This window comes from Aotus nancymaae, unplaced genomic scaffold (genome assembly GCF_030222135.1).
Source record: "Aotus nancymaae isolate 86718 unplaced genomic scaffold, 86718_ANA_hifiasm-v0.15.2.pri h1tg000043l, whole genome shotgun sequence".
NCBI lineage: Eukaryota > Metazoa > Chordata > Mammalia > Primates > Aotidae > Aotus > Aotus nancymaae.
The window spans coordinates 10,900,636-11,188,993 of record NW_026988457.1 but is presented as its reverse complement, the minus strand read 5'-3'; the positions used below and the strand labels follow the sequence as shown (position 1 = coordinate 11,188,993).

Here is a 288,358-nt window from a genome sequence, read left to right as displayed (position 1 = left end):
TACACATGGACATAATTATGGAAACAACAGACATTGGGGCTTACTTGAGGGTGGAGATTGGGAGGAGGGTGAGTATCAAAAAACTACCTATAAGCTACTATGCTTATTATCTGAGTGTCAAAATAATCTGCACATCAAACCCCCATGACACACAACTTACATATATAACAAACCTGCACATCTATACCTGAACCTAAAATAAAAATTAAAAATTAAATAAAATGTGCACACAAAAAATAAACTGGATTTAGGCATGTCTATTTGTATATAAAAATTGAGCTACTGGCACAGTTATGAACCAACTGAATTATATCTCAGTAGATCAAAATGGCTAATATTGATGTAAAGATAATCAATAACCAGACAAAATATTTCAGGTCAGATTTAGGATTTTTTTTTTTTTTGAGATAGAGTCTTGCTCTGAAGCCCAGGTTGGAGTACAATGGCATGATCTCGGCTCACTGCAGCCTCCGCCTCCTGGGTTCAAGTGATTCTCTTGCCTCAGCCTCCTGAGTAGCTGAGATTACAGGTGCCCACTACCATGCCTGGCTAAGTTTTGTATTTTTAGTAGAGATGGAGTGGCCACGTTGGCCAGGCTAGTCACAAACTCCTGACCTCAGGTGATTCACCTACCTCAGCCTCCCAAAGGGCTGGCATTACAGGCGTGAGCCACCACACCCAGCCCAGATTTAGGATTTTACATGAAATTATCACTGCTGGAAAACCAACAGATTACCAGTCAGATGGATCCCAGGAGATGTGTGAGGACTGACACAACGTGGAATAAACGTTAAAAAAAAAAAAGCTTCAACAACAGACTGGTTCAAGCAGTATAACAAAGTTCAGAATGTGAAGACAGATCTTTTAAAATAACCCCATCAGACAAAGAAAAAAGAAAAAAGGAATGAACAGAGCCTACATGACATATGGTACACCATAAAGCAATCAAACATTTGAATTTTCAGTGTCCCAGAAGGCAAAGAACAAACCAAGGGGATAGAAAAGCTATTTAACAAACTAATAAAACTTTCCAAGTCTAGCAAGAGATTTAGACATGCAGACACAAGAAGCACAGGTATCCCCAAACAGATATAATTCAAAAAGATATTCTCCATGGCACATTATAATCAAATTTTCAAAAATCAAAGACAGAAAATTCTAAAAACAGCAAGAGAAAAGTGTCTAGTCACTTATAAGGGAAACCCTATCAGACTAACAGTTGATTTCTCAGAATAAGCCTTATAGGCCAAGAAAGAACGGGGTGATATATTTTAAGTTTAGAAAGAAAAAAACCATCAGTCAAGGATACTACATCCAGAAAAGTTATCCTTCACAAATGGAGATGAAATAATGTCTTGCCCAGACAAGCAAAATCTGAGAGAATTCATCACCACTAGACCAGCTATATAAGAAATGTGTAAGGGAATCCTATACCTGGAAGCAAAAGGATATCTATCATCATGGAAACACATGAAAGCATAAAACCCACTGGTAAAGCAAGCACACAAATAAGAAAAACAATCCAAAGGTTATCGCTAAAGAAAACCACCAATCCACAATGATAAACCATAAGAGAGAAAGGAACTAAGGATATATAAAGCAACCAGAAATCAATTAATAAAATGACAGGAGCCGGGCGCGGTGGCTTACGCCTGTAATCCCAGCACTTTGGGAGGCTGAGGCGGGCGGATCACCTGAGGTCAGGAGTTCGAGACCAGTCTGACCAATATGGCGAAACTCCATTTAAAAAAAAAATAAAAAGTTCCATTTGACCCAGCAATCCCATTACTGGGTATATATCCAAAGGATTATAAATCGTTCTACTATAAGGACACATGCACACAAATGTTCACTGCAGCACTCTTCACAATAGCAAAGACCTGGAACCAACCCAAATGCCCATCAATAATAGACTGGACAGGGAAAATGAGGAACATATACACCATGGAATATTATGCAGCCATCAAAAACAATGAGTTCGTGTCCTTTGTAGGGACATGGATGAACCTGGAAACCATCATTCTCAGCAAACTGACACAAGAACAGAAAATCAAACACCACATGTTCTCACTTATAGGTGGGTGTTGAACAATGAGAACACATGGACACAGGGAGGGAAGCACTACACATTGGGGTCTGTTGGGGGGAAATAGGGGAGGGACAGCGTGGGGTGGGGAGTTGGGGATAGATAGCATGGGGAGAAATGCCAGATAGAGGTGATGGGGAGGAAGGCAGCAAATCACACTGCCATGTGTGTACCTATGCAACAATCTTGCATGTTCTTCACATGTACCCCAAAACCTAAAATGCAAAAAAAAAAATAAAAAATAAAAAATAAAAATAAAAAAATAAAAAGTAAAATGACAGGAATAACCCTCACATATCAAATATAGTCTTCAATGTAAATGGATTAAACTTTCCATTGAAAAGATAGACTGGCTGAATGGATTTTAAAAACGAACACGACCCAAATATACGCTGCCTACAAGAAACGCACCTCACCTGTGGAGACATAAAGACCGAAAGGAAAGAAGTGGAAAAAGATATTCTGTGCAAAAGGAAACCAAAAGTGAGCAGGAGCAGCTATACTTATATCAGATAAAACAGACTTTAAGTCAAAAACAGTGAAAAGAGACAAGGATGATCATTATATAATGACATGGGGATACATTAGCAAGTGGATGTAACAGTTCTAAACATATATGCACTTGATAGGGATACCCGGATACATAAAGCAAATACCATTAGATCTAAATGGAGAGATAGACTCCAGTACAATAATAGATGAGTACTTCAACCCTCTACTCAGCATTAGACAGATAATCTAGACAGAAAATTAACAAAGAAACCCTGATTTTAAACTGTACTTTAGACCAAATAGACCTAACAGACATTTATAGAACATTTCATTCAACAGTTACAGAATACACATACTTCTTCATCAGCACATGGAACATTCTCCAAGATAGACCATATGTTAGGACATAGAATCAGTCTCAACAATTTTTTAAAAATCAAAATCATGTCAAGTATCCTCTCAGACCACAGTGAAATAGGATATGAAATCAATAACAAAGAAATTTTGGAATCTGTACAAATACATGGAAATTAAACAACATGCTCCTGAATGACCTTTAGGTCAAGGAAGAAATTAAAGAGGATATCAAAAAATGTCTTGAAACAGGCCAGATGTGGTGGCTAATGCATGTAATTCCAGCACTTTGGGAGGCCAAGGTGGGTGGCTTGCTTGAGCACAGGAGTTTGAGACTGCCCTGGGCAACATAGTGAGATTCTGTGTCTACAGAAAAATACGACAGTTAGCCAGGCATACTAGTGCATGCCTGTAATCCCAGCTACTCAGAAGCCTCAGGAAGAAGGATCACTTGAATCTAGGAAGTGAAGGTTGACTTCCTAGTGAGCCAAGACTGCGCCATTGCATTCCAGCTTGAGTAACAGAGAGAGATCTTGTCTCAAAAAATAAAATGTCTTGAAACAAATGAAAATTGAAACACAACATACCAAAACCTATGGGATACAACAAAAGCAGTGCTAGGAAGGAAGTTTATAGCAATAAACACCTATATTTTAAAAGTAGAAAGATTTCAAATAAACAAACTGATACACCCCAAAGAACTAGAAAAGCAAGAACAAAACAAACCCCAAATTAGTAGGACAGACATAATAAAGATCAGAGCAGAATTAAATGAAATAGATTTTTAAAACAATACAAAGAATCAATGAAACAAAAAATTTGTTTTTGAAAAGGTAAACAAAATTGATAAACTGTTAGCTAGACTAACCAAGGAAAAAAAAAAAAGATGGACCAAATAAACAAAATCCAAGATGAAAAAGACACTGCCAGGCACAGTGGCTCATGCCTGTAATCCCAGCATTTTGAGAGGCCGAGGCAGGTGGACTGCTTGAGCTGAGGAGTACAAGACCAGCCTGGGCAACATGGCAAAACTCCATCTCTAAAACAACACAAAAATTAGCTGGGTATGGTGGCATACGCTTGTACTCCCACTATTCACAAGTCTGAAGTGGGAAGATTGCTTTGGCCCAGGAGGTTCAGGCTGCAGTGAGTCATGATCACATCACTGCACTCCAGCCTGGGTGACAGAGCAAGACCCTATGTCAAAAAAATTAATAAATAAAAGTAGACATTACAGCTGACACCAAAGAAATACCAAAAGCCATCAGACACTATTATGAACAACTACACATTAATAAACTAGAAAACTTAGAGGAAATGCATAAATTCCTTGACACATACAAGCTACCATGATTGAATCAGGAACAAATAGAAAACCTGAACAGACAAATCATGAATAATGAAATTGAATTCATAGTAAAAAGTATCCCAATGGTGAAAAGTTCAGGACCCAACGGCTTCACTGCTAATGATTTCACTACCAAATTCTACCAAACTTACAAAGACAAACTAACACCAATTCTCCTCAAAGTATTCCAGAAAATTGAAAAGGAGGGAATTCTTCCTCATTCTACTAGGCTAGCAGTACCCTGATACCAAGACCAGATAAAGAATACAACAACAAAAAAGATAGCGACACTCTAATATCCCTGATAAACATAGATGTAAAAATCCTCAGTAAAATACTAACCAACTGAATCCAACAGTACATCAAAAAGACAACATACCAGGATCAAGTAGGATTTGTCCCAAAAATGCAAAGGTGGTTCCACATACACAGATCAACAAAGATGACATATCACATCAATAGAATAAAGGATAAAAACCATATGATCATTTCAAGAGATGCAGTTTGATAAAATTCAAAATCTCTTCATGATAAAAACTCTCAACAAACTAGGCATTGAAGGGGTATATTAATACTTTGACATAATAAAGGCTACATATGACAAACCCACAGTTAACATCATACTATCATAGCTTTCAGTTTTTCCTCTAAACACTGGAACAAAACAAGGATCTCTATTTTCACCACTCCTATTCAACACAGTACTGGAAGTCTTAAGCCAGTGCAATCAGGCAATAGAAACAAAAGGCATCCAGATTGGAAAAGAAGAAGTAAAATTGTCCCTCTTTCAAGATGACATGATCTCTTGTATCTAGAAAAACCTAGACTCCACCAAAAACTCTTAGATCGGATAAATAGGTTCAATAAAGTTGTAGGATACAGCCGGGCATGGTGCCTCATGCCCACAATCCTAGCACTTTAGGAGGCCAAGGCAGGAGGATCACTTAAGGTCAGGAGTTCAAGACCAGCCTGACCAATATGATGAAACCCTGTCTCTACTAAAAACGGAAAAATTAGCTGGGCATGGTGGCATGTGCCTGTAGCCAGAAGCTACTCGGGGGCTGAAACAGGAGAATTGCTTGAACCCAGGAGGCGGAGGTTGCAGTGAGCTGAGATTGCGCCACTGTATTCTAGCCTAGGCTACAGAATAAGACTCTATCTCAAAAAAAAAAAGTTTTAGGATACAAAATCAACATACAAAAATTATTAGCATTTCTATATGCCAATAATAAACTAAAAGAAATCAACAGGAAATCCCATTTATAATACCTACAAGAAAATAAAATACCTAGAAAAAGAATTTAACCAAGTAAGTGAAAAACCTCTACAATGAAAACTAAAGAACATTGATGAAAGAAATTGAAGAGGACATAAATGGAAAGACAATCCATGCTCATGGATCAGAAAAAATTAATATTGTTAAAATGACCATACAACCCAAAGCAATCTACAGATTCAATAAAATCCCTATCAAAATACCAATGTAATTTTTCACAAAGTAATTCTAAAATTCATATGGCACCAAAAAAGAGCTCGAATAGCCAAAGCAATCCTAAGTAAAAAGAAAGCTGGAGACATTATACTATCTTATTACAAGGCTCTAGTGACCAAAATAGCGTGGTATTGGTATCAAAACAGGTATAAAATGAAACAAAATAGAAAACACAGAAGTAGATCCAACATTTACAGCCAACTGATTTTCAACATGGTGTCAAGGACATTCAATGGGGAAGGACATTCTCTTCAATAAATGGTGCTGGGAAAATTGGATATCCATATGCAAAAGAATGCAACTAACTCCTACCTTTCACTATGTACAAAAATCAACTCAAGATGGATTAAAGGCCGGGCGCTGTGGCTCACGCCTGTAATTCCAGCACTTTGGGAGGCCGAGGCAGGTGGATCACGAGGTCAAGAGATGGAGACCATCCTGGCCAACATAGTGAAACCCCATCTCTACTAAAAATACAAAAATTAGCCGGGCGTTTGGCACGCGCCTGTAGTCCCAGCTACTTGGGAGGCTGAGGCAGAAGAATCACTTGAACCTGGGAGGCGGAGGTTGCAGTGAGCGGAGACTGTGCCACTGTGCTCCAGCCTGGCAACAGAGCAAGACTCCGTCTCAAAAAAAAAAAAAAAAAGAGAGAGAGAGAAGATGAATTAAAGACTTAAACATAAGGCCTGAAACCTTAAAACTAGTAGAAGAGGGCTGGGCGCGGTGGCTCACGCCTGTAATCCCAGAACTTTGGGAGGCTAAGGCAGGTGGATCACGAGGTCAAGAGATCGAGACCATCCTGGTCAACATGGTGAAACCCCGTCTCTACTAAAAATACCAATAAAAAAATTAGCTGGGCACGGTGGCGCGTGCCTGTAATCCCAGCTACTTGGGAGGCTGAGGCAGAAGAATCACTTGAACCCGGGAGGAGGAGGTTACGGTGAGCCGAGATCGCGCCATTGCACTCCAGCCTGGGTAACGAGAGCAAAACTCTGTCTCAAAAAAAAAAAAAAAAAAAGGCCGGGCGTGGTGGCTCACGCCTATAATCCCAGCACTTTGGGAGGCCGAGGCGGGTGGATCACGAGGTCAAGAGATCGAGACTGGCCAGAGGCTGCGTGGAGTCTCAGCGCCGGGCTGCGAGTCGCGAAGGCAAAGATCGCGAAGCTTGGCGCTCAGCGCGCTCCGGGGCCAGGTGGATTCCCCCCGGCCTGACAGTCTCCTCCCCGCCCACTGGCAGAAGCGCCCCGCCAGGCTGCACGCGCGCGCGCAGAGGGGTGGCATAAAAGCCGCGGCCGCGCGGAGACGCGGAGTTGGGCTGCACCATGCACGTGAACAACAAAGTGGCGCTGGTGACCGGCGCGGCGCAGGACATGGGCAGAGCCTTTGCAGAGGCGCTGCTGCTCAAGGGCGCCAAGGTAGCACTGGTGGATTGGAATCTCGAAGCAGGTGTAGTGTAAAGCTGCCCTGGATGAGCAGTTTAAACCTCAGAAGACTCTGTTCATCCAGTGCTATGTGGCTGACCAGCAGCAGCTGGCTGAGAGACACTTTTAGAAAAGTTGTAGACCACTTTGGAAGATTGGACATTTTGGTCAATAATGCTGGAGTGAATAATGAGAAAAACTGGGAAACAACTCTGCAAATAAATTTGGTTTCTGTTATCAGTGGAACCTATCTTGGCTTGGATTACATGAGTAAGCAAAATGGAGGTGAAGGAGGCATCATTATCAATATGTCATCTTTAGCAGGGCTCATACCTGTTGCACAGCAGCCGGTTTATTGTGCTTCAAAGCATGGCATAGTTGGATTCACACGCTCAGCCGCGCTGGCTGCTAATCTTATGTGGTGTGAGACTGAACGCCATTTGCCCAGGCTTTGTTAACACGTCCATCCTTGAATCAATTGATAAAGAAGAAAACATGGGACAATATATAGAATATAAGGATCATATCAAGGATATGATGAAATACTACGGAATTTTGGACCCCCCATTGATTGCCAGTGGATTGATAACACTCATTGAAGATGATGCTTTAAATGGTGCTATTATGAAGATCACAGCTTCTAAGGGAATTCATTTTCAGGACTATGATACAACTCCATTTCAAGCAAAAACTCAATGAGCAGCTTATATATCAGCCATAAGTGAAAATAAGCACAAATGACTTATATTCAGACCCTATCTTCATTTGAATATAGCTTTTAATGAAATATTATAGTTTGAAGTTTTCCTTCATGCATTTGATGATAAATGTTTTCTAAAATTTTAGTTAAGTATATGGATAAAAATTATGAACTATTAAAAATGTGATGTGGACCAAAGCTAGGTTGTAATCTCAATAGTCTAAAAAGTGATGAAAACAAAGGATATTCAAGGAATATTCTGCCTTTAAAAAAAAAAAGAAAGTGTATTTATATCTGTGTTTCATAAATATTAATATTTTTCAGGACATCATTTTAAAGGAGACACTTGAATTGTTATTTAAATCAAACCAGATGTAAAACACTCACATATATAAAGTTCATACTTTAAAAGAGGAAAGCTACTTAACAATGACAAATATTTCATAATAATTTCTACTTACATACCATCTTTCAGCTGAACAATTTCAGTTCTTTCAAGAGCTTCTTAAAGTAGCATACTTGGGGTCAGTAGTTAAGGAATAACCTATGGTGTAAACATATCCCAGATGAAAACTGATGTATGAAAAAAATGACAGAAAGTAACTGATTGACACTGTTGATTCATAGTTCAGCCTCCCATCTGGGAAAGACGTTTCTTTCCTCTGCTCACCTTAAGAACTTTAACTGACTCCAAAAATCTCAGGAATTAAACTTTTAACAGTTACAGCAATAAAGGATAGTAAGTACTCCAAAAACGTTATATTTAAGATATGCTCAACAAGAAAAAAATGCAAATGTAATTTTTTTTCAAATTACTTTTTTGTTGACTTGTACCAATTTCAAAAGTACCTACCCTTCAATAAAGCTTTTTTATTCTTAAAAAAAAAAAAAAGAGATCGAGACCATCCTGGTCAACATGGTGAAACCCCGTCTCTACTAAAAATACAAAAAAAATTAGCTGTGCATGGTGGTGGGCGCCTGTAGTCCCAGCTACTAGGGAGGCTGAGGCAGGAGAATTGCTTGAACCCAGGAGGTGGAGGTTGCGGTGAGCCGAGATCACGCCATTGCACTCCAGCCTGGGTAACAAGAGCGAAACTCCGACTCAAAAAAAAAAAAAAAAAGAAAAACTAGTAGAAGAAAACATAGGAGCAGCATTTCAGGAGACTGGTAAACATTTTATGGCTAAGACTTCAAAAGCACAGGCAACAAAAAAGTAGACAAACTGGACTATATTAAACTAAAAAGCTTCTGCACATCAGAGGAAACAATGGAGTGAAGAGACAACCTGTTGAATGGAAGAAAATATTTGCAAACTATTCATCCAACAAAGAATTAATATCCAGAATACACAAGGAACTCAAACACTTCAACAGTAGAAAACAGTAATAATTCCATTTAAAAGTGGCAAAGGGTCAGGCGTGATGGCTCATGCCTGTAATCCTAACACTTTGGGAGGCTTATGCAGGTGGACCACTTAAGCCCAGGAGTTTGAGATTAGCCTGGGCAACACAGCAAAACCCCATTTCTACAAAAAAATACAAAAATTAGGCTGGGTCTGGTGGCTCACGCCTGTAATCCCAGCACTTGGGGAGGCCAAGGTGGTAGGATCGCTTGAGCCCAAGAGTTCAAGACCAGCCTGGGCAACATAGTGAGACCTCATCTCTACCAAAAATTTAAAAAATGAGGTGGGATGATCACTTGAGCCCAGGAGGTTGAGGCTACAATGAGCAGTGATTGCGTCACTGCACTCCCATCTGCATCTCAGAAACACATGCGCATGCACATACACACACACACATTAGCTGGCCATAGTGGCAGGTGCCTATGATCTCAGCTACTCCAGAGGCTGAGGCAGGAGAATCATCGAGCCCAGGAAGTAGAGGCTGCAGTGACTCATAATTGCGCCACTGCACTCCAGCCTGGGCAACAGAGCAAAACCCTGACACCAATCAATCAATCAATCAGTCAAGAGTGGCCAAAGGACATAAATAGATATTTCTCCAAAGAAGAGATACAAGTATATGAAAAAAATGCTCAATGTCACTAACCATAGTGAAATGCAAATTAAAACTACAATCAGATATCATCTTCACCCAGTGAGAATGGCTACGATTAAAAAGACAAAATAGGCCGGGCATGGTGTCTCACGCCTGTAATCCCAGCACTTTGGGAGGCCAAGGCGGGCAGATCACCTGAGGTCGGGAGTTCAAGACCAGCCTGACCAACATGAAGAAACCCCGTCTCTACTAAAAATACAAAAAAATTTAGCCGGGTGTGGTGGAGCATGCCTATAATCACAGCTACTTGGGATGCTTAAGCAGGAGAATCGCTTGAACCTGGGAGGTGGAAGTATAATAGAGGAAATCTGGGCCTTAGATTCCACCCCCGCCCAAGCCCCCACAGCCAGTGCCTAGTGGAGGGTCAACAAACAGTAGTCGGTATTATTACCATTTTATTACCACTCTCTCCGTGAGTTCCAGCAAGGAGGGGTTCCACACCTTGTTGGGGACCACTTCCCGAGCAGGGCTCCGAGCACCCTCTCGAGGCGGTGGTGCAAGGGCCCACGGGGGCTCTGAGGCTCCTCCCGGGCCTTGTGGGCCTTCACAGAAGTGGCAGGGCATTGGCACAAGCTCTTGAGGCTGCGCAGGCTGAAAGGTCCCTCGGGCAACCAGGAAGCTCGCCTGACACTCATCGGTGAGGTTACACCCATGGAGGTGGAAAGCCTGAGCAGAGCTCCCATCAGGCCCTGCCCCCGGCGTGGGCCCCGCCCCTCGCGCCAGGCTCGCTGGGCAGTACCTCCTCACAGAGGTCCCTCCCGTGGTTCCTTCCTTCGGCTAAATGATTAGTGAGTCTCAAGCACACGCTGAGCTGGGGACAGACAGTGAGCAGATACATAGGGGCCCTGACCTCCAAGAGGACAGAAAGCAAGCGAAAGTCACTACCAGTGTAAAAACTGCTGGAATGAAGGAAAGAAGGGACAAGGAAAGTCTCCTAGAGGGACATCTCTTTCAAAATAAAAGGGAGGGGCCGAGCGCAGTGGCTCTCTCCTGTAATCCCAGCACTTTGGGAGGCCGAGGAGGGTGGATCACTTGAGGTCAGGAGTTCTAGGCCAGCCTGGCCAACATGGTGAAACACCCAGAAGGTTCGAAATAGTCTTGAGTAGGATTAAAGAGAAGGTTGACTAAGGAAGTCTCCACGAGGCAAGTAGCTTTCTGTGTTTTGTCTAAGTACAATGCCTAACACATGGCAGGTACTTAATACATATGGAATAAATGAAGTGAATGAATAAATAATTTCCACATGGCCATGGAGCTGACCGTTAGTGTTGACCATGAGTTTATTATGGTAGCATTAGTAACCTCTTGTGTTCTTTGACCAAAAAAGGCTGTACCATTCATTTCCTAAGGGGTAGGTCTGGAAGAGGCAGAGTTGGGATTTTGCCGGACGGGAATGATGAAAAGGGAATGGGGTGGAGATATTTAAAATGTAAGTTAGGGCCAGGCCGGTGGCTCATGCCTGTAATCCCAGCACTTTGGGAGGCCGAGGCGTGCATCACCTGAGGTCGGGAGTTCAAGACCAACCTGACCAACATGGAGAAAACCTGTCTGTCTCTACTAAAAATACAAAATTAGCCCAGCATGGTGGCGCATGCCTGTAGCCCAGCTACTCAGGAGGCTGAGGCAAGAGAATCGCTTGAACCTGGGAGACGGAGGTTGCAGTAATCTGAGATCATGCCAGTGCACTACAGCCTGGGCAACAAGAGCAAAACTCCATCTAAAAAAAAAAAAAAAAAAAAAAAAAAAAAAGATGTAAGTTAGGTGGCAGGTCATAAAATCTTCCACAGACGGGGAGAAAATGAAGACAAGTGATTGCTGGATGGGCAGAGAGTAAATGAGAAGAAGGATAGGTTGGAGATTCTGACCTTGTTTAAGAATTGGCACATTAAGAAGATAGGCTGGAAAGACTGAGGGTTGAGATTAAAGGATGAGATGTCAGACCATCATTTGGGAAGACAAAGCTGTTCCAGGTAATAAGGTCTAAGAGTATCCATAACTGAGTTGGAATGGATTTAAGTATTCTGAGATGAGAAGGTCTATTCATTGAAAGGCAAGGTGATTGGATGGTCCAATCACATGGGTGTTGGGATATCTGAGAAATTTTCATTCTCTTCAAGACCCAATCCCTGGGACATGCTGCAGCCCTATTCCCCTTACAGGACCTATACAGGATTTGCATTCACACTTCAATCTAATAGCTCCAGAGCCTGAAGGGGCAATGGCATGACTCTGGGCCAGAAGACAAGAGCAGGGCAGTGAGAGAAGGATGCAGTGGTCATCTGTTTTATTTTTATTTTGACACCCAGCATTTATTCTCCCTTCTGGAAATGGTATTTCTATTGTCCTCCAGGAATTAGTACAGTGAGAATTACTCCTCTTCTTCAGTCTCAGTCTGTGTGCAGACTTAGAAAGACTTACACTCTTTCTTATTACATTCCTGCACCATGGGTAGCTATGTGACTCAGGCCTGGCAAAAGGAACCTTCCATTTCTCTACCCCCGGTGCTTGGCTAAGAAATGGGTATGTGTTTTTTGTATTTTTAGTAGAGACGGGGTTTCACCATGTTGACCAGGATGGTCTTGATCTCTTGACTTTGTGATCCACCCGGCTCGGCCAGTCTCAAAAAAAAAAAAAAAAAAGAAAGAAAAAAGAAAAGAAATGGGTATGTGACTCAACTGGAGCTGGTGAGGCACAATAAGACTTTTGCATGGACTCTGGAGTGAGGCATCACATTTTCAGCTGCATTTGAAGCTGGGAAGATATTGCCCTGAACTTCCAAGCAGCCATCCTACCACCATATAAAACCTTAGAATGAAACCAGCACAGAAGACAGAGAGCCAAGAAATGGAGACATACTGAATCCTGATGATGTCAGTTGCACCCTGTATGTATCTTGCTGCCTAAAGCCAGTCTGTATAGAGACTTTTCAGTTACATGAGTCAATATATTCCCTTTTGTGTTTAGCTAAGTTGAATTGTATTCTACATCACTAAATCCAAATTATTCCTCACAGTACTAGGGGGGTTCTCCATTCCTGGCTCCTGCTTCTGAGCTAGCTCACTAAATGTGTGTTAATTTCTCTGTGCCTCAGTTTTTCCTTCTGTCAAAGGGGTTGAACAATATATAGAGTTGTAAGATTAACTGGTTAATAAATTTAAAAATATGAATCTTCTCTATGATATTAAGTTAAAAGAAACTTCACATTAATCTTTCTAAATCAAATCTGGCTTTTGCCCTTGGTGATGAGGGTGGGCAGACATCGTGTATCGGTCATTATTGGAGACATTTTTCCCTCTTTAGCATGGTATACCTTTTCCAAAAAGACGGAGGAAAGAGCCTCTAGTCTTCAATTCATTATGGTTGACCCCAAAGTTTCCAAATTCACAAAGTATAGTAATTTCCTTGGCCGGGCACAGTGACTCACACCTATAATCCCCTCACTATGCGAGGCCAAGGCAACTGGATTGCTTGATCCCAGCAGTTCAAAACTAGCCTAAGCAACATAGTAAGACCCTCAGCTCTACAAAAAGAAATAAATTTAAATTTAAAAAATTTTAAATATAATTTCCTGAATTCAGGAATGAGAATCTGAGTTAGGAATTCCTGAAATCACAAATTGTTCTATACTTTTATAACATTTTGTTTGCATATTTTTCATAAAATAAGAAAGGTTAAGCTTAGTAAGATTTCAAAAATAACTGTGGGCTGGATGTGGTGGCTCACGCCTCTAATCCCAGCACTTTGGGAGGCCGAGGTGGGCGGATCACCTAAGGCCAGGAGTTCAAGACCAGCCTGGCCAACATGGTGAAACCCCGTCTCTACTGAAAATACAAAAAAATTAGCCAGGTGTGGTGGTGGGCACCTTTAATCTCAGCTACTCAAAAGGCTGAAGCAAGAGAGTTGCTTGAACCTGGGAGGCAGAGGTTGCAGTGAGCCAAGGTTGTGCCACTGCACTCTAGCCTGAGCAACAGAGTGAGACTGTCTCAAAATAAAATAAAATAACTGTGGCTTATAACAAATATTTAAACAATAAATAATTGTGTGAACAGCACTCATGAAATCATCTGTCAAAATTGCCAACATAAGGCCAGGTGCGGTGGCTCACGCCTGTAATCCCAGCACTTTGGGAGGCCGAGGAAGGTGGATCACTTGAGGTCAGGAGTTCAAGACCAGCCTGGGCTACAGGGTGAAATCCTGTCTCTACTGAAAAAATATACAAAAATTTAGCTGGGTGTAGTGGCAGACACCTGTAATCCCAGCTACTCAAGAGGCTGAGGCAGGAGAATAGCTTGAACCTGGGAGGTGGAGGTTGCAGTGAGCCGAGATTGTGCCTCTGCACTGCAACCTGGGCAACAAGAGTGAAACTCTGTCTCAAAACAAACAAACAAAACACAAATTGCCAATTTAAGTACTTGTTTACTTCTAAAACTTGTGTTTTTGGCAATGTCACTCTTGGGATTTGCATAACAAATAGTGTGTGTATAAATTTACTAATTTTTATTTTATTTATAAGAACAACTCACTCTTAGCAGATAGGGGCATGAACCCTTCCTTATAACAGCTATAAACAAAGATTGTTTAAATAATGACTACTTTACTCCTATAGTAAGTAGGTAGAGCAGGAATACCTACGACAGAAATTATTCCTCCAGTTCTTGCTAGCTCAGACTTCCTCCCACGCTAAATTATTGTTATGGCTCCTTCTTAAGTTTTCATAATTGTCTGCCACTCTCAGTCCCCAGTAGAAAGAACAGACCTTGAATCTCAGAGACAGTGATCACAAGTCCCTGAACTGCTACTTGGTTTCCCCAATAAAAATTCAACCTTGGCCAGGTGCAGTGGCTCACACCTGTAATCCCAGCACTTTGGGAGGTTGAGGCAGGGGGATCACCTGAGGTCAGGAGTTTGAGACCAGCCTGGCCAACATAGTGAAACTCCATCTCTACTAAAAATACAAAAATTAGGCCGGTGCAGTGGCACATGGCTATAGTCCCAGCTACTCAGGAGGCTGAAGCAGGAGAATTGCTTGAACCTGGGAGATGGAGGTTGCAGTGAGCCGAGATCATGCCATGGTACTCCAGCCTGGGGATATTTCAAGACTCTCTCAAAAAAATTAATTGAATATAAATAAAAACTTGTTCTTGTAATCCAAGGCAACTGATAGGCTCATTTAGGCTCTGGCTTCCAGTTACAATGAGTTCTAGATGACAAGCCTGAAAGAGAAGAGCCCCTCTCATTGTCTGGGCCCCTGCCCTAAGCCTGCAGACTCAGGTTTGCTTCTCACTGATAATCATTGCCATTCACCACTGGTGATTAACTCAATCATCACTTTGGAGATTCCAAAGACTTAGGAGCTGTGTGTCAGGAATTAAGGACAAGGACCAAATATTTATTTGCTATTATATAATAATATTAATAGCCAAAAAATTTCAATGCCCTTCATTGAATACTCTCATCTTTCACCACTGAGTTCTGATGCCATGTCTGTCATTTATATTTTCATATATTATTGGGGCACTTCCTAGGCTCTCTTCCATTTCATTAGCTTTTACATCTATCTCTGCACTAATAACACATTGTTTAATTTAGCTTTTCAATAATTATTTAAATCTGGTAGAAGTTTCCCACTTTGGTGCTTTGTTTTCAAACATGTTTTTCCTCATGAATTGTAAGATTAGCTTGTTCGGTATGGTAAAAAAAAATCCTCTTGAATTTTTATTGGAATTGCATCAAGTTTATGGATTAATTTTGGGAGAATTGACATCTTTATGATTCCATAATGATTATGTTATTTTTAATAGTGTTACTTTTAAAATTATGTTATCTGATTTCTGGTATATAGGAATGCAATCTTTAAAAAAAAAGTCATTAAATTAAAAAAAAATTTAACTGAGTTTGTTAAAAAAAATTAAACAATTCTTACTATTATCACCACCAGTGTATCACAAAAGCATTTCTATGTATTAAGACAAGCAGGAGCATCACACCCAGATACCCCATTCCATTCCATTATCACCAGGATTCTTTAACATATATATATTCTTCTCTGAACATTAAGAAAAGGGATTCACGGCCAGTCATGGTGGCTCACACCTGTAATCCCAGCATTTTGGGAGGCTGAGGCGGGCAGATCACAAGGTCAGGAGTTTGAGACCAGCCTAGTCAATATGGTGAAACCCTGTCTCTACTAAAAATACAAAAATTAGCCAGGTGTGGTAGCCTGTAATCGCAGCTACTTGGGAGACTGAGGCAGGAGAATCACTTGAACCTGGTAGGCGGAGGTTGCAGTGGGCCGATATTGCACCACTGTACTCCAGCATGGGAGACAGAGGGAGATTCCATCTTAAAAAAAAAAGGGGGGGATTCACTTTAAAACTTCTCAAATTTTAGTAGGTGAAAAGGAGGCTATTTTGTTTCTAAGACATACATTTTTATTTCTCACAATTCCAGGCTTTCACATTTTATATTGTATAATATAGAAAAATTACTCTGACTAAAAATAGGAATACATTTCCACAAGGGTAAATTCACCCCAAAAGACTGAGAATTCTAATTTTTAAAGAGAATAAAAATTAATGCCAGACGTCGTGGCTCACACCTGTACTCCCAACACTTTAGGATGCCAAGGCAGGTGGATCATGAGGTCAGGAGTTCTAGACTAGCCTGGTCAGAATGGTGAAACCCCGTCTCTACTAAAAATACAAAAATTAGCCAGACATGGTGGTGTGTGCCCGTAGTCCCAGCTACTTGGGAAGGCTGAGGCAGAAGAATTGCTTGAACCCAGCAGGCAGAGTTTGCAGTGAGCCAATTTCGTGACACTGCACTCCAGCCTGGGTGACAGAACAAGACTTCGTCTCAAAAAAAAAAAAATTAATTTTTAAAATGAGTATTTCACAATACAGGTGACACTAAAGTCACAGTTCTGAGACTGTGACCAGAGAATAGTGTCATGAAATTGACAAGATGAAATTTAAAAAGTTATAGTTTCTTAATTTTTAAAAAATTAATAGGCTCACATGAAAGGTGATATTCAGTAAAAGATAGAAATAACTATCAGAGACACTGAAAATAATATGAATCCTGGCTTGGAAAAACATATTAGATATTACAATGTAGAATAGTTAAGAAATGCTATTTCATTAATTTCAGGGTTTCACCACTTTCTCTTCCTACTTTCATTGCAAATTATATATCACTCAAATTAATAACAGTTAACTACTGACTATACATGGATATGGAACATGCATTCAACCTTGAAGGTGGAAAAGAAAAGAGAATTCTCAAAAGCATAGAAATCACCTTTTTAAGCTACAAATTTTCCAGAATCTCTAATACTAAGCAGATTCTCCCCAGCAAAGTGAATCTTTTCTCAGTTACAAAGGTCCAAAATATTGGAATACATGAAAAGCAAATTATTCTAGTACTGTTCTCTGTGTCCACAAAGCCTCAGTAAACCACAGATTTTATTTTCAGTATTCTAATATTGTCTCCCTCTACTGTATAAAGAAGGAAATTGAAAGATTTTTATACTTATTTCCCTTAAGACATAATTAAGAAAACTTCTTTTAATTTGTTTTCCCCCAGATAATTTTTTTTTTTTTTTAGACGGAGTCTCACACTGTCGCCCAGGCTGGAGTGCAGTGGCGCCATCTCCGCTCACTGCAACCTCTGCCTCCCGGTTGAAGCGATTCTCCTGCCTCAGCCTCCCTAGTAGCTGGGATTACAGGCACCCACCATCACGCCCAGTTAATTTTTATATTTTTTTTAGTAGAGATGGGGTTTCACTATGTTGGCCAGGCTGGTCTACAAACTCCTGACCTCGTGATCCACCCACCTCAGCCTCCCAAAGTGCTGGGATTATAGGCATGAGCCATCTCGCCCTGCCCCAAATAGTTTTTAGAGTTAGTAATCTAATGAGATCGTGTGTATGTGTGTGTATAATATGTAAAATATGGATATTCTAGGGTAGGGACAAGAAAAATAATCATCCTTTAGAAGAAATCCTTAGAATCTAAGTTCTTCAATTCAAAACTTAGAAAAAACTAAGCAAAGACGCACTAGTTTGATTGGGAGTCAGAAGTGTATGTATGTCTCCTGGGCCAGGCTGAACAATTTAGTTAACTAGGTAAATTTAGGGAAAGATTTAGAGCCCATTAACCTCAGATTTTTTTTCCATTTGCAAAACTAAGAATAAAAATACTCTGCCAATGTCACAGGACTAAAACAGAACCCAATTTTGATGCATTCACTGAACTAAGCACCCGCTATGCAATGCACACGGCAAGGGCTGCCAAGTTTAGCAAATAAAAATACAGTACAGAATAATAAAAAATTAGGCCAGGTATGGTGGTGGCAGTCCCAGCACTTTGGGAGGCTGAGGTGGGTGGATCACTTGAGGTCAGAAATTTGAGTCCAGCCTGGCCAATGTGGTGAAACCCCGTCTCTACTAAAAATACAAAAATTAGTTCCATGTGGTGGCGCATGCCTGTAATCCCAGCTACTCAGGAGGCTGAGACAGGAGAATCGCTTGAACCAGGGTGGCAGAGGATGCAATGAGCCAAGATTGGGCCACTGCAGTCCAGCCTGGGTGACAGAGTGAGACTCTATCTCAAAAAAAAAAAAAAAAAAAATTATTCCTTGTTTATCAGAAATACAAACTTAATTGAGCATGCTGTACTTTATCTGGGAACCCTAACTGGGGCATATACAAAAATACAAATAAGACATGCTTCATATCCTCAAAGACTTATATAGGAATGAGGGATATAAAATGTATACATAAATGAACTACTATACAATGAAGAAAAGTAGTTATTTAGCATTTAAAGAGGAAAGGAGAAGAAAAGGCAAATTGAGAACATAGTAAGTAGGGTGGAAGAATGGTTAAAATCAACAAATGCAAGATTCAAAACAGAAAAAAGAATTAGAGATGAGAGTGCTTAGTTACATTCTCAACTCTAGCCACACAGATCTGTGTATTTACCACACAGGGTATTCTTCCACCAGTATATGAAATGGCTCAGTAATACAAGTTCTTAAGTTATTTATCATTCATTCACACTCAATTTAAATTACTTCAAATGGACATGCATTAGCAAGCTCTTGATAGATAAATACCAAAAAAATCAAATTCATAATTTTTGGAACTATCTCTCAAATCTACTTGGAGTTTTGTGCTTGATTACCGAAAATTATTTTATTAAACAAATTCTACGCTATGTAGATAGGACCACAGACAGACCAAAATCCTGAAAAGGGCCAGGCATGGTGGCTCATGCCTGTAATCTCAACATTTTTGGAGGCTGAGATGGGTGCTGCACTCCAGCCTGGGCAACAAGAGTGATACTCTGTCTCAAAAAAAAAAAAAAAAAAAAAAAATCCTGATAAGATTTCATCCATTTTCTCACTTTCTATTGTCCTAAGCAGCTCTTTCATAAATCTGCCTCATAATTAACCAGCTCTGTTCTTTTTTTTTTCCAGCTCTGTTCTTGACAATCTTTAAATAAATAAATCTGCAGATCCTTTTTAACTAGATGCAAAAAACAACTTCACTTTGCACTTCCTGCTCCAATCCTCTCAAGACATCTCCTTTCTGCAGGCCCAGTTACCATTCTTCATGACACAAGTCAATCCTGATCCTATTCTACAATAGGAAACTTCACATGTCCTTAGAACTTCAACTTAATAAATAGTAACACAGTATGCTGCAGGACTTTTGTATAAAAAAGTAGTAGTGTCCGGGTGCCGTGGCCCACACCTGTATTCCCAGTACTTTGGGAGGCCAAGGTGGGCAGATCACTTAAAGTCAGGAATTCGAGACCAGTCTGGCCAACAATGGTGAAATCCCATCTCTGCTAAAAATATAAAAATCAACCAGTCATGGTGGTGAGTACCTGTAGTCCCAGCTACTTGAGAAACTGAGGCAGGAGAATCACTTGAACCCAGGAGGTGGAGGTTGCAGTGAGCTGAGATTGCAGCACTGCATTCTAGCCTGGGCAACAGAGCAAGACTCTGTCTCAAAAGTAAGTAAGTAAATAAATAAAGCAGTAGTAATGGAAAAAGTCTACCTATATCATTTATTCCCCTTAGCCAATTTATCATTATACCTCATATAATTTTACAGCTAGAAGGACTCTAGAGCTCATTTGGTTCACAGCCCTCCTTTCAAAGGTACTGAAAATTGTCATAGTCATTTTGTGCCTAGACTAAATTCACAGGGCAAGCAAAGATCCAGAGTCAGATTTCTTGATTATCAGTTCAGTACTCTGCTTACTAAATTACACTATTGTCTACTTTTTTTTTTTTTAATTGAGGCAGAGTCTCTGTCACCCAGGCTGGAGTACAGTGGTGTGATCTAGCTTACAGCAGCCTCCACCTCCTGGGCTCACACTTGAGCCTCAGCCTCCCAAGTAGCTGGGATTACAGGCACACACCACCACATCCGGCTAATTTCTGTATTTTTAGTAGAGACAGGGTTTCACCATGTTGGCCAGGTTGGTCTTGAACTCCTGACCTCAGGTGATCCGCCCGCCTTGGTCTCCCAAAGTGCTGGGATTACAGGCATGAGCTACCTGTAGTTCAATCTACATATTTTGAGTGGTATAGTTAAATGTTCTCTGAATATTAATTCTATTGTATATCTTTATTTCTTTTTGAAAATATAAAGGAATCTAAACTCAGTTACTTAAACTATAATTTAAATTATTCGTTGTTCCCTCATAATAAAGTAACCTAAAATTCAGCTTAATTAAAAAACACAACAAAAAAGCAGATTCATCTTTATAGTAGTTTGTATTTTCAACTGTATGAGGTAAGATGAGAAAAGTATTTGTACATCAAAACAGACCAAACTGACAAGTTCAAGAGAAGAGACATTGTCAGTATCAACTCTTAAAGACAGTCTGATTATTATAGCTATCTTTTTTTAAAAAAAACTCTTTATGAAAAGCACTGTATCTGTATTAATAAGTGCACAAATACCACACAAGCTAAGTGGATTTTTATACTTTACTGTGCAAGAATTTGAGAGGTAAAATAACACTGATAGCAAAAAATTATCCTTCTTAATTTCTTGTCCCTTTTAATTTATAATATATGTGGCTTAAAGGATCTACAATCTTATATATGTATGGATGATTAGTTCATGAGTATTTCTATAATTCTGAAAATATTACTAGTAACAACTCTTTTCAATTGTCTTATCTTTGTTGAAAGTACTTTCAATGTGCTCTGTTCTGGTATTATAGAATGAAGGAGTTTCAGTTTCAAATTGTAATCCTCTCCAAAGGAAGTTTAACCAACACAGACAAATAATGAACACAAAATTATCATCACATTTTGTAAATTTATATAATTAAGGGTAAACAAGTTACACAAAATAATTACAGAACTTCAATAATGTTACAAATTATTTTAAACACTATTTATGAAATGTTAGATTTAAGATCCTAATAAGGTTCTCAAAGATTTAAGAACCTTTTTTTCCATCTGGTATCCTTCACATGAATTCTTATATACATCATTAAATAGCAGAAAAGAATACATTCCGTAATATTTATCCTACATTTAACCACATCTATTTAACATTTAGATCTGAAGAAAACAAAATATACAAGCAAAAATGATATAATACATAACAAAAAGCTATTCATGTGCAAAACATACGGTTCTATCACTACCTCTTTTAAATTATCTGTCGTAAGTTTCTCTACTAAACGGTAAGAAAGCAAGTTATTAAGTCATACTCATGGGGCTAGGTGCCATGGTTCACACCTGTAATCCCAGCACTTTGGGAGGCCAAGACAGGCGGATGACTTGAGCTCAGGGGTTTGAGACCCCCCTGGCCAATATGGCAAAAGCCCGTCTCCACAAAAATACAAAAATTAGCCAAGCCTGGTTGTGTGTGCCTCTAGTTCCAGTTATTCGGGAGGCTGAGGCAGGAGCACTGCATCAACCCAGGAGGTGGAGGTTGCAGTGAGCTGAGAAGGCACCACTACGCTCCAGCCTGGGCAACAGAGCAAGACTGTCTCAAAAGAAAAAAAAAAGTCATGTTAATTTAACATGGTTAGTCAATTCTAAGACATGTGTGATTGCAAAAGTAACCAGAACGTTTTCATGAAGTATATCATACAAGAATAATCAAATCACATTATCTTACTAATATAACCAAGTTCTGCTTTGAATTTCAAATCAAAAGAAAAAATGCACATCCAGCTATAACCTACAGCATACATTTTCTTATCTCAAAGCAATGGCTTCAGATTTTACTCAGCATTTCTACATCATCTCAGGAAGAAATGGCATTTACCTGATAAACTGTTATAGATTATTCTGTAATATGATTAATTTGCAAATAAGAGTAATCAACATTAAAAATGATTCAAAGACTAATGACCTCTTTTTCTGAAAATTTCATATTTATATCATTCTTCTGAAAATTCTTGATCATAAGTGTAATCAGTACTTGAGATTCTGTTTGATACCGGTCATACCTGTTTAAAAAAAAAAGTTAACACTTCTTATTTCCTTGCTTCCTTCCTTCCTGTCATATCTATTTTTTTAAAAAAAAGAAAGTTAACACTTCTAATTTCCTTCCTTTCCTTTCCCCTTTCCTTTCCTTTCCTTTTCCCCCCTGCATCCTCCATCTCCCAGGTTCAAGCAATTCTCCTGCCTCAGCCTCCCAAGTTGCTGGGGCTACAGGCTCATGCCACCACACCCGGCTAATTTCTTTTGTTTTCTTTTCATATTTTTAGTAGAGCTGGGATTCCACCATGTTAGCCAGGATGATTTCAATCTTCTGACCTTGTGATCTGCCCGCCTCAGCCTCCAAAAGTGCTGGGATGACAGGTGTAAGCCACCATGCCCGGCCCACTCCTAATTTTCCTTTTGTTTAGTTTTTTTTTTTTTTTTTTTTGAGGTGGGAGTCTCGCCCTATCGCCCAGGCTGGAGTGCAATGGTGCGATCTTGGCTCACTGCAACCTCTGCCTCCTGGGTTCAAGCGATTCTCCTGCCTCAGCCTCCCAAGTAGCTGGGATTACAGGCATGGGTCACCATGTGGGGCAGATTTTCTTAAAGCTGTTGTCAAAAAAAAACTTGTCTGATAAACAAGAGCTCCACCTTGAGAAACAAGGCTGGTCTCGAACTCCTGACTTCAACTGATCCGCCCAGCCTCAGCTTCCCAAAGTGCTGAGATTACAGGTGTGAGCCCCCGGGCCTAGCCTAAAAAGCATTTTAAAGAAATAGAATATATTAGCAGGCTTGGTGGGGTGGTATGCACCTATAGCCCCAACTACTTGGGAATTTGAGGTAGGAAGACTGCTTGAGCCCAGGAGTTTGAGGCTGCAGTAAGCTATGACGGCACTACTCCTCTCCAGCCTGTATAACAGAACAAGGCCTGTTTTTTTAAAAAAAAAATTAAAAGTTACTTCTATTCTGGGAGGCTGAGACAGGAGAATTGCTTGAACCCGGGAGGCGGAGGTTGCAGTGAGCCGAGATCGCGCCACTGCCCTCCAGCCTGGCACCTGGCGACAGAGTGAGACTGTCTCAAAAAAAAAAAAAAAAAAGTTACTTCTATTCAACTCCACCATAATTTTTAATAACTGAAAAGACTTGAAGGTCTTCATGTCCAAATAATAAACATTACATTGAATTAGGGATAAATATTTCCAAGTTTCCTTAACTTTTGTCTTAGCTTATCATAAAAAGCCCTGCAAGTGATTCAAACTGTTGGACCTAAATAAATGTGATAAGGTTTTAGTAAGGAACAGATAAATAATCATCTTGACCACCAAATCAATTTTAACCACACATTAAATTCATTGAAATAGCCTAATAATTTTCATGACTAGAAACTTCTATATGTATCAAAAAATGATTTTATTTCAGTTCCTAGAGGAACCAGCACTTAAATAGAACTGCTTAATATTTACCTGACAGCTCAATCTGAGTCCTGTCTCAAATATATTTGGTACTTGAAATTTAATATAAGTAAATAAAAACATGAAGAATGAAAACTCTGGACTTACCACCTCAGATTCTGAGCCTATTAAAACATAAAAAGAAAGTGTTTTCAGGTAACAGTACATTTATAGGCAAAGTTATTTATATGATTTCTTTTCCTTTTTTTTTTTTTTTTTTGAGACAGTCTCCCTCTGTTGCCCAGGCTGGAGTGCAGTGGCATGATCTCAGCTCACTGCAACCTCTGCCTGCTCGGTTCAAGTGATTCTCCTGCCTCAGCTTCCTGAGTAGCTGTGATTACTGGCATGTGTCACAATGCCCAGCTAACTTTGTATTTTTAGTAGTGATGGGGTTTCACCAAGTTGGCCAGGCTGGTCTCGAACTCCTGACCTCAGGTGATCCTCCTGCCTCGGCCTCCCAAAGTGCTGGGATTACAGGCATGAGCCACTGCGCCTGGCCTTATTTATATGATTTCTATTGCACAAACATACTGATTAAGCAAGCCCATTCTCCATACCTTTCAACTGAAGAAAAGTGGCTTCATTTTGCCTCCGGAATTGAATTCATTTTAGACTCCTTTGTAATTTCTTTCTTTTTTGAGACAGGGTCCTGTTCTGTGGCCAGGCTGGAGTGCAGTGGCATAATCTCAGCTCACTACAACCTCTACCTCCCAGGTTCAAGCGATTCTCCTGCCTCAGCCTCCTAAGTGGGACTACAGGCGTGTGCCACCACACCCAGCTAATTTTTGTATTTTTTTTAGTAGGTACAGGGTTTCACTATATTGTCCAGGATGTTCTTGATCACCTGACCTTGTGATCTGCCCGACTTGACCTCTCAAAGTGCTGGGATTAAAGATGGGTTTTCGTCAGTTATTTACAGATCCTAACAAATGCACACAGAATACGAACCAGTTTTAGATTTCTAAGTTTTTGAGTTGGTAGAAACACCAAATGGTTTTAAATTAGGAGAAGCTAATCCAAGACAGAATTCAAATAACTATTACTCTTGTACCTTCCTTTTGGCTTAACATTTGGCTTCCTTCTTAAAGCTCTTCAGGCAATGAATAAAGCTGTGTCACAAAATTCATCTTTTTCTCATTAGCATCATCTATGTAATTTTATTGGGTGCAGTGGCTCATGCCTATAATCCTAGTACTTTGGGAGGCTGAGGTGAGAGGATCACCTATGGTCAGGAGTTTGAGACCAGCCTGGCCAATATGGTGAATCCCCATCTCTGCTAAAAATACAAATTTAGCTGGGCATGGTGGCACGTGCCTATAGTCCCAGCTACCAGGAGGCTGAGGCAGGAGAATTGCTTGAACCTGGGAGGCAGAGGCTGCAGTGAGCTGAGATTGCACCACTGCACTCCAGCCTAGGCAACAAGAGCAAAATTCTGTCTAAAAAAAAAAAAAAAAGATATTCAGTTTTTCCTCTCCAGATTCTTTATCAGAATAATTTTTTAAAGTGATACAATACAGAAATACAGTATTTCTTAATATAGATTAATAGGCTCTTGCTATGTTGTCCAGGCTGGACTCAAACTCCTGAGCTCATGTGATCCTCTGCTTTGGCCTCCAAAAGTACTGGGATTACAGGTGTGAGCCACCATGCCTGGCCACATTCTTTTTAATAAAAAAATACAAACAAGAGCATTTCATTTTAATACTCTGTCAAATAGTAAATATGATACTATTCTTTATCATCCTACCCAATAAGTATGAATGAAATCTATATACTGAAGGAAAAAGAGACATCCATAAAATTTAAATAGGTGTTGCTCAACATGTATGTCACACTTTGAGCTACTTTACATGAAAGGTCAATTTAAAAATCCTCAAAGACAACTTTTATTTGATTAATTTATCATGAGTAAAATGTATAAGTAACTTATTAAAAAGGGACAATATACTTTGTAAGAAAAATTAGCACAGTAATTCCCAAGAAGAATGTGGCAAGCAGTAAGCTCTTTGACAATAATATTGTGCATCATCTGGTTTCTGTTCCAAAGCCTTAGTCAGCTTCTATAAAAACAAACATGTTGAGTGTCAGTAAAAGTTTTTAAAAAGCCATCAAATTCTAATTAAAACATAATTTTTAAGCAAATAACTTATTATCAGAAACTATTTGAAGGAAAGATAACAGGGATGTAATCTTGGAGTTTTTCCTAAGAGGATCTTCCCTTCTTCTGCCCCTCCTCCCAAAAGTAGAAAATCTAATGTAGTATCTCTGTACTGTAAAGCATTTAGCTCCTGGACTATAGAACTCAATAAATGGCAATTATTATCACCTCACATATTTTGAAGAGTTTAACTGATATACATTGACCATTACAGATTTTTTCCTTCTAATTTGGAGAAGATTCAAATACCATATAGATTTGAGATTCCTAGAAAATGTGAAGCTGTCCAATAAAAAAAGACTAAAAGTTAAAACTAGAGCTCAGGGAGGTTAAGACAATCAGTGCATACACCATCAAACTTCCCTGGCCCTTTCTTATCCTCTATCAATAGCACACAACGCTAATAAAATGCAATTAAACATTCTGTTCAAAGCCCAAATACAATCTAATAGATAGCTATATCAACTGATCAAGAGTTAACATTAGAGAGATTAAAACTTTTTCACATGGTACAGTCATAACCTATAGGTGTGGTAGCTGGAAAAATAATGATGTAAGAGATTACACAATTAGGGAAATCAAGGCCAAGTCCAGGAACACTTTTATTTTCTGCCAACTGCCTACAAACTCTAGGGATTTGGTAGTTTTCTTAAATGGGACAATTATTTCCATAGCCACGTGTCACTGACTTTGCTTTAACCTAGTAGCATAATTCTGACAAAGCAATGAATACAGATGCCCCCTCAACTCACATGGGGTTACTTCAATCAACAGAGAGAAAGTGTGGCTCAAACTAAGGGAGCAAAGAAGCTGTAAGATGCGACTTCAAGGGCCTCACTGTGTACCTTGCAGGCTGTTATAAGGAATTTGGACCTAAGGTGTAATGGAAAGCCATGGAAAGTTCATTGTTAGTAGGAGAGAGATATGATCCAATTTACTTTTTAAAAATGTCATTCTGGTTGCTGCATGGCGAATACATTATAACAAATCAGGACTGGAAACGGAGACTTCTTAGGAAACTACTACATTAAGTCTAGGCTAGAAAAGGATGTTAGCCACAGAGGTGATGAAGAGAAATACAATGAGCTGGAATATATTAGAACCAGCAAGACTTGCTAATGGGTTGAACATGTGGGATAAGAGAAACTGAAGATCACTCCAGGGTTTTGGGCTTACTTAGATATATACCTGGCATCTAGTAAGCACTCAATCAAAAGTATTGATTTCTCTCCTTGCAGACTTTTTTTCAGCCTTTTCCATATCTCTACTTTGACTGCATCTCCTTTGCCACAGAATATAAAAATATACACCTCTGTAGTTTTAATCTTAAAGCCACTAGTAATGCCTTATCAAATCCAACTGATCCTATCTGACTTGATCTCTCTATGGCCCCTGACAATAATAACCAGGCTTTTCAGCTTACCATTCTGTTGCCTCTTAAAAACTAATGTTTTCCTGGCCAGGTGCAGTGGCTCATGCCTGTAATCCCAGCACTTTAGGAGGCCGAGGCAGGTGGATCACCTGAGGCCAGGAGTTTGAGACTAGCCTGGCCAACATGGTGAAACTCTGTCTCTATTAAAAATACAAAAATTAGCAGGGCATGGTAGTGCATGCCTGTAATCCCGGCTACTCGGGAGGCTGAGGCAGGAGAATCGCTTGAACCTGGGAGGTGGAGGTTGCAGTGAGCCGAGATTATGCCACTGCACTCCAGCCTGGGCAACAAGAGCAAAACTCCATCTCGAAAAATAATAATAATGTTTTCCATGGGCTCAGTACTTAGACTTCCTCCCCTTTTAGAAATATTCTTTGACTCTAAGGGGTGTCAGGGGCTACACATACATCTTGTTTTTTGTTTGTTTGTTTGTTTTTAAGACAAAATTTCCCTCTTGTTGCCCAGGCTGGAGTGCAATGGCACCATCTTGGCTCACCACAACCTCCACTTCCCAGGTTGAAGCGATTCTCCTACCTCGGCCTCCCGAGTAGCTGGGATTACAGACATGCGCCACCACATCCGGCTAATTTTTTGTATTTAGTAGAGATGGAATTTCACCATGTTGGTCAGGCTGGTCTCGAACTCCTGACCTCAGATGATCCACCAGCCTCAGTCTCCCAAAGTGCTGGGATTACAGGTGTGCACCACTGTACCCGGCCCACACACATCTTGAATCATGCTGATGACTCAAGTCTATCTTGGGTGCCTAGACAGTGCTTCTGAGCAACATCAGCATAGTTTTCTCTAGACTTCACCCAAAAGGTCCCAGAGGCGATTCATGTACAAATATTCAAAATCTAACACTACTTCCTGTCTTCAAATCTATTCCCCCATGCTGAACGCAACCTGCAAAGTGCTGTCATCCTAAGTGCTATATAAGTGAATGGCACCAATTCCTACTACATTCCCTCAGCCAGAAACTCAGGAGTCATCCCTTATATTCCAATCATCACCAAGTCCAGTGCATTTTTCCCATGAAACAACTCCCCTCCATGCCCTCAATCACTGCCCTACATGAAGATATTCATCTTTGACCTGTTCTGTACCATAATCTTCCTGCTATCCACTATCTCTTGTGCCTCATCCAATTCATTATCTACTCTGCTTTTAAAGTAGGTCTTGTAATTCAGAAAATTTCATTTCCTTCCTCCAAATTCTTCACAGATCTCCATGATCACATGATAATACCGAAAACAATCTGCTTAGATTTAATGCCTTTGATGGCCTGGCCTCTCTCCACTTGTTTAGCCTTTATCTCCTAGCACTTTCCTCCTCACATTTTATGTTCTAATACTACTGAACAACTTGTATTATTCCCAGACAGAACAGTTATGTAGTCTTTACCATGTGCCCGGCACTGTACTAAGCATATAATACAGGGTACCTCACTTATCTTCATCATAACCCTTTCAAGTAGGTCCTATTTGTTCCCATTGGACAGATAAGAAATCTGCTCTGGAGTGCTAACAGGAAGCTTACTGAAGCTACACAGTTATCATGAAACCAGAATTTTGACCCAAGAGTCTCTGACTCCAGAGCCTGGGCTCTTAACCACCACACATACTGGGCCTTGAACGATTCTCAAAATTCACACATTTTCTCTCCATACTGAATTGCAACCTCCTCTGTAAAGCTTTTAACTCCCTCAGTCAGATTCTATTCTGCCACGCTCTTTTATATACAACTCCATTACAGTAATTACCTTATATTTTAACCATCTGTTGACTTGTCTTTCCAGTAGACTGAAAACTCACTCACTGCAGTTTTTTCATCTTTAGATTCCTGATTTCCAGTACAACAATCACCACTAATGTCCATTCTTTGTCGTTGAACGAAAAATGTGAAACAGCATATGTGATAAGAATACTTCCCCTTTATTCCTAAGTGGATGACTTCATATAAAATGTATACATTTTAACTCACATATTATCAAGTGACCTAAATCCCAAACGGCTGTTAAAGTAGCCCTTGGGAAAATGCAGGAGAAATACACTCACATTCACCATCAAGGTTTTAGCCTCACTTATCATTACCAATTTAAAAATTTACATTTACCTGTTCATCTTTGTGAGGTCATCTCACAGTTTAAAAAGAACATTTCTTCTTAACACAGCTGGTTGTTATCATGATCATCCTTCCCACACCCAAGGTTTCTGATTCTGGGTCTGTGGTGGGTCCTGAGAATTTTCTAGGGGCAGGTATGGTAGCTCGTGCTTGTAATCCCAGCACTTTGTGAGGCTGAGGTGAGTGGATCATTTGAGGCCAGGAGTTTGCGACCAGCCTGGCCAACATGGTGAAACCCTATCTCTACTAAAAATATAAAAATCAGCTGGGCGTAGTGGCACATGCCTGTAATCCCAGCTAATTGGGAGGATGAGGCAGGAGAATCACTTGAACCTGGGAGGCAGATATTGGAGTGAGCTGAGATTGCGCCACTGCACTCCAGCCTGGGTGACAGAGTGAGACTCAGTCTCAAATAAAGAAATAAATACATAAGTATTTGCATTTCTAACATGTTGATGCTGCAGCTCATCTGGAGACCACACCGTTGAGGACCACTGTTCTATAGCACTAGACTAAAATTTGGAAAACCTGTGTCCTGAGGCCCCGCTTCTGCCTGTAACTGGTGTGTCTCTATGACCAATCATTTGGATTTACTTGGGTCTCAGTTTTCTTTTTAAGAAACAGGGTCTCTTTTTGTTACCTAAGCTGGTCTTTAACTACTGGTCTCAAACTCTTGGTCTCAAGTGATCCTCCCACGTCAGCCTCCCAAAGTGGTAGGATTACAGGCGTGAGCCACCATGCTCCGCCAGGTCTGCTTTCTTATGTACACTGTGAAAAGGATGGGTAAGAAGTCCTGGACTACATGAGTCATAAGAACTCTTTTTTTTTGAGATGGAGTCTCGCTCTCTTACCAAGGCTGTAGTGCAATGGTGTGATCTCGGCTCACTGCAACCTCCGCCTCCTGGGTTCAAGTGATTCTCCTGCCTCAGCCTCCCAAGTAGCTGGGATTACAGGCACCTGCCTCCACACCCAGCTAATTTTGTGTATTTTTAATAGAGATGGGGTTTTACTATGTTGGCCAGGCTGGTCTCAAACTCCTGACCTCAGATGATCCACCCACCTTGGCCTCCCAAAGTGCTGGGATTATAGGCGTGAGCCACCATGCCTGGTCCATAAGGACTTTTAATAAGAATTTGCACTTCTAATGAATTGCCAGGTGATGCTGATACTGCTGGTCCAAGAGCCATACATTAAAAACCAAGGTACTAGTGTTAACCACATGTCTATTCTATGCAATTCTACTACTAGGTATATACAATCAAAAGAAAGAAATGCATGTGTTCACCAAAATACACACAACAGCACTCACAGAAGCTTTATTTATGCTAGCTAATAACTAGAAATAAGCCAGATGTCCAGTTAGAATAAATTGCACTATATTTACATTTATACAACATATATTCATACCATTATACAATGGAATACTACACAGCAATGCAAAAGAACTACTCCCTCACACAATATGGATGTATACTCATGTAATGATTAAAGCAAAAATAGACTGCCTACACTGAACAAAGCACCTACTATATGATTCTGTTTATGAGTAAACAACAAGCAAAATGAACTGATGGTGATGGAGGTCAAAACAGGAGTCAGCAGAACAGTAAGAAGAATTGTTGGCTAGAAAGGAGCATGAAGGAGTCTTATGAATGGAGATACTCTATATCTTGATCTGGATGGTGTACACATACCTAAAACTTATCAAAGTGTAGACTTAAAATTTGTGTTATTTACATATATAATATACATCTTAATAAAAAATTTAAGGCTGGGCATAGTCATGCCTGTAATCCGAGCACTTTGGGAGACTGAGGCAGCAGATCACCTGAGATTAGGAGTTTGAGACTAGCCTGGCCAACATGGCAAAACCCTGTCTCTACTAAAAAGTACAAAAACTAGCTGGGCGTGGTGGTGTGTGCCTATAATCCCAGCTACTTGGGAGGTTGAGACAGGAGAATCGCTTGAACCTGGGAGGCGGAGGTTGCTGTGAGCCAAGATCGTGCCATTGCACTCTAGCCTGGGCAACAGAGTGAGACTCTGTCTCAAAAAAAAAAAAAAAAAAAAAAATTAAGAAGTAAAATAAGATGGAAAGTGACAATGAAGTTCATTATATTAATATTCCTTAAAAGTAACTTTTTTAAGTTGCCTGGCTTTCTTTTTTTGTATTTTTAGTAGAGACAGGGTTTCACTATGTTGGCCAGGCTGGTCTCAAACTCCTAACCTCAAGGGATCCACCCTCCTTGGCCTCCCAGAGTACTGGGATTACAGACATGAGCCACCATGCCCAGCCTAAAAGCAACTTTTATATAAACCGGATTTCCAAAGGAAGCACTAGGCCTAAAATGGCACTTAAGAAAGTAAATTCAAAGTAATCGATATCTAATATAAGGAATTAAAAAGAAAAATTCTCACTGCTTCTCGTAACATTATCCCAAAACCGATCCCAAGAAATCTTATTGCTGGTATCTAAAGGTCTATATATTTCGATTCAAAAAGCATACCTGGACCCTACAAGATCTTACAGGACCTGGCTCCTAGTCTCCTGTGCAAGCTTATCTCCTAATCAAATGGGCCCTCTAATAAAAAGAGCCTGTTGCTGCTCCATATACAGGTCAGCTTCATCTCTGCACTGGTTCTCGGTCCTGCCTGGAATGGTCTTTCCCCAGAGCTTCCAAGCTAATTCTCTTGTTTCTTCAGGTCCCCGTTCAAAGATCACTTCAACGAGGGCTCTAGTACCATGTGGTACATTCCTTCTAAGAGTCATAGCTAAAAAAGATGCTGTCTTGCCTCAAATTGTTAACCTTACTTATGTCAGATTATAACAACAAAACAGAGTTTCCTTGTTTCTGTGCTTTAAATAAAGCAAACAACAACAACAAAAAACCTGGTTAAATTCTGTGACCCACAGCATCATTTATCTTTAGACTCTTCTTTAACTCTTATTACTGAACTCTTGCTTTTTTACAATCCTTTACAGCTTCACAGTTTGTCTTCACTGCACACCTACAAGAAATGATTTCTGAGTTAGCTAAGTATGTAACTAAGACTAACCCATAGCAGTCAGCGCCTTTGCACACAGCAACTCCTAAAAAATTTTTTGATGAATAAACAAATGAGTGAATAATGAACTGTGACAAGACATCCGGAAAGTTTCAGGGACCTGAGGTTTCGCTTTTTGTCCCAGTAGACTGACTTCAGGCCGACACTTTTACATAAGAATGGCAAGAATGATTGTAGCCGGGCGTGGTGGCTCACGCTTGTAATCCAAGCACTTTGGAGGCCAAGGCGGGCTGATCACCTGAGGTCGGGAGTTCAAGACCAGCCTGACCAACATGGTGAAACCCCGTCTTTAAAAAAATATAAAAAATAAAAAAAATAAAAGAATGGCAAGAATGATTGTCAAACGAAAAAATTAATTTCATAGAGCCCAGAGTCCCCTTTTCTCTGCTAGTCATAAATGCCATTAAAAAAAAAAATCCTTTCAGCCCAACTACAGATGCTAACCATGCTCCCAAGAAATAGAGAAGGTTTTTCTCAGGAGCTGTAGGAATGCAAGAGTCTGGAAGTGGAAAGGGCAAGACAGGAAGGAGTCTGGGGTAACGAGGCTACCGCGGGGCAGGGAACGGAGACCGAGAATCTCAATACTGGGGCTGAGACGCAGCATCAACAGGAGCCTGGGTCCCAATCAGGCGGTGCCGGAAGGAGGCGGCTCAGCCGGGAGTGGAGGATGCAGAAATAGGCTCTCTCGTCTCTAACGCCGCCTCGGGGGGTCCTCGTCGATTAGCGCATCCGAGAAGTTCTGGAAAAACCTGTCAGGAAAACAACGACTTCAGCAGAGTCCCCTGGCCAAGGAAAGGGAGATAAAATAAATAGCAAAGGGAAAGAAAAACACGCACCTCTGGGAGGTTGCAGGTCCTGCTGCAGCCGCCGCCATCCCTCGTAGTTACTGTTGCTGACGCCAGAGCTGCTACTATGAGGCTTATCAGCTCCGCTACCGCTCAAGGGGGAAAATCCTGCAGAAACACCAACCGAGTTTCCCTCCTAAGTAGCCAACGAGCAGCCACGCAGCGTGCCGCTAGCGGGACTGGGGGGACAGCGGGCGCGGGGCAGGCTGGGACAGTGGAGGACCGAGTCCTCCCAGCCCGCACCCCGGCCCGGGACCTGCGCTCTCAGTCCCAGCCCCTCGCAGCCATGGTTACGGAGGCCTGGGCCTACCCTTTCTCCCTCTCTTCCACCGCGCCCACGCCCGCGGGCACTCGCACAGAGCCTCCAGGAGCAGTAGCTCAGAAGCACTTTTATAACACACTGTTATCCCTCAGGAACGTGCAAGGGTTAGGGGCGTTTGCGTGTCCGTTAATAACACCAGCTACTTCGAGCTCCGTTTTCCCTGGGTTTTATCATGGCTGCCACAGGTAGCCAAACCCTTTCGCCTCCGTGATGTCACTGGCGGCTGCGTGGTCTTTTCAGGGAACAGAGGCCTGGATGGCGCCTGGATTCCCGCGACCGTTGCGCTGGGAATCAAAAAGGGCTGGCTCGCTGGAAGTGGTTCTGAGCTAATGGCGGTTAAAAGCCTTCTGGTTCCTGGGGAGACGCGCCAGCGCCCCCACACTATTCGTTCCCTTCCTCATAATTCCACAGCCCAGGCTTTCTTCTTAGTGGGCATCCCAGACCAAGAAGGAAAACCTTTTTTATCCAAAGGCACTGAGGGGAGGAAGATGGCCTGAAGTGATCTCAGTGTCGCTTTCTTTCCCACCCCAGTCGGTCAGGCCCGCCCTTTGCACCTTTGACCCAAGCAGATGGGGAAAGCTGCCAGCACCAGGGATGGGGGCAGATTGGGGAGCTGGAGGGAGTGGTCTTTATCTGACTTTATACCACTACCAAACTGTATTAATTAATGTAGCTTTATAATAAGTATTGAAGTCCTGTGGCTTTATTCCCCCAAGATTGCTTTGGCTTATTCTAAGGCCGTTGTATTTTAGGTGAATTTTGGAATTAGCTTGTCAGTTTAAAATAAAAAACAGCTGCTGGGATTTGTACTGGGCTTGCATTGGATCTATAGATCTGTTTGGGGAAAACTAGTATATTAAGACCCTTAATCCATGAATATCATTCTTTCCCACTATTTATTTAAGTGGCCTCTAATTTCTCCTGGCAATGTTTTGTAGATTGTACACATATTTATACTTTAATGCAGCTGTGATTGGATAGATTGCAGTATAGAGATCATACATATCTTTCATTAGATTTGTTCTTGAGTAGTGTTTTGAATACAATGTTGAATAGCATTTTATTTTTTTATATTCTCTGTTGTGAGGATATAGAAACGCTATTGATTTTTACATATAGATGTTATATTCAAGCATCTTGCTAAGTCCCCTTAACATTTGTAATACTCTGTGGATTCTTTTGGAATTTATGTGATCACAATCTTGCAATCTGTGAATAAAGATGGTCTAACTTCTCTGTAATCTTTATACCTTTTAGTTTTGTTGCTGGCTAGTGTGTCCACTATTGAATAAAAATAGTGATAATGGATTTCCTTATCTTGGTTTTAACATCAAGAGAAAAGCATTCAATGTCAAGTGCTTTTTTCTGCCTTTATTAAAATGTTCATTTTTTTGGAGACAGAGTTTGCTCTTGTTGCCCAGGCTGGAGTGAAATGGCACAAACTTGGCTCACCACAACCTCCGCCTCCCGGATTCAAACAATTCTGCCTCAGCCTCTGGAGTAGCTGAGATTACAGGCATGAGTCACTACGCTCAGCTAATTTTGTATTTTTAGTACAGATGGGGTTTCTCCATGTTGGTCAGGCTGGTTTCGAACTCCCAACCTCAGGTGATCTGCCCACCTCGGCCTCCCAAAGTGCTGGGATTACAGGTGTAAGCCACCTCACCCAGCCTCATATGTATTTTTTGTAATAATAATATGTTACTGTGAATTACATTGATTAATTTTCAGATGTTATCTAAAGGGCCAGTTGTCCTTCTCAATCTCCATTGATCCCAGTTGGGATGGCACTATAAGAGAGGCAGAGCCAGTGAAGGAAACATAAGGTTTATTCAGGACCTACATACGGGGTGGTCCAGTGGTGGTGGGCTGGCCTGGAGAACTGCTACCATTTGTAGAAAGTATGTAGTCTATATAGCATTTTCACTCCAAAACCCCGTATCACTTAGCACCTTCCTTCTAGCAACCTTCCTTTAATCCAAAACAAAGGGCCTTGATCCCCTGTACAGCCTGTGTTCCAAGGGATGGGGCAGGGGTGTGGATGTCCTTCATAGATAAGAAGTGAATTTCAGTGTTGGCTACTCCTGGATTCCTTAGCCTGGGACTCCAAACTCACTTAGAATAGGGTTATTCTCGGGTATGCTCCAGTGTGTCTTCACTGCACTGTATGTCAGTCATACACCAAGGTGTGTACACCAGTCTCTGCCATGCACCAATATGCATATAAATATGGATACCCTTTTGGGAGGCCGAGGCAGGCAGATCACGAGGTCAAGAGATCAAGACCATCCTGGCCAATGTGGTGAAACCCCATCTCTACTAAAAATACAAAAAAATTAGCTGGGCGTGGTGGCATACGTCTATAGTCCCAGCTACCAGGGAGGCTCAGGCAGGAGAATTGCTTGAACCCGGGAGGCAGAGATTGCAGTGAGCCGAGATCTCACCACTGTACTCCAGCCTGGCGCCTGGTGACAGAGCAAGACTCTGTCTCAAAAATAAATAAATAAATAAATAAATATGGATACCCTATGAAAGGGCGAATTTCAAGATTGACCTATATGCCCAACATGAAAAGAAGTTCTATATTAATAGCCATATCATGGCCGGGTGCAGTGGCTCAAGCCTGTAATCCCAGCACTTTGAGAGGTCGAAGTGGGCGGATCCCTTGAGGCCAGGAGTTGGAGACCAGCCTGGCCTCAAGGGATCTCCAAAACCCCGTATCTACTAAAAATACAAAAATTAACCAGGCATGGTGGTGCACACCTGTAATCCCAGCTATTAGGGAGGCTGAGGCACAAGAATCGCTAGAACCTGGGAGGCACAGGTTGCAGTGAGTGAGATGGCACCACTGCACTCCAGCCTGGGCAACAGAGGCAGACTCTGTCTCAAAAAAAAAAAAAAGCTGTGGCTAGGCGTGGTGGCTCATACCTGTAATCCCAGCACTTTGGGTGGCCGAGGTGGGTGGATCACGAGGTCAGGAGTTCGAGACCAGACTGACCAACATGGTGAAACCCTGTCTCTACTAAAAATACAAAAATTAGCTGGGTGTGATGGTGGGCGCCTGTAATCCCAGCTACTTAGGAGGCTGAGGCAGGAGAATTGCTTGAACCCAGGAGGCAGAGGTTACAGTGAGTTGAGATCATACCACTGTACTCCAGCCTGGACAACAGAGAGATACTCCATCTAAAAAAAAAAAAAAATCTGCATCATGGACATTGAAATTATAATGAGATACCAAAGCTATCACCAGAATGGCTTAAATTAAAAGGACTTCCAATACCAAGCATTGACAAGGATATGGAGCAACTATGTTTCATACACTGTTGGTGAGAGTTTAAACTGGTTAATCATTTTGGAAAACTGTGTGACACTGTATTAGTCTGTTCTTGCATTGCTATAAAGAAGTACCTGAGACTAAGTAATTTATAAAGAAAAGAAAGTTTAATTGGCTCATGGTTCTGCAGGCTGTACAAGAAGCATAGCAGCTTCTGCTTGTGGGGAGGCCTCAGGAAGCTTCCAGTCATAGTAGAAGGCAAAGGTAGAGCAGGCATCTTACATGGCAGGAGCAGGAGCAAGTGGGGTGGAGGGAGGTGTCACCAGACCTCCCAGGAACTCACTCACTCTTGAGAGGACAGTACCAACGGGTATGGTACTTAATCATTCGTGAGAAACCCACCCCTATGATCCAGTTACCTCCTATCAGGCCCAACCTCCAACATTGGGTATTACAATTTGACATGAGATTTGGGTGGGGACACATACTATATCAGACACTATCTACTAAAGCTAGTTACACATACACATACTACTCAATAATTCTACCACTGGGCATATACCCGAGTATTTATGATCATGTACAAGAATATTCATTACAGCATTATCCACAGTAGCAAAAACTAGAAATAATCTAAATGCCCTTAAATTGGAGACAAAATATTACATAGCAATGAATAAGAATGAACGATCACTACATACAACAATATGGACGAACCTTATATACATAAGTTGAAGAAGCCAGACAGAACATATCATGATTAATTCCATTTATGTGAAGATAAAAAACTATAGTGAGAGGTATCATAAGGGAATCTCCTGGTTGTCGGGGAGGGTGGGGAGCAGGGGCATGAAGAAACCTTCTTGGATGCACAAAATGTTACATATCTTGATCTGACTGGTAATTTATATTCAGACATAAATATTTTTCAACTTATATACAAGATTTGTGCAGTCTGGGTGCAGTGGCTCATGCCTGTAATCTCAGCACTTTGGGAGGCCAAGGTGGAAAAACTGCTTGAGCCCACGAGTTCAAGACCAGCCTGGGCAAGATGGAGAGACCTTGTCTCTACAATAAATATATAAATAAATGCATACATAAATAGCATTAGCCAAGCATGGTGGCGTTTGCCTCAGCTATTTGGATGGCTGAGGCAGGAGGATCACTTGAGCCCATGAAATTGAGGCTATGATGGTGCCACTGCACTCCAGCCTGGGCAACAGTGAGAGGCTCTTTCTCTTTAAAAAATAACAGCAACAACAACAACAACAACAAATTGTTCACTTTTTTGATTTTGCAGACTACATTGGGGAGAAGTGATATATTTCCCTTGTATTGCCTTTTCCTCTCCATGAACACAATTGCCTGCTTCATTCATTCAGTTTTTTATATCTGTCTTTTAGTAAACTTTTATATTTTTTTCCATAAATTATTGGCATCAGTTTATTGAAATCTTGGGAGGAAGGAGAGACAAATGCTTAAGAAGTCATTGATAAAGTACGTTTTCATATGCAAATGACACAACTAAATATGCCAATGTACTTCGCTTTGGTAATTTAAAGAAGGTGAAGAGTAACCATGCTGGATTAGCGGGTATTTCTTGAAGGATAATTGGTCTTCAACTTGAAGAGTGAAAATATTTAGTCACTTATACTGTATTACATAACATCTTCCTATGAAAGGGATCATTTTCATTCATTTGAAAGAGAAAACCTTCCCAATCTAATGTTGAGGCCATCCTTAAGTAAGTGTATTATGCTTGATAATTTCCTTTCAAACTGAACCTAACAAGAATATCTTATTTGTATCTTTATTTCACAATAATTAGGAGTTTTGAATTAGGAGTTTTTCCAGCCTGACTCTAGTGAATGGACACCCTTCCTCATATTATATGAGCACCAGGCACAGTTTCCTTTAATATTTTTAGATTTTTTTCCCTTGGTGTTGGATGGTTTCCTACTGCACACGCCGCATTCAATATTCTGCTAAACACCCAGGAGGGTATCTCTGCATCTTCAGGGTTTGTTCTCTGGACATCTGTTTTCTCTCCAGTGTTCTGTCCTGTGGTTTCTATCTGCTTTGGTGTGACCAGACTCTCAGCTTCATCACTCCAACTCAGGGAGACTCCACCTCAGTTTGTTAATTTCTGTGCCATGGCCTGGAAACACTGTTGAGGCAGAGAGCTGGAGCATTCATAAGCTTACTTTATATTTTTTCCCTGTCTTCCAGGGATTATTGTCTTCTTTGCCTGAAGTCCACTGTCTTGAAAATGATTTTAAAGTATTTTTTTGTCTGTTTTGTTTTTTGTTATTTTAGCTAAGAAGGAAAATAAGTACCTGTTGCTCCATCTTGTCTAGAAGCAAATTGTAATAGACCTTCAGCACATACCATAGACTGGCTAGAAAGTTTTTTTCCCCCTTTGTTTAACTGCTTTCATCTTATTCTTCATTTCTCAGTGTAGCCATCTCTTCCTCAAGGAAATCTTCCCTGGGCCCAGTATTGATTAAATTCTCTTATGTCATCACAGAACTCTGTTATCTTTTTCTGTCTTTGTTCTTCACTACACTATAAGCTAACCAAGAACAGAGGTTTTGTCTGTTTTATCTGCAGAGTTTAGTATGGTGTCTTTTACACTGCAGGCACTCAATTTGTTCAGTGTGTGAATGAGTGAATGTTAAAATATGCAGTTCTTCATCTTTAAAAAGCACTTATGAATTTTATTTCTACCTATTTTCTCCCTGATACAGGTTCTGCTAGCCTGGATGCAGTTCACCCATGTGAAAGATCAGTAGAACTTAAAAAATCATCACAGTGAATAACTTACAATAGAAATTGAAAAAAATGATAAATGAGTTTAGTGTACTACAAAAGGAATGATCTGAAACAAAATAAATTAAAGAGTTAGTTAGAGAGCCAACAAGGTGAATGGGAACAAAAACTCAGCAGTTTGAGGTATGACATTCTAGTTTAAAAGAAATTTTTGTACTACTTACTTACTAATAACATACATAGGGAAATTTTCATAATTACTGACTTATCTTTTCGGGTGTAATAGTGGAGAATATCTCTTGGTCTTGTGGAGTGTGAAACTCTTCAAAAAAATATAATCAGTTCTTTTAAAAATTATTATTAAGTGTTTTAATTATATATTAGATCCTGTCTTGTACCAGAAATGATTTAAAACTTGTTTGTTAAACACATAATACAAGACAAGCTGAAAGTGATAGTCAAAAAAGAAACATAAAATGTGTGGGGTAACGAGGTATTAGACTCTTTGGCCAAGTCTTTGTCTACAATAATCTACAGATATATGTTGTGTGAAAGACATCTGAAGGTGCTATTTATATGACACTGTAAATCATTTTCAAGAGTGCCTGCAATATTCCATAAAGATACAAATTTATAAAGTTGCATATAAACAGTAACTTTTTTTTTTTTTTTTTTTTTGCATCTGTGTTATTTTTATTTTCTTTGCTTTGGTCTATTCAAAAAAACCAATAACCAAAAACATAAAACAATAATAATAAAACTCTCTGCTGGGACCTCCCCCGGCCCCCTACACCATGTGCAGGAGATGGGAGGGTCTGAAACGGAGGGGAAGAGAAAGCCCCTCACCGCACACCAGAGGGGTCAGCAAAGAGCACTTCTCGGGGTCAGCTAGGGCAGCTGTGTGGGTAGGACCGAGGTGTGAGGGAGCTGTCCCCAGAGCTCCCTGGGGAGTGAGGGGTGGGCAAAGCCAACTAAGCATCCTGGAGAGAGAAGCCACGTCTCCTGGAGCGGGTGACTCACTCCGTATTTCCTCCCCATCTCCCCTGGACGGTCCCTGAACTTTTCAAGAGAACCTTTGGATTTCGGGGGTTTGGGTCTTGAATCTGGATCCTGGAGACCCTGGGGGCTTAGGGCAGTTGGTTGGCGGAGTTTGGTGAGAAAAATCAGACCCAGAAGAGGAACCAAAGCCCTTCCGGGCCCAGGCAGCAGAGACAGGAGGCTGGCGTGGGGAGTATGGCTGGGGGAAAACACAGTGGGTGCTTGAGTCTAAAGCTTTAGTGGCCAGGCCCACAGGGGCGGGGAGGGGGTGTCAGGCCCTGGACCCATACCCAAGACAGAAAAGCAGGAGCAGAACACTATCCCAAGAAAGACCCTACAGAGGACCTCTGGAGGCGCGGGGAGCAGCGAGAAGTGGCGCCCCAGCTTCCCCAGCTCAGGCACTTTTCTGTCTTGCCCCAATCGCCTGCATGGAGAGCCTCTCAGATGAGGAACTGCACTGGGGCCAAGCCGCCTAGGCCAGCATGTGGTCTGCAGGGGGGTACGGGGGCCTGAGGCCGTCGCTGTAGGTGTCGGTGGGGTAGTCTCCGTCCACGTCCAAGTGCATGTCCAGGGGGTCAAGGGGTACATCGCTGGAGTACATGGGATAGTAGGTGGCATCCATGTCATCTCCATAGGGCTTATTGATGGGGATCATGCTCTGGGCAGCCTCCCAGGCAGCTGGGTCATGCTTGAAGACGGAGTTGGTGAGCTCCACCTACACACGCTTCCGGTAGTCTGGGTTCTTGTCCTCGGAGATGCGGAACAGGACGGCAGCAGCATAGGTGGCAGTGCCCTCGTTGCGGGAGTGCAGCAATTCCATGAGTGGGGCCGAGGCCCCCTCTGCATCAATGGCGTCCGCCGCCTCCTTGTCCTGGGCCAGCTCACACAGCACCCCGGCGGCCACGCGCTGGATGTTTTCCACCTACGAGTACAGGAGATGCACAAACAGGGGGATGGTGTTGAGCCAGAAGATCTCCATGCGGTTCATGGGGTCCCGGGCGAGGATGTGCAGGGCTCCAGTGCAGCCCTCCACAATCTCCTCCATCCTCACACCGTCCATGTCGGACTGCTGTGTGCCTGCAGCCACGTGGCGCTGGGCATCCTGGTGGGCCTTGACCAGCAGTTGGACGAGGCGGGGGATGACCGCTGCCTTCTTCAGGGGGGCATGGTTGGCTGGGCACAAGGCCAGATTCCTGATCAAGCCGATGGTTGCCTTGACCAGGGGCCACTGGTTGGGCTGGTTGAGCAGCTTCACGATGGCCGGGATGCCATAGTTGAGATGCACAGAGTTCTGGGCCATCTCGGCCTCAGGGTGGCGGCTAGTGAGATGGTGCAGGGCGCAGACGGCAGGCCCCGTGATGTTATCCTTGTCACCCGCGCGCAGGATGGCGTGGATGAGAGCCTCCACTCCGCTGTTCTGTGTCACCAGCGTCTTGTTCTTGCTGTTGTTGCATGTGAGGTTGGACAGCGTGCCCGTGGCACAGGTGAGCACGTTGACGTCATCCACGCTCAGCTGATTCACCAGAATCTTCAGCACGCTCTCCAGGCCCTCCTGCTTGGTGGCCACGTCCGAGAGGTTGCGCAGGGTCCACAGGCAGTTCTGCACCAGGCGGGGGCTGTTGCTGGTCAGGTGCTTGCCCAGGGCCTGCATCCCACTGGCCTCGACAATGGCAGGCTTATTGCTGGGACACACACACAGCACCTTGAGCACGCAACTGGTGGTCCAGAGCAGCTTCTCATAACTGTAGTTATGCATGATCTGCACGAGGGCCTGGGGCCCACTATTGGCCAGGATGATCAGCTTGCTCTCCTGGTTGCTGTAGGCCAGGAGCTGCAGGCAGTTGGTGGTGATGGCCAGGAACTTGGGGTTGTTCTTGTTGAGCAGGGGCACCATCTTCTGCAGCCCATCGGCCAGGCGCACCGCCATCTTGGCACCCTCCTGGTACAGGAACAGGTTGTGCAGCGTGGTGATGGCGTAGAACAGGACCGACTCCACAGGGGAACTGAGCATATGGACTAGAGCAGGGATGCCGCCCGACTTGAAGATGGCGAGCAGCCCCTCCCGGTGGTGAGAGAGGTTGTGCAGGATGCTGATAGTGCAGCGGGCCGTGTCCAGGTCGCTGGTGTTCTGCATGGTGCGCACGACAGCTGACACCAGCTGGGGAGAGCCCATCAGGGCCCGCCGCGACGCTTCCTTCTTCGACAGCTGGTTCACAATCATGGCCGCCTTGGTCACCACTACCGGGTCCTCATCGTTGAGCAGCTTGGTGAGCTCGAGCAGGGTGCGGGTGGCCAGCTTGGCATCGTCCTGGTAGTTGATGAGATGCACAATGGCCGACTTGAGCAGCTGGGACGGTTCGGCCAGCCGCTGCAGGTTGGTGGCCTGTCCCTCCACCTGGGTGGCCAGCAGCAGCGAGCTGTCCTCGCCTGACATGCCAGGGCACATGGCCTCCCGCACCCGCTTGGCTCTGGCTGTGGTGGACATCTGGTACACCAGGTCACCTTGGCTTGGGGGCACCCCCTGGGTGTAGGTGGTGGTCTTCTTGAGAGTGTACTGGCGCCCACAGGCCTCGTCCTCCTCCATGATGCCCTTGCTGCTGACGGAGGGCACGCAGGTGTTAGCGCCTGAGCGGATGCCCGAGTCGTAGGTGTATATCTGCTGCCACTCAGTCACCTTGATAGGCTGTTCCATCAGATTCATCACCTCCATCGCGGCTACTGAGTTTGGGGCCTGGCCGGGCCGGGTAGAGGTCGGGCCGGGGTGGGAGCCGGCGCGGACAGCGAACTGAGCTCGGCGCGCTCGGGTGGCGGCTGCTCCGGACTCTGGCCAAGGCAGCAACTCCACAGTAACTTCTTTTTAATTAGTTGACTTTAAATGATCTGTACTAATCGATGAGTAATTATGAATGTGTGATAAAAAAGGAAATTTTCGTTATAAATTTACTGAATAACTTCCAGCATCCTTTTCAATAATATTTACTGAAGTTACTAGTAACAGAAACTCGCCAATGGGCAAAATATTCTTTCCTCACTCCCTTTCAGACATCCATTGGAAGAGACTGAAGTGAAAAATTAGATATCTGAGAACTAGAAAGGAAAAATATTTAAGAACATAGAGATTTTATTAGGATAATGAATTAACTTATGAAGTGGCAGATTACAAAATGAACTTTTTATTTTCGAACAAAATGAATTTTATGATAAGCATATTTAACTGCAGATTTGCTTTAAAACAAGAAGAGAAGAGAAGAAATGCTGATATGTTATATGAAAAAACTAGGGAAGATTTAGGGAGAAAAGAAGAGAAATACAGGAAAGAGGTTGAAATGAAACAACTTGAACTCAGTCTCAAAACACTAGACATGGAATTGAAGACTGCAAGAAATAATTCAAATCAGGTAAATTAATATTGGTTAAAAATTTCATATTTCTAACTTTATCAATATTACTTATAATATCTTTTTGATTTAATATATATTGTTTAGGTCTAAAACAAGCCAGAAATGTTATCTCATCTTAAAAATGAACTATGCACTTTGGGAGGCCGAGGCGGGTGGATCACGAGGTCAAGAGATCGAGACCATCCTGGTCAACATGGTGAAACCCTGTCTCTACTAAAAATACAAAAAATTAGCTGGGCACGGTGGCGCGTGCCTGTAATCCCAGCTACTCAGGAGGCTGAGGCAGGAGAATTGCCTGAACCCAGGAGGCGGAGATTGCGGTGAGCCGAGATCGCGCCATTGCACTCCAGCCTGGGTATCAAGAGCGAAACTCCGTCTCAAAAAAAAAAAAAAAAAAAAAAAAAAATGAACTATGATATTTATAGCTGTAGTTATTTGTTAAAAATGTTGGCATCCAAGTAGTGTCTTTTTGCAGTACAAAGAGCTTTTGAAAATAATGAAATGTCATAATATGTACTTAGTGATAACTTATTGATAAGTATTTGGTTCCTAGTGAAATAGTTCAGTGTATTTTCCTCTATTACTGTTTCAAACATGAAGAGGAGACAAAAGTTATTGCAATAGAAAATAATTGCATGATTTTCTAAGATGAGCCCTACAAATGTCATCTTATTTACTGCTACTGGCGCTTCGAAACAAAAGGTTACTTTCGTTATTTGTGTATTTATTCCACGGAAGTAACTGATTAGGTAGAGGAACACTGGAAGTAGAGGCAGAAGACTTGGGGGAAATCCTGTAGCTTGCTTACATTTGTAACCTTCCCTTTTCAGAACTGTGATAACTAATGTGATGTGTGTATTATAAGTACTTGGTATAATACCTAGATTCGTCATTCATTAATGAGTGTAATTCTCATAACTGACTGTAAAAACATTAGGAAAGTAGAATATCTATAGAAGCTTCTCAGGAAAAAGAAACTTAAATAACTTTGGGAAATTTGATCTCTCCAAATATATGCAGTGTGAAAGGCTCTTATTATGGGGACTTGCATAAGTTAGCTATCGGGGTGTAAACCCAATTATTTATTTATTTATTTATTTATTTATTTTTAGACAAAGTCTCACTCTGTCTCCCAGGCTGGAATGCAAGTGGTGTGATCTCGGCTCACTGCAACCTCCATGTCCCAGGTTCAAGCAATTCTCCTGCCTCAGCTTCCCTAGTAGCTGGGATTACAGGCATGTATCACTCTGCCCAGCTGATTTTTGTATTTTTAGTAGAGATGGGGTTTTTGCCATGTTGGCCAAGCTGGTCCTGAACTCCTAACCTCAGATGATCCTCCCACCTCAGCCTCCGATTAGCAAGATAAAGTGCTGGGATTACAGGCGTGAGCCACTGCGCCCTGCCAGTGTAAACCCAATTGTTTAACATAGCCAAAGTTTTTAGTTTTTTATTTTATGATTTGGGGTTGGTCGTAATTCAGGGAGGGGGTTAGCCAATTTCGAGATTCCTAAAACTTCTCTGTTGGTTTCTTTTTTACTTTTTTTGATTCTTTGTCTTCAAATACGTTTTTGAACTTTTGGTAGTTGATGGTCTATAAGGTTTGATGTTTTGACCCAATTTTTTCTCCAGTTGGATATCCAATTATGGAAACCCTTACATTGTATAAATGTACAGGTTTTTATTTTATTTTATTTTAGAGGAAATTGTGATATGCTATTTCATTGAGTGCAAGCTAAGTTTCCTTTGCTTTACTTAGATTTCTCGTAAGCATGAAGGTATGTTGCATGAAAATTGTGTGTTGAAGACAGAAATTACTTCTCTAAGAGTGGAAACAGACACAATAAAAAACCAGGAAATATTAACAAAAACAGTATCTGAGTATAATGGAGAGCTGAATGTTTTGACAGGTGAGAGTATATTGCCCAGTTCTGAACTGGAGAAAGGAAAAGAAAACAAGGAAAGACTGGAAACAGGTTGAATCCTATCATTCTACACTGGCTGCTGCCATACGTGATCTTGATCAAGGCAAGAGATGAAGAAAAGACCTAGAATTTGCTCTCCAGGGCGCAAGAGATGCTTGTTTACAAGAAAAAATAACTTTTGACTTGTCTAACCTAAAAAGTAACAATGAAATTCTTTCTCAACAACTTTCTGAAGCTCAAAGTAAATTCAAAAACCTAACAATTGAGTTCCATAACACAAGAGATGCTCTCAGAGAAATGACTTTGGTTTCCAAATATCTACAAAGAGATCTACGCCAAACACAGTGTCAGATGAGGGACATTAAACAAATGTATGAAAATTCGCAAGATAAAGTGAGTAAATACACTGTAAAGCAGGAAGCCATGGAGGGGAGATTATCCCAGGTACAAAATGAAAATATGTTGCTTTGACAGCAGCTTCATGAGACTCACAAGGATGCAGATGAGAAAGAAACGTTAATTCATACTCAATAACAATTTCTTGAGAGTGAAAAGCAAGGTTGTTTGTTAGAAGATTAATATAAAGAGTTATTAAGTGAATGTGATCATTTAAAAGAAAGACTATATCAATATGAAGAAGAGAAAGCAGAAAGAGAAGTAAGTATTAAGAAAGATAAATATTTCTCAAACTTTCTGAAGGAAAATTTAAGGTCATATTTGCTGGTGGCTAAATGTTTAATCTAGTTGAATGTAAAAATAGATGATTAATTTATTTGCTGTATTAGCTTAGAAATGCCTTATTTTCAGCAAATAGTTAAAGCTGAGAGATTCTTTACTTTGAGTAATGATATTATGTCACATATAAATTTTAAGAGTTTGTAACAAATTATTAATACATATATTATTAATAATGTAGTCTTATGCTGCTGAAATAATTTTAATGCCTTTATGTTGCCACATTTTAAGACTATAATGTAGCAGATAAATGGAAATGCTCGTAGCTGAAATGAGTATTTTGAAATTATGATTTGATTAAGTGAGTTACTTTGACAGTTAATTCTAGATTTCCCAGATGAACTGAAGTGTATTGCTGTATCTTGTAATACTTTTTCTTCAGTAGCTGTTCATACATTTTAGTTGCTATAATTTTATTTTTATTCATGTCAATTTGACTTAAATCTGAAAATATTTCAATATCAAATTACATGTTGTTATGACCACTCAACTTTTAAAAGACATCTACTTTTTATTAAACAGCAATTTGTGACTAATATGGTGAATTTTAGCAAAACTGTATTTGATTTATTTTCCCCACTGGTATATATAATTTAATAATGTTACAAATAATTTGATTATAATTTTTTTTCAAGGCTCAATGATCATCATTTGAATACAATTTTGTCCAGCAATGATAAGTGTAGTTATCTGTGATCTTTTATTTTGGCAGTGGACCCCCATTTTCAGACTAATGAGGGGTGGTGGGATTCACATGTAGCAGAAATGCTGTAAGCAGGAGAGAGAGTCATGGCAGCTGAGGTCAGGGAGGTTATCTAAAGGGCCTCAAAGGCCATTAGGATTTTTCCTTCATTCTGGAGACAGGAATTCATTGGAAAGATTTGGGCAGGCAATGGAATAAGTGAAGACCCCTGAGGTTGATTTGAGCTTCTAATAAAAAAAAAGAGGAAAACGTTCCACAGTATGGAAGTCACCATCGCCAGTCTTACCCACATACCCATTTCTTATTTTGAGACTTCAGTAGGTTGTTAAGCATTGCAGAATTATCAGGGGATGAATGGATGGTGGGCCAACGCTGTTGTCTAGTAACGGAATATCTATTTGGCAGGAAGATAACACCTGTATCCTTAACTGGATTCAGTAATAAATAGGTATGTGTGCACACAAGGAAAAAAAAAGGTGAATTGTGTAGGTGGTGCTATTTTTATTTCTTTTTTTTTGAGATGGAGTTTTGCTCTCGTACATTTAAAATGGGCATTGTGTTTCTACCAACCGAGTAGAAAATGGAATGCTTCCCAGTACCTTTGAAGACCCCAGCTAGCATGGCCTTTTTTTTTTTATGCTAATTGTAATCAGGCAAACTGTGTGATTTCAGTTAGTAAACCTAACATTTCTAGTTGTTTTCCAGTGATTACACTTCCAATAATGTTTCCTCGCTTCTAAGTCTTTCTTATTCTCAAACTTGTGGGAAAATTCTAAAGAGGCACATTTGCCTAGTTATAAGAATTTGTACATGCACACGTATGTTTATTGTGGCACTACTCACAAGAGCAAAGACTTGGAACCAACCCAAATGCCCATCAGTGATAGCTGGATAAAGAAAATGTGGCACATATACACCATGGAATACTATGTAGCCATAAAAAAGGATAAGTTCAGGTCCTTTTCAGGGGTATGGATAAAGCTGGAAACCATCATTCTCAGCAAACGGACACAAGAACAGAAAACCAAACACCGAATGTTCTCACTCATAAGTGGGTGTTGAATAATGAGAACACATGGACACAGGGAGGGAAACATCACACACGGGGGCCTGTCAGAGGGGTGGGGGGCTAGGGGAGGGATAGCATTAGGAGAAATACCTAATGTAGATGATGGGGTGATGGATGCAGCAAACCACCATGGCATGTGTATACCTATGTAACAAACTGGCACTTTCTGCACGTGTACTCCAGAACTTAAAGTATAATAATAATAACAACAAAACCTGTGAGTGAGTTACTTAAACTCTCTGTGCCTTAGTTTCCTCATCTGTAAAATAAAGATAACAATAGAACCTGTTTCAGAGGACTTTTACAATAATTAAGTGAAAAAAAAAGAGAGTTTATAAATGAAGGGAACTTTAGAAAAACTTCCTCCTCAATAGCTCTTATGTCTTTCTTCTAGTTACCTACTGCTTCTTGTTAGCATTGTTTGTCATTAATAAATTGATCCCAATATTGATTAGGTCCTACTTTAAATGAGACTAATACCTGCTGTGGAATTTGTTTCCTATTGTCTCTTTTTAAAATCAACTTTTTTGTTTATTGTATCTTAACAATTACACAGAGTGTAATGGCTGAAAACAACATTTATTTTGTTCAGGAATCTGTGGTTTGGGAAAAGCTTGGCCAAGACAGCTTGTCTCTGTTCCTTTCAGTTTCCTTGGGGACAGCTCAAAGGCAGGGGGACGGGAATCATCTGAAGCTTTGCTCACCTACTTGTCTGGTTGTTGATGCTGACTACTGCCTGGAACTTTATTTGGGGCCGGCAGCCTGAACACCTACACTGGAACTCCTGGGCTCTCTTAGCAATTTACTTCTAACGAATAGAATGTGGTAAAAGTTATATTAATACTATGTAACTTTTAACATTAGGTTAGAAAATACTCTCCATCCTAAATTGCTTGCCCTTGGAACCCAAAACTCCTGTTGTGTGGAAGCTCAGGCCACATCGTATTCACTAGAAGTAAGTCATTCAGGTTGGCCCATATTCTATTTTTTTATGGGATGAGTATTTTTTTCTTTTGCTTTTAGTTGATACATATATACATATTTATGGAATACAGAGTGAGTGATATCTTGATACACGTATACAATGCGTAATGATCAAATCAGGCTAATTAGCTTATTTACCACCTGAAATACTTAACATTTCTTTGTGTTGTGAATGTTCAAAATCCTCTCTCCTAGCTTTTTGAAAATATGCAATAAATCATAGTTAACCATATTTACCCTGCAATGCCACAGAACACCAAAACTCATTTCTCCTACCTCAGTTATAATTTGGTATCCACTAACCAGCCTCTCCTCTCCACCCCACTACTTTTCCCAGCCTCTAATACCCACAATTCAACTCTCTACTTTCATGAGCTAATTTGTTTTTCAGCTCCCAGATATGAGTGAGAACACACAGTATTTACCTTTCTGTGCCTGCGCTTAACATAATGTCCCCCAGACTTGTCCACGTTGCTGCAAATGACAGGATTTTATTTCCTTTTATGGCTGAATAGTGTTTCATTTTGTATATACAACAATTTCTTGATCCATTTGTCTTCTGATGAACATTTAGGTTGATTCCATCTCTTAGCCGTTGTAAATAGTGCTACAACACACATGGGGATTCAGGTATCCCTTTGATGTATTGATTTCTTTTGTATCGGTTAAATGTCTAATAGTGGGATTGCTGGGTCATATGGCAGCTCATTTGAAGTTTGTTGTTGTTGTTGCTGTTTTGGTTTTTGAGAAAACTCTACATCGTTTTTTATAACGATGTATAAATTTATACACCCACCAGCAACGTATGAGTTTCCTGTTCTCTGCGTTTCCACAGCATTTGCTGCTGTTCGTCTTTTTGATAGTAGTCATTTGAACTGAAGTGAGCTATCGTATTGTGGTTTTTATTTGCATTTCCCTGATGATTAGTGATGTGGAGCATTTTTAATATTTTTGGCCATTAAATGTCTTCTTTTGAGAAATGCCTATTCAGATTTTTTTGCCCACATTTGAATCGGATTATTCAAGTTTTTGCTGTCAAGTTGTTTGAGCTCCTTGTATGTTCTGGATATCAGTCCTTGTCAGATGAATAGTTTGCAAATACTTTCTCCTATTCTGTAGGTTGTCTCTTCACTGTTGATTGTTTCCTTTGCTGTGCAGAAGCTTTTAGTTTAATATAGTCCCTCTGTCTATTTTTTGTTTTTACCTGTGCTTTTGAAGTCTTTCTCAGAAAATATTTGCCTAGACCAATGTTCTGAAGAATTTCTATGTTTTCTTCTGGTAGTTTGATAGCTTGGGGTTCTTACATTTAAATCTTTATTTAATTTTGAGTTGAGTTTTGCATATGGTATTAGATAGGGGTCTAGTTTCATTCTTCTTCCTATGAATATCCAGTTTTCTCAGCACCGTTTATTGAAAAGAGTATCGTTTCCCCTGTGTACATCCTTGGCATCTTTGTTGAAAATCAGTTGGCTGTAAATACGTGGATTCATTTCTGTGTCCCGTTTTCTGTGTCCTTAACTCCAAGAGTCATTCTCCTTGGAGTGCAGTTCATTAGCATACAACATTTGCAGTTTAGAAAAAGGCTCATGGCACTGAATCCATAATTATAGGATCATTAATTAGAATCTTAATTTCAAATTTTTATTCTCAGAGCCATTTATTAAGGCCTAAATAACTCAACATAAAGTCCCTAAAACTTCTTTAGAAATTATGGTGAGTGGTGATGGGGGAAATGAATAAGAGGCCTTCTCAAGAGGTGACTTAGAGTCATTTTAAAGGGGAAAGACAAAGAAATAATTATAGAAAAATACATGTCTAAGATCAAGTGCAAATAGTGTGTGGCAGAGTTGATGAGGGTAAAAAATATGCTTACGTGACTTCTGATGGCTTTAACTTTGTTCTTGATTTTCGGAGTAATTTAAGGGTCCACATTTGAAGAATCTACTACAGAATAGATAACATTTTTAGTGGCTAAATTTATTTCAGAATTTATTATTCATTTTGTGTTAGAATTATTCTAAGCCTATTTCCTTTGTTACCACTATATTTTACTTTATTCATGAAGATTGATGATTTTACAGCCGTGAAAGCTATGTCTTCAATGTGTCTAAATCTGGATATAAAGTTTTTCAATAGGAGTTACTATCTATGAAAATAATACCAAAAAAAAAAATGTGAAAAACTACAGAAGAAAAAAAAAACGTGTTGGAACAAGAAGTAATAGACCTAAAAAGTCATATGGACCAAGTATGGTAGAATGTGATCAAGTCAAACAACATAAACAAAAGATTGGAGAAAAGGCAAGACAGCATATAGGACAGTTACAAAAAGTCAATCTATAAGTTAGTTTTTATAATAAGGTTAGTTATTCATCTGTGATGTATTCATTTCACTCTAAATTATATTTTCAACATGTATGTTGTGTTTCCTCTACTAATCTTATATATTTTATACATTTCTAGAAGGAAGGTGGCATCTATTTATACTTTTAAATACTTCCATTTTCATCACTGCTATAACTAAATCAATCTTTCAGAATAATAATTTCCCCTATAGAAATATTTTATTATTAAGACAAGCAGGCATAAAATGTGACTATCAGGAAAAGAAATAATTGTGATTTAGAAATTACGCCAGACTCCTGAATTGTTATGGAACTACATTACTCAATTTTTAAAAATTTAAATGGATTTCATTATCTTTGGATTATTAGATTACATGAGTACTAACATAAGAATGATTTACTTTTTAAAATTCAGATTCAATTCTAAATTAAAAATTCAATTTAGTTGATATTGCTGATAAATATTTTAAATTTTAGCTTCTTTTTTACATATTTGAAACTGCTCTGTATAATTGACTCAAAACAAGATAAAGCAAATATACAATAGTTATTTAGGTCATTATTTTTAAAATGTAGCTGTTTAATTTGCTTTAGACACAAGCAGCACCTAAGGAACATTTAGAGCAGTTAAGACAGCGTGATATTGCTTCAATAAATAAGATGGAACTCAAAATTAAAGCTCTGGAAGCTGAGCTGTCCAAAATGAAAACTGCTCAAGAAGACTTTAGTGATAGCGAATTAGAAAAATAGAAGCAACTACATCTAGAAGAATTAAAAGAGAATCCTCATCAAATGAACTCAACAAGTAAGTCAAAACATAGAATCATATAAATTAAGTTCATTAATTTGCCTCAAAAGCATAACTTTTAGTGAGATAGGGTTAAGATATTAGTAAGAAGTGAAAAGTAACTAGATAATATAATTTTGGAAAATGATGTTAGTAAATGAACTTACCTTTAAAATGTTAGTCCAGGACACTTTATATCTCTCTCCCATGTTTTCTTTTTTGTTGTTGTTACTTTGTAAGGCTTTTTTTTCCCCTTAATATTCTCATGTAGTTAACCTATTTTTCAGTTTTTAAGCTAAGTAATTTTGAAGTTTTATAATTTAGACAGTGATGTTGTTATAAAATTGCTTGTCGGTGTTTCTCTAAATAGTGATACTGAGTTTAGCTATTATTTGGAAGATATAACTGAAACCAAAAGAATCAAGTTTTTTTTTTTTTTTTTCTTTTTTTTCCCCAAGATGGCAGATTAGAAATTTTTAGCTTGTCTCAGTTACCTGGAAATAGCAAAATGGTGCATGGAGATCAACTCCATGAGCTTTAATTCACTTAAGAAAAGGGGAATCCACTGGAATTGTGAAGGACACCCCAGATCTCAGGGAGAAGAATGCAGGCAAACAGCACCCATGATGGTATCCAGCTGATAAAAGTGAGTGAAGTGCCAGTATCTGAGAGAGGCAAAGAGCCTCCCTCTGTGACTCATCTTTCCACTGGGGATCTGAGCAACCCAGGCCAAGGGAGAGCATTTTGTTTCTCCCAAACCCTGCAGCTGACTTGGAGAGAGCCTTGGAGATGCTGGGAGGGAAGCACAAGGAAAACTGCAGACATTTTTCCAGACCCAGGACAAAGAGCAGGACACCATTTTTAATCCGGGCGTGTACAATGTCAGACATTCTTTGGGGGCTGTTCAGGCATTTTATTCTTGGGCCAGAGATTGACATGCTTGTTCTGGAGCAGGGTAGGGGTTTCCACACCGGGGCAATTGTGGAAAGCACCTCAATAGTAGGCACTGGAATTGTGCTCTCCTCCATCACAGATCTCAGATAGGAAGAGAACTGTTTGGTGATATTGCCTGGGTTTGGGATGAAGAGAACTCTGCAGTTTTTCCTGTTCAATGAGACTTGCAGCCAGGGCCAGCTTCGTGACCTGGAATTGGTCTGCATGTGTCATTGCTGGGTGCCCCAACCTGCTTCCCTGAGATGTGGTAAAGTGGGGCCCTCTTTGCTCTACCCCCAGGCTGAACTCTAGGCATTTGGAGCACCCACTTTCCTGGAGCAAAAGCATAAGTCACCCCATCCTTTCTGTGCAGAGATCCTGGTGCTGGGTGAGTCCTCTCTGCTTCAAGCCCAGGCATATCTCCAGGCACTCAGAGGACCCATTCACCTGTATCAGCAGCCTGAATTGTCACACCCGTCCTGTACAGAGACTGTGGTGGAGCATGTGTTTTGTGTGCTACCACAAAAACACACGTTACATAGCTCACAGACCATATAAAGTAACCATGCAATAGAAACTATAAAGCAACCAGCTATCAACTTCATCATAAGATCAAAACCTCGGAAATCAGTGTCAACCTTTAATATCAACAGTCTTAATGCCCCCACTTAAAAGGTATAGAGTAGCAAATTGGATTAAAAAATCAAGACCCATCTGTTTGTTGTCTGCAAGAGACCCATCTCACACATAATGACACCCATAGGCTTGAAGTAAAGTGTTGGTGACAGAGCTATTATACAAACAGAGCACCAAAAAGAGCAGGGGTTGTGATTCTCAGACGAAACAGACTTTAAACCAACAACAGTAGGAAAAGACAAAGAAGGACACTACATAATGATAAAGGGTTTAATTCAACAAGAAGACTTAACTATTCTGAATATATGTGCACCCAACACTGGAGCACCCACATTCATCAAATGAGAGAACTTCTAGACCTACAAAAAGACTTGTACAGCTACACAATAAATAGTGAAGGACTTCAACACCCCACTGAAAGACAGCGTTGGATCATCAAGGCAGGAAACTAACAAAGAAATTCTGGACCAAAATTGGATACCTGATCAACTGAACTTAATAGACAGCTACAGAATACTCAATTCATCGACCCCAGAATATATATGTTTTTGTTTCTGCACATAGAACATTCTCTAAGATCAACCAGATGTTTAGCCATAATGCAAGTCTCAAGAAAGTAGAAAAAACCCCTATCAAACCAACCATACTCTCATATCACAATGGAATAAAAATAGAAATTAGTTCCAAGATGATCTCTCAAAACTACACAATTATATGAAAATGAAAAAACTTGCTCCTGAATGGCTTTTGGGCAAACAATAAAATTAAGCACAAATAAAAAATTCTGTGAAATAAATTATAACAAAGACACAACATACCAACATCACTGGGATGCAGCAAAAGCAGTATTAAGAGGAAAGTTTGTAGCACTAAATATCTACATCAAAAAGTTGGAAGATCTCAAATTGACAATATAACATCATGCCTAGAGGAACTAGGAAATATGAACAAACTAACCCCAAAACTAACAGAAGAAAAGAAATAAAATTAGAGCAGAACTGAATGCAAATGGAGACCCAAAAATCTACACAAATAATTAATGAAAGTAAAAGCCGGGTCTTTGAAAGGATACAAAATCAACAGACAACCGGCTCGACGAACAAAGATAAAAGATCCAAATCTGCACAATCAGAAATGAAAAAGATGACATTACAACCAGTCCCACAGAAATACAAAAGATCCTCAGAAACTATTAGGAACACCTCTACGCACACAAACGAAAATATCTAGAGGAAATGGGTAAATTCCTGGGAATCTACAACCTCCCAAGATTGAATCAGGAAGAAACTGAAACCCTGAACAGACCGATATTGAGTTCCAAAATTGAATAATAAAAAAAAGCTTTAAAAGCCCCAACCAAAAAAGCCTCACACCTGATGAATTCACAGCTGAATTCTACCAGATGTGTAAAGAAGAGCTGGTGCCAATTCTGCTGAACCTAATCCAAAAAAGTCAAGTAGGTGGGACTCCTCCCTAACTCATTCTGCAATGACAGTATCATCATGATACCAAAACCTTGCAAAGATATAATGATAAAAGGAAACTACGGGTCAATATCCCTGATGGACATAGATGCAAACATCCTCAACCAAATACTACTGAATCCAGCAGCACATCAAAAAGTTAATTCACCATGATTAAGTAGGCTTTATTCCTGAGATACAAGGTTGATTCAACAAATGCAAATCAATAAATGTGATTCACCATATAAACAGAATTAAAACCATAAACCATATGATTATCTCCATAGATATGGACAAAGCTTTTGATAAAATCCAGCGTCCCTTCTTGATAAAAACCTTCAACAATCTATACATCAAAGGAGCAAACCTCAAATTAATAAGAGCAATCTATGACAAATTTGTAGCCAACATCATGCTGAATAGGAAAAAGCTGGAAGCATTCCCCCTGAGAGTAATACAAGGATGCCCTCTCTCACCACTCCTATTCGACATAGTACTGTAAGTCCTAGTTGAAGCAGTCAGGCAAGAGAAAGAAATAAAAAGCATCCAAATAGGAAGAGGAAGTCAAACTCTCTCTCTTCACTGATGATAATGATTCTGTACCTAAAGAACCCTAAAGACTCTGCCAAAAGGCTGTCAGAACTAATAAATAATTTCAATTTCAGCAGAGTTTCAGGATACAAAATCAAAGAACAAAAATCAGAAACATTTATATATACCCAGTAACATTCAAGCTCAGACTCAAATCAAGAATGCAATCTCATTTACAATAGCCATAAAAAATACTTAGGAATATATCTAAGGAAGTGAATAATCTCTATGAAGAGAACTACAAAGAACTACATCTCTGCTAAAAAGAAATCAGAAATGACACAAATAAATGAAAAAACATTCCATACTCATGAATTGGAAGAAATACTATTGTTAAAATGGCCGCACTGCCAAAGCAATTTGCAGATTCAATGCTATTGCTATCAAACTACCAATGCCATTTTTTTACAGAATTAGAAAAAACTATTCGAATTCTCATATGGAACCAAGAAACAGCCCAAATAGCAAAAGAAGTTCTAAGCAAGAAGAACAATGCTTAAGGCATCACTGACCTGGCTTTATACTAAACTTTATATGATCAGGCGACAGTCACCAAAACAATATGGAACCGGCACAAGAATAGATACTCGGACCAACGGAACAGAATAGCGACCGCAGAAATACATCTGCACACCTATACCCATCTGATCTACGACAAATTAGACAAAATAAATAATGGAGAAAGGACTTGCTATTCAGTAAATGGTGCTGGGATAACTGGATAGCCATATGCAGAAGATTGAAAGTGGACCCCTTCTATTTTTTATAATATACAAAAATTAACTCGATGGATTAATGATTTAAATGCAAGACCTCAAACTATTAAGAGTCTTAGAAGAAAACCTAGGAAATACCATTCTATATGTTGGCCTTGGGAAACAATTTGAAGTTCTCAAAAGCGCTTGCAACAGAAACAAAAATTGACAAGTGGAACCTAATTGACACATTCTGTCACTGGGTAAATTAACTTTCTTTGATTGTGATCTTTGGTATTATCACTAGAGGGCGCCATGAGATAAACTATACTGTATAGTTTTTTCATTACAGAAGGGCAACCACGTGAAATAGGGAATGATTAACATAGGGATGAGGGAATTATAATTCACAAACTAGTTAAAAATAACACCTTGCTCAGCCTGAAGGGGATGTATGCAAGACAGAGGGCAGACCCCGCCTCTGGTGCTGTGGTTACGATGCCAGGAGCAAATTGCCTTTGAAGTCGGCTTGAGCTCTTTTTGATCAACTCAGCACTTTCATTCGTCCCTAGAATTGTTGCTCTGAATGCTCTGAATTATTCCTCAATGGCAAATACTTGCTTTTCGCAGGTAATGAGTGAATTGTACAAGGGTGGTGAAAGAAAATACTTGGAAATGTCTTTGAGGGCTAGTTTTTAAAATCTCTAAATTGGTTTCCTAAACACAATTATTTTTGGCCTTTTAAAATAGTTTGTTTATTAATTATATAGATTTAAGGAGTACAACATGACATATTGACATATTTATACATGGTTATTATAGTTAAGCAAATTCATCACCTCACATACTCTTTAAATACAAGTTTGTTTTTTTGTTTTTTTTTTGAGACGGAGTTTTCCTCTTATTACCCAGGCTGGAGTGCAATGGCGCGATCTCGGCTCACCTCAACCTCCGCCTCCTGGGTTCAGGCCATTCTCCTGCCTCAGCCTCCTGTGTAGCTGGGGTTACAGGCACGCGCCACCGTGCCCAGCTAATTTTTTGTATTTTTAGTAGAGACGAGGTTTCACCATGTTGACCAGGATGGTCTCGATCTCTTGACCTCGTGATCCACCCGCCTCGGCCTCCCAAAGCTCTGGGATTACAGGCGTGAGCCACCGCTCCCGGCAAATAACAAGTATTTCTAAATGGCATCCTCAAGAATCTTATAAGCAGAGCCATTCCCGAAGGCAAAGTGTTACCGGTTAAGACTCAGGCAAGAGAAAAATGTAGGCAAGGTGACGGGGCGGGGAGAAAAGACTGAGGGACTTAATTCAGTGAAGACCTGCTCTGTGTCAGTCACTTTTCAGAGTGTTGAAATGCATCTACAAGAGTGCCTGTGAAACCGTCTTAAAATAGGCAATCAAATTCAAGATGGTGTTGCATTGAATAGAGATGTACGAGATGCATGGAGTAAGGGGGATCTGGGAGTAATCCGCACGGCTTCTGGAGGAGCCGCTGTCATGGCCGTGGAAGTGTTAGAGGTGGGGCCTGAGAGTATGTGGGCATGCGCCTTGGAAGGTGCCCAGCCCCCCATGACTGACTGGAGAAAGCATGGCTCAAGTACCCGGGCAAAGAAGGAAGCATTCGGAGCACTGAAAGCCATTGGTATGGCTAGAATTTAGGGCAATAAAACTGAGAGAGAAAACGGCCAAAATCCCAGTCAAGGTGGCATGTCCGTGACTCTTCTGGGGAAACCCAAATAAGGGAGAAAGGGGGCATTAAGCAGAGGTCCCTGAAATCCCCTCCGTTCTCAGAATACCTAATGATGATTCAACCCTTTAATTGAACACCCATAAAATTAGAAACCCCAAATTCTGTTGTGTGTGATTCATTCTCACGGTCACACCTGTTCTTTTCTCCTGTGTCTACTTTCACGTTGCAATAAAAGCTGCTTGAGCCTTTCACTTCCTTCTGATTCATCCCTGAATTCTTTCTAGTAACGGTGTCCAGCATCTGGACACCAGCTGGGGCTGGGGTCTCACAGGTATCTGGAGACCTCCTAAGCCCTCTGGCAACATAATTCCCTGGCTTTGTTATATTTAATTTTTTCGCTTTTTTTTTTTTAAATGGAGTTTTTATTGTTCTTGTTGCCCTGGATGGAGTGAAATGGAGCAATCTTGGCTCACGGCAACCTCTGCCTCCCGGGTTCAAGTGATTATCCTGCCTCAGTCTCCTGATCACCATGCCTGGCTAATTTTGTATTTTTAGTAGAGATGGGGTTTCTCCATGTTGGTCATGCTGGTCTTGAACTCCCAACCTCAGGTGATCCGTCCACCTCGTCCTCCCAAAGTTCTGGGATTGCAGGCATGAGCTTCCGCGGCCTATTTAAATTTTTTAAAACGAAAAAGTATAAACTAAGTTGCGGATATGCTTTCTTTATCAGTGTTGGACTTCAAGCTACCTCCACCATCTGAAACATAATCTCAGGCTGGAAATAAACAGGCCATAGAGAAAGCAGGAGCATTTTTATTTAAAATGTTTAAGTATTTTACTCCATACAGAGCTGACAGAACTTTTTTTTTTTTTTTTTTTTTTTTTTTTGAGCTAGAGTTTCGCTCTTGTTACCCAGGCTGGAGTGCAATGGCGCGATCTCGGCTCACCTCAACCTCCGCCTCCTGGGTTCAGGCAATTCTCCTGCCTCAGCCTCCTGAGTAGCTGGGATTACAGGCATGCACCACCGTGCCCAGCTAATTTTTTGTATTTTTAGTAGAGACGACGTTTCACCATGTTGACCAGGATGGTCTCGATCTCTTGACCTCGTGATCCACCTGCCTTGGCCTCCCAAAGTGCTGGGATTTCAGGCGTGAGCCACTGCGCCCGGCCCTAGAAATTTTGATTTAGTACAGTGCATAAAATAAAAATTAGCAGTTTATTAAGCTTTTCTATTTCCTCTGGCAGTATTCAATTTCTGCTAGGCTATTATTCTACACACTTCAAAAGCCATTAATGGCACCCTTTTCTAACCAAACAGGACAATGATTAATGTCACCAAGACATTTTTCTCTCCTTTTCCTTTCCATAATGTGTGCCAGGTACTGTGTTAAGTCACTCAATAAAAATTCTGGGGATAAACGTTCTGAATTTCTATTAAGAGAAATGTGAGGAAAATGTGTGATTTAATGAGAAAGTAAGAATAAAATAAAAGGGAATTTTTTAAAGTCGTTTAATATTTTTCATTTCCCCCTTGTGAATAAGGGTAAAACCACCCCAGTCAACCAACAGCCAGGACATAACTGGAGTCATCAGCACTCAAGACCCTTTTCCAGAGTTTTCAGATGCCCCTCTCAGAGCACCTCCCATGTTCTGAGTCTGTTTCTTTACCCTCTGTGTTTTTCTATCTGAACTGGTGTCTCTTATCCAAAGGCAGTTGCCCCCAGCAACTGGCAAAGTGTTCAAGGGTCAGTGAAAGGCTAAAAGAAAATGTGTGTAGGAGGAGGCCACCCCGGGGGCAACTACATCCACCAAAATAGAGAAAAAAAGTTCTTACTTAAATTTGTTACACAAAAAATATTCTTTATCTAGAGAGTTAAGATTTCTTTAGTATAAAAACAAGCAATCTGATGAGAAAGGTGTTTCATTTTTATCTAGTAAAATGTCTATACTATGAAAGTATTTGTGAATGGGGTGTAAAGAAGTTAATACAATCTATTACAGATAGGAAGTGAGTATAAGAAGAGCTTTTGGGGAAAAGATAACAACATTACATTAATAGTTTTTAAATTCAAGTCATGTAAAAATGTACATTTTACATAGTGTTCATTAATAGTAATGTAAAATTCTTTCAATAAAGCCTTCTCCCTTTATCTGGTCTTCAGTTATTACTTTTATCGTAATGCTGTTGTCATGGCACTAATTTTATAAGGCCTGTCTATAATGTTATGATCACAGAAAGATTATAGAAAACTGTCTCTCAAAATATTGGGAAAGCTATTAGTCAAAAAATTTGTAAAGGCATTGTATATCATATTGTCATTATCACCAAAATGTATTATCTTTAGTAAAAAATTTCAGAACCTTTTCTGGGCATTTAATGAGAGAATACCTTTTGCGCAAAAGATTTAAATAAGAACACTCTAGATGGGAACATTTGCAACATAGTTTGAAATATCCCCACACAATTTCATAATTAGATAATGATAGTTACGTTTCAAAAATTGGTACTACTTTCTGAAAAGCATAAAAGTTACAATTCAAGAGCTATGTATTGTTTTCCTTGTTTCTAATTCTAGAAGGTCATGAAACAAAGAAACCAGGTTTCTAAGCTGGTTCTAATCTATATTCCTTTTTTCAAGTAAATTTTCTGAAATCGTTCATGGAAACAAACATTTTTTATTCCTATGTAAAAAATTGGTTGTAATGCAGATAGAATAATATTTTTACTTAATATTTTGCCAGTAGAATTTTCACATATTATGTGACAGTACCACTTTCTTCAGGTATATATTTAAGATTCCATCCTGAAAAGTTAATAACATGGAATTACTTAAAATTTTAATTTTCTAAAAGAGGAAAATGAAAAGCTTATTTTAAGGAGAAATCTACTAAAGTGAAAAAACTGAACTCTTCTAAAGGGTAGAGTTTTGCTAAGGATTAGAAAATAATGTATTTGTTGCAAAATATGACTTGAATTGTGTAACGTTTGTAACTAGTAAAAGAAAACATTACCCTTCTGAAAGATGTATATTCCATAGCCCAATATTAATTTTACTTTTTATCCGACTAATGTCAAGAGCATTATACATATATATTCTCTTTTATCTAAACTTAAAGTAAGTAGGAATTTTATTTTATTTATGGAGTTAATTTTTCTATTTAGGCAATCCTCAAGTTAGGCTTTGTCTCTAGAAGTATGAAATATCACATTTTATGAGTGATATATCATTTCCACGATAATTTCTCTTGTTTAAACATTATGAATATTTGGCTTAATTCAGATGCAGCAAGAGTTGATAGAAAATATAACTAGAGAAGTAGAAGGTATATTGCCAAAATTTATTAATTAAATTTAGATTAATTAGTTGATTCCTGAAATAAACTATAAATAGCAAGTCGCTTTCTTCTCCATTGTTTGGTTTATAGATACTACAGTAAGTATTTTTTCTTATACACATTTAATGTAAGATAGGAACACATAAATACTCATAATGAAGAGTATACTCATGCTTCATTAATTCATGTTCCATAGCTTTAAATAAATCTCACGAAGGTTAAGTATCTCTTTTGTTCTGACGCTACACTGTCTTCATCTCTGCCCTCCCTATGGAACTGTCAGCTAGCACACTGAAAGTGCACTCAAGAAATGAAGTCGTCATGAACTTCTCAAAGTCCTGGTAGTAATTTAAGGTCAAATGACCGGGGTCATCTAGTAATACTTAGCCAAGCAATTAGAGTTTAAAAACAGTTACTTGGCAGGTGATGTTTTAGATCTCCAATTATTTACTTTGTCATTGATTTACTTTTGAACTTAGGAAAGGTTCTAAGTTGCTTGGCGTGCAATGAAAACACGTACATCAATTTGGTTCTTGTCAAGTTATTTAGCCTTGTCTCTTGCTGTATACCCTACCCTACCCCTTTGCTCTAGTATCCAGCCAAACTAGACTACATAGAATTCCACAGTGCTCTTTCTCATCTCTTTGCACTTTGTTCTTCCCTCTATGTGCCATACCTTTTCCTTGTCCTTTAGGTATCAACCTACATATTGCCTCCATCGAAAAGCCTGCAATATTGACACAAAACTGGGTTTCCCTTCTGTGTGTTCCAGCAGTGTCCAGTTATGTGCTTGTCATGGTGAAATTGCCCATTTGTTTTTTCAGGTTGCAGCATATGAGTTTTGAGGAGTGAACTGATCATCTTTGTCTTGTAATTCTAGTGCTTATTGCCACATGGTTGCTGAATGCAGGAATGAAGAGGGAGAAAACCGGAAGCTCTGATACTTAACCACAATTAGTTAATTGATTAATTCAATGCTCAACTATGGGCAGATTATATTTAATAATTTAATAATAGTAATTTTGTACTGTGGTCATACTTACATATTTTTCCTTCTTATTAACATAAAGTTCTCTACTCATTTTTACTGAGTTACACTTAGTTAACTATGAAATATTTTAGGTAAAGAGCATCATTCTTCCATTTTCTTTCCTGGTGCTGCTGAATTTGATCTGAGTCCTCTATATGGAATCTGTCCTCTTCTGTGGGATCTACTGATGAGTTACGTCTAAATAAAGATCTAGTTTGAAAATCATCATAAGAATATGTGCTGATTTTAAGAAAAATTCTATAATCCATTCAGATCCATGGATTGCATTTAGTTCTTGTGTCTCTTAGACTTTATCTGGAGAAGTTCCTCAGGTTTCCCTTGACCTCATGACCTTGAATCTTTCAAAGAGCAAAGTCCAGTAATGTAGAATGTTTGTCAACTGGGTTTTTTCTGATGTTTCATTGTGATTAGATTTAGATCATAGTTTTTTAAAAATTCAACTTTTACTTCCAGGGAGTACATGTGCAGCTTTGTTACATGGGTGTATTGTGTCATGCTGAGGTCTGGGGTACAAAGAGATTTTCCATTTTTGGCCAGGTGTGTTCTGTACTGAAGTGACCCTGTAATTGTCTCACTGCATTGTTATCATGTGACCTACAATGTGAACGTACCTAATGCCACTGAATTGTACATCTATCACCAAAATAAAAGTCTGTACTAAAATATACACTCTACCGCATTATAAATAAATCACAAGATAATTTAAAAATACCTTAAAGTCACACACAGATGGTAATATAAATGAAACAGAAGGAAAAATACCGGAAAGGACAAACCGGAAACAAAATGGACAAAAATAACAGACTTAAGTCCTAACATCAAGACAATGATTTGCAAGTGAGTTTTAAAACAATCTAATGATATGAAACTCAATGAATGGAAAATTGCTTCCAAAATAATGATTCAGGCAGCTTAAAAGTTAAAGAATGGAAAAAAGATATATCATAGAAACATTAATAAATAGAAACCAGGAGTAACTATATTAATGTCAGATCAGATAAAGACATCTGAACAATGAAAGTTGTAGATAGAGAAGAACAATATGTAGTGATGAAAAGATTATTTCACTAAAATGTATAGTTATCACAATTCTGTATGCGCTAAACAGCAGAGCTACCATAAATGTAAAGGAAAAAATAATAAAATTGAGAAAAAAATAGTCAAAGCCACAAACTGGAGACTTCAACACTCCCTCTCAACAACTGAAAGAATGAAGAGACAGAAAATCAGCAGGGACATAAAGAACTCAACAACCCCATCAACCAACGGTATTTAATCAATATATATAGAACATTCCAACTTATAACAGCTGAATACACAAAAATAGAATAAGATAGACAACATCTGGGGCCATACAGAAAACCTCCCAAAGATTTAAAAAAATAAAATCATACAGAGTATATTCTCTACCACTATCAAACTAGAAAATAATAGAAAAATGAGATAAGAATTTTTAAACACATAGTGTGAATATTACCTTCTATTGCAAGAGGGAACTTTTGGATGTGATTAGTTTAATGATCTTCAGATGAAGGCGTTTTTTTCTGGATTATACAGTTGGACCGTAAGTGTGACCATAGATGTCCTTATAAAAGGAGAGAGAGGTAGAGCTAACCACGGAAAAGAAAATAGCAATATGAGGACAGGAGCAGAATTTGAAGTTACGTGGCCACAATCAAAATAATAATAATAATGCCACCAATAACACCAGAAATTATAAGAGGAAAAAACCAAAATCTCCCCTGTAGCCTCCAGAGATACCCAGGTTTACTAACAGTTTAACTTTAGCCCCAAAACTCAGTTTGGATTTTTGACCCTACAACAAATTTCTGTTGTAAGCCACTAAGTTTTTGGTAATTCTTTTTTACAGCAACACAAGGAAACTAATACACTAGAAAATTTCAGTAAAACACTCTAAGTAATCCATAGTGAAAAGGAAAGTCACAAGAAAAATTTTAATAATTCATTAAATTGAATGGAAATGGAAATCTGACATATCAAAATTTGTGGAATGTAACTAAAGCAGTGCTGAGATGGAAATTTATAACACTAAATGTATACGTAAGAAAGGAAGAACACTCTCAAATGAATAATCCAAGCTTTCACCCCAAGAACCTAGGAAAAAAAGAGCAAAATAAATCCAATGCAAGCAGATGAAAGGAAATAATAAATATAAGGGCAGAAATCAGGGAAACTGAAAACAGAAAAACAAACAATAAAAATCAATAAAACAAAGAGCTGGTTGTTTGAAAAGATCAACAAAATTATCAAACCTGTAGCAGAACTGACAAAGAAAAAAAAGGAAAGATACAAATTACCAATACCAAAAACAAAATGGGAAATCACTACAGACTGTGGAGACATGCATATTATAATAATGAGATACTACAATAAACTTTATACGCACAAATTTGATAACTTAGATAAAATGGACCAATTCCCTGACAAACATCAACAACCACAGCTCATTCAATTGAAATAGATATTTTGAACATTCCTACAACTATTAAAAAAAATTGAATTTGAAAAGGAAAAAGAAACTCTTAAAAAAGAACTCTCTAGGCCCATATTGTTTTTCTGAAGAATTGTATGAAATGTTTAAAAAATAATCAACACCACTTCACACAACCTCTTCCATGAAATGGAAGAGTATGAGGTACATCTCAATTCATTTTATGAAGCTAGTATTACCCTGATTCAAAACCAGAGAAAAAAAGCACAAAAAAAGGAGAAGAAAAAAAGAAAGTTACAGACCAATACCTCTTATGACTATAGACTCAACTGTGGTTGATTAAATATTAATAAATAAAATTTAACAATATATGGAAAAGAATAATGCACCATGGCAAAGTGTGGTTTATTCCAGGGATGTGTGGCTGATTCTGACTTTGAAAGTCAATCAATGTCATCCAATTTATTAACAGGCTAAAGAAGAAAATTAAAACAATGATATCAATCAATGTAGAAAAAGCATTTGAAAAAATTCAACAGCCATTTATGATAAAAATTCTTGGCAAACTATAGAGGAGGTCTTCCTCAACTTAATAAGGAGTGCTATAAACTAAATTACGCCTTCCCACAACTCATATTGAATCCTTTATCCCCAGTAAGATTCTATTTGAAGGTTCGCCTTTTAGGTGGTAGTTAAGGTTAGAGGAGATCATAAAGGTGGCGTCCTAATCCAACAGGAATAGTTGCCTTACAAGAAGACACACCAGAGCACTTACTTTCTCTCTCTCTTCACGCAAATGAACAATGGAAAGGCCTTATGAGGAGGCAGAGAGAAGGTGGCTGTCAGCAAATTGGGAAGAGAGCCCTCACCAGAACTCAACCATGCTGGCATGTTGATCTTAGACTTCCAGACATCAGATAGTAAAGAAAAGAAATTTATATTGTTAAAGTCGCTGAGCTTATGGTATTTTGTTATGACTGCAGTAAATTTATAAAAAAATGCTTAAAATTGTTAAGTGACTTTAGCAAGGTTGCGATATACAAAATAAATACTTGGAAATCAATTTTATTTCTATAAATTAGTAATGAACACATGGACATCAAAATTAAATATGTAACACCTTTTATAATTGCTCCAAAAAGAGATAACTACTTAGGTATAAATCTGACAAAAGATTCACAAGACTTATGCATAAAAATCACAAAATGCTGGTGAAAACAATCAGGGAAAATTTAAATAAATGAACAGACACACCATGTTCATGGTTTGGAAGAGTAAACATAAAAAAGGTGACAAGTCTCCTAAAACTGATATGTGTATAGATTTAATGCAATTCCTATAAAATTTCAGCAAGATGGTTAATAGACATGACAAGATGATTTTAAAATTTACATGCAAACACAGAAGAACTAAGAGAGTTAAAACCTTTCAAAAAAGAAGAAGAAAGTAGAAAGAATCATTCTCCAATTTCAGAACTTATATGACTATAATATTAACACTGGTACTGGTGGTGAAATAGACACACAGGTTAATGGAATAGAATGTAAACCTAGAAATAGACTCACAAAAGCATGCTTGACAAAATTTTGACAACTGAGCAAAAGTAATTCTACAAAGAAACAATAACCAAAATTTAAATAGTGGTGTTGAAACATTTAGACATCCATAGGGGGAAAAATTTCAACTGAAGTCTCACTTTTATATAAAAGTTTACTCAAAATATATCATTGACTTACATTTAAAACATAATATTATAAAACTTTAGACAAAAACATAAAAGAAAATCTTTAGATCTAATAAAAGGGTTCTTAGACTTAACACCATATCATGATACATAAAAAAGAAAGGTTAATAAATTGAACTTCATCAAAGCTACCTACTTTTGCTTTGTAAAAGATCCCATTCAACAATGAAAAGACAATCTAGACTCGTCTTTACATTTTCTATAAACTAAGAATGTATTTGCACACCATATATTTGATCCAGAACTAGTATACGTATATAAAGATATACATATGACTCAAAATACATAATCCAACTGGATAAAATATAGTCCAATTATAAAATGGGCAAAAGGCTAGAAAAGACATTTGACTGAAGAGGATATATATATGGTGAATGTGCATATGAAAAAGATACCCAAGTCATTATCCACCAACAAAATTAAGATCACATGCTATCACCATTTTATCACTATCACTAAGAATAGCTAAATTTTAAAAAATGACATCTAATGCTTGTGAGAAATCAAAGTGTGTCATTCTTACATTGCTGGTGGATATGTAAATGGTACAGCCACTCTAGAAAACCAGCACTTTCTAAAACAAACAATCTAAACGTGTAAGTATTATATGACCCAACCAATGCATTTCTGGGTACTTGAATATTTATGTTCATTCTGAAACCTGTATAAAAATGTATACAGCAGCTTTGTTTGTAATGGTCAAAATTATAAACAGCTCAGATGTTCCTCAATTAAGGAATAAGTAAATTAATTGTTGTATATTCAATGAAATCCTAATTTAACAATAAAAATGAATGAAATACTGTTACATGAAAAATCATGAATGTTCTCTAGAAAATTATATGGAGGAAAAAAACCAAACAACCTCATCCTCCCAAAAAAACTCCAATTCCAAAACATCACGTGCTGCATGATTCTGTTCCGAAAAGGTTAAAGCTCTCAGTGTAGCTCATCCATATTTCAGGTGTTGTCAATGTGATAGAATTAAGAGGTAGGGTCTTTAATAGATGATTAGGCCAGGAGAAGGCCTCCCTGGTGAATGGAATCAGGTGTGCTTATATATTAGGCTTGAGGGAGGAAGGTCATTCCTTTTTATCCTGTGTCTCCCTCCGAAGGAACCATCTTGGAAGCAGAGAACGGCCCTCACCAGAAAACTGGATCTGTGAGCACTTGGATCTCAGGACTTCCCAGCCTCCAACACTGTGAGAAAATAAATTTCTGTTCCTTGTAAATTATTTAGTGTCAGGTAGTTTTGTTATAGCAGCACAAAACAGACAAAGATATGTTTCTATAACATTCTTGAAATGATACTGTTAGAGAAATGAAGAACAGATGAATAGTTTTGAGGGGCTGAGTATGGGCAATGGGAGCATGAAGGCAGTAGATGTGCCTACAGAAAGGCAAAATGAAGGATCTTTGCAATAACGAAGATGCTTAGTTTTGTTCCTATGTCACTATGCCTTTGGAGACGACCCTTCCCAGCCACATGTCAGCAAGCACATGTGGACACAGAACTCAGGATGCCTCAGAGACAAAGGAATGCCACAGAAGGACACTGTCAGAGGGCAAGTGTTCATCCATGCCTTTGAGTCATTGCAGTTATGTCCTTAGAGATTTGTTTTGCTCAGGGATTTTCAAGGGGTGTTTTGTTTTTATCTGAGTTACAAACACATTCAGAAAGATACATGCATTGCCAGCCGGTGAGGTTTTTGACCAAAAAAAAGACCTTTTAAAAAATATTCTTTTACCTATTCCAATTCCTTGGGCCAAGAAAAGAGACACAGAACTATGCACAAGTTAGGGGTGACAGGGCAGGAGGAACATTTCAGAGGAAGCTTAAGGCTGTCTTCTCACTTTCTTCTGGGCCATTTTCTGAATGGGCTGGAGCAGCTGACGGTGCTTGGACACGATTTTGGGAGACAGCAGGGATCCCTGCTTAAAAGGTCAGAAATGGGATCTGGCCACTCTCAGCCTGGGTTTGGCTAAATTGGCCTCTGGAGCATATGGTGACTCTCTGACAGCCTGGCTCCTACTTGCTCCTTCAGAGAGACTATTTTCTTTATGAGAGTAGAGAATGAGGAGAAGAGATCCATTAGTCTCAGCTGTGAATGAACGTTTCCAGGCTAGTGTTTGCTGCTGTATCTGAGCAGGACACTCCCAGGCTGCTTGGGTTGCCTCCATAGTCTTTACTTTTTTAAAATTTTTATTTTAAAAGGGGGGACCAAATTATTATTATTTTAAAATTTGATTACAACCAATTTTGTTGGCATTAAAATTAGAGGCATTAAGCTGGAATGGATATATACCAAAAACCAGAAAATGAGTTTGGCAAAAATGGGAATAGGAGTTTTCCAGTAATTTCAGATTAGAAATCAATTTAGAGCAACAAACCCCATGCTTACATTGATTGTGCCACAGATTTAAACTTCAGTAGTGCATTAGTAAACTGTTTACATTTAGGTCTTCACCTTGAGATTTGACAGCTGTTTCTTAAAAAAAGTCTCAGTACCCGGTGCAAATAAATCAGTCTTCTCAGTGCCTTAGCACACACTTAAAATTTCTCCATTGTATATGTACAAAACGCCTGCAATGTGGGCATGGCAAAATACATACTTTCATAACAAAACTATAATATACCTCTCAAATATGAACAATATACACATAATACATGGTATACAGTATTTACAAAATATAAAATATAATACAAGCTGTTTGTGATTTTTCAAACTCATCTTTTGCACTTGTATGCTGCAACAAGGCAAACTTCCATTTCTGTACCAATTTTCTCAAGAGTCCAGGGATAGGGGAAAACTTATGTTTTACACACATATTGAAATCTGAAACCTAAGATTGAACTTTCAGGAGCGTTTTTAAGTGTACCGCCATCATCTCCCTGTTTTGGTTGGAATTTTCAACAGTGCTTCCCATCCAGTGAGTAGGAGGCTTTGGAAGAACACTAGGAGAAGGTGGATCACTAAACTTTGCCCCAGCATGATTTTCCTTTTGGCTAACTTCAGTTAGAAATGCTGATTTCTTCAAATGCGTATTTTTAATGTTCTCGGTATTTTTAAAAGGCTTTTTTTCCTGCTTCTGAATTCTGTCAGATGAAACAGAATCCTGCCAAAAGCTGTTTTCATTTCTTTTTGCAGAGGTGATCTTGGTTAGTGGCAAATTATATTTGTTTTTCTGTCTATCTTTGGTTGTTCATACAAGTGTATACCATGAACAAGCTGGCCGTGAGGAAGGGCAATTTTCTCCGATTTTCCCATCTTTGATTTTAAAACCTCTTTCCTGAGCGGGGTTCGGTCGGGCGCCGCGGGCCGCAGCGGGGCAAGGTCGGGGCTGGCTCCTTCCGTGCGGGTTGCGGCTGCAGGACTCGGGGCCAAGACGGCGGCCGGGCCCGGGACCTCCTGCGCTCTGCTGGGGCCCGTCGCCGGGCTCCGGCCGCCCTCCAGACTCGGCCGGTGCTGCTGGTACTGGTGGAAGCAGATGGGCAGCTGCCCTGCAGGGCTGGCCCGCACCTTCTTCTTTCGCCGCTTCTTCGGCGCTGCCCTAGGGTTGCCTCCAGCGCGGCGAGGCTGCGGTTGGGCAGAGCTGCTGGAGCGCGAGGCTGGGGTGTCAGACACGGGCCATCTCCCCCCTAGAAAGTGAGGGAGGAAAAGGGTCGGGGGCAGTGCCCGGGGATCCGGGGTAAAGGCTGCGGAGCCGTGGTCACCATGGGGAGGGCCCCGAAGTAACCGCGGGAGGAAAAGCCAAGCGGCGCAAGGCGGCCACCCAGGACGAGCGGCTCCCGCTGCGGGACGGAGACGACGGTCATCGCGCTAGGAAGCTTATCGCTCAGCAACGAGGAGAAGAGGAGAAGGTGAAGCCTGTGAAGAAGGGGTAGCGGCGACAGATGCCGCTAGGAGAGCCAGAGAAGATCGCGAAACATGACTCGGGCGGTGGCGGCGCAGCAACCAGTCTTTACTTTTTAGGCGGCTCCCTACCTTGACAGAAGAAAATCATCTCTCCCTTCAATTTCAGGGAAAGCAGCATGTGTCTTTTCACGGGGAAGATATTCTTCTGCAAGTAAAGTGTGATCGGGTTGAGAAAACTGGGAAGATCATGATTTCACACCATTGAAATGCCTCTGCTGAAGGAGGAGGCCAGAAAGTCAAGGTGGAGTTGAGCAGGGGCCACTGGCACCTGTGAACTGTCTTCAGGTCCTCAGGCAAGGGGGTGAGCGATAGTGCCATAGCCTCATGCACCACATTTTTTTGATGCTGTTGTGGTCATGAGATGGGAGAGTTCCCATGACCTCTTCATGAGACTTGTGACAGGGGTGTGGCTCATTTACTTCTCCACTGTGTGCTCAAACCCCTTGTGGGAGGGGGAGCATGCAGGTGAGTGGGTGCAGGAGCCAGGGCGAGGGCTTTTGGGTTTTGGCCCAAGGGCAGCATCTGGGGGTGTGTTACAATTAAGCCCTTTTAGCTTTGCCATCTGTGGACAGCTTAAGTATTAAGCAGCTCAGTCAAGAGTCAATGTGACGGCCGTTTTGGGTTCCTGCACCCAGTGTATCCTGAATTTTTGTCTGGTATCCAGGGAGAACCAGGTCACATGACAAGTTTGAAAGATGATGAATACGGAGGATTTTATTAAGTGGTGGAAGTGGCTCTCAGCAGATGGAGAGCTGGAACGGGGATGGTGTGAAAAGAAGGTGCTCTTTCCCTGAAGCCTGGCCATCTCAGGCTGGCTCCTCTCTGAAGTCATGCCATGTGAAGTTAAGCTGAGTCTATCCATAGTCTCAGATGCTCAGTTACTTCTTCCTTTCTTGACATTCAGCTGCTTGTCTCTCTGCCAGCTGACGTCTGAGGTTTATGTGGGCACAGGATGGGGGGCCGGGTGGGCCAAAAACATAACATTTGGGTGGGAAAACAGAGATAACTGTCCTCATTTAGGGCTTCGGTTTCTAGGCTTGAGGGTGTAGCACTTGCTGGGGAATCGCCCTCTTCTACCCGGTATTTTCCTGTCTCTTGTCTGTATCACTGGCAGGCTTAGGAGAACCAGGAGTTATTGCCAGAGCCCTTCACAATTTAAACAATGTCAGAATGTTCAGGCTGGACAAATGCAGAGGTTGGCATCTGAAAATGAGACTAGGTGAGAAAGGAAAATAAAATCTTGGCACCCCAATTCACCATGACAAAGGAAAATACTTGGACGCTGAGTTATGCAAGAAACTGCCTTTCCTCTTGTTCCTGAGCAGATAGCTACAGATGAAAGGCCAGATCACTCCACAGGTTGCTACTCTATGTTCATTTTATCTTACATAGTGTCAGTGTGGTTAAGTGTAAGACAAATACATAATTGACTATCCCACCACCTACTTCTTTTCTCCTACAACATGTGCATTCAGTAATGTGACCATATCCTCCCTCTTTTCCCTCAAGCTTGCTCCCCCTTTTAAATACTGAAGCCCTCAAAATCATCTTTGGAAAAAAATGCACAGATCACACATTGTTCCTGTGGCTTTGTGTCTCTTTTTTCCAGGAGTGTTCTTAACCCTGGCTAAATAAACCTTTAAATTGATTGAGACTTGTCTCAGATACTTTTTGGTTGGGGAAGGTAGGAGACAGATGTGGACAGCGCAACGTCTCAGCTCTGCAACCACTTCATGATGGGGAGGACAAGCCACGTGACTCATCTCAGTTCAACTGGCATCTGGAGACTGGTGCTTTGTAAAATCTTTTTATTCAGAAAGTGACTATAATACCATCTATTATGATGCTCTTCTCCCCACTTCCTCCAGCCAGGTCGGCTCTTTTCCCTTCTCCAGCAGCACTCATGGCATATCCATACATGTGGCTATACTGTGGTTAAGGGATTTCAAGCTTGGATTGGCAACCATGAGACTGTGGGCCTACTGAGGACAGAGGCTACCGTGTCCCAGCTCTTATCCTGTTACCTAACACATAAGAAGTCCTCTATAGATGTTGGCCAACTTGAATTACACCAAATGGAACCAGTTGCAGAAAGGGGCCAGTAGAATTCAGTGGGGGTGTCAGTAGCTTCTCCTGGCCCAGGGATAGACACTGAGCTCCCACTCTGGCTCCAAGGAGCTGTGAACCTATGGTCTGGGATTGTGCAAGTGGCAGGTGTCATCTTGGAGGCCCTGACCTTCTGTTATGGCAGATGCTCAAGGACTTTTTGCATGTAATTTTGGTCCTGTTTTGGGGTCCTCTTTCATCTCTTCCCCAGGCAGCTAAAAGACAGCCTTCTAGCACATGTTCTTGTCAGATTTCTCACCTCTCCTAATAACGTTTCTTCCCACCTTGTCACCATAGAATTTCTCACTTAGCCATTGACGGAGATACAAAGAACCAGATAGGAAGCACTTTGGGTATTCGTCGGGTGGGCAACATAATCTCACTGCTGCTGAGCAGGCTAAGAAATTGCTCAGGTTGTGTACTGATTGCCAGCTATAAACAGAAGGTTTTGGGCTCCCATATTTGGTTCTCTGATAACCTCACCTTTTCTGATTTCAGCTCCAGAAATATGCTTTCAGCTTGCAATGAGAAATGGACAAACAAAATACACCAATTATTGGTCTGTTTCCTCATATAGTTGTAGCTGAGAACACAGAATGTCTTCAGTAAAGATGGTCCATGGATGAATCTCTCTGATCAGCATCCTGGGCATTGCTGCTTGTTGTAATTGTTGTTTGTTTAGCGACTTTTCTGAACTAATTCTGTACAGTCTTTGTTCAGCCACTGTAGTCTTTACTCAGTTTGATTGTTAGCTAGCGATTGTACAGATTGTTCTTTAAAATTGAGACCAATTAATATTTCAGTCTTTGCTGAAAGATTATGCATGTGTTGGAGCATGCCTTCAACACTCAACCAAGCAATTTAAAACTCTATCTTCGTCTTCACTTTCCCTCCATAGAGCTTCAAACTCAACCAGAAGTAAGAGATTAAGGCCTTCTCATGTATTTTCCTGTGTATGTGCCTAGTGCTACACATATGTATGAACTTCTATACTCCTATGAATATATCTGATTTTAAAAGTCTCTATAAACATCTTACTTTTCAGCATTTTCTTTAAAGCTTTCTGGTTAATGTGTTGTTTGATCCAACTGTTATTCATCAGATCTAGCAGATACAACATTTTAAACACTTGCTTATACATGTTTTTGTTTGTTTACAATTTCCTCCCCATCATCCCTCTCTATATAGGTTTTTGGTACTGCGTGAGCTTTAGGTAAAGTTACTTAAAGAGAAGTATTTCCAGTCTAGTCGTAGGATAGCATCAGACAGGTCAAATTAATGCCAATTCTTTGGGAATTAGTCTTTAAAAGCACTCAAGCTCTACTCTAGTCTGCTGTTTTTTTTTTTTTTTTTTTTGTAACAGGAATGCTGTATTCTTCAAGACCACCACTGAGCTAAGGGAAAGGGGAATGCAGATTAAAACACAATAACATGTGCTATTCTCGTGGAGAGCGAGCCTTTTATTTATTTTTTGAATACATGCTTCCAGCTTTCTATAAGCCTTTGGTTAATTTCCAAAGTTCTGAAAAAGCTGATTCTATCATATTATTTGTCAGATTTTTGTTGCTTTTATGGAGAGGTGAATTTTCAAAGTTTCTTACTCCACTATTTTTACTAATGTCACTCCACTCTGGTTGGTTTAATAGAAATAACATAACTTCATAAATCAATATGCCATATATAATGGATCCTTAAAAGTAATTCTGTGATGTATAGAGTCATTCAACATGGGAAGATACTGAGACCAAGACGTGAGAAAAACATTAGAATTAAAATATTGTTATATTAAAATTGTTTCAAATGTTAAAAGATAATTGTTAAGAGGAAAAATTATTTGTTTGTGGCTAAGATTACTAGATTCTAATATGTTTAATGATGGTGGCTAGAGATAGACTAAAATTTATCATGGCCCCATTTACTAAAGGATTTGACATTTATCCAAACTGAGAAGTGGCTAACACAGAAAAAACAGAGATGATCTTGGAAAAGAGAAACCATGGGGACCAGCTTTATTCCCTTACAGGTGGCCAATGTTCTCTCCTTCTTAGTCATGAATCAATATTCCAGTGACACCTCGAATGAGTTCCTCATCATTTCAGTACCTTCACTCCTTGGGACCCAGACACATGTCACTTTCTCTCCCACTGCCTACAATGCTGTGCCAGCTTTGTTTCAGTTTTCAGATCATGCTTACTTCAGGGGATGACAATGAATGAAGTCTGTACATCTATGGTGATCAATAAATAAAGAATGGTATCAGTTCAGAGACAGAACAATTAAAGTGATTGGGAAGATGGAGTCAGTCCTAAATTTAATACATAGAATTTGTTTAACAGGTATTGAAGGACTGTCAAGAGGAAAATAAAACACCGAAATAGCAAAAAATAATCTCAAGTTTCTTCTCTCTATTAGAAACAGGGCTACTGTAAGAGGTAAAGAAAGTGGAAAGAAACATTAAAAGTGGCTCAATAGTCAAAGATAGGTTTCTTTGGAGAATAAACCTGAGAGGGGCTTCTGGCTTTTGGTCAGGAGCACTCTCTCTTACAGGCTAAGAGTATTTATTGGTTTTAGGGTGAGACCGTGAAGGCTTATCACAGGCTTGGAATGTTTCTGTGTGGGAGAAAAGCTTATGGCGGGGTTGGAATGTCTCTGGCCAGAGGGGAAGTTATCTCAGGGCTGGCATGTCTCTGGTAGAAGAGAGGTTTATCTTAGGGTTGGAATGTTTCTGGTCGGTGATGTCATTTGTTGTTAATGGTCATGCAGACCTTAGCTATTAGGCTGATGCCTTTCGATTTAGGCAGTTTTTGATCAAGAGGAAATTAAAAATGGCAGTGCTTGTCCAAGATGGTGACGCTCCTGCTCTGTCAGCTACTTCTTAGGATCATCATAAAGATTCAATAAGATAACATGTAAAGCAACTAGCAATGAGATATCACAGAAACATTTACCAATAAAGGACCATTTTCTCTCTTCCCAGAATGACTAGATTCTTATAAATGTATTACTAATTGTTTCTAAATATAGAATATAGTGTCTCACCTAGTCTCCCTGAGGGACTATGTTAACTTCTCTTCCTGGGTCCCCAAAGGCAAAGAACTTCCCAGTTCAAAGGCAAGAACTTCCCAGCGCCATGCCTCCATCCACCCCCGCCCCCGTCCTGGAACCTAGAGTTCTTTGTCTAACTTTCCAGGCAGGAGCTAGGTAAAATTCCAGGTGAGCTTCCTTTGTTCAGAAAGCCTGCCAACAGCCCTGGAGGGAGGGGCTCTGTTGTGGGCCCAAGCAACCATCTGGGATCAGAGTCAAAGATCAATCACTCCAAAGAAAGTTTAAAAGAACTACTCTCATTGGACAAGAACATGAATGGGGCGGGAGTAACTTCAAAGTTAAAACTCCACTGCCCCTTACCTGTGCCGAGGACTCCTTCTCCGGATACCCTCCCACTGTAACATGGGAACTGTCTTTCACTCTCTACCTATGTGGATTTCCCGGTCTGGGATCCCCTCCCACAACAGCGTGGGAGCTCTCTCTACTTCTCTCTCTCTCTCTCTGCCTAATAAATCGCTCTCTGCAAAATTCTTTGGGTCAGTGATATTTATACAAATGGTAAGCCCGCCACACCTCCAGGGCCTCTTCCCCCATTCCTGGGGCAGGGGAGGCCAAGAACCCAGAACACCTGGTTACATCCCTAACCTGGGCTGCTCCAGCCAAAAGCCATTCTTCTGATATGATAAATGCTGCCTTTGTTTACCACTGTGCTCACTAAGCCGTGGTATTCTGTAGACTTCCACTTCCACTGCTATTACATTGTGGTGACAGTACCAAGTCTTCAGAGATGCAGGAGAGTATTCCGTGAGGTAGGTGCTGAGATCTCTTACTTAGAAGGCTGGTTGATGTCACTAGATCTCAATTTGCTCCTTAATTTTCTCCCCGCTCTGTTGTGTATGCTTTTATTGGAGAAAGAATTGTAGAGCCAGTAGACATGAGTACATGGTGAGTCTGAAATCAGTTAGGTTCATATGTAGGTTTTTGTTCATATTTTAATTATTTTCACAACAAAATCATCTCTAGGACCACACATCTCCTAAGTCTAATGAGGTTTTATTCAGTTCTGTCTAAAAAGGAACTTTGCCTCAGTGATGTTAATTTGCTGCCTATACTTATAACATATAATCTTTCAATAATTCTAGGAAAGTATTAATAGTTGAATAATATCCATTACTATTTTAAAGCCTCAGCTCAGGTTAATCAATTCTCATTTCAGCTTTCTTTCTCTTTCCTTCTTTCTCTCTCTTTCTTTTTCTTTCCTTCCTTTCTCTCTCTTTCTTTCCTCTTTTCTTTTTCTCAGTCTGTCACCAGGCTGGAGTGCAGTGGCACAATCTAGACTCACTGCAGGCTCCTGCCTCAGCCTCCCAAGTAGCCGGGACTACAGGCATATGCCACCCCACCCAGCTAATTTTTGTAGTTTTAGTAGAGATGGGGTTTTACCATGTTGGCCAGGATGATTTCAATCTCTTGAAACAATAGATGCTGCCACTAATTTTGGCCAAAATTTTTCTTTCTTAGTGATAGAAAGACTTCCTTTCTTAGTGATAGAAAGAGCCCTCACCCAAAACATGGGACTCACCTAAGAAACCTGATTTGAGACATTGGACTAAACTTTTAAAGATTACTCTTTCATAGACATCAATTCTTTGGTCTTTAGAGATGGCTGTTGTAATCATATTTTGTACACTAATTACTTTGGGTTTATAAACCCTTGCTTCACAAAAAATTTGTGTCTTCTGCCTGAGATTTTGTAGTTTGTGTAGTGCACAAAGATTTAAGACAGAGGATGCACATAAGGACTGACCTAAAAACTTTGAGGCATGTGCTGAATTGTACATGTTTTGGCTCTAAGAGTCAATTGTTAAATTTTCAGGATTTTTTCCAACTAGCTGATGTCACATTGATAACTTGGAATTGATGACGATGGCAGCATTTTCACTAGGAAGTCAGCAAAAGCTGATTTGGGACTCTGCTTTCTTCAAAGAGCTGATTGTTAAAATATCCCAGCACAACACTGGCTTGACTTACCACACCATGCATTCCCTGTGAAGAGTCTTCTTCCACTTTCTAAATGTATTAACTGTGTTTCTGACTCTCTGACATCCAGGGCCTTTCTGACCCAGGAGATACTGCCTCTCCCAGGGGTAGCCAATTCCTAGAGACAGTAAATGACTAGTCTGTGGGTATGGCTTTCACATGCAAATCAACCCATCCACAGCTCACACTCTAGGCCATTATTACACATCCTAATCACCGGAGAACTAGGTACCAAACAACTAGAGACAGTCTCTATGCTCTAGAGACTGCTGAAATTATTCAAACTAGCCAGTCCTAAATCTGTTTATCTTGCCTCATGACTCCTGCCTCAGATACAGCAATGAAAGGGTTACCCATGTTTTCCCCTAGCTCCCTCTGCCTCCTGACCAGCCCTGGTGCTTCTCCATGCGGCCCTCCATGGTGTGGTGTGCCTCTTCCTCTTGTGATCTGTGAGTATAACATGCTGTGTGTGTGTGTTTTTTTTTTTTGTTAGTTTGTTCGTTTTGAGATGGAGTCTTGCTCTGTAGCCCAGGCTGGAGTGCAGTGGCATGATCTTGGCTCACTGCAACCTCTGCCTCCCGGGTTCCAGTTCAAGCAATTCTCCTACCTCAACCTCCCAAGTAGCTGAGACTACAGGCACAAGCCATCATGCCCAGCTAATTTTTGTACTTCTTAGTAGGGACAGGGTTTCACCATGTTGGCCAGCCTGGTCTTGAACTTGTGACCTGGTAGATCCACCCACCTCGGCCTCCCAAAGTGCTGGGATTACAGGCATGAGCCACCATGCCTGGCCACATGCTGTGTTTTTAATGGCAATGTTCTCCTCATCTGTTGGCATTGTCATACCCATATAATAATACAATCTACATTTAAAAACACCAAATTATGAGCCTGGGGTCTTCATCTCTATGGAGGGGCTACTTTTTCCCAATTATCCACACAGACTAGGTACCTCTTTTAATGTACACACAAGTGTCTGTAAAAATAACACAGTATATGGACTATACCAACAGAAAATCGTAATGTTATAAAGAAAGCTTCATTGATTCTGGTCACTGCCTTTGGGGTCTTCTTTTACAACACTAGGAAATTACCAGTACTTCCCAATTTAGTGGTCTCTCTTTAATTGGAGCCAAGTGGTGGTAGTTGTGGTGTGGAGGGACACGGGAGTCCTGTCCTCATCAAACACGTTTGAATCACATCAGGCCGTAGTTATGGTATGTTCTCATGCAGTCTAGATGTTTCTAACTCACTGTCTTCTGAATGGTATCAACTCTATGAAATGCTTGGGGAAATACATTCACCTCTTTTCTCCATACAGCCCTTTCAAACGTTCTTCCCTGATAGCTACCATGAATGCTTCTGACCTGCCCCAATTTCCTTTAGATTTAATCATGCGCTATCCAATAACCTTCTCCACCACGCTTTGCCGCTTTGCAGTTAGTCACATTTAAATTGCTCGGATGCCATCTTAACATCCTGGAATGCTCTTTGGGCTGTTGGGAATAAGACTTTCAAAGATTACTGTCAAAGGGGGAAGTTTTAGGGGGAAGTTACTGGCTTGGTTGAAAGGCAGGGAGGAATCAACAGAGTTTACTCCCACATCACCCTGCCTCTGTTCCTGATGAGTCTGTTTTCCCAGTCAGGTCTACCTTGACCAACTCTGGTTTGTGAGTTTTCCCTTACATTGGGTGCCTCTGAGTGTGGCTTTTTCTCTCGCTGTCAATATCCTTGAGGGACTGAGTCATGAATCTTTCCTTCTTTGGTTCCCTTCCTCAGACTTCCTGAAGGCCAGGTCCTGTCCCTAGCAGTTTGGACATTTCTTCACAGGCTAATCAGCCCAGAACTAGGTATCAGACAACTAGAGACTGTCCCTATGCCCTAGGGACTGCTGAAGTATTCAAAGTAGCCAATCCTAAACCACTTTACCCTGCCTCATGACTCCTGCCTCAGACACCACGATGAAAGCTTTACCCATGTTTTTTCTTCCACGGTCAAGATTGATTGAGCTGCACTTTTCTGTTACCGGTCACAAGCTTTCTCTTACAACATAGCCGTTTTCTCTCTCCAGTCTTGGAAGTGCTGGAAGATCTTTGACACAGCAGTTATTTTTCTTCCACGTCACCTTCTTTTTTGTAGTTTGTCTTTTTCTTGGGGTATCCTTCAAAGTCTTAAACAAGCTGTCTTTGCATTTCTTTTTGGTATTAAATAGTGGTGGCCCCATGTTAACAATCTGACCTTATAACAAATCAATTGATCATTAACTTAGGTGACCAGACCACGTTGGCAGTAAAGACCAGATTAGTTAATTCATCCTCATCACTGCACTAGGCAGGATTTCCTAACCATAGCAGGGTCTAGTCACACTGCTTCCTGGGACAAAGAATTAGTTAGTCCAAATATGTTGTTTCCCTCAAATATACATTGTCCCTGTACATACAATCTTTATAACTAGTGGGCAGGTGCCAGGACCCTGCAGGTGGATTCTACTGAGGAGAGACAAAGTTTTATTATCAGTCTGAGTGGCAGTGGGAGCACAGGTCCCAGTCTGGATAACTGCATAAATTCAAGCCTCCAGATCGAGAATGAAAATAACTGATATAAAAATAAGTTATAGAACACACCAGAATAACTTGGTAATTTGAACACATTTATATTCATATGGGCTTTATTTATATTAAACACAATATATTTTGAAGGCAAGCAAGCATATAGTTATGAAACACAAGTGACAGCAAGGCTTATTCTAGACATGAATTTATGACTGAATGGCTCCAAATTGTTTGCAAAAGTAGATTCCCAGGAATAAATGTCAATATCCACCAGTATGTAGTAACTTAGTAAATATATGATAACACTAGATCCTGTTAGGTTTTGAAAAATTCTCATGGGAAAATAAGAATGCTATGAAGTTCTGCAAATAATTCCATTACACACAGATATGTCACTCAGAGGCTAGAGAAATATAAATTTACTTAGTGTTAGGGAGGGCACTTGGGAAGGAAGCAGGCACATAATACAATTATAAAATGTATCTTGCCAGGCCAAGTGCAGTGGCTCATGCCTGTAATCTCAGCACTTTGGGAGGCCGAGGCAGGCAGATCACCTACAGTCGGGAGTTCGAGACCAGCCTGACTAACATGGAGAAACCCCGTGTCTACTAAAAATACAAAAATTAGCCAGGCATGGTGGCAGATGCCTGTAATCCCAGCTACTCAAGAAGCTGAGGCAGGAAAATTGCTTGAACCTGGGAGGCAGAGGTTGCGGCGAGCCGAGATCACTCCACTGCATTCCAGCCTGGGCAACAAGAGTAAAACGCTGTCTCCAAAAAAAAAAAAAAAAAAAATCTGGCCAACAATTCGAATTCCTGAAGTCACAATGAAAGAATAACTTGTACTACTTTTTGTAACGTGTATAAATTGAACTTTTATAGAAATTATTTTTTCTTCTTCCTCAGTATTGCCTTTCTCTATTTGAAGTGATTTTTATTGTAATGCTCTTTATTTTTAAGGCTAGTTTTTAAAAATTTACATTCTTACTTTTTTTCTTTCTTGAGGTGCAATGCTGACAATTCTTATCTAAGAGGATGATCCAAACATTGGGAAAAATAAATATAGTAGAAATTCACTTAAATTCTGACAATCATGTAATCAGCGTAGGCAACATTTGGCATAGTAAAAGAACAGTGGACATCTAATAATTATAGTTTTAAAAACTTCAATGCTGTTAACATTTTAACAATTTATTTCAGTTATTTAGTTCATTTTAAGGTATTCAGTCATCCAAAAAACTACATATATGTGATCTCTGACTTTTTATTCTTAAATCATGAAAGGAAATTTTTTTTGCATCTTAAATGTCAATGTTGAACCTCCACTGAGAGAAAAATCAAGGCACAGATTGTCATCATTTTATTCAGTATGATGCTTTTGATCTTTTGCAGGAAGTTCTTTTTTCTTTCATCTGAAAGTCTTAAAATTTTACACGTAAGGGATACTGCATAAATGCTGTGTGGACTTACCAGCTTTCTGATGAATGAGGATATTAATTACATATGGAAAATGGTCATGGTTTTGAAATGAAAGGGGGTGCATTATTGGAAGAATGAAAAATACATCTCAGAGAAAGAAGCCTAGTTCAACAATTGAAAAAAAAGAAAGAAAAAAGCAAAAGTAGGTGTCATGGTTGAGCATCTTTGTTCTTGTTACTGTTCTTTAACTAAACAAAACATTGAAATAATACAAAGCAAACAAATAATCAGGGAAAGAAATTAAATGCGCTTGAAAGATAGGGAAGAAAGATATTGAGTGTCTAAGGAGCTATGATTGTTGTTTAAAAGTTTGCAAATTTAGTATTCTGATTTTTCTCCTAATAAAATACATTTAAGAGAAACATTAGTTTATTTTATCAACTTTAATTCATGAGTCAGTTTTCTTTCCTTACTGAGAAGTTTTTGATATACGCTTCCTGGTGGAAACTATAGAAAAATATCATGTCCTTCTATTTTAAAATGTCTTATAAAAATCAAAATAGTTACCAAAATCTCAAGGCATTTTGTTTCTTAGTATCAAAATCTATGGAAAAGGGGAGAAATAGACATTAAGGGATAATTTGAAACTACATATAATGTTTCCTTAAACATTGTATGTTATGACTGTGCAATACTGCAGTGAATTCTAGGAAAATACCTCCAGGAAATATATTAACCTCTGAGCTATGTTAAGGATGCTCCCACAATAGTGTTTTCACAAATAAGCTTTCTGTTGACCTTTTTGTAAAACTTCAAACGAACTATTTCAGTTAAAACTATGCCTTTAGTGTTTTCTCTTTCCTAGAAATTAGATGTTTGGTTATTTTATATCTATGTGTGTATATGTGTTGCTGTGATAGCAATAGTATTTATAGTTTCCTCCTATATTATGTATTTCTGAACCTTGGCAGAATGAACTGGTTGAACATTTGGGTCCCATTTATTTGCCATACACTTAGTGAAGACACTTGTTTTCATCCGTTTCTTACTGCTGTAATGTCTAGAAACACAAGTTTCAAAGAATGGCAATGTGCTTGTTTTCTGATTAATACAATTATAAAAATTTCAAATTTGTAAGACATTTACATTTTTAAACGTTTTTTTCTTTACTTATTAAAGGACTCAATTGGCTTCCAAGTAAATACTAAATAAGTGTTTTCAAAAAGCAGATATAAAATTTGTGACTTTTAAAATCTAAATGTCATTATATTTAGCTCTATTATTGGTATTTTAATAATTTTCAACCCGGGAATATTTTAATTCTCAGCATTGAGATGAATAAGGAAAATCTCTCTGTGATATTTACACAGGTCCATTTACATTTTTAATATTGACTTTGGAGTTGGCACACTGAAAAAGAGTTAGAGGTAAAATGACTTGATGGAGAAGCTCTTTTGGGCTGGATGTGGTGGGTCACGCTTGTAATCCCAGAACTTTGGGAGGCCGAGGTGGGCGGATCACGAGGTCAAGAGATTGGGACCAACCTGGCCAACAGGTGAAACCCCATCTCTACTAAAAAGACAAAAAAAAAAAAATTAGCCGGGTGTGGTGGCACGCACCTGTGGTCCCAGCTACTTGGGAGGCTGAGGTGGAAGAATCACTTGAACCTAGGAGGCGGAGGTTGCAGTGAGCCAAGATTGTGCCACTGCACTCCGGCCTGGTGACAGAGCAAGACTCTGTCTCGAAAAACAAAAAAAGAAAGAAGCTCTTTTGCTGTTTACAGAACTAAATCTCTTCATACTGAGCCTAGAGTCGGTCCTTCTCATCACAGATGCTATGCAGTGGCTTGGCAGCAGGATGCTAGCTGACCTTTACGCATATTGTTAAAACATTGTGGATTCTTCTGAGAGGGTGGACTTCAGAAGGTGCTAATGCTGCTAACGAACTGTAAGAAGAGTTTATGTGCTACATGCTATTCTTGGAATAAAGTGGGCCTATCTTTCACAAGAGTAAAAGAATATGCAGTGCCACCCACAGCTCTACAAGGCACTCCTCGTGTGGGTTTGCAAAGGTCAATTTTATAAAGTTACTGGTTTGAATCATTTTGTATAAATCTGTCATCAAGATGATCCATAACATGTAGGGCTCTTTTAGATAAACAAGAGCGGACTCTACTGTTGTTATTCTAGAAAGATTTTTAAATTGTGGTTCACAGAGAGGACTGTTGTGTTTTTGGTTCAGGAGAGAATCTAATGCAAATCCTGACATGTTAGTCCAAATAAAGAGCTGCATTCAGTTATAACCTGCCCAAGGACAAGAAGTGGAGCTTGGTTTCTATGCAGTCTCTCAGAATAGCCGATCCTAGATGAGCATCAGTAAATGTTAACTAAGGACAAAAACGGGAACAGATAAAATCATCATTAAAATACACATGTCAATGCCTTATGATTTATATGCTTAGGAGAGCTACTAGTATAGTATTTATTTTTGATTTTATTTTTACTATATAATATCAACAAGACCTTGATTAGAGTCAGAAGCCACTGAGTATTAAGGAGCTATTATTGCTATATCCTCTTGGGAAGTTATTTTATGTGTTTGTTCTGATAGTACCAGAATAGTTCTCTAAAAACAAAATGCTAAAAATAAGGGTCAATATTATTTAACAAAAAAATGATCTTATTCTTCCCACTAAAAAGTTTCAAAAAATAATTAATGTATATTAAATTACATATTTAGTAAATAGATAATAAGAAAATGATGCAAAATTTCAAGCACTTTATACGTTAAAAAGCTGTATCTGCCTATTTCACACAGACTTTCTTTTTTCAAGGAAATAAAGGGAAGGAAAAAAAGGGAGGAGAGTGTAAGAGAACAGATGGACAGAGAAGGATACATTTTTATTTGGTAGGATAGGATAGAAATGTTCTGCATTTTATAAGTTCTCCAATTTATATACAGTAGCCTGATATGCATTGAGGAGTGAAATTTGATATAAAACCAGCCTGCCCCAAAGACTCAAAACAGACTTCTATAGTAATGCTTCACTGATCACTATATTCATTGACACATACTCCAAAACTGCATGATAGGCTCAGAAGCTCTTAACTACTGAAATATCAGCGAGTTGATTGAGTATACTTGATCTAACAGTCTACATCAACTGAACCCAATGGTAAGTAGTGAAAAGTCCATACACTATTTGACGCTCCCTAATTCATGTTCATTCCCATACAAATTATGAGGTAGCCAAAATAGTAGTTAAGCATCTGCCAGAAGGTAAAGCAAAGGAAAGGGGGATGATTAAGACATTACCACTATTTATCTTGCTAAATAAACTCCTGGGCTACACAGTACTTTTGTTTGTATAAGCTGTTATTGGGACTTTTGAAATGTAGGTGACATTTGTAAATTCTCCAATGAAAGGATACTACAGTCTATTTTTTAAAAGACTGAATATGAAGTTCAGAGCGGCCTAAAAGAAGAAAGGCAACTGTCAGACATGTTTCCTCTCTCTCAGTAAGAGTGTCACCTCCTTATCTTGACCAAGAAATGGTTGATACTTACAGGCACCAAATTAAGATGTGCACATCTGATCTGAGAAGTTTGCCTTTTAAAAATCTGCAGTGACAAAACTGTCCAAAGTAGTCAGTTTATAGCTAGAAGTGAAAGGGGATTCTAGCCAGCATTTGAAGGATAATCTTTAGGCATTATTCTTTTTCTCCTGACCTTATTTTTCTTTGAAACATGTCTATTAGCTTTTGGAAAACAGCTCATTAAGATACTGAAGTTTTCCCTTTCTGAGAAAAATTTCTGCTAGTTGGTAAAAAACACATTGATGCAGAAAGGCAATGGGAGGCTTGCCAAGCAAGCTCACTTAAGTTCCCTGGCTTTGTGAGGTGAATGGTAAGCACTGTTACAAGTTACACTTTTAAATACAGAGAGGGATTACATTGCACCAGTTCACTGAACTGGGGATGCCAGAGTGACATCTTCTTGAATCAAAGAAGCATATGATCAATGATTCTGGCCACCTCCAATACGATTTCTGGAATGATAGTTGCAGAGATTCCCATTGTTTGGACCAGATGCTGTATAGAAAGCTAATAAAATGTCCTGTGGCCAATTTAAGTTCTAAATGTTATTGTGTGATTATGCTACTCTGAGGGATAACCTCATCTGTCATCTGTCAAAATGTTCTTTTATTCTATTAAGTATGTATAAGAGGCACTCTGATTATACACATTATATTAATAAATACCACTTTCTCCCTTCACCATCTGTAATAATGTTTCTCATTATCCTTTATGGGTTCAATACTGCAAACATCTGGGCTCAGTTCTTAGAGAACATTGTCTTGTAGTGACTCTTAACTCTGTGGCATTTCTTCATCACCAAAATGTCACCAACCCTCTAATTTCTCACAAATGTTGAGCACCAATAAGGTATATTACCACACAAGAGCTCTGCTGTTACTCACTACACGCCAAAACAGAGCCATCTCTCTTAAAAATCTCTTCCAGAATTAACATATTCTTTGGTTTAATTTAAAATTAAATAGGCAAATAAAACAAGGACAGTCTGAGGAGAATGAGAAGCAATTCAAATTCAAGTGAGTGAACTTCCTTCCCTCTGTCTTTCCTTCCACTGTGTCCTAAGTAGATCAGTTGATTTGTGGGTTGAGACACCCCTGGTCATAATTCTATGCTGTCTTCACCTATTTGAAAATTTGTCATAATAAACACTGTGTTCACCATTTTTCCAGACTAGCAATGAAAACCTTTCTAGTAATAATCTGTTATACAATGAATAAACAATGTGATAATTGCACCTTCAACGTTCACACTAACAGCGACAATAGACTCTTCTTACACGTGTAAGAGAGTCTGTTAGCACCTTTTAATAGGTTTATCTCCACTGCATAGAGAATATGTCTAAAATGAGGAGTACATTCCTCACCATCTATCCATGGCTCTGTGTACATGTGAGTACATCGTTGCTGCCTTCTGGGCAAGAGGAAAGATGTCTTAATTTGTCCTTTGATGCATAAAAGAGTATGGAGAATTCAAATCAAAGTACATTAGTACAATCATGTTCTCTGAGCAGCTTTGTCACAGACGTCCTCCATTCTCTATGGTTTACCAGAAGTATTTAGGGTTCCATTGTGGTCTTTTCTTAGGCACCTAAGGAAAAGGTTGCATTCTACCTGTGTGATGTCATCAAACTTCTGAGCTGTCATTGTGATGGCCCTGTGGGGGCACCATGGGCTCGCTGCTGCTGGAGCCCTTCGGGGCATCCTTCCCCCTGAAACTTTCCTTGCCCCTGCACATCAGTACTGCAATGACAGTGAGGCAGATAGTGAGTAACCCTACCGCGATGCCTCCCACCACAGTGACCAGGCTGACTGCAGAGCTGGGGCTGTTGAGCTCCCGGGGAAGGATGCCATCCAGAGGTACTTTCCCATGGGGGATCTGCCTCTTGGTGCGGTCCAGGGCAATGTGCTGGATGTTTGTTCCCAGATTGTTTTCAGCACCAATCTCCCATGTCAGCGAGGGTGTGCTCCTGATCTCTCTCTTCTTCCGGCTGTTGGTGGTGGCTTGGGGCTTTCCTTGACTCACCAGAGAATGATACTCCACGCTTCTCTTGCCAATACCTCGATTGGCATTGTCTTTTGATCTCACTGTATAGATCGTATGTATGTACCATTCTCGGCCCAGAGCGACCTAGAAAGCACAGCTCTATTTGTTAGGAGATACTAGATATCATGTCAACCTAATTCATGACTCTTTGCAAGAGAAATTCGAGGCAGAGATATTAATAAATGATGATCTATTTTAGTCTGCAGAATTAACTTACGTAATATTTTTGAATAAGTGCTATGTGTAAGTTGCTGTGCAAAGTATTCTATGATATATTCCATGCAACTCTTAAGGGAGTGAATATTTGGTACTTGTTGTCATAGAATGGGAGAGTTCTAAAGAACTGTCAATAGATTTTACAGTCTAGCTTATTCATTTAAAAAACGAGTAAATAAAAGTATGCAGCAGTTAAGTGAGCTGCCCAATGTTACTCAACCAGTTAGTGGCAGAGGCGGGACTATAGCTCAAACCTTCTGAACCTCAGGACTCTTTTCGCCATGTCTTGCAGCTTATTGCATGTAAGACCATAGGTAAAAAAATCAATTCTCAAGCTTTTCTTGGACTTTGGAAAAGGATGGATTTTCTGATAAGTCTTTGAAGCATGCAGGATTTAGAGAGGTCAGATGCTTTGAGATTGAATGGCAAGAATAAAAATAAAAAATATCATACTTCAAATTATTGTTTGAAAAGATTCAGAATAACAAACATGCTTTCTTAAGATTCCTTCCTTAAGCTGAATGAAAATAATACATTTCTCCAGGATATCCTGTCGGGATAATTTTCAGTCAATATCTAAAGGGTGCACTTGTTCCCACAGAGATTTACAGTGTAAGCACATCTTGAAATTTGTGACATTTGTCTGCTCAGTGTTGTGGTGGCTGCCTGTGTATCCCTCCACCTTTGATCCCTGAGCCAGGAATTTGTATCTTGGTTTCCGAAATCTTTGAGAGAGGAGCGGTGCACAATTGCTTTTCTGAGTTTAGCTGTTCACACAAGATCACCCTAATTAAGATGTTCATGAAAAGTCAGCAGGAAGGAAGTTTTGAATAAGAAAAGCAGATTACTCAACTATCAGACACAGATATATATTCTGGGTGAAATAAGACTCTTCATTACCTATAGTCTTAAAATAATATGAATACATTAATAAAAGTGATAAAAGCTATGAAAACCACATGTATTGCTAACAAAAATAATAAAAGCTGGGTTGATGGCATACTCACCATGCCCAGTATGGGGCTATGTGGTTTATATGCCATATCTTGTTCAATGTTCCCATTAACTATGTGCAGTATTACTATTACTGCTATTTACATTTGAGACATCTGAGGCATATCAATGTTTGGTAGCTTGCATGTGGGTACATAGCTATTACAAATGAGCTCATTTCTGGCCTACCTGAAAGAGGGGTGTTGAGTCGACTTTAAATCCATCAGATCCAGGCTGATTCACTAAGAGAATAGCTTCAGGGTCGTCCACTGCTAGTTTGGCATTAAATAGGACGTTTCCAAAACTGGTAGCTTGTGTCTCTGGCTGAGCTTTGTCCTTTAGGCAGTAAGGAAAGTGGTGATTGCTGTAGATAATGCCAGCTTTTGCAAGGACAGAATGCTTCCCTATTTTTATTGTGCAAGTACAAATTAATATAAAATGTCACCATTTGGTTTAATAAAAATGATAATTAAATTTTTTTCTTTTCTTTTTCTTTTTTCTTTTCTATCTTTCTTTCTTTTTTTTTTTTTTTGAGACAGAGTCTTGCTTTGTTGCCAGGCACCAGGCTGGAGTGCAGTGGCGCAATCTTGGCTCACTGCAGCCTCCGCCTCCGGGGTTCAAGCAATTCTCCTGCCTCAGCCTCCCAAGTAGCTGGGACTACAGGCGCGCACCACCACGCCCAGCTAATTTTTGTATTTTTTTTGTAGAGACGGGGTTTCACCATGTTGACCAGGATGGTCTCAATCTCTTGACCTCGTGCCCGCCCACCTCAGACTTCCAAAGTGCTGGAATTACAGACGTGAGCCACTGCGCCCGGCCTATTTTTTTATTTTCTTAAGGGACAAGGACCTTCTTTGTCACCCAGGCTAGAGTGCAGTAGCATGATCACAGATGGAACTTCCTGACTTAAGGAATCTTCCCACCTCAGCCTCCCAAGTAGCTGGGACTCCAGGCATGTGCCACGAGACCTGGCTAAGTTTTTAAATTTTTTGTGGCGATGAGGTCTCATTATGTTGCCTAGGCTGGTCTTGAAATGCTGGCTACAAGTGATCCTTCCACCTTGACCTCCCAAAGTACTGGGACTACAGTGTGGCCATTTTGCCCAGTCTTGTTTTTAAATATAAGACAAGCAGGTTGAACTTGGAAAAATCGATCTAGCTCATTGGGTCAAAGCACTTACCACAATTTTAAATCTATATAAGAGTGAAGGAGAGTCAGCTAAGCAGCCATATTCTGCATTCGTTGGACTATACTTGGGAACATAGCCATCGGCTCCAGTGCATAGAAACACCTTCTCAATGCTGCAGAAAAAGGAGTTACCCAGGTTCTGGACCGGATCCACCATGACACGACCATAAATTATATCACCTGAAATAGAGATGTGGAAATGTTATTTCTGTGATGTGATAAGGTATATCAACGTGACACTGTGAACAGGTAATGACAGTGAGGACACAGAGATTATTTCCTTCCCACCCGCATCTACTACCAAATATTGAAGGCCTATTCGTATAAGTTTCAAGATCTGGTGCATTCCCAGGCCTCAGGTAAGACCACTTTGCAGACTGACCACAGGTGACCGAAGATTTACTGACAGATGCTCAGCCACTAGTGGGAATAATTTCAAAGGTCTGGCCTATAATTTGACATTAATAATATCCCACTGTGGTTCAAGTCCAGTTTACATAAATAAGTTGGTAAGATGAATACTGATACAATATAGAATAACACTAAGAAAGAATCAATAAAAAACCTAATTAACTTTATTTGCTTTTGAAAGAGGGCTTAATGAAACCCCCTGGTGTTCAATTATTTATTTCATAACTATTATTGAACCCCTACCATGTGTGCCAGGTATTTTTCTAGGTGCCGAATATACACCATGGAACGAGGCAGGCAGTCTTTGCCTGAGAAGCATTTACAGTCTCATGTAGCTGCAGCATTTAAATTTATGCAAGTTGAAAAAAAAATTCAAGAAAATCATCTAGACTTGTTCCAAAAGTCATTTAGGCAAGACACCTAGAGATTAGCTTCCTCAGAATAAAAAGATACCCAGTAACATATACACAATTGCAATGACTTCCCACACCAGCCAGAGTGGGTAAAGACTCAGTTACATTCTCAAAACCATAAAAGAAGCTATAATTTCCCCAAACACAATCCCCAAAAAGTAAAGCACAAAACACATACATGCTAAACAGTATCCCTCTCATTTGTGAAGTGATACCTTCTGCAAAAGCAACATCACTCTCTTGCCCGAATCCCATGGAGCCATCAGACAACCAGAGACTCTTCTTAGAGAGCAGGTACATTTGGGTGTTCAAGCTAAACTCAGCGGCCACTGGATCACTGACCTAAAACCAAATGTAAAAGTCCTTTTATGCATTGGTGGTTCTGATGGTGCACAGACATACTGCTCACAGATATGTACATTCACCATACGCTGACTATAGAACAGTAAACACTGCACTGCAGTTTTCATGCCCTACCAAGCCAACTTAGAGAGTTGTAACATTGTTTTTGTCCTTGAAAAGGAAAAGCTGGTGGGGTTAAGTTATTTTTTGAATGGGACTAAATAGAATTGCTTGAGCTCATTTCCACTGCTTTATTGGGGTATATGAAGGACTTGTAAATATCATTTTTTCAGTAGAAGGCCAATAGTATAAGTTCTTGAAAAAAAGATGCCATCACATTTCTTACTATGCATAATGGCAATTAGGTGCTTTGAGGTGGTTTGGGCTACAGGATTTCATTCTCTTTAGAGAAGAACAAGAAAAGAAATGCAAAAATTCCCAAATCTCCAAGACAGAAAACTTCAGAAGGAGACAAGATAAAATCATAAAAAAAAACCATTGCATACATTAAACTCTGAATTTTACATTCTGTACTAACAACAGATAAAGGGCAAATCTTTCCTCCTTCTTTTCTCCCTTGCTTCCTTAACTGATTTCTTTTCTTTCCACCATGCAAGAACTAAAGTCATTCATGTGTGGATACTTTTTTTTAAATTAATAAATGTAAAACAAAGTGGGATTCTGCAAGTCATGAGATAATAATTCTATAAGCTGCACCTGTTGGAATCGGATGTCAAGGTCAAAGGTGACAGGCTCTCTGGGGTTGCAGGTGACTGGCAGGCGGTATTCCTGATGCGATGGGGCGGTGCATGGCAGCAGCTTCACAGTATAGGTCCCAGAGTAGTCACGTACCTTTGAGTAGAAGACATTGACATATTACATTTAAAAATCCGAGGTGTAATCGGACTGCAGCAGAAAAAGAAAATTAATAGGATTCTTAGTCACTTACAGCAAAGTCAGAGACAAAGCTCCACTGCTGTACTGGCTGGTTATAGGTTGGTTCACTCCTTATGAGGCGGAGGGAAAATGTCAGGCCTGGATGATCAGCTGACATGATCATTGAGCTTGTAAAGGATGCTAGGAAACGTTAATAATGATAAAGTGGTTCAATTAAAAGAGTGCATAAGAGTTTAGCATTTTCAAAATACCCTATCATACATTATTTACTTTTATTTTTATGAGATGGCTGCAAAGCAGTCATGGTTGGTATAATTATCCTCCTTTGGCTGATGAAGAAACTGGGCTGTGAGTGACTATGTGACTTTCCAAAGATCACACAGCTAGGACATGACTGTCTGATTCCTACTTCAGTGCTGTTTCTGCTCTATAGTTCTGTCAAAAGATAATTGTACAGAAATGCTCAAATTGTGCAGAGCTACTTTCTGGGGAGTCAGAGCAGCACAATAAAGGTGATGTAATGCATTTATTGCACTGAAGCTATGAGCTGAACTTAAAATAGTTCTATTAGTATTCACACAGCTGGGCAAACCCAGTTTATGAACGGAGTCTAATTTTACTTCGATTGCCTGCAATCATGGTTAAACAAGGATTCAGTTTATTAGGAAAGTAGACATGTAGTGAGAACTGTATAGACCAGAAAATCCTCATTTTCCAGAACTGTCAATAACAATAAAGCAAAATGATTTTTTTGAATTCTTTCTTGTAGCTCAGTTTCATAAAAGTACAATGAAGCTTCTTTCTCTTCCTAATTATTCAGCCCTATTCTCTCTTTTATTAGGGTTCAAGCCTAGGAAAAGAAAGGATATAAAGATGTTCAGTGAACTATTTTCCCTTTCCCATTCTAACATAAGTTGGCAGAAAAATAGCTTATTTTTTATTTGACTCTCCATGTTACTAGTTTAGTAACTGTTACCAGTTTAGTAACATGGAAAGTCAAAAAATAAGCTCTTTCTAATGAAATGTCCTTTATTAAAAAAAATGAAGTTAGATGTGGGATTTTATTGACTGCTGACTTATTGATATTCAAAGCACAGTGCATCACAGTTAGCTAAATTGCATAGCCAATACTTATTAAACATAATTAACATGTCCAAAACCTAAATACGAAAGTGAAGTACCTCTTCTGACCCTATTAAAAGGGTTTTTCATAGTACCTAGGAAAAAGCTGTGGACAGAGAAGTGCCTGCTGAATGAATATCTGCAATTCAATTTGTACAATGGAAGCAAAGCAGAGAAAGAAATCATTATTCCTATGCTCTTTATCTAAGGAAAACTTTGCTTAATATGAACTCAATAGGGTGTCCTTTTAATTTTACTCTAATTATTTTGCATTTTCTTTGAAAGTCTGCATAATGATAATTTTGTGGATTCTGAGACGAAGCTGAAGAATTATCAAGCCCTCATGGAGATAATCGCACATGTACAATTCATTTGAATTAAGGGCTTCAAAGGTAACAGGGAAGCATGCTGAAATGTCTGAAGAAGGAGAATCTATCTCCTTGTTGTGTGGGGAGTGGTTGTTAAAAGATAACAGGGCTTACCGGGATGTGACAACACGAATAAGCCATGGAACTGAGCCTGTGTTTTGAAGTGCACGGCCAAGCGCCCCTCGTCACCGATGCGCATGCTGGTTGGATAGAGGGAACCTACAATGGGGAGAGTACCCAGAATGAAAATAAATGCAGCCAGAGACCCCTATGTACATCATCCTTCCATAAATTAACCTGCTCAGGTTTGTCTTGTCTTTAAGCAAACAGCGTTATCAGGAGAATTCTGAATAACGGAGGCGGAAATATCTTCATTTTCTTTTCTAAGCAGAAAAGGAAGCCAAAATGAATTATTAAGTAACATGAGTCACTATAAAATACACAGACCAATTACAGTAGACAAGTTTTTTAAAAAAGTCTTAGTTTACACAAATGAAGCTGCAAATTGAGAGACATAACAAAATTGTCAAAATGATGGAGATTTGGACATGTAAACAGAAATAGGTTTGAGTTATTCAGAATTATTCCTAATTTTCTAGACTTAAAGAAAGCTCTGAAGCTTTCCCAAGAAACTTAGCAGTTTGATAAAATTTGGCTCCAGAAAAATCAAAAGGAAATAAGAGATCCTATGTGGAAGTTGGGAACCACAGAAAAATCCTCATTTACTTAAATATATATCTTCTAAAACAAGATATGGACTTAAAGCATTTGAAATAATTTAAAATTATAATTCAGGGTGATCATATTACCTGTCACATAGCTCTAAAATAATTTTAATCCACTTAAGAGAGTAGATTAACATATAAGATGCACGATCAACTCTATTTTCCTGCTGGTTAGTAAAATGTAGTACTGGCATGACACTATGAATGTACGAATGTTTGTGGAATCAGAACAGTAATATATGTCTGAAAAGGAAAAGGCACTCATCCCACTAATGGATTTATTATATTGATGCTTGCGGACTTTGAACTATGATTCTAACATGGAGGTTGAAATCAAGTTTTGCAAATGCTTGTGAACCTGAGCTAGTGGCATTCACAATCAGAGTTCAAAGACATTCAGTGGAAGTGTCTCAGAGTAACAGAATTTTAAATCAGAAAGAGATATTAGAAGTTTTGTCTATCATTCAAAGGAAATTAGGTCTCAGAAAAGTTAAGCAATACGCTTGAGATCTCACAGCTAGTTAGTTGTAGAGTCACAACTAGAATTCAGACAATTTGTATTAGAGTTTAAAAGGCACCTCTTATTTTCAGAAATAAAAATGTGTAACTTTTTCTTTTGTTCATTTCTTGTTTTCACTGGACCTTCCTCTATCCATTTTCTAAAACCCAGAAAAATACATACGTTGTGTTATGTAACATATAATCACCTAAAATAGATCACAAGAGTAAAATATCCATGAAATATATAAAGTTATATTTAATAATCACGTTATGCAAAATTTGAAGCACTAATATGATTTAAAGAGTTTTTTGATGAAAAGGGTGAAATTATTACAGAATAGAAAAAGAAAATATATTGAAAGTTGCTTGTACTACTTTTAGCAAAAGCAAAAAAATCCTCTTAAATAATTTAAATAGGTTACAAAACTAGAGTGTTCCAAGTCTTATTAACTCACCTTGAAGTTCAGCCTCTGGGGGGCTGCCAATCCCATCATTCCACAAGATGGCAGTGTCATACACAAAAGTCAGACGAAGCTCTGACTTCAAGTCAAAATGCTGCCAGCCTCCTATCCCCACGGGGGAATGGAACACGTAGGAAACATACAGGGGAACTCGAAGGGTCACATAGGACTGCACTAGGTTTAGGACCTGAAACAATAAAATTACATCTCTCAATGCGATTCAGTGTTAACTAAATGAGCCTAATTTTCTACAAGCCATCTTCTCCTTTCACTTAACTGAAGATTTTGAGTAATCATTGAGAAAAGGAAATGACAGCATTTTATAACACTATTTCCCCTCACTTAATTTTGGATCAATTAAATAGTTGACACTAACTACCTTCATTGGCAACAAAGTATATGTACCAGAAATCCTTACGACCATGCATTATTTTGAGCATACTCTACTTACAAAATCCTTTTTACTTTAGAGTAGTTTTATGAAGATATAGTTTACATACCATATAATTCACCTATTTAAAGTAAACAGTTCAATGATTTTTAGTACAATCAAGAAGTTGTGCAACCAACACAATCAATTTTAGAACATTTGTATCACCTCCAAAAGGAAGCCTGTACTTATTAGCAGTCACCTCCTAATCCCTCCTCTCTGCCAGCCCCTGGAAACCACTAGGTCTCTATGGATTTGTCTATCCTGGACATTTCATATAAATGGAATCATACAAGATGTGGTCTTTGGTGATGGATTTCTTTCACTTAGCATAATGTTTTCAAGGTGCATACGTGTTACAGCATGTTTCGATACTCCATTCCCCTGTTACTGAATGGCAGACCATTGTATGCACATTTTATGTATCTATTTACCACTTCATGCCATTTGGGTTGTTTCCAGTGTTTAGCTATCATGAAAAATGCTGCTATGAGCTACGTGTTTTCTATTAGCGGAATATGAAACATAGATTTGGAAGCAAATATATTTACTAATGACATATAACATTTATAATATCTCAAGAATAATTAGTTGAAATGACGTGTTTTGCCTTGAATTTTATACTTTTCTCCTTCTGGTATTTAGCAGATAGGTTGAAAATAATGGAGAATAAACTAATATTTATTCGTTGAGTAGTTACCATATTTCAGATACTGTACTAGTTTCTCAATAAACACTACTTAATATTTTCACTCTCGACCATAATTATATGTATGTATGGAGAGCTGGATGGATCAATGGATGATGGATAGAAAGAGAAGAAGATAAAATTAAGATGCAAAGGAAGAAAGGAAATGTCCCATAGTATTTTCTAAGCTTCCTGAATGGTTCGGCCAAGATCAGAACTCAGCTTTTGGCCCATGCTTTTTTCTACTCTGTCATACTTCATTGTATTCCAAACAAAGAAGAAGACGGTCTTAAGGTCATCTAACAAAGGTTATCATATTTAATTCTCAAAACAGCTCTGCACAATAGGAGGACAAATACAACTAGCCTCTTCTACATAAGAGGAGAGGACTTAGGTCAGATCACACTCCATGGAAGTTTGAATCAGGCTGTCTGCTAATGGTCTAGTTCTCCTTCCACACTGAGCTGACAACAAGAATCATAGGCATGAGTTAGCAAATAATTTAAATCATGAGAACTATGATTTATAACATTATTATGAAGTCAAAAGTAAACTGCTCATGTCACAAAAATGATGACCTGAATCCTTAATAAAAATATATAGAAGAGAACCATCAACCAAACAAGTTATTTCATTCTCAGCTGTATAGTAGCTAGCATGTTCTCTAACCTGCTAGCCTGGCCAGCAGGAGAGGTGCTTTGCATTAAAAGTCCTTTGAGACAGTAGTTTCTAAGGGCGGCTATTATTGCTTCATTGAGCAATTGATTTTGAAGTGCAGTGGAATGGACAGTGATTAAGTCAATTCATATGCCACTGGTCCTTAAGATTAATATTTTACCTTACGATTTTAATAAACCATGATTTAAAAAAATAATTAGGCTTTAGGCATAGATTCCAATTAAACTTTATAGGTGCTAAGAATAATTTTTTTCCAATATTATATTCTGTCCATCAAATATTACTGAGTATGCTATTTTGGAGGGAATTACTAATATTCACTTCCTATGAATAAGTCACTTAGAGTACAGCTCCTCGACTAATTCTTATTTGATTTTATTTGACGTGGTAAACTAGAGTTTGATCATTTTTGGACACAGAGTCAGCATTCCATTGCATTTTCTTAGTACCCATAACAAGGTCTTCTTTCTGTGTACTAAGAATCTCTACCTAGAGGAACTGGAGCAGAAATGAAGCTACCTTGACCATCTAGATCACCTACCCATTTCTTTCTTCAAAAGTGCAGAGTGCAATGCAATCAATTTAACTTTTAGATGCCATCTTAAAAAGTGCTTAATTTTCTTTCAGCCTATATCACAGGACTTTTCAAGGTATTTGTTTATACTGAAAGAAACATCTGTCAAATCTTAAAGAAACCGAGATACGAGTGATTTCATGTCCTCATTGATGTTTCAAGTTTCTTCATCAAAGGCAAGCAATACTTAAAATTCCATATTTAAAAGGAAAGTGTAAAATGCAAATACTATGGAAAAAGTACCACACTGTCAAGTTTATTCTACTATACATTGGGGTAAGTATATATCTTGCAAAGAAATTTAGAGTGGCTTACATATAAAAGAGAATCAGTGTTCAATGTATAAAATGATGGGATGGAAAAATGACCTCTCAAGTATATTCCAGCCTCAAAATTTCATATTTCTAAATCAAATACACAGTAAAAAAAGAGGCATAATTCTTCCTCAAAGCAACTAAGAAAAAATTTGTTTACTTTTCTAAAATTATGCTATGTCTTCTCACAAGTACATTATAATTTCATGTTTTAAGTGAAAACTATGATTGGGGTTGCATTTCTGTAGCTTATTCATGCAAATTGAACAACTTTATCAGTTGCTGTTTACCTAACACATGGGAGAGTTAAAAGTAAGGAAAAAATTTAAAAAGTAGAGAGGATACCAAGAAGATTAAACTGGACTAGCCTTATTTGCAAGTGAATGATCTGGTGCTGCTTTCAGATGTTTATCCTTTATTTTTTTTTCCCATAAGCTTTAATCTTCGTCATTGTCTTAAAGTCAACTGGTGTTTCTTGTTCATCAACTTTGGTACGATGGTGCTTTGCAAGAATGTATTTATATTATCATGGCCAACATTTGATCAGCCCTTGTCCAATTATTCACTTCTCTCCTTTTGTAAAATAAGTGCTTTAATTATAAACTGTATAAAAATACCTTGTATAAAACCCCTTTTTTGATTATTACAATAAGTTGAATTGTAACAAATGAAATGTTGATTTTTATAATAAAACAGTGGGAAAAAAAAGATGCTACGTTGCAAAGCAGCTAGCCAGGACAATAAAAGGTCAAATGATCTGCAGTCTTTAATTATTCTTTAAAACTATTTTCAAGAGAAAAACTACCAAACTATCGAATAGTTCTAAGAACTTAATTTAACTTTAATAACCATTTTGCATTTAAAAGGTCAAATGATCCGCAGTCTAATTATTTTAAAAAATTGTTTTCAAGAGAAAAACTACCAAACTATCCAATAGTTCTAAGACCTTAATTTAGCTTTAATAACCATTGTGCATCTAAAGTGTTTTTTATTGTGTACCCAAACAACTTAAATTTTATTTACAAAATATGTGTCATGTATAAGGGTGGAGTGGAATCATTTATTTAATATATCTCTATTTTGTTTTTCCTGTTATTTATCTGTGTTTATATTTTAGAAACTATTAAAAATGATTTTAGAGTCAAACATTGTTAGTGAAATTCCAAATTTGTTTTTCATGGCAAGTAAAATTCTTAACTTTTATGAGTGATGATCTGACTCTCGTAACTACTTTGTTGCTCTGTAAGCTTCATGTCTGGTGTCCTCATCAGTACTTGGTATGTTCCTGGGCACAGAGTAGGTGTTCATTGAATATTTCTTTAATGAATAAATGTACAAGTAAATGAAATGGCAAAATCAGATATGGTTTTAATAACAGCTGAAGCTAGATGTGGTCTAGCTGCATAAAAGTTAATCACACTTCATTGCTGTTAACAGATAACTATCCTGTTAACTAATAAGGTAAATAATCTGAATTGGGAGGTTGGAGAAGGCAGAAAACCCTTTCAGTGCGGTGTTAGATTTTCATTTGCAAAGAAAAATGCAGGGACTTGGCAATATTTTATGGTGGTAGCTTTAGCTACTAAGAACACTTTTAAAAAATCAATTCTCTAACAAGTTGTTCCTGACAAAAGCAACTACCAGTTGATAAAATGTGTTTGCACAGTGATTACCTTGAGTTAAGTTGCCAACTTTGGGAAAGGACTAGAGGAGGGCAAATAATGTCTGCTAGGTGCTTGGCCTGGGCTCTGTGGGACTGTTGAGAACAAACAGACCAGGGTCAGCGCTGGCTTGCTGCAGGGGTTGTTTACTGGGGTAGTCAATAAAACCATGAAGCCTTTCTGAAGCATATGGAGTCTGTGTTGATGGTTTGCTTTTTATTTTTGTCCATTTTCCCATTCTTAATGCTGAAATGCAAAAGTCTGGAAGGCCTTCACGACAGTCTAAAAGAGAGTCTAAAGTAGAATTTACCAAGCATTTAGTTTGCTTTTTCTCAGGTGCCATCTCATGAAATATGCTTGTGTTCAACACTGATCTGCCTGTATTCAAATAAAGCTGTAGACTAGTGTTTCTAGGACATGGATTTGCATTGTTTTACCAACAGTGGGTGTGGATGTAATCTGGCATGTATTTTCACGACTGTCAGGCAGCATACTTGTACCAAGAACAAAGGAAAAAGTTCATCTGGCTTTCTTGCAATTGTACGTGTGACCATATCCATTCCTCGCATTCACTCACATTCAATTTAATGCCCAGATAAGCATTATGATGTGTTTAACAGCATAGGCTTACAAGCTACATGAGCCTGGGCTAGTTATTTGAATTGTCTTTGCTTCAGCTTCCTAATCTGTTAAAAAGATGCAAAAATAGTACTTATCTTAAAGGGCTGTTGTGAGGCTAGACTGAGTGGAAATATACAGAGTATTTAGAAGATGGCAGGCACGAAGTAAACAATAAATAAATATAAGCTATTACAATTATCATTGTCGTTACTGTTATTCTTAGTACGATTATTAGATATTTTGTTCTCTTCACTGTAAGCCAGATCTAATGAAGGAAAGTTAGGGCAATATCTCAGAGGGTTGAATATTTTATACTCTAATTTTTATTTTCTTCCCTCTCACCTATGTGTAAATAACATGTGTGTGTATGTTGAGGTGAGGGTGTAGGAGAATATCAACAGCAAGGGGAGAGGTAGAAGCTTAACCTCAACGAAGAAGGTAGAAGAAAATGGGATGGCCATCTGTGATGGTTAATTTCAGGTGTCAGCTTCACTAGATTAAGGGATACCCAGATTGCGGGCAAAGTATTATTTCTGGGTGTGTCCATGAGAGTGTTTCCAGAAAAGACTGGCATTTGATTCTGTGGACTGAGTAAGTAAGACTCATCCTCATTCAATGTGGGTAGGCTCCACCAAATTGGCTGAGACTTAGATAGACAAAAAAAAGGCAAAGAAAAGGGCAAAAATAGTACTTATCTCAAAGAGTTGTTGTGAATTCTCTCTCTCTCTTTCCTGGAGCTGGGACACCCTTCTTTTCCTGCCCCTGGATAGCAGAACTCCAAGTTCTCTGGCTTTTAGACTGGGGAACTTAACCTGGGTTCTTAGGCCTTTGGCATCAACTGAGAGCAATACCCTCAACTTTGCTGGTTTTCAGGTTTTTGAACATGGACTGGGCCACATCACTGTTTTCCCTGGTTCTCCAGCTTGCAGATGGTCTGCCATGGAACTGTTCAGTCTCTGCAATCTCATGAGCCAATTCTTATACAGAATCCCTTATCATCTATCTGTCTATCCATCCATCCTGTTCTGTCTCTGAGGAGAACCTTGCCTAAAACAACATCTCTAAGCTTCACTCCAAGTGAGTAAGCAATATGTTTTATTAAATTGTATTATCATTTACAATAAAGATTTTATAATTTTATAACAAGATCCTAAAATCTCAATGATTTACTCTTAGTAATCATGACTCTTGTCATCGCTATGGTATTGATCATCATAGTTATGCTATTAAATTTATTTTTAACAATGCAAAAGCGGAAGAATTCTTTCAGAAGGAACTCATACAAGTTAGCCATCTTCCTTAAGAAGGTAACACAAGCTATTAAGAACTGAATTATGTTGCAATTCTTACATTGCACTCTCTCCTAATATTATGGAACATAAGCTTTTCTAGCAGGCAAAACTTAACTGACAACCTGCAATTGCTGATTTTCACCTAATAGAATTGAACCGTTGTCAGTTTCAATAGAGAAGCAGAGTAATGACTTTTCTAGCTAGCAGAAGTCATAGGAAGAAAAAAAAATACTGAACACAAATAATTCAATACAGGCACTGGAATTTTAAAAATCTAGCAAAAATACTGAACACAAATAATTCAATACAGGCACTGGAATTTTAAAAATCTAGCAAAAATACTGAACACAAATAATTTGATACAGGAACTGGAATTTTAAAAATCTAGCAAAGTATAGTCACTTTAGCTGAGCTAAATTTTACAGTAAGACGATTTGAAGAATGAACACAGTAGAGGGCAGGCTTTGCATTCAAAATAAAATGGCCTTGCTACATTAAAAAAGTGGACAGATATAATAGGATAAAGCTTAAGCAGGCAAGTGCAGGGTTTTTATTATTGATAGAAAAGGCTACCTGGGTAACATGTATAAAAGATGGAGAAGTGCTGCCACTTTGTGGAGATGATAGAAAGCATTCTTAAGGGTAAAAACAGACTATAGACTACATGAGATCCACAGAGAAGCTCAATAATGCAAAGTGATTTTAACAAGGAATGAGAACTACAGTGTAACTCTGTCTCTAGATCCAATTTTGTTTATGGCAATAGATCCTGTTTTGTGAGCAAGATTCTGAGAGAAAAGTAACCAGAAAGGACATAGAAATAATTTAGTAATGGACTGAAAACAGCTTTGTAAGGAAGACACGAAGGAACTAGAGATACTTGATCTATAAAGGAAAAGGGTGAGGTAGACTTGTTAATATGAGCCTTTATTTCTCTTCTGGGGATTGAATCCTTATTTTTTCCATGTTTCTTTCAGGTGGCAAAACCAGGTGAGGAAAGAGGGATCTGCAGGACAAACACTTGTAAATGTTACTTATAAGTTACTTGGTCAAAGACATATAGCTAGAAAATACCAGAGCCCAATTTTGGTCAGCATTTCCTTGATTCCAATATCCAGATTCTTTCCACCATCTTATACTGCCTCTCTGTTGGTATTTCTGTTGGCATTTTTAGCAATCCCTGCAAGTTACTAAACATTGTTTCTTTTTGACAAGGTGGCTATGGTCACGTCTCACTACCTCTGAGTCCAATTCAATATCAACACCAGCTGAGCTTGTCAAAGTCCACAGCTTTACTGTGGGCTTAGCTCATGCTAGTTATCTAGCTTTTTCTTGCTACCGGTTGTTACATATGTCAACACCTCAGGAATATAGCACAAAAAATACAGCCTCACTTTAGCTCAATCTGGAGGGACATGATATCGTCTGTATACCATTCAACACTTCAGTGCATAAACCTACTTATATAACTCCTTGTTTAGTCCAGGTAAGACAGAGCACTGCTCTTAGTTCAAATACTCATAACAATTTTAAATTATGCCCTACATATTTTAGGTTCTCTATTGTAACCCCGATGAAGATCTTGCTTCCTTATCATTTAACAACTTTGTTGCTGTTGATGAGGTGGGGGTGAGAATTGTTTGTGTGTATGTGTATTTTATGTATGAATGTCTGTGTAGTATGAAGAAGAATCAGTAATTGTAGAGTGAAAATAACAATAAGCGTTTAATAAAGACACTTTTGACTGTGTTAATAAATGATAAATGAATCGAAAAGAGAGGAAGGAGAAAAACAGAAAGAAAAAAAGAAAGTAAAACAGGAGGCTAGAAGAAGGGGAAGCTTTGTAAAAGGTAAGGGGAAGGGAAAGTTAGAAAAGAGGGAGAAAAATTAAAGTGACTCCCAGGACTGTAAAAACTCACTTTAGGTGGCTCATGATACAACATCACAGGCATCTACACATGAACACAAAAACGATAATTTATACTTTGAAGGGAAGTCAGTGTTTGGATTTTTATAATATCAGAGTAGATTTGGAGCTTAAGGCATTAATTATACAGCATCCTTTTGACATAGATTTAATGTTTCTAGCCCATTGTCAGAAACTACATATATTCTGGCCCACTGTTCAGAAACAGACATGGATTTTCACATCATCCGTGGCAGTTGTTTGTTCTGTTGTCACTAATGACCTACACCACCAAGATGGAAAACTCGAGTTGGGACTTAGTACAAATCTATGTGTCAAAACAAACCAACTGGTTTATCCAGTGACCAAACTCAGATGTTAAAAATCTGTACCTGTCCATCTGTTCCAATGGTGCCACCACAGTCAGCAAGGAGTTCTGACATGTCATAGTAGCTAACGAACTCCCATAAACAGGCCTCTAGGTTCAGGTTTCGGTAGAAGCGTAAGGTACTGGAACCTCTGATAGACAAGCTGTACTGGTAAGGATATGTCTCGCCAATTATTTCCGGATTTTTGGTAGCATCAGTCAAGAAACCATAATGAGTCTTCACTTCAGTATAATCCAGGAGGTTGGAGCATTTGTGGTTTCCAACTCTTGTGCCATCAGGGCTGAGGGTGAGCTCAAAGTTGGAAAGCTCTCTAGTGGAGATCACAGGAAGCATGCCTAGCATAAATTGAAATCATTGTTAATATTCTTTCAGGTAGCCAAGAATTTTGAACACATTAAAATTTCTTTATCTCTTGAGAAAACAAGTGTCATAAAATATTGCACAGCAGTGATGATCCAGGCCAGGCACTGTGGCTCATGCTTGTAATCCCAGCACTTTGGGAGGCCAAAGCGGGTGGATCATTTGAGGTCAGGAGTTCGAGACCAGCCTGGCCAACATGATGAAACCCCATCTCTACCAAAATTACAATAGCCAGGCATGGTGGCAGGCACTTGTAATACCATCTACTTGGGTGGCTGAGGCAGGAGAATTGCTTGAACCCGGGAGGCAGAGGTTGAAGTGAGCTGAGATCACACCCCATTGCACTCCAGCCTGGGCAACAAGAGTGAAACCCCATCTCACAAAACAAAAATAAAAAAGTGGTAGCATAAGAACCTTTGGGTTCCGCAGGAAAATTTCAAGATATCCATGACTTAAAAGCTGTTTTCATAATGATACTAAGTTAATATTTGACTTTGCCACTCATATTCTCTCACAAGTGCTTCTTTTCAGAGGCTACAAGATATGATAAATTGCAACAGATTGAATACAGAAGCAGAGAATCCTGTGATTTTCTATTAAGTCAGACATTAACGATACCTTAAAATATAAAAGTGCCACTCGTTATTTTTTATTTTATAACATACTTTCTTAAAAGGATGTATTTTGTGTTAATATGTAATCTATTTATTTTTATTTTTAAGTAAGTGAATAAATATTTAACAATTCCTCAATTTTAATTTAAAATCCAGTAAACATTTATAGCTATCACCCACATAAACACAATGTCTTTGAGAGCTTCAGTAATTTCTAGGATGTCCTAGATCATAAAAGTTGAAAACTGGCCATGCCCAGAGTGGCTCACGTATGTAATCCTAGCACTTTGTGAGGCCGAGGCAGGCAGATTACTTGAGGTTAGAAGTTTGAGACCAGCCTGGCCAATGTGGTGAAACCCCATCGCTACTAAAAATACAAAAATTAGCCAGGTGTGGTGGTACGCGCCTGTAATCCCAGCTACTCAGGAGGCTGAGGCACGAGAATCACTTGAACTCAGGATGTGGAAGTTGCAGTGAGCTGAGATCGCGCCACTGCACTCTAGCCTGGGTAACACAGTAAGACTCTGTCTCAAAAATATGTATATAAATAAAATAAAGGTTGAAAACTACTACCGCTACATAGTACAGGCTAAGGATTGAAAATTTGTTCTGTAAAGGGTCAAATAGTAAATATTTTAGGATTGTGGACCCTGAGGTCTCTGCTGACTGTTCAATGCTCCCATCAGAATGAAGGCCACTACTATGTGTAGGAATAAACGTAACTGTGTGCAATAAAACTTTATTATCGATGGTGGATTAGAATTTCATACTACCTTCATGCTTCAAAAATAGTCTTCTTTTTTTTCCCCCAAACATTTAAAAATATAAAACCCATTCCTAGCTTGCAGACCGTATGAAAACAGGCAGCAGACTGTATCTGGCCACAGGCCATAGTGTGCTAACCCCTGGCAAAAGCAATACAGCAGAAGACTGAACCAGGTCTTCTCTTTGAGCCTTCCCCATCTCTTCCTCTCAGATTCACTCAGAGCAAAACCCTGGACCCACAAAAGAAGCAGTCAGCCTCAACTACACTTCTGGCAGAGCTGTGGCTTTTGAACATTGAACGTTGCATTCAGAAAATGCAAAGCCAAGCCTTAGGAGTGGCATAAGAGACACTCTTTCTTTTAGGAAAGATCTGTTTTAGGTCTATGTTTCCTTGATGGGTCCCTTCTCAGCCCTTTGCACCTCCAGTTACACTTCCACGGGGACCTAGAGATTGGGTGGTTCAGGGACCAACATTATGCCACAAAGGAAGGAGATACAGATTCCTGACCACCTGCCTTTCCAATCCCCAGAAAAATCTGAGGTTGTAATAGACAGACAGAGCAGATGTTCCTGTTCTGGGGAGGTATATTCTACCTTGCCGCTCCTAATGACGTTTCCTCTCTCTTAGTTACATAACATATCAAGTAATAAAATTAATATTAACCATTTGCTACAAGTATAAGGTGAATTGAGTGGAAAAAACTTGAAAATGCCTTCTGCATATAGTAAAATATTCATAAAGTATGATAAAGTTATTGACGCACATGTTCTGGTCACAGCTCCCTAGCCAGAGAAAATAAATACAATACATAATACCTGTTAGTTTCATTTTTTTGTTTTATTTAAATATCTGGGAAATGTCTTAGTGACATGACAAATACTGAGAGAGACATAAAACCCCAGCTATAAAATTGCCAGCATATGTTGCGGGTAGACACTAAGACAGCAAATACTTTACTGTAAATTCAAGTTTACGATTGAAGATATATTCATGTTCTTTCATAAAATCTAGCATTACATCTATCTAATTTTAAAGAATGTTTCAATTGCCATAGGTATAAAAACTGGGTAGAACAAAGCTAAAACAGTTGAAGGAAGCAGAAAGACTTGAAGCTCAAGTTGCAAGGTGAACATCTGTTGAAGCTTGGTTGTTCAGAAGATTAAGGAAAATACACCAGGTAACGAGGAGTCCAGAACAATTCCATGGACTTGCTTACCCAAGTCACCTACCGTCTATGTGTGGCATCGTGACAGTGAGCTTGATAAGGTTTGTGTAGTCTGGGTCCTCAGGGCCTGTGTAGCGCAATTTAGCTGAGAACGGCTCTGCCCCAACAACCCCAGGTACACGCGGCTGACAAAGACCTTCAAAAAAAATGAGCACATTTATGCTAAAAGAAGGTAATTGATAACCTCTAAAGAATGTTTTTAAAAGTAGAAGCTATTATTTTTCTATGTGGTTTAAAATTCTCTGTGGAGTAAGACATGGCTGACAGTGTACATCATGTCATAAAAAAGCAGAAGGCCACAGGGTGAGAGGTAATCACAGCAGACAGTTTAGTGGCCACTTGACAATTTAGGGATTGTTTAAACTTTGAGTAAAAAGTTACTATTCAGTGTAACTTAATGTGTGCTGATTATTCTAGATTATGCTCATATTCACAAAACCATTTAAAGTATGAACAGATACAGTAAAAATGATTGAAAGTCAGTAGGATAAAAGTAAGTATAGTTAAACCAAGTAAATTTACTTTTTACTCTAGAATAATATACTTATCATTAGTTATGTTTACATTACTTTTAAGTGAATAAAATGAAAAATATGCTCATTTTAGGAATTAAAACTAACGTCTCCTTAAAAATCAGAGGGCAAAATATGCACAGTAGAGTTTTCCCTATATATGTAATTTTTTTACAGTATGTGTATTATATATTATAAACCATTTTATATTCATTGCTCTCTCTTTCTTTCTCATATCTCTCAGTGATCTTCAAGAATTTGGACATGAAACTCTTTCTCCAGTATTTCCTTTAAGAAAATAGTGGTTTTTATTTGAACATCATGAAAGAGACCAAGATGCTGGATTATAATTTTAAAAGAACTTGGAAAAATACAATTTATTTTCTATTTGTATAAGACAGAGAACGTACATAGGTATTTACTAGAATAGCAATCAGAAGGAGGCCCCAGCATACAGGCTGTCTGATTTATTAAAAGAGAATCATTTTAAGGCATTATTTAAATATTTGATCCTGAATATATCATAGTGGCAGGTAGGACATATGACCTCTCTTTATGCAACAAATTTACTTTTGAATGCAGTATGCAAATGGATGATTTAGAAATAGAATCAGATATATACACAATCTTTTAAAAAAAAAAAAAAAAACTCATTAAAAATTATTCTGCAGAGTGAAGGATTTATTTATACAGTGGATTTCCTGTCTTTCCCCCAGCCACATCCTATTCTCCTCACCAATATGTTTTTGCTCCAACCTCAGATACAGTCTCTCTTGTAATACCAAGGTGTGAATTTGCACATACCCTTCTACCTGGACTGCCTTTCTCCTCCTGTCCCCAGCAAAATACTACTCACCCAATGACCAGTTGAGCTTCTTGCACAGCATGAGCTCTGTTCAGAGCTGACCCTTGCATATCATTCTGCCTTGTTTCCTGGTTTTTCCTCCTCTCCCTCTCAGAAGCTTCCCCATTTCTCTGCTTGCTGTTCCCCAAATATCCCACACTCTTTCTTGCTTTTATGAGTTGTTGCTTATGCTTGTTTTTCCTGTACTGTTTTCAGATTCAGCTTGAGCCTCCCTTCTTTGATGAGCCTTTCCTGACCCACTCAGGGTAGAACGAATCACTTCTACCTTTGCATTCCTGTGCCCTGTCTAGACTAAAATGTGTTTGCATCTTCAACCGGACTAAGAATCCCTCAAAGCAGGGATCCTGTCTTCTTTATTTTATAGCCAGCACAAAGCATTGCATCTGGCATATAATAGGTACTCAAAGGTAGAATGAATAAATATTTTGTTTTTCTAATAAATAGGTGAAGTTGCAGTGAGCTGAGATCACGCTACTGCACTCCAGCCTGGCGCCTGGCGACAGAGCAAGACTGTCTCAAAAAAAACACTTTTTTTTCTTTTTTAACCACTTACAAAATATATGGAATATGTGGTACATTTGGAAGTATTAAACACCAGAAAATAGACATTTGTAATATTCCACAGTATTCCAGTGATCTACCCGGGAAAGTGGAAATGACTGACCTTCTTCTCTGCTTATGGTTACGATAGTGCTCATGAGCTCCAGGCCTTCATCCCCGTTGGTGTTTACAGCACGAGCTGCACACTGCACCCGGGAGCCAGGCTGAAAGTATATGGAGTCCAGCGTGACCATCTTGGATGATGTAAAAAAGGTGTCGAAGTCCACTTCTCTCATAGGGCTGGTCACACCATCAGGGCCCGCGGGTGCACTAATCAGCCACCGGTACCGGGTCAAAGTGTCATTGATGTTCTCACTTGCACAGATAGAACCTGTTTTATCATAATCTGAATATTTGGGGTTGCAAGCCTGTGGAAAACAAATGACTGTGTTAGGAACAGAGTCTAGAGCAGTGTGGAACCCATTCCTCTCCAGTTCTGCCATTGAGTTTTCACTGCTGCTTTCCCTGATTTCTACATGCTGTTCATGCAGCTTCCAAATTTTGATTCCCAGCTATGATAGCATTTATAAACTCTCATCTTGCATTTCAAACAGCGTATTGGATGTTTCTATTTCTAAGTTAATATGTGTAAATTTGCTATTTACATCATAATCTCCCAAATCATCAGGTTTGCCAATTATCTTTATTCTCTCTCTTTTCCTCCCTCCTTCCCTCTCTTCCTTCCTGTTCTCATCTTAACCCCCTTATCCAGTGAGCCATGAACTTGACTGATTCTTTTGTGATATTGCTTAAGTTGATGCCTCCTTTCCATTCCCAGCAGCACCTCTCTGTCTAATTCAGTGTCTTTTCTTCCAGTCCATTGACACACAACTGCCCTGTTAACCTGCCAACTTAACCCCTCTGATCATTCTTCTGTGTAAGAACTCCTTGCTACACAACAAATGCAGTCCAAATTTCTAAATATGACATTTAAAAGTCCCTATAATTTGACACCAAATTATTATCTCTGTCTTGTTGACTCAATAAACATTTATTGTATACCTTTTATATATAATTGATTATAGAAGTGCTGTTGTGATATAAAAATAAGTCATAATTTTAGCTAACAAGGTGCTTGCAATTTAGAGGCAAGAGAAGGCAAATTTTAAAAGTAGTGATAATCTGCTATTTCTTATGCTATTTTTTCTAGCTGTAGCTCATATTATAATCCCTTCTTCCTAGAATGACCTTCCCTTATCAGACTTGCATTCTAAACTGTCAAAATTCCACCTGACCATCCCAAACCTCCCCTCATACATGGAGCTTCAGCTCTAACTTGTAATTTGTATCATTCTATGACAGTGGTCCATCTTGCCTTATATTAGAGTTACCAATTTCTATAGTCTTTTCTTCATTTCTAAATATCTTGAATGCACACTTCAAATCTTATTTATTTTTCTATTGGTGACAGACTGAGATAACACGCTATGTACACATTAGTTAAGGAACCTTTGTTGGGTGAAGAAAGAAAAACAGGACCTTTACTTGATTCATGTTATATTTGTAAAGTTCAATGGTTAAACCATGTAGTATTTTTCTACTTTCATTTCTTTATAACAAAGCCGATGCTATATTGATTACAGCTTGTAATTCTTTAAAATAATTATCTTACAATTTTCCTCAATTTTGTGAATCTCCTACTCACTGTAATACAGATGACAGGATAACCAGACACAGGTCCAGTACTCTCCTTAGCTTTGGAAGTGTCATCATACATCAACAGGGACACAATTTGAGGGACAGAAGGAAAAGTGACATCTGCCATGCTGCTCATTTCTTCTATATACACAATGGCTTTAGTCACCTAGAAAAAAAAGATAATTACCACTGATTAGTGAAATATTAAACTTTTTATGCTTCTATGATACAGGACAATACTCACGATGCCTGGCAAACCCATGGCCTCATTATGATGCAAATTGTCATACTCAGAGCCGCTGGAGAGCAACGGGCCCTAAATGGCCTGCTGCACGTGACCTTGGCACCTTGTTCACATCTTTTGGTTCCAGGGGAGGGCAGCTGACCCGGAGCAGTCAGTCCAAAGGTTGGCCAGCAGCCCACGAGGTGTTCAGGCTCTACTTTTTTTTTCTTCGTTGTGATGACTGTAGCTAAATCTGTTTTGGGGTTGTGAAGGGAAGTTTTATGAAGAAGTCAATTCATTGACAGTGGGAGGAAAGCTGGAGGACATTCTGAGGGAAGGAAGATCACAGAGGTCATGGGATAGTGTGAGCCTGGATGAAGCAGATGCCAGTAATAAGAAACTCTTTAAAGCAGCTGAGGGCAAAAGGCACCGCCTTAAACACAGGCAGGGAGAATTTGAGTTCCAGACAGAAGAGGAATTTATGAACATCTGCTTCTGGGCAGGGTGACAAGAGCACGTTGGCATGAACTTGCCCTGGCTCCCAATAACCTTCCAATATCTGACTACACATCGTAGTTTCCCGAACTATCTTTACATGTATATTCTTAAAAGAAGCTTTCATCACTGGAAGTAATTTGAGTGAATCTTTATTCTTTTCACCCAAAAGAATTTCATATGCTACTCCATAAAAATAATAAAAGATTCATCTTACGTGATGAAGACATAAAACTATATTTGATAAAGATTGCCCATACTTGAATTTTAAATGACTTGCTAAAAAGCAAGGCACTGTAGTAGAAAAGCCATCAAGCAGTAAAGATTACAAAATGGTAACATTGTGTAAGGAAAAAAATTTCCCAGCTGTAACTCATACTAAAGTGAAACAAATTAAAAAAGGTAATACAGTACATTTAAGCAAAGATATAAAAAATTAATATATTCCAAAAACAGATGTAGTTTTCAAAATTATTTCCAGTGTAAAGGTCAACATTCTGTGGAATTATGTTCATTTTGAGGAAAATCTGGTTAATGAGACAATATAAATTAAATAAGTCTGGACAATAAGATTTAGGACTGCAACATTTTGATCATGAGGCTGTGGACATCAAATTCCGATAAAGCCAGGAGAAACAGATCTTGATCTGGAGGGTTAGCAAACTGCTTTGTGGGTTCAAATATATGTTTCACGAGTTGTGGCACTGAATTAATAGTTCCCTCTTTACTCTGAGATGCTGTTTTCTCTCCGATGGTTAATCCCAAGGTCAATTAATCATACTGACTGACATAGGAAAGGGTGGTGCACTGGTTTCGGGCTCAGTGACTTCAGTCCTTGAGTTTCCAAAAACATGATTTTTCAAAGAAAAAGACAGGAATTTCTTAACTATGATCTAATCAGAACAAAATATATTAGGTGGTAAAAAGAGATTATGCATATCTCTTTCATGTAAGGCTTGTACAAGTCTCCTCATTTTATGGTACACTATGTGATTGCTTTTATGCATTTTCTCTGATGAAGTGCTGGCCATGAATTTATGTACACATTACACTACTCACCTGTGTCTCTGCTATCATATTTTCATCAGGCTTTAGGTGAACAGTGAAGGCTTCTCTCATCTCTCTCACCTCATCAAAGATAACTTCGATTTCAACCACGTGCTGGGTTTCGCCTTCCTTAAACTCAATTTCTACAAATGCAAAAATCACAGATTTAAATTGTTTGCATATGAATATGAGAAGTTTTCTATCAAGCTTTTTTAAACTGTGACCTACAATGAGAAATACGTTTTACGCTGTGGTCCAGTATATTTGGGTGTGTGTGTAAAATGAAATCAAATGTTTAACCAACATCACCTATTTTTACTCATTTTACTCTAATATTTTCTTTTTTTCCCAAGACTTTAATTTTATTTTTATTTTTTATTTCCATAGTGTTTTGGGGAAACAGGTGGTGTTTGGTTGCATGAATACGTTCTTCGGTGGTGATTTTTGAGATTTTGTTTCACCCATCACCTGAGCAGCACACACTGTGCTGGATTTGTAGTCTCGTATCCCTCACCTCCCTCCCACCCTTTTCCCAGAGTCCCCAAAGTCCACTGTATCATTGTTATGCCTTTGTATCCTCATAGTTTAGCTCTCACTTATGGGTGAGAATATACAATGTTTGGTTTTCCATTCCTGAGTTACTTCACTTAGAATAATGGTCTCCAGTTCCATTTAGGTGGCTACGAATGCCGATTTTATCTGAAGGAAAATTTTAATAACAAGACATTGGTTTGTTGGCCCATAGTTTGAAAAGATGCTGAATTACAGGAGGCACAATCAGTAGGTCTAATATTGGAACATAATCTGAAAAATTAACCTCTTATTCTCCAGAATTTCTAAACCAATAGGACTCAAGACAAATGAATGTAATCATAGGTATAATAGAGTGTGAGTGGGATTTATATTATGTATATATGGATATATAATTGTTGAGTTCTTTATATAATATCACATTATATTTAAAAAGACTTCTTTTTGGGCTAATATCCAGAATCTGCAAAGAATTAAAACAGATCTACAAGAATAAAACAAAAAGGGCTTCTGTCGTGAGTGGCACACACAGAGCAACTCGATTGCTCTTCGTGCGGAATTGACATCAAGAGATTTCAGAAGCATAATTTTTTGGTATTTGGGCAGCTGGTGATCATTGTTTCCAGCACCCTTTAAAAGAAAAAAAAAAGAAAAAAACAAACCCATTCAAAAGTGGGCAAAGGACATGAACAGACATTTTTTAAAAGAAGACATTTATGAGACCAACAAACATGAAAAAATGCTCATCATCACTGGTCATTAGAGAAATGCAAATCAAAACAAGTCAAATACTGCTTGTTCTCACTTATAAGTGATAGTCAAATAATGTGTACACGTGGACATCAGGTGTGGAATGATTAACACTGAAGCCTTCGGAGGCTGGGAGATTGACAGGGACTAGGTATTGAGAAATTACTTAATGAGTACAATGTACATTATTCAGGTGATGGATATACTAAAAGACTAGACTTCACCACTACACAATGTAACAATGTAGCAAAATTGCACTTGTACCCCTTAAACTTATACCCTCCCAAAAGAGTGTTCTATTTTTATTTCAATTGGATGTTCCCCTTCTTTTCTTTAAGGGCACTGGCACTAGCACACAGAGTTGGCATGACCCATCAGGAGACAGGTGCTGGAAGCCCTGTACCTTCTGACACAGGGTGGTAGTCTTCTCCAGAGGTGGCGGAACCATCCTTGGTGTGGACTCTCACGATGGAAACCTTTGAAGTGTCTCCTTGGCGAATCACTGGAATTCTTATAACCACTGACTCTCCAGGTTCTTTGGGTTCAGTGACACTAAATTTGGTTTCTCCAAATTTAATAACAGTCTCTAAAATTGTGGGAAACACAGACAAATGAAACGTTAGTAAGGGGAATGCTTTCCCCTCATTTCTAATGTTTATTTCTGTGTGGGAAGGGCTTAGTGACTATTCCATTCCTGGCTTCTCTCTGTCCTCTCACTCAAAATTAGTGGTGTGTGTGGAAGGAAAAGCAGGTATGTGCTGTCCAGCTCCTTCCCAGGATTTAACCAGCCCCCAGTGAGCATGTGCTCCCAGCTGTCTATATGTGCCATAAACTACACGTGAGCAAGTCACTGAAGGTGGGTGGGGAGGGAGGAAACGGTTACTACTCCTGTACTCAAGGGTGTGTACAGAGTAGAGGGCAGGTATGGATGTTTGGGATTCAGTGTTTGGATATAAGTCATATTCTCCAAGGCCAACTTTATCAGTTTTAATGGTTTATTTTGTTCCCCATTTGTTTGTCTTTTTTTCTATTTCTCAATTGCTTAAGAACCCTAGTCAGAAAGTGGGGGAGGCGGGGCGATTTTTCTGAGCCACTTAAAACCTTGACTTGGATGGATTTTAGTTCCCAATTTACAGTTGAACACACACAAAAAGTGACTTCTTACTATCAGCATCATCTCGGATCCTTATAAGAGTTTCATTTTGTTCACCAACTGCAGCCCCAAAGGGAGAGTTGCTTTGTGGAGTGCCGAGTACCAGGCGGAGTTCCTCGACCTCCTCATAGAGCACATCATCCATCAGCTCAAGGATGCAAGGCTTTTCCGTCTCACCTGGAACAATAATGTTAGCAAGTTAATCACATCCCATAGGAATATATCTACAACTAGGAATGTGAGCACCATAAGGGCAAGAATGTTGATTTTGAACTGCTGTATCAGTTCAATACATAGTGTTTTGTCATGTAATAAGCCTTCAATAGATATATGTTGAATAAGTGAATAAATATTTAAGTACATGCAATGTTCAGTTCTTATTTGTATGGGGAATTTCTTTAATTTCTGTCTTTAAGCTCTGCCACACATCTTAGAAAACAAGGGGAAAAGTGCAAATGCCAATTTTGTTTATGAATTTCTAGCATTACATTAAAAAAGCAAGATTAGCAGCCTTGCACTTGTTGGTCATTGTTAATTTGACCTCAACACTAATGTCTAGTATTAGCAACTTTTGACTTACTAAACAAATCATTGAGCCAAGTTTAATTCCCAGCATTGTAAAATCTGTACATTTGATATGCTCTTGTCCGCTGAATAAGTTTTAAATAAACCATATATCACATCACTGGAAATCAATAAGTTAATGCAGATACCATAAAGGGCATTCATTCAACTTGTTAAAATCGATCTCACTTTCCTCATTTAGTGCACATAAAACCATGCCATAAGCCTGTTCATATCAAGGAAGTTGTATTTCCCTGATATATATTTTTGAGTAAAAATTTGGCTTCTTCAAATTTCTCAAAAAAATTTCAAGTGAAGCTTACCAGGGAGGAATGTAATGATGGAGATATCAGTGTTTGGGCGTTCTTCAAAGTCCATCATCACCTGTGCAGACCCCTGCCGGGTGTAGCATCTTACTGAAGATCTGTACTGGACATCCCCACTCCTATGGATCATTGTAACTATCTGCCTATCACTTTCACTGCCAGTATATATTCGTTCTTTGAATTGCATCTTAGGTACTGCAAAAACAAAAGATCAAAGTGAACAGAATTTCCTTGTGGAAAATGGCATTTCAGAAGATGCGGTTTAGTGGAAAGAATAATGAAAAATAAGTGAGAAGAACTGGATTCTGTCTCCATTCAGTCACTTGCCAATGTTTTGCCTTGAGCCAATCACTTAAGAGTTACCTTTGACATTTCGCTCTGCCTGTTTGGTAAAGTAAGGCTATATAATGAAATGCTAACAAGTGGATAAAACCACAAACCTTAAGATATTTGAATCTATATGTTTCCTAGTCATGAGCCTTTCAGAATTTCTTGACATGAAGAACAGTAAATATTGTGCACATAATTATAAGCATAGTTTACTCACATCATGTTGGGAAAGTTGATTGTGTATGTGTGTTTGTGTGTGTATGTGTGTGACAGAGAGAGAGAGAGATTTTTTAGATGACACCTATGCTAGGTCAATGATGTATAGGGATCATTGACAATAGGTGAGACTCCCCCAAGCACTGTTGGAATCATCATGATTGAAGAGTGTTCAGAATTCCCTTGTAATGACGTGTCAGAGAGCTCTGCCATGTGTCCAGCAAAGGGTTGTCCTAGAACAGCATTTTTGGCACATTATTAGAGAAATATTACGAGTGTCAGGGGGAAGGAGATGAAAGAAAGTGTCTTGTGCTGGGAAGTGGAGAAAGATCTTGACACTCAAGGGTCTGTGCAGTTCCACATGGTTCCACTCATCTGTGGTGGGGAGAATTCTTGAGGTACAATCAAGATACTGATGACAACATCACTTTTTCTTTCTTAAAAGTTTGAGAGGAAGAATAAAACTTTTATTCTGAGACTGTCTAATTCTGTCAAAATAATCAGGAAGAGAAAGGTGTGGTCAGCTAGGGTATTTGAATGAGTTGGACTGTGTCCCCCTAAAATTCGTATGGTGAAATCCCAACCCCCAATACCTGAGGAGGTGATATTATTGGTAGGTTGGGTCTTGGCAGAAGTAATTAAGTTAAAATGAGGTCATTAGGGTGGGCTCTAATCCATTATGACTGATGTCCTCATAAAAAGGGGAAAAATTAGACACAGACACATATAGGGCACATGATGTGAAGAGACATAGGGACAAGATGGCCGTCTTCAAGCAAAGAAGAGAGGCCTGGAACATCCGTCCCTGAGTGCCTTCAGAAGGAAGCCTGCCAACACCTTAATTTTGGACTTCTAGCCAATAACTATGAGATAATAAATTTCTGTTTTTTAAGCCACCCAACAGTAGACTTTGTTATGGAAGCCCTAGCAAACAAATATATATATATATATAGTTTATCATCTTGCTTATCATATATACATAAACCTTAGCTTATCATTTCACTTATCATTGTAAAATTAATAAACACTCACAATCGGAGACAGAGTCATTTATGGACACTGTGGCTTTGCTGGGCTCCCCGAGGGCTGCATTCATAGGCATACGCAGCACCAGTTCAAATTTCTCAATTCCCTCCAGCACTGGTTGTCCTAGATCATCCAGAATGACAACACGAACAGGCTGCATGTTGACTCCAGGTGCAAAATCTAAATTACGGCTGATGCCCACATAGTCTGTTCCAGCTATGACAGTAACAAAAAAATACTCAGTTGGGGACTAATTAAATTGCAAAAAATTATAAGGCATACATTGTGTAATTATATTTATAATTTTTTTAAAAATAGAGGTCAGCATAACCCTACAGAAAAATACATTTAATAAAATGCAAAAGATTAGTATCTACATAGCTACGTTGGTGGTAGAGCAAAGATCAGCTGCTGAACTTTATGTTTCATGGTTAGACTTTGGATTAGTTATAGTTCCTCTGTGTTATAGTTCTAACTTTAGTTTGAAAATTCTCTAATAAGGGTAATAAAAATCAGGCTTAGAAAAATCAGCATTATCAATCAAATTTATGATCCTCATAAATTACATATGAAATATAGACATTTAAAATTTTGTTAACGTTAATTAAGTATTTATATATCTTTGCTGGAGCTACCATAGAACATCCTACTTAGGTATATGGTTGCCTGTTAGTTAAAGCAACACATTTACAGTACCAGCTCTGCCCACACTCCACCCACCCTTGTCCCAGGCAGAGAGAGGCTTCTACTCTCAGCGGCATATTTGATCTTTAATTTAATATTTTTCAGATAAAGGGAGCTATATCTAGTGTTGATACCTCCATTTATATCTAAAGTAGTTAAAAACAAAAGTGTCTTTTAATCTGTAGCTACCACATCCACAAAGACTGACAGTGGTGGGCAATAGCGGAATAATGCTGCTGCTTTGTTTTTATAGCTTCTGCTCTTCTGACTCTCGTTCTGTATCCACTTTGCCTCTGAATGTGCAAGTTTGCTTGAGTATGTCTGTCTTTAACTCATTCTGTAGAATGTCCGTGTCTCCTTGTGGTCCTTTTTACACATTTTCTTTTCCTCTGCTTCTTCCCCTTTGCTCTTATTTCTCTCTCTCCCTCCCCTCATCTCTGATTTGAATATTTCTCTTAAAAATGACTAATTTAGTTAAACAAATGTTTACTGGGCACCTGCTACATGCAAAGCACTATACTGCTTTCACTACATTAAAAAAGTTAAAACCTAAGGGTGACTTTTAAAATGGTATAACCTGTGCTTGCTTTGTGTGATGAATATGTGATGTGTGTATGACATGCCTGTGTGTTCTCATGTGTGTGTACTTGAGAAAGTTTGTGTTGTTGGTCATTTAGAAAAAAAAAAAAGGAAATTTTGAATTCTATCCTTGCTGTAAACTTTATAATCAACTTTTTAGAGATGTAGATCCTGGAATAAAAGATGTGCTAGTTAGTACATTTTTTATAATGAAGTATGGAAAAAACCTTTTGGATCTGAAGTATTTATAGGGACACATGGTTAAAATAAGGAGACAGCCAACTGAAGACACATGCCTGCATAATACTTAAATGTCATAGGTTTCTGTGGGGATAGATTATGTGCAGCAAGATGATTTTCCTGCATATAATGCCACAACATTCAACAATATTAGATTTTCTGAGAGTAGAAAACCACTTCATGGAAACATAGGCCTTAGTATATAGATCCTTTGAGTCTTGTGTTTGTAACCTAGCTTCAGATTCATGGCGCTTAAATGTACTTTCCCAAAGTAGTAAATAAAGCCCAGATTTACCTCCTAGAGTAATAACTTCAGCAAAAACAATACACTCAGCCAAACTGCTTTAATAGAAGTGAAGTATTTCAGCTTATTATAAGTTCGTGCCGTGGTCATTGAAAATTGCAGAACAACTGAAAGAACCGAGGGGGAAACCGCTCACCCTCTGCAGAGGGAGGATCTGTTTTCCGAGATCTCACTGTGACACTAGAAGACTTGGACAGGTCCGTGCCCATTCTCCACACCCGCACTTCCACGGAACCGGCATTCTCATCCACAGAGTATTCCACATCACTGAAGTAGAAGATGGGTTCTGTTAAGAATGGAACACAAATCATTTCTGTTATTTTCAATGTTTTGCATCCAACTCTATTGGCATGATTCCAAAGAAGAGTGTGCTTCCTGTTAGGGACTCATATCATCACCCTTTTTCCTTTTAGCAAGATAATGTCTCTTCCATCTGTACTTTTCAGGTCAAAATATTACTGCTTAACAATCAAACATATGCACAGTAAAGTGCCTAATAAAATATGTTTGTCTTGAGGCATGAGTTAGTTTGTCCTTCATATGTAGGATGATAAGTGGCTTCTAAAAGTGCCTCTGGAAACTTAGTTGGAAAAATAGAACTAAATGAAACAAAACACATACCTGATTATTATTATTTTTTTGTTTGATCTAGTCACTTCCTTAATTATCTCCTACCAAGTTTCTACTCTGGAACAGAGATATAACTTTTTGCATTATGCCATTTTCTGGTCCATTAGATTTGAACTTAATTCAGTGTATATGGGCCTGTTATAATCACAATGGTTAGAACCTATTGTCTGTAACTAGAATGAAGATTGCTAGCCCTGAAGACTGCAGGGCCTGACTACCAGTTAACCTGTAGAGTATTGGAGATGCTCTTTAAATCAAGTGAGATTTAACTAAATAAATAATCTCATACTAAGAGGTTAATATTAATTCTAAACACACATGAAAATGAGGCAAATTCGATCACTATACTAGGGCACATGCTTTGGGGACTTTGTATTTTTTTCCAATACTGGTGATAAATTTGAATTGATCTAATCATTGTTTCTGCCTCACTCAACCTGTGACCAATGGTTTACCTTGTGATAGAGCTGCTAGAAGTCTGAGGTTTAACAGTCAGCTGACCAATGAAAAAACAGAGATTTAATTTGTGAGCTTACTGTAAAAAACATAATTCATTTTGAGATATACAGAGGCTCACAGGAAGTTGCAAAAGTAGTATATACGTCACTCATTGTGAGCTGATTTTTATAAGCAAGTATTAAGAAAGATAAATTATATCAATCAGAATGAAGATTAATGATGATAGTTACCATGTATGAACAGACACAGGTGAGTGTACACACTTAAGGTGAACAACCCTTTGACTTGACACATTCTAGTCATCTGTCTCCAGTTTTACAAGATTCAAAAGGGCTGAATCTAAAAGAACGTGCAACTCACATTACTGTTCCTTAAGAAGGAAGGTCACTAAAAAGATGATATCATGTTTCAGAGCAACTAACTGAATTCCCACATATACCAAATCAAGCAAAAGTCTACAACACTGGCTCACAAAGCCACTTGGAAAGCCAAAGAAAATTCATTTTGTGCATTGTTCAAGTTGAGTATGATTTCTTTATTTTCCAATAAATTACCTTTATTTAAACTAGAAAAGTTTGTTTTTGTTGCTTCTTCACATGGTGGGCACAATAAAAATCATACAGCTCCCTCAAATTCTTCAACAGTACAAAACCAACCTTACAAATTCTGTTCACAATTTTTGGTTCGGGTGTGATAAATGTCCCTACAGCATAGTTTCCCTCCTTCTTATCCTTTTAACTTGGACGGTGCTAGGGCACATGAGTGTACGTGTACAGATGAAAGTGTTATCTGTTAACCTCAGTCAAAGCAGACCTCAACTGCAAGCCAATACATTCCTGACATTTCTCACACTGAGGTAGGGGGCAAAGGTGAAGACAGAGAAGCTCTGAAAATGCATCTTCTGACCAGATGGCCAAACCAGGCACATCTGTAAGTCTTTTAAAAGGCTTCCATAATTATCATGAGGGCTTGATCACCTGCATCCAACAAGTGATCTCTGTAAGTCTCTTCACATTCCTGGCAAACTACATCACCCAAATTAGGTTTCTGAGTCATGGGAGAGAGCTGTGAAATGCAGTTAAGGGAGGACCTCTTATTTAACAATGATACCTCCCCATCTTCCCATCTCCCAACTCCTCACAAACACGTAACAAAAAAGGAACACAATAAAATCATGTGAGTGAACAGACAACTGTGAAACACCAAATAAGCTACACATTGGGGACCAAATGGTATGTTGCATGTTTCAGACTCATTCTATCAACTCTAACACAGGTGTTTTTACTTTACAGCTTAATGTGTAGTTTTTATTAAAAAAAAAAATGGAAGTCTTATATATGTAGTACTCTGAAAACTAAGTTGTCATTCAAAATGAAGATGAATGAGTTACCATATATGTACAGACACATGTGTTTTATATGCATGTGTGTGTATTTGTGCGAGTATGTATGTCAGCAAGATAGAGAGAGAGAAAGAGGTTGGGGTGGCATGGCACGTGACAATGTTAGAAAAATAAAAATGATATGAATGATGCAAACAACATTATTATGTTGCCTATTGCATAATACAGTGTTATCTCCTATAGGAAGAAGGAGGGGTAATGGAAATGGGATTTTAACCCTAAATCCTTCAACTTTAATACAGTGCTAATAAAAGGAGAAAAGTTAATTAACTACTTCCTTAAAGCTTTTGATTATGAGATTTATTTATATGATTTTTCTCCCTCTTTGTGCTCCATTCATGATGACTGATAAACTGGTCAAACAATCAATTGCAATTACTGAAGTTAAAGTTTGAAGTGATTATTATGAGATTAAAACACATTCAATAGTTTTTATACATATATAAAAGAAACTCTGCTAACTACCTATTTTCTTGTGCCTGAATAAAAAATGGTTATACATCAGCATATTTTTTTGGGGGTTAGATGAGTGAGAACTAAAAATAAGTAACAATTATGTTTATTTCAATTTCTCATATCTTTTCAAGATATCTAAAATTTCAATGTTGTTTATAATCATTACCACTGGGACAAAACCTCATGTAATATGAATGAGCTAAGACACATCAAGGAATGAGTTGAGTTATAGATGTGACTTAAGAAAAATATGTTCCTGGGACATTTTAATGAGTAGTAAGCTAGAAGAAGGAATAAAATAATAAATGGATGAGACTGTCATGCCTTTGAAAGTTATCTACTCAAAAATCCAGAATAACTGCTTGTCCCAAAAAATTATTATTTATGAGTAAGACTTTTAACTCACCTGTTTCTTTGATAAACTTTTTTTTTTTTTGGCCTAGAAACTTGGTTTCTTTTAAGAAAATAAGTAAACTGAAGATATTTATAGATCAGTTATGGAACTACCCCTACCCCTATTGCAACTTAAAGTAAATTAGAAGTCCATTCAATTATTTAATTCAGTTCTTAAATACACACTGTGCCTTGTACCATGTTTAAATTCACAGACTTAACGCATAAAACAGTCAGTGGAGGGTATTATTACCTGGAATGAGAGGATGATCAAATAAAGCCATACATCTCACAGCCTACACCCACCTAAGGCCATAAAACAGTCTTTGCTCATCACTCCACCACCCTCAGATGACACTCCAGAATGCAGAGGAAAGATAAGTTTATCCAAATTGTCTGTGAGCAGTGCAAGGGAGGTTTTGAATTGGCCTTGTGAGTGTGAAATTCATAAGGGAAGCCAAACTCCACACTCTATCCCTTGAAGTCTTTATACTTTTAAATGAAGAACATAGATCAAGGCATTGACTACAGAAAAGTCTATTTTAGCTCATTAAACATAAATGCACTTCTCAAAGTTGGGGATAATTTCACTACCCACAGCACAGAAAGGATCACATTTATATCCTACAAATGTAGAAAAGGTGGCCAGGTGGTGAGCAATATAGCACACATACCTGCAACAAAGAAGAAGAGAAAGCAATTTAAGTTTCTTTCCCAGAGGGAAAAAGTGAACTTTTTTTTTTCAGTGTCTAGATGGATGTTTACAATTACAGTGTGTCTCATGAGATGAAAGGAAGAGGTGCCAGTAGTAATTGCTATCTGGGGCCAAATCTTATTTACTCACGTGCATACAGACCATCATTCAAGTAAGCTTTGTAGATCTAACCAATGTGTTTGCTTAGAACTGAATGAAGTAAAAGCTTTAATGCTGCTTTTTTGTCCAGTGCTGAAAATACTACAAAGGAATTGTTTCCAAATGAAATCTTTCTTCTGAGATTTGGACCCTGAAAACTTACTGCCTAATCAAGCCACATCCCATGGGCACCTCAAGGTGAACTTCTCCATAATGGAGTCCACAGGGTCACCTCCACGCCCCTTCCCCTGGTTTCTCTCTGCCTCATTGCCACTAATCTAGCAACACCTTCCATTTGAATTTTCCCAGCAACCACTCAACTAGGCTCTTAAGGAAAGTGATCATCCCTCAAAGCAAATCTCATCATGGTACTCCCTTTGCTGAAGCCCCTCAACTTTCCTTACTGCTCTTGGGATTATTCACAAGCTACTTAACATGGTTTACAAGACACTGAAACATCTGGGCTTGGTTTGCCTTTTCAACCTCATATTTCAACCCTTTTCTACTAAACAATCCAGTGTCTCGAATGTCTTAAATGTGCCCCTCCCAACCTTTAGTCTATGGCTGCTGCTGCTTTGAATACTCCTCCCACCTCCTCATCCAGATACTCCCTGCTCTGCTCATCTTCCAAGCTTCTGCAGAAAAGTCATTTCTGTGGCAAGCACCCTGCTTTCCCCTATCAAAGCCTTTGCTCATCTTCTACTCTCACTGTGAGTATGTCCCCTACTGTCTCTGAACTCTGTAAAGGGAGGAATCAAGCCTCCTCTATTCACTGGTACTTCCCTAACATTAGTTTAATCAATGCAATAGGTGAGCAATCAGTATTTGTAGAATGAATTAACATCAAAGTGGAATTATTTGCTACAGCAAATGAATAAATATGTCTGTCTTTGTGGTGGGTGAGTTAAAAGAGGACACTCTTAGCATCAGGCAGTGGCAGTTAAGAAGCCTCAGAAAGAAGAGTCAGTGATTTTCTCTGCAGTAAAGTGACTTTGTAAGGCTGCCCTTTGAATCTGCAAGAAATCCACAGGGAAGGAAAAGTGAATCAAAATGAACTCAAAGAGAAGAGGCTTTTTTTCTTTTCTTTTGAAATACTTTGTTTTCACTGGTTCCCAGATAGAAAGTATACTAGAATTATCCAAAAGGATTTAAAAATACAGATGCTAGGACCTCCTCTCCAACTTAACAAATCAGAATCTCCAACAGGTGCTTCTAGGTACCAGTGTTTGTTTATTAATAAGTTTTAGGGTTTTTTTTTTTTTTTTTGAGATGGAGTTTTGTTCTTGTTGCCCAGGCTGGATTGCAATGGTGCGATCTCAGCTCACTGCAACCTCTACCTCCCAGCTTCAAGTGATTCTCCTACCTCAGCCTCCCAAGTAGCTGGGATTACAGGCATGGACCACCACGCCCAGCTAGTTTTTTGTATTTTTAGTAGAGATGGGGTTTCACCATGCTGGTCAACTAGTCACGAACTCCAGACCTCAGCTGATGCACCCCCTTCAGCCTCCCAAAGTGCTGGGATTACAAGTGTGAGCCACCACGCCTGGCCTAGGTTTTAGCTTTTAAAGCAGTTTTAGGTTCATGGCAAAACTGAGCAGAAGATACACAGATCCGCATGTGCCCCTGGCCTCCACACAGGCACAGCACTAGTGTTTTTAAAAACCTTGACAGGCAACCAGTCTTGGAGTCAGCAATCTGCGTATAGTTTTAGTTCATTTCAGTGTCTTTAACACTGGTAACTTAATTGCTAGATACCACACTAGCTGTTTTAAATTCAGTGCCCTATTTCATCCTCACAACCACCCACTGAGGTGTGTACTATATTAATCCTGTTTTCACAGATAAGTAAATCAAGGATTAGGGAGATTAACAGATTTGCCCAAAGTTGTGCTGTACATCAGGGAAATAGTGGAAGTAGGATGCATATCTAGATAAAGCATGTGCCCTTGACTACTATTAAGGGAGGAAAGGAGTCATAAAAGATTTTTATAAGATTTTTATGGACAAAATTTTTACCTAGCAATTCAATATATGGGGATGTGTCATAAAGAAATGCTAACCTCAATGTTCAAAGATATATACAAAGGATTGTTTATTGTATTTCATTCATTTATATTAGGGTGCAATTGGAAACAAGTCCCAAATCCATCAGAAAGGGATTAAATTCAGTTCTCTCACAAAATGGACTACCAGACTATAAATCATATATATATATATTTAATTCATCCCAGGTTAAAAAATATTTGAGATATTGATGCTCTGTGAGTTTATATCTTACACTCTCTACTTGGCTTCATCAGCAGCAGTGATAGATAAAATATTAAAGGTAATTTGAGTTGCAGTGAACCAATACTGTATCCAGCCTGGGTGACAAAGCCTGACTCTTAAAAAAAAAAAAAAAAAAAGAAGAAGAAGAGATCCAGGCAAGATGGATGGCCGAATAGAACAGCTCTGGTCTACAGCACCCAGTGAGAACAAAAGAATTTGGGTGATTTCTGCATTTCCAACTGTGGTACCTGGTTCATCTTATTGGGACTGGTTAGACAATGGGTGCAGTGCATGGAGGGAGAGCAGAAGCAGGGTGGGGCATCGTGTTACCCAGGAAGTGCAAGGGCTCAGGGAACTACCTCCCTTAGCCAAGGGAAGCTGTGAGGGACTGTGCTATGAGGGACAGAGCACTCCAGCCCAGACATTATGCTTTTCCCAAGATCTTCGCAACTCACAGACCAGGAGATTCCCTCAGTTGCCTACACCACCAGGGCTCTCGGTTTCAAGCACAAAACTGGGCAGCCATTCGGGCAGACACCAAGCTAGCTCCAGGAGTTTTTTTTCATACCCCAGTGGCACCTGGAATGCCAGTGAGACAGAACCATTCACTCCCCTGAAAAGGGGCCTGAAGCCAAGGAGCGAAGTGGTCTAGCTGAGCGATCCCACCCCCACAGAGCCCAGCAAGCTAAGATCCACTGGCTTTAAATTCTCACTGCCAACACAGCAGTCTGAAGTCCACCTGGGATGCTCGAGCTTGGTGGGGCAAGGTGCATCTGCCATTACTGAGGTTGAGTAGGCAGTTTTCCCCTCACAGTGTAAACAAAGCTGTAGGGAAGTTCGAACTGGGCAGAGCCCACTGTAGCTCTGCAAAACCACTGTAGTTAGACTGCCTCTCTATATTCCTCCTCTCTGAGAAGGGCATCTCTGGAAGAAAGGCAGAAGCCCCAGTCAAGGGCTTATAGAACAAACTCCCATCTCCCTGGTAAAGAGCACCTGGGGGAAGGCACAGCTGTGGGTGCAGCTTCAGCAGACTTAAATATTCCTGCCTGCCAGCTCTGAAGACAGCAGCAGATCTCCCAGCACAGTGCTCCAGCTCTGCTAAGAGACAGACTGCTTCCTCAAATGGGTCCCTGACCCCTGTGCCTCCTAACGGGGAGACACCTCTCAGCAGGGTTTGACAGATACCTCATACAGGACAGCTCTGGCTGGCATCTGGTGGGTGCCCCTCTTGGACAAAACTTCCAGAGGAAGGAGCAGGCAGCAATCTTTGCTGTTCTGCAGCCTCCTGCTGCAGCAGCCCCCCTGCTGCTGATACCCAAGCAAACAGGGCCTGGAGTAGACTCACAACAAATTCCAGCAGAACTGCAGAAGAGGGGCCTGACTATTAGAAGGAAAACTAACAAACAGAAAGCAATAGCATCAACATCAACAAAAAGGATACCCACACAAAAACTCCATCCAAAGATCATCAACAGCAAAGACCAAAGGTAGATAAATCCAAAAAGATGGGGAAAAACAAGTGCAAAAAGGCTGAAAATTCCAAAAACCAGAATGCCTCTTCTCCTCCAAAGGATCACCACTCCTTGCCAGCAAGGGAACAAAAGTGGACAAAGAATGAGTTTGACGAATTGACAGAAGTAGGCTTCAGAAAGTGGGTAATAACAAACTCCCCTGAGCTAAAGGAGCATGTTCTAACCCAATGCAAGGAAGCTAAGAACGCTGAAAAAAGGTAGAGGAATTTTTCTAACTAAAAAGACCAGTTTAGAGGAAAACATAAATGACCTGATGGAGCTGAAAAACACAGTACAATAACTTCTTGAAGCATACACAAGTGTCAATAGCTGAATCAATCAAGTGGAAGAAAGGGTATCAGAGACTGAAGATCAACTTAATGAAATAAAGTGTGAAGACAAGATTAGAGAAAAAAGAATGAAAAGGAGTGAATAAAGCCTCCAAGAAATATGGGACTATGTGAAAAGACCAAACCTACATTTGATTGGTGTACCTGAAATTGATGGGGAGAATGGAATCAAGTTGGAAAACACACTTCAGAATATTATCAGTGAGAACTTCCCCAATCTAGCAAGACAGGCAAACATTCAAATTCAGAAAATACAGAGAACACCACAGAGATACTCCTCAAGAAGAGCAACCCCAAGACATAATTGTCAGATTGACCAAGGTTGAATGAAAAGAAGGAAAAAATGGCAAAGGCAGCCAGAGACAAAGGTCGGGTTACCCAAACAGGGAAGCCCATCAGACTAACAGTGGATCTCTGCAGAAACCCTATAAACCAGAAGAGAGTGTGGGCCAATATTGAACATTTCTAAAGAAAATAATTTTCAACCCAGAATTTCATATCCAGCCTAACTAAGCTTCATAAGTGAAGGAGAAATAAAATCCTTTACAGACAAGCAAATGCTGAGGGATTTTGTCACCATCAGGCCTGGCTTACAAGAGCTCCTGAAGGAAGCACTAAATATGGAAAGGAAAAACTGGTACCGACCACTGCAAAAATAAACCAAAATGTAAAGACCATCAGTGCTATAAAGAAACTGCATCAACTAATGGGCAAAATAACTAGCTAGCATCATTATGACAGGATCAAATTCATACATAACAATATTAACCTTAAATGTAAATGGGCTAAATGCCCCAATTAAAAGACATAGGCTGGCAAATTGGATAAAGAGTCAAGACCTATCAGTATGCTGTATTGAGGAGACCCATCTCATGTGCAAAGATACACCTAGGCTCAAAATAAAGGGATGAAGGAAGATTTACCACGCAAATGGAAAGAAGAAGAAGAAGAAAAAAAGGAAGTAGGGGTTGCAATCGTAGTATCTGATAAAACAGACTTTAAGCCAATAAAGATAAAAAAAGACAAAGAAAAGCATTACATCATGGTAAACAGATCAGTACAACAAGAAGAGCTAACTATCCCAAATACAGATGCACCCAATACAGGAGCACCCAGATTCATAAAGCAAATTCTCAGAGACCTACAAAGAGACTTAGACTCCCACACAATAATAGTAGGAGACTTAAACACTCCACTGTCAATATTCAGTGAGACAGAAAATTCAGGATATTCAGGACTTGTATTCAGCTATGGACCAAGAGGACCTAATAGACATCAACAGAACTCTCTACCCCAAATCAACAGAATATACATTATTTTCAGTACCACATAGCACATATTCTAACATCGACCACAAAATTAGAAGTAAAACATTACTCAGTAAATGCAAAAGAATAGAAATCATTAGAAACATTCTCTAAGACCACAGTGCAGTCAAATTAGAACTCAGGATTAAGAAAGTCACTCAAGACTACATAACTACATGGAAACTGAACAACCTGCTCATGAATTACTACTGGTTAAATAACAAAATTAAGGTAGAAATAAATAAGTTCTTTGAAACCAGTGAGAACAAAGACACAACATACCAGAATCTCTGAAACCCAGCTAAAGTAGTGTTTAGAGGGAAATTTTAGCATTAAATACCCACAGGAGAAAGTGGGAAAGATCTAAAATTGACACTCTAACATCACAAAAGAACTAGAGAGGCAAGAGCAAATTCAAAAGATAGCAGAAGACAAGACATAAATACGATCAGGGCAGAACTGAAGGAGATAGAGACACAAAAACCTTTCAAAAAAATCAATGAATCCAGGAGCTGTTTTTTTTTTTTTTTTTTTTTAAAGATTAACAAAATACACTGCTAGCGAGACTAATGAAGAAAGGAGAGAAGAATCAAATAGACACAATAAAAAATGATAAAGGGGAGATCACCACTGATCCCACAGAAATACAAACTACCATCAGAGAATATTATAAACACCTCTACACAAATAAACTAGAAAATCTAGAAGAAATGGATGAATTCCTGGACACATACACCCTTCCAAGACTAAACCAGGAAGAAGTTGAATCCCTCAATAGACCAATAACAGTTCTAAAATTGAGGAAGCAATTAATAGCCTACCAACCAAAAAAAAAGCCCATGACCAGACGGATTCACAGCTGAATTCTACCAGAGGTACAAAGAGGAGCTAGTACCATTCCTTCTGAAACTATTGCAAACAATAGAAAAAGAGTGATTCTTCCCTAACTCATTTTATGAGGCCAACATCATCCTGATACCAAAACCTGGCAGAGACACAACATAAAAAGAAAATTTCAGGCCAATATCCCTGATGAACATAGATGTGAAAATCCTCAATAAAATACTGGCAAACCAAACCCAGCAGGACATTAAAAAGCTTATTCACCACCATCAAGTCAGCTTCATCCCTGGGATGCAAAGCTGGTTCAACATACACAAATCAATAAATGTAATCCATCACATAAACAGAACCAATGATGAAAAACACATTATTATCTCAATAGATGCAGAAAAGGCCTTTGATAAAATTCAACACCTCTTCATGCTAAAAACACTGAATAAACTAGGTATCGATGGAACATACCTCAAAATAATAAGAGCTATTTATGACAAACCCACAGCCAATATCATACTGAATGGGTAAAAGCTGGACATATTCCCTTTGAAAACCAGCACAAGACAAGAATGCCCTCTCTCACCACACCTATTCAACATAGTATTGAAAGTTCTGGCCAGGGCAATCAGGCAAAGGAAAGAAATAAAGTGTATTGAGATAGAAGACAAGAAGTCAAATTATCTCTGTTTGCAGATTACATGATTGCATAGTTAGAAAACCTCATCATCTCAGGCTGAAAACTCCTTAAGCTGATAAGCAACTTTAGCAAAGTCTCAGGATACAAAATCAATGTGCAAAAATCACAAGCATTCCTATACACTAATAATAGACAGAGAGCCAAATCATGAGCAAATCCCCATTCACAATTGCTATAAAGAGAACAAAATACCCAGGAATACAACTTACAAGGGATGTGAAGGACCTCTTCAAGGAGAATCACAAACCACTGCTCAAGGAAATAAGAGAGGACACAAAGGGAAAAACATTCCATGCTCATGGATAGGAAGAATCAATATCATAAAAATGGCCAATACTGCCCAAAGTAATTTATAGGTTCAATGGTATCCCTATCAAGCTACCATTGACTTTCTTCATAGAATTAGAAAAAACCACTTTAAATCTCATATAGAACCAAAAAAGAGCCCACATGTCCAAGACAATCCTAAGCAAAAAGAACAAAGCTGGAGGCATCACACTACCTAACTCAAACTATATTACAAGGCTACAGTAACTAAAACAGCATGGTACTGGTACAAAAACAGAGATATAGACCAATGGAACAGAACAAGGACCTCAGAAATAATGCCACACATCTACAACCATCTGATCTTTGACCAACCTGACAGAAACAAGCAATGGGGAAAGGATTCCCTATTTAAAAGATGGTATTGGGGACTGTCTAGCCATTTGCAGAAAGCTGAAACTGGACCCCTTCCTTACATCTTATACAAAAATTGACTCAAGATGAATTAAAGATTTTAACGTGTGACCTAAAACCATAAAAACCCTAGAAGAAAACCTAGACAATAACATTCAGAACATAGGCATGGGCAAAGACTTCATGACTAAAACAGAAAAAGCAATAGCAACAATAGCCAAAATTGGCAAATGGGATCTAATTAAACTAAAGAGCTTCTGCACAGAAAAGAAACTATCATCAGAGTGAACAGGCAACCTACAGAATGGGAGAAAAGTTTTGCACTCTATCCATCTGACAAAGGCCTAACATCCAGAATCTACAAGGAACTTAAACAAATTTACAAGAAAAAAAGCAAACAACCTTATCAGAAAGTGAGTGAAGGGTATGAACAGACACTTCTCAAAAGAAGACATTTATGCAGCCAACAAATATGTGAAAAAAAGGTAATCATCACTGGTCATTAGAGACATGCAAATCAAAACCACAATGAGATAACATCTCATGCCAGTTAGAATGGTGATCACTAAAAAGTCAAAAAACAACAGATGCTGGAGAGGATGTGGAGATATAGGAATGCCTTTACACTGTTGGTGGAAGTGTAAATTAGTTCAACCATTGTGGAAGACAGTGTGGTGATTCCTCAAGGATCTAGAACCGGAAATACCATTTGACCCAGTAATCCCATTATTGGGTATATACCCAAAGGATTATAAATCATTCTGATATAAAGACACATGCACACATATGTTTATTGCAGCACTATTCACAACAGCAAAGACTTGAAACCAACCAAAATGCCCATCAATGTTAGACTGGATAAAAAAAATGTGGCACATATACATCATGGAATATTATGCAGCCACAAAAAAGAATGAGTTTATGTTCTTTGCAGGGACATGGATAAAGCTGGAAACCATCATTCTCAGCAAACTAACATAGGAACAGAAAACCAAACACCACATATTCTCACTTATAAGTGGGAGTTGAACAATGAGAAGACATGGACAAGTGGGGGGAACATCACACACTGGGACCTGTCAGGTGGTGGGGGGAAAGGGGAGGGATAGCATTAGGAGAAATACCTGATGTAGGTGATGGGTTAATGGGTATAGCAAACCACTATGTCATATGTATACCTATTAACAAACCTGCACGTTCTGCACATGTATTCCAGAACTCAAAGTATAATTTTAAAAAAGGGTAATTCTTCATTTCTTTTTGGTAGCTTTGAAGTTTTTTCCCTTTCTTGTTAATAAACTCCATAAGCAAGAAGGGAACTATGCTCAAAACCAGATAAACATCTCTATGGACTAAAAATGAAACAGAACATCATAGTGGTAAGTGGAGCCAAAGGACTGTGGTTCTTCTGGTCTCTAAGTCTGGAGGCAGGCAGTGAATCAGCTCTTGAGGGGGATCATAAGAAACCCAATGAAAGCATAATTCAAGAGTGAGAGAGAAATATCGATTTTTCAGGCTTTGAAGATGAAAAAGTTTCATCCACTATGTTAAAAAATGTCATTGCAGAAAAGCACACAAATGATATAACGTAATATGTGTTCTATGTAAAACTAAACAATATTGCCATTTTTCATAGTTGCTCTGTCGCCCAGTCTGGAGTACAGTGATGAGTGCATTGCAACCTCCACCTCCTGGATTCAAGCAATTTCCCGCTAATGTTTGTATTTTTAGTGGAGACGGGGTTTCACCATATTGTCCAGGCTGGTCTTGAACTCCTAACCTCAAGTGATCCACCTGTCTTGGCCTCCCAAAGAGCTAGGATTATAGGTGTGAGCCACTGTGCCTGGCCTACTCACTTTTCTTTCAATAAATACTTTACATAAACATACATTCTGAGAAATGAGCTCATATGTAGTCTTTAAAAAGCATTTTCAAAATTATTGTTGAAAAATTAAAGTTCAAGACCAGGTGTGGTAGCTCACGCCTGTAGTCCCAGCACTCTGGGAGGCCAAGGCAGGCAGATCATCTGAGTTCAGAAGTTCGAGACCAGCCTGGCCAATATGGCAAAACCCCATCTCTACTAAAAATACCAAAAAAAAATTAGCCTGCCATGGTAGTGCACACCTGTAGTGCTAACTACTTGGGAGGCAGAGGCAGAAGGATTGCTTGAAACCGGGAGGCGGAGGTTGCAGTGAGCCAAAATTGTGCCACTGCAGCTTGAGAGACAGAGCAAGACTCCATCTCAAAAAAAAAAGTTGAAATGTATATAAAAAGGGAAAGTTTAAAAATATATATCATTTTAAAGACATGTTTTAACATTTCTCTTTCTTGTCAACTATAATTTTCTCAGGGAGAATAAAGAAAAGTCAATACATGTCAGAATGATGACAATTTAAATACTGAACTCTCCCAAGATCTCAGTTGAGAATATAGTGAGCCTTTCTTCAAAAAGATAATGATATCAGAGATCCTACTGTCAATCTAGTTTCATTCTGGAATCTTCTCTTGCCTTTTTGAGAGTCATCACAAGTTTAAAATAAAATTTTAACATCATAGTCATCAAAATTTTCTAACACCCAGTAGCATGTGAAGAGGCTTCATGAGTATTCTTTATTCCACAAATGTTATTGAGCTCCTGCCTTCTAGAAGAGTGTTTCAAAACTTAAACACGTTTTTTTATTCCATATGATACCACACCCCATATACGAGGAAGAAGAAGGAAAAACTGGTCATGACCTACTAATTGATTTCACAACTCAATGGGGCGCAATTTACAATTTCCTATTCTACATGAAACTGTTTCCCAAAGGTGGTCACAGATGTGTACTGCAAGTTCCTCAGGGGTTTTAAAACACACATTCCTGGGGCCCCATCTTAAATCCACAAAACTAAAATTTCTCAGACTTGGGGATTTTAAACTGTCTCAGGTGGAATGTACCCATATTAGAGTCTGAGAATTAGTTGTCACCCTTCATCTGCTAGTTAGTCTGGGAGGCCAGAGGGCACAGTGATTTAACAGGTGACAGCTGCTGTAGTGCAGATGTTCCCGAAATGGAGAGCTGGCACAGGACAGCAACCCAGAGAAGAAAAATAAATGTGAGCTGGGCCTTGTAGACTGAACAGGGCTTGGCAGCGTTGAAGGAGAAGAGCATCTCAGGTGAAGGAAAGGTTGGGAAGTTGTGTGGCTGGAGTACAGAGAACATAGGAAAGGGCAAAATCCCAGGGAGGAAGTCAAGGTTAGAGCCGGGCTTTGCAAGTTTTTGCAATACATGCTAAGAACTACAGAAAAAACGGAGTCAATGCTGATTTTTAAGCTGGAAGTGAAATCATCAGGACTTGGTTTGCAAAAAAAGCAAACCAATTATGGTGGACGGACTGAAGCCGAGTTAGACTAGAAGCTGGGACCCTTGAGGGGAAAGCGTAATTCAGAGAAACAGTGAGTGAGGTCTGCAGCTAGGGCAGTGGAGGTGGGAAAATTGAGAAGTCAGATTCTAGAAGAGCTTCAGAAACACGGTGACAACGCTTTGTGATCAATCACATGTGAAGGACAGTATCAAAGTAGACGATTGAGTGACATCCAGCTTGAACAACTGGCCAGCTTTTTAATTTTGAAGGATATTTGTGTTGTCATTCATTGTGCCATTGCCAACTGATTTCTCTGGAACACAGTAGTTTTCCTCACTTTCATTCATTATCTTTTCCATTACTTTTGCATGATATATTTCTTTAAAATTATCTGGCTAAAAAAAACCTATATATCAACATGCTTTATTCACACCTATGTGTCTTCTTTTAGAGCAGATTAAAATTCCCAACTACACTTTGTGACTAAGAATACAGATGAAGTCATCCCCTAGATTTGTGCAGAGATAATAAATGTAATTAAATGTAAGGTTATAAGTACAATTGTTTGAGAAAACTGGTAAAAATAATGTGTTTAGTCAACATGATGTCTGTTTTTAAAGACAAAAGCAAAGAGAAAAGTTGCAGAGAAACAACTTTTGAGAGCAAATCACCGATGGAAAGTAGGCAAATTGTTTGATGTGGGTAAAATAAATTTCACTCCAAACCTGTGTGTTCCATTTGTGTCTTTCAGTTTCCAGACACCATCCAAATAATTTGTTTATTCAAATCCAAAACACATTATTCACAGAGGAATGTACTCTATACTCACTAGGTAAAATCAAGATACTGAATGTGAAATCTAAAAAAAAAAGGAAATAATAAATACCTTCCACTGGGGCCTCCATTTCTATACTGTACTGCATGGTGTACTAAACCACGAATGGCATAGTATAGGTCACCAAATGCTATTGTACATACCACAGTGTTTGTATTTTTTCCTATTAATGTTTGTCTTTTTGTATAAGACCAAAAAATGAGAAATAATGATAAATAGTTGAGTTGTCCATAGTTAATGAAAAAGTTTGATGTATTTTCTTTCAAAGTCATGTTAAAATGAATCTTGGAAAGGGTTATTCTGCCATCACAGACTGAAGAAGCCTCATTTCAGGAGAAGGCCCATATCATTAGATGCTGTCTACCAAGGGATATGATACAGACCTGTTAGAACCTCTTACCATTGACAGCCAACTATCATAGGCTATATGATTTCCAATATGGATACCTTTTCTCAATTAAATAACTTAGTTTTTTAAAGACTTCCTATGTTCTACCCCTTACTGATCACTTTCTAGCAGTATGGCCTTGGGCATGGTACCTAATATGTCTGTGTCTCAGTTCTTCATTTGTAAAATTAGGGATTATGACAGACCTGTATCATGGATTTGTTGTAAGGACTGAATGAGAGAATACATATAACATGCTTACAGCAGTCCTTGGCATGTCATAGTCTTCCAAAAAATGTTAATCATGTATTGTCATTACATAATACAGATAATTTCTAGTCATATTATACATTTTGTTACATCTAAAACTGAACGTAGTGATAGAGACTAGGCAAATAAATGACACCTTCACGTGTGAAAAAGGATATATACTATAGCATGTATGTGATTAGGGAAAATATCTGAAAGCAATCTAAATATCCATAAATAGGGGATTGTTAAATATGTTATAACCAGATTGTGGAATACTATATAGCCATTAAAAATGAGCTGGGTTTATGTGCATTAACATGAAAAGCTTTTCATAATATATTCTCTTAAAATTTTATTTTTAAAATTAATTTATTATTATTATTATTTAGAGACAAGGTTTCTCTCTGTTGCCCAGTCTGCAGTGTAGTGGCATGATCAGAGCTCACTGTAAACTGGAACTTTTGGGCTCAAGTGATCCTCCTATCTTAGCCTCCTGAGGAGGTAGGATTTTAGGCACACAACACTATGCTAGGCTAATTTTCCTTGTTATTTTTGTAGAGATGGGGTCTTTCTATATTGCCCAGGCTGGTCTTACAAACTCCTGACCTCAAGTGATTTTCCTACCTCGGCTTCATGAAGAAATGGGATTACAGGGCAAGACCCTGTGCCTGGCCATTATGTATTCTTATGTGAAATAAGTACATCATAAGATAATATGTATATCATCATGTAATAATAATAACCCATATTTATTGAGTACTTTCAGTGTACCTGTTCTAAGCACTTTATATATATTTCTATCTCTATCTATCTACTAACTCAATCTTCTTAACAACTCTTTGAAGTGAAAACTATTATCATCCTAATTATACAGATGAAAAAACTGAGATCCAGAAGTTCAAGATCAATAACCAATAAGTGAAAAAGAAGTCAGACAGTTTGCCTTTGGAATATGCTGCCACCTTACCAATAATTTCCTCTAATTAAAATGAAATGAAAATGTGTGCATGTTACTGAATGTATGGAAAGATGTATCAAAGTAAACAACCTCAAGGGAGAGGTGTGGCTTCCATGAGGAAGATTACAAGACTATTGCCATTTAGTTGATGTCCTTTTTAGTACTCACGTAATAAGTTTGTGATAAAAGATATTATTACTAAAACAAAGATTAATATGTATAACCTGTCTCCTTTAAACATAATCTCAGAATATTAGGTAAAAATATTAGAGTAGAAAATCTCTCCTTTTTGTTAAGATCTCTACTCTTTAACAGGTTCAGCTCTACCAACTGGCTATACCATTTCACGGCGTTGTGGATGATTATGCTGTCTAGGGAACTGAGCAGTTATTGCACTTACAAAAACAACATTATCTCACAGTCACGAGGCCCTGCAGTTTATCTTTCCATTCTTACATGTAACTTGCCTCAGAGGCAACGCCACACATCTACAACCATCCGATCTTTGACAAACCTCACAAAAACAAGCAATGGGGAAAGGATTCTCTGTTTAATAAATGGTATTGGGAAAACTGGCTAGCCATGTGCAGAAAGCAGAAACTGGACCCCTTCCTGACACCTTACACTAAAATTAACTCCAGATGGATTAAAGACTTAAACATAAGACCTAACACCATAAAAACCCTAGAAGAAAACCTAGGCAAAACCATTCAGGACATAGGCATAGGCAAGAACTTCATGACTGAAACACCAAAAGCATTGGCAACAAAAACCAAAACAGACAAATGGGACCTAATTAAACTCCACAGCTTCTGCATGGCAAAAGAAACAGTCATTAGAGTGAATCAGCAACCAACAGAATGGGAAAAAATTTTTGCAATCTACCTATCTGACAAAGGGCTAATATCCAGAATCTACAAAGAACTAAAAAAGATTTACAAGGAAAAAACAAACAAGCCCATTCAAAAGTGGATGAAGGATACGAACAGACACTTTACAAAAGAAGACATATATGAGGCCAACAAACATATGAACAAATGCTCATCATCACTGGTCATTAGAGAAATGCAAATCAAAACTACATGTAGATACCACCTCACACCGGTTAGAATGGCGATCATTAAAAAATCTGGAGACAACAGATGCTAGAGAGGATGTGGAGAAATAGGAACACGTTTACACTGCTGGTGGGAGTGTAAATTAGTTCAATCATTGTGGAAGACAGTGTGGCGATTCCTCAAGGACCTAGAAATAGAAATTCCGTTTGACCCAGCAATCCTGTTACTGAGTATATATCCAAAGGATTATAAATTGTTCTATTATAAGGACAAATGCACACAAATGTTCATTGCGGCACTGGTTATAATAGCAAAGACCTGGAACCAACCCAAATGCCCATCGATGATAGACTGGACAGGGAAAATGTGGCACATATACACCATGGAATACTATGCAGTCATAAAAAACGATGAGTTCGTGTCCTTTGTAGGGACATGGATGAACCTGGAAACCATCATTCTCAGCAAACTGACACAAGAACAGAAAATCAAACACCACATGTTCTCACTCATAGGTGGGTGTTGAACAATGAGAACACATGTACACAAGGAGGGGAACATCACACACTGGGGTCTGTTGCGGGGAATTAGGGGAGGGACAGTGGGGGGTGGGGAGTTGGGGAGGGATAACATGGGGAAAAATGTCAGATATAGGTGATGGGGAGGAAGGCGGCAAACCACATTGCCATGTATATACCTATGCAACAATCTTGCATGTTCTTCACATGTCACCCAAAACCTAAAACACAATTTTATATATATATATATATATAAACAGTTGACTACCGTCAAGAAACTCCTGCCTTCTCACACTTCTCCCATTACTCTTATGCTATATTCCAATGACCTATTCACACATTCATCTTCAAGATTCTCAAAGGCAGGAATCACCTATTATTCATTTGTAAACTCCAATGAAAAACACAGAGTCTGGTGTTTGGGAGGTCATCAAAATGTGTGGAGGCATAAGCAAAGACTGACAACTGCCTCCCGAGTTTCTAAAGAAAAGTAATCATTTTGGAGGTAAATCTCATCAGGTATGTGAGAACATACCACTTAACATCAAGTTAATGTAATATTAATATTATAATAGCTACATTTACTGACTGCCTCTGCCCAAGTCACACCAGGATCTCTAGAAACTTTGTTAGATTGTCTTCAGTGCTCACAACAGCTTTACAAGGTGATTATTTTTATTTGCTGTTTATAAACATAATTAAGTCAAGACTCAGAGAGGTTAAATAACTTGCTCAAGGCCACACAGCTAGCATGTGGTATAAGCAGGATTCAAACATAAGATACTCATACTACAAAATCTGTACTGTAAAAAAGTTAAATAGTACTTTGTCTGAAAATGGTTGTCTGGATATATGAACATTTTAGATGTTTAGATTTTTAGAATATTCTCTTTAAAGATGTGCAACGAGAATCTGATTAAAGAAAAAAGGAGGAACATGATATTCTATGCAAGAGAAAATTAGGATATGTTATATAGATCAGTATTCCTGAGTTGTGAGCATAAACTTCTTAATTAAAAAATAAAGTAACAGCATTATAGGAAGAGGGAAAGAAAATGAGATGTCACTTTATGCTTAAACTCTCCATACCTTTAAAATTGTCACTGCTTCAAAAAATCACCAATCAGAAGTTACATATGTACATTTTTATTCCTGCTAACTAAAGTAAATTTTATAAGTAAGATTTTGAAATCAACAGAGACTGTGACAGGAGGGTGATTTATTTGGGAATCCCAACAGCTGAACGAAGAAAGATGACGACTAACATGGTGTTAAATAAAATCTGTGTGAGATCTCAGGAATAAAAGCATGTGGTTGACACTCAAAAAATAAATAATCTTGACCACAGGCTGCTTGACAACTGACACCTGAACACGCCTGCAGGCAGCACAGGAAGGGACTCTGGAGCAAATAGCAAAAGCGACTCCATTTCAAGTTGGAAGGAATGTGCTTCTTTATCCTCAGATCCTTCTTCTTCAGTTATCCTTGTACTATTCTATATTAGCAGTCAATGCTGTTGCCTTTCTTCCTCATGTTGTACATGAAAAAAAAATAAACTCACTGTTCTACAAGCTAGGATGCCACTCCCCTCTCAGTCACTTATGAAATGTCTGACACTGGGGAAGTCATCTTGTTTGGTTCTTGGATTTTTGCTCTGCAATATCCAATTTGATCTATGCGAAGTCAGATCTCTAAGCTTTCAGGTCCAAGCTATTCTTCTTGCCCTTCTGAGACATTTGTTTTTCTTGTTGATATAATACTAGTTGACAGCTATTTCTCTCATTCAACATTTATCCAATTGATTCATGCTTACTTCCTGCAGTCTTTATTGGAAGGATAATAGGTGTTTCCTCTCAAGGAAAAATAGGAGTTAGAAAACCATTCTTGTCTTTAAAATGGTTTGTGTTTAAGGAGTAACCAAGAAGATGAAAACATAAGCATTATGATTTTTATATGACTTCTTACATCAGATAACATTTACTCAGTAACACACTTGGCTTTAAAGAGAACAACTTGTTTAGTCATTTAAACGTGTATTTTCATTTATAGAGAATATAAACCTGTCTAATATATTTTTAAAATATAATTTAAAAAGAAACGCATGCCACTTTCTAGAGTAAAAGGAGCTCAGCCCTAGTCAGGGCGATATGTGTGATGGTCACAGCAGAGCCTGCGAGTGACGGGGGTAAAAGGTAGCTCAGAGAGGAGCCTGGGTAATAGAAATGGACAGCTAAATAAATGGCTGATGCAAGGAAATGCCAATTGAAGGCTACTGGTGTTTGGATAAATGTAATGTCTCTAAGGAGCTGTTCAGCATTTTCAGTTTAACAGCTGAATATAAACTGCAGCAGCCAGAGCTTTCTAGGGCAATAACAATGCCTCACTGCAGCCTTTAGATGGAAGACTAACCACTGCTTTTCAGAGAAGGACCTAGGAAAATTCAAGTAAGTTACAAAGCACATGTTTTGTTCTTAGATATTTGACATTTTGTGAATATACTGTATGTGTATTTTTTTTTTAAATTAGGCTTTATTCTTTGTTGTTAATTTTGTATATTATAAAAACAATAAATAATAGCAAGAATATCAAGAAAGGTAGCCCTGGCCAACTCTCCTGCCTGCATACATGTAACCATCAATTTATTATCTATTTTTTGAACAACTATTATGGATCAGGCACTGTGCTCCATACTGGGGATATGATAAAGACACAGCCCTTGTTTTCAAAGAGTTCCTGTTCTAGTAGTCAAAACAGAAAACAAAGTGACCATTGCACAGTTGTCTTGGCAGTAATAATATTGACAGGTAAACATATTGGTATTCTAAGTGTTTTACACATATTACCTTATTTATTCTTTATAACAACCCTCTGAGGTAGATATTATTATTGAAACCATCTTTAAAAAAATATCAGTGAGAAAATTATGGCAGTGAGGGAGATCTGATCTAGCCCACCCTTACCCCTCCTCTTTTCTTTAGCTTTCAAGAAAGTTTAGTCTGGGCTTAGCCTGGCTAACTTGGGAAGATATTTAGTTTATAGTTTCAATGAAAATACCCCTTCCCCAAAACTCAACTGCCTTTATGAAGCTAATGAAAGACCACCAGCCTACAGGAGGAGAGGAGCCTGAATTCTGCTAAGGTGCAACTTCTTCAATTACTCCTGCAAATAACATCACTCTTCTATTGTAGTTAGGCATTTTGAAATATCCTTTCAGTTTTTGTGCATATCTAACACCATGGCTCCATCTGGACCCACTAATTGATGGCCCCACCCAGGACCAACTCAGCTCAACAGGACAGATTCAATTCCCTATGATTTCATCTCTGACCCAACCAACCAGCAGCAAGCACACATTGCATAGCCACTCCCACCCTTTCCCTCAAAATATCTTTGGAAAACCCCTAACCGATGAGCCTTTGATGAGATTGATTTGAGTACTAACTTTGTCTTCCACATGGCCGACCTCATGTCAATTAAACTCTTTCTTTACTAAAATGCCATGGTTTTTATTTGTGCACCGAGCAGAAATAACCCATCAGGCTGTTACATTATGAGGAAACTGGGGCAGAGAAGGGTTAGATAATTACCCCAACAACATATATCTTATAAGACAGCCAGGATTAGACACTGGGTGATATGGCTTCATAAGTATATCATGCCTCTCCATGTATGATGTAATTCTAATTGCTTAGATTGTGCCACCCAATTTTACCACTTTATGCGACAAATCTGTCTCTCCTCACTCTTTCTTTACATAAAATCATCATTTCCTATAATACAATCACTCCATCCACTGCCACAAGCACCGTATTTGATCTTAAAGTTTCTTTCTTCCTTTCGCTTGAATAATAACTTGAAATACTCTGTTATTTTCATATTCTCAGCTCTCATTAATTTTAAACTATTGAAACAAGGCCTCATTCTCCAAAACACTCAAGAAATACTCTGTCCATGTTGGCCAGTGCCCTTCTCTTTGCAAAATCCAACTGCATATTGTAAATCTTTGTCTTTATCTTTGCAGAATTTAATACTGTGGGCCATGCCTTTTTTTCTTGCATCTTCATCCTTTCCTTTCCATATTACCACTGTCCCCCTGGTTCTTCTCTCATCTCTTATCGGTTGCTTAATTGTGAATGTTTTCTTTTCTTTTTTTTTTTTTTTTTTTTTTTTTTAATGAAGAAAAACTTAACTTTATTGAGCATAGGAATAGATGGGCTTTCAAATTATTTTTTGCTTTACGGTTATTACTTTTATAAACCATCTGATCCATGGCAAAACTAACTGGTACCATACAAAGATGTTTGTCTATTGTCATGTTTAGGTTTGGTTTCTATTCTACATTTGTTAACAAATACATTTAAATCTAGATAGATAGAAACATTTGTGATTGAATTATTAGTGCACGGTAATACATGGCATATACATTGCTTAAGCTGGTAATAAGGGGTCAGATGTTCTACTACGACCTTCAAGCACAGGTACAGATTTGCATTTTATGCAAAAATTCAGGTTTTACTCAGTTTTTACATTGGTGGAAGCTGATGTCATTAACTTATAGGCAAGCAAATACTTTTGGTTTCCAATTCTTAGCTGAACAAAAATACACACAATGTAGCCTTTTCATTGGGCAAGACTTGCTTTTTATATTTCACAAGAGAATGCAATATAACCCTTCCTTGAACAAGATGACCAGGATACTAATAAAACCATCTTTGCAGTTGTGTTTAATAAGCATATTTTATTTAAATAAATCCTCCAGTTGGAAATGGAGAATTAACTGCCTTTACTTAGAAGGCTATGTAAATAGCTATCTATCTGTCAAATTTATATATGCAGCTTACCAATATTTCCTTATTGGAAACATCAGTATTTCCACATCACATCACAGTTCCGAAAAAGGACTTTAAAGTCTCAAAATTCTGTATCTCCTTTGGCTTGCTTCTCTCTCGATTCCACCCAGGCTTTATTAATGGTTCGCTTCATATCATCATCTCCATCCTCATAAATTTTCTTTAGAACATTCATCAATCCCTCACTAGGATCTGTTTCAGTGTCATAGGAGGGCTTCTCTTTTTCTTTGCACTCTTTTTCAACCTGAGTCAGGTAATCCCACCTTGTGTTTTCCACTTTCTTTCTACATAAGATCAGAACTGTATCAGTCTTGACTTTTTTGGAACTGCCTTCCACAGAAATGGGTTTCAAGAGATTGTTCACAATCATGGAGTAACTCTTCCCATTTAGATTCTTTACCAAAAGATCAAATGACCTCTCTGTGAAATGCACCTGCACATTCTCAGTGGGAACCTGATGAACTCCAGTTAAGGTAATGTAGATTTTCACAAACTTATCTGATTGATCCCATCCATAATTACTGATTTTCACTGTATAGCCTGTTGTAATGGGAGCAACCACAGCAGCTGGCTTTTCATTGTCAAGAAGCTCTGCTTTCTTCTGTGATTTCTGTTGCATCTTGTTCTTGATTTCTGTCTCAATCTTGGATTTTTCAGCTGTAAGGGCATCTCGTATTCTTTTCCTAGTAGCCTTTTCCAGCAACACCTTTACCTCTTCTAGATCTTTCTGTAGCTCTTCTGAAGCCATGGAGGCTGGGTCAGGCCCAAGGCCCGAGCTGCAGCCGCGCAGAGGAGGGAACGGGAAACGCCGCGCGGAGCCCTCAAACCGAGCGCAGACGCCCACCAGCAGGAGTCGCAACGCCGCAGCCTGCGCGCACACAGACCCTGCGCGAGATCACAGCCCCGAATGTTTTCTTTTAAAGGAAGAAAAAGATGACCATAAAGTTATCACATTACCTGCACATAGAAAGTGCTCAGTTGCCATAAGTTATTATTTTTCACAGCTGAGTTTTAAGGCATTAATATGAGTTAGCCAGCAAATGCATGAGGAGGTAGAGAGGGAGAATTTTTCAAGTAGAAGCAGAGGTAGAAATCGAAGATAAGCAGATAGCCTCGTGTGTTTGGGGGCTGCAGAGTTTGGTGTGGTATTGTATGCTTTTTGGAATGAGGAGATTGGGTGAACAAGAAAATCAGGAAGCCATGGCCAGGCCATGCAGGACCTCGTGGTGGGAACTTTGTCCTAGAAGTTAGCAGTGAGAGGTGTGCTCAGTGTTAAAAAAGTGAGGAGGGCCGGGCGCGGTGGCTCAAGCCCGTAATCCCAGCACTTTGGGAGGCCGAGGCGGGTGGATCACGAGGTCGAGAGATCGAGACCATCCTGGTCAACATGGTGAAACCCCGTCTCTACTAATACAAAAAATTAGCTGGGCACGGTGGCGTGTGCCTGTAATCCCAGCTACTCAGGAGACTGAGGCAGGAGAATTGCCTGAACCCAGGAGGCGGAGGTTGCCGTGAGCCGAGATCGCGCCATTGCACTCCAGCCTGAGTAACAAGAGCAAAACTCCGTCTCCAAAAAAAAAAAAAAAAAAAAAAAAAAAAAAAAAAAAAAAGTGGGGAGTATGATGAAATACGCATTTAGGGGTCTGAAGGATGAATGGACTGGTGGAAAGAGGTAGGATTTGGGCAAACTGGAAGCAGGCAGGCTGGGTAGTCAGCAAATGAAAGAATCTAGGCGAGAGAGGAAGTTCGTTTGGATCAGGTGGTGGCAGTTGAGATGGGGAAAAATAACAAGGATATAATATTTAGAGTGAAGCTGGTAGAATCAAGGAGTTAGGGTGAGGAGTGAGAGGAAGGAATCCAGTACTGATAGAAACAGTCACCAAGATTAGGGCTACGGGAAAAAACAGGGTAGGGCAAGGACTAACTGCTCTAATCTATTGAGTTTTTCTACTAATTTGTTTGATGCTTTTCAGAATCAAAGGCATTAGCTCTGTTAAGATGTGTGCCTATATCACTTTTCTTGCACTGTTTAAAAAGAAGAAGAAAGAAAGAGTTTTCATGCATGACAAAAATCACTACATCTTCCATAATTATAGCACAAGGGTTTGATGGAGGTACCTTCTTCATAGAGCTGTCAAGGGAGGTAATGTGTTGAAGAGAGTAATAAAATTTTCCTCAGAGAGCTAAACTAACATCTTCTACTGCGAAGAGTTGATTTGTCCTCTCAGTATATTAAACTAGATCGAATACATCTTACCATTTAGATGTACTGTCATTTAAAAAACTTCAAAATATATGTTGAGGACCAATATCAGTGAAAACATGCATGCTAGGTTTGTTGGGAGGATGGCGATCCACTGGAAAGAGTTAAGAACTGCACTGCTTTCAACCTGCTATATAGTGCAAAGAGCATTCCACCAGTTTATGAGATGCACACTAGATCTGCAGGTATAAAGCAACACCTAGACCACTTCTAATTTTATCTTGTATTTATAGGATCATCTTGCAGCACTGAGACTGTGAAAGACTGTGGCTCTGGCTTTTTAAAGCCTTCTCTGGCAGGGAGTGTGCACTCAAAAATTACCCTTCTGAATAAGAGTGATTCTTAAAAACAAAGGAAAGAAACAGAAAGAAAGAATGGGCTCCTTGTTGGCATTTTGACCACAGAGCTTCAGCTCTGTAGTATACTTCCTGGGCCTGTGAAACCCATTGTTTGTGAAACACCCTCAGGGAAATTGAAGCTGAGATATATTTCAGCTCTATAAGGTGTAAAAAGAAAGCTATTTTTTTCCTCTCACAATGCCTATATTCTTGCTTTTTAAAAAAGTACTCACAAGTAAAGATCTATCAGCTGTTTTATTTCTTTTCACAGGAATGTGTTTAAACTCAGGGATTGCTGAATTGCACTGTGACTTGGCTCATCCCAAATAGTGCAGTTGTCTTCACAATGGAGAGACTGTCACAGCCTAAAAAGACACGTGACTCTGAGCATCAGTTTACTGGCTGCCCACTAAATGATTCAGGCTCCTCAGTTCTTTGTGTGGAGGAGAACTGGCCTTCCGGAAGCCTGAGGCCAAGTGAGAGAACCATCTGAAAGCAGTCACTGCATGTGGAGCCTGGACTTATCTTTTGCCTTTTTGGAGCTGTGTGTCCATTTCCTTCTCGAAGTTCTCTATAGAGTGGGTCAGTCTCCTTCACCACTGTGTCCTTAATGTCCTGGAGACTACCGGCCACTTAGCAGGGGCCTATAAACATGTGGAGTGAGATCAGGACAAATCCTTGTTCCCTCCACCCTTGCACAGAATCTGGAAACATGAGATATGTTAAGTGTGTGTTTTAAATGAATAAATGTGTGGATTCAAATTATTTCAAATGTCTGTTTCAGAGAGACCAAAAAAAGATCTGCTTTTTAAAAAAAAGAAAAAAAAATATGATTTATTTCTTCAGTAGTATGAAGGAAAGGTTTCATCCATAATTTTAAGTGCTTCAAATTGTTACAAATGGCCTAGAGAAAGAAGGCATTTTTAGTTTTATCTACATGAAAAAATTTTCAATAAAAATTATTGTTGTGATTGTCACATTTTCTTTACTGGTTTAAATAATACTAGCACTATGTTTCACTGCGCAACCTTGTATCTTTCTAGATCAATGGTAAGGTTCTCTACATAATTTCAAGGAATTATAAAAAAAAAGTCTAAGATTTACAACATAGGAATAAATAAGGGAAAAGATGATCCAATGTCCAGTCAGCTAGAAGAAGACCTACTTCTCAGGGAAAGCATAATACCTATCTGTTCCCTCTGAAAGGAAACATTTATCTACAAAGAAAAGGAAGGTTTCCAGAGAACCTAGGAACACCATAAAGACCCCTCATGAGACAACTATTTCTGATTTCATAAGGAAGCAAACTAACAAGTTTTGCATCTCTACAGTGACCACCGGTATATCCACCAGTGTCAGAAAGTAGTACATCTATTCTAAAATGTTTTCTTAATATTTCATTCTAATACTATACATAGAGATGCTGCTGTCTGTTTAGTAATGGATTTTATGAAGTACATGTTTTCAACAGTAGACCATAGGTGCATAGTGCATTTTCTGGACTTAAATAATCATAGCCCTGCAAGATGATGGCAGCATTTCATAGATGCTGGCCTATCTTTACATCACTGAGGCATGCAGACCAAGACCTGGAAGTGCCCTACTTTCAGCCAAGTTGCTGTGTTTGGCTTTTCAACATTTTCTGTACGTTTTATGATTTCAAGAAAAAGATATGCCAGACCTCTGTGGCCAGCAAATAATTAGGACTTTCTGATCATAACAATAGGATTTAATAAGAGTTCTTTTTCATTTAATCAACTTTTTATGTATTTTATTGGTTTTTATTATAAGATTCATTTTAATAGTTTTAAACTTACAAATTCTGAAGTATAGTATCTGAGAAGTTGCTTCTCAGATTTATGTGATTTTTAGCATTAGAATGGAATTTTCTGTGACTGAGATTTTGAGGTTCCTATAAACGTTTAGTGAGCTGCTTCCAGGGTTTTAGTGGTAATAAATCAGCAATATTTATTCTTTGATGTATATAAGATGGTATTGCATGGCCAGCATTCACTTTCCTGTTTGGAAGAGATGGGAACCAGGCAGATAGTGTTACTGAGAAAAAGACAAAAACTCAGGATGGTATTTATCCATGAGAACTTGTCAAGAGAGACAAAATGCAACCTTTCAGAAAGGCAACCATTTTCACTGGGGGGTTTGCTAAATGATGTGGAAAAAGCAATGTTATTCTTTCTCCAATTGAAGTACCAGACTGCACTAGTAAGCTTTCCTAAAGATCCAAGGGGAAATATAATTGATAACAGATCAACAAGAATAGTTCATTTACAAGTTATGCTAACATCTATGATATTTCAATTATCCTAGGATAATATTCAGGTGCTGTATGTCTATAAAAGTAGCTTGCTTCATCTTGTAAACTTCCCTATTAGGATACCTAATAAGATATTTGAGTATTACATGATAGAATTAGAAGGTTATTGTGTATATTAAATATGCACACTGCTAGTATAATACAAGGTGTGCCACACAGTTGTTAATGCCACAGTCTCTTTAGTCAGACTGGCTAAATGCTCCTTGGCCAAGGTACATAACACTCACAGATGATAAAACCCAGGCACAATACAACCTGGCTTATAATTTGTGTATGTGCATATGTGTATTAAATAATTCAGGTAAACGATTTAGCACACCTAGGAAGGTGTTCATGTTAGCTATGATTATATAAAAATATATGATATCTATGAAGCCCTAAAAAATAAAGACATGAGTTAATTTAATATTGTGAACAGCATGAACCTATTCAGCATCACAACCTTGACATCTTAAAACCATTCTAGCAGACTACATACCTGTAAATTGTACACTCCATGAATCTGAGGGCTCATTTCTGCCAGCCCTATGTCCTGGCACAGCTCCTTGTGCTCACTTTCTTGTGGGCAGAAAGGTCATTCTTCAGTGTAAATTATACAAAATGGTTAGCTTTCCTCGTAAAGAAGTTTGGAGCCTTTGCCTTTTCTGGTAATGGTGATGAAATGTTTTTATGTGACTAGCAGGAGAAATTCAAATGGCTGCTTGCCAAGCTTGTGTGTGTGCAGTGGAACAAAGCTCTTTAATGCTTTTCCTGCGTGAGCAGTGCATCGTATCAACAGTTTCAAAAAGACCAGGTGAGTGCACAGCAGCATAGCAACCAGGGCCTTTGGAGGTTCTGGCCACAATAGGTTGAGTCAAATGGACTCCTATTGCTAACAAACCCACTAGAGCAGTCTCTGATCTTTGCTCTTTTGCCTTTTGTTTTGTTTTTAAATTTGTTTTTTAATTGACACACTGTAATTTCCCATATATATAAGGAGCAATTTGATGTTTTGATACGTATCTGTATTATATAATGATCCAGTAAGGGTAGTTAGTATATCTAGTACATCATGCATGTATTATTTCTTTGTGATGAGAAGACTCAAAAGCCTTTCTTCTAGCTTTTTGTTTTGTTTTGTTCTGTTTGAGATGGAGTCTTGCTCTGTCTCCCAGACTTGCATATAGTGGTGCAATCTCAGCTCACTGCAACCTCTGCCTCCTGGGTTAAAGTGGTTCTCCTGCCTCAGCCTCCTGAGTAGCTGGGACTATGGGCGTGCAACACCACACCAAGCTAATTTTTTTTATTTTTAGTCGAGATAGGGTTTCACTATGTTGGCAAGGCTGGTCTCAAATTCTTGACCTCAGGCGATCTGCCTGCCTTGGCCTCCCAAAGTGCTGGGATTACAGGTGTGAACCACCGTGTCCAGTCAGCTTTTATTTTATAATATATAATATTTTATTGTACATAGTTACCCTACTGTGCAATAGAACACGGGAATTTATTCCTTCCAAGTAATTGTAACACATACCCATTAATCAACCTTTCCCCATCATCCTCTCCTTTCTCCTCTTCCCAGTCTCTAATAACCACATTTCTATTCTCTGCTTCAACTTTTTTTCCTTTGTATATTCCACAAATGAGTGACATCGTGAGGTATTTGTCTTTCTGTGTCTGCCTTATTTCACTTAACATGGTGTCCTCCAAGTTCACCTATGTTGTCTCAAATGATAAGATTTCATTATTTTTTATGGCTGTATAGTATTCTGTTGTGGATTTATATCACATTTTTTCATCCATTCATACATTGTTGGATACTTAGGTTGAGTCCATATCTTAGCTATTGTAAATAGTGCTGCAATAAACATGGGCATGCAGATACCTCTTCAGCATATAGATTTCAAATATTTCCAATAAATACTCAGCTGTGGGATTGCTGAATAATACGGTAATCCTATTTCTAGTTTATGGAGGAACCGCCATACTGTATTCCATAATGGCTGTACTAGCTTACAATTCCACCAACGGTATGTTAAGTGTTCCCTTTTCTCCACATTCTCAACAATACTTGTCTTTTTTTATAGTAGCCATTCTAACTGAAGTGAGATGGTATCTTATTTTGGTTTCAGTTTGTGTTTCTCTGATGGTTAGCAACGTTGAACATTTTTTAAAATATACCTGTTTGTCATTTGTATATCTTTTTTTGAAAATGGCTTTTTGCCCATTTTGATTAATATTAACATTATGATTATTGCTTTGCTGTTAAGTCCCTTATATATTCTAGATATTAACCCATTGCTGCATGCATAGTTTGCAAATATTTTCTCCCATTCTGTAGGTTGTCTCTTTACTCTCTTAACGGTCTCTGTTGCTATGGAAAAGCTTTTTAGTTTGATATAACCCAATTTGCCTATTTTTTCTTTTGTTGACCATGCTTTTGAAGTCTTATCTAAAAAGTCCTTGCCCAGTCCAGTGCTGTGAAGTGTTTCTCCTTGTTTACTTCTATTAGTTTCAGATTTTACAATAAAATCTTTAACCCATTTTGAGTTGGTTTTTATACATAGTGAGAGGTAGGGATCTAGTTTCATTTTTCTGCATGTAGATAACTAATTTTCCCAGTACCATTTATTGAAGAGATTGTTTTTTCCGCAACATGTATTTTTGGTATATTTTTTGAAAATCAGTTGTAGGTGTGTAAATTTACTTCTAGATTCTATATTCTGTTCCATTGGTCTGTATGTCTGTTTTTCATGCCAGCACCATGTTGTTTTGTAGTTATTATAGCTTTGAAGTACATTTTGAAGTGAGGTAGTATGAAGCTTCCAGCTTTGTTCTTTTTGCACAGGATTGCTTTGGTTATTTTGGGGTCTTTTGTTATAGATAAATTTTAGAATTGTTCCTTTCTATTTTTGTGAAGGATGCCATTGGCATTTTGGCAGAAATTGCATTAAATCTGTACGTCACTTTGGGTAGTTTGGCCATTTTATGACATTAATTCTTACAACCCACAAATATAGGACATCTTTCCATTTATTTGTATTCTTTTAATTTTCTTGCATCAAAGTTTTATAGTTTCAGTATAAAGATTTTTCACCTCCTCGACTAAGTTTATTCCTAGGTATCTTTTTTTTTATAGCTATTGTAAATGGAACTATTTTCTCGATTTCTTTTTCAGACAGTTCACTATGAGCATATAGAAATGCTACTGATTTTTGTATGTTTACTTTGAATACTGCAACTTTACTGAATTTGTTTATTAGTTCTAATAGTTTTTTGATGGAGTCTTTAGGGTTTTCTATATATGAGATCATGTCATCTGCAAACAGGAGCACTTTAGCTTCCTCCTTTCAAATTTCAATGCCTTTTATTTCTTTCTCTTGCCTAATTGCTCTGGCCAGGGATTCATGTACTACATTTAATAGAAATTGTAAAAGTGGGCATCTTTGTCTTGTTCCTGACCTTACAGAAAAAGCTTACAATTTTTCCTCACTCTGTATGATGTTAGCTGTGTGTTTGACATGTATGGCTTTTATTGTGTTGAGCTACGCACCATCTGAAGCTAATTTGTTGAGAGTTTTTATCATGACAGTAAATTTTATCAAATGCCTTTTCACCTGTATTGAAATAACATTTTTAAAATCTTTCTTTCTGTAAATGTGCATATCACATTTATTGGTTTGCAAATGTTAAACCATCCATGCATCTCTAGAATAAACTCCACTTGATCATAATGAATGATTTGTTTCATGTGCTGTTGGATTCAGTTTGCTAGCATCTCGTTAAGAATTTTCACATCTATGTTCATTGGGGATCCTAACCTGTAGTTTTTCTTAGTTGTTGTGTGATTGTTTGATTTTGAAATCAGGGTAATGCTGGCCTCGTAAGAGGACTTTGGAAGTATTCCTTCCCCTTCAATTTTTTGGAACAGTTTGAGAAGAATTGGTATTAGTTCTTCATTAAATGTTTGGTAGAATTCAGCTGGGAACCATCCAGTACTGAGCTTTTCTTTGACGGAGGACTTTTTATTACTGATTCAATTTCCTCAGTCATTATTGATCTGCTCAGATTTTCTGTTTCTTCATGGTTCAATCTTGACAGGTTGTGTGTGTCCAGGAATTTATCTATTTCTTCTACTATAGTTTCGATATGGTTTGTTTGTCCCCACCAAATCTCATGTTGAAATTTGGCTTTTAATATCAGAGGTGGGGTCTAATGGGAGGTGTTTGGGTTATGGGTACAGATCCCTCATGAATAGATTAATGTCTTCCCTTGGTGGATGTCAGTGAGTTCTCATTATATTAGTTCTCACCAAAGCTTGTTGTTAAAAACCTTGGGCTCTCTCACCATGGGATCTTGCACATTCTTGCTCCTTTTTACCTTCTGCCATGAGTGAAAGCAGCCTGAGTCCCTCATCAAAAACTGAACAGATGCTGGAACCATGTTTTTGTACCTGCAGAACTATGAGCCAAATAGTCCTTGTATCCTTATAAATTACTAGCCTTGAGTAATCTCTTGTAATAGTGCAAAATAGACTATTATCAAATATGTTAGCATATAGTTGTTTACAGCAGCCTCTCATCTTCTTTTGTATTTCTATGGTATTGGTTGTAATTTCTCTTGTTTAATATTTGATTTTATTTGTCTTCTTTTTCTTATTCTAGCTAGAGGTTTTTCAAGTTTGTTACTGTTTCAAGAAACCAACTCTTTATTTTGTTGATCTTCTGAATTTTTTTGTCTCCATTTTGTTTTTTTCTATTCCAAGATTTGTATCTTTCCTTCTACAAAGGAGCAAAACATTTCTCTAGTAACAAAATCAAAGAAAGAGACATATACAGAATGTCTGAAAAAATCAAAACAATAATCTTAAGGAAACAGCCAGATACAAGGAACCCAGAAAAACAATGCAATGAAATTAAAACAATTCATGAGAAGTGGAGCAAGATGGTGGAATAGAAGTCTACACCATTTGATCCCCCCAACACACTAGGAACACTAAATTTTAACAACCATATGTACACAGAAAAGCACCACCACAAAAGCCCAAAATCAGGCACCAGCTCAGCCACAGTAGGGTAGAGCAACAAGCAGGCCCTTAGGGTTCCTGAGTCAAGGTCTAGATTCTTGCACAACATTTCAGGACCTTCCCTGGTCCAGGGAGGAGCTCACTGTTCTGAAGGGTGAGTCCTGTGCCTGCCAGCATTCACCACAAGCTAAGAGAAGAGCCCTTGGGCTTTATGTGAACATTGGCGGTGGCCTGGTAGAACCCTCACCCCCGGACCTCCACGGATCAATGGTGGTGATGGTCCCAGGGAGAGGCTCCTCTGCCTGTGGAAAAGGGAGAGAAGAGCAGCAAGCACTTTGTATTGTGGTTTGAATATCAGCTTAACTGAGTAGAACATCAAGTAAATTGCTAAGGTTTTTAATTCTAATCCCTGGCTCCCAGACAGCATCCCTGGACATACTTGGGGCCTGGGGAAACTTGTCACTCTGAAGGGAAGGGCCTTGGGCAAGACTCAGTGCTGTGCAGGCTTCAAGTCTGACCCAGCCTAGTTCCAATAGTGATGCCACAGGCGTGCTTGCCTCACCACACTCCCAGTTCCAGGTTGCTCAGTACAGAAAGAAAGAGACTCTACATATTTCGGAGAAAGTAAGGGAGAAGAACAAGAGCCTCTGCCTTGGAATCCAGAGAAGTGTTCTGGATCTTAACCAAGACCACCAAGGTGCTACCTCTATGAGTCTGCAAAACTCACACTGTCTTGGGCTTGGGGCCCAAGTGCCTTTGAATACTTGGAAAGACTTCCAAAGAAGAACAGGCACAAATAAGCCCAGACTGTGAAAACCACAATAAATACCTAACTCTTCAATGCCCAGACACTGACGAGTATCTACAAGCATCAACACCATCCAGGAAAACATGATCTCACCAAATGAACTATATAACGCACCAGGGACCAATCCTGGAGAAACAGAGATATATGTCCTCTCAGATAGAGAATTCAAAATAGCTGTTTTGAGGAGACTCAAAGAAATTTAAGACAACACAGAGAAGGAATTCAGAATATCAGATAAATTTAACAAATAGACTAAAATAATTAAAAAATAATCAAACAGAAAGCATAGACTTGAAAAATGTAGCTGACATGCTGAAGAATGCATCAGAGTCTATTAATAGTAGAATTGATCAAGCAGAATAAAGAATTAGCCAGCTTAAAGATAGGCAACTTGAAAATATACAGTCAGAAGACGAAAAAAATAATAAAAAGCAGTGAAGCATACTTATAAGATCTAGAAAAGAGCCTCAAAAGGGCACACCTAAGAGTTATTGGCCTTAAAAAGAAGGTAGAGAAAGATTTAGGGGTAGAAAGTTTATCCAAAGGGATGATATCAGAGAACTTCCCAAACCTAGAGAAAAATATAAACATTCAAATTACAAGAAAGTTATAGAACACCAAGCAGATTCAACCCAAGGAAGACTACCTCAAGGCATTTGATTATCAAACTCTCAAAGGTCAAGGATAAAAAAAGGATCCTAAAAGCTATAAGAGAGAGAAAGAAAAGAAAAATCAAATAACATACAATAGAGCTGCAATATGCCTGGCAGCAGACTTCTCAGTGGAAACCTTACAGGATAGGAGAGAGGGGTATGACATATTTAAAGTGCTAAAGGAAAAAAAGCCGTTTACCATAGAATAGTGTATCCTGAGAAATCATCCTTCAATGTTGAAGGAGAAATAAAGACCTTCCCATGCAAACAAGAGCTGAGGGCTTTCATCAACGCCAGACCTGTTCTACAAGATGCTAAAGGGAGTTCTGCAATCTGAATGAAAGCATGTTAATGAGCAAGAAGAAATCATCGGAAGGAACAAAACTCACTGGTAATAGGAAGCAGACAGAAAAACACAGAATAGTATAACACCGTAATTGTGGTGTTATAAACTTCTCTTAAGTAGAAAGACTACAGGATGAATCAATCAAAATAAGAACTATGACTTTTAAAGACATAGACACTACAGTAATAAATAAAGAGAAACAGCAAAAAGCTAAAAAGTGGCAGGGGTAGCGGTGAAGTTAAAGAGTAGAGGTTTTGTGGGGGGTTTTTTGTTTGCTTTTGTTTTTGTTTCATTTTGTTTTTTGACACAGGGTCTTGCTCTGTCAACACCAGACTGGAGTCCAGTGGTGCAATCAAGGCTCATTGCAGCCTCAATCTTCTGGGATGGGAGGATCGCTTGAGTGGACTCAAGTGATCTCAAGTAGCTAGGCCTCTCAGCCTCTCAAGTAGCTAGGACTACAGGTACATACCACCACACCTGGCTAATCTTTGTAGTTTTACCACATTGCCCAGGCTGGTCACAAACTCCTGTTCTCAAGTGCACTGCATGCCTTAGCTTCCCAACATGTTGGGATTACAGGTATAAGCCTCCGTGCCCAGCCAGAAGTTTTTGTTTTCTTTTCTTCTTTTTCTTTTTTCATTTAATTTCTTTTTTTCTTTTCTTTTTTTTGTTCAGTGCATTTTTCAAGGTGCTGTTAAACAGCCAAAAGTTTTTATTCGTTTCCTTTTACATGTTTGTTTGGCTGTTATGCAATCAGTGTTAAGTTGTCATCAGTTTAAAATAATAGGTTATAAGATAGTATTTGCAAGCCTCATGGCAACCTCAAATCAAAAAGTATACAATAGATACACAAAAAATAAAAAGCAAGACATTAAAGCGTACCAACAGAGAAAATCACCTTCCCTAAAAGGAAGACAGAAAAAAAGAAAAAAAAAAAAAAAAAAAAAACAGACAACCAGAAAACAAATAACAAAATGGCAGGATTAAGTCCTTACTTATCAATAATAAACTTTAAATGTAAATGGACCAAACTGTTCAATGAAAAGACATGGACTGGTTAAATGGATGAAAAACCAAGACTTGATGGTCTCTTGACTATAAGAAACATACTTCACTTATAAAGATACACATAGAGTGAAAATAAAGGAATGGAAAAATATATCCCATGCCAGTGGAAACCAAAAAAGAACAGAAGTAGCTAAACTTATATCAGACACTATAGATTTCAAGGCAAAAACTGCAAGAATAGACAAAGAAGGTCATTGTATACTGATAAAGGGATCAATTCAGTAAGAAAATATAATAATTGTAAATATAGATGCACCCAACACTGGATCATACAGATATATAAAGCAAATATTGTTAGAGCTAAAGATGGACCCCAATGCAATAACAGCTGGGGACTTCAACTTTTCACATTCAGCACTGAGCAGATCTTCCAGACAGAAAATCAATAGAGAAGCATCTGATTTAATCTGCACTACAGAACAAACGGACCTAATAGATATTTACATTTATCTAATAACTACAGAATACACAGTTTTCTCCTCAGAACATGAATCATTCTCAAGAACAGACCATATGTTAGGTCACAAAACAAGTCTTAAAACATTCAAAAATTGAAATAATATAAAGCATATTATCTGACTACTATGGAATAAAACTACAAATCAAAAACAAGAGAAAATTTGGAAACTATAGATAAACATGGAAATTAAACAATATGCTCCTGAATGACCAGTGGGCCAATGCAGAAATGAACAAGGAAACTGAAAATTTTTTTGAAACAAATGATAATGGAAACACACATACTAAAACCTATGGGCTACAGCAAAGCAGTACTAAAAGGGAAACTTATAGCTATAAATGCCTACATCAAAAAAACAGAAAAACTTAAATAAATAACATAATGATTCATCTTTCATAACTAGAAAAGCAAGAGTAAACCAAACCCAAAATTAGAAGAAAAGAATTAATAAAAATCAGAGCAGAAATAGACGATTTTGAAACGAAGAAAATAATACATAAGATCAATAAAACAAAAAGTTGTTTTTTGAAAAGATAAACAACATTAAGAAATCATTAGCCAGACTAAGAAAAAAAGCCAGAAGATCCAAATAATTAAAATCAGTGATGAAAAAGGAGGCATTACAACTAATATCACAGAAATTCAAAGGATCATTAGTGACTATGAGTAACTATATTCCAATAAACAGGAAAATATGGAAGAAATGAATTAATTCTTAGACACATATAATCCACCAAGACTGAACTATGAAGAAATCCCAAACCTGAACTAGTAATAAGACTAAAGCCTAATAAAAAGTTTCCTAGTAAAGAAAAGCCTGGGATCTGATGATTTCACTGCTGAATTCTACCGAAACAGTTACAGAAGAACTAATACCAATCCTACTAAAACTGTTCTGAAAAATAGAGGAAGAGGGTATATTTCCAAACCCATTCTATCATTATCCTGATACCAAAGCCAGATAAAGACATATCAAAAAAACAAAACAAAACAAAACAAAAACAAAAAAACTACAGGCCAATATCTCAATGAATATTGATGTAAAAATACTCAATGAAATACTAGAAAACCAAATTCAATAATATATTTAAAATATTATTCATCGTGACCAAGTGGGATTCATTCCAGGAATGCAAGGATGGTTTAACATATGTAAATCAATAAATGTCATACATCATATCAACAGAATAAAGGATAAAAACCATATGATTGCTTCAATTGATGCTGAAAAAGCATTTGATGAAGTTTAACATCCTTTATGATAAAACCCTCAAAAAACTGGGTATAGGAGGAAAATACATCAAAAGTTCATCCAAATTGGAAAGAAAGAAATCAAATTTTCCTTGTTTGCAGATGATAACAATCTTATGTTCAGAAAAAACTAAAAATTCCTCCAAAAAACTATAAAAACTGATATATTTATATAAAGAACTGATAAATTCATTAGACTGCAGGATACAAAAGCAACATAAAATATCAGTAACATTCCTATATGTCAATGTGAACAATCTGAAAAAGAAATTTAAAAATTAATTTCGGCCGGGCACGGTGGCTCACGCCTGTAATCCCAGCACTTTGGGAGGCCGAGGTGGGTGGATCACGAGGTCAAGAGATCGAGACCATCCTGGTCAACATGGTGAAACCCCGTCTCTACTAAAAATACAAAAAATTAGCTGGGCATGGTGGCGCGTGCCTGTAATCCCAGCTACTCAGGAGGCTGAGGCCAGAGAATTGCTGGAACCCAGGAGGCGGAGGTTGCGGTGAGCCGAGATCGCGCCATTGCACTCCAGTCTGGGTACCAAGAGCGAAACTCCGTCTCAAAAAAAAAAAAAAGAAAAAAAAAAAAAATTAATTTCATTTAAAATAGTCACAAATAAAAGTAGATACTTAGGAATCAACTTAAAGAAATGAAAGATCGCTACAACAAAACCATAAAACACTGATGAAAGAAATTGAGGACACAAAAAAATTGAGATTTTTCGTGTGCATAGATTAGAAGAATCAATATATTTTAAATGTTCATACTACTCAAAACTATCCATACATTTAATGCAAACCCTATAAAAATATCAATGACATTCTTCACAGAAAAAAAAAAGCCTAAAATTTACATAGAATCACAAAAGACCCAAAATAACTAAATATTTCTGAGCAAAAGAACAAAACTAAAGGATTCACATTAACTGACAATTGTAATCAAAACAGCATGGTACTATCTAGAGACACTTAGACCAATGGAACAAGAAAGAGAACCCAAAAATGAATCCATACACCTACAGTAAATTCATTTTCTGACAAAGGTACTGAGAATATACATTGGGAAAAAAGTCTCTTTAATAAATGGTTCTGGGAAAACTGAATATTCATATGCAGAATAACAAAACTTAATCCCTATCTCTCGTCTTATACAAAAATCAAATTAAAATGGATTAAGACTTAAATCTAAGACCTCAAATCATAAAACTACTACAAGAAAATGTTGAGGAAACTCTCTAGGACATCAGTCTGCGCAAAATAATCTCTTGTACAATACCCCATAAACACAGGCAACCAAAACAAAATATATACACCTACTAAAAAAATTTTTTTAAAACAATTCAGGATCTGGATGATAAACTCCCCAAGTGGATATATATCATTAAAATAAACCAAACTGAAATCTTGAAGCTGAAAAATTCAATGAATGAAATAAAAAATACTACTGAGAGTTTCAAAAATAAGCTAGATCAAGCAGAAGAATTTCTGAACATGAAGACAAGGCTTTTAAAATAATCCATCAAAGAAAAAAAAGAAAGAAAAATTTTTAAAAATGAAAAAAATAAAGCCTATGGAACTTAACAGGACATCAATAAGTGAACAAGTATTTTCATTAGAAGAATGTCAGATGGAGGGCCGGGCGCAGTGGCCCACGCCTATAATCCCAGCACTTTGGGAGGCCGAGGCGGGTAGATCACGAGGTCAAGAGATCGAGACCATCCTGGTCAACAAGGTGAAACCCCGTCTCTACTAAAAATATAAAAAAATTAGCTGGGCATGGTGGCGTGTGCCTGTAGTCCCAGCTACTCAGGAGGCTGAGGCAGGAGAATTGCTTGAACCCAGGAGGCAAAGGTTGCGGTGAGCTGAGGTCGCGCCACTGCACTCCAGCCTGGGTAACAAGAGCAAAACTCTGTCTCGAAAAAAAAAAAAAAAAAGAAGAATGTCAGATGGAGAAGAGATGGAGAAAAGCACCAAAAACTATTTAATAATACAGTGACATACCTCCTTATATTGTTTTGCTTTATTGTTCTTCACAGATTTTTTTTTTTTTTAACAAATTGAAGATCTGTGGTAACCAAGTCTACCTGCATCATTTTTCCAACAGCATGTACTCTCACTTTGTTTCTCTGTGTCACATTTTGAAAATTTTCAGAATATTTCAAACTTCTTTATTATTATTATATTTGTTATGGTGTTCTATGATTGGTGATCTCTGATGTAGTTGTAATTGTTTTGGGATGCCACAAACAGTGCCCATAGAGGAGGTTAAACTTAATTGATAAATGATGCATGTGTTCTGAGTGTTCCACCAATCATCTGTTCTCCCATTACTCTCCCTTTCCTTGGGCCTCTGTATTGCCTGAGACACAATACTGAAGTTATTAGGCCAATTAATAAGTTTACAAGGGCTTCTAAGGCCATTTAATAAGCTTCTCATGGCTTCTAAGTATTCAAGAGGAAAGAAGAGTTGCATGTCTCTCACTTTAAATAAAAGCTAAAAATGATTACGCTTAGTGAGGAAGGCATGTCAAAAGCTGAAACAGGCCTCTTGTGCCAAACAGTTATCAAAGTTGTGAATGCAAAGAAATAGTTCTTGGAGGACATTTAAAATGCTATTCTGGTAAACACACAAATGATAAGAAAGTGAAATAGCTATACTGATGACATGGAGAAAGTTTGGTTGGGATAGAATATCAAATAAGCAGGGCCTTAACTCTCTTCAATTCTGAGAGCGGTGAGGAAGCTGCAGAAGAAAAGCTGGGAGCTAACAGAGATTCGTTCATGAGGTTTAGGGAAAGAAACAGTCTCTAAACCATTAAAGTGCAAGGTAAAGCAGCAAGTGAGGCAGAACTGCAGCAAGTTATCCAGAAGATCTCACTAAGATAAAGGATGAAGAGAGCTACACTAAATAACATAATTCCAACGGAGAAAAAACAGCCTTATATTTGAAGAAGCCATCTAGGACTTTCACAGCTAAAGAAGAGAATTCAATGCCTCACTTCAAAGCTTCAAAGGAAAGGCTGACTCTCTTGCTAGGGGCTAATGCAGCTGGTAACTTTAAGTTGAAGCCAATGCTCATTTACCAATCAGAAAATCATAGGTAACTTAAGAATTATTCTAAATTTGCTCCGTGCTCTGTAAATGGAGCAACAAAGCCTGGATGACAGCACATCTTTTTACAGCATAGTTTAATAAATATTGTAAGCCACCACTGAGACTTACTGCTCAGAAAAAAAGATTGTTTTCAAAATATTCTCATTACAATGCACTTAGTTACCCAATAGTTCTGATAGAGATATTCAAGAATATTAATGTTTTCAAATCTGCTAATATAACATCCATTTTGCAGCCTATGGATTAAGGAGTCGTTTCAACTTTGAAGTCTTATGCTTAGCTGATAAAGCAGTAGCAGAGTTTGAAAGAATTTACTCCAATTTTGAATGAAGTTCTACTGTGGGTAAAATGCTATCAAATAGTATCACAAGCTGCAGAGACACCTTTTGTGAAAGGAAGAGTCATTCAAAATGGCAAACTTCATTGTTGTCTTACTTTAAATAATTACTACAACCATCCCAACCTTCCGCAACCCTGATCCATAATCAGTCATCGACATTGAGACAAGAACCTATACTAGCAAAAAGATTACAATTCACTGAAGGCTCAGACAATCATTAGCATTTTTTGGCACTGAAGTATTTTTTTTATTTAAGGTATGTTAATTTTTTAGACATACTACTATTGTATACTTAATAGACTACAGTACAGTGTAAGCATAACTTTTATATGTCATGAGAAACCAAAAAGTTTGTGTGACTTGCTTTATTGCAATAATTGGTTTATTGCAGTGGTCTGGAACCAAGCTTACAACATCTCTGAGGTATTACAGATATAGCAGAAAACTTCCCAAGTTCTAGGAGAGATATGGGCATCCAGCTTCAGGAAGCTCAAATTTGCCTTTATTTTAATCTGTGCACTGCCCACTTCCTCCCTTATAAAACTGTTCTCCATTCACAGCTGGCCTGGGGGGTTCTGAATCCAAGTTTAGAATTAAGTAGAAAGGGCTAGAAATTGGGATTCATGGAGCCACAGGTCCTCCCACAGGTGAAACATGGAGAAGTCTCTCTTCTCTGGACCCTCCTACTTGTATTTAGTGAATGACTCACTCACCCTCATAACGCTCATTTTTTCCTACCCTCTCCCACTCATGTGTTTGTTAAAAGCAAATGAATCCTGTAATTTTGCAAACTCTCTCCGGAAACTATTACAAAAAAAAAAAAAAAAGATGTGAAATGACTCTTCATCAAAAGAGTGGTTTAAATTTACCTGAAAGGAGTTACAAAATGATGGAATGAAACCACAGTACAGTATTTTAATTTCTAGTTATTTTTTAAGAGGCAAGATTTAATAACAATTTATCTAAAAGGCCTAAAGATGTATTTATTATTTGACAATTCCATTAATGTACTTAATACTGCACATGTCCACAATTTTCTCATTATATAACAAGTGATAATTACTATTTGTAGCTAACAGCCAAAAAATCTATATATTAATATTTAGTAGAAATATGGTCTAGTAACCTTTCATCATTCCACTTCACATACTCAATTTACTATAACTATAGATAAAATTCTACTGCACTGTAATTTACTCTCTTCATCCTCTCTCCTCTTTCTTGTAGATGTCATCCACCCTCCTTACTTCAACTACCACCATTAGACATGTGACTTATAAATCTCAAACTTCAACTCCGTGAGTTCTGTATTTTATCGGCCTATTCCTGGTTTCACCTGCATGCCCTACAGGTAGCTCTATCTTAGTATGTTTGAATAGAGTCTCATCTTCTTGCAACTCTTTTTCCCTAGACTAATTCCCTCTCCTAACCTCCTATAATGGTACCTCCGTTTTTTTGGACCTTCCACGCATAATCTTTTTTGAAAATAGATTTTTTTTCAATCCCCTTCCTCCTTCTCCCTCTGTGATGTCCTAGTTATATCAGGTTTTTACTTAGCAGTGATTCCTTTTCTTCCTAGCCTCACCTCCTTACCCTACATTTCCCATTCCTTTTTGGTTTAGTTTCTCTTCACTTACACCGCTATATCATTAATAACCTTCAAAGACTGCTCTGATTATTTCATTCTCTTGTTCAAAAACATCCAGGTGCTTCCTATCAAATAAATGTGCTTCAACCTTGTTTATCCATACTCGACTGCCAATGATTCTCATATTTCTTTTGCTTAGTTTTTAAAGTACTTTCATACAGATCATATTTTTGATACTCATCAAAATTCCATACAGTAAGAAATTCAGGTAAAAATATGCTCATGCTTCAAATGAGGAAAAGAGGCTAGAGAAGAAAGCTGGATTGGTTAAGAAGAAATGTTGTTTGGTCAGGAATTATTGACTGGAAAACTGCAAAAATGTGTCTACATCCCAGGACTCTTAACTCCCAATGCAAGGAGCTGGGCACTAAACCTTCCTCATAAAAAGGGAGTCTGGCCAAATTGGAATGCCCACTGCTCCCAAAAGCCTTTTCCTTCCTCATGCCTTCTCTCATGCAATCTTACAACATGTAGCCTATTCTCCATTCATCTACATCCTTTTCATCTTTTAAAGGCTTCATCTGTTCCTCCTCTGACTCACAGAATGATTCATACAATTGGTTTTAGTCACACACACTCTGCTCTCTTAGTCTCCTTTTTACTGTTGCAAATTCTTACTAAAATAAGTTAGTCTTGTTTAGCTTTTTACATACTTAGCTTTTCCTTTCAAACAGATTTCAAGTATTGTGAGGTCTTGGCCTATATTGTAAATGTCTTTGTATTCCCACATATTATATTTAGTATGTGCAGAGCAAAGATTTGCTACGTACATGTGGCTTTTGACACTGGATAGTTTTTAAACGGCAAGATATTTTATATACTGTTTGATTTGATTTGATTTGATTTTTGTTTTCAGACTATAATATCTACATTATTCTATCTAGCATCCTTCTCGTGGAAAAACTGGTATAATTTCTGCTGTTCAGTGAACCCCTGGAATGCTTTCCACATAGTTGGGACTTGCTAAATATTTACTGACATTCACTGAATTGTTAGAATCAACTATATGAAATAGGCTACTAATGGCTAGATTGCATTACTGTTCTGAGGAATTAGAAACTCATTTTTCTACTTCTTGATTTTTCATTTTGTTCTAATTCAAGCATACTAAATACAGAATGTGACTTTATTTTATCAAGTTGTTACTTTAAAGGAATCTAGCCATTTCTTATAATGACTGTTCGGCTGTTACTTTTTGAGAGCTTGCACTAATGCGAATAATTGTATTCAAAACAAAAAAGGATGGTGATTAGGTCTTTCAGCTCAGCACAAATGAATAAAAAATACTGCATTCACACACCCACCATGCCGTGAAGTGTTTTCTTCTCTAAGGTACTCCTGCTGTTGAGAAAGCTTTTCCGATGTCAGTAAGCTTTTGAACTGCACTGAACTGAGTTACATTTACCACAGAGCTCACCAGGTTGCCTTTTACATGTCCCTGGCTTATATCTAGTATGGTAATTTTTCCAGGGTGGTCCAGGAAGCAAGCCACTTTAGCTAAAACCCCTGCGGGTTGTCACACAAAGGCAAAGAATAGATTCACTTTGAATGTTCCTTAATTACCTTCCTCAGACTGACAGTAAAGATTAGTGAATGGTTGTTAACACTGACTTAATACTGACCCTAGTAAACCAATACTGCAGTACTAAGTTGTAACATTACTGAAGTACTGAGGACCAAGGATATCGATGTAAGATGTTTAACGATATCTGCACAAAATGAGAGCATTATTCTTTTTTTAAAAATAAGTTCCGGTGTACATGTGTAGAACGTGCAGGTTAGTTACAGAGGTATACATGTGCCATGGTGGTTTGCTGCACCCATCACCCCATCATCTACATTAGGTATTTCTCCTAATGCTATCCCTCCCTATAGAGCATTATTCTTAACAACAATTGTGTTGTTCATGTGTAAACATGCTGCAGTATAAAAATTTTAGCGGTGTCTTAAAGACGCGACATAGGTTTCATCAAGCCATGTTCCTGTACAGATTCTAGCACCCCTGCCCTACTTGCACACAGTTAAGAGTTAGTCAGTACAGAGAAAAGCTTTGGCCCCATCTGGACATTCCAGACATTGCAATGAAGAGAAGTCACTAGTAATCCAGGGCTTGGTCTACCACTCTGCAAGCACAAAAACATAATTTCATAATTTCATTGAGAGACAATATAGCTTTAGAGAACAAATTCACATGTAAAATTTCAAATTTACCCTGAATTACAAAGTTATAAGGAGGTTCAGAGTTCAAGAGGGCTGACTAGATGCAGCTAGTCCCTGCCTCATCCATGGAAAGGAACCGATATAGCAAATATTCACACTTTGAATGGACAATCTGAGAGATCATATTAAGATTCAACAGAGAAGCAATGGGAAGCACCAAAAGCAAAGAAGGAGAGGGAAGCAAGGCAGCCTGCTCAGCTGGAATTGGCTAGGAGCTGGGAGAACCTTCCACAAGTGGGGAAAGGGTAAGTGACAGACTGCCAGGGCTCCATATTCCCTCTACAGACTTTCACAATCCCAGCTACAGGAGAGCCCCTCAACCTATGCAGGGATTGCGACTGTCACAGGGAGCAGCCTACAGGTTGCACAGAGGCATTGCTCTAGAGAGGAAACTCAAGCTGAGTACCACAGGCTTCTGAGCTGTCAGCAGCTACAGCTTGGTACCACTCTGAGAGCCAAGTGTCCAAAGGACTGTATCTTGCCCTGGAGCTGATGCTGCCACTGCTGCTACCATGCTGAGGACGGGCAGGGACTGAGCATCTTCACCTACTTCCAGAAAAAAATCTTACTGCCATTGCTGTGGGCTGTTGTGGGACTGAGGTGCAATCAAACTGCACTCCCCACAACTACCTATCTACACTGTTCCCACTGAGTGTAGCCCTGCCTTCCTGGTGGCAGGCCCACAGGTGGGGATATCCTGAAAACTAGCCTTCAGAGGTCTGCGTTATGCCCTGGAGCTGGGGCTGATGTTGCCATTGCTGTGCTGGTCCAAAAAGGAGAAGAGAGGCCGAGCAGGTCACTGTCACTGTTGCAGGCTGCTGTGGGACTGAGGAGCAAGGAAACCATGAATCCCATAGCTACTTCCTTACTCTGTTCCCATTGAGAGTGGCCCCACTTGTCGTGGTGGCAGGCCTACAATAATCCGCTGCTGCCCACACCTGAATACTCCACTAGTGGCCTGGGGACAGCCCTACCTCTGCTTATCAAAGCCAGCACCTGAACACACTACCAGGGGTCCTGAAGACAAGTCTACCAGCCTGGTCCAGTCCTCTCAGTATTTGAATATATCATCCAGGAGTCTGGAAATCACCCAGCCCAGTGTGCCATTGTTGGAACCTGAACACTCTTGGGATCTGAGGTTGTGGGAAATCAACCTGCCGGTCTCATCACACAGCTGACATCTACCCATGTGTGCCTGCCCAATCTGTTGCAGCCACCACAACAAATATCTTGGGTTCCAGTGGGTTGCTTCAGCACTGCTGCTGCCATCTCCCACATTATATCCGCTGTCCAGAAAACCAAGAACCCTCCCACATGCCTGGTCCACCACTGCCACTGATAGCATCTGAGCAAACCACATGAAAGTCACTGAACTGGCCCACCATGACCCACTAATACTGGTGCCAGCATATATTACCTTGGGGCCCAGAGACAGGCATGCTTAGCTTACCACTGCCACCCCTGGAGCCCAAAGACTGGCCCACCTGGCATCCCAGTTCCCAGAACAACTTCAGCATAGCCTCCACTAATAATGACACCCTAGCTAAAGAGAAATCACAGATACCACTGATGCTATTTACAGTCAATAAAATCATATGAATATTACACTACTGCATGCACCTAAAATAAAAGGTAATGCACCCTCCCCAACCAAAAACATATATACATCATCAAGAAAAAGTCATCCCCTACAAAAGCAAATTCAAAAAATTCGAAGCAACGGTTACACCAGATGCACAGATATCAACATAAGGACCCAGAAAACATGAAAAAGGAAAGAAACCTTCAGATAAACATGATAATTCTCCAACAACAGACCTCAATCAAAAGGGAATTCACAAAATGCCAAAGAATTAAAAATGCTAATTTTAATGAAGCTCTGTGAGATACAAGAAAATTCTGAAAAACAATAGAGAGAAATTTAAAAAAATTAAGGATATAAAACAAAGAAATATATATATTTTAAATAACCAAACAGAAATTCTGTAACTGAAGAATTCACTGAATGGAATACAAAATACATTCATAAATTTCAACAATAGATTAGATCAAGTGGAAGAAAGAATCTCAGAACTTAAAGACAGGTCTTTTAAAATAATACAGTCAGACAAAAATAAAAGGAATGGTCAACACCTTCATGACATGTAGTATCAAATAAAGCCACCACATATTCAAATTATTGGTTTCTCTGCAGGAAAAGAGAGAATGAAAGGGTTAAAAAAAGAAAAAAAATCTACTTAATCCCTGGGTGAGGTGGCTCACACTTGTAATCCCAGCACTTTGGGAGGCTGAGGTGGGCGGATCACCTGAGGTCAGGAGTTTGAAACTAGCCTGGCCAATGTGGTAAAACCCCATCTCTACTAAAATTATGAAAATTAGCCAGGCCTGAAGGGACACTTTTGTCTTCATGTTTCTCCTTGTATTATTTGTGTTAAGTATATGGTAGATGTAGTGACTTCCAAACAGACAAACAATAGGGACTTACCATTAAATGACAAATAGGGTTTGCTACAGTATTATAAAAAGTAGATGAACATATGAGGGAGGAAAGATACTACTGGCAAAACTGCACTCACTCTTTACTTGAAGATACTTTCTGGCATTGTAAGTCAGGCAAGTGGTAAGGTAGAGAGAAGCCCAATGAAATAAATATGTTGCTTTTGGCTTTCTGTGCTTGATATGGCTTGGCTCTGTGTCCCTACCCAAATCTCATCTTGAATTGTAATAATCTCCACGTGACAAGGGCAGGACCAGGTGGAGATAGCAGAATCATGGGGGCGGTTCCTCCATACTGTTCTTGTGATAGTGAGTTCTCAGGAGATCTGATGGTTTTATAAGGGGTGTCCCCCTTCTCTTGGCTCTCACTCTGTCCTGCCACCCTGTGAGGAGCTGCCTTCTGCCATGATTGTAAGTTTCCTGAGGCCTCCCCAGCAATGTGGAACTGTGAGTCAATTAAACCTCTTTTCTTTATAAATTACCCAGTTTCAGGTATTTTTTTTAGCAGTGCAAGAACTGACTAATACAGTGCTTTTCGTAGTTTTGCATGTATTTTTCATTCATGCACTTTTGGGGATGGTGGCCAAGGTAAGGAAAGGATGAATAATCAAGACACATGAGACACTTTTAAGCAGCAAATTCACATGTGTAGACTGAGTTGCTTGATGCTCTCACTTGACCCAATCCTGGCCTAGAGTCTTTTCAACTTAGACACCAAAAAAGCATATAGATAAAGGGAGAGTTTCTCAGATGCTTTCTATAAAAACATAAATTTGTAAATGCGCTGTTGAAGAAGTACTGAAGCTATTTTATTCACTGGTTCCAAATTAAATTTGTTGGCTTTTCTCCTTTATTTAATCTCAGTCACTAACAATTCTTGATGATATATGAGAAGTCAGCTGTTTCAGTCATCACCCAATTTTTCCTACTTTGTCAAGTGCTCTTTTCCTTTTCACAGGGGAGCTTGGTTTACAATGGTAATTTTCTGTGCCCACTGACACCTTAGTGATGAGATTTTGTCTATCTGAATAATGCATTGTGGGAAAGAATACAATGGGATTAATTAAAATAAGACTTTGAATAACCTATTTTGGGCTTGTCTTGGATATGTTTCAGTACAATAAAAGAAAAATGGGATTTGCATAGTAATTAAATCATTTTGCCAAAAAGGTCATGTCTAGAAATTAAAGCTTTTAAGAACAACTTATCTCACAAAATATTAGGTTGGTGCAAAAGTAATTGCTATTTTTGCCATTACTTTCAATGGTAAAAACTGCAATTACTTTTGCACCAACCTAATAAAAAGTTTGGTTGCCCCATCTTTGACTCAGCCTGACATAAGAACTGATATAAGAACTGACAGTACAAATGGCAATCTAGTAGTAGAAAAGAGTAGTCCATCAGCACCACTGCAGGAAACACTTCTGAATACATGTTATTTTCACTCAATAACAGCTTTTCTAATGAATTACAACAGCAATATTTTGAAGGGTGTACTTGAAAACCTTCCTCTCACAAATTCAGCAAATATAATAGAAACTCTTTTAAATGTAGGTTTTACAATAAAGAAAGAGATACTCTCACAAGATAGAATTAAAAAAAATAATAAAAACACTGAGTACTAGCTAAATGAGCTAATACTGTGGCTGTCCTTAGTGGGTTACATTTGATTGCCCACACAGAGACAGGTGATATAAAGTGGAAATTTGAAACTAAAACCCCAAGAATAAAGTTTGGGTACCAGAGGAGGTATGTGAGTTACAATAAAAATCCATCCTCTTATGGAGCTTGTTGTTTCTGCCTAGGTTCTGGATTGGGGAAAAAAAAGTCTCAATAGGCCTCTCTAATATACAGATTTGGGGTCCTAATTCACACTATTTGGCATTATAACTCCTCAAATTAAAAAAAATGCATATTAACCCTAGCAAATATAAAAGCAAAACTGCTCTCAGGGTTTAATCCCTGAACTAGCATTGAAAGTCCATTCATAAGACAAAATTACTATGTGCAAGAAAATATACCATGTGCAAGAAGCAGTTGAAGCAACAAACATAAGATTTGGACCTTAGATCTTCAATAATAAAATTGTATAACAAAGATTATAAAATAAATATCTAAATTATTAAATACATGAAAAAGAAACTATATGAAGAAAAGGATAAAGTATGAAAGTCAAAGACAAATATAAAGGAACTCCACACAGATCTTCTCAAAATGCAAATATAGTTATCAAAATAAACCTTAGTGGATGAGTTAAGTAGCGAATTAGACATAGATATAGAGAGAATTACCTAACTGGAAGACAAGTCTGAAGGAAGAACAGAAATTAATAAAATAGAAAAGAAAAGTCAGAGCCAAACATAGTGTTTTGTTTAAAAAAAAAACTTGAATAAGATATACAAACTTCTGGAAATATACATTGAAAGAGAAAAGGAAAAGAGAGACAGACAGAGAGGGAGGATAAAAGAACATTATTAAGGCCGGGTGCGGTGGCTCATGCCTTTAATCCCAGCACTTTGGGAGGCCGAGGCGGGTGGATCATGAGGTCAAGAGATTGAGACCATCCTGGTCAACATGGTGAAACCCCATCTCTACTAAAAATACAAAAATTAGCTGGGCATGGTGGTGCACACCTGTAGTCCCAGCTACTCGGGAGACTGAGGCAGGAGAATTGCTTGAACCCAGGAGGCGGAGGTTGCAGTGAGCCGAGATTGAGCCATTGTACTCCAGCCTGGGTAACAAGAGCAAAACTCTGTCTCAAAAAAAAAAAAAAAAGGAACATTACTAGTAATAAAATGGAGACATAGACATGCAGCAGAGACTTTTAAGAATTTTACGATAATAAATTAACACTATTATTTTGAAAATGTAGATAATATAGACAACTTTCTTAGAAAAAAAATACTTTAACAAAACTTAAGAAGAAATAACCATATAAGAAAGCCAAACAACAGGACAAAATCTAGCTACATATATACAGGTAGATTTATAATTTTATGAAAGCTGCAAAATTAAATTATCTCAATCTTATTTGAAGTTTACAGATAAAGAAACAAGGAAGATAGCACCTCAACTCAATTAATGAGGCCATTATAAACTTGATTCTAAAAACAGATTTAAAGCTCCATATACATGCAAAAATACTAAATGAAATATTCTTAAATTTAATCCAGCAATTTATAAAACTATGTCATGAACAAGTAAGTTTCTTCAAGCATATATGGATAGCTTAACACTAGTAAATCTAAAAATGCAATTCATTACACTAATAGATTGAAGGAAAAGATTATGTAATACATTCAATACATGCAGAAATTTTTATAATGTTTAATATCTATTCCTGATAAAATCTCTTCTCAAACTAAATGTTCTCTTAACCTGATAAAATGTTACTAGAATCTTATAGTATACATCACTCTAAATGGGGAACCATTATAAGATTTTCATTTTCAATGAGAAAAAGACAAAAAATGTCTGCTCCACTGCTTCCATCCAACATCATACTAAAGGGCACAATATGACCAAAGAAACATGTAAAATGATGTTGAGGATTGTCAAAGAAAAGACAAACTGTGATGAGTGAATGAAAAGAAATGATTGAGCTGTAAGTGCAGGTCCTAGGGACTGTAAGTCAATATAGACAATTCTATAAAAGGTTGACATTCGATATTGTAGCCATTTCTTAAGTAATAGAAGATCTTCTGAGAGTATTTTTTTTACTAAAGTGCTATAAATCATCATTTAGTTAGTAAGATAGTCTCTGAAACATTCAGTCAAAGGATTCTGTTGGGGAAGCAGCAGTGGATAAAGTATAATATTAATAGATAAGCCACCTCAAACTTATTTCTTAATAAATTTCTTATTGAATGGAATATTAAACTGGATAACTGCAACTTTAATCTCAGGGTGGAGAAGATTAAGCCTCAAGTTAAACTTGTACCATCTGCTGTGTTGTAGTCCAAGGAATAATTCCCTCTGGTAAGTCACAATGATCTCACTGTGAGCTTCTGAAGAGTTGAAAACATGGTACTCAAAGAGCTGTAAACTGGGTTTATTTTGCTAGTGCTATTTCAAGTAACTGTAAAGAAAGAAAATAACCCCTTAAATGAGTGCCAGGATATGACAGGTGTGGTTTGACCACAGTAGAGGTCCTAATGGGCTTGGTCTCATCTCTTTTCAGTAGTGTCCTTTTCTTCCTCCTTAGATATGACGTGCTTTCATTTTCTTTCTTAATTTCTTGGTCTGTCCTGTTCTTACTCCTCAGTCTGTCTTTGATTTGCTCTCATGAGGCCCATCCTCCCTGTACCACCTCCTTTGTTCCGCCCCTTTTCTTTCTCCTTTTCCTTATCCTGTGACTCGACTGATCATTGCATTTTTAAGAATTGCAATATTTGTTGAATAACATAATAAATATTAGGAAATAACTTTAATCTTTATAAGTTTCTCAATCATTACACCACCAGAAGAGATTAAACCACACTTACTTATTTTTTTCTTTTTAGTGCATTACTGGCTTTTGATTGGGGGAAGTGGAAGGTGCCTATCTTCCTTTTGATGGTAAAGTTTACTGTCAACACTTTTGGGTTTTGTGCTGAGGAAAGGTTTGGCAGGAGGTTAGGGAAGATTAAATTGGTGGCAATGGAAACCAAGGTGTGGGTAGAAAGAGATATGAGGCTGTGGGACCTGTGAGAAGTTTGTTATAATCTACATCTGATATGAAAATGGTCTGTCTAAACCACAATAGTGATGTTAGAAGTGGAAGGTAAATGACAGATGGGAGAAAACAGAGCAGTATGCACAGGACTTCTGATCTACTGAATAGTGGTTGGGTGAATGAAGAAGGAGCATTCCTGACAAACTTCTGGTCTAATGTTTGCATGGTACTCTGTAGCCTCGAAATCAAAGTCCATAGCACCTAAATTTACCAGCCCTGTGTTCTGGGGTAAATAATGTTCTGGCCTTTCACTACCCTACTTATAATGCCACTTGCCTTGTCTGCACGAGTGAATTGTGAAACTCTGATAAGACACCGACAATAGTAAAATGTTTTATGAATACTAAATGATAGGACCGTACCAATGGTTCCTCAACCTCATCACCACTGGAGACGTGTTAAAGGGGGAGTGATAGCATGGAAAGGTCATGATTTGGATGCCATGAGACTGGTTTTGCTGTATACTAGCTTTGTAAGTTCAAATTAATCAACTAGTCTCTCTAAGTCTCAGTCTTGTCATCTGTAAAATAGGTATAATGGCATCATCCTTCATTTTGCAGATTTAGAGATACATTTATGAAAATGCCTGGCATCTAATAAATGTTTTTTTTCTGTACCTTTATGTTTTTTTCTGCATGTGCATACGATAGCAATCATACAGGACAGGTTTTTTGCCAATGAAAAAAACTGAACTAAAGTAAACATGAATTACATTTTTTATTTCTAGATTAAATCTACCTTTCTCTACCTGTAACAACTGATAGGTTATCTAAAGAGTAGATAGGCATTTAGCATGGACTATTGGATATTTTTGGACTGATATTCAAAATATTAGCTCTTTCTCTAAGGTAGATTAAAGTTAAAATAAAAATTTTATACTTTATTTAAATACAGAATAAAACTTTTTACTACACTAATAAATTCAGGCAACAGTTAAAAATATTAGAGCAGCTTATACGTATAGGGTATTATATAAATTTAAGGTAGAATCAAGGCTTTCTTTAATATCTCTGAAAAATTAAGTCCTACTTTTTAGTGTTTTCAAACATTTTCAGTAAAAACCAGATGTTGCTATATATTTTACAGAATTGTTAGGATGATAAAGCACAATGATATACAAAGGTAGCAGAAGTTGGGAAGGGAGGAGAAATGGAGGGTATGGGGAGTGATTAGTTAAAGGACACAAAATTATAGCTAGATAAGAAGAGTAGATTCTGGTGTTCTATACCACTGTAAGAGGACTCTAGTTAATGATAATACATTTTGTATTTTCAACTAGCTAGAAGGATATTGAAAGTTCCCAACGCAAAGAATTGATACATGTTTGACATAATGGACATGCTAATTATGCTGATCTGATCAGTATATTTTGTATGTGTCTAAACGTCATTATGTACCCCATGAATAAGCATAATTATTTGTCAATTTAAGAAACAAAATAAAATGAACCAAAAACAAATGGCAGAAACTAGAAGAAATTTTAACGATGTACAGTAAAAGGTATAATATTTATTATTCTCACACCTACTATAAATCAGTAAGAAAATCAATTTGTATATAGACAATTCAAAGAAATACAAAGATCCAATAAACCTCAAAGATTTTTTTTTATAAGAATGTACAGGGGAGCCAGCACCATGCCTGGCACAGAGTATAAGCTCACAGGACACATTACCACCTTCACCTCTCACAGCCTTTGTCATGTAACTATCAAAGACCTTTCCTGGTAGATTATTTTCAACTTCCTGAGTTTGGTCTTTTGACTGGCCTCCAGCTTCTTTCTAATCTGAAAGACTCATCCCTCCAGTTTCTTCCTCTTTCATCTACCAGGAGGAAAATTTCAAGGAGGAAAGAAAACTAGCCCAGTGTTAGGGAGTCCCATCTCCCAGTTTACTGCTCTCTGCTTTACTTACAAGAGTATTCACAATCTTTCCTTTTGCTCTCTCTATCCACACAAAAAAGTACAAACTGTTTTTTGAACTGGGAAGATTAAGATCCTTTTGCTCCCTTCTCTATTTCTACTTCATGGTAAAATTAATTTCTCTGGGGAAGAATGATCTAGGATATTCCCTCCCTCCTATTTTGGGGCAGAAAGTGGTCTGTTGGACTTAGTTTTCTGTATATTTACTAGTTATTCATTTAACAGACCTGTCTTACAGGTTTATTTGAAAAAGCTTCAAACACTGAGATTAAGGTTACAAAACATAAGCTTTTAAAAGCAAAACAAAACAAAAAACTAAGAAGGAAATAAATTAGATTTCAATTCTTCACCATGAAATGTTAAAAGTTTAATCACCTAATGGTAAATGGCATGGTGAAAGAAACTGCACGGGGAAAAATACACGTAGTTGTGACTTTTGCCCTTTAAAAGCATTAAATCAAAGGAGACAAACTGACAGATGCAGCCAACTTTGAAACCTAATCGTATGAAAAAGCCAAACATAAAATAAATGTGTATATTATCACTGTTTTAGACTCCCATTTTTTCTGTCTAGAAAGTTGTTCCTGATGTTGATCTTCCAAGTAAGAAGAATTTTCAGGTAAATTAGTACTCACCATCATCTTTGTCAGGAAGGATTGTAACCTGAGCCCCTGGGAACTCTGATCCAATTCTCCCTCCCATGGGCATGCTCAGAAGGACATGGAAGGTTTCCTCCTCCTCATACAAGGAGTCGTCAATTACGACTATCCGACACAGCTTCTCCCGTTCATCTTTGTCAAAGCGGACAACACTGGTGTGGTCCTCAGGCCTGGATATGTAATCAGAGTAAGATAACACGGAAGTTGGCACAGTTCCAGTTGCTGTTCCTGGAAGCAGAGAGGATTCAAAAGATTTTTATGTAGAACATAAGACAAAGATATTTCCAGACACAATTATTTTCATACACAGCATTTTAATGGGCAGTTAGTAGACATGAACACCCCTAGAATTGCAATAGCAACTCCATACTCCTCTAGTATCATGAGCCAACTTGAGAATGACCTCAAACCTATACACCCGTAAGGAATATTACATTTCCAGTGTTCTCTCCTGTCTTTTCTGTCAATGAATTTTAGATCAACACAATGTTACAAATTAATAGCCCCTACTATTCAAAAGCTTACTATGTAGGGGCAAAGTGCCAAGTGCTTCACATACTTGCTGCCTTAATCCTCTCAACCACTCTACTGGGCTTTACACATTTGGAAACTGAGGTTTTGAGAAATTGAACCACTTGTTCTGGGACCCAGAGTTCAAGGCTGGTCCTGAAGTTGGCTTTTAATCACTCTTCTGTACTGACTCTCAAATCATATATCCATGAATGAAAATTTTAGCAAATGTCTACTCTGACATCAGCATATATGACTTTTGCTTTTGCATTTTTAGAAAATCTACTTATTTCCTAGAAAGGTGTCTAGCATACTAGTGAATATTATCTATTAATTTTAATTTTACATTACATAAAATCACCTTCCATAGAATGCCTGCTCATGAGCAAAGCAAACATTTTGATATTTCTTTGAAATGAGATTCAAACTGGTTTTAAATTAGCTCCTTTTCCTTGGACATGCATCACTTTGCCTCTTTTTTTTTTTTTTTTTAAACAGTAATGCATTTCTACTTGAGCAGATTTGGGTGGGCTGTAGTTCCTTGCAATCCAAAAAGCCTTGAGTATTGCAGTAAGTGACCAAGTGAAATCAGAAAGAGGACTCCTCAAAGGTGAAATCCTGAAGAAAGACTTCTAAATGAATCCTTTTTTGTATTTATGGAAAATTAATAAAGTATACCCTTTGTGGCAAAATGTTATGGCTCCAACTTGTTAAAAAGGCTCATTTATATCTTTCGGGATTATCTTAGGTTTTTGGCAAATTGAGCTACCTTGTTGGGTATAACAGACCACCATTAACTCCTGGCTCACATCTCCGCTCCTCCTGATGGGAATGAACAGCTCACCAACATCTTCTTCGATGGAGTATTTGGACTGGGGAATAAATACAGTTGATTCTAAAGAGAAAACACAATTGCAGGCACTATTATTTCTGTTTGAGCTTCTTACCACTGAAACAATCATACACAATTAAAATTTCTCTAATGATTGATATTTTTTCCCCTTGAATATTCTTTAGAACAACATAGTGGGAGGAAAAGGAAGAAGGAGAGGGGAAAAGAATTGGGTATAAAATGTGTAGGCACTGGGCCAGTGAATTCTCAAATCTAAAACCAAAACCCAGCATGGCTTTTATCTCTAGTAATTGCTTTCTTCTAAATTAGTAAGTCTTGCTGACACAGTTCTTTATAAATCTAACTTTGTTCTCTTGGCACACATTAACACCTTCCAATGGAGTACAATTTGAGAGGTGGAAATGACCTCAAAAGTCATCTTGTCCCACTTCCCACTTTACAGATGAGGAAACTCAAGCTCGTGCAGTTGAACTCATTTGTCAATGGCTGGCCAAGTCAGAATTAGAACTCTGATCTTGAAATGTCTGTTCTGTTTTTTTTTTTTTTTCATCCAAAGTGTGTTCCTTTTGGACAATTCATGATTAAAATTACAATAATACGTTGCTCATTCAACATTTTAAAAATAGCTGTTCCTTAGAATTGATAAATCTATTTATCAGCTATAAAAAATATTTCCGTGGTTCCCTTTCATCCCGGCAGAATAACATATACAACATTACCAATGATTCCTTTTAACATAGTAAAAAAGCATGCTAAATGATAAAAATGGGATAATTAAATTGTTAAAAAAATGCAGTTATTGTGTAAAATGATAAAAACCATTTAGTACAATGGTTTGACTATGTAAACCCTAAACAAATACTCTGGTATTTGACTGGGAGTCTGTTTCAGTGAGACTCTCACACCCACACAGAAAATACTTCATGATTATTTTTAAAAGTTAACCTTATGATTTTCAATAATTATAGAAGACGGTTGGAACAGTGGATACAGACTTGGAGGTCCATACTCCACCCTGTGCTGTGCCCCAGGAGCTGGCAAACGGGAACCACGTCTAACGTTTCCCTTACACTCTGGCTCCTGGTTGGGTCAGCCAATGGGGAAAACAGGAAGGACCTTGGAGGGCAAGAGCAGAGTGGGCCAGGCGTTTATTCCCTTGGTTTCCCTCAGGGTTTCCAGAGCTGGCTGCACACCCTCCACAAAAGGTTAGAGTGTCTGGCTCTCTAACCTCTGTGCTCTGGCTCAGCTAGCCTCTCCTGTTCTGTGCCTAGAGGTGGTGATGAGGCTGCTCTCATTAGCCTTAAAGCACTTTACCATGCCTAGGTGTTAACGGGTCTTTGCCCTCTCCTTTCTAAAATAGTCATGTGATTCAATCCTTTCTAAATTACTCATTTTGAGTGTGCCATTTGTTTTCTCCTGGGGTTGTGACTGGCATACTAATTTTTTTAATGTCATCATTTTAAGAAATCTGTGAATATCAAATTTTGTAACTATTTATCAAATATTGGTTGGGTGACTTCAACTTGCCAAACACTGCACAGGGGACACAGAAGTAACAAAATCCTTTTCCTCATGGGGTTTTTAATTCTAGTTGAGGGGTGGGGAGGAGGAAGAAAACATGTATACAAGAAAATAGGTAGCATATTAGAGGGCAACAATTTACACGAAGAAAATAAAATGTGCTGAGGTGACAGTGAGGGCTGTGGCTGGACATAGCATGAGTGGAGGGGTCGATGACACACAGGAACATTGCACCAAATGTCTCTGTAGAATCAGAATCACATTTGAGCTGAGATTGGAAGGGAGTAATAAAATGTCCTAGATGAATAACTTAAGAGAATTCCAGGTAAACAGGTGGACAAGTGAAAAAGGCCTCAGGCCAGGTTGTACCAAGTCTTTACAATGATCAGCCAGGAGGCCACTGTGCTTGAAGCAAACTGGGCAAGGAGGTGAGCATAAGACATAAGGCTAGAGAGGTGGTGAAGGGGTGGGTGGTGGGAAGATCACATGAGCCCATCAGGACTATTGGAAGGACTTTGGTTTTTATTCATTGTTAAGATACGGAAATAAAGATCAGCTGGGATGAAAACAAGCATATGCTGTTTATTCATAGCTTGCGATAGCAATGGAGTCAGCCACCGTCACTTTTGATAAAGACTCAAAGACAGGTAGAGATGTGGGAATGCCTAATAGCGGAAAAAAGGGAAGGCTTCAGGAGTGCCCTGAATGGAGGCTGCTGACATGGGGAAGCTCTAGCGGATTAACTAGAAGTGAGGTATCCATTGGGGTATCCTATGGTTAGAGGTGCACATCTGGCTCTGTCTGGTTGTTCCAAAATTTCAAGTGGAGACAAAAATTAGGAAAGCCATCATCAGATCCTGACCACCGGGGGCTGATTGCCAAAGAAGTTGTCTTTGGCTTTCTGGTTGCCGTAGTCTGTGCTGCAGAGCTGTATTTAATGTGTGGACTGGCTACTGGCTCTTTACATATTCAGTCTTTCAATATGAAACCATGGGAAGTCTTTGGACATGAGACCAAGGGTGCCATAAACTGACATTCTTTAAGAACATAAGTTGTGACTGCTGTAACATAAAGAGACGCTAGGTCCAGGAGTTGAAGTAAGGAGACTGATCAGGAGATTTCGCAACTATACAGGCAAGCGATCAGAGAAGCTTTGACCAGGGAGTAGCAGTGGAGGTGGAATGACAGGGCTGCAGGCAGGAACATAAAGGCAGAGCCATTCGAGTTTTCTGATGGACCAGATGTGGTATGTGCAAGAAACAGAAGAATCAAGGGTGACTCCAAGTTTTGTTGACTTAACCAACTAGAAAGATGAAATTGCTGTTTATAGAGATGAGGAAGACTGTAGGAGAATCAGATTTAGGAGTGGAAATCCAGTTACATTTGGATATATTAAAATTGAGGTTCCTTTTAAATATCCAAGCTGATGTGTCAAAATAGCCATCTGGGTATAGAATCATGGATATCAGTGGAGAGGTCTGAATGGAAATCCAAACTGAACATGTTGATGGTATGTAGAGCCATGAGTCAGAATAAAATCATATAGATAGATAAATTAGAGAATGGATTTAGGGACTCACCATGGGGCACTTAGAATTCAGGGAGATGCAGAAAACTGAGCAATGAGGCTGAGAAGAAGTCCTAGTGATGAGGACACCCAGAGGAGTGTGGGCCCCAGAGGCCAGTTACAAAAAGCATATCAAGGAAACGGGAGTGACCAGTTGTTTCAAAAGCTACTAATATGTCACATGAGTGAAGAACTGAGAAGTGATCCTCAGAGTTAGCAAATGGAAGTCACCAGAAGTTGATTATTTTCACCAGAACTGTCAGTGACGAAAAGGGGGAACAAAGCCTGAACAAATAGGTTTAGGAGAGAGTGTGAGGAGGGGAACAGGTGACACCAGCCATAGGCATTGACTTCAAGAAGTTCTGCTTTAAATGGAAATAAGTGACATGGAGAAAAACATCTTCGCTGGTTTTTACTTTTATTTTCTTACTCATGTATCAGCAATCTTGGTGGCTAGGGAGGTCCTTACCATCACTCAGACAGCAAAAATATGAAATGCTTCACAGATTTGCTTGTCATCCTTGCACAGGGGCCATGCTAACTCCAATTTCAGTATATGACCTGCCCAGGTGAGCACTTGTTGGTTTAAAATATATATTTATATTTATATATATATTTATAATATATATTTATATTTATATATATATTTATAATATATATTTATAAAAATATATATTTATATTTATATATTTATAAATATATATTTATATTTATATATATTTATATTTATATATTTTAAAATATTTATATATATATTTATATTTATATTTATATATTTTAAAATATAAATATATATTATATATTTATAAATATATATTTATATTTCTATATTTATATTTATATATTTTAAACCAACAAGTGCTCACCTGGGCAGGTCATATACTGATATAAAATATAAATAAAATATATATATATTATAATTTACTTTAAGTTCTGGGATACAAGTGCAGAATGTGTAGGTTTGTTACATAGGTATACATATGCCATGGTGGTTGTGGTTTTTTTTTTCAGACGGAGTCTCGCTCTGTCTCCCAGGCTAGAGTGCAATGGCATGATCTCAGCTCACTGCTACCTCCACCTTTCAGGTTTAAATGATTCTCCTGCCTCAGTCTCTTGAGTAGCTGAGATTATAGGTGTATGCCACTACACCTGGCTGATTTTTGTATTTTTAGTAGAGACAGGGTTTCACCATGTTGGCCAGGCTGGTCTCAAACTCCTGACCTAAGGTGATCCACCTACCTTGGCCTCCCAAAGTGCCCCACATGCATTTGTCCTAATGCTCTCCCTCCCCTTGCCCCCATCTACAGACCCTGGTGTGTGCTGTTCCCCTCCCTGTGTCCAGGTATTTTCACTGTCCAACTTCCACTTATGAGTGAAAACATGTGGTGTTTGTTTTTCTGTTCCTGTGTTAGTTTGCTGAGAATGTCGGTTTATTTTTAAGATGAGTTTTAGTAAGAGCAAGAATTACACCTATTATTATGAAGTAAAGTTTTTGCCAAATATAAAATTTCAACATAGGAATTATCATGACTTGAATACAAATAATACAGCAAGTATCACTGAAAATTCAAGTCAAATATTCAATTAGTTTCATTGAGTTTCTTTTCATTAACTATGAAAATGTGTTCTAGTATCACCTAGATTTTGGCAGTCTTCAGGTCATGGACTCCATGGCATTAGTATGAAATATTACAGAAAGTTTGATTTATTAGGGTTTTTGTTAACTTATTTTTAAGTTCAGGGGTATAAGCGCAGGTTTGTTACATAAATAAATGTGTGCCATGGTGGTTTCCTGCACAGATTATTTAATCACCCAGGTGTTAAGCCAAGCGTAGTACCTACTAGTTATTTTTCCTGATCATCTTCCTCCTCCCACCCTCTACCCTCTGAAAGACCCAGTATATGTTGTTTCCCTCTATGTTTTCATCTATTTGCATCCTTTAGGGTTTGTTATGGGCTGAATGTTTGTGTTCGTCCTGCATTTTATGTTGTAGCCCTAATCCCCAAGGTAGTGGTATTAGGAGATACAGCCTTTGGGAGGTACTTTAGTAAGGTCATGAGGGTGGGGCCCTCAGGATGGGATTAGTGTCCTTATAAGAAGAGGAAGATGAGATATTTTTCTCTCAATGAGCAAGCATCAAGGAAACGGAAGATGCAGAGAGAAGGCAGCCATTTCCAAGCCAGAAAGGGGCCCCTCGCCAAGAACCAAATCTACTGGCACCTTGGCCTTGGATTCTCCAGCTTCCAGAACTGTGAGAAAGAAATGCCTGTTGTTTAAGCCACCCCAGTCTGTGGCACTTTGTTACAGCAGCCTGAGCTGATTAAGATAGAGTTGATTATTCATAATATCCATTCTATACTGCTAATCCACACTGGCCAGGTTTTTCTTTTCAAATAAGTTATTTAGAAGTGGTCTATGTATGGGATTTTAATTTAATAAGCTTTTTTAAGATTTAAAGCTCTAGTACCTGAGTTTTGGTGTTTGGTTCTTCCTACACCTTATGACCCTTGAAGGTTTGATTAAGCAAGCCAGGACCTCTTGCCTGTGCCAGTAGGTTTGAATTAGGAATAACAAAGAAAACCGAGTGTCCGGGCTGTGCCCTTCGCTATGGAATTCACTCCTACAGTCGATCTGACAGAGAGTAAATAGGCCCAGTATCAAGTTTAGGTCTTCTGTTGACCTAACTTCTAACAGAAATATGTAGGCTGTGGGAGAAACTGGAAAAGGGTACCAGAGAGACAAAGAAAGCCTCCCCTGATAGACTTTTCAGTTAACATTCCTTTTCAACTTCACATTATAAATACAATAGAAGTGTCTATGCAGACTGCTTCAAGTAAGCATAGCTCTTTAAGTGCAAAATTCCTTAAAATGGCATTTGTATATTATCCTTAAAAATTATTAGCTAATAGGCATGGAGTACTTATTATTTGCTAAGCCCTATTCTAAACACTTCACCTGATTGGCTAGTTTTACCCTTGCATCAACCTTTGAGCTAAGAATTATTATGACTCACTTTACCTCCGAGGTACAAGGATGTTGAGTGAGAAGCTGAAAGTTAGGTTGTCAGGTGGTGATGCTGGGATTTCAACTCAGAACCTCCATGTCAGAACCCGTCCAGGCTCATAACCACTGCACTCTACTGCCTAAGAGAAGACTGCTCAGGGTAGTCGGGAGTGGGAGCATCACTTACAGCAGAGAAAAACGAAAGGCTAAATTGAGATAATGAAAGAGCAATATGAAGTTCTGCTAAGGCAGAGAGAGGGCCATTGTAGTAGAAGCAGAAAAAAAAAGTTAGAAACGGATATTTTGAGAATTCCTTTTAAGATCCAGTATTTTCATAGAAATTGTATATATATGATTGTATACATACACAATTATAAAAGTATTATGTATAATTTTGTAATATATGTATAATATGCATATTAATGAATCTTCACAAGTATGAAAAAATATATAATGTATATAATATATTAGTATGTATATGGAATATAATACATGTGTATCATAATATAAAAGTACACAGGTCAAATCCCATTAACACACTGGACTGGAACTGCAGCTGTTTGTGAGAGTGTTCACTGAGAGACAAAGTAAGAGCTAAAGTATAGAACAGTCAACTCTCATGGGAAAAAAAATGACCGCAGTGTCATCCTTTCAAATGTTAACAATGGTTATTCCCAAGTGGTAAGGTTGCAAATGCATGCCTGTAATCCCAGCACTTTGGGAGGCTGAGGCGGGCTGATCATGAGGTCAGGAGATCAAGACCATTCTGGCCAATCTGGTGAAACCTAATCTGTACTAAAAATACAAAAATTAGCATGGTGGTGGGTGCCTGTAGTCCCAGCTACTCGGGAGGCTGAGGCAGGAGAATCGCTTGAACATAGGAGGAGGAGGCTGCAGTGAGCCGAGATATCACACCACTGCACTCCAACCTGGCGACAGAGCAAGACTCCGTCTCAGAAAAAAGAAAAAAAAAAAAAAAAGCAAAGAAAATTAAGAGAGTAGACCTCTGTTTTGTTTTCTTTCTTTTTAGCAGTTTTATATTTAGAGACAAATGAATGGAAAGTACACACAGTTACCACATATTCCTTCATCCCCTTTCATTTTCCATGATTATTAACATTTTGTATTTGTTTTTGACAATGAACATGTGTTACTTTTATGCTTCCAGATTGATTTAATTACCCCTTTATTTTGAAAGAAAGAATAAAGTGAATGCATTCTTTATTAGTCCATGTGACTATATTGTAATGCGTACTGCAATCTGTAACTGCAGTTTTTATTTTTAGGTTGTGCCTGTGCTACAACATAGGCAAAATTGACTTTTGTTCTCAGACACAAAGTAGTTGTATCTTCATTCAAAAGAGAGCGTACATTTTGTCCCTTCTCTCAATTATATCCTACAAAGGATAAAAAATAAACAGACTCCGCCAAATAATGATAGAACAAAATATCTTCTAAAGATCTGCTCTAAAAGAACAAGGAAGGAAAAGAAAATGCAGTATATGGATGAAGGCACTGATTGTTCCCTGCCTTTAAGAAATCTGGCAGGTTCAAAAACAACTCAGAAGATATTCCAGATTCCAGTACATTTTCAGGCCACTATGGTGCCCTCAGACTGGCCAACAAGTGGTATTGAATACAGCAGAGTCTGTCATTGATATATTTGAACTTGGACAGCTTTCTTACATGTCTATGGTTTGTTTGTTTTACTCTAAGACAGACATAGTAATATAGACTAATTTTTACAGGAGCTTGAAAAAGAAATAAATCAAAGTAATGTAAACATACTCAAACCAGATGATAATAAGTGCTACAAGTTCACATCAAGATTTCATGAGGTCCAAAAGTTATCCTTTGGTACTATACAAACTTGTTGATTTAAGTGAATCTTTGGGGCAGGGCATGGTGGCTCATGCCTATAATCCCAGCAATCTGGGAGTCCGAGACGGGTGGATCACTTGAGGTCAGGAGTTTGAGACCAGCCTGGCCAACATGGTGAAACCCTGTCCCTACTAAAAATACAAAAATTAGCCAGGCGTGGTGGTGCCCGCCTGTAATCCCAGCTATTTGGGAGACTGAGGAAGGAGAATCGCTTGTATTGGGGAGGCAGAGGCTGCAGTGAGCCAAGATTGTGCCACTGCACTCCAGCTAGGGTGACAAAGTGAGACTCTGTCTCTAAATAAATAAATAAATAAATAAAGTGAAGCTTTTGATAATCTTTGTTTGAATCATTAAATGTTTTTATTTTGTAAATGTAGAAACTTTCAGAATGTTTTTCATGACTCAAATTTTATTTTGCACTATTTTTCTTCACATCCACTACTCAGTGTCAGAAACTATGTGCTATACTTTTAACAAGTGTTCGAAATTTTTTGTTTGCCTTAAGTTGATGACTCATGCTTCACACTGATAGTTTCTTTTTAAAAAATGTTTGACTGTCACTAAAGTTGAAGCTCTCACATGCCTGCTTTATCATTTCTCTGTCATCATCTGCAGTATACTATGGTCTCATTAATTCCGGACCTCGAAGTTTGGCACATTCACCTCAAAATATCAGCTAGCCAGTGACCTACTTATGCCAATATTGACAATGTTGACAATTTCAAAAATAAGAATTAAGGTTTGAGTTTCCCATTGTAGTCAGCCTACGTCATCTGAATTCTATCATATGAAATGAGTTTGGTTCACTCAGAATACACATTTTTGTCTTTTCTTTGTATCCATTAATATTAGGTTTTTAACCTATAATGTTAAGGCTTACATTCCTTTAAAATAATGTGTTTACTTGCTATTAAATATTATGTAGCATCAACCTGCCATGGGCCCACCAGAAATGATTACAGAGATCAAATATTTAATCTACTCATTCCTGGCCATATGTTGGTATCATGTAAATATCAGAACGACTCAGTTTCTATCAGAAGTTGGCAGACATTTCAAGTGTACAAACTAAATAATTACATAAACTATTACAGGCTTTAGATACCTATGCTAAGTATCTGTACTCAAATACCTCTATATTTGAGGTTGTTTTCTCCCAATAAATGTACATAAAACTCCATTTAGTCTGGCTAGAAATTACAAAGTAAAAAAAAAGTGGGATCTTTATATAAAATAATACATTTTAGCTCTTGTATATTTTCCCTTAACAGAAATGGAAATATTTAACATTAACTAACCTCTATATGCGTTAAAGAGTGAGGATAGATTGTGTAATTTCTGACAGGGAACTTAATGCATGGAGGTTAAGAATCTCTATCCTAGAAGCATTTCCTTCTCTCTTAAGTCTGGATACTCCATAGATACTCCTTCTATGGGCTCTGGTTGCTTTAACAGAGCACATAGCATTCTATATTGTTAATTGTAACAATCTAGGGGAATGAGATCACCTAATTATATTATTAACTTCAAGGGTTAGTATGCCTGCTTCTCTACTACCTAGATCCTAGCAGCATTCCTGGCATAGAGTAGATGTTTAATAAGCATTTGTTGAGTAAACAGATATGTGATGCAGGGGCTGAATTGATCTTGACTATTTTCTTAGAATGCTTAGTTTTATTCACCTATATCATATATTTGAGGATTAGTATATAATAGAAAAGAGAAGAGCGTAAGAAGGGAAGAAATTACTTTGTTGTTTTCATATACAAGATAAGTAAAACAATGTCACAGTGATAAGCACACTGATTAATTATGATTTAGGATATTACTTGTTTTCTAACCACGTAAAATGATAGAAGACTATAACTTAGGGGAAACAAGAGCTCTAGAGGGGGAAACAATATATATATATATATTTTTAAAAATATATTGTTTAGTTTTATTACATGAGATATGTATATATATATACACATATATATATTTTAAATACTGCCTCTGGCACTTATTAGCTTCATGACTTTGGGAAAGTAAATTCCTTGGGCCTCAGAGATATTTGTAAATTGATATATAAATCACAGCGTTATACACATAAGATTTAAACGAGATAAGTTTTCAATGCTCTGTTTCTCAGATTCCTCATCCAGAAAATGAGTTAAATGTTTCATGAACTTTAAAACCCTTCCCAATTGGAACTTTCTATGAGCATATAAAAAGAAAGAAGAGGCTGTGTGTGGTAGCTGATGTCGGTAGTCTCAACATTTTGGGAGGCCAAGGAGGACCACTTGAGGCCAGGAGCTCAAGACCAGCCTGGGCAACATAGTGAGACTTCTTTCTCTACAAAACAACAAACAAACAAAAAACAAAACAAAGAAACACTTATCTTGACATGGTGGTATGCACCTCTAATACTAGGTGCTTGGAAGGCTGAGGTGGCAGCATTGCTTGAGCCCAGGAGTTTGGGGATGCAGTGAGCTATGATAGCTCCAGTGCACTCCAGCCTGGGCAACAGAGTGAGATACTTACTGTCTCAAAAAAAAAGGTGGGGGTGTAGGGGAGACTGCAGAATCAATCTCAATGAGTGACTTAACTCACTCTTTACATGAGGGTCAGCTCTATTGATCATAGAGCCATGGTTCCCAACCCGACAGCCACAGATACTTGGAGGCATGGGGGTGGGGTGGGGTGGGGTATTACAGTATAACCATGAGGGAACTGAGTATTGCATCAGGCTAAATAAATAAGCATGCACATAACTGTGTGTGTTACTCTTCCAGTGACGTAGATGCTGATGTATTAAATAAAATAGTCATTTAAAATCTTCACCTATATAACAACTATATAATTTTAAAAATATATGGATAGACGGCATTATAAGAGCATAATTACAAAATGTGAGAAGCCAATACATATACATGTGTTTGTGTGTGTATGTTTGTATGTGTGTTAAAAAGTTTTTTGTCACATAAATTTGGAACTAATGTTCTAAAACTTGCCAAATATAAAATTGAAAGCCTCCCGTAAATATCAAGTAAAATGCCTAAAATGGTTCAGATGTCTACAAGGTAATGTGGTAAAAGGGGCTGAATGAGAGAACGTATATAATGTGCTAAACACACTGTCTGTTCTGTAGTAACTGCTCAGTGAATTTCAGTCAGTACCATTATAAATATTGAGAAAAGCATAGACTTGTGTTTAAATAAACTTGCTAATAAGTAAAACTAGTTCCCAGCCTAAAATAAAGCAGAGGTGAATTGGTTATTCCCTCTTCTGAATTTCACGATACTGTTCATACCTTGTCTTATCATATCACATTCTCCTGTGATCAGTTAAAGGCTCTCTTTCCCATCCCCTGTGGTCTTTGACAGCAGAGATTCTATCCTATTATCTTTGCATTCCCAATATACAGTGCTGTGCCCAGCATAAGCAGGAGCTGGGTAAATTTTTAATGCATGAAAACAAAACCTCAAAACACATCCTAGAATGAATATGCAGAGGGAGAGCTTGTAGGCATAATGGTTCCTAGGGCAGGTGAATTTATAGGCAAAGAGCTGGAGAGAGAGTACAAAAGGAAACAAAGTTTTTAAATGGTGGGGAAAGTGATCCTTTGTTAGGAAAAAAAAGAATTACTCAATTTCTTAAAATGAAATCTAACATTAGATTTATGATATTAGAAATACGAATATTTGCATTCTGCTTTATGTTTTATAGAACTTCCACAGGAATGCTATAACATGCTAATTATTAACTTTTCTTATTTTGTGCATTAGGAAACTAAATGTTATTAAAAACTACTTTATTTTAGGTCATACAACTAGAAATAGATTTAGGAATCAATTCCAGGTCTAACAGTTTCAAGACCAACGGTCTTCAACAAGGCACGGAGCATACCAGGCATTACGGAAGATTTGTCAGTTATCCAGGGATTATCATGACTTGAAATAAACACGGCTGAACTTTATCTATAAAATTCTGAAACAACTTAGACGATCAATACATGAAATGAAATTACGGCAAAGTTTTATTTGGTATAGCCTATGTTAAGAAAGGATTATATAAGTGGGAGGCTGTGTACATGGGGTGTGTATATGTATTTTGTTTTGTTTTTAATATCCTACTGCTTAGATATATCATGGGTACAGCATGTCACTCTGAGCTTATAAATCGGAAGGCAGAAATGAATTCAAGTGTCTTATTTCTTCAGGTAATATGGCAATTGTACTAGTTGGGAAATAAAATATGAAAAAATGGCTTCCAGCTTTAACTAATGGATCAGTTTATATGTATTAAAGCTGTCCTGGGTTTGTTTAAAAGAGAAAAGCTTTATTTTTCAAACATATATCCAAAGCTCAGGACCAAAAGGAAGTTTAATTATTTATCCCTGGATAATGCAGATGAAATCAAATGTAATTAAATGCTAATTGTTCTTTAATGAAAATTATAAACATAATTGAACTTCATCTTTAACTAAAGGCAGAGTTGTTAGTTAAACAAATGATGTCAGAGCTCCAGTTTTCTTTTTCACTTTATCTAATTATGCTTAGTCTTTTAACACAGGAATTTCCACACAGGTCTCCATTTCACGTACTCTGTAGATTGTATCTTTGCAAACCATTTAAGAATCTCCTGATTGACAAAATAAAGTAGGCTGGCAATTTAAAAGAAAGTCATGTTTGGCTTTTGACAGGATCTCAGCTTTAGACTTTTCTACAAGGTTTGTATAAATGCCAGCCCTCAAAGAGCCATTCAAGCTTTTTTTCTTTTTCTTTCTTTAAATTTTCTGACTAGATCGAGACAAGCTAGGACTGTAGAAGTATGACGGGGAGGAAAAGGTCAAATTACACACAAAAGCATTAAGGTTCACTTTTACCAGCATCAGCCAAGGTGTGCATTGACAAGAAAATGTAATCCTATGGAAATTAACAGCAATGATTCAAAACACTGTGCTCACTACAGAATGGGGGTAGGTGGGGCGGGTATTATGCAATAAATGTAGACACATATGGCCAAATAGAAATTTTTGGCTGGTAAATATATAAAGAAAACTTTAATAATTAAAAGTAATATGGGAACCACATTAATTCAAAAGTGATCTCATTCTCAAACCATTTGTTTGAAAGATATGTTAAGACATTTAAAGGACTCCAAAAAGTGATGAATTAATCCAAGAAAAATGACATGAGCAATATTAAATGATAGAATTATAATAACAGAAAGAACATGTTGGTAATTCCATGGATAATTCATTCACTTGGAAAAATATAGCATCCCTGGCTGGGCACAGTTGCTCATACCTATAATCCCAGCACTTTGAGAGGCTGAGTTGGGAGGATAGCTTGAGGCCAGAAGTTTGAGACCAGCCTGGGCAACATAGCAAGACGCTGTCTTTACAAACAATTTTATATATATATACAAATATATATATACACACACATATATATAAACCAGAAAATTTTTAATGCATATATAAATTTATATATTTATATACAATTATATGTATATAATAGATTTGATGTATATACAACAATATATTTATATATATTTGCCAGCTAGTACAATTTCCACATTATCAGAAAATTTTTAATGCATATATATAATTTACATATTTATACACAATTATAATTGTGTATAAATTTATATACACAATTTTTAATGCATATATAATTTACATATTTATACACAATTATAATTGTTTATAAATTGTGTATAATTGTGTATAAATATGTAAATAATTTATATATGTGCATTAAAAATTTTCTGGTAATATGGAAATTGTACTAGCTGGCAAATATATATAAATATATTGCTGTATATACATAAAATCTATTAATATAATTGATATATGAATATATAAATAATTTTATATTATACATATTTTAGATACAGAGCATTCTTTCATTACTTTTCAGTTTCCATCTTCCTGTCAGCATATCTGAGAATAGTAAATCAGTAATCTCAAAGATTCTCTCTATGGAAATTTCAAACCCTGAATTTAAGACTGTAAGATATACCCCTATAAGGTATTTTGTCATAGCAGCCCAACAGCAAAAACATAAATCAATTGACAATGGCTCTTACCATCTCCTGGGTCAATAATCTCAACAGTGGCCACTGTGGGGAATTCCAGGGCCGCCAGCACGGGCTCCGAGAGGACCACCTGAAAGGTTTCGGACTGCTCATGCTCCCCATCACTCAGGATCCGCACTCGCCACGTGGCCCTGGTCTGGCCCGGGTTGAACTGCACTTGTTTCTGTGCTTTGCCCTTGAAGTCTTTGTCTTTTTCTGCAGTCCCATCTCTTGTGCCAATACCTGCACAGAAACATATCATTTTCTTAGTTTCATTTTCACTTGGATTATTAAGATTTTCCTCATTAACTTTTTAGATGTCATTTTATCCTGAAGAGCAAAGTTGATCCTGCTTTGATCTCATAAAATGGAAAACTGGGTATGGGTTGATGATGAAAGTGTTTCACTGTAGGTGTTGGGTAGTTCATGATTCTGTTCGGCATTTGACTCCATTATGGTTTTGCTACATATGTTTTGAGCTACATTCGGATTAGAACTTCTTGTCAAACAAGAATATATTTTATATTCACGTTGTACAATATCCTTACTCCTACAAGTTCATACAATCTTAAAACTCTTCACATTTACTTTCGCATGTGTTGCTGCATATTACATAAAAAACATAAGAAACATTCTCTAACTATAAAATATAAGCCAATAAGAAACTCTTCCATGAAAGAATTCTTTGACTCACCATCTAAGTCATAAATGGCTAAGTGGAATAATAAAAAGTGATAGTATTCTCTAAACATTTAATGGAACTAGGATCCATAAAAAAATGTAATTCGGTATTTTCAACATGGCCACTGCCAGATTTTCCTCTGTGGAACACCTTAGAATTCCATGAAACTATGTAAATAGAATTGGAGAGCTAAATATATATGGTTATTAAGAGCAGTATGCTTGGCTTACTCTGGAAGTTCATTCAAGGTCAATTTCAGTTAGCTGGGAAGGTTGAAGGATCTCTGGGTCTCTAAGTACATCGCAAGATGATCTTCACTATTACCATGCCAGATTCTCAAACATAGTGTACATTATCCAAAAGCAGTGAAAACATTCAATGTCATAGAAAAATATAAAACTGGCAATAGTACCTGGACTTCTATATCCGTAAATACGGAATCAGAACCTCTTAGTGAGTCAAGTTAATAGAATAATTTTCAAATCGATTTCTCTAAACCTGGGCATTTTCAGAGACGTTGACAGGACAGACAAGTGTAAAAGAGGGAAAAATAAGGCTGGGCATGGTGGCTCAGGCTTATCATCCCAGCAGTTTGGGAGGGGAGGTAGGTGGATCACTTGAGCCCAGGAGTTCGAGACCAGCCTGGAAAACATGGTGAAACCTCATCCCTACAAAATAGACAAAAATTAGTTGGGTGTGGTGACACATGTCTATACTCCCCACTACTGGGGAGGCTGAGATGGGAGGATCACCTGAGCCCTAGGAGGTAAAGGCTGCAGCAAGTTGTGATCCTGCCACTGTGCTCCAGCCTGAGTGAGTGAGACCCTGTCTCAAAAATTAAAAATACATAAATACATAAAAGAAAAATAAAGTCTTGTGACTTAGATTTTTTAAAGCTTGAAAATAAGTTATGTTGGAACATTTTGCATTTAATTAAAAATTATTATATTTTTGAACAATTCCTTTTGGTTTTTAAACTAAAAATGAAACTAGACTAAATAAGATCCATTCAACTACAAATATTCATTGAGTACTTATTCCACGCCAGGCTCTGTTCTATGTGCTGGGGCTGTATCAGAAAACAAAATAGACAAAAACCTTGGCCTTTATAGTGCTTGTATATGAGTCATTTGAATATTTATTTATTTATAGAAATATATCGATGACTTATTTTAATCTTAAAATGAAGCCGAAAACAAACATTTTATTAAAAATATTTCTGTCTTACAGTTCTCAGAAAAACAACTGACAAAAATGTTGCATCATATTTTTCTTTTCAGTAGCAGGTAAAACATGATTTATCTAATGGCAAGAGAAAAAAGGGCACAGAACCAGGAACTGCAGGGCTGCATATTTTGTTGAATGCTGTAGACTTCCTGATAGCTCTCTGGTTCCTCGTGCACACAGACTGGTTGTCAACACCTCTTGGATCCACTACAATTCACTGCCAAGATACTGATGAAAGAAATCATTCTCTCTGAGGTTCCAGAATACATGCTGCTCACTGACCCATCTATCCCTGGTGGCATGACCAACAAAAATTGGTTAGTCTGCCTCTGATAGCTACTGCTCACTTTTCTGTTTTGTTTTCTTTCATCAGCAACGCACTATATATGTTTTCTGGAGGTTCAAAAGGCAGTTAAAAACAAATATGAGTAAGAATGATACAAGGAATGTCTGCTAGTTCCAACTAGTCCTCCTTCTTACATGACAGTCAGGCCATCTAATATTAAATGAGTTGCAATACCATCTGATATTAAATCAGTTGCAATACCATATCCCAATTGTTGCTGCTAAAAATACCTATAATTTTTTACTTTTGTTATTAAATGAAACTGCAACTGGATCTTTTCCTCTGATATAGAAAAATAACAAGATGTTTAAACAAGGTACTCGTGGAAGGAGAGAATAGATTTTATATCCCATCCCGGCCATATAACAGTTGTGGGATGGTAGACAAGTTATGAACTTATCTCAGTGGAGGATTTATGAAGCACTATGGTGCAGTGGTTAAGAGCATGGGCCTTTTGCCAAATGTCAGCTCTGCCCCTCACTAGCTGTCTAACTTTGGACATATCACAGCCTCCCCATTTCCTCACCTCATGGCGCTCTTCTCATGGAATTGACCTAGGTAGGGTATTGGGAAGTAGGCCCAGCAAATAACTCAGTAAACATTAACTATTATTGTTTATTCATAGTTTACTACCCAACAAAGCCCCTGGTATGTAATGAGTACTTAAGAAAATATTTGTTGAGTCAGGGAATAAAGGGTTGATGTAAGGCGCAAAACAGATAAAGTGCTTAATGTACATATGAAGTACCTTGCCTTATTAAATGTTCAAAAACTGGTAGCAATAACATCTTTGAAATGCAAATACTACTGTGGACTATAAATACACATTTAGTTTATTAGTGGTTAGAATAGTTAGAAAATGAATAATCATCTTTCAGAAAATACATCTACAAATTTCATGTAATTCATGATTTCTTAGTTGTACTCAAGTGATGTTCTGTCTTTTGCTATAATGCAATTTATCTCATTCTAAAGGTCCATAAATAAAAGTAGAATTTGTATGGAATAGTTATAGGCAACGTATTCATTGTAGAACTTCTATGAGGCTACCCTTCATTTTAATCTGATTTTCATTCCAGGTCTTGGCATGAATTCCATTACCATCTTTAATGACTGAAGGATGTGGACCACACACAGAAGGCTTCCCAACTTTCTATCACCCCAGGTTACTAAGTAACCATGTGAAGTGAACCAGGTAAAGCCTATGAGCCTTTGTAGAACTGCTGGTAACCCCACATTCATAGGAAATAATAGTGCAATGAAAAAAATAACAACAAAAAGAGTTCTTGTTTGACAGTTTAGTATCCAGTTTAAGAACAAAAAGGCAGTGGAGAAAAAAATGCAAAAAAAAAATTTAAAAATCTTTTTCCACTATTAACTTACCCATTGTGAGTGAAAAATTAAATAAACTTACCAGGAATGGGAACTCAGGAAAAAAATAGATAAACCTGGCCAGGCGCAGTGGCTCACGCCTATAATCCCAGCACTTTGGGAGGCAGAGGCAGGTGGATCATGAGGTCAGGAGTTCAAGACCAGCCTGGCCAAGATGGTGAAACCCCATCTTTACTAAAACTAAAAAAATTAGCCGGGCACAGTGGCAGGTGCCTGTAATCCCAGCTACTTGGGAGGCTGAGGCAGGAGAATCGCTTGAACCTGGGCAGCAGAGGTTGCAGTGAGCCGAGATCACGCCACTGCACTCCAGCCTGGGCAACAGAGTGAGACTCGGTCTTAAAAAAAAAAAAAATAGATAAACCTATTCTTAATAATTGACAAGGTGCTCTGTTTGTTAGCTATCATTTTCCCTATGACTTATTTGCTATAGGTTCAAGTCCAAAGCAGAGTTAAGACAAATCTCTCCCTGATGATAAGACAGACATGATGTGCACGTGTGCACAGAGAATGTCCCTAAAAGAGAGCACAGTGAGAGCGCTTAGAATATCTGAGGCTAAATATAAAGCATGTGAAGCACAGTCAGGTGGAGGCTCATGCAAAGTGAAGATGGAAGCAGAGGCTGGGGGTGAGGCTGTGGGGGACCAGTGCCCCTGCAGTCAGAGCAATCTCAAAGACAGGGAAAGTGTCCTGTGAAACCCCAGTCATCTAAAGTTAAAAGGAAAAAGAAAGAATTTTTAAAGTAAGGGGTAATTAATATTCAGAACCAAAACATGTCAGGGGAAATCAAAAAGAATGGTAGGGGGTTGTGGATGCAGCAAAGGTACAGCGGGTGTGTGGGTGTGGGGGTGGTGTTGGGGTGGCAGGGGTGTAGACCTGTGCATAGAGATCTACTGTTTAAGGCTCTTGAAATTCATAAACTGGTAAAATATCAAAATAATCATTTGGAGACAAGCATAGGGTTACTAACTTTTTACTTTGCTAACATTTTCCTAGATTCCTACCTTACTTGATAATCTCACTCAATGAAATCTTTTTTATCCCATGCAAATTCTATTGGCCTAGATGTCTATAAAATACATGGTACCAAAACCATATAATTACTTCCCAGATGCTGCCATTTTTATCAACATATTAAATATTTTGCGGCAACTATATTGCCGTTTAAAAATACCAATATACTGCCAACTTTATTTTACATGTATATGAAAATCAAATATGAGCTTGAATTGGAGTTGACAAAAGGTTTCCTTTGTTTGCTTTTGACTCTCAGTTTTCTTTAAATGAGGCAAAGCAGAAGAAAATTATTAGTATTTAACAATTTGCTGTTAGTTACAAAGAAAGATCATAACACTAATGTTTCAGAAGACTTTTATCCTAGGGGTAAATTATAGATTTGTCTAAGCTCATTCTAAGATCTAGTGACATTTATTTTTATTTCATAACTTATTAGTGTTCTTGCCAATTTTTATAACAGAAAAAGATCATATGTGTACATAAAAGTCTTACATAAACCTGTCACTTCTTTAGCAGTTAGAGAACTTTTAAATCTTGAAGCTCTAAAACTAGATCAGTGAACCAAACTGATATTTTAATCACTGTACAAGAATTACAAACCTTTGCTAGAAAATAAAATTTTGAGACAGAAATAAAAAATGAAACTTACTTATAAAAGAAGTTTCTCCCAAGTAACCTCTGCGTTTAAGAATGACATCTAGAAATTTGGAGTCCTCATTGATCAGGTAATATTCCTTTTCGAAGGAGATCCATGCCCAATTCAGACGAAAATGCTGGTTGGTTAACTTGTTTCCACCTTGAAAATAAAAATGTAAAGCCATAAATTAGTGCTTTCTTGAATGAGTGACCTTAAAAATTCCACAGACTACTTTAATGAAGCAACATTAAGAATCAATACTGCTATTTAGTTTGATACACAACTCTAGAATATGTACATGGAGGTACAGCTTACAGTCTAGGAACTGTTACACATAAATTCAATCGCTGACATAATTCTTTACAATTTTTTTCCTGTTTTAGAAGGGGAAGTAGGTAATGGGTAGAGGCGATTTAGTTTAATCTCCAAACTAAATATCCCACTTGCAGGATAACTCACTTCCCACAAGGTGCCGCTGGAGAGCAAGTTTTCTATTCGGAGGGCTGCAAGGCTCCTTTGTGATGTTCTTAAAAAAACACAACTTCACAAATACCTTTTTCTGGTTCACAGAGCAATTAGGTGGGAGGTTTTAATTATAACCACTTAAGAAAAAACAAATATCCCTTCTCCGCCTCCCTTCCCCACTATATTCCACTCCATTCCTTAGAGCAAATAGACAGCTCTTTTCACTGATTTCCATTTCACTCTGAAGATAAGGTTTTCCCCTCCCCTCTTCCCACCAAAATGGAGCTGGCTGCCTATCAGGAGAAAATAAACCTCGCGTGTGATCGCTCTAATGTGAAAGCGACTATGTTGGGTAAATGAAAGGAAAAATGGTTATCAGCTGATCACTCTGCACGCATCCCTCTCCTTCTTTTGATCTACACCAATTATTTCAGAGTAAGGTGAGGTTTACAAACAAAGGCATCAGTAATGCCTTTTAAGTCTTTCTGAAAGAGGCTGTGAAAAAAATGCCCAAGTAACAAACACAGCTAGAGGCACAATTTTCATTCTAGTTTCTTCTCTTTGCAATTCACATAGAGTTTCACCAGATAAAAAGACATGAAACAGGAAAATCTCAAAACTTTAATAGACCACAAAAAAATCTACACAAAGGAAAATGTTGAGTGAGCAAAGACATGGAAATAAGTTTCTCTTTGCTCGAACTTTTAAAAAATAAAATCTGCAGCAACTTTGAGCTATTAACTTGATGTGTACTAAAGATTAAAGAGAATACCCTGTACAAGTGAGATTATGTAGGGAAAGTGTTTTCTGGTTTACTGTTGTTTGACTTGCAAATTAGCACAAGCCTTTTGGACAGCTATGTGCCAATGTGTGAAAGGGGCAAAAAGATGGTTATATCAGTCTTGTTAGTCCTTCTGTGGGATTTTTGCTTTAAGAGCAGCAAAATATATATTTGTAAGAAACTATTCATTGCAATATTTTCTAAAGTAACTCCAAACCTTAAAAACTATCTTATAGTGTATCAGATCAATAACATGTGATTCAACCGCTAAACAATAAATATGAAATTCTCGTTGGAACACTGAAAACAAAAACACAACAACAAAATGGTACTGATGCTGTGAACGCAGCTACATTAAATGAGGCATGACACAGGTGAAGCTGCCTGGTGCTTTAAATGATGGGATTATGGACTTTCCTATTTTCAGTTAATTTATCAACTATAAAATATAAATAGATTGGAGAGCAGGAATTTTGTGTCAGTTTAACAAGGAAACTCATTCCACATTTTGCCCTGATGAAACTTATTACGCCTAATATCGGCTGCACCCTGAGTGCTGTTCTGGAAAGGAGAGGCCATGGGCTGGGAGGCTCTTCAGAACTGGAGTCCAAGGCGCACCCACATCACTTCTAGCCGCTGTCTGACTCTGAGCAAGTTACTTCGCTAGACCTCTGTTTCCTTTTCTGGAGTGTCAAGTGAGGGCGATGCTAATTAGCACCTGTGATTTCTTTGAAGATCGACTCAGATAAACCATACACACACACAATACCCTGAGGTCAATAGTAGCATTCAACAAACGCAAGCTCACTCTGCCCTGCCATACCACCAATGCGCCAGCCCACCCTGCATGCCCACTGTTGGACTACTATTCATCTGCCTTACACCTACCGGTGCTCATTTCGCCTTTGCCTCTCTTGCCTACAGCTTTTGCCCACATCAAGTGGACTTTTCTTTGCAGATTTCCAGGTTCATCCTGACCTACTCTGAATGTGCCCCTTGCACTCTAATCTGCTCATTTGGAGGTAAGCCAAGATTCTTGCAGCTCCTGACATTTGCCACCCTCACTTTTCCCGTCACCCATGTCCTCTTGCTTAAAATGAAGACCCCTGTTCTTCCTTGCCTGATGCTTTCCACTCCTTATCGCTGCTCTATCCCCCTGCTTGTGAAGCAGCTGCAGCTGCTCCAGCCCTCTCATCTCTTTGTGATTCTGCAGCTGTTCTCTTATTGATTACTCTGTATAGTTGTACACTTTGGTGGGTATCCTCTCGTATTTAATTGTATTAATTTACTAATTGTACTAAATTGCACTAATTTACATCAATAATTGAGAGTATCCACTTTCATTATTGCCAATACTTAGTCTCATTGTTTTTAAAATATATTTTTTAAAAGTATTGTGTATATTCCATTAATTGGAACATCATCTAGAAAGTAATGGAAAAGAGAGAATAACATGTACTTGATTAAATGAGTACATAAAATAGCTCTGATGTCAAATTATTAGATGAAAACTACTTTATGCTACACTCCTGTCCACTTTAAAATGTGGTCCCAGCAAGCCCAGGTTTCATTCCAAACTTCTTGTCATGCTCTACCAAGTCTTTCCTCGTCCATTCTAACACCTATGGCTTCACATCCCATCACTTCCCCTTAAAGAGAAATACCCAGCCACATCCTAACTCTTAACTCTTTTCTGAACAAAGGTGGCTGTTTTTGTATGTGCGATGTCTTCTGCACAGGACAGCCTTCGTTTTCCTACTCTGCCTGGGAATCCCTATTCCTCTAAATTTTAACAATTCTTAGCTAATTTTAAGAATTCATTCTAACCTTTTCCTGAAATATTCCAGAAAATATTATTCTCTTGTAAACACGGCACATTTTAAGAATAGGCTTCTCTCTTCAATTTTATAAAACAGCAAGCCTGTTGCAAACCCCAGCACTCTCTACACCTTCATTCTGATTAATTTTTCCCTATAGTACTTTCTAAAATTTTATATCATATATATATATGTGTATATATATATATACACACTATTTTTTGGTTCATTTTCTGTTTTCTCCCACTGTAACACATGATTCATGAGGTCATGGAGCTCATTATACTTATTAGAAAACACCTATTGCATCAATCAGAAACTCTAATGTCTTGGTCGAAAGTTCAGTGGTCCTTCATTTACTGAGCAATATAAATTTCCTATGTAAATGTAACATATCTGTTTCATTACTGAATCTTTTTATTTTTTTAAAAAATAATTAGGTTAATGACACCCTTTCTAAAATGTTTGCACGCTTCTTGAAAGATTTTAAGTAACACATAAATGTGAATTATTGGAATTTGTGTTTCTCTAAGTGACACTTCCAGGCATTACTGATGACTAAAGGGCTGTTTAACCCTTCCATTCCCTTTGTGGATGGTTTTAGACACACCTAATTTTGTCTCTACTTATATATCTGTAAAAATGATTTTCAGTTTTGTGCCTATGTTCTGAATGGACGAAGTTGCCAAGTTACTGGTTAATCAGAGGTCTTGAATGACACACAGCTGAATGGTTTGCTAGTATTTGATATGTACAACCACCACCTTGAGATTTTATTTCAAAATAAAATTCAGAAACAATATAAAGAAGCTTTGCTTTGTAAGACAGGGAGATGGTCCAAGGTAACTATTATAGAAAATTCAGAATTCCCACTGAAAAAAAAAAAAAAAACTGGGATTTTAAACCAGAGAATATAAATGAAATACATATTTAAGTAGAAAATATGAAGTCTATAAAGCTTAACTCTTAATGGAATTAATACTTCATAACTCTTCTGAACCTTATACATGTAAATCAGATTTGATTTCAGAATTTGTAAAATCTTAGGTACTTACTTATTTGAAAAACCAAGCTGTAACTATTTAACTCCCTTTACTAAAACTGTGACCTTACATAATTGAACGCTGTATTTTATTTAAAGAATAGGAAGATACCTTATTTACTAATTTGTCACCTATCACGTAAACTCTTCTAAAACCTCAATCGATGGAAATAATAAACGTTGACACTTTTACAAAAGCTACAGCTTACTGAATGTGAAATTATAGATGAAGCTAAATAATGTCAAAAACGGACACATTTTAACTTAAACAAAATTTGTTGCCTTTCTAAAATAGATTCTGTTATCTATGGTACCCGAGGAGTTAGTCTCAGCATCTCATTGGAAAAAAATTAAACTCCGTAACTCATGTCATAAATCCACACAACAGGTGTCTGACAGCTGATAACCACACTCCCAAATGCTCTGTTCTCAAATCCTGACACCAAAGCCATTAAGGTTTTGATGAAAAGACCTCTTTTGAACTTTTCCAGCTGGTCTTTAGACTTCTTCATTTTCTTTTTCAATTCAAACTCAGTAGTTTTTTTAGAATAACAAAGAAACCAATCTCCAATTAGCCCTCCCTAAAAGCTCAGCCTGATTTCACTAAAGACAAAGCATTTGATCTTCAATAATATGAAACTAGTGCCACAGTTTTGACTTGTGTTTGATAAAGGGGATGTGTTTATTTAGCTTTGATAACAAATTTCTTCTTGGAGTATAGTTACAAATAGAAAATATTGTTGGTAATTTCTAGTTTGGTAAATTCTCATTTGCCCAGAATAAAGTTCATCTTCAAAGCTGAACTGAAAATTAACTATACAGATATTTTTAAAAGCTGGATGTGATCCTTTAAATCAGCAATAGAAATAGATATTTATATGAGAAAAGATTAAGATAATAAAACTATTACCTAACTTATTGGAGAAATTAGATTATTTGATTTTTGTTATTGTTTTATCGACATGGTCTCACTCTGCTGACCAGGCTGGAGTGTCGTGGTACTATCATAGCTCTCTGCAGCCTCAAACTCCTGGGCTCAAGTGATCCTCCCACCTCAGGCCCCTGAGTAGCTGGGACTATAGGTGCAAGCCACTGCACTGGGCAGCTAATTTGATTTTTAAGCATATTTTTAAAGAAATCTTATTCTCTTGAACGGTAAGGACAGTGATTAGCAACCATGCAGCTGCCATCCGGATTAATGCTAGTAATTATAGTGAAAATCTAAAATTAAAGTTAAAATAAAGGATTCATTTCATTGCCATTTCTGTGATAGGATGTTCTTCCCTTGAACTTTGCATTGCCTTAGAATCTTCCATAGGAGAGTCTCCTCTGGCCTCTAAAGTCAGACTGACTTTACTCTTTGCTGAAAACCACCTGGTGCAGAGCTGAAGCCGACTTGGCTCTTACCCTGCCCCCAGGGGCTGGCATCCAACTGTGGGAGATGGCACAGGCACCTAGATAATGTGCACACACTAAAGCCTGGCAAATGCTGTGAGAGGCACTGATAATGAGCTGTGGGAGTCCACAAGAGTGAGGGATTACTGTAGCCTCAGGGGATCAAAGACAAATTCATGGAAGAGATAGTGTTTAAATGGGGGCTTAAGTACAGGGTGGTATTTGGACATTAAGAGAGATGGAGGGGAAGGTGTTCCTGGAAGATTAGGTATAAGACAAGAGATAAGAAATCAAGTAAAAAAAGGAACTTCAAAGAATTCGATGTGGTAGGCGCTCAGGGCATTTACTAAATATTTATTTCCTTCTCCTTCTCCTGTTTAAGAGATTGGACATGAGAGACAAGATACATCTACAACCCGCCCTGGAGCAGCCTGAGGTGACTCAGGCACCAAGGGATGACAAGCTTTGAACTAAGAGCAGCTGCACCTTCATGGAACTAATGAAGCTCCTGAAGAACTTGGACAGATCCAGAAAAACCATCAGTGGGTTTTTTTTTTTTTTGTAGACTACTTAATAATTTCAATAATGACTACTCCAACAGTAAGGTGTTCAAGAATTGCTGCTTATGATAATTGTTATATCATTTTCTTCCTTCCTTCTGAACACTCCCTCATCGTCATTTCCACTGCCTTACACATTCTGAAAACGAGGCAGCACAGCACAGGGGTCAGATCCACAAAGAAATACGAAGACTTGGTAGAGAAATGTAGAGAAAGAGGAATGGAGCCGGGCACCATGGCTCATGCCTGTAATCCCAGCACTTTGGGAGGCCTAGGAAAGCAGATCACCTGAGGTCAGGAGTTTGAGACCAGCCTGGCCAACATGGTGAAACCCCATCTCTATGAAAAATACAAAAAATTAGGTGGGCACGGTGGCGTGTGCCTGTAATCCCAGCTACTCAGGAGGCTGAGGCAGGAGAATTGCCTGAACCCAGGAGGCGGAGGTTGCGGTGAGCTGAGATCGTGCCATTGCACTCCAGCCTGGGTAACAAGAGCGAAACTCCGTCTCAAAAAAAAAAAAAAGCCAGGAATGGTGGCATGTGCCTGTAGTCCCAGCTACTTGGGAGGCTGAGACATGAGAATAGCTTGAACCTGTGAGGTGGAGGTTGGAGTAAGCCAAGATCGCACCACTGCACTCCAGCCTGGGTGATGGAGTGACACTCCAACTTTAAAAAATAAGGCCCCCAACCATAGTGCTTAAAGCTTTGTCTGGTGTTCTGAAGAAGATAAGAAGGCTGTGGTGTGCCTTACAAAAAAAAACATTTGTGTGCTATATAAGTTTTGTTCAGACTGTGAGTGTCGTGTTAATGAATTAACAACATATATCTAATAAGTTGTCTTTAAATAGAAACACATGGCTGGATGTGGTGGCTCATGCTTGTAATCTCAGCACTTTGGGAGGCCTAGGTGGGTGAATAACGAGGTCAGGAGTTCAAGACCAGCCTGGCCAAGATGGTGAAACCCCGTCTGTAGTAAAAATACAAAAATTAGCTGAGCGTGGTGGTGGGCACTTGTAATCCTAGCTACTCAGGAGGCTGAGGCAGGAGAATCGCTTGAACCTGGGAGGTGGAGGTTACAGTGAGCCAAGATCATGCCACTGCACTCTAGCCCAGGTGACAGAGTGAGATTCATTTCAAAGAAAAAAGAAAAAAGAAATAAATAGAAACACACATCAAACAAGGTTATAATGGATTGGTTGATGAAAAGTGACCAGAGGCTCACAGAAACCTAATCGTGTCTTTCTCCTAGGAGCAATGCTTCAGTATTTGCTAATTCAGTATTCACTACGATTTTACAGAAATGTAACTGCACTGAATAATTAAAATCAACTGTTTTTACTCAGTAAAAGTCACAATAAGTTATTTTTGGGGGGCACAAAAAAATGGAGCACAGAAGCAGAAAAGTGTTTACCCCACACACATTTTGTCTCCCTTTCATCAATCCCTTTTCTGTCATATGCTCAGGAGTGTGAATTGAAAGGACCCTCACTGCATTCTCAGATGGGCAGCTCTGGCCTTCCTCCAGCCATCTGTCCCTGGCCACAACAATACTAGGATGTAGACACAGCTGTGACTTGGGGGTGAAAGGTGTACTGTCTCCTGCATAACTACCTGCTGTAAATTGAGAGTATACAAAGAAAATCTGTAGGATTGTTAACCTATAGGAAAGTAATATACATGGAATGAATTCCAATGAAGAATCACTCCTAATCCTACTAGAGAATTTTAGGACAATTCATTCTAGGATCTAGAAACAGCTCACATCTGGGGTTCATGTCTTCCTATGCTTTGGTGGAAAGCTGATTTTATTGGGCTGTAAAAGATCCTGAGGAGAGAGAACTCGTGGTAATGAAAATGGATATCAGGCAAAATAGTGGACTCCATACAAAGGTCTAATCATCTGAGTGTAGGGATTCAAAGTGTAGTATAAGTTTTCTCATCTCTCATTCTTGCTGAGGCTCCTGGGTGTATTTTTTGGATCCCAGGGAAAGAAAGCAGTATAAGTGGAAATTTAAAGAGATGCTTAATTAATCTCTTTTTCACACCAGGAGCCAAGCAGCACACTTTTGGATACCCTTTTCCTTCAATAGAGAATAACAGAAAATATCACCTCTAGGTTATGCCTAGGGGTTCTTGGGGCCACAGGGAGGGTTCCTGCTATGGGGGAGCTGGGCATAGCTGATAGGATTTCTAGTAGAGTTGTGCAGATGTTGTGCAGCTGGGCTTACTATGGAGAACACCTATCCTTGGGGCAGAAGTGATATTAAAAATAATCTTGACCAACCAGTGGCATGGGCTTTGACCAATCAGAACTGTCACAATATAGGCATTGACCAATCAAAACACAGAAAAGAGAAACCATAACACTCATCAAGAACAACTAGAATTCAAGTGCTGATATAAACTGGCTGAATTCAGCTCAGCCTTGGGGACTCTGAAAATGCCTGTGGAGGAGAGCTGGACAGATTGAGAGCCATGGTCAGGGTGATTTTGATAATCTACACATTACTTCAAAGCATCTCACAGCAACCCTGCAATTTAGGTATTTCCACATTCTATGAATGAGGTAAATGAGTGTCAGGTTTAACTACCCACTTTACATTCCAAGGGGTGCAGTATGTGGTGGATGTAGCATTCAAGTGCAGCCTGCTAATATTCTTCCTATACTTCCCTGAGTCTTCAGATGACATCATTTAGGTGAATATCCTGTTAGCAGGCTACTCTAGCTTAATTGTCATTTGCTTAACTTAATTTATAAATTAGTGCTACTGAAAAGAAACAAAACTGTCATCCGAGTGAATTTCCCTCTAATATCAGCTCTGATACTAGCTGATAGTGAGGCCCTCAAATAAGTATTACATGGCAAAGCAAAGAGCACGAAGATCGGTTAATAAATATGTGAGACACATTTATAAAAAATTAACACAAGCTAAGATGTAAGACCCTCTGGTTTAATAGATGAATTTGGAGCCAAAGTCAAAATCCAGGGAAGCTAGAAGGAAAATCCTCCTTCCGGGCTGAATCATGTGCGTCATCAGGCCACAGTCAGGTTGGAATAGGAATCTGCAAGCCTGAGCCTGCCAATCCTCAGCATTTCTCCAAGCACAGCTCCCTCCCCCAGCTCCATTCAAAAATAAAATAAAATAATAAAATAAAATAAAATAAAAAATAAAATTAAAAAGTTAATTTTCATCCCCTGCAACAAAAATGGGGGGAAAAATAGGAAGAAACATGAATTTACATCCTCTCACGTAGGGTTTAAGCATATTTCCTTCATCAAATCTGATTTAATTGGGTAACACTTGACTTTCTTATTTAGAAGCTTACACTTAGTGGAATGAATGTTCAGTTGGTATGCATGCCTAGGATAAGGAATTCAGGTGTACACATACAGAGGACAAAGGACAAGGTAAACACATAATTGCAAGATGAACTCTCATTTACAACATTCAGGTTATTGGATTATCATTTGGAGTCTAAATTATAAGCTAATTTAGTCATTTTAACACTGTGATGTGAGTGGCTGAAAATTATTTTTTCCTGAAAATGCACACTGTATTTTAAATAAGAACACTAACTCAAGAAATGATTATGTTGGTGAATAATACAAATATATATGCCAAGCATTTTAGAGTAGAATGAACGCTGGATTGCATTGTTTCTCAATGCTCCCTTTTACCAAGATTCAGAAAGGTTGATATTTGAAAAAGTTTATAAAGCATTTTAAATTCCCAGGGATTTCACTCCTGATTTAGTGCTCTTTCCCTTTAACAAGATGTAATCTCGAATACTGTTTTTAAGCATAAGATTATCCTAAAATGTGTTTAAAATTAAATAAAATTATATGTGTATATATAATTTGGGAGGACTTACTTTATTTTCTTTAAAGCAACCCAGATAGAATTTTTTAAATCATTTTTTTACCTGTGTAGAAGTTAAATAGAAGTTAATTTTTTAAAAAATACTATACTGTTATAGAAAAAATAACTGCTTTACCAAGAGTTAAGTGTGTCAAGGAGATCCACACCCTTTTCTCCCTCTGGGGAAGGGAAAAAATACAAAACAAAACACCTGGCGCAGCAAGATTTCATGCATGCACTGCCTGAAGCCACAAATACATTTATTAGATCTCTGGCAACACATTCTTAAAATAAACTTAATAGCCTTCAGGTCTCTGTTCAAACCCGAGCCTAATTCCTTTTGTGGCGCCAGACATCTCCCCCCACCCCGAAGGAGACTGAGCTGAAGGAAAGCAGTGGTTCCCTACACTTCTCCACCTCTTTGAGTAACCGGTTTAGCACCATTTAGTTAATTCTCTGTGAAGTGAGGCTGTTTTCTAATTCCTACTTGTATAACAGTACCATACACAGACACTGTCATTACAATTAACATGGATTACAGTCTGAACTGTATCTTGGATTATCTTTTGAAAATGTGGTATATCCACATCAGAAGACAAAAATATAGATGGGGAAAAAACAAGTGCCTAAATCGAACAGTCAATAAGAAAACTTTTTTAAAATCTGACTTGTTTCCATTATTACCAAAATTTAAATCTGATGGCTAGTATGAAGAGATTAGAGTGGGTGAGAGAACAAAAGCCATTCTATTAATTAAAATACCATGAGTGAATCTTAACTCAGAATCCCAGAACATTAGATTGAAAATTAGAAATAAGAACTTCCTCAAGATAATTTTAGTTGAATTTGTCATTATTCCTTTTAAAAAGTAAGTCAGTAACATGTTCTTAGTTCTATTTGTTTTCAGCAGCAAAATCAAGATTTGGAAGTTTTAAACTCCTAGACTTAAAAAGACATATACAGCATTATACCTGGTTACTTAGCTATTGCTCCTGTGAGAAACTAAATGAGACGTGTCATTGATATCTGTCAAAAAGGAAGGAGAGAAGGAGGGAAAGAGAAAGCAGGGTGCGGGATAACAATGTAGGGGAGACAGAGACAAAGAGAGGATGGAGTAAAATAGCATCAATGTCACACATTTATTTTTCACATTTTCTTTTCATTTATTTCAGATTAGTTTTGCAAAGCTAGCTTTTCTGCTTAGCATGTAGTATTATTTAATTAGTCAAACCCTTTAGTGATTGCTCTGATCCCTTTAGAATTGTGCCAGAGCTACAACAGCAGCCCTTCTTATTAATTTCACTATCTCAGATTAATACAAAAGCTGTTCATTTTGTATATTTAGCTGCCAAAGGAAAAAAAAAACAGTAAGTAGAAAAACAAGTTGGTATGGTCTTAGAGCTCCAGTTCTTGTTAGAAAAAAAAAGACAATGTACAGTTTCATTTAATTCATATTTTGGAACAAGTTCCATGAAAAGCACATGTGTTAGGAAGTATAAAATTGGTTCACATATAGTCCTTTCTGTTAAATGTAGACTCTAGTAAGGAAAAATCAAATACTATACATACATGATAATAAAAAATGTAAGGTGAAAAGCAGAACAGAAATCTCCTGGGGCTCAGAGGAGGGAGGGGAGCACATTGGATTGGAAAGACCATTAAAGGCTTGCCACAAGGGGCAGTGGAGGGACAATGGAGGATGGGGCCCCTCCCAGAGGAAGGAACTGCAAGACACCCAATTCAGGGAAGGACAGTGCAGCAAGTGTGTGGGCAGCAATGAGTCCAGCTCTGTAGGGTTTGTGAAAGGAAAGGGGAGGAGGAGATAAGCTGGAAAACCAGGCTGCTCACAAAGGAAACTTGGGGCACAGAGAGACATAATATGTACCACACTTTAAGAAATATTGATTTGTAGATAGCAAGCATTGGCAAGGATGTGAAGAAAAGGGAATCCCTGTACACTGTTGATGGGAATGTAAACTGGTACAGCCATTATGAAAAACAATACAGAAGTTTCTCAAAACAAAAAAAAAGTGTCATATGATTCAGCAATCCCACTTCTGAGTATATATCCAATGAATATGAAATCAGGATATTGAAGAAATGTCTGCATTCCCATGTTCACTGCAGCTTTATTCACAGTGGCCAAGACATGGAATCAACCTCAGTACTTAACCATGGGAAAAAAAAACTGTAGTAGAATTGTTGGTGGAAATGTATAGTATAGCCACTACAGACAACAGGCTGGCTTTGGAGGGCCGAGGCAGGCAGATCACCTAAGGTAAGGAGTTCAAGTCCAGCCTGGCCAATATGGCAAAATCCCATCTCTACTAAAAAGTACAAAAATTAGTCGAGTGTGGTGGCAGGTGTCTGTAATCTCAGCTACTTGGGAGGCTGAGGCAGGAGAATCACTTGAACCCAGGAGGAAGAGGTTGCAGTGAGCTGAGATAGTGCTGCTGCACTCCAGCCTAGGCAACAGAGTGAGACTCTGTCTCAAAAAAAAAAAAGATAAGAAAAAGAAAAAAAAAACATCAGCATGGCTAAAAACAGAACTACCATATGATCCAGGTATCCCACTGTTAAGTATATACCCAAAAGAAAGGAAATCAGTGTATTGAAGAGTTATCTGTGCTCTCAAGTCTATTGCAGCAATATTCACAATAGCCAAGATATGGAATCAGTTTAAGTGTTCATCAATGGATGAATGAATAAAGAAATATTCTATATACATAGTAGAATATTATTCAGCCATAAAATAGAATGAACTTCTGCATTTGCAGCAATATGGTTAGTACTGGAAGTCATTATGTTAAGTAAAATAAGCTAGGCACAGAAAAACACGTAACACATGAATCTCACTCATAGGTGAGTCTCAATTCCATTTTTAAAACCATCAGATTTCATGAGACTCATTCACTATCACAAGAACAGCACAGGAAAGACCTACCCTCATGATTCAGTTACCTCCCACCAGGTCCCTCCCACAACACATGGGAATTATGGGATTATCAGATGAGATTTGGGTGGGGACACAGAGTCAAATCATATCAGAGGCACTCGAAGAGTCCATTCATTTTGAGCAGTAAAAACAAGCGTTGGATTAATTTCTTGGAGGAGTTTTGATCCTAAGCAACTATTTAGCCAAAATCCAGATGCATACTACATACAGATGAAAGTTATGCCCTACCCCTTTCTTTCTCTCTCTTTCAACTTAGAGAGAAAATGAGGATCAGCATGACAAAATTTTTCTCCTACGTCAAAATAAGCTACATTTTGCTTCACTTGGTTAATAAACAATGCAGGTGGCATTTTTGAATATGCTGAGGATTTCAGACAATGATTACTGCAGATAATTTGTACTAATTACATGCAGAACTTTTTAAAGAGCAGACCGGGAAAGCAAATACATTGATTTTATAATTAATAATATGCTCTAAACCAGTAGTTCTTGAAGAGGGGGCAATAATTTTGCCCTTTGGGGAATGTTTGGCAATGTCTAGAGAGTTGTCACAGTTGGGGAGCGGGTGGAGAGCAAGGCAGTGGGTGTTACTGACATCTAGTGGGTAGGGGCCAGGGAGCTAGAGATCCTGCAATGCACAGAAGAGTCAGACTCTCCCACTCAACACACACACAAAGCATTAGAATTATTTGTCCCCAAATGTCAATAGCACTGGTGTTGAGAAATTGTGGTCTATACTTGTTATACTGGATATATCAACATGTATAACCTAACATGAACATATGATCTGACTTTTCTTAGTAATTCATGTTTTCTTATAAATTGAATTGAGACTATATATGATCAAATGATAAAACTGCCTCCTCTTCTTACATAAATATGCAGAACTTTTCAAATCCGTCACTGATGTGGAGCAGTTTCCTGTAGGAAGTGTTTTTTCTCTTGTTGCAGGAAGTAGTTGAGCCAGTAATTTTCCTACTGTCAAAATTTATGGCTAATCCTTTGGAAAGTTAGAGGTTAGGAAGGATCTTGAGAAATGCACCAAACTGTATCAAAGTTTGATATCGCATGCATGATTTAGATTTGAGTATGAAATCCAATATGTGGGCAATGATTTCCATGTTAGATGTTTTAAGCAGATTGGGCTTTACCAAACCATGTTAGAGCTAAGAGCGCAAAACAGAAAGGCTTCCTAAGGTCATTGCAGATAGACAAGGCTGGGCACTGAACACAAGTTATCCAAACTTCTTTGTCATTATTGTAGCTCAAAAGAGAAATACTACATGTTCAAATGCACGTGTGCTTGTGAGTACACACACATGCACCTGCACATGCACACACATGCATGCACACCCTTACCTTCGTTCTTACAAAGAACAAAAGTGCCTTCCTCTCCAAAAACATAGAACACACGGCATCCTCTACATGTTTTCCCACTGAACAATTTGGGAAAGCATTTCCCTACATATTTTTTATCTTGTTTTTCCTGGTAGTAAATAGGTATAACATTTATAAAAAATCACTCTATGTTAACTAAGGGAGAAATAAACTGTATTAAGCTATGTAAACAGAATTCCTAACTGCAGTAATTCCTAGGACCTTTAATATGTGATGATGCACTGAGCAAATCTGAGGAAGGGATTGGAGCACACAGCATTTCTCAATCTCATTCCCACAGGGACCCTATGTCTTAAGGCATCACGTTAAGAGTCTGATCTACAGAGCATACTTTGGGACAAGTTGGCTTCAAGTACCAACCATTCAAAACACAGATATGAGCAGAGAGCCTGTGTAGTATCAATCACATGCAGGTCACATAATTTTCATTTGTCATATTTGACACTAATAGTTAGAATTGCATGTCATAATCTTGAGGAACAAATCCAAATAAAATTAAGAAACTTCTTCCCTACCAGTAATACAAATTCTGGTTCATGTCATTTCCATTTCCTAATCCAAATGGCAAAGTAAATATATTAGTTTGTAGAATGCCAAGAAAAATAAAAGTTCAAGTAAACACAACTGACTGCTGGTATACTTGTTCCATAGATGGACCACATTTATTGTTGGAGACACACGCTTTGCTTTTTTTGTGGCTTAACATTATAGTGCCCTGGCTCTGTTTTTTAATTACTCAAATGTGGGATCAGATCTCAGAAGAGACAAAGGTTAGGATTTTGTCCAGTTCCAAAAAACACAGCTAAAATCACCAACAATGTACAACGAGCTATGTCAGCCTCCTGTTTTCAGTTGGCTCTTACTCCCTGTGGATATTTGAACCCCACGATCTGCCCAGCTCTGATAAGGGATTTAAAGGCTTACTAAGAAGAATGCTTCTGAAGCTATTAAAACAACCAGTACGGGAAGCATGGACTAAGCTGGGTTTTGGAAAGAGGATAATGCTGCAACATAAACTTGAAGGCTGATAAACAGATAACAATTCTGAAAGCACATTGTTCCCTAGGCTGCACTTCTTCCTCACCCTTATCAGTAACTGCGTCCCATGAGAATATCAATAAATACAACAGCTCTGTACTCATCAATTTTAGAAGGAAGCTGATAGACAATTTTGAGTCATTGATTTACATCTCAATTGGTTATGGTAATAATATTAGTAAGTTGTATTGGAAAATACTTTTATTGACTGGAGAACCAAATGAGTTAGAAAATGAAAATGAACTAACCTTACTCCTATGTTATTTATATAGACAAGAAAAAAATACATAATATGTATACATATTACATATTATGTAATACATAATATGTGTGTATGCATTTGTGTGTATATATTATACATATACACATTCACCAGGCACTCTGGAGATTTAGGGTAAGAGATGAATACACACACACACATACACACACACACGCACACACACATATACCAGCTTTATGACCTCAAGAAACTCAAACAGAAAATCTTTATAAGAAGAGGAAATGCACAAGCAGAGAAAACCAGACCATGAGTACCCTTCAAAGAATAACAGGATAACTGTTTTAGGAATATAGAAGATTCTCAGAATGCATTCCTAAGAGAGGAAAATCTCATAAATACCTTTTAGTACCTTAAGGATAACAAAATGAGTGAGACTGTGGAGAACATCTGTATTTCTTCTGTTTCTTACTCTCTTGGCTTCCTTTTCTCCATATGGGGGGCAAGGTAGGTAGGGATTGGAACTCAAAAAAGGAAATACCTGATAGAACTTATAGAAGCTGGACTAAATGTGTCAAAACAGGGGAGACTGGGCTGACCTGCTGGACTTAAAAGCAAGGTCTGCACTAGAATATCTGAATGGCTTTGGAAGCTCCAACCTGGCTGGTGTCTGGAACTCTGCACTGGTTTCTACCAAGGACCCAGGAAATGCTGCCAAATCGGCAAAGATTGGCTCTGTGAACCTTCTGTCTTGGTAAAATCTTCTTCCACACCTTTGTTTGTTCCCTGGAAGAGTTAAATCTTCTTTTGGTCATTTAAAGCCCTCACTCCCTTCATGGCGGCCACTCAACTCAGCAATTTCACTTCCCTCCTGACTTCAATGGTAAACCTCTTTACCTGAATGCCATTGGTCAGGTACCGAGCAGCTTGTCTTAATTAGTTATTCATCCTAAAAAATGCATAAGTTTATCTTTTCAAGGTTTCCTATAAATGAGGCTCTTTGAGACATAACTTATTCTACTAATAGAAAAGAAAATTTTAGCATGGGTACTTCAATAATTTCTGCCTACTTTAGACCATTTCTCTTAGTGCAGTAAATTCATAAAATCATATGGTTGGTTCTTTTCAACTCTCTGCCTCCCCTCTCACTGGCCCTGTCATGTCTTGGGAGAGAGTTTCAGCTTAGAAAAGTGCTTTGGGTATTGTGAGTAGGAATGTGGGCATTTTTATGTGTTATGGAAAAATCTTGAGCAAAACTGTACTGCACTTTACACTCAACATACCTAGACATCATTACAAATCTTTCACTGGGAAAGGCCAGAAGACATATATTAATAGTGACCTCATTGTGTACCGGTTTTCTCTACGTATGAACTCTTTGCAAGCCTTATCAAAAGGTAAAATAGGATTGAATGTTGTTATGCAGAAAGAGTTCACAGTCAGTGAGCCTATGTTTAGAGCTCCTACTTAGCATAAGTAGCCTAAAGACCAATTTAGGACAGATGAATAGAGGTGAGTACAACTATAAGAGTTCTATAAAACTATGCACTTGTAAATCTAATAATGAGCATTTCCACTGTGTTCCATGAGGCAGGATTCTCTAACTTATATGACACAGAAATCACAAAAGTAAAAAATGGGTCAAATCCCTCATACAGAGAAATTACATGAACTAGAAAGGGTGTGATACTGGAATGTGAATTTAGCACAGGGAACAAAACGGAGGCTTGGCTGTGAGGAGCTGGGGAAGACAGAAGGAGAGATGAGGAAGTCAAATATACAGAGAGAGAAAATTCCTAACCTTGCCCCTAACAGGCAGAATATTGATAATTACCCAGAACTGACTCTGTGAGATTTCTGGTATCAATCAGATTGAAAACAAGAAAGCATAAACCAGATTAAAACTAGAAAGCTCGCAGAATCAGTAAGCTTGAGATGCTGGAGAAAAATGACAACAAACAAACCACAAAAAAAGGCCCATCTTTTTCTATGGAAAGGATTTATATATGGTGATGCCTGAAAATAGTGGATTAAGGTGCCAGCCTAGATTTCTTAGACCAACAGAGGGGAAAAACAGGGACATTTTCATAGAAAAGACAAAACCATATAGGAAAAACTGAAATAAGCCTGATGTCTTTAGGGAACTGATTAAACTGCACCTCTTTATTAGCAATTATACCACAATGAAAAATAAACAACTATATGATGAGATGTTATTGAATACACCCATAGCTTTTATTAAGCATGGGATAGGAGTTCAAATAAAGTTTATTTAAACAAAGTGTGTCTCAGGATTGCTTTTGCAGCCGAACTTGGAACTTCTTTATGAAGACGTTTCACAAAATATAAACAGCACGCTCAGCAAAGTTTTTCAATATATTTATACTATTAAAGAAAATAATTTAAAAATAATTGAATCAGATTAGGATCTGGTTAATTTGTAAATATTTACCCACAATTTATTTCAGATTCTATTCTATATACTACTTATGTGTTCCTTACAGTTCTATTTTCCATTTAGGCATTATCTTAATATTTGAGGATTATTGGGTCATTCTTCCTAATTAATATTTTAATGGCAATGAATTCATTTGCTTTAAATAAAACAAGAACAAGAATGTACACCGTTTGACTTCTAGTGCAAAATAGGTGATTCGGTGAGCTTCAACGTCATGTTAGTTTATAAACCACAAAAATAATGGCTTCAATTATTTGTTATTGTATCATGGCTTCTGTGGGTGAAATTACTGTTGAAAAATTTGCCTAATTGCCTGGGTAAGGAAAGTTGTACTACTTTTTCATTAAAGTGTTGACTGTTTACTCTAAAATAATTGGAGCTGGCCAGGTGCAGTGGCTCATGCCTGTAATCCTAGCACTTTGGGAGGCCAATGTGGGTGGATCACCTGAAGTCAGGAGTTCAAGACTAGCCTGGCCAACATGGTGAAGCCCTGTCTCTACTAAAAATACAAAACTTAGGCAGGCATGGTGGTGGGCACCTGTAATTCCAGCTACTCAGGAGGCCGAGGCAGGAGAATCGCCTGAACCCGGGAGGTGGAGGTTGCAGTGAGCAGATATCGTGCCACTGCACTACAGCCTGGGCGACAAGAGCAAAACTCCATCTCAAAATAATAATAATAATAGTAAAATAATTGGAGCTTTTAAAGTTAAGTAACAAGTTGGAGTCATTAAAAGAAAAGCTAAGATTTGCAACCAGCTTTGTCAACATAGTGAGACCCCATCTCTACAAGAAAATTAACTGGGTGTGGTGATGCATGCCAGTAGTCCCAGCTACTAGGGAGGCTGAGGCAGAAGGATTGCTTGAGCTCAGGAGTTAGAGGCTGCTGTGAGCTATGATCCCACCAATGCATTCCAGCCTGGGGGGCAGAACAAGACCCTGTCTCAAAAAAAAAAAAAAGAAAGAATTTGCCACAAATCTGTAAGCTAGAATAATAACAATAGAATATTTTAGATGCTTTTCTCCTGACTTAACAAATGTTAGTAGTTTATATTCTTAGCTGACACTTTAAATTCAAAAATATCTTTGTGTTTATTCATTTTATCTTTTTCTACCTCTCCCCATTCATTCCCATGAGAATTAGGGGGATTTTTTATTTATTTTGTTTTGAAAGTAGTTCACTGATTCTTTTCAATATTAACCTGTAATTGTTTCTATAAAACATAGATACATATGTATGTACTTACACATATAATGTATACATAGTCATTTTATTAATCCATTTACCCTACAAATTGCTGAGAGTAGATATTACAGGCTTGGTGCTATGCTGATGCCAGGGACGTGGATATAAAAAGCAAGCTCGGCCGGGCGCGGTGGCTCAAGCCTGTAATCCCAGCACTTTGGGAGGCCGAGGCGGGTGGATCACGAGGTCAAGAGATCGAGACCATCCTGGTCGACATGGTGAAACCCCGTCTCTACTAATACAAAAAATTAGCTGGGCACGGTGGCGCATGCCTGTAATCCCAGCTACTCAGGAGGCTGAGGCAGGAGAATTGCCTGAACCCAGGAGGCGGAGGTTGCGGTGAGCTGAGATCGCGCCATTGCACTCCAGCCTGGGTATCAAGAGCGAAACTCCGTCTCAAAAAAAAAAATTAGGAAGAAAAAAAAAAAAAGCAAGCTCATGATATAGTGGCAGAAATGACAAAGAAAAAGAGGTTTATTGTTCTGTTCAGTAAGGATTAAGCTAGTGGAGAGCAAAGGTTGCTATAGTGGTTTAGGGGTGGGGCACACAGGCGTGATGACTCCAGAACACAATTATCAACAGCTGTTATTACACTGCTCTGTAATCAAGTGATGCCTCTTGGCTTATTGAGAAGTATAAGACTTTCTATACTTGCACTAAATAGCCTCCCTCATACCATTTGAGATTCTGGACTTGTTTTAAAATAGACTTTTTCTTTCTTCCATTACTGTGAATTGTTAACTGTCATTTCAGTTGTTAGTGGTCCCTCTTTTGGGAAACTATCCCCATCTTAATATTAATTTTGAAATCTGCTGGCGGCCTGAAATAACGAGACAAATTAAATTCCATAGACTCAGAGTGAGGCAAGTATAAGAAATTTTGCCACATACTACACATATATATCTGCATATGTATATAGAAAAATATCTCTCTATATATAGCCATTGATATTTTAAAATAGCATAATGGTAAGGAACGTACTATCCAGAATGAGAAAAACCTGGGTAGAAAACTTACTCAAATATGCCAAGTATAGTTGGCTTAAGCATCCCTGAGTTGTATCTGAAGTGTATATTTGGACGCCAGGAAACCCTTATATAGGGACATGCCTGTGAGCAAGGTGGATGAACTAGACCATGGATTTAGTGACATCAATTTTGTCCATCAGGAGCTTGTTTTGTTTACATGCTCCTTCTCACCAGTGATCCATACAGAAAAGTTTGCCAGGTACATTTGGTTTTAGACCCAAAAAATGCTAACAGTATTGTCCTAGTTCAATGCCTAAATTATTCCAGAAATTCTAGTCCGGACTTTGCTATTGAGCCATTCCAAGCAACAACGGGATTGCTCAATTTGATGATTATTTAATGATTGTAATAATTCAAAGGTGTTGTTGTAAGTTGTAATAATTGTAATATTGTAATAATTCAAAGGTGGTGTTGTTGATGTAAGTTAATTCCAACCAAGTTAATTCGTAATTTAAGTCTCAAAATTCATTGAAAGAACTACTGTAGTGTAGCAATGACAAGGTTTGAGGCTCATGATTAGAAAAGTACAAAAGGCCAGGCATGGTGGCTCACGCCTGTAATCCCTGCACTTTGGGAGGCCAAGGTGGGCAGATCACAAGGTCAGGAGATCGAGACCATACTGGCTAACACAGTGAAACCCCGTCTCTACTAAAAAATTAGAAAAAATTAGCCAAGCGTGGTGGCACGCACCTGTAGTCCCAGCTATTAGGGAGGCTGAGGCAAGAGAATCACTTGGACCCAGGAGGCGGAGGTTACAGTGAGCCGAGATCACACCACTGCACTCCTGCCTGGGCATCAGAGTGAGATTCTGTCCCCGGCTTCCCCACCCCCCCAAAAAGAAGAAAAGTACATGAAGATTACACATCAATAGTTCTACCCCATTGGGAAACCCCACAAAATAGTCCAGTAAATAATAAAATGGCAGAATTCCTCAAGAACAAAGAAAACAGGAAAGAAAGCAAATGCAATGTAACATTTGAAATCCGGAAAGCAAGTGGACAAGTGTGAAAGACTAAGGATATTAGAGACGTAACATTTGAAATCATCACTGGGAAAAACCCAGCTACAACCTGATCTTGTACCTAAGGACCACCGAAGACCTAAAACTCGATAGTGCCAGGGAGCTTCTCACAGCTAGCTGTTATTTGCCCCTGTGCCAAATTCACATTCCTGCACCCTTTCTAGTCCATGTAATTTCTCTATGTGAGGAATCTGATCTCATTCTCACTTTCCAAATCCCTGGACCATATAAATTAGGGAATTCTGCCTCACAAAATACAGCAGCAAAACTCTTTATTAGATTTTGCAAGTGCATATGTTTATAGAATGCTTATAGTTGCATACACTTCTATTCATCTATTCTAAATTGTTCTTTAAACTATTTATGATAAATAGGACCTGTAAAGATATGCTCAGAACCTGGTCAAGATACTTAAACTTGGACAGTTGAAGAGCAGTGTCAGGAAGAAATGTTGACAGATAGAAAAATGACTGTGTAATTCTTATTGTAATTTAGATGCCACTTTGCCTTATTTGAGTTCAATAATTCCAAATATGTGTTCAGTTGTTTACTCATACTGTATTTCCAGCCTCTGCTCAACATGTATTTTTTTCATTGTCAATATTTATCAGATGGACAACAAAAAAGTACACAGAAAAGCCTCAGTGCCTCCTTTTTCTCCAGTCAAGCGTATTACACTTAAGCCATAGATTTACACACTTAGGCTTCGGAAAGTTTTCCACAGGTGTATTAATTAAATGATTCCCATTTTCACATCCTCATAAAAATGCATTCCTAGAGCCACAAATACATAACACTTACTTTTCATGATTGATGAGCACAGCTGTTTCAACTCGAGTAAGGGAATGAAAACAACACTTTCAAAAGAGTAAGAGTCAGGGAGCCCATTCACTAAAGTGCTATTTAAGTTATAAATATCTGTGATTTGTGATGTGTCCGAAAAAAGCTAAAACTAAGTGTCTCTAGTACCTTAATTCGCTCCTCATAATGACTTACTTGAGTCAATAACAGGCCACACCTTGAGTTGAGGGCTGATCTCAATTGTCCCTGTTCATGGATTATTCAGAAAAATGTATTGAGCACCTGTTTTGTGGTTAACTCAGTGACTCACATTAGATACATATGAGGGTCTTCATTAGAGATAAATTTTGCTGGTTTGTGACTTGCTGGATATACTTATTTCTTCCATGTTTTAAAATATGTTAAGAGAGCACAGGGTACTCCTGGCACCTACTCAACTTCATAGTTCTGAGTGTCTAACACTGTCCCTGACTGGCCCGTTCTACGGCTGAATCAGGCATGCATGAACCTCACTTGTCACTTGTGGTCTTACCACCCTAAGAGGCAGCGTGTTTTAGCAGAAGGAACAGTTTTGCAGTTAGATAGATCAGTGTTTAAATTCCAGCAATGCCGATTACTCTGTCTGATGTGGGATATTTAATTTGTGCCTTAGTTTCCTACATTGTAACATGGTGATAAATGCCTTACAGGTAAGGAGGTGAAATCAATGAGTATAAAACAAAAGTATACATATTCTAATATTGTTATGGATGTTTGTGTGTGGGGCTGTGATCTGCACATACACAGAGGGCTGCATTGTTGAATAGTCAAACTTATTCTTCACTTTCCAGAAAAAAATTATCTTCCTCATTGTTATTTGGGAAGAAAAGGAGTCAAGAGTGGTAAGCAAGTCCTGATTCTTCTCTTCTTCTAACAGTAACCACTAATAAAGGGGCAAGCTTCCAAATTAATGCTATGAATAAAAGTTTCCTAAAACTTTAATACACAGGCACACAATTATTTTTTAAAGTGATAGCATACACTGTGTTTCTATTTGCAATTAAAATTTTAATTATAATCAACATTAATTGATGCCCAAAGGGCCTATAGCACTGTACTAAATTTTTCATCATGACAGGTGCTATAATGAAATCAGAGAACAGAATACAGAATGATTTATTTCTTTTCCTATGAGGAATAATGATTGCAAATAATTTCCTTTGTCTCTTTTGTTCTTCCAGTGAAGAATATAACAGACAGAGCAACAGGATCTTTAAATACATCTACTAGCTCCAATTAATCATCTCAACAATTAATGTATTTTCAAGTTCATTTCAGAAGCCAGAGCCCCTAATAGTGTACACATTGCTAAAGTACTGTTTGAAAATGTGCATGTTTAAAATCTCAGTTTCCTATCACTCTCATTTTTTCCCTCACTACAAGCCTTTAATGTTTATAAACTGAAGTGACATATTTCTAGAACATGAGAATACAGTATAAAATGAAATGTTTTATTGAATAACTTTTTCTCCAGAGTCTAAAATTTGAGCAAACTTATTCTACTGCTTAATTACAATTACTTGTTTATTTAATATAAAAGCATATTGAGAATATCCTAAAATAGATTATTATGATTCATAAGTAAAAGTTTCTTCAGAACTTATAAAACACAGTGAAAACTTTTCGTAAAAATATGGAAATTTTGGCTTTGAATGGTTATACAATTTCAGATGGTTGTATTTATTTTAAAGAAATTTAAATGCAAGCCACTTTAAACTGATGGATATTTTGCTAGCATCAGTAGGCAGTGCTGTTCTCTGAATGCTCTCATGCCTTAGCTACGTATGTAAATGTCAGGTTCTGATAACAATATCACATGTTCTAAGTGAATGAAAAAAGCAACTTTAAATTATGTTATAATGTGTTCCAACTACTTTATCATGAAACAAATTTCAATCATGCATCATATAACCAAACAAGACAGGAAAGGAATCCCCGCTCTTAGAAACACTGTAGAATCTCTCTGGGAAGTAGATGACTAGTAAGCCTATCTGTACTGGGTGATGTGAGGGTGGCACAGGGGTATGTGCTAAAGCAGTGAGCATGGAAGAGCCAGCGAAAAAGGGGGAGTTGAGAGGGGTCTTCCTGGAGAAGTTGGGAGTTTGGCTGAGTCTTAGAGAGAAGGATGATCAGGGAGAGCTCACGCTTTCTAGGAAGAACAGTATGGACAAAGGAAGAAGTCAATTATAGGTGTAATGATTTTGTTCCATGAAGAGACATGTTGGGACGGAGCAGGAACATGCTGAGAATGCTGCACTGAACTGTTGCTATTCTTCAGAACTTCCCATAAAAGTCAAAGAGGATTCTACATAATCACTCCTGGTTCCTTCACACTTTACTGGTATGCCAGTAGGTCTCCCTGTCCTATTAAAATTGTGTGTATCGAGGCCACCAAACAAATGTAAGTTATTAAATCCATGGGGTAGTTTCGGGCACTTGTCTTCCTTTATCTTTTTCTAATATTTTCCTGTTTTTAAAATTATATTCAATTATTTTAAAACTTTCTTAATAAAATAGAGATGAGGATGATGATTGCTACTACGACTCTACCGTTTCTATTTCTACTGATAATCCCTCCACCAACTGTAATTCTTGTGTACTTACCATGGACTGGACATTGCCAAGCATTCTGTATAGACGATACTACTTACTCCCTACATGAATATTCTGAGATAGACAGTGTTAATATGCCTATTTTGAAATCAGGAAACTAGGCATTAGAAAAGTCATTTACCTTGTCAAGTACAATACAGCTAGTATTTCTGGAACTGAAGTTAAAAACCGTGTCTGTCTCACCCCAGAATCTATTATCTTAACAGTGTGACATCACACTTTTGGTTTTATTCTGGGCTTTCTGGATGCCTCATTTCTGTTTTCTTCATGGGCTTCTCTTTCTCAAGGAATCCCTTTGTTATTGTTGGCCTCTAGAGTTCTGTGCTCAGAGATACGTTGGTCTCATATTCGGCATCTGACTGAACATATCCATCCTCATGCTTCCTGTTGTACATAGATCACTCTAAAATCTGTAGACTCATCCAGACAATTTTTTCTCTTCTCTAAACCAAGATTATCCCCTTTATTTTTAAATTTATTTTTAATTTTAATATATTTTTGGACAGAGTCTCACTCTGTCTCCCAGGCTGGAATGCAGTGGCACAATCTCAGCTCACTGTAGCCTCCACCTCCTGGTTCAAGTGATTCTCCTGCCTCAGCCTCCCAAGTAGCTGGGACTACAGGCATGTGACACCACCCACCACGCCTGGCTAAGTTTTGTATTTTTTAGTAGAGGTGGGGTTTCACCATGTTGCCCAGGCTGCTCTTGAACTCCTGACCTCAGGTGATCTGCCCAACTTGGCCTCCCTAAGTGCTGGGATGACAGGTGTGAGCCACCACTCCCAGCCAATTATCTTTCTGTTGCACATGTCTGTCTAGATGTCTCACCAGCACCTGAAAATTACATATGTCCAAAGCTGATCTCCTCATTACTTTTTCCTGCAAAGTGTTTCTCCTTCTGTGTTCCATACTGTAGAAAACAGTGTTTTCTTTCTTTCAGCTACCAGAGCAGAACATGAGGAGTCAAACCTGCTTCTGTCATTCAGTCACTCCCTATCTAATCAGTCACCAAGTCCTCAGCATCTCTGGAATTCACACCCTCTTTATTTGCCACAACAGCATCCTTATCTGTCTTCAATGGCTTTCTACCTGGTGTACCTGCCTCCCATTTCATATTCTTCTGTTCACCCCCATCCAACCTCCAATTAGCTCTCCAGTAATCTTCCTAAAATGCCAGCTTACATCATATGATTCCCATTTGAAAACCCTTAACTAACCCCATATTGACTCGAGGATAAAGCCTAAAACCTTAGAATAACATACCAAAACGTTCATGACTTGTCCAAAGCCTTCATGACTTGTCTCCTTACATTCCCAGTCTCATTCGCCTTGGTGTCTCCACACCAACCCTTCACTGAAATCACACCAGACTGTCTATTAGTCCAGATACATGATGTAGTCTCTCAGGCTTCCATTCAACTCTAATACGTATTTAATGGAGGTCTAATATATCACATACTAAGCACTGATCTAGGCTGTTTCCTTCACTGCTATATCCTATTTTCTTGAAACATTCTTGACAGTCAGTTTTAATTTACTATTAGTTTCAGCTTACAAGTAATACTTTAGAACTGGTATGTACATCATTAATCAAAATTAAGTTTTCCGGTAGTTTTATTGATGGTGGATAATCTCTAGTAACATGCACTCTGGCATAGATTTTAAAGAGAAATATGCTAACATTGTTTTGTTCTTTCCTTTGGATGTCTCAGATGCTATTTTTAATTAAAAGAATCTGTATAATAAAAGCATGTGCACCCCATTCATCTAGCATTAAAATAACAACAGCTTAGAGACCTTCTTGGGTTCCTGATTGTTCAAAAGCTAAATTCATTAATTGATTTATTCCATTCAACAAACCCTGAAAATGTGCCACATTCAAGGGTCTGCATTAGGGGTGGCAGATACAAAAAAGAAGGTGACATAGTCCCCAAAGGGAAAGCAGGTCAGAACACACTACTAAAATCCCCACAGAGGATACACCCACAGGATTCTGGTGGCAGGGACCATGAAGTGGCTTCATATTAGTCAGTAATGGTTCCCATGGTGAGAGCATGCTGAATCTGAGACTCAAAACATGGGGAAATTAGATTAAGTAGGGAAAGGGCGTAAGAACATTTGAGCCAGAGAAACTACCAAATGCCAGTCTTCAGTGGCTTAAAGTGAGCTTTAAGGAAGAAAACAGAAAGAAAAAAGAAGAAAGCAGAAACAAAAATAAACAATTCTCATGTGAGTTATGTATCTGTGTATCTTACACTAAAAGTTAACACTGTCTGTTGGTTAATTTAAATTTCCATTCAAGGGAAATGTTTACTTTTCAGCATCAATATAATTGATGCTTTTCATAATTATTTTCACTATTTATTTATAATAGGACTACCCATTAATTTTTTTTCTTTATTTTTCTAATAGATGAGGTTTAACCATGAACTGTGGGTCTGCTTCTTCCATAATCCTCATGTTCAGAACAGTCTTACTATATAAGATCATGCTGCATACCTGACAGTGGGTAGAGAGAAAATACCATACAGAACAAACATTTGTGTGTAAAAATAGAAACATTTTGCTGTAAACCATCAAAAAGGTTTCACATGTTAAAGTAACATAAAATCTAATAATGAATAGAAGTATTTTTTCCTAGCCTTTAAAAAACAATGCCTGTTTCATGGTTACAGTGAGGTTTTGATAATCTATCGGTTAATAAAATCATGGCACTTTTAAACAGGTTCCCTTCACATATAAGCTTCTCAACTACGATTTCCAGTCATTTGTTTTTAGGTCCGTTTGTTTCCTCTTGAAACAATTTTGTAGCTCCCTAAGGGCAGAAAACATATGGCACTTAGAACCACTTGCTAAAAATCATTCTTATAAATAGGTTACTTTCTAGTTAAAAATTATCTTTCAAGGTTTGAGATACCTTGTATCATTAAGTGAACCTCTGAGGCAAAGAAAAGCTGTGCTGAATAAACAGTGCCATCTAGTCTGGGGTGGTTAGGATACACTGAAGCTCTTTCCCAGAGCCTAAGGGATCTCGGTTCTGTACCCACCTCCCTCCTGGAAGATTGTGCTCCTTCTTCTCCCACTGAAGGCTCTTTGGTTTCCTAGAGAAATGGGGATGTCAGCTTTTCCACTAACTGCACCTCTGTGACTGTGAGGAGTCAGCTGAATTAACTCCTGCTAATTCCCACACTAATTGCCTGGAAATACCGGTGGCCATGGCTCCTCAGATAGGGAGACAGGGAAACAGTAATTATTATTATCTAATCTTTCAGGTACTCCTAACTCGTGCCATGCTCACTAACTGGAGCAGATTTCAGACAACAAAATCTCAGCTTCTGGGTCTACTTGAAAAGCCACTCTGTTTCACAAGCAACAAAAACATTTTTGGACTCTGCATTATTGTATGCTAAGCTTTTCAGCAAAAACCATTCAAGTTTTTCTAAGTAGTTCCTGAGTACTCATTTTTTTTGAAAAAAGCTCTTGCTATAATTTCCTGCTGTGATGATAACAAGTAATTACTATTTCAATAAATGATTTTTTATGAAGAATAATAATTGAAACTGAAATGATAAAGGAGTAGTTATCTTTTGCACAGATACAATCAGAGAGAACCATAAAAGAGAGCAGATATACTTCCTTTCTTTAATGAACTTCACTTTCAAATATAGACATTACTGGATGTGTATGTTTCTGTCATAGGCGTCTATGTATCTAAACTCAATCATATAATTTCTAACATAAAGGGTACATTTATAATTTGGAATATGAGGATTGTTATAAATTGGGATGGTTTTAATATTTTCTATATAAGGGTAAACTTCAATTAAATATAGCGTGATGATAGAATTCTTCGTAAAAGGGACAGTGTTGTGAGGCTAGGGTTTCTTCATATAAATCAACCAAAATGTGATATCACCCCAGATTGAATGCAGAATCAGATATCAGAATCCAGGTGTCCTCTATTAAGGCAAACATTAAAGAGATTTCTAAAAATGTATAGCACTGGCCGGGCGTGATGGCTCATGCCTGTAATCCCAGCATGTTGGGCCAAGGCAGGTGGATCATGAGTTCAGAAGTTCGAGACCAACCAGCTTGGCTAACATGGTGAAACCCCGTCTCTACTAAAAATATAAAAAGTTAGCTGGATGTGGTGGCACAGGCCTGTAGTCCCAGCTACTGGAGAGGCTGAGGCAGGAGAATTGCTTGAACCCAAGAGGCGGAGGTTGCAGTGAGCCGAGATCACGCCACTGCACTCCAGCCTGGGTGACAGAGCGAGACTCTCAAAAATAGAGAAATGTATCGCACTGCAATTCTTCTCACCAATATTTTCATTTAGGAATATATAGTTACTGCTAATTAAAACGTTATTTAATATGTCATGGATTTTTTGTTATTATATTTCAGTGACTTAATGAGTGAATATTTTAAATTTCTTTACTTAGATTATGGTATATATCAGCAGATATTCCCCAAATGGAATCTCTCTGAGGCCCTCAACAATTTTTTTAAGAGTAGAAAGAGGTTCTAGGTTCAAAAGTCTGAGACCTGCTGCTCTACAATATGTACAAGTAATAATTTGTCACAAAAGGGTGCAGGATTAAGGAAAAAGTCTTTTAACTAGTTATAGATAAAGTAGTTCATAGCTGAAAAAGAAATATATTTCTTCTTAAAGACTCCTCTGGGTTCTTTCTTTCTCATATTGTCCTATGCCTGCAGCCAGGCTCAAAAATGTATGTGGAACATGTATATCTTAGTAAACGTGATTATTGTCGTGGGGGGCAGGGGAGGAATCAAATAGGGTAACACGTTATTTTTCTTTGTTATTTGTCTTTTCCTTTTTCTTTTCCTTTTTTCTTGATATAAATCAACGTCTCTTTAAGACTGGTTCATTTTACTTGGTTTGTCCACTAGAATTTTTTTAAAATAAGAACATAGTTAATGATAAGGTGATCTAGTTTCTATTGCAATTGCTTTCCTTTCATTAACTTATTCCACCTATTTATTGGGCTTCCTAAATATTTGTTTAAATGAACTATTTTTTTTCTGGCTTATGCTAGAAGATTTATTTTTATCACTAATAGGGCATTAAAGACAGTTCTATCTGAGACATTTTGTCAAATGCAGGGAGCTTATGTTTTCATAAAATAAATACCAGCAATATTTTGCTCAATCGTTTTTGAATAATTATTTAAAACAAGTGTGGTGCTCATGCCTGTAATCCCAGCACTTTGGCAGGCCAAGGCAAGAGGATCACTTGAGGCCAGCCAGGAGTTCAAGACCAACCTGGGCAATAGAGCAAGACCCTGTCTCAAAATTAAAAAATAAATAAATAAAACAGTAAGACAAAGGAAAGGCATTTGAACTGCTTGCTGTAAATATAGATAAAGTTTCTTGACAACTGTTTTTTTAATTGCAAAAAACAAAATCCTGTAGTGTATCTTTTTTTCTAAAATATTCCATTAGCGGTTACTGAAATCTGGTGGGTAGGTTGCAACCAACATTTTAGCCAATGGAATAAAATAGAAAATGTCAGTTTATGGGGAGGTATCATTTCAGGAAACACTGCCCTCTTTTCGTTCCTATTCAATTATAGGCTAATACTTCTATGCATTTAAGCTTTTCTATGATCCCTCACTTCTTCGCCTTCATTGTATCTTTCCAGCATTAGAAAAAACAAAAACTGACTCTGAAGTCCTCTCCAACAGAGGTTGCTGTCTTCCTAGTGTCTACTTCCCACAAGATGAGGAGTAGGAGCTGGTCTATATTTCTTTATGTCTTACTCCTCAGTGCCTCTTAGCAACTGGTGGTTTCATTGCCGTCTCTTAAAAAACCATCACCTCTTTAGATGCCACCGTTTAGTATAGATCTGCAGAATATCCTTCCTCTTTACTTGATGTCTCTAGCAAATAGTTTACAGTTTTCCTCTCACCATCATCTGCTACCATCCTCTAACTAAAAAACAACAAACCTCCATGAGAAAGCCTCCTTCATATTATCCATGTCAAAGATCCTCTTCTGGTATCATTTCTACCCCTATCAGTTTTTTAACCATTGTCAGTTACTGAAACCATATTCCAATAATACAGTAAAATTTCTCACTATTTGCCAAGCCAGTGTGACCACGGGGTTCCTCCAGGCTTCTAAGCTCTTCAAGAGTTTCTCAGAACCATGTATAATAGTGTTCACTACAGATTCTCTATGTAGTAAATATGGAATCTTCACTGAGATTTGTCAATTCTTTTCCTAATTTCTTCTTAATTCCCTTTCTACTCTTGTTAGAATGATTTCTTTGAGAACTTCATTTTCATCAGTTTCTTCTGTGTACTTCAGTGATGTTGAGAAGGACTGCACAGCTCAGAACACCACTCGTAAGGAGTGGAATTTCAACCCAGTTCTGTCTGACTTGTCAGTTTCCACCCCGCTTTCCACACTACTTCTTGGGAGGGGCTACATTTTGCTGATTTTGATTTACATATGGAGCTAGTAAAACCTACACGGAGCAAGACTCCAACACACACCTGAATTGGTTTTTAGAAAGCTTTGAAAATCATGGCTGTCATAACTAAGGTAGTTTATGAAGTAAATATAAATCACAAAATTTAATGAATATACAGCCATGATATTTTGCTATTAGCAACAATTTCTGTTCAATTAGTAACACCAATAGACTAGCAAAGTCCAATTGGGAATTTGGTAAAATCTGACATGAAACCTGAATTGACAAGTTCTGATTTATATGCAGCCCTAGGGTTAAAAATCCAAGAGCGAATAATATTTAACATTTCAACTTTAAAAGACTACTAAGACATGACATTTTGTCAGACTTAGTTGTATTATTTTAAGAGGATTTTAATGAGGCTTAGACTTTATACATCTTTACTGTTAACATTCTTTCAAATGTAAAGAGACAATGCACACTACTATATTTCATATTTCTCTTGCAAGTTACTTAGTTAACTGAATACAAAGTAACTGGTGGCATGGATATTCATTTCCAAGCTCTATGTGACACATCTCAAGATAAAAATTCAGAATCATCATTTTTATACCAGGCATCAAATGCTGTTGATTCTTGGGATTTTTTTTCACTAGTGAATTTTCTTCGTTCTTTCCTTTCTTTCTCTTTCTTTCTTTCTTTCTTCTTTTTCTTTCTCTTTCTTTTTGTTTGTTCGTTCATTCTTTCTTTCTTTCTTTCTCTCTCTCTCTTTCTTTCTTTCTTCATTTTTTGAGACAGAGTCTCACTCTATCGCCCACTCTGGAGTACAGGGGCATGATCTCGGCTCACTGCAACCTCCGCCTCCTAGGCTCAAGCGATTCTCCTGCCTCAGCCTCCCAAGTAGCTGGGACTATAGTTGAGAGCCACCACACACGGCTAATTTTTGTATTTTTAGTACAGATGGGGTTTCTCCATGTTGGTCAGGCTGGTCATAAACTCCTGACCTCAACTGATCCGCCCACCTCCGCCTCCCAAAGTGTTGGGATTACAGGCGTGAGCCACTGTGGCTGTCCGATTTTCTTCCACTGTGGTTATTTGCTTAGTTTCTACTGTACACTGATGATAATTATTTTACAGACATGAATAGTAGCAGCTTGACTGAGGCCATTTAACATAAATCATTCTACTTGGGGCAAATGTTTGTTTTGTAGCTGGTGACTACAAAACAAATTCCAGGAGCACAGTCCTGTCTGTTCATTTCCAAGTTATTTCCCAGTTGTTTCAAGATGCCAAGTGCAGCATATTGAATGCAATACTAATAATGATCTATGATTATTGAAGAGTTTTACTTCTGTGAAAATCCACACTGGGTAGACTGACTAGTCTTTCTTACTTGTCTAGAGCTGTGCCAGTGGATGCTGGTTGTTTTCATGTCCAGTGAGGTTAGTGTACCGCTTTCTCTCTCAAAAGTATCCTAGTTAGATAATAAATTATATTGTCACCTAATTCCTTCAGATAATAAAACAAAAGGCCCATTTATCAATCTAATGCATTCAATAGAAGACTTGCTTCTTGACCAATCTTCACAGGCATCTCATAACTCAAGGAATCCCCAAGGAACATCTCTATGCTGTTTTAAAACCCAATATATCTAAGAGTAACCCTTAGTCATTTATTTTGTATGCTTTTGTCATTTTAATTTTCTTGATTGAAAAATAGTTTCTAAATAAAATAAAATCCGTTAATTGGATATTTTTTATCTATTTCCTCACAGGCTACATTTTCTAGAAGTTCACATAGACTTTTCAATGTCTTAAGTGTTTTCTTACCACTGTTATGGGAGAGCTTTCAGGTGTAAATTTGGAGTAGAATACTGTTATTTTAAAAAGACAGACAGAAATTGAACACTGAGCATTGAGCTTTGCCAGAGTTTAAATCCAAAATAATTATGAATTCTTCAGTTTAGATAATATCCATAAGAGCATTCATATTTCTCAGCAAAGAGGAAGGTAAGAACTGTGGTTAAAAAAAAAACTTATGGAAAACTAGGTTGCATAAGAAATTTTTAAAGCCCTTTTGTTGTATGTAAGTAAGGTTATATACTTCAAAAACATAAAGAATAATAATGTCCTTGAATCTTTTCTTTAATATACAAACAATAATATTTCTGCTGTTTTTTTTTTTTCACCTATAAAATGAAGGCAATGAGCCTTGTCTAAATGACAAATCACAGTTCAATAAAAGCATTTTAGTCTTGTAAAAATAAAGCTGTGAACACATCTCAAAACACTTAGGTGCAAATAATAGGTTTAGAGGAAGGTGGGAGTGAGGGTGAGATGCCTGAGGAGGAGGTCAGTTATAATTTTTACTTTCTTCTTGCAAGTCGTTCCAAGAAAGTGCCAAGTCTTAATGAGAATCTCCAGCAATCCAGCATTCCTTCCTCACAGAATGGGACACTGATTCACACCAATAGAACAGCGAAAGCTCGCAAGGTTCCCTCCATCAAGCATGTGAGTACGTTGGTAACCACCATGGTGCCACGTTCACCTTCCCTGTACATCTTCCATATGTTAAGTTCTCAAATTCTATTTGCATTTTTACCACTGAATGATGGTGAACAGACAGAATCACTTTATAAACAAAAAGAAATATCATTTATAAAGAAGTTAAATGTATGACAAATCCCCACACTCTCCTTCTCCTTTTTTAAACAAATGTATCATAAACGTACTGAGCAGTCCAATGGAAAATAATAATATTTCAGTTACAGCAAAGGCCTCTTCACATTGCAACTAAACCCAGTGCTACCGTGAGATGTGTGTGACAATGGAATTTTTGTTTATTTAACACTAGGCAAAGGCCATTCTCTAGGGCTGCTTCTAAATTCTTGACCATCATGGGTTCACTCCTGTTAGGCACTCCTACATAATTATCCAAATAATTATACAAAAAAGAGAAAATATTCCTCACATGAAGAATTTCCCTATCTGCTTCATAGAATGTAGCTTTATTCGACAATTGTTTCTGTCTTATTTTTTAAAAATATGGATGAAACCAAGTTAGCCAACATAAAATTACTTTATATTTACTGCCAGACCACAGATAAGACTATCATTTCTCCTGATGTTACTAACTCACTATATGGAACACAAGTTTAAATACTCTAATTATGCACCTTAGAAAACAACATACTTACTACAGTTTGATCACAAATGTTGAATGTCTAGATATAATGGAGCCCACATTTAACACTTAAGTAAAGTTTAAATAAAGACTCAATGCACATATCACACATGCAGTATTTGTTGTACTGTATCACTCACAAATGAAAATCATGTTTTTAAAGAAGTATTCTTTGGTTAAAAAAAAAGCTGAATGAGAGTTAAATTCAAGTCCTTTAGTAAGTCTGAAGACAAAAATTAAATTAGCATAAATTCTTAGGTCAAGAATTTAATGATAATTATAAAAATAAAACTAAAAAATCACAATCCTAATGATCCTGCAATAATGAAATCATATGATTATATATTCCTGAGACTATTCCAAATATACATTCTTTTTAGACAACAATGTGGCATTACATTTCAAGAATAACATAAAAGTTCTTATTGATGTTATCTCATAAATAAAATCATTCAGCAAAAGAAAAGCATCATATGCCATAGACACACACACACACAAAATCATCATTCTATCCCATAGAGTGCATAATGAGCTGTGTTCTTTGAAAGGCAAGTTCTGTACGCTAATTGGTGTTATTTGAAAAAAAAATGTCTATGATCAAAGGAGTATAAGAAATGCTGAGTTCAGGGTTTCTTTTCTTTGAGACTCTAACAACTATGACTCTCTAAGAGAAGGATAAGATAGGCAACATTTCCCAACATATTTAACTATGAAATTCTTACTTTATGCAATATCTTACGAGGCTGGTCTTTTGTAGAATATATTTATAAAAATAATAGTGTGGCAGCCAGGTGCAGTGGCTCATACATATAATCCTAGCACTTTGGGAGGTTGAGGTGGGTAGACTGCTTGAGGCCATAGTTCCAGACCAGGCTGGGCAACACGGTGAAACACCCTCTTTACAAAAAAAAAAAAAAAATTAGCTAGGCATGGTCGTGTACACTTATAGTCCCAGCTACTCTGGTGGCTGAGGTTAGAGGATCATTTGAGCATGGGAAGTGGAGGCTACGGTGAGCCCTGATCACACCACTGCACTCCAGCCTGGGTGACAAGAAAGACCGCATTTAAAAAAAGAAGAATAGTGTGAGGATCCCTATTGGATGTTTCATTTTTTCTCTGTTATGAGAGCTTCTGTGTAACTCAAATGGAGAACACCAAAGCTCACACTCATTGTATACTCAGTCCAAGAGTTTTAATCCTGCTTAGTAAAAAATGGTAACACTAGCAGTCCTGTCAATGACAACGCATGACCTGGTCCTTATCAGAGATCCAGGAAATTACTAGGTAGAAAAAAAGGAATACACAATGCTCTACATTGTTTATGATATTGGTGTTGTGTGATCAGCAGTGCAAAGCTTAAAACCAAAGATTCTAGTCCTGAATGTACCATAAACTAACTTCATTGGTCTAAATATATCATAAACCTCTACTTGCCTTGTTTTCTTCATTCAAGAATGGGCCAAACCATATTCAGTATGTGTTTGTCAGGTTAAATATAACTTACCTGAAGTTCTGGCAATGTTAGTGTAGTGTAAATGACTGCCATCTAAGCCATGCTCAGATGACAAGCTTGGATTAACTTGTAATTGGAATCAAAGAGGAATGTAATTAATTTCATAGTTCTGATTTGTTCCATTTTTGCCATTACTAATATCGTATAATAAAATGATGAAATATTATTGCCAGAAGCAAAACAGTAAAAAAAAAACAAAACATAAGCTGCAGAAAGCAAGCTACTGAGAGACTACACAGCACACATGCATGAGGAGATGGTAACACTTACTGCGTAGATACTTGCTGCCATTGTAATATACTCAGTGCCCGTTTATTAACTAGGTGTGTACTGAGAGTTTACTTTGTGTTAAGTGCTACTCCAGGAGCTCGATAAAATGGTGAACAATCATGGTCTCTGCCTTCATGCAGCTTGCAATGTTTTATGTATGAAATAAAAACGTTGAAATACATTTGAAGGGCAGAATGTTAATCTGGTTTTGTTTGTTGTTTGTTTGTTTGTTTGTTTTTTAGAGGGAGTCTCACTCTGTCATCCAGGCTGGACTGCAGTGGCACCATCTCAGTTCACTGCAACCTCCACCTCCTGGGTTCAAGTGATTCACCTGCATCAGCCTCTCAAGTAGCTGGGATTATAGGCATGCACCACCATTTGGGGTTAATTTTTGCATTTTTAGTAGAGATGGAATTTCACCATGTAGATCTGTATTTTTAATATCACTTAAAATAAACAAATAAAACAGTATTTAACCCAAAAGGATTCTTTTAGAATTAATTTTATGATAAAATAGTAAAGTTTCCATATCCTAGATTCAAATCTAAAAGTTAAAGGCCTATGATTTAGAGGTGTTTTGTTGCAATAGATGAAAATCTTTGCTTGAGTGCCGCTGAAACCGTACCAAAAGCATCAAAAACTATGCCCAACAAGCTCTGGGGAATTAAAACAATACTTTCTTTGCACCCTAATTAAATTCAATAAAGAATTTTAGTTTGTCAGGCTTGACAATCACCACCTTTCATTTCAACCATTTTAATTAAAGCACCTAGCAACTTGGCAGTTTTAACGATTAACTGAACTACCACTTAACTCTTTTAGAAACATCCATCAGATTCCAAATTAAAGTGTAGCAATAGCTGTTAAGTACATTATATGCATAATGGGTAAATATTTTTATTTCCTCCACCCACAATCATATGTCTATGCGAAAATAGCATATAAGAGCAGTTTGGGCAACAGGATCGGGTTGGGGAGACGGCAGCTGCAACTCCTTTGTCTGTGCTCTCTATGCTGTAATCATTAGTAGTGAAGGAAACAAAACAATACAAGGCAATAATATTTTCCGACCTACCCTTTGAATGCACTTTTCAACATTTTTCCAGGGGTATCTGGAAGAAGGAGAGAGTAGTTCTCAACCTGCCCCCACCCATACACTCTTCCCCTATGCTACGTACATGAAAGACTCCATTTACAAATTTGTGCCTCTGACTCTGTGTTAATTGTATTTTCATATTTTTTTTGTATTTTTGATGCTCTGGCGTCTGCCAGCTTGCTGACTCAAGAGGAACTGCTCTTCTTAAGGCTAGTTAATTCCTAGAGATTAGCAAGGTGCTTCTCTAGGAGCGTGCCTTCCATAGGCAAACTACCCAATACCTAGCACCTATTCCAAACAGCCTCCTCTATCTGGCTCTGACATTCCAGGAGGCAATATATTCCTCTGCCCTAATCATCTCAGGGCCCAGTACCGGTAATTACAGATAGGCCCTACACCCAGGAGCCTGCTGAAATTATTAAAAATGAGCCAATCCTCAGTCTGCTTACCCTGCTTCACTTTTCCCACAGAAACCACAATAAAAGTTCCTGCCGGGGCCTTTCTCTCGCCCCTGCTTCCTAATCCCGGTGCCTCTCTGTGGGGCCCTTCATGGGATGGTGTGCCCCTCCTCTTGGGAACTCTGAGTAACAAACATCTTTTCAATGGCAATTGTGTCCTGATCTGTTGGCTTCACAATACCTCAAGAATAACAAAACTCACACTTTAAAATAGGCTCAGATTTTTTGAGTTCTACATCTCCAGCTGAAATTGCATCCTTGCCAGGTCACTTACAGACATCACCATCTTGACCTGTCTAAAGGAAAACTTTTCATTTTCCCAAAATCACATCCCCCATGTCAGTAAAAAGCCTTGCCATTCATCCAGCCACTCGAGTCTGAAAACTTTCCAATCCTGCTCTCCATAGATCTGCAAAAGTACATTAGATTATATTCTTCCCTTGCTTGAAAATTTTAAGTGGTGCCACAGTCTGGAAGGAAACAAACGGGTCTGAATGACCAGGTTTCCACTCAGCTCCTCCACTTTCTCTCTAGGTTACTTTGCTTCAGCCACACTAGGTTTTTCTCAGTTCTGAAGCAGTGAAGCTCTTTTCTACCTCAGACTGTGGCACTAAGAACCTGCATTGCTTTTTTCAGGTGCCCACTTTCTCCCCCGTCTTTCCAGGGTTAACTCTTTCATATTCCTCAGGGCTCAGCTTGAACCCAGCGTAACTGGCTCTTTCTTTGGCCATGATTTGGAAAGGCTAAGTCCCTTCTACATTTATTCATTTTTTAAATTATTAGCAACCCACTTGTTTGTTTTCTTTTATGTTTTAAACCACTCATCATGGCTGATAGCCATCTAAAACTTACCTGTTTACTTGTCTACCACTTGTTTTCCCACGTATGTAAAGTATTATGTGGGCAGAGAGGCCACATTTTCTTCATTGTTCTAAATGCTGCACCTAGTACTGTACTTGATGCAAAATTGGCAGGTAATGAGCAATGAATGAGTAAATGAATGATGAATAAATTTCTGTGTATTCACTCCTATTTGCACATACAGGTTACTGGCTAAGGCCTATACAGCATAGGTTGGGGATTAGGTATCATTCCTCAAAGTCCTGCCTCTAGCTTTATCTCTTTCTTTCCTTCCCTAAAAGGCAAGTTTCAAAACAAATATAATATTTCATTCCAGGACATAGTTCCTTTTTCCCTAGCCACATCCCTGGCTATGGGTATAAAGTCTGTTACCCAGGTATGTTTATCACACAACTTCCTGGTTCCTGGATAGATATATGATCTTAGCTAGTACAATTAAGATAAATCTCAGAACTTTTTGAGAGCTACTGCAACAAAAGGCTGGCTCTTACCACTAGACTTGACTATAATTGATGTGGAGCTAGCGTGCTACAGCCTTCTTGCCACCATTTTGCTCTTGAGAATGAGGCTAAGTAACAAAGTTGAGCCAAACAAAGACACAGAAAAGCCCCAGTTCTCATAATGTTAGTTCTAACCACCCCTGAAATCAGTCTCTTTGGCTGCAAATAAATTTACTTTTTTGTTTAAACAAATCTCAATTTTTTTATATAACTTTCACAGAAAGAGACCTAGTTGACATCAGTGAGTGATAATGATACTATTACCAAGATAATTTGTATTTTACATAAAAATTGCTTTAAAATCTTTAGTTCTTTAAATAATATCTTACAAATGATAGTGATAAACACATCTAAATTTTGGGCTTTGAAATCCAATACCTCATCCCTGGTGTGAATTCTAACTCTGTCATATACTTGCTGTGAAATATTGGTTAAGTTAAACATTGGTTAAGAATCTCTGTGTCTTGAGGAGGGAGAGATCCAAGATGGCTGATTACTAGCAGCTTGGGATTGTAGCTCCCAGAGAAAGCGCACAGAACGAGAGGATGCCACACTTTCAGACGAATTTTTGTTACCCACGGACCAGAAGATTCCCAGCGGAGGAGCCCCACAGGTCACCAGGGCGACTCTTGTGGCCGGCGCAGCGGTTCTCGGTGCAGAGTAAATGGGACTGGGTCCCCTTCTGGTCGACGTTTGGAGCTCCGGGAAGGCAGAGTGGCCCATTTACCTGATTGAAAAAGGGACTCAAGAGGGAAGCCAGACTGGAGATTCCTGGGCAGAAAAGCACCATGAATCTTAATGCCGTTGTTTTAGCCAGTGCAGTGGGTTGCTCAGATTTCGGCACTGGGAATCAACAAGTTGGACGTCCACTCAGAGTCCTAATTTGAAAGTAGGCAATTACAAATATGACAGGTGGATGAACTCACAATGATAGGAAGAAACCAGCGTAAAAAGGCTGAGAATACCCAAGATCAGAATGCCTCTCCTTCTACAGGGGACCACAGTTCCTCATCAACAAGAGAACAAGGCCTGATGGAGAACGAGTGCGTTCCATTAACAGATTTAGGCTTCAGAAAGTTGATAATAAGGAACTTTAGTGAGCTAAAAGAACATGTTCTAGCTCAATGTAAAGAAACTAAGAACCTTGAAAAAAGGTTTGACAAAATGCTAACAAGAAAAGACAACTTAGAGAGGAATATAAGTGAATTAATGGAACTGAAGAACACAATACGAGAACTCCGCAAAGTATGCACAGGTTTTAACAGTCGAATTGATCAAGCAGAAGAAAGGATATCAGAGGTCGAAGACCAACTTAATGAAATGAAATGAGAAGACAAGATTAGAGAAGAAAGAGTAAAAAGGAATGAGCAAAGTCTCCAAGAAATATGGGACTATGTGAAAAGACCTAATTTACGATTGATAGGTATACCTGAATGTCATGAAGAGAATGAATCCAAGTTGGAAAATATTCTTCAGGATATTATTCAGGAAAACTTTCCTAATCTAGTAAGGCAGGACAATACTCAACTTCAACTAATCCAGAGAACATCACAAAGATATTTCTCAAGTAGAGCAACTCCAAGACATATTATTGCTAGATTCACTAGGGTTGAAATAAAGGAGAAAATTCTAAGGGCAGCTAGAGAGAAAGGTCACGTTACCCATAAAGGGAAGCCTATCAGACTCACAGCAGACCTCTCACCAGAAACCCTACAAACTAGAAGAGAGTGGGGGTCAATATTCAATATCCTCAAAGAAAAGAATTTTCAACCCAGAATCTCATATCCCACCAAACTAAGCTTCATAAGCGAAAGAAAAATAAAATTTTTCACGAACAAGCAAACACTCAGAGATTTCATCACCACCAGGCCTGCTTTACAAGAGCTTCTGAAAGAAGCACTACAAACAGAAAGGAACAACCAGTATCAGTCATCCCAAAAACTTACCAAAACGTAAAGAGTATCTCTATAATGAAGAATCTACATCAACTAATGGGCAAAATAGCCAGCTAGCATTAAATGACAATATTGAACTCACAAATATTAATATTAATTCTAAATTTAAATGGATTAAATGCCCCAATCAAAGACACAGACAGGTAAATTGAATAAGTCAAAACCCATCGGTACGCTGTATCCAGATCTATTTCACAAGCAACGACATACAAAGACTCAAAACAAAGGGATGGAGGAAGATTCACCAATTAAATAGAGAGTAAAAAGAAAAAACAAAAAAAAAATAGGAGTTGTAACTTTCGTCTCTCACAAAATAGACTTTAATAGTAACAAAGACTAAAAGGAACAAAGAAGGACATTACATAATGGTAAAAGGATCAATGTAACAAGAGGAGCTAATCATTATAAATATATATGCACCCAATACAGGAGCACCCAGATACATAAGTTCTTAATGACTTATAAAGAGACCTGGACTCCCGCACAATAATAGCAGGAGATTTTGACACCACATTGTTAAAATTTGACGGATCAACGACATAGAAAATTAATAGGGACATCTATGATTTGAACTTAGACCTGGAATAAGTAAACTTAGTGAATATTCATAGAATTCTCCACCCCAGGTCCACACAAAATATATTTTTCTCAGTATCATATTACACCTATTTTGAAAGTGACTATATAATTGGAAGTAAATCACTCTTCAGCGTTTGCATAGCATTTCACAGACTTAAAGGAAATATTGGTTGGCTGTTTGTTTGTTATTTTCTTCCCTTATTCCTTCCTGTCTCCACTGTTAAGCACAATTATCGGCATAAAAGAGGTTTTTAATACCTATTTTTAGATTGTATTCCAGCCCAGGCAATAGAGCAAGAATCCTGTTCTCTCTCCTCCTTTCTCTTTCTTTCTTTCTCTTATTAAAAAGAAAAAAGAATCTCTGTGTCTTTAAACTACAAAATATTTTACCTTAAAATGTACTACTTTTATCTTAGAATGAAGTGAGAAAATGCACTAGGCTCACGGCAGACATTAAACCACGGTTAGTTTCCCGCTATTCTCTGGTCTGACTTTCCATCCGCTGCCCACTCCTCTTTGCTGTACCAATGTGTGTTGCCATCACCAACTAGTTTTAGCTGCAAGAAAACACATAGGATAGAAGGAGTAACAATCTAAGGGACCATCCTAGAGCATGGATGTGCTGGGTCACCTGAGTCAGCAAAGGAGTAAATCTAAAGGCAGCACAAGTCTAACTCCAGAACATTTGAACTGTAGTGCACCCATTGTAGCAGAACCAGTAAGAACATGGGCTGCAGAGTCAGAGGACTCTTGGCTTTCATCCTTCCTCTGCTACTTACTGTAGGACCTTGAGCAAGTTATTTAGTTGTGCCTGTTTCCTAACCTGTAAGAATGAGGATAAATAATAGAATCTCCTCTTAAAAGAATAATGAGAATTAAATAAGCTACAACCCATAAAGCTCTTGGAGCAGTGCCTAGATTCCACCTCTACAGGAAGTTATTTCAGTGATTATTTTTTAAATAGTACATAGCTAGTACCATTCTTGATGTATAGTCATGAAGTAAATTTGTTTCACACAATGCATGCTTTAGGGCATTAGGAATTAATTCTCTCATGAAGATTTAGAAGGAATAGATATAGAAAGAACTCAGTAAATATTCACAATTACTGGAGTTCTCTTATGGAGCTAATGAAGAGACAATTACATCACACCTCACCCCCGGCAGTAAGGATCCTAAAAATCTTTTCCATACATATCTGAACCAGAAGTTCTTGTTACCCATCCAGCCCCAGTTTGAAGGCCCATTTGCTAGCTTAACTAACAAAGGAAACTTTCTGCATATAAGCAGGGGCAAGGGAAAGTGTACAAATACTCTTAATTTTGCATTTTAAAAATTAATCTTATCATATTTGACAAAATAAAAAATTGATGTACATACTAACATGTTTAAGATGAATAAGCAAATTGACATAGGTACATTCCCATAGGCAATTCCAGCTGCTTTTTTGTTGTTGTTGTTGCTGTTTTCTGTTTGTGAGACAGAGCTCGCTCTGTTGCCCAGACTGGAGTTCAGTGACCCAGTTTGGCTCACTGCAACCTCCGCCTCCCAGGTTCAAGCAATTCTCCAGCCTCAGCCTCCCAACTAGCTGGGATTACAGGTGTGTGCCACCATACCTGGCTAATTTTTGTATTTTTTTTTTTTTTAAGTAGAGACAGGGTTTCACCATGTTGACCAGGCTGGTCTCAAACTCCTGACTTCAAGTGATCCTCATGCCTCAGCTGCCCAAATTACTGGGATTACAGGCATGAGCCTCTGCACGCCATGGCCCAGCTAGTTTTGAATACCTCAAAGTTTAAATATTCAATGCTTTGACCTAAAATTTTTCTGCAAAACTCTTCAACAGGTTATCAGACAGGAGTAACATAAAGTACTTAAAATCTTATGTTTGATATTAACTCTGGGCCATAGATTGAATCTCTGAGGTCAGGTGGACAGGCAGTAGGATGGAAAAAAAAGTTACCAGATATACACTCTACTATTATTTTTATCTTTACACCATCCTGTTAGAACAGTGGTTCTCAAAATATGCCTCCAATGTTAATAGCATTGCCAGGGCCTGAATTCCACCCAGACCTACTGAAGTAGATACTCTGGGGCGTGGTCCCTGAATTTGTGCTGTAAGAAGCCCTCCTGGTTATTTTGATGCATGCTAAAATTTGATAACCACTGTTCAAGAAAGATAGACTTAGCTTAGTCAGTGAAATCTGTATTTTAAAAAAAAAAGAGGTCAGATGTCCAGGCAGGATTAAGGATTTACTCCCTCAAATCCAGTGTTTTCCAATCTTGCCTATAAATTAAAATTCCTTGAGTTTGTTTTATATATATATATAAAAATATATAAAATACATATAAATATATAAAATATATATTTATATATATTTATAAAAATATATAATATATAAATTATATATATTAAACAAACAAGGAATTTTAATTTATATTTACACACACACACACACACACACACACACACACATTGGGCTGGGCAAGATAACTCACGCCTATAATCCCAGCACTTTTGGAGGCTGAGACAGGAGAATTGATTGAGCTCAGCAGTTCCAGACTAGCCTGGGCAACACAGGGAGATCTCATCTCTATGTTAATTTTTTTTTTAAAGGAAGGGCTAAGGGAGACCCCATCTCTACAAATAATGAAAAAGTTAACCAGGCATGGTGGTGCATGCCTGAATACTGGCGCTCAGCTACTAGGGAAGCTGAGGCAGGAGGATCTCTTGAGCCCAGGAGTTCAGGGTTACAGTGAGCTATAATTGTGCCATTGCACTCCAGCCTGGGCAACAGGGTAAGACACTATCTCTAAAAAGAAAAACAACAACAACAACAAAAATCAATGTTTGTGCCCCAGCACCAGGGATTCAGATTACTGGGGCTGTCTTGGGCTTTGAGATTTTTAAAAAACTCTCTGAGGACTCTAATATCTGACCAGGGCTGAGAACTTATTCTCTCTAAGCAGTAAGTAGTATACAGGAAGGACAGAAACTCCATCATCTCCAAACTTATATTATCAGAAGTTTAATTTCTAGCATTAGTAGACTTTTAGTACCATCAGGAGTTAATGAACCTGTTTTTATCCCACTAAAATGCAAGGGTAAATATTACTTAATTGACTTATCAAAATAAAATTTGGCAAATTTCATTGAACTGGATTCATCCGTGCTAAAACATAGCCTCAGAAAAAAAGACCTATGAAATAGCTTGAGTATGCCAAGCCCAGCCAACCGTTCTTTCTCATAAAACTCATTATTAAACTGCCTTTTGGGTCAGTATCAACCGGGGATCACTGATACACCCAGCTCTGGCCTGGTACAGGTTCTGGAACTATTCTGCATTGAGGATCAGCTTGCTACTGTTGCAAAACAAATGCACCCACTGACTGCAGCTATGTGTCTGCTGCTGCGTTCCCCTCCCAGGGTGGCTGCCTCTGCCACTGCTGTGCTTCCTCTGCTCTGCTGTTCTCACCCCTGGCTGCTCCTTTGTTTTACATGGCTCTCTCTCTGTCCCTGTCCCTACCTACATTCTCTACTACTGTCCTGCTTCTGATGTCTTATCAGTTTACATCACTCTCCTCAAGTTCCAGGGACATCTGGACTTAGTTTCAATGTCACTGTCAGCTGGCCATATATATATATATGTGTATATATATATATATGTACATATATATATATGTATATATGTACATATATATATGTACATATATATAGTGTGTGTGTATATATATATACACACACACACACACACACACACACAATTTCTTTTTTAAAATGCCCATTTATTTTTTTATATTTTATATTTTTAAAAAATATAAAAAATATTATATATATTTATATATTTATATTATATTATATATAAATATATATTTTTATATTGTATATATATTTTATATATATATAAATATATAGGTCTGAACCTACCAAACACACAATTTCTTTTTTAAAATGTTCATTTATTTATTTTTTATATTTTATTTTAAGTTCTGAGGTACATGTGCAGGATGTGAAGGTTTGTTACATATGTAAATGTGTGCCACGGTGGTTTGCTACACCTATCAACTCATCACCTAGGTATTAAGGCCAGCATGCATTAGCTATTTTTCCTGACGCTCCTCACTCCCTCGACAAAACACACAATTTCTTTAATCTTCATAGTGTCTCTTTTCATCAAACTCATGCTCAGAAATAGCCACCTATTTCCACTTCTGATGATATCCTGAACAATACAGGATCCATACCGAGGAGAGTAAAAATACATCTTAGAAATAGAACTTGTTTTGAACTCCAACCCTCTGGACACCCTGACATCTCCCTCCTCACCCCAGTGAGACTGAGAAGACTCATCCTATCTAGATTCAGTCTTTCCTCTCCTGTTTGAGCCTGGTTGCTTTGTTCTGGTTTCTTTAGACTCTGTCATTTCGCCTCATAACCCTTCTCTGCATCTTTGATTAACCACTCAGTTGGAGCAAGGAGTTTAGCTTTCTGTCCCTTCTCTGTGGGCCAGAAACAGACTCTTGCCCTGGTCCAGCTTTAGGCTCTCAGAAATCTGGCCTGACACCTGATTTTATAAGGGCGTGTGATTCCAGCTGTTTCATTTAGTTCATTTAGACCACTCTGGTCTGAGTTTGTAAATTCAGCCTTTTGTATGCCAGAATGTATCCAGAGTCAGAGATGGAATTAGAATCTGTCTGTGCATGTGTGAGTTCTATAGCTTTAAGCAGTGTGGCTGGCATATACTATGAAATCAATAAAAATGTGTCAAATTGAATTGACTACATTTAGTGTCAATCTCTGTAGATAAACCTTTATCCCATTCTAGTTGGTACACTACTGATTTTCTTTAAACTCTCAAGTAACAACAAGGTAGTAGTAAATAGGATTAATAATTCAGAAAATAGATAAAAGGAAAGTTACAATGCTGTTTGTGCATGTTTGTATGCCTAAATTAGAGGGAAATCCATAGCTACTAGCTCTGGGCCAAATTACATAGTAGGCTAGAAGGAAAATTGGCACTGACACACTTCCCTTTCGATGACTTTCTTTGCTATCCTCTTCCCTCACTTCTTTTCCCTGAAATATTCCTTGTATACTCAATATGCTATTGATAAACTTTCTCCAGAGGACCCATAATGTCTGAATTTTACTTGGGGATTCTTGAAGACTTTTACATATGAACTTCAAAGAAACTAATTCCAATGATGGAGTGTATTGTGACAGGCAGCAGGTTAGATATGTTTGCAAAGGAGAACCTGTCTTTAAATTTCACCAAAAGGAAGACAAACCTGGACTTGACTCAAAATTTGGCTCATATCCAACAAGCAGGGTGACTCTGGTTGGCAGAATAATGGCTCCCCGCAAATGTACATGTTCTGACCCATGGAATATGTGAATATGTTAGTTTACACTGCAAAAGGTAATTAAGACTGAAGATGGAATTAAGTTTGCTAATCAACTGGCCTCGAGATGAAGAGATTATCCTAGATTGTCTGGGTGAGCCCAACAGAATCACAAAGGTCCTTTTAAGTGGAAAAAGGAGACAGAAAGTCAGCATAGAGAGATAAAGATGGTAAGCTGCTGGCCAGGTGCAGTGGCTCACGCCTACAATCTCAGCACTTTGGGAGGCAGAGGCAGGCAGATCACCTGAGGTCAGGGGTTTGGGACCAGCCTGGCCAACATGGTGAAACCCCATCTCTACTAAAGATACAAAAATTAGCTGGGCATGGTAGTATATGCCTGTAATCCCAGCTACTCAAGAGGCTGAGGCAGGAGAATCGCTTGAACCTAGGAGGCAGAGGTTGCAGTGAGCCAAGACCGCACCACTGCACTCCAGCCTGGGTGACAGAGTGAGATTCCATCTCAAAAAATAAAAAATAGAATAAAATATGACATGATACGCTGCCAAATTTGAAATTGGAGGAAGGGGCTATGAGCCAAGGAAAGCAGCCAGCCTCTAAGAGCTGGGAAAGCCAAGAAAACAGATTCTCCTCTTGGGCTTCCAAACAAACACACCCTGAATACAGCCTGATTTAAGCTTATACTCAGTTTAAACTTCTCACCTCCAAACTGTAAGATAATAAATTTGTGTTGTTTTAAGTCACTAAATTTGTGATAATTTGTTATAGCAGCAATAGGAAATTAGCACAGTATCTTTGAGAAATTTAATTCTTTGAGACTCAATGTCTTCCTAAGTAAAATGTAAATAACAGAAACCACTGACTGCTCTTATGATAATCAAATGAGTTGACCTGAGTAAAGTCGGCATCGTATATGAAGTATTTAAGACACGCTGCTTCCTATCTCTGCCCTCTGTTTGCCAGCCCACCTACCAATTTGCCACCATAAATCTTGCAATGATGTCCACATTCAAAACTGGAGGAATGTAGTTAAGAGATAATTGTTTAATAAATATTACAGAATTATCTCTCAAAATATTAGAGTAATTTTTTTATAGTGAAAGAGAGAGAGAAACCGGTAGAATGAGAGCCCTTAGCAAATACTACAGAAACACTGTTTACATACAGCTTATCGCTGGAGGATGTAAATTGACTTCTGAGCTAGTAGATGCTCTGAATAAGCATGCCAGGAATTCCAAGTTCAAAAGATCACCCCAACCATACTTTATTTCCATTAATAATAAAAGGGAGAAGGAATTGTAAAGGGGGTCTTGGACCCATCAACTCTTAAAAAGCAGCAAGAATGCAGCTTGATTCTACGTGTTCACAGTAGAAAAAGGCAAATGGATGGGTCAAAAAATACCTTTTCACCCCTGGAGTAGGGTTGTCATAATTGATAATGCTAATTAGATAAGGTTCATTTAATATCTCATCTCTTAAACATACAGACTTTTAAAAAAAATGCTGCAGTTTTAAAAATAAGTTATAGAATGTAATCATACAGTAGAATACAAAGCAATCATTAAAAACAACTGTAGATCTATATTCACTGATCTAGAAAGGTGTTGAAAACATGCTATGAAATGTGAAAGCCAGGCTTCAGATGAGTATATGTTAAATGATGCCTTTTTGGGTAAAACACATGCTATGAAAAAAGACACAGCTAATTGCTAATTGTGATTCTCTCTGGTTGGTTATTTTTAGTTTTGTAGTTGCTTTTTCTCTTACAATGAGCATGTATACTTGCGTAAAAAGAAAACCTGAAATAACCCTCATTGGTGAAAACTCAGTGTAATAGTCTTTCAGGTAGTAAATGGCAATGTTTTCTAGCAAAACATTCATATTTATCAAGATGAGGACTTCGCCATCTATACCTGAAAGGTCATTTTGTCAAGTGAAGCATGAATCAGAGAAACTTAGAATTAATATCTAGCCAAGTCTCTTACCTCTTGTGCATTTGCTTTGCTATTTTCAATTAAAAACAAGTACTTATAGGTGGGCATGGTGGCTCAGGCCTGTAATCTCAGTACTTTGGGAGATTTGCCCACAAAGGTGGGCAGATCACTTGAGTTCCAGAGTTCAAGACCAGCCTGGCCAAGATGGTGAAACTCTGTCTCTACTAAAAATACAAAAATTAGCTGGGCATGGTGATGCATGCCTGTAATCCCAGCTACTTGGGAGGCTGAGCCAGGAGAATCGCTTGAACCTGGGAGGTGGAGGCTGCAGTGAGCTGAGTTCATGCCACTGCATTCCAGCCTGGGCAACAGAGAAAGACACAGTTTCAAAAAAAAAAAAAAGTATTTATGCAAAATTCTAATCAGCCTGCATCCAGCTTTCCCACACCCCAGAACCTTCACCGCGTATCTTGGTGCTTCGACAGCATCAGCACAGCATATTCTCAACGTAAACCTTCTTCTATATCTTTCCATATAAAAAGAGCTCTTTTCTGGTTTTTTTTTAGGGACTCATTCGTCCCAGTGAGGCAGGACATGGGAGGAGAAGAGTCACATCTCCCTATTGTTTCCCTAAACTATTTTAAAATAAATCAGTTTTAAAGCCCTTGACCATGGTTATTCAGTCTTGATTTGAATGCTTCTAGTGACAGGAAGATTCTTATCACACGACAGTTCACTCAATGTCAGGCAGCACTTGTTAAGAGTTTCTGCTTCATGGTTAGTCAAATCATCTCTTTCTCTTTCTTTCAGTCAGTGATGTTGGTTCCAAATGAAGGTATTTACAAGTATTTATAGCATAAGCTCTCTACACCTGGATGCACAGCATTGGGAAAAAATAAAAGGACATCTCACTCAAATTTTTGTCCATGTGTATACACATACACACGCAGGTAAAGTGTGTGGCCCTGTGCACGTGTGTGTTTTGGGAAGATAAGAAAGAGCAGAGATGATTACTGAGCCAACAAGGTAGGTATGAGGGAAGGAAATGGGAAAGAAAGATACAGAAGAAGGTTTAAGCTGAGAATATGCTGTGCTCATGCTATGGAACCACCACCATGTGTAGTGAAGGTTCTGGGGAGTGGGGAAGCTGGAGGCAGGCTGATTCGAATTTTGCATAAGTATGCATTTTAAAATGAAAATAGCAAAGCACACTGCATAAACTGGCAGTGGGACAGACCACAAGAAAACAGCAAAAGCCAGCAGTGATTGATTAATACAGGCTTGGTACGCTATTCATAGAGATATTTTTACTGAACAAGTTCACTCATTTGAATATGTGACTGATCAGCCACTATGTGCATGGCAAGGTGCTTTATATTGCTCAGGACACAAATATGACTGTGACAAGGCCTATGTCCCTAAAGAGTTTGTCACTAGAATCACAATCCCAACAACTCAAAGCCAGTTGGGTTATAGTCAATTCAATGAGTACCACAGATCTGGCTTCTAAGCAGTAGCATTATTGACATTGTAGCCTCCATAGTTCTTTGATGTTGGAGGCTGTCTCCTGTATTGTGAGATGTTTAGAGGCAACCCTGGCTTCCCTACGCACTAGATATCAGTAGCATTCTATCCCTCTCCCCCAAGCTGGTAAGTCAAAAATGTCTCCAGTCATTGTCAAATATCTTGGGAGGGACAGTTGAGAACCATTGATTTAGATGCAGAAAAGACAGAGCTTGCTTCGGGATGGAGAAATACGAGAAGGTTTCATGGAATTTAATATGTATGAGCAGTGCTTTAAAAGTAAGTAGAGAAGGCCAGGCGTGGTGGCTCACACCTATAATCCCAGCACTTTGGGAGGCTGAGGCGGGTGGATCATGACGTCAAGAGATTGAGAACATCTTGGTCAACATGGTGAAATCTCATCTGTACTAAAAATACAAAAATTAGCTGGACATGGTGGCACACGCCTGCAGTCCCAGCTTCTTGGGAGGCTGAGACAGGAGAATCACTTGAACCTGGGAGGCAGAGGTTGCAGTGAGCCAACATTGCGCCACTACACTCCAGCTTGGCAACAGAGTGAGACTCTGTCTCAAAAAACAAAACAAAACAAAACAAAACAAAACAAAACAAAAAACGTAGAGGAACATGAAATTTTTACTTTGGAGAAGCGATAACATGAATATGTATGTTGACTTGTGAAATAAGCACGGTAGGTGAAATCTTCTTAAGAGAAACAATACAGATAAATCACAGGAGCTAAAAATGAAGCTATCAGTTTAGACCATTGAATGGCTGACCTTAAATGCATGAGCTAGATTAATAAATACATAGTACAATCTAGTCAGTAGACGAAGCAAGAAACTCAAAGACAGGTGACAAAAAATGATGCCACAGAATATTATATCCATAATAATACTATGCATTATGAATTCATTAGGTTATATGTTCATATTCTCGTGCCATACAGTCCTTGTCACATTCCTGAGAGACTGCTACATTATGTTTTCAGGTTTACAGATGAGAAAACAAAAGCTTTGGGAGGTTAAGTGACCTTGCCTGATATCACTCTGTTAATAAGTGGCAAAGCTGAGAATTAGACCCATTTTCTGAGCTTAAATCCAGGGTTCTCATTCATTTACAAATGCAAAGGCTTCCTCTGTGAAAGACTGTGGAGGAATTTGAGGTTGGGGAGACAGGAGAGAGAACACTATTTAGAAAAGTACTGAAATAATAATAATAATTCAGTATCTCAGGATATTAGGATGCTGCCCACAGAAGGTATCGAAAAGAGGGTCAAATGAGATTTTGTAAATGAAAAATAGCGGGTTGTGAGGACTACTTGGACAGTGGAGTGGGGAGGAGAATTAAAAGATGCTTAGATGGTTGAGCAAACAGACATACCATTGAAAGAAATGGGGATAGTAGAAGAATCACATCTGATACAGGCACTTAATTACTATGAGAATTAAATGCTAAATCATGTTACCATCTAGTAAGTCAGAATGTAATAAAATATTTTCAGCCTTTTTTATATTATTGCCTAAGAGGCTAATTTTGGCACTAGTACCAGGAAAATTTTATTGACTTATTAAAGTATGAAACTGGTTCCCAAAGAGTAATACATTGGAATCCCATGGGAATAGTCAGTGTGTGTGTGTGTGTGTGTGTGTGTGTGTGTGTCTCTCTCTCTCTGTGTGTACTTGTGTGCACGTGTGTGTGTGAGAGAGAGAGAGAGAAAGAGAGAGAGAGAAGAGAGAGAAGAAAGAGAAAGAAAGAGAGAGAAAAGAAAAGAGAAAGAAAAGAAAGAAAGAAAGAGAGAAGGAAGGAAGGCAGGAAGAAAATGTGTGTATATATATATACTTATATATATATGCCTGCCTTAGGGCAACTGATAGGATAAAAATTGAAATGTACACAAAATGCTTTCTATATTCTAATTAACAAATATATTAAACAATCATTAAAATACGTGAAGGGTCTATGTAAATATATTGCCCTTGAGGAAGAAATAAGAATACAGTAAAACTTGTATTTAGCTATATTGGTAGATTCAAAGGCGGACTAATCAGTTTTATCTATTACTTAAATTAAGGAAACTTGAGCTTGGTAATACAATCACTATGAATTAAGCAACTACCTAACAAGGCAGAATTATATTTTTCTAGAGTATTGCAGAAGAGCCCTTAGCCACATCCAATGTATATACCACATGCTCCTGCTCTGCTCTGTTGCACCTAGTTCTTAAATTCTCAGTCCCAGAAACCCACAAGATAAGCGATTGCAGTTAAAACTGTCTGTGGTCACTCTCAATGCTTGTGAATATTAATAACAAAGTGTTGAACACATTTTTAATCCAGGTTTTCTAATTTACATAAACTTGGTTCACTTCAGTTTTTCAATAGAAAAAATTTCTTTAAAAATTCAAAAACGCTTTTAAATTTTTGGTAAGTGGTAAGACTATTTTTAAAACTATCTATGCATGAATATAATACACTTACGATATGATCAAAGACATTAAAACTTTAGGAATCTTCTATTTAAAAAACAATCCATTCCCTGAAATATCAAAAATCAAATGCTATAATGGTATCTATAATTCTAGACTATATATAACACGTGATTTTCACTACATTTGCTAAGCATGCTTATATAGTGAATATTTAAACAATATGGTAAAAAATATAGACTCTTAAGATAGGCATGTTAAAAGAAGTGATTTATTGATATTTTCAGATACGTTTACCCCATAGTTTAGTAACATCACTTATTTTATTAATCTAGAATAAAATGCTTTGATAGCCACTTGATCTCTTAGTGCTATCTTGCCCTACATTAAATGAAACAAACATGAACTGTCATTTAACAGACTCTGTAATGTTTACTTTGACCACATACATGCTGACAGGAGGTGAATATGAGGATGGGAAGGGAAAAGGAGCTGGTGGTTGTCTCACTTTTATCAAAGTGATGCAGAGAAATGGGAGAGTAAAGTGAGTCCATTAAGATGAGGGTATAAACTCACTCCATTCTCAACGGGATCTAGAATATAAATCAAGAAGGTACAATATGCTCGTTACATGAACCAAGTCAAAGAAATGGCAGCATCCACAAATGCTGAAATGTCTGGAAGTGAAATCTCCAAACTAGAAACATACCTAGGGGTGTACAAATAAGGAGAGCAACTTTGTTTATAAAGAGCAAGAGTTTGATGTCACCATAAAAGTCTATGCAAACAATAGCAGGAAAGAATATGTTCCTATGCACCTATGTGCCCTTGAAAGATACAGAAAGTAAACACAAGCTTTCATTTATTCTTACACTATTTTTAGCTGGTAAGCCTATTCTGTTTTCCTTTAGATTCTTCTCTTGACTTCTGAAGTTACTCCACATACAACTTTAAGAGAAAATAGAAATCGACAATTCACCCATGCTCTACATTTATTTGTGACTCACTCTACACATATTTATTGACCTCATACCAAGTGCCATGGGTGACTAAGGGGACTAAGCACTGAACAAGAGACACAAATATGAATGAAACAGATCTTGCAGTTGAGAAGCTTTGTAAACACAGGTGTATCTAAGGAGTTCCAGTGCAGAGTGGTACAGTTAGGGCTGGTATACCAATTGTTAAAGTGAAATGCATCTTGATTGATTAATAGATAAGCAGAAAGTTTAAAACTTGGCAAAGCCAGGATTCAAGGCCAAAATGCCTAGAAGAGCTCACTTCTTTTTGGTCCTGAAGTATTTAGATTCACCTAATTAAACTTTGCATTCTAGTGAATAACTTTTTTGACTTCATCTATAAATAGAGATATTGAATAGATGAGTCTCATGTATTTTTTAAGTCTTGGAAATAGTTTGGATATAATTGCTTTCATTCAGGAAAAGCTCAGTAGCTTTAGCACTATGACCAATATCATTGATGATATTTGTTTTTTTTGTTTTGAGATGGAGTCTCACTCACTCTGTCACCCAGGCTGGAGTGCAGTGGCACAATCTCAGCTCACTGCAACCTCTGCCTCCTGGGTTCAAGCAATTCTCCTGCCTCAGCCTCCTGAGTAGCTGGGATTACAGGCATACACCACCATGCCTGGCTAATTGTGTGTGTGTGTGTGTGTGTGTGTGTGTGTGTGTGTGTATTTTTAGTAGAGTAATTTTCTTCACCATTTTGGCCAGGCTGGTCTCGAACTCCTGACTTCAAGTGATCCACCCATCTCAACCTCCCAAAATGCTGAGATTATAGGCATGAGCCACCATGCCCAGCCATCACTGATGTTAAGAGCAATTTTCTACCAATTGGGACTACAAGTCACCTAATAATAACCAGTTTAAGGGTAAAGTCATCAGAAGGGTTTGGTACAGTATCTTGTGTCAAATCAATGCCCTAGTAGAGTATCCCTCAGCTTGTGAAAGCCACTTTAAATAAAAGATGACATCAAAATAAAAGATTTTTAAATTATCAGTGTGATTTGAGGAGCAATTTGTACTACAATATAGCATTTATAAGCATTTTCATATAACATAGGTATATACACATATGTAGCATAATATTCTAATAACCTTTTATATTATATTATATATTATTAAATATTTGTGCTGACCTGTACATTACTTGGTAAGCAATTGTTTGTGTGCGTGTATGTCTACATAATGTGTCTATATATTTACACAGTTGTATGTACATATATAATATTTTTACAATTGGCATAATGATTTAAATTATTATATAAATCAATATATTGCAATATAAATCAATGTTCTGAATATAACTTTGAGATACAAATATGAGTAGTTATGGGAAACACAGAGGAGAGGTCCGACCATAAGGATAGGAGTAGAAGGCATCAGGAAGAAATGTGCTATCTCTGCTGACTCTCATGCAGAGGAGGTGGGAAGGGGATTCAGGAAGAAAGGAAAGGCGAGTGTGCATGAAGCAGCCTGGCATGTGCAGGAATCCTGAGTAGGCAGTGTGGTTGCACAGGGTCAGACCTGCTCAGTGTGTACAACATGAGAATTTTATCCTGTGCCGAAAACACCAGATAACACTGAGGCTGAGCATGGTGGCTCATGCCTATAATCCCAGCACTTCGGGAGGCGGAGGCAGTGGATCACTTGAGGTCAGGAGTTCAAGATGAGTCTGGCCAACATGATGAAACCCTGTCTATACTAAAAATACAAAAATTATCTGGGCGTGGTGGCAGGCACCTGTAATCCCAGATACTTGGGAGGCCGAGGCAGGAGAATCGCTTGAACCTGGGAGGTGGAGGTTGCAGCGAGCTGAGGTTGCACCATTGCATTCCAGCCTGGGCAAGAAGAGAGAAACTCTGTCTCAAAAACAAAACAAAACATTGAGAGTTATGAAGTAGAGAAAACAACAAATTTGGACTTTAGAAAATTAACTATGGCAGTTCTTCAAGAAGGGAGGAAAGAAGATTTTTTTTTAAAGATTATTTATTTATTTATTTTATTTTTTTGAGACAGAGTCTCACTCTGTCGCCCAGGCTGGGGTGCAGTGATGCAATCTTGGCTCACTGCAACCTCCGCCTCCTGGGTACAGGCACATGTTACCAGGCGCAGCTAATTTTTGTATTTTTAGTAGAGACAGAGTTTCACCATGTTGTCCAGCCTGATCTCAAACTCCTGACCTCAAATGATCTGCCCTGCCTTGGCCTTTCAAGGTGCTGGGATTACAGGCGTGAGTCACTGCGCTTGGTCTAAAATCACATTTTTATTTAGGTAATTTTGAAAACAAGCTATATCCAGATCACAGGGGAAGGCAACAAGAGACAAAGAGATCCATTAGAATTGCATTGGAAGAAATTTTTTCATTCACTCAATAAATATTTGTCGAGCACCTATATGTGCTCAGGTACTGAGGGTACGTCAGTGAAAAACAGAGATAAAAATCCTGGCTCTCATGGCAGCGTATATTATAGTGGGGGGAAATGGCTAACATGAATATAGCACTTACTTTGTGCCCATGATTATTTTAAGCAGTTTACATCTATTATGTCATTTAAGATAAGCTTCAATGTGGCTCTGAAGGAAGCAATAGCCATGGAGAATGTGCAGGAATCTTACTCAACAGAAATTCAGAAACCAGGAAAAGTGGCTGGATTTAGTACCTGGGTGGACATGGACGGTAAAATGAAATGCCTCTGAGGTTAAGATGGAAAGAAGAAATTGAGAAAACAATTTCCTAAAGAATCAAATGTAATCTATCTTTCTTAATTTTATAGCAGTGATGCAATACACTTAATTTTTGGCTATTTCTGCCTAAAATCTAGTAAAGCAAGAGAAGAATTATGGGAACACAAAATGGTTCTTTCCTTTCTTGGGGATTTCTAAAGTTTACCAACCAGTTTCACCACTTTATTTTCAATTTCTGAAGTGGCACTCTTGAACTATGCTTGAAAACACTGTTTTCAGTGTTCTCAACTCATGCCTCTAATAGCTGTAAAGGTAGAGTTAAAGGTAGCAGGTGGCATATTACCAAGATGAAATGATTAAACCTTCCTGTGCTCAAGAATCCAGCAAAGAAATGGAGGGTAGGCGCTTCTGCTCTCTGTCTGCAACAGTGTAGTCAGCGCTCTCTGGGAACAGGAAGAGGACAACTGTGTCCTCACTTCCTTCATCAAAAGCTACCATGAAGGCTGCTATTTTCTAAGCTTAGCACAAAATTAACTTGAAGAAAAAAAAATTCTAAGTTGAAAACCAAATATAGCTATATAATTTTATTCCCTAATCTTTTTCTTTTAATGTCTTTGTTCCAAGAATAATAATACTCTGCAAAAAAAATGAATCCTATCTAATGGTAATTAGCTATAACTGAATAATTCATTCTGGAAACTTCTCTCCTACAACTGTAAGAATTCTAAGTGTAAACCATCTGAAGGTACATTGTTTCTTTAATATAATATTTCCTCATTGCTTATATGCAGCTACTTGGCAATTGATTTTTTTGACTGTAAAGGGGCAGAACCAGATTAATAAATTAATAATCTTAGTAAACTTGCACTAACTATTCTGAAACAGAATGTTAAAAAAGACATTTTTTCTCATTGATACAAACATTTTTGGTCTTAGAAAATGTACATTATGAAATCAATCCACATTTGTAAAGCAAGTACAAAAGTACTTATACTTTATTTGTGTGTGTGATTCATGCATCCATCACTGTGTCACAAAGTTAAACTTCAATGAATCTCATTTTTCCTTATTTGCAATCAGGATTAAGTATGACATTTGTCCTTTTGACCTCACTGGGATATTGCAGAAAGTTACAAGGCTTTAATACTTATCAGGTAGAAAGTTTGTGATTGTAGCTGTTAAAATTTATTCATTACCCAATCATTACTTATGAAAATATTAAAATTACAAGATTGTAAAAAGCATATAGTTTTCCTCTAATCTCAGGAAAAGTAGAATTTTACATTTTCATAAAATAAAATCAGCAAGTACTCTTTTACTACAAATTGTTTTGATAAGCAACATTGAGCTTTTAAAGGAACTTGTTAGGGGTATCTACGTACACATAACACTCATTTTCCAATGACCTCAATGAGGAATTTCAAGTTCCTTAAAGCCTAAATGTACTAGTTTTACAAGCTCTTCTCAGTGCCTAAATTTACTAGTTTTCCCAAAGACACATTTATTTAGTTCCTTTTTTCTCTACAACATTGACTAAATGGGGCATCTGGCCACTGGGGTGACTATATATATCATTCTCTCCATAACAAAGCATATTTAGGTGATTCCAATACCTAAATAAACATGGCATTTAACCCATATCATCAACCATTTATGGCTCAGTGTATTGAGATTTGCAATCAAAACTATCCTTTGAACCTCATTTTTGCTAAACCCAGATGTTTTGAAGGGTTACATTTTTATTAAATCAAGATACTGTATTTAACCTTCAAGCCTATAAAATTTATACTTTAACACTTAAAAAAAGGAGAAATAAAACATGCAGGCTGAGCTTCAGAGATACAGTGGGTTTTTAAAAATTTCTTATATTTGGCCATAGGGAAAACTCCTTTGTTAGTATTTTTGTAATGAAAATATTGGTTAAACTACTTACAACCTGTGAAATAAGTTTAAAAGCCTTCTTAGCATTGAACATTGCACTGCAGGAGGGCTCATCAGCTTTTCACTTTCCATCCCTGTGTATTGCCCCATCTCTCCACCAACACCCAATGAACAGTCTAACTGTATAGACAGCTACTGTGAGAAAGATAGGAGAAAGGAAGAAGAAAGGAAGAAAAGAAGAAAGGGAGGGAGGGGACATAAGGAAGAAAAATAAAGAACAGAAAAGCTCTGGAAACTCTCAGAGGAGTAGCTACAGCAACAGCAGCTACCTGCACAGTTGTTACTATGTGACAGGAACTGTGCCGCATGAATGATCTTATTTTCATGAATTAGCTACTTAATCTTCAAAAGCACCCTATTAGGTAGGTACTATTATTATCCCAACTTTATAAATGAAACTGAGGCTGAGAAAGTCTCAGTCACTTGGCCCAGGGTCACATCACGAATTACGGTAAGAGGCACAACCAGTATTTGCTCCAGTTCTCACTCCTAAAGCTGTGCTTCTAACTGCGATGGAAGAAGAGATAAGCAAGATCAAAAGGCTGGCCTTCCTGTATACACATTTCAGAGAAGCAAGAGGTCTCATAATTAATATGTTTCTAATGTCCTCTTAATTTCCTCCCTTAAACCTAGCCCATGCCCCTCTAGTCTATTTCCTCTAAATAAATGGCAGCACCATTCTCTGTTGGCCATAAAACCTAGAATGCTGCTTGAGGTCTCCGTTTTTCTTACCCTATATTGCAACCCATAATAAGTCTTACAGATTTAGATCTAACATTCTATCAAGCCTACCTTCTTCTTCCCGTGTGACATCTGCCTTTCTGCATCAGCCTCATGTCAATCTATTTCCTCTTGTTGTCGTCCTACAGATTCTCTACAGCTGCAAGAATCATCTTCTAAAGCACAAATTGGAACACAATGCTCCCCTGCTTTAAAATGATTTAGTGGTGATATGGTTTGGCTCTGTGTCCCCACTCAAAGCTCATCTTGAATTGTAATTCCAGTGTGTTGACGGAGGGACCTGGTGAGTGGTGACTGGATCATGATGGGGGCGGTTTTTCCACCATGCGGTTCTCATGATAGTGAGTGAATTCTCATGAGATCTGATGGTTTAAAAGTGTAGTGGTTCCCTTCACTCGCTCTCTCCTCTGCCACCTTTTGAAGAAGTTACTTGCTTCTCTTTCACCTTCTGCCATGATTGTAAGTTTCCTGAGGCCTCCCCAGCCATGCATAACTGTGGGTCTTCATAAATTACCCAATCTCAGGTAGTTCTTTAGGCCAGTGTAAAAATGGACTAATACAGGTGGGTTTCTCTTTTCTTTAGCACAAAATCTAGATCATTCCCCTGGGTATACAAGGCTCTGCACCATTGGGCTTTGATCTAGCTCTCCAGCCTCATCTTGTTATCCTCTCTGGTTTATTTATGGAGCTGCAGCCATGCTGGTGCTCTTCCAAGTCTTGAACACACAAAGCTTAGTCCCTTTACACATGCTTTTCCTTCCACCTGGAAGGTTTCTTCGTCCCTTCTTCTAGTGGCAGCTTTATTCCTGTCCTAAGTCTATACCTATATACCACCTTTTAGATGCCTTTCCTGACAACTATATCTCTATCTGGGGCTTAAATATAACCTTCAGAATACTTTAAATAAAGTTTAACTCATTTGTCTACTGTTTTATCCTAAGGATGAATCTCAGGTCAAAGATCCTGACTGTAATAGTCATCATTGTTTTCTCAGATCCCAAGGGACACCTGAAACATGGTGAGTAGGTGCTCCAAAAATATTTGTTTAGTAATTGAATAACCAAATTTACAGGGATTCCTGTTTTAGCAAATAAGACTGACCATAGAAACTCTGACCCTTCTTTTACATTGCATTCTGGTTATCTGTTGCATTATCTCAGGTTCTAGCAAATACAGAATAATACCAATTACCACTGTGTGATTCTCCTTTGAAAATCACTTTCCACTTCTCCCAGCCATCAGAGCAAATGTAAAGAAACAGACTGGGATACTATTGAATTATTAACATATACCACAAATAAACATTTGATTTGAGATCATGGTACTTAAATCACCTATGAAAAATTTGCTTAGTCTTTAAATGGTGATCATTTGTTCTGAGTAATATGAAATCATGTGAAATTTTTAGAAATATTCCTAACAAGAACACAGTCACCCAAAGATTTAACAATTTTTAAAAAATCCTCTGAACTAAAGCCAATGAAAACAGTATATTCATATAATGTATAATTTTGTAATGAATCTAAAGAATAATAAATAAAATTGAGTTTTACTTTTCTATCTAAAAGGTATAAACTTGAGTTTATAATTTTCTGTCTAAAAGGTTTAACTTCATTCTTGCACACAGTACAGATACCTTAATACAGTCATGCTTTTATAGACAGGGATCTGGCATAGAAACACCTCGATGACTTGGTCTATTACAAATTGCTTAATGAAGAGTGGAAGGCTTACACACATTCAGCCACAGTAGCCAAGCTCTGTATTCTAGTAGACTATGACCTGTATTCTAGTAGGCCATGCACTGCCTTACAGATTAAAAATATTTCTATCAGTGCCTGACATTACATCGCTGTCTTATTATAACTCCCTAACGCACTAGCATCTTTCCTCTGGTTCTCATGTCACTAGCAATTAATTTTATTGCCAAGACTGCTTGCTTTTTTCTCTGAGCTGAATATGTCTGCATAATCTTTTAATGCTTGTACTCAGACCTCTCTTTCCTACTTACTCTATTTATATTTTTCCAGCCCTTGATTTACCTTCAAGCTAATTACCAGTAATTACTTTGTCTTAAACCCCAAAGTTATTGGTCACTTTCAAGCAAAAGCTTGAGTTCCTTCAATCTAAAATGAAAGGCATCCAGTAGTCTCACTGTGTTTGAGGAGTCAATCATCAAATATGGAATAACGATTCAAAAGCCTCGACCTTAAATGACATTTCATATATAGAAATGACTTTGCAGCTTCTACTATGTCAAGATGCTATTTATAACATCCTTCAATAGCATGTGAATCAAGGATCTTGGGGGATGGAGAATTGGGCACCAAAATGCATAATCAAGGACAACAACAAAAAAAAGTCTGGCTGTGGCCTAGATAACACTATGATGGCCAACGCAGATATTATGTCTGCTGCTCCAGTTTCAATGCCAAACACGGCAGGCAGAACTCACTTAGACTGCATGCCTATGTCATATGAGAGGGTTCAAATAAGGAAGCAGCAAGCTGGTTTTCTTAATGAATAAAAATATAAGACTCCTCCTACTTAATATGTCCAGCCAAGTGATCACGTATTCTAACTTTTTTTAAAGTCCATCAAGAAACAAGCTGGCTCTGATGCTGAGGCTTTGAGACTTAAAACAAAAAAATTAAAAGTTTACACAAGGATTTTTTAATGAAAACTAGTGATACTTTTTGCTAATATTGTCTTCTACTTTTCCACCTGTCCTAATGTTATCTCATACCGCACAAGAAAACACTGGGGTAACTGAAAATATAGTAGTGGTGCTGCTGGCTTTAAAATTTCAGTGACTTACAGAAAATGTCTATTTCCTTTTAGATTTTAAATTGTATAATTCTTTAATAATAAACTTACAAGTTTTCTTTTCTGAAAAGGCTTCTTTAAGAATAATATGAGCTCTGAACTGGTGGTTAATACTTCAATCTTAAGTACATTTCACTGAAGATTTCAATGGAATTTTCACAGCAGTTGATTTAGTTAATTTCATGTGTTTAAAAATGTGAAAGCTTTACTAAAAAACTTTCTTGGTGCCATAGGGATTTAAATTAATGCTAGGATAGGGTAATTCCTATATCTAAAGGAATGCAAAGGGTCTACTGGGAATTTATAGGAGTTTCTCTTATCATACTATTTAATTGATCTTCGTGTCAAAAGACAGCAACGGTTTTTCTCCTGTTCATTCATTTTAATATTTGGTAAGTATTTATCTTGTGCTCAACCTTGGGTAGGCACTGAGGTACAAAGATTAATGATATCTTTTTTGATATGAAGAAGTTTCTTCCTTACTAATGAAGGTTTTTGCATTAGTAAATAATGATAATATGAATTTTTACTATAAATAAAGTTGGGAATAAAAGCATAAAACAGAGTGAGACTAACTTTGTCACTGTGATGTTGGGAGCAGCTTTGGAGAGGAAATGATATTTGAGCCTGCTGATGAAGAGTGATTAACAGTCATTAGGGCTGAGGGTGGGGCATACCTGGAATAGTTATGTGAGACCAGCTTTCACATCACAATAAAGAGCTAGAAGGGCTCGACAAAGCACTTTCATGTTAGACCTTATAGGAAAATTACAGAGTTCGACACTGAGAAGGAATCAGATAAAAATGGTTGACTATCAAAAAAATAAAAGAATAAATGTTTTCTTTCCCCCCAACAAAATTCCAGGGTACTAGATAGATCTGGAATTAGAATTCAAAGAGGCAATCAACAAAGGAAGATGTATTTCCCAGGTCTGTATTATTAATATAAGTTACCTTCATGAAGATATAAAGCATGAAAACAAAAAGAAATGAAAGACAGTTTAGCTAAATCCATAGGCAATTGCTACATACATACACTAGCTCATTAGATGAAGCCACAGATAGCGGGAATATGTTCCTGAACTTCAGAACTTGACCTTATACTTTGTAATGATGCATTCCATATGTTGACTGGCCCAGAATACCTGCATGAGTGCCCTATTCTGACATCACATTTTCTTGCTCTTTGCTAATATTCCAATAAACATATTGCATTATAAAATACTTTAAGAATTACAAAACAAAAATAACTATTGGGTACTAGGCTTAGTACCTGGGTCACAAATAATCTGTACAACAACCCCCCTTGAAATGATCTTACCTATATAACAAACTTGCATATGTACCTTTGAACCTAAAACAAAAGTGTTTTTTATTTTTATTTATTTATTTATTTATTTTTGAGACACAGTCTCACTCTGTCACCAGGCGCCAGGCTGGAGTGCAGTGGCGTGACCTCAGCTCACTGAAACCTCTGCCTCCCGGGTTCAAGCAATTCTCCTGCCTCAGCCTCCCGAGCAGCTGGGACTATAGGCACGCGCCACCACGCCCAGCTAATTTTTTTGTATTTTTAGTAGAGTCGTGGTTTCACCATGTTGGCCAGGATAGTCTCGATCTCTTGACCTCGTGATCTGCCTGCCTCAGCCTCCCAAAGTGCTGGGATTACAGGCGTGAGCCACCGCGCCCAGCCAAAAGTGTTTTTTAAAAAAGAATTACACTATGATACCAAGAAAGAGTACTACAAAGTTTAGGGCACTACAACTTTTAAAGTATTTTAAAATAAAAATTCACACTTTAGAAAACACAAAGTTTTTTGTCTCTCAGAAAAGCAGATCCCACTCTGACTTCACTCCCATCTATTAAACATTTCTAGGAAGTTGGTCTGGAGAACCCAGAGAAGTTCAAGAACTCTCCCCTCTTATGCCTATCTGAATAAGTGTGGAAGTTATTGCTTACTGTTGTTTGAGGAAAGAATTTGGGATTGAAAGCAGCTTTTAGCTGCCCAGTTGTGCAGCTTGACAGAGGACAGTTACTTATTTTGGTGACTCAGTTTCCTCATCTGCCGAATAGAAATCATACTTTTGTTGTTGTTTATATTGCTCACAGGGATGTTATGAAGGCAAAAATCACATAAGTAACAATAAACAACATAGAAGGTTTAAAATCTAATTGAAAAAAACCCTAAGATATAAGGATCTGTGCATGTTGTGGTCATGTGCTATATCAACCAACATGTATTAAGTCCAAATACGGTAGACTTCCCCTGAAGTAAAGACTCTGATATTATCTATTGCTCAGATAGTGCTCTCTTTAATTCTGTTATTTGGTAAAAGTCCCCAAGCACTCCAAAACTTCAAAAGTAGTAACTCTGTCCCAAGCATAGTCACTTTAGTAATGGATGGTCACTAATCCATTGCCATATGGTAACAGAAGAATCCTGTGGCCAGCTAGATTCCCATGGTAACATAATTAAATCTGAAACAAGAGGTCTGAGGCTTCTGTTCTTCTCAATCTCTTCTCCTATTCTAAATCCCTTAAATTGAATTATGTTTTATTTTTAAGGTTATTCAAGGATTATGTTTGCCCCACTAATTTCCTTAGATAGTTACTGTCGTAAAACCAATCACGTTGATTTGAACAAGGTGAATTTATCAGATTGGAAAGCAAACTGGACATAAGGAGTTCTTAATTTTACACCATTGTGCCTTGACTTGCTTCCCAGGGGTGAAATACTCATGCATTTCATATTTAATTGGGATGACTTATAGAAATGCCTACTATCATTGTATAGAGTAGATGACAATAGATTACTACAGCTAATTAAGTTTAAACAGTATTGCACTTCTCATTCAAACATTAGAACATTTATAAGGGAATACAAAAATCCTTTAAAAATTAAGAATCAGGTTAAAACAATGTAGAGATACAAATGTGAATTTTTAATCTTTCAGGTCTCTGTGTTTATTCTGTCAAAGGGTAGTTTTCTTATATCAGGGGAATTAAGGTAAATTCTGTTCAACAGCTTGCCAAAATCTGCCTGAGCTCCATAGGTAATGCTCTGCTAGTATAGAGAAAGAGGGTAAAAAAGAAAAACTCAAATTTTTGTCTCTCACATGAAACTCTCTCTAAAAAGGCTCCTAAGACGATTATGTTCCTACTTCCATAAAGACAATCTTTAGAGGCCTTGCCACATTTTCAGCAAATGTAAAACATAAACCCAGCCTCTTCAGCTAGTCATTCTTCACTTAATATTTTGAAATATAATACTATAGAATGTTTTCCAAAATTGGAATAGAGACCACAATTTTAAAGTAAATGCTCCCATTCCACCCAGCTAAGATAAAATAATGTGTATGTATGTGTGTGTATGAGCAAAAAAGCAAAATATTTTATTAAAAAGTATAGGATATAATATTTTAGAGTAATTATAGCCAATGAACTTGAAACTTTTGTTTGTAATTTTACAGAAAGTCACACTTTGCTATTGAGGTTTATTCAGTCATTCTAAGAGATAAACATGGTGTCTTAAACCAATAATTTTGTCCTTAAATTTTTATATATGTTACACAGATTTGTATTGTTTCAAGATCTCACTCTAAAGTTTATTTACAATAGAATTACTCATTTGAGCAGCAAGATTCAAGCTGCAAGATTCAAGATTTTTTTTATGAGTTGATTTCCTTCTTAGAGCTTAGTTTTATGCTAGGATTCCTTTTATCAATACATAGAACACTAAACTATGATTTGGTTACTCAAAAAAGTAAAGGCATTCACGATTGACTCTGATTTACAGTAGGAATCAAACAGTTAAACCCAAGTTAACACTTTTTTTTTGCCTCTCTGGCACACACTCAACAATTGTCATTTTTCAGAACTATGATCATGTTGTGTCCAGTGATATTTTAAACAAATACTACATAATGCTTGGAAAAACATGGAGGGTAAGGATGGAGTTTTTTTGAGACAGACGACATAATAGTGTGGCATTTTAAAAAAGCATCATAAGGAAAGAGATAACAGCATATGAATTATTTTTCTCCTCCTTCTCTCTTTTCTCTCACATATACCCTCAGTTCAGGTGTCCTGTTCACACAACACGTGTACTTGGGGAGGTTCTGTTGCTTCCCATGAAAACAGGCAAGATCAAAATCATCTTTATGAGCAATCTGACAGTGACCAGTTTTTCTCCTCATCCACAGAGTTAGGAAGACAAGAGATCCAAACCTGAAGGGAGTGTAAGTGGCAGGCAGTTCTGTGGGAGTAAGAGCATAATATTGCCTGGGAGACTTAGCTCAGCAGTCATATCCTATACTCTAAAGTATTCTTTGCACTTAACCAAGAAAAATTTTTTAGCTGGACTAGGTCACAAAATCCCCAAAACAAGAAAATCATTAGAAATTCTGAGATTGGTGAGATAAAACAGAGATTAATTTACTACTAATTTCTTGGTGAATGCAACACATTATCCATCAGTATGAGTTCACACAGCACCCGCGAGCGAATTAGGAAAATGCAGCTCTTTTGGGCCGCTATACCTCAATGAGCATGTGGCTATGAGTGGAACAGCGGCTGAATTCCAACATCCTCTTACCAACTCAAGTAGGCAACCTCAGGCAGGGAGTAATCTGAACAACTAGACGTGGAGATCCTATTTACACCAATCTCTCTCTTTAGTGCTTTACAAATAATAAGACAAAAGTAATATAACTAGAACTTTTATCTATAGCCTTTACATGATAGGGTTGTGTCATAGTGAGACTGTAAAATTGTCTACAGCAAATACCAGGTTAAATTCAGGTGATCACATTACTTAATAAAGACTTCTTGTAATAACGTCATCAAAGAGCGACCAAGAAAAGTCTCTTTCCTTGCTGTCACTACTAGGAGAGTGGAATACTTACCACCATCTTCAACTGCAAAATAGAACACATCACTTGTGGCATCAGCCCCTCCTCTTAAGACATAGCATATTTTCATGTCATCAATGTCAGCTAGAAAATAACCAAAAACAAGATGATTAACAGAATAAAATTGATGACTAATTATGGTAAATTTTATTGGCTACTAGTTTTCCTATAAACATGTTTAAATTCCTTTTTCCTCCTAAGAGAAACAGTGCTATCTTATTTCTCAGATCTCTAAGCCCCTAGATTTCAGCTGTCCCATGGAAACCTGATCCCTTACACAGATAAATAGAGTACAAGAGTTTATAATAATAGCAAGGTGTTACCCCTCCCACTGGTATTTGCATGTTCATGCACCAAAGGAATGACTATCTAAATATGGAATGCCAGGCACCATGACAGGTGGAAAGGAAGATATTTTGAGGCATGGCAGATTTCCTGGCACTCTTGAAATCACACCCTTTGCCTCCCTGTAAGGAACTGGCTTGCAGAGGACAGAGGCTTTGCTTCTCGACACTGGCTAATTTTTCTTACTTTTTGTGCTGTAGCAGGCTATTTTTTGGTCTCCAAAGTTTGAGAAAAAAAATGAAGGTGATATTTTCAAAAAGCACACGCATTGAAATAACTGATGACTCCCTGTTGAGAAAAAAACAAAAACAAAACACATCTAATACAAGTGGAAGTCGGCCGGACACAGTGGCTCATTCCTGTCATCCTAGCACTTTGGTAGGCTAAGGCTCCTGATCATATGAGGTCAGGAGTTCGAGACTAGCCTGGCCAACATGGTGAAACCCTGTCTCTGACAAAAATTAGCCACGTGGTAGTGGTGTGTGCCTGTAATCTCAGCTACTTGGAAGGTTGAGGCCAGAGAATCACTTGAGCCTGGGAGGCAGAGGTTGCAGGGAGCTGAGGTTGCACCACTGCACTCCAGTCTGGGTGAGAGAGTAAGACCCTGTCTCAAAAAAAAAAAAAAAAAAAAAGTGGAAAGTTTTATTCCTAGCAGAAAGTTATATCATTTCAGAAATGTTCCTTATGTTGTTTTCTACTCTATCAAATTCATGTGCATACATTTGTTTTCATCACTAAGACATGATTTTTAAAATTTATGCACCCATCTTACCAGTTCCTTTCCTTAATGATGCCACACATACAACATAATAAAAAAAATTATCCCTGGGCTTGGTGGCTCTCAGCTGTAATCCCAGAACTTTGGGAGGCCAAGCTGGAGGTCAAGACCAGCCTGGCCAACATAGTGAAACTCTGTCTCTACTAAAAATACAAAAATTAGCCAGGCATGGTGGGGCACACCTGTAGTCCCAGCTACTCGGGAGGCTGAGGCAAGAGGATTGCTTGAACCCAGGAGCGGAGGTTGCAGTGAGCTGAGATTGTGCCACTGCACTCCAGCCTGGCGCCTGGCAACAAAGTGAGACTCTGTCTCAAAAAGAAAAAAAAATAGCTATGACAATGATAGATAATATTTACCTGTCTAATGTGTGTTCCATGGTTTTTCCATCTCCTAAAAGCTCTACTAAGTTCATGCTATGAAATTCGCAGGCTTATATAGAAGACAATGGCTTTATGAAATGTTAATCTCAAGTGAGGCAAGGTATTAGGATGGACCAATGACCTCATAAATTTCTATAGCTCCACTTTACAGATGTAAAATGTGTGCTCTACCCTGGCTCATAAAGTTTCGAAAGAGAACACTTGCAGAAGAGAAACTCTGATTTTATACTTAATGGTACCTTCCTGCTAATAGAGGTATTTGGAGGTAAAACATGCCTAAGATGTTTGATTCTCCCTTAGTACTTCATTTCTTTTTTAAAAACAGAATATTTAATGTAGAGATGGGGTCTGACTATGTTGCCTAGGCTGGCCTTAGTAGTCCTCCCACCCCTGTCTCTCAAAGTGCTCTAAGATTACAGGTGTGAGCCACTGAGCCGGGCCCCTCATTTCTAACTCTACTACAACTTTCCACACTTGCTGCCTGGTTTCACTTTTATCTTTCTGTATGGTTATGTTTCCCAGTGGATTAGATCACCCTTGCATATCTACTTTTGCATGAATGATGTTTCTGCCAGGGTAAGGACTGAAGCCCCTGAACAACTCTTTGCCTGTTTACTCTTATAATTCTTAATTATATAACCTTCACTTTATTAGTAAAAACATGCAGTAAACTCTGCCGACTACACATCTTTACCGTAAGAACCATAACCTCTGGCCATGTGGGGGAAGACCCTCTTTCAATGTCCCCACCCCTCCAAATTGTGTAAGAAAATCTAAAGGCTCTACTAGGAGAAAAGGAACTGTTTAGCATGCCTAGCATCTGTAGCAGTGTTTTCTTAAGCAAAAATATAATTGTTAAGGGATAGTTTCATTGAAATAAATCCTCACCTCAAAACTGAATTTTAAGAACTTTTTTTTTTTTTTTTTTGAGACGGAGTTTCACTCGTTACCCAGGCTGGAGTGCAATGGCGCGATCTCGGCTCACCGCAATCTCCGTCTCCTGGGTTCAGGCAATTCTCCTGCCTCAGCCTCCTGAGTAGCTGGAATTACAGGCACGCGCCACCATGCCCAGCTAATTTTTTGTATTTTTAGTAGAGACGGGGTTTCACCATGTTGACCGGGATGGTCTCGATCTCTTGACCTCGTGATCCACCCACCTCGGCCTCCCAAAGTGCTGGGATTACAGGCAAGAACATTTTTTTTTAAGATAAAGAGAACATAAATGAAACTATATGGCACGCACGTACCCAATTTTCTCTCCAAGTTAAGGTATGTGTTATTGATTAGTTGGAACATACTAAAACCTTTAAATTTTTCATATAATTTATTAATAATTTATGTTTCAAAAAAGTAAGTAAAGACTTTCATCATAATACTGGTATTCTAAAGGCACCTCTACATATAACATAAACATAGTATAAATATATGCAATGTCTAGCTTTCTTAAGACACGAATAGAATGATAATCTAATAGCCAAAATGTTATCTTTTTTTTTCAGCAAACATCTAAGAATTATCTAGATTTTCTTCTAGTTGTTAAACATACATTAAATTCATTTTAGTTTATCTACAAAATCATTCCACGAGATTTTTTGTTTGTTTGCTTTTAATTCTAAGTTCATTAACATGCCAGGCAACCGTATCTGGTTCAAACTCTTTGAAGACATTTCTGCTCTCCTGAAACCGATTTATGAATTAACCCACAGAATATGTCATTATGTACTAATTGTAGGGAAGAAAAAACTAAGTACTTGAGACATGCGATTTAGATCTGGGTTCGGGGGAAGCAGGGGCAACTTGGCAAAGAGGTGAAGTTTGGAATAAATAAATGATATCCATAATTTACCTAATTATACATTGTTAACTTTTCATCAATTTGCTAAGTTTCCGAAAGGAATTTTTTTTCTCCTAGGAACCACTTAGTCAATCAATTTAGGAATAACCTCTGGCCACCTGTGCTAAATTGACCTAATTCAGTGCATTGAAAATCCATCAAAATATAAGTTTACCTTATCCTTCTATGATAAAGTAAAAACAAAAACAAATAAAAGGACTGCACTGTAAGCACTGCCTTCATTTCTCCTACTGGAAGAAGAGCCATAGAAGCTTTCTGATGGCGCTTTCTCCGTTTTTTAAATCACTCACCTAATCTCCATAAATAACAGCTATGACTCAAACGCCAGCCTTGACTTGTTCGAATGAGTGCTGTGTGATTAAATACCAACAGCTTCCCTAGTCAATATTTTGGTTTGTATTGGAATGTGATAATTTTGCTTAAAAAGGTAATTCTTAAAAAGTCACATCACATAATAAGCATAACTTCTTTACATTTATAAAGACGTTAAAAATTAACCATGGTGCCTCAAAGTCAGTAAGAGACTGAACAACTGCCTATAAAGAAATAGAATAATGTTTAGAGTTCACAACTTCAGAAATAATATTCTAATATTTTGAGCTGTTGGACTTAGTCCACAGAATTTAAATTAAGTCATTTGCCTGCCTTCATCAAAATAGTCCTTTTTAAAAATCTCTAAAATCAGATTTCTTTTTCAGGTCAGAGGAGTAATTTGAAGGACTATTTTCTATCCTCTAATATATTCCTTTCATTCTCTTCCCTTTCCATGAAAATAAACCAGTATAAGATGGCATGGCACCACTAGCCTCAGAAAGCCTTCATGTAAAAGTTTCCTACTGGTCTAGTATGACACTTGGCACTTTGAGGTTTTCCTGTCCCTGCAGGCCCTGGGATACATTCAGGCTCTTAGCCAAGAATCAGGAGATTGGAGTGTGGAGCTATTTGTCAGCACCCAAAACAGAGAAGTAGTTCAATTTAACACTACATTTTGCTACATCCATGTTTATTAAAGCATTTGTTATCTAAGACCATAACACAGTTGCAGGAAAAGAACACCCCCGTTGGGATGCCCTGGGGTTAAGCTCCATTTTTACCCACAGATCCCACATAGGAAAGATCTAGTTTCCATTCTGACATAGTGAGATTTTCATGAAAGGAACTAAAATCCCGTTGTAATGAAAGTTGCACGTTCTACCAAACAGAGCCCTGACTCCCAAGCCAGCATAGTGAATGGGCTTCTCCCTTCCCTCACTAAATAACTCTGCATAGGTCACTTGTCCTTCCTGCTTCAGACTGTGTCCACCACAAAGGCAATTCAGGTTAGAAAAAGCCTGTTGCCTAAAGAATGCAGGTACCTGAGGCAACTGCTTTTTGTTGCTGTGTTTGCAGCAGGTCAGAGAGGAGGTTCACAATGCTAAAATAATTTCCCCCCTCTACCATTAATCTTGTTTACATATATTCATGTTCTTAATAATAAATTAGATGTATGTTTTGGTGATGAATATATTGTCATTTTCTACATCTTTAAGTGTACTTTCTTTTTTCATGTATACCATAGTAGCATGTCCTGTACACATCATTGTTATTACCCTAGATAGGTGTTTATCGCTTACGTCTCTGGACGGGTATTTGCCTGAGTCATAAAATATCACTAAAAAATTTAAAAATATACAAAGTAAATAAACATAAACAAATCTATTAGTAACAAAGTTCCTAACAACCATAATTGTGTCAGAACAATGCTCTTAAAATTTAATCAAAGTAACATAAGTTTAAAGGCTTTTTTGGAATGGTAATTGATAATGACAGCAATGTGACCAAACAGAATTTAGAGAGCACATCTTTCATTAAGGTGCCAAAATGCTTCATGAACCACCTGCAGCATACAACACAGAGGATGCTCAGAGGATGGGTATGGCAAATGGAGCAGCATTGGAAAGCCTGCTTCAATTTTAATTCACCAAAGTCCACCTCCTGCTTCAGCAGCATATCTTGCCACTTTCAAAATACATCAGTGCTCCCTCTAATGAAGGTCACTGCGATGGAAAGTAGGACAAGAAGGTATCTGTTCTCCCAGGGAAGTGAGTCCCTGTGTTCTCCCCATCCCCTTTGTTCCCTTCCCTTATCTAGGATTCTAATTTGATGCTCTATTTATAAGGCTTTCGGTGAAGCCATATTCTCTGCAATGAGACCTGGAATGTCCTTTGATAACCAAGAAAAGAAACATGAAACATACCTTGGGTAAACTGAGTGATGCTGTGGTTGCCTTTGTCCAGGTTGAGGAGATATCCATGTTGAGGGGCCTCTGTCACAATAAACCTCAGAGAAACATGTAGGCTGTCTCTGTCCTCCACTTTCAATATTTTGCTCGTGATCATGAACCCCAAGTGGCCAGTGGCTAGAGTGCGAAGTGTAGAGGCCCCCTTATTCACTGTGATTTGGGGGACACTGTTGTCAACAGCTAAGACCTGGATCTTCATCACTTGGGGTCTCCTTGTTTCAAATACCGTATTGGGAAAAACGTAGAAGTCTGTATGGGTGCCATCAGTCACTGTGAAGGAGAAGCTATCTTCATTTGACTCGGTACCATCGTGTTTGTAGCTGATTAAGTTTTCATTCAAGTCTTGCTTGGTAAAAACCATGACAGGTCTGGTATTGTTGAATAGGAGATGGCCATGAATAGGCACCTGAGTGATAGTGAATTTCAGGAGCTTGTCAGGAGTATCTCTGTCTTCTACAGTGAGTTCAAAGGGAGTAATCAGCTTGTTTTCACTTTCACTGACGACCAGGTTGTGGATGGTGATCACTGGCTTTTTATTGTCCACATCACTAATGGAGATACGGAATGTCCGAAAGACAGGGTTACGTCCATCAGTGACTTGAAACTCAAAACTGTCCATCTTCACTTCATCATCAGCTGTGTGGATGTAGTAGATTTTGTTTCCAGCCAGTTGCAGCTGAGTGAAAGATGTGATGGACACTCCAGGCTGATCTGTGCACTCCAGGTGACCTCTCATGGGAGCCCTGGTGATGGTAAAAACCAAGTTTTCATCAGGACTGTTCAAGTCACTAGTGCTTAGTAGGTCTGTTGTGAGAGTGACCTTGCCACCTTCTTTCAAGGACACTCCCTTACTTATGACATCAGGGAAGACAATGTCAATGCTCCCGATAGACACATAAAAGTAACGATCTATGAGGGCATTTATTCCATCAGTCACATCAAATTTAATTAGGTCCCGAATGCCCTCTTGCCCCAAATGGACATACTGAATTAAATTTTTGTCTACTTGATCCTGTGTAAAATTCATGCCCAGTGTGATATTTTCAAAGGCACCACTAGGTTTTCGTCTCTGTAATAAGCCATGTCCTGGCCCATAACGAATAATATAAACCAAAGATTTGTCTTCTGAATCTAAATCTGTTGCCATTAATATTTTGTGGTTGATAATCTTGGTTTCCCCAATTTCTATTTCTAGTCCATTATTGATGGCCATTCTGGGTGTCTCATCATCAACAGGGATAACCATAATGAGGACCGTCTTTTCCACAGAGTGCTTCCCATCTGTTAGTTTAATCACAAAACTGTCTTCCTGAGTCTCAGAGTCATCGTGCTCATAAATAATGCTGGAACTCTCTATGATCTGGTCCAAGGTGAAGCTTTCGACCAACACCGTGCCATTTATCAGCTGATTCATAATGTGACCATGAGTGGGGAATTGGGTAATAGTGAAAGTTAAATCATCCAGGGGAACATCAGCATCAGCAGCATTGAGAATGGGTGTATCGATGACCAGACTCATGCCTTCCATCACCATAAATTCTCTCATAAACATCTCCGGCTGTTCATCGTTGGTGGGAATGATTACAATGGGGAAGAACTGTCTCTCTGAAAAGTTAATGCCATCAGAACAACGAAATATAAATCGGTCCTCTACAGGTTCCACCCCTTTATGGACACTCTGGACGTAGTTTATGTGGCCCTGCCTGAGATCTTTCAAATTGAAAGCACTTATCGCAATCCCTGCTCTTGATTTCTCAGAGCCTGGTGCTGGAGATATGTTCTCGACATAACCTGAAGTAGGCTGAATAACTATAGTGCACAAGATGTCATCATTCAGGGAATCAGTATCTTCAGCACTTATATGCATTGATGTTATAGCACTTTTATCACCTTCCATTACCATAAACTGTTCACCTACAGAGATTTCTGGGGCCTGGCTATCGACAGGCAAGATAGTCACCCATATAGTAACTCCTTGGATAGTACTGCCACCAATTTTCCATTCTTGAGACCTATCTGACAGACTCAGGTTAAAAGAATCCGCTTTAGGCAAAAGGCCTATCTCACCACTGGTGTGGGCATATACAACGGAGCCCTCTAAGATGTCCCTTTGAGTAAACTGCTCTGCTGGAATACCATTGACCAAGATTTCCCCATACAAAGGTGGATCTTCCAAGAGAAAAGTCAACATCAAGTCATCAGTTTCCTCGTTGGTCCCCTTAATAACATTGGCAGTGATTTCAGTAGCCCCATTTTCTAAGACATCTAGATAGGACTCCAGTGTGCCAGTAGGATGGCTCAGTATGGGCACCTCATCGTCCACTGGCCGGACATTCACTCTGAGAGTGATGGGCACCACATGATGTCTGTCGCTGACTTCCAAGGAGCAGCTATCGGTCACGGACTTGTCCCCATTATGGGCATAGGAAACTCGGCCCAGTTTTATGTCCTCCAAGTGAAAGAGACCCCCTACATGCAGGATCTGTCCAGACACTCTCATGTGGCCGTGTTTGGGTGCCTGTGTGAGAGTGAAAGAGATATGGGCAACATCAGTGTCTACATCAATCACATGCAACTCTGTCTCACTCAGGATGTGGTAACCCTTCCCCTGAACAGTGAAGCCGGTGTTGAGGATCTCAGGTGGCTGGTTGTCCACAGGCTGCAAGTAAAGGGTAAAGGTGCCTGGAGCCACATTCCCAGCTCGGTCTTCCACCTGGAACTGGAACTGGGCCACTCGAGTAGCCACACCCAGTTCTTGACCTGGGGGTCTGTAAGCTATTTTATGATGGTTGATCTGGGCTTGGGTAAAATGGGTCACCACGACTGAGGGGTTGTCAGTCAGGACCAAGGTACCCAGTGGGGCTGGCGAGTGGTTTTCATCTGTGTCTGTGGGGGGCTGAGTCACTGTGTAACGTAGTTCTCGGTCATCTGTGTCTAGGTCAGTGTAGCGCAGCCACTTCTTCCTCAGTGGTGTGAGCTGAGATTCCTGTACCACCATACGAAGGGGACAGCCACTGCCCAGCTCTGGAGGGAGGCGATCCACAGGATGGATACGTATCACAAACCGCTGTAGCCCAGACTGATTAGGAGGGTCATGGTTATCTTGGACTCTAAATGTGAACTGGTCTGTGACTGGTCCAGGACTATGGGGCCCAGAGTGTCTGTAGAACAGCCTGCCCTCTGTTATGTCCTGCTGCTGCCACTCTGTCACTGTTCGCTCATAAAATGCTCCCTCCTTCCTCCAAAGGCCCCTGAGAAGCTCCTGTTCCTCCGGGGGAGGGTGAGTTTGGCGGAGAAACAGATGCCCAGTAGTTAAGAAGGGTGATTCCAGCACAAAAAGGAGCAGAGAATCATCTGAATCCATGTCAGTTGCACTCAGGGAAAGGGGCAGGATGGGCACTGTTTCACCCTCTGCCAGTGTCAGCCCCGTGTTGGCATTGAGGACAGGTGGCTGGTCATCCACAGGCACTAAGGTGATGGGAAACAGAAATTGTACCTGGTGCCTGCCTCCTCCATCCACCATGCGAAGCACCAGGTTATCGCTCAGTGAGCCATCTCTGTCATCATGCTGGTAGACCACCTGGCTGGCTGCCAGCTCAGCCACTGTAAAGCTCTTGGGAGCAGAGCTGCCCCTGGAAGAACCCAGAATGACAAGGTGACCATGCCGGAGCCCAGCCACCACCTCCAGCCGCACTGCTTCTAGGTCATCCTCATCGCTAATGACCAAGTTTTGCGGACCACTGCCTGCAGGGCCTGTGAGGGGTCGAGACTGACCCTCATAGAGAATAAGCCCAGTATTCCGGGTGACCACCGGAGCCATTGTGTTCATGGGCTTCACCACTACCATGAAGGCAAAAGGGTCTGAAGCTGCTCCTTCTGGATCCACTACCTCCAATTCCAGTTCAAAGAGACGCTCCTGGTCGGAGTCTTCAGAGGGGGGCTGGTAGGCAATCTTCAGAAGGCGTAGATCCCTCTGGGTGAAGGAGGAAAGGGGCAGGCTGCGATCATCGGTGCTTACCAAGTAGCCCTGGCCAGGCTGGAATGGAGAGGTGAGGTTGAAGATCAACAGGTCTGGGGGTGACTCGGCATCCTCGGCTGCCAGCATGTCTGGGGTCAGGGCTGTCAGTACAAACTGGTCCACCTCCATCATCATCATGGCCACAAAACTGGGCTTGGGTGCAGTGTTCTCGGCCCCTCCTCGGATCCTCACTAGCACCTGAAAGTGCTCGCGTTTCAAAGCAGGGCTGCCCACAGGAGCCCCTCGCGAACGCAGCTCCACCATCATGGGCATCCAGTCCCTGTTTGGTGAGCGACTGGCTGCTGTGTGTCGGTAGCGCACCCCTAGTTCCTGGAAAGCTTTGCAGTCCATCAGGAGAGGCTCCGGGGCGCCTCCCTCTCTGGCTCCTCCAGGGACCTGCGGGTAGTGGAGGAGCTCTCCATAGCGAGGTAGCGCGCCCAAGCCGGACAGGATGCCCACGCGGCACTCCTCTGACTCGGGCTGATAGGCGAACTCCAGGCTCCGCGCGTCCAAGACATTGCTGGTCCCCAGCAGTTCTTCCACGACCAGAGGCAAGTTCCGAGTCACAACCTCCAGCTGGGTGAAGACCACCTCCACCTCCAGCACCAGTGGTAGCACTACCGCCCCTCCGGGCGCGTCGTAGCGCAGCTGCAGCCGGACGCGGTCCCTAGACGGGCTGCGCGCACCCAGGTGCGAGTAGCGCACCTCGCCAGGGCCAAAGTCGCACGGGAAGCGCTTGGGACTCAGGCGGCCGGGTCGCTGGGCCAGTGCGTCGTTATCTAGCACCGAAACCGCGCAGCGGTCCCCGGGCTGCACCTGCAACACCAGGTCACGCAGGGGATCCAGCCAGACTTCACGGCCGAAAGGCACCCGGAGTCCGCGGTTCGCCAGCACTATGGCCTCCTCAGCAGGGACCCCTGCAGCCCCCGCGAGACCAGGGGACAGCAACGCCCGGCCGAAGGCAGCGGGCTGTGCCAGGGCGCGGCTTACCAGTGACAGGAGAAGCAGCAACAGCAGTAGCAGCAGCCGGGGCGGCGGCGGCGGTCCTGGTTGAAAGCTGGTGGAGTTGCCAGTCCCGCGCGAGGATAACCCGGGAGTCCCCGCTGCGTGCATGGTCCGGGTGTTCAGGCTTGGACAGGTCAGCCTGAGAACATGCGAAGTCAGTCCCCGGGCAGACAACGAGAGACACCGCCGGGAAGTGCCAGGAACTCCGCGCGCTGCCTGCGGGGTCCTCCTGTGGCCGGGGCTGGGCCAGAAGGATGGCAAAGTTGCGCGTCGCGGTCCGGGCTGGAGCCTCAGCGGAGGAGCCTAAGCCGTCCCAGCCGGTGCAGCTCCGCAGCTGGCGACTCAGTCGCGCGGAGAATTGAATCCCTCCACTTCTGCTTTCTAGGTCCCCGGACCCTGAGCTTTGAGGGAAATCCCTCCCCTCGCACCCCCTTGCTCCAGTCCTCCCAGGAGGCCAATCGTTGGTCGAGGGAGGAGGCGCGGAGCTGAGGGTTGGGTAGTAATTTCTGCCAATCAGCTCTTAGAGGCCGAGGCGGGGAAACTGTGAGGAGGGGAGGAGATAGAGGCGCAACAGGTTGTCTAGGAAGTGAGGGGAGAAGTGGCTCGGAGTTGCCCACCCTTGCTGGTGCTTGGGTCTGGGCTGCTATTAATAGATCTGGGACTCCTGCAGAGGAGCCAGAACACACTGCTGTGCTGAATTCACTTCATCTGCCTGCGACCGAGGGTTACCCATTTTAGCTACCCCCACTCCTCCTCCCTATTCAATGAAATCCCGCGCAGGGCATGGTCGTTTCTCACAGAAACTTGCAAACCCAGGGGAAAGTTAGACGCAATGCTGTTTGAGTTTGAAGCTAAACACAGAGCGTTTGAGAAATTCTGCGGCATATTTGCAAAAGAACAGCTGGAATTAAAAGCCATAGCTAGAGCAGGTTGCACTCCAGCGCAGCCCCCTTCGGCGCGCCCCCAAGCGGCCTTCTCCTCCTAAATTACAATGGGCGCAGTCCTCCGATTGGTGAGTTTTTAACAAGCTCCTCCTTTGCAACCGAGGTTCACCGAGTAAAAGGAAAAAAGGGCATTTGGAACGCGTGAGAAATGCAGTCTGATCAGAATCGCTAGTCTTGCACCAAAGAATAAATTCTAGGGAATGCGACCCCAGGCTCTCCCAAATCCGCCTCTGTTAGCGTAGCTGTCATTAGAGACGTTCCTGTTCTCTTCGTAGTAATTAGACCAAGCACAAACTAAACCCACTTGTCAGCATCACATTTCTTTGCATGCCACGAAAATTGATAAATATCCGCAGGGCACACTAAAATAGTTTAGATCGCCTTTCAACCAGCGGGTTTTGAAGTCAGAGTTTGAGCTCTTCCTGCCCCCTTGTGTTTGTTTGGTTTCATTAGTGTGTAGATTCCCTTCCTAAAAAGTTTTCTATCAACTCCCCTTCCCCCTCAAAAAAGACCCCTTATAATTTAAACCTAACCATTTTCGGATTGGCTTCTAAGCAATCATGGTCAGCAATCAGTTTTATTTAGGATGACATATTTTTTTTCTCCAGTAATACAAATCTGATTGTTAACAGGAACATAGAATTGGAGTAATAGTTTGTCCTTTTCCTGCTGCAGGAGATTTTGAATTTGGAAAAGAGAGAAATACAAGAAACTGTTAATGTCGTTCTACATTTCAGTCTAAATTGAAACTAGAAGGTGTCTATGGGAGTACTTTCAGTAAGAAGTGCCTATCCTTTTAACCCTTTGTGCTTTGAGCTTGAGCTCCTGCATACCAGGATTTTGATCCTTGCTCGACACAGTTACAGCTATTTTTCAGGATGCAGCACAAACTCTATACATAAGTATGGCCGGGAGATGCCAGACTCTCCTTCATGAAGCCTACTGAGTGGTGTCTGTCTCCAGGAGTCAAAGACAGGAAGTTCTGACATCTTTCAAAAAGAAGCAAGAGATCAATTTAAAGGAATGAGTCACCCAAGAAAGTGAGCAAGCAAAAAATTTTAAATATTAATTAAATATTAAATTATTATTAATTGATTAATATTAAATTTAAGTTAATTAAATATTAATTAAGATTATTCTCTGCCGTCTGCATTGTTAGAGAAGCTTTTAACTCCCACTTAAAATTGATGAATACATTTCACAATTTATTACAAAATGAGCATCCAGGAACATAGAAGGGATGTGGCCCTTATTTAAATACATCAGAAAATCTCTCATCTAACTCTTTACTAATTTCCTATCTTTATCATTATTATTTTATAATTTATTATGATTATTTATTATTGCATACAGAATTCAAATTGCAGAAACTTGGGGGAAATTCTGCCATTTCCTGTTCCAAATTAAAACAAATAAGATGCCAAGTAAAATAGGAAACCAATTTCAGAATATGGCTCTTTTTATAGTTTATTTCAAATTCTGGTTGTGTGTTTGTATTCAAAAATGTCATCTGGAAGCAAAGCGACCCTTACCCAGACATTGTGATCCTGGGTAAATTCTGAGCAGAACCAGACTAACAGCTTGACCCTTAATGCTTCTTAGTGGCTCCAGGGTTTTCCTTTTTTCCTTTTAAAGTCCTACTCTGTTTGACTTGCAAGCAAAGATAAGATCAGCATTTGAAGTATGGTAGTATACCTCAAGGGCAGAGTTCAATATTTTGTTTCATGGTAAGAAAAATACAGGCCCACATTTATTTTTACATAGCCTAAGGAAATCAATAAACTGCATAATCTTTTTGACTTTTTAATTTAGCCTGCCTTGATTGAATTGATGGAATGATAGGGATTATTCTTATTTTTTTTGATAAATGTCTTAGTTATTTGTTTTGCAAATCAAATAGAAGTTAGCACAAACTATCATTTGCCTAGATATATTTTGCATTGATGACCATTGATAAAATAGTGAGAAGTTAAATTTTCACTTGAGAGCAAATATTATTGGTGAAGACCATCTCTCTTTAGGGTCATAGCTCAGTGTTAAAAGATATGAACGCTTAAAATAGCAAGAAAATTATTATTTTACAGTGAAAATTCTCAATATAACTTAGTATCATGAGGAATAAGTTGGCAAATGTGATTTTTTTTTAAACAAAATTCAAGCTTAACTCGTCACTTCTTACTTTCTTAAGCCTTATAACACTTCCTATACATACCATGGGCAAAATGTTTTAATGTCACAAATATTTCCTCATGTCAACTTAAGTTTATTATTGATTGCTAATACTCACAGATTAAGATTAAGCACTAGAGAATTTATTTCCTAAAATAAAGGAAGTAATCTAATGAATTTATGATTCAGGCAAGGTATTTAGGTAGGTCTAGGACTGGAGGTCAGACTGGAACTAAAAATACATCTAGTTAAATTTTGAGAATTATAGTTTTTATTATATAGTTTATTTCATTTTTCTTATGATTCTCTACTGGATCATAAGATTCCAACAGAGAAGTTTGCCTCATAAACACTTTAAGAATACTTACAGCTGAATTATTGAAGCTTCTTGTGAAACATCCTCATTCATTCTCAACAAATATTTATTCTTCAATAGCATCAAAACTATGGTTTGCCTAAAAACACAAAACTTCATTGATTTCAGAGCAGCACTAAGGGTTGAGGATAAACAGCCATGCACTGATTAACCAAGAGTTAGTTTCCATTAGTGGTTCTGACTTCCACTAAACAATGACTTGCAGCAATTCTCTTCATGTTTTCCAACTATACTCTTCTCAACTGTAAAATAAGAGAATCAATCTTTGTGGATAAATTCCCTTTTGGTTCTAATACGCTTGTGGCATAAGACCAAATTTGTAGACGACCTGCTATTTTGCTTTCTCATGTCCCTTGGCCATTGGCTATAGGTTTCATTCTTTCCAGAAAGACTATTAATCAAAAATGTATCATTGCTACTAGGTCAGAAAATGTAGAACTCAAATTCATGCCCCTTGCCAATGGCTCAATTGTTTCTGCCTAAAATATATAGAACAACATTTGTATAAATTGACATGGACATCTTAAATACAACATCTCTAAATAACTATTTTTAAATCAAAAATAAAATTGAAATAAAAATCTAGCAATGCAAAACGTATTAAACTCATCATAAGGATAGGTGAATTTTCAAGATGGATTTATGATTGAGTAACACATGGCTTCACAAGTGCCCAGACTTTCTGGACAAAGCTATCCTCAGATGGGAGTCTACGTGGGTAAGAAGAAAGAGCACTGGACTAGAAGCTAGAATACCTGTTTTGAAACTGGCCTTCCTACTTACTTGCTTGAAGCTCAGGACCAGTTACTATATTCATCTCTAAAAATGTGTAATTGAGGAGGAGGTAATTTATTTACAAATATAAAATGTATATGTATTTATGTATAGTATATATGCAAAGTGGAAATGAAGAGAAAGTGTCAATTGTTTTCAAACACCTTTCTCTCTCTGTGTGTGTGTGTATTTTTGAGACATTTCTTATTATTTAAATGAAAGATTAGAATGTTTGATTATGATAAATGATAATATATCTATTAATTATATTTATTAGTTGTTTTATTAGTTTTCATTTCTTATCTGTATTTCCATTCTTTCTAGTGGCTTCTTCTTTGATTACAATTATGCTTAATTTTTCACTTCTGTAGAACAGCAATCTCTCTTAACAAAGATAACCCCTCAATCTTTGCACACATCTCTCTCTTTCAGAATCCTGTGAATCATCTATATCTGCTTCTTCAACTTTTTCATCAAATTGGCTTATGAACTTCTCTAAGGTGATGCTCACCTCACAAGTTATTTTGACCACAACTCCTATCCCTCTCTCCAGTCCATCAAGTTAAGGAAAATCTGTGTCCACAGTGTATCTTTCCACTGCTGTCTTTCTTTATCCTAGCTCAGTTCACCATTATTTTCCATCCAGGTTTCTTTGAACTATAGCCTTCCGTTGCTTATTGAATGAAACTCATTCTCTTCATCTTTGCATTCCATACTAAACTACAGATTTTTTTGTGACCACACCTACTGTTTTGCTTCTAGACCTTTCCTTATCTCACATGTCTTTACCTTTAATTTTTGGTTCACTCTGCTCTTTTTTATTTTCTGCAGCATTATCCCTGTCTGTCCTTGGGAATCAGTCAGCCTTATAGACCATTTATTGTTACCTCCTCATTTCATATTAGAGGAAATAGAGACAAGGAGGCTAAGACCTGAGAATAGAGCTGGAAAGGATGAGAGATTTCTGATTTCAAGGGCTGGTGTCTATAACCTACATTATGGACAGTTTGACCTGCAAGGATGATGTCAAGTCCTTCTTTTTCCATGAAATCTGTGTCATCTATGCACTTTAATACAAACTGTGCAACTTTTAACTGTTTTTCACCACCTTCTTCCCTTTGCACCAACTTCCTGTGTATTTCTCATGTGAAGCCACTCTGCTACCATAAGCTTGTTACACTTACCTGCGTTCTTGTGTCCTTTACTATTCCGAAAGCATCTTGAGCTCATAGACTGCATCTTGTTCATCCTTTAACTCCATAAAAGCTTTAATAAATACTCACCACATTAAAATAGATTACAGTTCATTCTTTCCCAAGCACCTTCACTTGAAATAAAACTCACCCAGATTTCACAACAGCTTTGTGAGGGAACCAAGCATATTATGCGGTTTTCTTAGTAACAATCAACAGAAACTGACTTTGGCTGAATTAAGCAATAGAGAAATGAAAATATATTAAATAGTTCCCATAATTCCTGGAAAGACTCAGAATCTGGGAAGATTAAGCATAAAGATCAAAACAAAGGAACAGGAGCCAAAAGCTGAGGCCACCCCAAGCAAAGGTCCTGCTTGGTAACAGTCTGGTGGGTACTGCACTGTGGTCTCTGCTGGATGCTGGGCCTTGCAGTGACACTTGGACTCTGGCCAGCACCTGGTATGAGTCAGCCTCCTTGAAGCCTCTGTCTCTGTTGCTCTTGGACTTGGTATGTCATTGCAGCCACTGACCAAATAAACCCTTCTCTGTCACTAGGAATTCAAAGGTCTAAACAGGATGGATTATTCAAGCTTAAGTCATAGGCCTATGCCCTGGCTGCCCAGGACACAGGGGAACCAGGAGTGAGTGCTGCCCTTTGGACTCCTAGTGTTGAGTGGCTCCCCTACCACTAAGAATCCTACCATGGCAGTTTCTCACCTTGAGGGGAGAGGTTTACATTCAGGGAAGCTCAACACAACCACTGCTCATGGTAACAGGACAAGTAACAACATTAGCATTTTATACTTGAGGAAACTGAGACATTACAGGGTTCAGTAATTTTTACAAGTTTGTATAAGTATGGATGAAATTAGAATTAAATAAATTAGGTTAGATACAATTAATTGGAAAAGTCGTTTAACCACTGTTGCTGGTCTGTTTTTATTTTTACATTCTGAAATATTCCAGTTTTTACTTTCAAGAACTTTGGTGAATCCTTCCTACTCTTTTCTTATGCAGAGAAGGGGTGATGGAGGACTTCAGCAAGGAGAAAGATTCCTTGGAGGCTTGTCTTCTGACAGGCTTTGGAGGTGGGAATTACAAGATGTACACAATTGGGAATCTACTCAATCCACACAGTTGTGAAAACCCTTCGTATTAAGGAAAGTCATAAAGGGAGAGGAAGGGAGGGAGGCCGGGTCATTGTAGCTGCAGAGACCTGAGCTGAGCTAGCAATAAACACTCAGTGTGGCCTGAGTTTCAGCATAAAAGGCTTGACTTGCTTCCCTTTAAAATAGTTTAGCTTTCTCAAACGTCTGACGATGCCATTTGTTAAGATCTTTTTGAAGCCAGTGATCCTAAGACATTAATATTCTGGAGTTTTCACCTGTGAGTTTTCAAACAAAACTCAGTATGAAGGAGAAATTAAACACAGTTTAGATAAGAGACCACTGTTCAGCTGAGCCCAGAAAAACTAAACAAAGAACAAAGGAAAAAAAAGTGATCTTACCAAAATTTACATCACAAATTTAAAAAATGATGAGATAATTTCTGTAGGTTTCTTGCAGCAATCCTATTTTTGAGTCTTCAGCCTCTACTGTAATACCCACAATACCCTTGGGAGATGCAATGTGGCATTTGACAAAGGACCCTCTGAGGTAGAATGCCCTCTACTATCTACTTCTAACTTCAGTGAAGTTTGGTAAAGCAGAGTAATCTAAGGGAAATAATTTAAATTTAGAAAGAAAATTGAATTTTAATATGAAGCTAATAATGCACATACTTTTAGAGAGAAAAAGAACTCTTATTTTATAGCTTCAGAAGAGAATTATAAAGCCATGACACAGAGAAACAATTGCAGAATTATTGCCAGATATTATGGTTTAAGATGAATCAATTATTGAAGATAATTTCGTTGGTAAATTACTGAAAATGTCCCTAAAATATTCTTTTTTGTTTATGAATTAATCTCTAGGTTGTCAGTAATTTTCCACCCCTATCTTAGAAAGATGCCAGCCTTGTTCATGCTGATGCCCTATCTAGGATCTCAGGCAGTGTTCCCAAATTGCCTACATGAAGCTTAGCCCTGTTATCTTTTGGAAGGTGTCCCAAATTCCAGTTTCCCAATCCCCTGCCTTCCTGTCTTGATTCCAGAATATAACTTGTGCCCCCTTGGATAGGTGATCATTTGGCTGCTGCTGGAAACCTGCTAGTGGAAAGAAACTTGCTGCTCCAGGTAGAAGCCAGGCTCATTACTAACACACTATAATTATTAGAAAGGCTATACTCTATAAAGGCAAAACTGCCTCCTTGTGAATTCTATGTGTTCTCTTCTCCAGCATGAAACAGAATCTATCCACCCTGTCTTCTCCAGGACAGCTATTCAGGTTTTAGACGTCAGCAATCACGTTCCCATTGTGTGACCATTTCTCCAGACTAAACATTGCTGCTTCGTTCAACAGTTCCTTGGGATGTGTTTCCCAGACCCTCGCCATTTTGTGTGTTTTGTTTTTCCAGTGTCTCCTTTAAAAGGTAGCACCAAGATCCAAGTAGCTGAGCTGAGATTTAAACCCAGGCAGTACAGGTGCCATGACTAGGTTCTTCCACACTAGACACTCCTGTCTGTCAACACTTGTGTTTGTGTTGACATTTGTGTTTCAAAGATATATCCAAGTGTAATAAGCTCCATTATCCTGTCAAATATATTTTGAAACAGCAGAAGTAAATTAATTAGAAAGATCTCCAGCTCTATTTTTACCTCTTAAGTTCTCAGAAAAACAAAACAATGATTAAAATTAAAATGAAAAGAACATCCACAAGTCCCTCAGCACCCAGATCTGGAAGAATTTCGTGAAAAGCAAATGGAGGCAAACGTTTAATGCCACAGCCTTCATGAGACATAAGAGAAAACAGCATCTTGGCAGCAGCCTGGACAGTTCAAACGCAAGTGTCCCCAGCAGGCTGTTTGTCCAGCCAAAAAGATTGTGTGCCTGGAACCTTCCATGCTCTTCATTTCTTCTTTATCCAGGGACTCAGGAAACGGTGATAAGTGGAAACCCAGGCCCAGCACTATGACAACAGTGCACTCTGGAAGTGAGTGACTGGCTCTGGAGGTGTGGTCTGGAGGCGGAGCCAGGGAAGGAGACCTTGGAGGGTCGCCCATGCCTATTTTATACTAGTTTTTAAGTGTGCATTTTTCGCAAACCGTACTGACTCAAGAGGAGCTGATTTAATAGGATCTGATGCTGTATAAATGAATCTTGCAAAGCTCAAGGAAAAAAAGGAAAATTTAAAAAAATAAAGCTGATTAAGTTATGGAGGGCGTATATGCTGTTATCAGATTTGTTGGAAAGGAATTAGTTAATTCTTAGTATATTAGTTCACTCTTGAAATGGGAGAGAATATTTTTATTCCTTTGAAACAGTTATTGTAATGTCAAGAATTTATTCTAGAAACTAATCCAAAAGTGAAATGAATGCTATATAAAAATGCTTATGGTAGTATTACTGACAAAAGAAAGAAGGCACAAAGAAAAACTAAGTGTCTCAAAGAAAATGGAAAGATAAATTAAAATTTAATGTTGATTCATGGCCGGGTGCAGTGGCTCATGCCTGTAGTCCCAGCACTTGGGGAGGCCGAGGCGGGTGGATAACCTGAAGTCAGGAGTTCGAGCCTGACCAGCATGGTGAAACCCCATCTCTACTAAAAATACAAAAAAATTAGCCAGATGTGGTGGCACATGCCTGTAATCCCAGTTACTTGAGATGTTGAGGTAGAATAGCTTGAACCTGGAAGGCAGAGGTTGCAGTGAGCTGAGATCATGCCATTGCACTCTAGCCTGGGCAACAGGAATGAAACTCTGTCTCAAAAGAAAAAAAAATATATATATATATATATATTCATTATATTGGTATGTATATGTTTAAGATGATAATTATGTGAGAAAAAACACAGAAAATTTATATTAGGTATGTATTCCTATGATTACAATATATGAATTATGATATATAAAGAAGAACTGGAAGAAGAAGCAAAAAAGGTATTGGCCTGTATTGATGGTCTTGTGGATAACTATTTTTTCTTATTAGTTGCCACATTTGTTAGATTTATAACAAAACATGTTTTAAAATTAAAGAGTTAAAAGTCATATGTTGATAAGGGCATTTCAGTCAGCAATGGACTACATATACAATGGTAGTACCATAAGATTATAATACCTTATTTTTACTGTACCTTTTCTGTGGTTAGATGTGTTTAGATATACAAATACTTTCATTGTGTTATAATTGTCTAAAGTATTCAGTACAGTAACAAGCTGTACAGGCTTGTAGCCTAGGAACAATAGGCTATACTATATAGCCCGTGTGTGGAGTAGGCTATAACACCTAGGTTTATGTGAATACACTATAATATTTGCACAATGATGAAATTGCCTAACAATGCATTACTCGGAATGTATTCTTGCCATTAAGCAATGCATGACTATATTTAGATTTGTCTTAAAAGCTTCACTAAATTCTCTTGAAAGGTAAGTGGAAGCCGCACCCTAGAACTGAATTTGTACAATTTAATAGGTTTAAGCATGATTGCTTAAGACAGATATTGATCATGCTATAAACCATTTCTTTCTCTCCCCTCTTTTAAGACATTGGCTCCCACCTTAAGAGCAATAGTTATGATAAAACATCATATGCAATGTGCTTTATCAATGAGCTAGGTTTTGATACTTTGCTGCCAGAAATGTACACATTTTCTCATCTATTATAAAGCATTAGGTGGGCTACTTCTATCACATCTATGAACCTTCAGTGTTAGGAAAGTAAATAACTTGTCACTGAGGGCGAAAAATAAAACATCATTGGTATTGCTTCATAACACATATCAACGTTTGTCTATCTTTACTCAATAAACGTATTTACATATGAATACAATTTTTTCAATCAAAAGCACATTCAAAATAATGCTATTTATTGAAATTTAAAAACTCCAGAGAATAATATTTATGTGGCACACTATCTTAGCTGAACGTGTTGGCAGGTACCTGTAATCCCAGCTATTAGGGAGCCTGAGGCAGGAGAATTGCTTGAACCCAGGAGGCGGAGATTTCGGTGAGCCAAGATCATGCCATCATCGCGCTCCAGTCTTGGTGACAGGAGCAAAACTATGTCTCAAAAAAAAAAAAAAAAGTGAGAGAGAGCAAGAGCGTGGTATTGGAAATAATTTTAAGTTTGCTGAGGCAGTTATTTGGTGATATCTAAAAATAAGTACAAGAAAGGTTTATTACATCTCTTTTCTCTTCCTTGCTTTACATTCATTGATTGGATGTGTGACCTTAAGAAAGTTACTTAATGTCTGTCCTTCATTTTCTTGGATTTTTAAAAACTGATTCTTTTTTTTTTTTTTTTTTTTTTTTTTGTCTGGAAGGATTCTGTATTAAAGGGATAAAGAAAAACATTATAAAGAGAAGTGAAAAAATCACCATAGGAGAAAACGAACACCATTGACTTGACTGCTCTGAGGCTCGCAGGGTGTAGACAGGCATCCCAGGTCATCAGAGAATCAGCAGGGTCTTCGCTCAGGGGCTGAGTTTTCTACAGGCAAGTCAAACCTCTTCTCCTCTGGGACACTGGGCATGTTTCCAAAGGACTCCGGAAAAACAGCATGGCTGGATTCAGGTATCACGTCAAGATGTGCCTTTTTCTTCATCTCTGACAGCAGTTACTGTGCTAAATGTCTTGATAGAGAAGGTCATATTTGGGAATATTCTTGGGATCAATAGGACTTTGGACAATAAGCTTCCCCCTCATTGCTCCTCGATAGATTACTTCAATCAAATCTATGAAGTCTTGTTTGGTTTTGAAACTTCCCACAAACTTAGTGTGATCTGGAGAGCCATAATCCACTTTCATATGCTGCCCATTGAAGAAAAAGACAGTAGACGGAATATAACTTATGTCAAAATACTGTGTATAAACTGGAGTTTGGTCCACATCTACCAGGTATATAGTAGCCATTTTACTTAAGTCAGAAGAGGTCTTAGAAAGAATATCATCTAGCTGCAGACAGACAGGATCTTCATCTCTCCCGAACCTGAGAACCAACACCTTCTCAGCAGTACTTTTTATCGCCTGGTCTACTTCCTTTTTGCTAGTCAGCTTGGGCAGTAGGAAGCTCATCTTGAAATAACCCAAATGTGACTCCTCACTCTCACTCCTTACTCGTCCACGCCGCCTCCCTCCCTTCCCCTTCGTGGCTGTCAACAACTCCTTCTCGAAAGAGCCAGGACGCGGATTACTCCTTTCATCTGCCCCAAGCGGGACCGGACCCTAAGGCCAAACCACCTTCGGGCTGTTGCCTAGCAACCCCCGTGGCCTCGGTGGCGGGAAGGAAGCCTAATAGGAAAACGCGCAAACGCAGAAAGATAACTCCCTTGCTTCGGTCGGCCCCGCTCAATAAAAACTGATTCTTAATAAAACAAGATATATCATCATAACCTTCTGTTAAGAATTGATATATTTATGTTTATATTTTGTTTTCAAATGTGAGATATAAAACATAACATAAATGTCTCAAGATTTTGAATAAATATCTCAGTCTTTTCCCCAAAAATTCATACTGAATTTGAATTATATATATGAATTAACAACCAATTTGAAATTAAATGTATAAATGTACTATGCACTATTAAATTTTTAATATGTAATTGAAATGATTCCATAAAGATTTGTTACTGAAAAATTTTAACTCTAGTTTAATTCAGCTTTTTCAATGTATGTGGATGTATTAGTCAGGGTTCTCTGGAGTGACAGAACCAACAGAAGATCTATCTATCTATCTATCTTAATATGGATATTTATATCTTCTGTGTCTGAATGACTGAGAACCAAAAGAGCCAATGGCATGTGTTTCATTTGGAGTGCAGGAAAAAACTGTTACCTTAGCTCAAAAACAGGAAAAGAGTGAATTCTCCCTTATTCCACTTTTTGTTCTATTCAGACCTTCAGTGAATTGAATAAGGCCCATTCATATTGGAGAGGGCAACTTCCTTTACTCAGTCAACTAATTTGGATATTAATCTCATCTAGAAACACCCTCACAGGTACATCTATAATAATTTTCAACCAAATATCTGGGTACCTCATGGCTCAGCCAAGTTGACACATAAAATTTACTATTACAGTTTCACTCCTTGTCATCTTGGTACCCATTCACATCTCCTTAAACCATATATAATCTCCCTAAGAAGATAATAACAAGATTATAATTCCACTTAATGTGATACAAGTATCCTGTATACAACTGAAAACTCATTAATCCTTTCCTTAGAAGAGGTGGTAATGTCCTTGAATGATGTAAAATTAACAATACTTAAATAACCGATCTATCTTATATTACAGGGTGAGGAAATAAGAGAGGAAAGAAAAAGAGATCTGCTACATATATACACACACAGACATATTTACAACAAAATAAGGAAGAAATACCAGTGACAATCCTCACATCTGTAACTGGTCACATGGTCATAAATGGTATTTATAATGGTCTTTTTTTTTTTTTCCCCAACTCTCTATTTTGTATTCCTCAGCCAGTCATGATTTTTTGCCTGGTAGAGTAACCCAAACTTCTCATTCTAAAACATTAGTATCCTGTGTGGATTGGTTGTTGTAGTTTTCCATTGTCCTCAATCACAGGGGATAGTAATACTAAGAGCTGCCCTAAGGGATCTTCTGTATTCCAGACATACTCTTTTTAGCTCCGTTGTGGAGTGGTAGTCCAATCTCCCCTTCGTAGTCAAGATCAGTCATCCCATCAGCACAGTAATCCCTACTTTGCCTGTTGATTCAGAGGCATGAGAAGTTCAAAGTAGTGAGGTGACAGTCTTAATTTCCTTGCTTTATATCCATTTGTTGAATGTGTGACCTTAAGAAAGTTACTTAATTTCTGTCCTTCATTTTTTATTTTAAAAAATGATTCTTAATAAAACAAGATATATCATCATAATCTTATGTTAAGAATTAATATGTTTATGTTTATATTTTATTTTCAAATGTGAGATATAAAACAGCATAAAATCCCAAGATTTCGAGTAAATATCTCAGTCTTTTTCCCCCAAAAAATTATACTGAATTTGAATTATTTAAGGAATTAACAACCAATTTGCAATATTTAAATGTGTAGAGGTACTATGCACTATTAAACGGGATCATTATCTCTCCCAGTGGAAGCTTCTTCCAATCAGAACTCAGATCTCTAGGCCAGCAGAGCCTAAGATCATGGGAACAGAAAGCAAAAATTTTACTAGTGGGTCAGTAGGTTTAATAATAAGTGATACCACTTTTATTTCTATCCCTTGATTCCTGGACTTGAATCCTTGAATCTTGACTATCACAGAGCTCTTCAAAGATGCTGGAAATTTACTTCTCACATTATTGGTTAAAGGTATGACTTTGTCAGTGTGAGTGAGTAGGTCTTAAATGACCAATCCACTCTAACAGTGTGATCTCCTGATGCTTTGGAATCACTTCCTCTGTGTTAAACCAAGGCACATCCAACATTTTTAGTTCACTCACTGTGGACTGTCTTTTGGTCCATACTTCAGCCACTCAACCAAACAAGCTGTTAGAACCCTTTCTAACTTCCTAGGATGCAACATTAAATGGAGACTCTCTACTTAGTGAGCCATTATCAACACGTTTGGCTTGATCCAGCCTCATATTCCTTCTATCATTGTCCAACACCATTCTTATGCATTCCCATACATGTTCCCTGGATTTCTGTCTGTATAAAATGGAAAACCCAAGTAGTTATTTTGGAGTGCAGTGCACCTCCTCATGGGTCACACTTTGTACCTCACCTTTAGGGTAGAAAATAGATTTCACAAGGAATAGAAGTGGAACTAGTAGGGATTTAGTATATGGGAAACATAAGCCCAAATAAATGAAACTCAACATGACCATAAGGAAGAAAGTTTGACCCCAAGTTTTTCCCAAAGAGCGTACATTAATGTAAATGCGTACACACCCACATCCACTGCACTGTCATCAAAGGAAGAAAGGCTATAATTTTATAAAAAGGCTGTTAAAATTTCTTTGATCTAATCCTGGTGTAAAACTATTATGCTAAAAGATATTCATACTGAATGTTGGTTATGGATCATAGCTATAATGTCTTAAACACCAATAAACATTTTTTCTAGCTTTTATACTGTTATTTTAGACTTTGAAATAGTATAACATTTTAAAATGTGTACCTTGCCACTTAAGTTATAAAAGAAATATTCTTTTAATTACATAGCGAAACAAATATTTTTTGGCATATTAGTACTTACTCTTTCTATTGCCTCAAGATTTCTTCTTGATGTATGTCTGGTTGTGTATTTGAGTATAGCTTTAGAGTGTGGGTGGATGGATTTTGTAAAAATATGCATTTAAGCTAGATGCATCTTAACTCAGGAAAAAATAACATATCATTGAGTTCTGTGTTTTATCTAGAAACACATGGCTTTTATTGAGTATTATGTTAGAGGT

General features: G+C 38.4%; 4 protein-coding genes, 1 non-coding gene and 3 pseudogenes across 5 annotated transcripts; 2 read left to right on the top strand and 6 right to left on the bottom strand.

The window, feature by feature from the left end:
* The first annotated feature begins 7,094 nt into the window (after nt 1-7,094).
* Nucleotides 7,095-7,984, top strand: LOC135268798 (15-hydroxyprostaglandin dehydrogenase [NAD(+)]-like; annotated as a pseudogene).
* Nucleotides 7,985-41,325: 33,341 nt separating this feature from the next.
* Nucleotides 41,326-43,616, bottom strand: LOC105729166 (junction plakoglobin-like). The gene is given in 1 exon segment (XM_064361801.1): nt 41,326-43,616. A coding segment is annotated over 1 exon segment (2,238 nt). The 5' UTR covers nt 43,602-43,616; the 3' UTR covers nt 41,326-41,363.
* A 26,657-nt stretch (nt 43,617-70,273) lies between these two features.
* Nucleotides 70,274-71,246, bottom strand: LOC105729190 (proline-rich nuclear receptor coactivator 1-like; annotated as a pseudogene).
* A 13,842-nt stretch (nt 71,247-85,088) lies between these two features.
* FREM2 (FRAS1 related extracellular matrix 2) lies at nt 85,089-273,483 on the bottom strand. Its single transcript, XM_012469837.2, has 24 exons — nt 268,308-273,483; nt 262,708-262,797; nt 195,775-195,921; nt 190,477-190,707; nt 176,345-176,470; nt 175,042-175,293; nt 119,518-119,667; nt 117,581-117,790; nt 116,000-116,197; nt 115,125-115,289; nt 114,363-114,545; nt 112,691-112,821; nt 110,921-111,079; nt 109,340-109,643; nt 107,303-107,434; nt 104,337-104,668; nt 95,775-95,967; nt 94,208-94,312; nt 92,656-92,783; nt 92,424-92,558; nt 91,580-91,706; nt 90,533-90,720; nt 89,542-89,688; nt 85,089-88,227 (listed from the first exon to the last, which is right to left on the bottom strand). The coding sequence occupies exons 1-24, from the start codon at nt 273,481-273,483 to the stop codon at nt 87,724-87,726; spliced, it is 9,513 nt and encodes a 3,170-aa protein (XP_012325260.2). The 3' UTR covers nt 85,089-87,723.
* Nucleotides 113,709-113,842, top strand: LOC135268832 (U11 spliceosomal RNA). Its single transcript, XR_010337167.1, has one exon. It is a non-coding gene; the product is annotated as a U11 spliceosomal RNA (small nuclear RNA).
* On the bottom strand, nt 143,192-144,271 carry LOC135268797 (calcyclin-binding protein). Its single transcript, XM_064361800.1, has one exon. The coding sequence runs from the start codon at nt 144,175-144,177 to the stop codon at nt 143,491-143,493; it is 687 nt and encodes a 228-aa protein (XP_064217870.1). The 5' UTR covers nt 144,178-144,271; the 3' UTR covers nt 143,192-143,490.
* LOC135268828 (U6 spliceosomal RNA) lies at nt 180,001-180,093 on the bottom strand (annotated as a pseudogene).
* Nucleotides 273,484-284,245: 10,762 nt separating the features above from the next.
* LOC135268796 (thioredoxin-like protein 4B) lies at nt 284,246-285,278 on the bottom strand. Its single transcript, XM_064361799.1, has one exon. It carries the CDS (start codon nt 285,005-285,007, stop codon nt 284,558-284,560), a length of 450 nt encoding a protein of 149 aa, XP_064217869.1. The 5' UTR covers nt 285,008-285,278; the 3' UTR covers nt 284,246-284,557.
* Between the last annotated feature and the right edge of the window lie 3,080 nt (nt 285,279-288,358).

Coding starts and splice junctions, on each gene's coding strand:
- LOC135268797 (XM_064361800.1), bottom strand. CDS start 144,177: ATGGCTTCAGAAGAGCTACAGAAAGATCTAGAAGAGGTAAAGGTGTTG.
- FREM2 (XM_012469837.2), bottom strand. CDS start 273,483: ATGCACGCAGCGGGGACTCCCGGGTTATCCTCGCGCGGGACTGGCAAC. Junction 119,668..175,041: donor CCTTCCTGACAAAGATGATG/GTGAGTACTAAT, acceptor CATTCTTAACAG/AACCCATCTTCTACTTCAGT. Junction 90,721..91,579: donor TGATGTTGCTTTTGCAGAAG/GTATCACTTCAC, acceptor TCTCTATTTCAG/GTGATATAATTTATGGTCGT.
- LOC135268796 (XM_064361799.1), bottom strand. CDS start 285,007: ATGAGCTTCCTACTGCCCAAGCTGACTAGCAAAAAGGAAGTAGACCAG.